This window comes from Caretta caretta, chromosome 25, assembly GCF_965140235.1.
Source record: "Caretta caretta isolate rCarCar2 chromosome 25, rCarCar1.hap1, whole genome shotgun sequence".
In the NCBI taxonomy this organism is placed as follows: Eukaryota; Metazoa; Chordata; order Testudines; family Cheloniidae; genus Caretta; species Caretta caretta.
In genome coordinates, this window is record NC_134230.1 from 14,244,143 (window position 1) to 14,522,011 (window position 277,869).

General features: G+C 52.1%; 7 protein-coding genes across 12 annotated transcripts; 4 read left to right on the top strand and 3 right to left on the bottom strand.

The window, feature by feature from the left end:
• The first annotated feature begins 18,405 nt into the window (after nt 1–18,405).
• BSG (basigin (Ok blood group)) lies at nt 18,406–40,705 on the top strand. The gene is made up of 9 exons (XM_048830822.2): nt 18,406–18,515; nt 28,522–28,869; nt 30,558–30,717; nt 33,417–33,505; nt 34,007–34,143; nt 34,345–34,618; nt 36,346–36,370; nt 37,167–37,229; nt 39,497–40,705. The coding sequence occupies exons 1-8, from the start codon at nt 18,440–18,442 to the stop codon at nt 37,222–37,224; spliced, it is 1,167 nt and encodes a 388-aa protein (XP_048686779.1). The 5' UTR covers nt 18,406–18,439; the 3' UTR covers nt 37,225–37,229; nt 39,497–40,705.
• A 20,880-nt stretch (nt 40,706–61,585) lies between these two features.
• On the top strand, nt 61,586–106,145 carry HCN2 (hyperpolarization activated cyclic nucleotide gated potassium and sodium channel 2). Its single transcript, XM_048830996.2, has 8 exons — nt 61,586–61,947; nt 73,517–73,940; nt 86,689–86,850; nt 92,187–92,405; nt 98,157–98,303; nt 98,526–98,766; nt 99,166–99,330; nt 100,885–106,145. The coding sequence occupies exons 1-8, from the start codon at nt 61,610–61,612 to the stop codon at nt 101,787–101,789; spliced, it is 2,601 nt and encodes an 866-aa protein (XP_048686953.2). The 5' UTR covers nt 61,586–61,609; the 3' UTR covers nt 101,790–106,145.
• Nucleotides 106,146–116,407: 10,262 nt separating this feature from the next.
• On the bottom strand, nt 116,408–153,930 carry POLRMT (RNA polymerase mitochondrial). 3 transcript variants are annotated; one of them, XM_048830722.2, is made up of 21 exons: nt 153,439–153,930; nt 148,020–148,112; nt 146,209–146,981; nt 144,189–144,319; nt 138,225–138,411; nt 137,107–137,256; nt 136,110–136,271; nt 135,555–135,725; nt 134,228–134,461; nt 131,051–131,839; nt 129,894–130,016; nt 126,313–126,435; nt 124,982–125,161; nt 124,063–124,149; nt 123,418–123,531; nt 121,984–122,036; nt 121,250–121,348; nt 120,599–120,671; nt 119,977–120,068; nt 119,279–119,352; nt 116,408–117,798 (listed from the first exon to the last, which is right to left on the bottom strand). In XM_048830722.2, the coding sequence occupies exons 2-21, from the start codon at nt 148,099–148,101 to the stop codon at nt 117,749–117,751; spliced, it is 3,747 nt and encodes a 1,248-aa protein (XP_048686679.2). In that variant the 5' UTR covers nt 148,102–148,112; nt 153,439–153,930; the 3' UTR covers nt 116,408–117,748. The 3 variants fall into 3 exon arrangements, with proteins under 3 accessions (XP_048686679.2, XP_048686678.2, XP_048686683.2); XM_048830721.2 differs by lacking the exon at nt 153,439–153,930 and adding an exon at nt 149,104–149,228; XM_048830726.2 differs by lacking the exons at nt 116,408–117,798; nt 119,279–119,352; nt 119,977–120,068; nt 120,599–120,671; nt 153,439–153,930 and adding an exon at nt 149,104–149,228 and having other exon boundaries at nt 121,321–121,348; nt 123,404–123,531.
• A 9,512-nt stretch (nt 153,931–163,442) lies between these two features.
• On the top strand, nt 163,443–179,710 carry FGF22 (fibroblast growth factor 22). Its single transcript, XM_048830959.2, has 3 exons — nt 163,443–164,046; nt 178,815–178,918; nt 179,416–179,710. The coding sequence occupies exons 1-3, from the start codon at nt 163,797–163,799 to the stop codon at nt 179,608–179,610; spliced, it is 549 nt and encodes a 182-aa protein (XP_048686916.1). The 5' UTR covers nt 163,443–163,796; the 3' UTR covers nt 179,611–179,710.
• RNF126 (ring finger protein 126) lies at nt 173,044–205,276 on the bottom strand. Of its 2 annotated transcripts, none has more exons than XM_048830958.2 (9): nt 205,090–205,276; nt 196,834–196,892; nt 194,611–194,674; nt 193,838–194,082; nt 192,990–193,058; nt 192,830–192,899; nt 191,537–191,630; nt 189,237–189,352; nt 173,044–173,278 (listed from the first exon to the last, which is right to left on the bottom strand). In XM_048830958.2, the coding sequence occupies exons 1-9, from the start codon at nt 205,162–205,164 to the stop codon at nt 173,258–173,260; spliced, it is 813 nt and encodes a 270-aa protein (XP_048686915.1). In that variant the 5' UTR covers nt 205,165–205,276; the 3' UTR covers nt 173,044–173,257. The 2 variants fall into 2 exon arrangements, with proteins under 2 accessions (XP_048686915.1, XP_048686914.1); XM_048830957.2 differs by lacking the exon at nt 173,044–173,278 and adding an exon at nt 187,760–188,988 and having other exon boundaries at nt 205,090–205,272.
• Nucleotides 205,277–225,075: 19,799 nt separating this feature from the next.
• Nucleotides 225,076–249,330, top strand: FSTL3 (follistatin like 3). Its single transcript, XM_048831241.2, has 5 exons — nt 225,076–225,414; nt 234,508–234,693; nt 240,762–240,977; nt 245,629–245,856; nt 246,770–249,330. Exons 1-5 carry the CDS (start codon nt 225,339–225,341, stop codon nt 246,820–246,822), a joined length of 759 nt encoding a protein of 252 aa, XP_048687198.1. The 5' UTR covers nt 225,076–225,338; the 3' UTR covers nt 246,823–249,330.
• An 11,791-nt stretch (nt 249,331–261,121) lies between these two features.
• PRSS57 (serine protease 57) lies at nt 261,122–270,366 on the bottom strand. 3 transcript variants are annotated; one of them, XM_048831129.2, is made up of 6 exons: nt 269,935–270,366; nt 268,935–269,106; nt 268,413–268,557; nt 266,808–267,068; nt 266,052–266,134; nt 261,122–262,339 (listed from the first exon to the last, which is right to left on the bottom strand). In XM_048831129.2, the coding sequence occupies exons 1-6, from the start codon at nt 269,975–269,977 to the stop codon at nt 262,327–262,329; spliced, it is 717 nt and encodes a 238-aa protein (XP_048687086.1). In that variant the 5' UTR covers nt 269,978–270,366; the 3' UTR covers nt 261,122–262,326. The 3 variants fall into 3 exon arrangements, with proteins under 3 accessions (XP_048687086.1, XP_048687085.2, XP_048687084.2); XM_048831128.2 differs by lacking the exon at nt 261,122–262,339 and having other exon boundaries at nt 265,561–266,134; nt 268,935–269,088; XM_048831127.2 differs by lacking the exon at nt 261,122–262,339 and having other exon boundaries at nt 265,561–266,134.
• Between the last annotated feature and the right edge of the window lie 7,503 nt (nt 270,367–277,869).

A 277,869-nucleotide genomic window follows, 5' to 3' on the forward strand; every position in this document is an offset into this window, starting at 1 on the left:
CCTATTTTTTAACCAAAGTGTAGAAATAAATGGACAGTTTTCACAATGGAGAGAGATGAAGGGAAGGCGTTTGACTGGGACCTCTGCTGTTCAACATATTCCTAAATGACCTGGAAAGGGGGAGCTGAACAGTGAGGTAGCAAAATTTGCAATGCTATAGAATTTGTCAAGGCAGTTAGGATCAAAGCTGCCTGCAAAGAGTTACAAAGGGATCTCACAAACCAGGGTGACTAGGCAGCAACATTCAATATTGATAAGTGCAAAGTAACGCACACTGGAAACCATAATCCCAATTATATATCCAAAATGATGAGTTTTAAATTAGCGGTTACTACGCAAGAAGGAGATCTTGGAGTCGCTGTGGATGGTTCTCTGAAAATAGCAGCAGTCATAATTGCTAACAATGTTAGGAGCCATTAGGAAAGGGATAGATAGGGCACAAAATATTATAATGGCACTTTATACATTCATAGTATTCCCACACCTTGAATACTGCGTCCACTTGTGGTTGCCCCGCCTCCAAAAAGAGCTATTAGAATTGGAAAAGGTACAGAGAAGGGCAGCAAAAACAATGAGGGGGATGGAACAGTTTCCATATGAGGAGAGATTTACAAAGAAGGACTATTCAGCTTAGAAGAAGAGATACCTAAGGGGGGGGCCTGTGATCTATAAAATCATGAGTGGTGTTGAGAAAGTGACTAGGAAAGTGTTGTTTATCCCTTCACCTAAAACAAGAGCCAGGGGTCACCCATTTAAATTAACAGTCACCAGGTTTAAAACTAACCTAAGGCAGTACTCCACACAATGTGCGGTCAACCTGTGGAATTTGTTGCCAGGATATTGTGAAGATCAAAAGTGTAAACGGGTTCAAAAAAGAATTTGATGAGTTCATGGAGGATGGGTCTATGAATGGCTGTCAGCCAGGATGGTCAGGGATACAACCAGGGCTTAATTTGTGCCAGGGTTGACCCCTGGCACCTCTCAACTTGGCAGTTCAGAGCCCCAGCACCTCTGGGCTTGCCATGTCAGTTATGAAAGTGAAAAAATTGCTTGAGCCCCAGCACCTCGTTCATTACAAATTAAATGCTGTCTGCAACCTCATGGTGACTGCAGCATTGTTTCCCCCGCAATACTTGGAGCCAGAGTTTGAGCTGCCCTGCAGGCTTTTGGGGTTGCAGCCTCTATGTTATACCAATAAAATAAAAACCAGCAGGATCTTATTAAAGGGAAAAAGGCAAAATACCACATTTATTGTGAATACAGAAAGAATCATAGTAAGCAGTTAGTTATAGCTATAACATTCCATTCAATCTCATATTTATTCACACATTCATTCATACAAACACACACACACAGGTTCTGCAAGGTTGTTATCATAGTTACCAGCCTTAGAGTTGCTCATGCCAAGCCACTGGCCAGGTGGCCTGGACATGAGGAGGGAGCAGGGCCTTGTCAGATGCTCATCTGATGCTCCTGGAAGTTGGTTTGCAGAATCAGACCCCAAAGTTCTCACTTTTTAGAGTCTATTTTTATAGGAATTTCTTTCTATGCCAGTCTATGGGAATTGCTTCATCATGCTGTTGCTGAATCAATCAGCAGATAGCACATTCCTGACGGCTCTGTGCTGCTAGATGTTATCTTGTTCTTTGGTTCTCCCATTCTTGCTGGTTATTTCCACTTGACGCCTTCTTCAGCCGATGGACACTGGATTCTTAGGCTGGCACCTCCCTGAGGTTATTATCCACACCAAGCATCCATCCACATACATCCTCTATCTCTATTTTAATCACAATTGTTAATACAACAAAAAGGCGGGGAGTCTCTGGGTGCTGTTTCTGTTGTTAGAGTACTGCTTTGAGTCTCTTTCTCTCTGTGAATTGTTTTGAGAACAGACTCTGTCTTAAAATGTAAAAAGAAAAGGAGTACTTGTGGCACCTTAGAGACTAACCAATTTATTTGAGCATGAGCTTTCGTGAGCTACAGCGAAGTGAGCTGTAGCTCACGAAAGCTCATGCTCAAATAAATTGGTTAGTCTCTAAGGTGCCACAAGTACTCCTTTTCTTTTTGCGAATACAGACTAACACGGCTGTTCCTCTGAAACCTGTCTTAAAATGTACTAACACAATTAGCAGCTTGCAAGTTTCACACATAGAGGGAGAGAAACAGTACCAAAAACCAAGAGACCTCTTAATTAGTAATACCCTGGAATTTAAACTATGAGGAATCAAACTCATTTGTGATTTTAATACAGAACTTCTTTAATATGATCCAACATCTACACCTGACTCTGCTCCCTTCTACCTGCAGCTGGACAGGGAGACCTCGAGTAAAGGGATAGTTCATTTAACTCCCCAGGGGCCTGGGAGCAACTCCTTGGAAACTGTAGCTTGGCTAAAGCTCCTGTACTCTTCATGGAAGTGACGGCTGGTGGGCTCAGGCTGTGAGAACAATTGAAGGCCATGGTCTGCGTGAAAGGGACTATGGAGGAATCTTGCTTCTGTCAGGTTAGAACGTAACTAATAGTCTGGCCAGGAGAGCAGCTTCTGGACTCATGGACGTCGGTTGAGGGCTTGCTGTATTATGGCGTCTAGGGGCTGAGGCGAGATAATGGGTGTCTCTTGGGCTGATGGGGAACCCTCGGGCACCGAGCATTCCCTGCATTGCACTTTGCTTTTTACTTGTCACCCGCTAACTTTCCGTGGCTGAATCCAACAGTGCGTGGCACTTGTGGAAAATCCAAGGCCACCTGACACAACTGCTGCCCTTGTGAGCAGAAGTGGTAGAGAGCTTCCCCATCCTTCCCCCAGCCTAGAAGTGGTACCCCCAGGTGAGGGGCTGGGGTGGGGGGAGGCCAGAAGCCTGCACTGCCGCTGCTCAGATCAGGGATCGCCTGTGGGTGGCTAGGGCAATCAGGGGGGCAGGGCTGATTTCACCTTCCCACTAGTGGCGGGGGGTGTGGGGGGGTGTCTGTCAATGTCAAATTTCTACACTAGAGAAGGAGATGGTTCTTGAAATGCAACACCTGCTGATCTGGATTTGGGGGATCCTGGATTATCCCAGGATAAGAACCTTCATTTCTTGGAGCCCCAAACCTGCAGGGCTGTGCCCCGTCGGGCCTGTCCAGTTCCATTCCTGAGCTTCCCTCTGTGTGCCCACCAACGCTTCCAGGAGCTGAAGGGGTAACCAGGGGAACCACTCCGGGTAGCCTTAGCCTCTAGGGGCAAGGGGGCCTCAAGCTCTAAGTTGGCATGTCATCTCCCCCGCCTCCAGGTGGTCCCGCTGGCGGTGATGGAGCAGAGCAGCTGGCAGGGGGCCCCTCCTATTTGCAGCCTTGGTGTGGGGAGATTCTTGGGGGCCTGCATGTGCTGAGGACGGAGCAGGGGAGACGGGGAAGTGACTGGCCTGATAAAGCTCAATGCATGGGGGACTGTAATGTGCTATCTGATTTGCCCCTAGCTGTTAATCCACAGAGGGGGAGAGGGGGCTTGAGATCTGGCTCAAGGGTTTGGGGAAAGGCTCTGTGTCCCAGTCTTTTTGGCGGTGGTGATGCTAGTTCAGATCCAGCTCATGCCACTGGTGACTAAACGCTGCTGTGTGATAGAAAAGAAAGGGCTTGGGTCTCTGTGCCAGTTGTGGCTAATGGAGCTGGGGTGGGAGTCTGAGCCCAAGGACTGAGTGGGCCCTAGACTGACTTCCCACCGACTGGGGGGGGGGAGGGCATTGCTGGTGTGACTGGGTAAATAGGAGGCAGTGAGTCTGAAGGACTAAATTCACTTCAGTGTCTCTCTTAGGTACTTACCTGGCCCCCAACATTAGTATCTGAGCACCTCACAATCTTTAACATTTCTCCTCGTAACTTCCCAGTGCGACTGTTCCCATTGTACAGAGGGGGAACTGAGGCCCAGAAGGGCCAAGTGACTCACCCACGGTCACCAGATGGAGTTGAAGCTGGGTCTCTCAAGTCCTCGTCCAGTGCCCTAACCATTGGACCATCCTTCCTCTTCCCCCTTTCAATCTCTCCTCCATCTCGCTTTCCCACTTTCTCTTCCCCCTTCTGGGACCCCACTTAACACTGATCAGCACAAGCCACGATCTACAATCAACATGATAGGCTTGAGAGGGGAGCTGCTGATGCTTGCAGCGAGGTCTCTGGGTCTTGCCGCTGTCCCTGCCCTGCTGTTCCTCTTTTGACTTCTCTTTTTTGATTTGAGCTTTGGTGCTCCAACATGACTGTAATGATGGATTCTTGCCACAGGGCTGGGAGCTGAGTCACTAGGGTTCGATTATTGACTGCCAAGTTTCACTGAGAGACTACCCACTGCTTCCCTGTGTGAAAACCGGGGATCAGAGCTGTTCCAGCATGGGCGTGTGAGGTTTATTCGCAAAGCACTGAGTCACTTCTATAGCAGTTTCTCTCAGCCCTGGTCTACACTAGGACTTTAGGTCGAATTTAGCAGCGTTAAATCGATGTAAACCTGCACCCGTCCACACAATGAAGCCCTTTATTTCGACTTAAAGGGCTCTTAAAATCGATTTCCTTACTCCACCCCTGACAAGTGGATTAGCGCTTAAATCGACGTTGCCGGCTCGAATTTGGGGTACTGTGGACACAATTCGATGGTATTGGCCTCCGGGAGCTATCCCAGAGTGCTCCATTCTGACCGCTCTGGACAGCACTCTCAACTCAGATGCACTGGCCAGGTAGACAGGAAAAGAACCGCGAACTTTTGAATCTCATTTCCTGTTTGGCCAGCGTGGCAAGCTGCAGGTGACCATGCAGAGCTCATCAGCACAGGTGACCATGATGGAGTCCCAGAATCGCAAAAGAGCTCCACCATGGACCGAACGGGAGGTACGGGATCTGATCGCTGTTTGGGGAGAGGAATCCGTGCTATCAGAACTCCGTTCCAGTTTTCGAAATGCCAAAACCTTTGTGAAAATCTCCCAGGGCATGAAGGACAGAGGCCATAACAGGGACCCGAAGCAGTGCCGCGTGAAACTGAAGGAGCTGAGGCAAGCCTACCAGAAAACCAGAGAGGCGAACAGCCGCTCTGGGTCAGAGCCCCAAACATGCCGCTTCTATGATGAGCTGCATGCCATTTTAGGGGGTTCAGCCACCACTACCCCAGCCGTGTTGTTTGACTCCTTCAATGGAGATGGAGGCAATACGGAAGCCGGTTTTGGGGACGAAGAAGATGATGATGAGGAGGAGGTTGTAGATAGCTCACAGCAAGCAAGCGGAGAAACCGGTTTTCCCGACAGCCAGGAACTGTTTCTCACCCTAGACCTGGAGCCAGTACCCCCCGAACCCACCCAAGGCTGCCTCCTGGACCCAGCAGGCGGAGAAGGGACCTCTGGTGAGTGTACCTTTTAAAATACTATACATGGTTTAAAAGCAAGCATGTGAAAGGATTACTTTGCCCTGGCATTTGCGGTTCTCCTAGATGTAGTCCTAAAGCCTTTGCAAAAGGTTTCTGGGGAGGGCAGCCTTATTGCGTCCTTCATGGTAGGACACTTTACCACTCCAGGCCAGTAACACGTACTCGGGAATCATTGTAGAACAAAGCATTGCAGTGTATGTTTGCTGGCATTCAAACAACATCCGTTCTTTATCTCTCTGTGTTATCCTCAGGAGAGTGAGATATAATTCATGGTCACCTGGTTGAAATAGAGTGCTTTTCTTCAGGGGACACTCAGAGGAGCCCATTCCTGCTGGGCTGTTTGCCTGTGGCTAAACAGAAATGTTCCCCGCTGTTAGCCACAGGGAGGGGGGAAGGTTGAGGGGGTAGTCACGCGGTGGGAGGAGGCAAAATGCGACCTTGTAACGAAAGCACATGTGCTATGTATGTAATGTTAACAGCAAGGTTTACCCTGAAAGAGTGTAGCCACTGTTTTATAAAATGTGTCTTTTTAAATACCGCTGTCCCTTTTATTTTCTCCACCAGCTGCATGTGTTTCAATGATCACAGGATCTTCTCCTTCCCAGAGGCTAGTGAAGCTTAGAAAGAAAAAAAAACGCACTCGCGATGAAATGTTCTCCGAGCTCATGCTGTCCTCCCACACTGACAGAGCACAGACGAATGCGTGGAGGCAAATAATGTCAGAGTGCAGGAAAGCACAAAATGACCGGGAGGAGAGGTGGCGGGCTGAAGAGAGTAAGTGGCGGGCTGAAGAGAGGGCTGAAGCTCAAATGTGGCGGCAGCGTGATGAGAGGAGGCAGGATTCAATGCTGAGGCTGCTGCAGGACCAAACCAGTATGCTCCAGTGTATGGTTGAGCTGCAGCAAAGGCAGCTGGAGCACAGACTGCCACTGCAGCCCCTCTGTAACCAACCGCCCTCCTCCCCAAGTTCCATAGCCTCCACACCCAGACGCCCAAGAATGCGGTGGGGGGGCCTCCGGCCAACCAGCCACTCCACCACAGAGGATTGCCCAAAAAAAAGAAGGCTGTCATTCAATAAATTTTAAAGTTGTAAACTTTTAAAGTGCTGTGCTTAAAGTGCTGTGTGGCATTTTCCTTCCCTCCTCCACCACCCCTCCTGGGCTACCTTGGTAGTCATCCCCCTATTTGTGTGATGAATGAATAAAGAATGCATGAATGTGAAGCAACAATGACTTTATTGCCTCTGCAAGCGGTGATTGAAGGGAGGAGGGGCGGGTGGTTAGCTTACAGGGAAATAGGGTGAACCAAGGGGCGGGGGGTTTCATCAAGGAGAAACAAACAGAACTTTCACACCGTAGCCTGGCCAGTCATGAAACTGGTTTTCAAAGCTTCTCTGATGCGTACCGCGCCCTCCTGTGCTCTTCTAACCGCCCTGGTATCAACCGCCATTGATACATGGCTGCGCGTAACCAGCAGCCAGGCGATTTGCCTCAACCTCCCACCCCGCCATAAACGTCTCCCCCTTACTCTCACAGATATTGTGGAGCACACAGCAAGCAGTAATAACAGTGGGAATATTGGTTTCGCTGAGGTCTAAGTGAGTCAGTAAACTGCGCCAGCGCACCTTTAAACGTCCAAATGCACATTCTACCACCATTCTGCACTTGCTCAGCCTGTAGTTGAACAGCTCCTGACCACTGTCCAGGCTGCCTGTGTACGGCTTCATGAGCCATGGCATTAAGGGGTAGGCTGGGTCCCCAAGGATACATATAGGCATTTCAACATCCCCAACAGTTATTTTCTGGTCTGGGAATAAAGTCCCTTCCTGCAGCTTTTGAAACAGACCAGAGTTCCTGAAGATGCGAGCATCGTGCACCTTTCCCGGCCATCCCACGCTGATGTTGGTGAAACGTCCCTTGTGATCCACCAGAGCTTGCAGCACTATCGAAAAGTACCCCTTGCGGTTTATGTACTCGGCGGCTTGGTGCTCCGGTGCCAAGATAGGGATATGGGTTCCGTCTATAGCCCCACCACAGTTAGGGAATCCCATTGCAGCAAAGCCATCCACTATGACCTGCACATTTCCCAGGGTCACTACCCTTGATATCAGCAGATCTTTGATTGCGTGGGCTACTTGCATCACAGCAGCCCCCACAGTAGATTTGCCCACTCCAAATTGATTCCCAACTGACCGGTAGCTGTCTGGCGTTGCAAGCTTCCACAGGGCTATCGCCACTCGCTTCTCAACTGTGAGGGCTGCTCTCATCTTGGTATTCATGCGCCTCAGGGCAGGGGAAAGCAAGTCACAAAGTTCCATGAAAGTGCCCTTACGCATGCGAAAGTTTCGCAGCCACTGGGAATCGTCCCAGACCTGCAACACTATGCGGTCCCACCAGTCTGTGCTTGTTTCCCGAGCCCAGAATCGGCGTTCCACAGCATGAACCTGTCCCATTAGCACCATGATGCATGCATTGGCAGGGCCCATGCTTTCAGAGAAATCTGTGTCCATGTCCTGATCACTCACGTGACCGCGCTGACGTCGCCTCCTCGCCCGGTATCGCTTTGCCAGGTTCTGGTGCTGCATATACTGCTGGATAATGCGTGTGGTGTTTAATGTGCTCCTAATTGCCAAAGTGAGCTGAGCGGCCTCCATGCTTGCCTTGGTATGGCGTCCGCACAGAAAAAAGGCGCGGAACGATTGTCTGCCGTTGCTCTGACGGAGGGAGGGGCGACTGATGACACGGCTTACAGGGTTGGCTTCAGGGAGCTAAAATCAACAAAGGGGGTGTCTTTACATCAAGGAGTATTTCAGGCAGGACTTCACGGAGGGTTCCAATAAGAAATGGTGCACCTAAGTTATCGTTCTTATTGGAACAAGGAGGTTAGCCTGGCCTCTGATTGATACATGGCTAGATTTACCTCGCTGCACCTTCTCTGTGAGTGACTGCAGTGTGACCTAGAGGAATGAGTCCCCTAGACAGGGGAGGAGGCAAATGAGTACAAAACAAATCTGGTCTATTTCTTGTTTTGACCCACTCCATCTATCTTTTACATCTTTGGCTGGCAGCAGACGGTGCAGAAGGACTGCATGCCATCCACATCTCATGGCTGCTCGGCAGAAGATGGTACAGTACGACTGCTAGCCATCCTCATCTCTTGCCTGCCTGGCAGAAGATGGTACAATACGACTACTAGCAATCCTCATCTCTTGCCTGCCTGGCAGAAGATGGTACAGTACGACTGCTAGCAGTCCGTATCGCCTGCCCGCTCACCATAAGACGGTTCAATAGGACTGACTGCAGGACTAAAGAGAATGACCTGGTCAAGTCACTCCAAATTTAGTCCCTGCGCCCATGTCTGCCCAGGCGCTCCCAGCCGACGTGGCCAGGAGCACCTCGGACACGACGAGGACGACTACCAGTCGTACTGTACCGTCTGCTGCCACAAGGCAAGGGGTTGCTGCTACTGTGTAGCAATGCCGTACCGCGTCTGCCAGCACCCAGGAGACATAGGGTGACGGTTACCTGAGCGGGCTCCATGCTTGCCATGGTATGGCGTCTGCACAGGTAACTCAGGAAAAAAGGCGCGAAACGATTGTCTGCCCTTGCTTTCACGGAGGGAGGGAGGGAACGGGGGGCCTGACGATATGTACCCAGAACCACCCGCGACAATGTTTTAGCCCCATCAGGCATTGGGATCTCAACCCAGAATTCCAATGGGCAGCGGAGACTGCGGGAACTGTGGGATAGCTACCCACAGTGCAACGCTCCGGAAGTCGACTCTAGCCTCGGTACTGTGGAAGCGCTCCGCCGAGTTAATGCACTTAATGCACTTAGAGCATTTTCTGTGGGGACACACACACTCGAATATATAAAACCGATTTCTAAAAAACCGACTTCTATAAATTCGACCTTATTCCGTAGTGTAGACATACCCTCAAAATGTGTGGTTGTGTGATGGGCTTATGGTGAATACACACCACTTGCCATGTGGCCAATACATCCTACATCATAACTAAGAACCCAGAAATCTTTCCCTAAGCATAGGTTTTACCACTTCACTCCTGCTATTGATTTTACAATGCAAAGTGCTCTGATGGGCAGCAGGATGAAACCTGAAGGATACAGTGTAGACTCTGTCTACATTGCGGAACTTAAAATGGGGCGTGTTAGGGCTAGGCGGTATATAAATGTTTGTTCCTGCTCAGCCCTGTTTTCTGTATGGCTGGGTCAGATCCGCTGATTGCCGTGACCTAAACAAACTTCACCTCCTGTTAAGAAAGGATCATCCTAGTTAGGATTCCTGCACCAACTTGAACTCAGCTGTGCTTTCCTCAACTTCGCTTGGTTCCAATTCCATGAATGTGTCTGCAGCTGAGTAATTCTAGCCAGCAGGACCAGGCATGTTTAGAAGTATTTGCTGAGCAGGGCCTTAAGTTACAAATTCTTCAGTGCTGGGATTGTCTTGTGCTGGGTGCTGAAAACGGCTGAGCCCTGAGCTTGATTATGGAGCAAACTGGATTCTGTAGTGCCCCCTGAGTCTGTTCTGAATGCAGCACCTTAATTGCTGGAGACGATAGGCAGAAAGATTTCAACATCTCTCGGCTCCCAGGCTGAGTTTGCAGCATGAGCAGCTGGGGAAGTGTCCGGATATGAAAACATAGGCACTGGAATTGAGAATTAAATGCAAGTCCTGGCTCAGTGTTTGTGTTCAAAGTCACGTCTCTGAGGGCAGATGCACCAGCAATCCCTTCAACATGGGGCAAGAGTTCAGAACTCAAACCACCTTGGGATCCGGTGCTGTCCTGCAGGTGGTAAGCTTTGCCAGTCTCTCTCTAGTATCTGAGCTGCTGAGACTCAAGAGGCTGGAAGTTTCTTCCTCTCAGCCATTATGATCAAGCTTGGTGTGTGGTCCAGAGTGTGTTGGCTGAACAAAAGGGACGCCCCTTGGGATAATGGCAGTGCTTGTTTTAGCAGTGAGCTGGCTCTAGAAATGGATGGGGCCCTATTGCATTCTCCCTTAGTGCAGAACCTGTCTGCTCCTGGTGCTGTTGCTAGGCTAATCCATCCCCCTTAGCTCTGGCTAATGGGTCTACACTGATTTGTTTTCCTTCCAAGCTTGGTCCAACTGATTTTTGTCTCTAGTGCTCAGGTGTCATGGACCTGACCCATGCCTGCCTTGACATGTGTTCCTTGAGCCACTGAACTTGGGCAGGGGGAGGCAATGGGGTTGCTTTAGAAGGCCCAGTACATGCATTAGAAAGTCCATCCCCCGAAGAGCTTACACACTAAATAGAGAAGGCAGGTAAATGCTGGGAGGAAGGCAGGATTACCTCCATTGTTCAAATGGAGAAACTGAGGCACAGTGAGTGATTTGCCAAGGTTCACACAGGGAGGCTCTGGCAGAGCTGGGAGTTGGACCAAGGTCTCCTGGCTCTCTGTCCAGTGCCTTCACCACAAAACTCCACCCTTCCTATGCAAGCTAGATGTCCTAATCGTGTGGTCTGTGTGTGTGAGTGACACAATGGGGTCCCAGCCCTTAACTAGAGGAACAAATAATTTGTTCCCCCTCCCAGGAGTCTCTCGAGTTTCCCTTCTCTGGATAGCCTCACTCTGAAAACTCCCCTCCCTCTGTCCCTGACTCCACCTGATGCTGGAACTAAAATGCCTCCTCCAAGTTAATCATGGAGAGGGAGAGCCAGCAAGCGGTGGATGAGCGATGCTTCCCAGGGAGAACACAAGCAAACTCATCTATGGCCCTGCACAAAGGGGCCTGTTCATTGTCACTTGTTGCTACGTGAGTGGGGACAGTTCTGGCCTCTTGCCCGTTCTGCTAGTTCTGTCCCAACACGGGGCGGCCCTGCGGGGAGGCCAAAGGGGGGTGTGTGGCTAAGAGAGAAATAGAAAAAACAAAGATCAAGGAGACGCTGCCTCTCTGGACTCTTCTGGTGTTTTGAGCCACGAGGGTTGCTTAGGCTGAGTGTTCTACCAGCTCTGGGACAGACAGTCTTCCTGGGAACATGGATGAGGTCCAATCTCTGCTGGGTCCGCTCAGCCCCACCTGCCTCCCTAGAAGGTTACTGCTTGCATCTATTATCTTAGTGCCCAGGAGCCGTGGCTCATGGATCACAACCCCACTGTGCTAGGGGCTCCGCAGAACAAAAAGACAGTCCTGCTCTTAGTTTTTCAGAGAAGATCCTTTAAAAAATGCAAGGTCCTGTCTGCTCTGAAGGAGCTGATGAAGTGGGTTCTAGCCCACAAAAGCTTATGCCCAAATGAACGTGTTAGTCTCTAAGGTGCCACAAGGACTCCTCGTTGGTTTTGCTCATTCAGACTAACACAGCTACCACTCTGAAACCAGACAGGGCAGGGGGCTTGACTAGGAACTCTACAACTGGTTCCTGCTTGCCACCCCAGAGGTGGCTGCATTTCAGCATTGTGCTGCATGTGTATGGTTCACGAAGCACTTTAGAATCATTCCAGAGGGACAGACAGACAGTGGCATGTCCTGAGAGCCTTTAGGCTGGAGAGAAATGGATAATGCAATTCCTAAATGCTCGAGTGGGATGTTCAGAAAGCCATGCAACAAAAGCATAAGGTGCAGCAAATAAAAGGGCTTTGAATAAGCCAACATGCTAAAAATAGCAGCAAAGAAATGGTAAACTGCAGCACTTAAACAGTTTGGGTGTAAAATGCTTGGAGATCTGCCAATGAAATGCTCTAAAATTACTGTATTTTTCTCTTCCTTGGTCAGTCTTTCTTATGGGCTGTGGATCAAAGCTGGGATGCCTTTCTCTTCTGAGCTTTATTTTTACAGACACTATCTTAGGAATTTTTAAAAACTTCTTTCCTGTATCTTTGCTACTATCCAGGTTTCTAGACATATTACTACTTTCCCCCCCTCTCTCACCATATCTTGTTCAGACACAGTTCTGCAGACACTGGGTTGCTCACTCTCATGATTTTACAATGGGCCTCACTAGATGTGTTGTGGGTTTTTTCTTAAAGCTTCAGCTCCTGGAGTCATGTGACTCAGTGAGAATCTTGGCTTTCCTTTTTTGAAAAGTACGTTTCGAATAGAGCTGGTCAGATTTTTCAGTGGACAATGTTTCTGGTGGCAAAAGCTGATTTGATTAAATCAAAACATGGTGGGAACATACTGGGATTTTTTTTTTTTTGTGGTTGAAAGTCCTGATAGGAAATGATCAAAGCATTACTTTTGATGAGTTTGAAATGTTTCATTTAGTCTTCTAATTTAAATATATAAGTCAAAACAAATGTTTTGACCTCAGCTAAATGTTCTAGAATGGTTTGTTTCATTAAGAAGTCAGTACTTCTTCTTTGGACCCATGCTGGGTGAAATTAAATGGCAAAATCTCAGAATTTCACATGGGATGCAACCTTTTAAAAAAGAAAAAAAACAAAAAAAAAACCCCAGCTCCAGTTTCTAAGCCTCATGGTAGCAGAGAAAAGCCTGAAAACATGACCTGAGTACACGCCAAAGCCTGAAGGCAAAGTAGAAGAACCCACAAGTACTCCTTTTCTTCTAGCTTCTATTATTTTTTAAAATCTCATGATTTTACTGGGGCTTGACTCATGATAGTCAAACCCGTGGGACTTGGCGATAGGGCAGACCGCTGTAGCTTGCTCCTTTCACATCCAGCGAGTTGAGACTCAGGAAATGCAACCATGGAACAGACCAACGCTTCATGTATCCTACCCCCTACAGGGGCCTGCTTCAGCGGAAAGTCAATGCACCTGGCCATTTGCTTGGTGTGATAACCACGCTGAAAGGGGTGGACACATCCTTCCTGATCCTGCCCTCCGCCTGATAATCATCTTCAGCTTGAGGCACGATCCTAGTGGCTTGAGAAACACTGCAAGCTTCCCAAACTTTCTATAGTGGTGGGTGTGACCTAAACCCAAGGGATATCCTTTGCCTTTGAAGTCAACTTGCCCCTGGCTTTGACTTTGTTATGCTGCCAGTGCATTGTTCTCTTCCATGGCCCCCCCAGTGCCTCCCCTGCTGTTTAAATATTCTCTTCTGGGCTGACAGATGATGCCAAGACCAAAGCAGCTCTGAGGACCAATGAAAGGGCTGATGGGGGAGGTAGAGGAATGAGAGGCACTATCTGAGAACCAAGCATCCTTCACTGCAGCTGGAAGCCCTTAGATCCTCTGGCTAACGAGCACATCATCACACTGTTATAATTAGCTTATCTGAGCTGTTTCTTCCCTTCCCCTTCCTTCCAATTAAACCTAATGTTGCAAATTGCTTTCTGTAAACAACAATCCACTGAGCGGGGCATTAGGGGAAGGGATAGAGTTCTCAAAAAGGGCTGGCCATCTCTGCTGTGTGACTCCTGTCCTGGGTGGTCACTGTTCATGCTGTGCTCAAGTGCCATTGGAAGGCTTGGTACTGCCGTTTGCTAATGCAATGGCCTCGTGTGGTTAAAGGGCAATGCGCTGATACCTCTAGAAGTGCCTCAGGTGAAAGGACACAGCATTTAGTGTGGGTGAGAAACTTGCTCAGGGCCACACCCATCTCTTAAAACCCTTTACAAGAGGAGGCACCTGCTGACCTAGGTTCCTTCCATAAAAATTAAAGTTTAACACGTGCCTATAAGAGAAATGGTTGGAGGTGGCATATGAAGGAGTCAGGCTTGTTGTTGACCTGGGATACAAAGTCCCCAGGCATGAGACTTGGGGGAGAAGGGGTGATAATCATTAATGGGAGTCTTTTGCTGCTGGAACAAACCAGCCTTCCCCAAAACTTGTATTCCAACAGTGTTGCCTTTAATCCTGCATGACTGGTCCTTGTCCTGCACGAGCCACTCCCATTGACAGCATTCAGGCTTGCAGGATCCACACTTCTATATACAGGAATCTCATCTCTCCCTTCCCCCACTAAAATGCAGCCACTTCTGGGGTGGAACACAGCAGCTATTGAAGCACTCACAGCAAGCCCAAGCTTGTCTTAACAACCGTGTGTTTAAAGACAAGTGTGGCTATTTGGAGGGGCTTACAGACGGACAATGGATGGGACGGGAATGAAAAGCAAAGTGCTAGGGCAGCTATGTTCAGGATCCAACATGCTGTTTCCATAGTTCTTGCTCTGCCTTTTTAGCTGTTCTTTTTCTAATTAATGTTCAGCATCAACATGTGGAGGATGGTTTAAGCTGGCAGTGACGAATGGAAAACCTGGGAGGAGGGGCAAAAAGTTTAGATGGGGAGAATGTAACAATCTGAGCTGGAATTTGGCCAGGATGTTCATCTGTAGGGGGCCCTAGGAAGAGTGTAGTGATCTGCAAATACAGACCTAGTCAAAGTGCAGGGGGGGGGCGGAGGAGGGGTAGTTTGTTTTTAAGGCCATTTCTAAAGCAGCCTCTTACCATCCAGCCCTGGCAAGTGAGGGCCCTGGCTGCTGCAGACAAGACACTGTCACTGTGGAGGTCATATCTCTCTAAGCTTGTTCACAAAGCCCCCAAGAAGCTATGCGGTTGCCCATGTGACTTCTATGGTAACAGGCACTGCTGAGGCAACCCCCAATAAGAACCCACCCTGGCCTGCGACAAGCAACAGACTAGCCGTGGATCATGTGGCTTTTTCCTCCAGCAGCCAGCAATTAAAGCGGCCCTGCGTTCCAGACTTCTGTAGCCAGGTCTCTCTGAAAGTTGGTATGTGATCTTTACAAACAGAACAAAGCAGGGTGATAGCGGGATCCCTAGTATATACAGGGTACAGAGGAAATATATCTGCTCCTAGATGTTTGTATCTAACTGGCAAAATGTACAATCTCCGGTGCTACTTTGGGGCATCTGAAATGCTTTGTCACTAAGCTTAAGACGTTTGCAATTTTTGGCACTGAGGCTGCTGGAGTAGATGAGGTTAGTCTCAGCCAGATTCCGTCCCTGGATCTCTCACTGTGTTATCCATCAGTTTACACTTTAAGCTGCCCTACAAATGGACTGTCTCGTCTGTCATGTCTTGTACAGCTCCAAGTACACTGGCAACAATTAATAGTATAAATGCTATAGTGGATGCTGTTAGTGCAGCTTAGAAAGTGACATGCATTGGGGTTGGAAATCTTTAACCATACACAAGTCCTTCTGTGTGTCTTTTAATTCAAAGCTGATTTTTTGGGTTGGAACAAACTGAAAATAGCAAGTGCCCCACTTCAGCTGTTCTTGTTCAACCGAAACTAGACTAGGCTGGTCGATTTCACTGTCCTTCTGAGGTGTTTTCACTCTCTGATTATTACCAGTTACATAGCACCAAGAATGTGCTGGGAGCTTGACAGCAAATGGTTTGTCCAGAAGAATGTACAGTCTCAGATCCCGATCCTGCCAGCTGTTAAACTCGTGAGGGAATTTGGGCCTGCATGAGTCATCCCATTAAACATTGTGGGATTCATTCACATGTACAGAGCCTTCCAGGTGCCTAAGTGCTTGTCTACATTTGAAATGACACAGCTGGAGCTGCACTGCTATAGCACTTCAGTGTAGACACTATCTACGCCAACAGCAGGGGTGCTCCTGTAGGCATAGGTCATCCACCTCCCCATGAGGCAGTAGCTAGGTCAACAGAAAAATTCTTTGTCAACTTAGTGCAGTCCACACTGGGGGTTAGACTGTTACAGCTGCGCCTCTCAGGGGTGTGGACTTTTCACACCCTGGTACACAAACGTAGCTACGCTGATGTAAGTTTTCAGGGTAGACCAAGCCTTAAGTGAGTGCAGATTTGGGCCCAATCCTGCAAAGGGATATAGCTGGGTGGATACTTATGCCCATTTGCAATCCCAATTAAACCAATGCAGTTCCACATAAGATGAAATTCAGGCTACGTCTACACTACAGCCTCTGTTGGCAAAACTTACGTTGCTCAGGAGTGTGAATATTCAACCTCCTTGAGCAACATAAGTTACACTGACATCAGCGTTTGCATGCATAGCGTTATGTCGGCAGGAGAACTTCTCCCACCAGCGTAGCTTATGCCGCTCACAGAGGTGGGGTTTTTCATGCGAATGGGAGAGCTCTTGCCTGCTGGCATAGAGCATCTTCACCAGACGTGCTGCAGTTGTACTGGGACAGCTGCACCGCTGTACGGACAGACATGGCCTCAATGAAGACAAGTGCAAAGTACTTCACTTCGGAAGTTAAAATCAGATGCGTAACTACAAAATGGGGAATAACTGGCAAAGTGGTAAGACTGCTCTAAAGGATCTGGGAGTTAAAGTGGATCACAAATTGAATATGAGTCAACAATGTGATGCAGCTGCAAAAAAGGCTTATGTTCTGGGCAGCATTAACAGGAGTCTTGGATGTGAGATGGGAAGTAATTGTTCAGCTTTACTCAACAGGGGTGAGTTCTTTTTGCTGATACAGACTAACCCAGCTACCACTCTGAAACCTGTCAACAGTGGTGAGGCCTTTGCTGGAGTATAATGTGCAGCCTTGGCCGCCCCACTTTAGGAAAGACTTGGCCAAATTGGAGAGAGTCCAGAGCAGAGCAACAACAATGATCAAAGGTTTAGAAAACCTGACCTGTGAAGATAGATTAAAAAACTGGGCATGTTTACTCTTGAGAAGAGAAGACTGAGAGGGGATCCGATAATAGTCTGCACATATGTTAAGGACGGTTACAAAGAGGACAGCGATCAATTGTTCTCCATGTCCACGGAAGGTAGGACAAGAAGTAATCAGTTAAAGTTGCAGCAAGGGAGCGTTAGGTTAGATATTAGGAAAAACTTTCTAACTATAAGGATAGTTAAGCACTGGAATGGGTTACCAAGAGAGGCTGTGGAATCCCCATCAGTGGAGGTTTTTAAGAACAGCTTAATAAAAATCTGTCAGGGGTTAAATATACCTGGGGGGCTCAACTAGGTGGCCTTTTCCAGCCCCACATTTCTGTGAATCTGTAACAGCACCCGGTACTATTGCCCTAGGTACTACCGTGGTGCAGAGGATGTTCCAGCTAATAGGACTTTCTGCACTTCCCTTCGGATGAAAGGAGCTAGGTAACAAAGCACCTTATGCAGGCGGGCAATGTTACTGTACCCCCTGTAAAAGGCTAGCAGGCTCTGGCCCTGTATGGGAATGTACAGCTCTTCCATTAAATCAGCCAAGGCTTGTATGGTAAAAGAGGCAGGATAAGTACTGCTGAGCCATAGTGACAAATAGGTCCAATTAGGTGGGACCTGGATATAAAGGCGGGTTAGAGGGTGTTCCTGGAGAGAGCCCCAACCTTGCTTCTTCACTTAGCGCTGGCGTCGTTGACGAAGCCCAATGGAAGTGAGGGATGGGGAACACAGAGAGCGGAGGCGGGGCCTTGCGGAAAGGGGCGGGGCTAGGATGTTTGGTTTTGTGGGATTAGAAGGTTGGCAACCCTAAACCCCTGTCCCGGGGCAAGTGACCAGCCACTTGGCCAGTGATGGAGACAAGCCTGGACACAAGTGTCTGCTCCCTCTGCCCTTCCTCCACCCCCCCGCCTGCCTCCCTCATCCCCCTGCCCCAGGTCCCTTGGCCCTTCCCCCGTCCTACCTCAACCCCCCCCCACACGCCCTTCCCCCACCTCTGCCTCCCTCCCTCCCTCACCCCCTGCCCCCATTCCCTTTGCCCTTCCCCCCTTCGACTGCCCCCTTTCGCTTTGCCCTCCCGCCTCAACCGCCGCCCGCCCTTCCCCCACCCTGCCTGCCTCAACCCCTCCCCCGCAGCAGCCCTTCCTCCCCCCTCATTTGCACCGCACCCTCTCCCTCGCCCTACAGGCGCACGTGACTCTCCTCATTCAGCCCCGCCCCGCCCCGCCCCGCTCCTTGAGGACAGGGCCCGGACGGTCACATGTCCCCTCCCGGATTCCGTCCTTCGCTGTTGTCGAAGGTCAGTGGGCGGAGCGGTGCTCGGCGAGTGGGCGGGGCGTCCCCCCCTCCCCACACTTCTGCGGCGCGGTGATTGGCCGCCTGGGCGGCGGAGGGGCGGGGCTGGCTGCCAGGGAGTGAGGTGACTTGGCGCGCGCCCGGCGCGGCTTTTGGCGGGGCCGGTGGTGCAGCGAGCGGCGTCGGGGATGGGGGCGGCCGGGGCCACGGGGCTAGTGCTGCTGGGAGCGCTGCTGTGCGCCGGGAGAGGCGCCTTCGGGGCAGGTAGGGGCCGACTGGGACCCCGCGGGGGGGAGGACTGTGGGGGACCCCGCGGTGGGAGGGGGGGACTGGGACCCCCGCGTGGGGAGATCTGGGCGGGGGGACTCCGCAGTGGGAGGGGGGGACTGGGACCCCCGCGTGGGGAGATCGGGGGGGACTGGGACCCCCGCGTGGGGAGATCGGGGGGGACTGGGACCCCCGCGTGGGGAGATCGGGGGGGACTGGGACCCCCGCGTGGGGAGATCGGGGGGGACTGGGACCCCCGCGTGGGGAGATCGGGGGGGACTGGGACCCCCGCGTGGGGAGATCGGGGGGGACCCCGCGTGGGGAGATCGGGGGGGACTGGGACCCCCGCGTGGGGAGATCGGGGGGGGACCCCGCGGTGGGAGGGGGGGACTGGGACCCCCGCGTGGAGGAGATCGGGGGGGGACCCCGCGGTGGGAGGAGGGGACTGGGACCCCCGCGTGGAGGAGATCGGGGGGGGACCCCGCGGTGGGAGGGGGGGACTGGGACCCCTGCGTGGGGAGATCTGGGGGGGACTGGGACACCATGGTTGAAGCCCATGGCAGACCCTGCGGTGGGAGGGGGGACCACCTGTAAGGGGGAGGGGAGACTGGGACCCCCTGGTGGGTGGCTCATGGGGGACCCTACAGCGGAAGGGGAGGGGGGGAGACTGAGACCCAGAAGGGCAGGAGTGAGATCCAGAGGAAAGGGAGGCTTGTGGGGGGATTTTGCCGGGGTTGGGGGGGAAGCAGACTCGTGGGGTGGTTGTGGGTGAGGAGGAGGCCAGGACTCTGATGAGGGGGACCCCGCTGGTGAGGGGAGACTGGGACACCTCTGGGGGGAGCTCTTGTGGGTGGTGGCAGGTGTTGGAGGGGGAGGCTGGGAACAGAGGGACTGTGGTGAGGAAGTTGGGTATGAGGGGCAGACTAGCTTAAGGCAATTCCCCCACCCTTGCTAAAATAAGGTGGGAACTTCCTGAGTTGGAATACTGAAACCCTGAAGGAGTGGGAGCTTGTCTGGGGCACATGTGAACAGGGGGAGTCCCCCCTGAGGCATGGCACATATGGTCCTTGGGTGAGGGACCTGGCATCCTGGGGGAGCTGCAGCTGGGACTGTTGTGTGTGTCGAGGGCCTATCCCACTGTAGGGTGGGGGCCAGCCAGGAGATGGTATATGGGACTGTTCCTTACTTTCACCCCAAGATAGGATGTGCCCAAACACAGGGAGATCTGGGATGGTTACCCTCTTTCCCTAGGGACATGTACCACCATTTCCCATGATAAGAGGGTGGGGGTGGGATTAGGGGTGTGGCGGAGACTGCTGTCCCAGGATGGCATCTGAGCTGAGGGAGTGTTGGGAAGCAGGTGTGCATAGTCTCCCCAGGGTGAGCTCTCCGCCTGCGGGTGGTCCGCAGAGTAAGGCTGTCAAGGAAATGGTGGATGGGATGAGTGGGCTATGTGTAAGACTGTTCCACTCCCCCCAGAAGTGCTGTGAGCTGCCATTTCTCAGCCCATCATCTCCCCTTGGGAGCATGAGTGTACTTGTTGATGGAAACTCTCCCTTAAAATGTTAATCTATAATTAGCATTTTCTGTTTTTAATGGGAAGCTGGTTTGATGCTCTCTCTCATTTCTCTGTTTTGTTCATTTTGAAATAAAACAAAAAATAGAGAGAAAACTAAGGAGGCTCCTTGTTGACAGTCTAGTTACTGTCAGAGCATGAGTTCATCAACTCAAAAGGTTTTTTCAATAGTAACTGATCTTCAGACTTTAAAACCCTGTAAATGTGTACATGGGACTTCAGTTGGTAATCTGCTAATGGAGCAATAATTTTGCCATTCTGACATGAATCCGATGAAGTGAGCTGTAGCTCACGAAAGCTTATGCTCAAATACCTTTGTTAGTTTCTAAGGTGCCACAAGTACTCCTTTTCTTTTTGCGGATAGAGACTAACATGGCTGCTACTCTGAAACCTGTAATTCTGCCATATGTATCTCTTAAGTGTTTATAATGTACCAGTAGTACCTAGGAATGCCTGTGTAGTGGCCATGTTAAAGATGTGCACTAGCGTGATGTTGGGCATGGCTAGAAATATGACTGTAAATGAGCCAGGCTTTGGCATTTCCTGCTGCTTTGTGACATTTCAGTTTCCCACCTCTTGTGCTGTTATCAAAGAAGTTTGCTGGATTTATTTACACAGAGCCACGGGTGTGCCTTAGGCCATAGTGGGTTTTAGAGAACAAATAAGACCCAGGACTCTAATTCAAGCCTAACACTGCACAGAGTGATGGGAAATGCTTTGTCCTTCAGGGATTGCTGGGTTGGCTTGCAGTTATGGTGTCTTGCCTATTTCACACTTGTGTGGCTGTGGGATCTTTGGTCTGTGTGTGGTTTGTCTAAATCATAAATACATTTGGTACCTCATGAAAACTCAGAGGAGGCAAATATATGGGGGAGAGAAATGCATGGATAGTAATATAATGGCTTTGCTCTCACATTGCCCCACAGCAAAACTGCATCTTGTTTACGCAGCAGGATTAAAGGCAGAAAATTGTCTGCGTTTATCTCTCTCGCCCCCTCCCCCCCAAGCCTTCCATCCCCTAAGGCTTGGGACACAGTGTCCAACAAAGTAAACTAGAACAGCTGATGTTCTGGACTACATATGGGTCATTTGCATTCCTCCCTCCGCATGTTGTATGCATCTGTAGTGAGCTTGAATTCTTCTGTAAAGGACTGACACTAACCCTACACTTTAATACCTAGCACTGCTTTTCAAAATTAAGGTAGTCTGTGGCTCGCATGTAGTTTGTGACCGGCTAATGTTTGTGCTGCTGTATGTAAAGGTCTCATTTCCCATGAGATGCTTCGGAAATCAGAGTTAGGACACTAACACCTCTCCGTTTCGGCCCCTTCTCCTCCTCCTCCTGCCCTGGCAAAGCAGTAAGCTTTGGCTAGCATATATCCTCTCTCCTGCAGATTAATTTGTTCTCTTTCAGATGCGTCAGAGTACAATGGCCTGGCGAGCAACTGGCGCTTCTAGGCAACCTGTCAGTAGTATCGAACTTTCCTAGCTCGTCTTCTGTAGTCACATGTCTATCCCTTTGGTCAGTTTACATCTGATTTTTGATGCCAATGTCTTTCTGTGATGTGATTTATCAAGTATTGGTCTTGCTGTAAACTTGTTCTTTTGCTATTGGGCTTTGTCTGTGCAGCTGTTTTTTTTGTTTGTTTTTTTTTTTTGCTTAAATAGAGTGGTCTCTGTACAGGCAACTTCTTTCCTTCCCTACTCTCCATCAAAACCGCATGCTGTAGCTAACATCTTAACGTCAAGAAGGCTTTGAGGGAGATTCCAATAAACCAGTCCATTCTGCAGTGTGCCCTTAACTATAGTGGGTTTCTGCAATGATATGGATTTTCCTGAGCTTTGTGTTTCCAGCTTCTTCTTTCCCAAGGAATGAGACCATGGGCCACAGTGTCTGATGTCAGCTAGGGTGCCAGCACTAGGCAAAGCCCTGGAAAAAATAGTTTAGTAGGATAATTCAGGCCACTATTTGGGCAGCTCGGTAGCTTGTTGCTCTGAGAACTGTGTGGTGTGTCAGTGTAGTTACATCCTGGCTTCTTTTATTAGAACTTTAAAGGTTACAGAGTGAGTCTGGCTCAAAACAGAACCTTTAAATGGAGCTCAGTAACCTTCCATTTATAGCTTGGTTCTGTTAATGGGACTGGGATGAAAAAAATCATTAAAACTTGAAAGCAGCAAATATGGAAATGTCTGACAGGCTGGTTTGCTGGTCTGTAGTGATGAGTGTGTAGATGAGAGAAATGACTCGAAATTCTCAGATCTAACTCATTGATTCGCACAAAAAATTGTAAAAAACTATCGTGACTGCATTGAGGACATGGATTTAGCTGCTCTTACAAATTCCAGTAGTACATCTGGGCAAATGCTTACAAGTTTTTTTTTCTTCCTATTCAGTTCCTTTATGATTCTGTATGAGGAACTTTCCCTCTTTCCTTATTGAACAAAATTAAGCTCCAAACATTTTATAAGTATGTTAACTTTTTTTAAGAAGTATGGATACTGTACTGAGCCCCCTTGACAATGCCTGGCTGTCCAACCACACTTTATCTTTTCCCTTCTTTGTTGTTGAGAGAGACCCACACAAATAGGAAAATTAAGGGCTATCAATAAACAAAATGAGAGTGGAAGGGGAAGCAAATATTTTTCCTCTATAATCCCTTAATCATGTGTAATGATAGGTTTAAAAGAAAACAGATTTAGACAAATGAGATTTCTGTATGTTAATGGTGACTCTTCTTAGAACTTTGCAGTGCCAAGAAATAATTTTTTGGCTATTCTTATTGGAAAGAACAATTGGTGGTCCCCTCCTAAAATCTGGGTCATGCTAATCCCACACAGAGGTATCTTGTGTGCATGCTTGGAACCTGCTGTTCTCTGCCAGATTCATGGGGAAGACTGAGGAATTTTGACTCCCGGGAGTTCTCTCACCTCTCACTTGGGTTACTCATTGGCGCTCCCTGAGGTTCTATAAAACATTCCACTTGGCTTTGGGGGTGTGGAGGCTGTATCCAGAGCCTCCATCAGTAGCTGGAACATTCACATATCATTTCCTAGACTGTGGAACAAGCGTCAACCCTATAAGCAAAGGGGTTTTCAGTGCTGAAAAGACAATATTCTGCTCTGGGAGAGGATGGCTGCTAGGCTTAGCCAAAGGGCAATGGACAGTCAGCTACATGTGCCAGACTGTTATAATGCAGCAGCTCCTCCCTCAGCTCAGAGGGAGTGACTGTTTTTAGGTGAAGGTGACTTTCATGTAGAGAACGTTATTTAGCATGTCCTGTGTGGTTTTTTCCTGTGGGGCACAGCAGAGTTTGAACAGGCTGTAAAATGGCAGAGTCTCATACACTCGTGAGTTCTCCGTTGTCAGAGAATGTCCTGTCCTTTTGCTTGCTTGTTGCCCCTCCTAGTCCAGGGCCAATGGAAACCAAGCAGTTGACGTTGCTATTCCAGTGAGTTGATGCTTGTTGTACCTGTATGTTCTACAACAGCAGGAACTCTCATCAGCTCCAGGAAATGCCATATGCTCTCTTGGTGGCTGTCTTCTGTTCTAACTCATCCAGTTTGCCCCGGTTAGTGCTCGGAGGAGCTTTTGTTACTTCCATAAGCAATAGGGGGTGATACTTGGTTACTGCAAGTACTGAAGGGTGTCACATGAGCAATGCAGACCTGCTGAGCTTCTAGCCTGTTTCAATTGTGAATGAGGGGCCCTGTAACTTAAAGAACAATAGTCGTGGAACAACTTATTTTGTTGAGCACTCTGTAGTCAACTTGGATGTGTAGCAGTAACCTTTATTTTAATGACCGGTTTCAGAGGAACAGCCGTGTTAGTCTGTATTCGCAAAAAGAAAAGGAGGACTTGTGGCACCTTAGAGACTAACCAATTTATTTGAGCATGAGCTTTCGTGAGCTACAGCTCATGCTCAAATAAATTGGTTAGTCTCTAAGGTGCCACAAGTACTCCTTTTCTTTATTTTAATGGCCCCCATTAAATCAGGCTGTAGTTAAAATGGGACAGGCTCTCACAGGAATGGTGTTCGCTTCCTTGACTCTTCAAAATTAGGTAGTTAAGACTGTTTAATCACAGGCTTGTGATTTAAAGTCAAGCAGTCTTGCAAAATCAAGAGAGATTGCCAGTCACAACACACGAACGTACTTGCCCCTTGTGATCAGGCGAATAAAACCTTGCAAAGCTGTATAAATTACTCTCTACTTATTTAGTAGTAGAAGTGGATCCTCATTAGTTCCTCAGTGCTAGAAGTATGCAAAGCTTGGTGTGTAGAGAGAGTAATATCCTCTGATGCCTTTGTTATATATGCATCTTGTGGAGTCCTTTTGGGGAGGGTGGGGGGAATTCCATTGTACCCACATTCAGGCATCAAAAATGTAGAAGCAGCAAAAATGATTACAAAAATTGCATACAGAAATCATATTAGAAAGATCCCTCTCCCATATAGTCATATATACACACACTCTCTCTCTCTCTCTCCCCCCTCCCCTTTCAGGAGTTTACTTGATTACGTAAAGGCTGAATTGCGTTCCTTAGGGAGGCCTGGCAGTACCACAGTTAGCATGCAGGAGAGCTGCGCAGTCTCGAGTGACTGTACAGGATGAATGTGTCATAAGTAACCCTAGGTTTTTGATCGATCTTCCTGAAAACCTCCTGACTCAACACAGTCGTTTTAGCTGACGTCACTCAGTATTTCTGCACTGCCCAAAAATGACTTCTCTAGAAATAGGGTATTTCCTGCAAAGCAACTGATAGACCTTGGCAGAGTTTGGGGGGGGAAAGGGGAGGGAATATGTCTATTCTACAGTGGTGCTGCTGTAAGTATAGACACTTCCTATGTTGACGGAAGGGGTCTTTTCGATCTGTAATTAATCTGCTTCAGTGGACGAATTCTTCCATTAACCTCGCTGTGTCTACACCGGGTGTTAGGTCAACCTTACCAATGTGCTCGGGGTGTGAAATTTTTCACCACCCTGAACAGCGTAGCCAGGTCCATCTAATGTTTTAATTTTAGACCAGGTCTTAAGCAATACTTGCCTCTGAACTGGAACAGTAGCTTCTGACTCCAAACAGTTAACTGATTGTCTGTAAGCCATTTTACAGCCAAATAATCTGGAGCAGTGCGGTATCTGGCAGGTCTGACTGCTGTGAGGCTATTGATTTACAGATCCATCTGTGCAGAGCTGTTTTTCCAGATCTTGGAAAGGGTGAAATAGGTGAATCCTCTGGACTTTGCTACCTTGAGCACAAAGGAAACAAGTAAGTTCAGGCTCCTACCCTCTAAGCACTCCTGGAGTCTATGTAGCCTTGACTTATGTAACCTTACAAAGTTGAGCTTGTCTGTGCTGAGTGAAAATTACTTCATTCTCTGTATCTTGAGTTAGCAAGTCAGTTTCGTGCCTGGGCTGGTGAATTTGCATGACTACTTTACAGAGCTGCTATTAACTCTCACGTTGTAACTGCCCTTTTTTTCTTGGCTGAAATATCTGAAACTGTCCACAATAGGGTGATTAAGAGCAAGTCTGCAAGAATTTCTGAAGCAGAACAGATCAGCTAGCACCGAGAAGGCTGGCAGATGTTGCAGTAATTGGAACGCTGAACAATACCACACAGTCACCGTGACTGGGGTGAAAGCCGGACTTTGGCCAATTCTAAAGTCTGGTCAACTGACTTTGGAATATGTGAAGGCAAGGGCAGAATTTGCACGTCTCACATGCTGGACATGGGGACATGTCTTTTTTATAAAGCACAGAACTCTCTATACAAAAACTTGTTTGCTACATTATAAATGACTCACTTGCCTGTGTTCGTCACCCTTACTCTGTCTGACTGGGGGCTACTGGATCACTTGTGGACACGGGGTCAATTCCACCCTGGTATGACTAGGTGCAAATGCTGCTTAAGACTGAGAGCAATATCTGCTTACACCAGGGCTGATTTTTAGCCCGTGGTGTGCTATTGATTGGTTCTAGTTTTAAAGGGGCTTGTGTCCAGCCCTCTTCCCTGAAAAAGGTATTTGCTATGATTCAGGATCCTTTTAGGGATAAAAAGTGGTGAGCAATGTGAATCCTTGGCTTTTGTCCCGACCCCAGACCCTTGAAAAGCTCACATTATGGAGTCTTTAAAAGGTTTTTTTTAGTGTGATAGATTAATACTCAAACGGTGGTCTGAGTTCATAGAACTCTCACCCTTGTTCTAGCCTTGGTGAAGTCATTCAGTCTTCCTGCCTCGCTTTTCCCAATTGTAACGTAGGGATTAGCTAGTTTGTAGAGTGTTTAGAAGACTTAGCGTGACTGACCAAATTCTACATTAAATTCTTAATCTCATCTAACCTAGAGATGTTTGTTTTTTCTTTTTGATCCAAACATGCTTAAAACTGTGAATACCTGGAATAGCTTGATTAATGCCTGCTTTCCTGGTTATCAAAATAGAGAGTATCTTTTTAATGGCAAATTATGCTTGACACATTCCCCTGGTTATTTGGGGCACTCGCCAAATCACCTTAAAGGGGATGGGAGGGATTTCAGCTATGTTTGAATTACCCATATGTATGCACATGAGTTTATCTCATGCCTTTGATCCATTTTCCTACCAATCTGTGGTTAATCAAGGGTTTGATCTCTTCTGCTGGCGCTGTGATCCTGCAGCCATCCTCACTTCCATAATAGTCATATCCCACAGGGCTGGGGCTTCTTTGTAGGATCAGCTAGGAGTAGAATCTGGACCGTGATAAGAGAAACCATATCACTGCACATATGCTGTAATAGTAAAAAGAAAATGTAAACAGACGGCTCAGATTAGGGTGTTTGTAGCCTTTCAAATGCAACATAATTCACTAGCCCCGGTACAAAATTTTCTTGCCCATTCTACACCAAAAGGCTAATGTAATAATACATCTCACTTGCCTGTCTGAATAATCACTCTCCAGGTGAGAAGAATTTTGGAAGTCACTTTATAAATCAGTTTTGCCAGCTCTAGTGTGGTAGCTGGCAGTGGCATGAGTAGTCTCTTGACTCAGTAAAAGAGACAGTGCCTCTCCTATGATCACCTGAAATCATTTGGGTTTTTTTCCTAATGGAAATGCTGCCACCCCCTACTAAAGCCATCCTGCTATGTAATAGGCTTGTGACACACTGGGTCTAAACTCTGCAGCACGGCTCCCTCACTTACGTTACATGCAGCAGCACATCGAAACATCTGTGACAGCTTCCAGTAAACTCCCAGAAACGTGGGGTGGTTTTGTAACTGAATTAAATGTGACGAAGATAATTCACCCAGTCCAGAGGATAGGGCATGGGACTGGAAGCAGGTGACTAGAGTCCTATTCCCAGCTGTGCTACTGAACTTGGCTAGTGATGTTCTCTCACCTCCCCCACCCAAAAAAACCTCCAAAACTCTGACGTCTCTTTCCCCATTTGCAAAACGGGGGTGATAATGTGCCTCCCACCTTCAAAGTGCCTTGAGCCTTATGAATGACAGGTGGCTGGAAGCTTTGGGAGGAAGAGTCTTGGCACCCAAGATGCTGATAATTTGGCGCTGGGGAAGGGACTGCCTCTTCCTCTTTACCTCCTGCTTCTGGGCTGGCACAGAGGGGGTCAAACTCTTAATTCCACTGTAACCTTCAGTGCTAGCCAACCAGTTCCTCTCAAAATATCCAGCACTGCATTTAACAGTGAGGGGTAAGCGCACGACTAACAGCAGAGTAGTTAACCGTGTTGTCATTAGGTTCCAGAGTCGGTGTCCTTGCCATCCCAATGGGATAGCTGTTGCCTCCCTCTTCTAGGTTCGCTGCATGCTTAGGCAGATAGCACTGCCTTGGTTTCTCTGTTCACATGTGGGGGATGTCCTTTACAGCTGTAAGGGCTAAAAACTTAGCTGCTTCTCTTAAAAATCAAAGCTCAGATTCTGTGGCTGGGGCACATTCTGTTGCAAAAAAATATATACCTGGTCCTGCCGGCTCAGTTTCCAAACTATTTAAGAACTCCGACACGCTTCCAGGTTTCTTTCTCTTCCACCCCTACGGCAACACTTACTTACCTCCGTGCTCAACATTAAGTTGACAGGGGCTTGTAGCATTGCTATGCAGGGCAGATGGAGAGTCCTCACATTTGTGCTAGGGTGCGTAAACAGTGGCTGTTGTGTTGCATGCGCCACTCTGAGTAGTGTGTGTGAGCTCCCTGTTCGCTGCTGGTTGGGGGCTCTGGTTCGGTAGTAGTCTGTAAAATGCAGACGAGCAGAGCTGGTGGAAAGCATTGTTTTGGGTCGCTATATCTAACAGCGTGGCTGGCTATAGCGCACGTGGGGTCGGGGGGAGGTGTGCTTGCCTGAAGCAATAATGTGGTTCACCTTCTTAAAACAGCTAAAATCTGTGTGGCTCTCTTTGTACTAATGCTTTGCACTAATACCTCTCCAACTCGTAGCTGGCTTTATAAAGTCACCACTGTCTCAAAAGAAACTGACCGAGGACAGTGTGGAATTGCACTGCGAGGCTCTTGGCAATCCTATCCCTGAGATCCAATGGTGGTTTGAGGGAGATGAGTGGAACGAGACCTATGCTCAGCTCTGGGATGGCGCACGGCAGGACCGTGTCAAAATCAACGCCACCTATAACCTGCACTCTACCAGCTCCATCTACATCGCAAACCTCACTATCAACGACTCGGGCACATATGAGTGCCGGGCTAGCAACGACCCCGACCGCAACCACTTGTCGAAGAGCCCCAAAGTCAAGTGGATCCGTTCCCAGGCGAACGTTTTTGTCATCGAACGTGAGTGGCCACACTGAGGCCTTGGCACTTGCTCAGACGCTGTGATGTCTTGAGTGTTTTGCCAGGTCTGTCCCCCGCACTTGTGTCCTATGACTTCCTGAAAACTCTCCTCACCCTCCCATCCTGGCTGTAGAACTGAGAGACTCCTACCCTCCTGTGATCCCCTTCACCGTCCGTGATTTGATCCACAGTGGCCCTGCTCAAAAAGGGTTGTGACTTCCCAACCAAAACACGGTCTGACCATCCTGTACCTTTCAGAGCCCAAAGAACTAGAATGTGCTGCTTGTCCTAAGATACCTCCGGTGTCCCAGTGCTGACTTGCAGAATTCAGTCTTGATTCTGCTGGTAGACTCTGCCTTAACCACCACTGACAAACCAGCCCTTCCCTACAGTTCCTTCCAACTTCTGCTCCTGTGACCAGTCTTGCTTTATGCTTTCTTCCTTGCTAGCAGTACGAGCTGTGGGCATCAAATTATTTTTTAGTTTCTGGTGATACAACCATTTTTGAAACGGCCGTATGTGTCTGTGTGACACTGATAGTGTGACTGTAGTTATCTGTACTGTGGAAGTGACCAAACTTTCTCTCACTTAGAGTTAAAAGTCCAATTTTTGAGCTAGAAGAGATCTTTTCCCTCTCAGTAGCTGAAACTTGGACTAATGCATGAAAATCAAATTTAACCTCACTACTGGTTAAATGATGGTATCTTGGCTCTTGAAATCATTGGAACTAAATGGTTGTAGCATTCGCTGTGTATGTTCTAGGTGATGCTAATGTTCTAGGTGATGCAAAGAAATCCAGTGGAAGACAATACTGCTGGAGTAGTTCTTAGCTTTTTTTTTTTTTTTTTTTTACCATCCTTAGTGCTTTTCAGCCCTGTGTGAAATGTTCCTTCAGAGAGGGGTGGGGTGGGAGAGTAGAAGACCTCATGTTTTATATTGGCTGCTTAATAGTTTCCATTGATTGAACTGGTTTCCCAGAGACTCTTTCCTCTCCCTATGAATAGAATTTTTCCTCTAGTGATCGCTTAGCTGTGTGACAACAGGTTAGATCAACTTTCTTGTCAGACTTCGGAGAGTCAGGATCTGATTCTCCTGTTAAACTTGTGTAAATCCACACAAATCAATGAAGCTACACTGATTTCAGATGTGCAGGCTGGATTCCAGTCTCACAGACTTGCATTGTGTTTCCATCCAAAAAAGGGACTGGACTGTGATCCTCTCTGTTCTATCACCAGGTGAAATTAAATCTCTTAAACGCTGACAGATTCAGGTATGAAAAAATGGAGTTAATGATAACACTGCTTATAGAACTGTGCCCTTGTAATTGCTCAAATATGCAATGAAAAACTGTGATGGACTATTAAAAACAACTACTCCTGAGAGCACAGGTGCTCCAAACTGTCTAGAGATGGTTTGGAGAGTGATTCTGCCTTGTTCTGCTAAGGGGTGCGAGGAGAACATAGTTGCCTTTTTGCCAAATGTGATCAAGACTTGGTTGTCTGACTCCTCCTGCACCCTCCCTTGCTGTTACCATTTATCAGTTACTTATAAGTTGTGAGGGTAAGTGAAAAGCTGGGATGGAGACAGTGAGTGATACAGATGTTTTGTTTTAAAGGTCCTAAGGCAGGGGAAACGGCTGCTGAAATTTATAAATGCCACATGGTAACTTAGGTTTGTTATGAATGCAGATCCCACTGTAGAAACCTCTCCAAATGTGACTTCTGGCTTGGATGTTGTGATTTCCTGTAACATTACCAACCCTCAGTCTCTGATCATGGGCCGTATGTGGAAGAAAGGAGACAAGATCTTGACATCAGATAAGGAAACGTTTGGATATACCTTCTACAAGTAGGTGTCTGAGGGCGTGGGGGACGGGCAGAAGGGATATTGTTCTTGCTGTGGTCTGTCCCAAGAAAAGTTATATCTAAGGCAGCTGATACTTCAGGTCAGCCAGACCCAAATGGCAATGTTGTGGAACTAACTATGAACATAGGGCAGGTACTTCAGAGAAGGATCCAACCTTGGGGACAATAACAGAATAGGACTATCAGGACTAAGATTCATTGAGGCTCAGGACCCCCTTGTTTGCAGAAAACTTGACCATACTCATGCTATCAAAAAGCCTGCCTTCTAAAGCACTGAGCAGGGAAATTTACTTCTTTTCCCCAACCCCATTACACCCAAGCTCCCTGCCAGTGTGCTCCAGAGAGGAAATTCCTTCCCACTTCTAAACTATAGCAGTACAAGATGTAACATGGCCTCAGGCTATTTACATATCTGGCCTCTCTGACTTTGCATCCCTCCTGAACACGCAGTGGGATGGACTGTCTGGTGATAAAAAACTCTGGAGTTCATGCAACAATTCAAAGGATTGCTGCTGGATTTCCTGGCCTGAAGTGGCAATCGTGAGTGCAGTCGGGGGTGCTCAGATACAGCCCTGGAGTCCTAAAACTTATCCTGAAGGCCAGGAAGTCCTCTGCAGGACTGGGAAAGTTCGGGTGGGATTTTAGTGCTCCAGCATTGTATAGAGGTGCTGTGTGTGTCGGGGCCTGAGAGATGAGGTTCTGGTCCCAACTTGGCAACTGTCACATCTCGAACCAATGGAGAGACTGGGACTTGCCCAGTAGGCGAAAGGCATATTTAAAAGTATGTATTCCAGTGCCCTCAATTCGTTCCTTCTGACTTGTCTGCCTTGTTGACTTTGGGCAGAACCGCGACAGCTAGGTTCCTTGTGATAAGCTTTGGGAAATAGCTTTGATGAAAATCAAGTGTTCGAAGGCACTCAGACAAACCAAGCCAGCATTCCCACTCTCTGGACAGGAAGTGAACGGTCCCGCTGCTGGAGAGGGCCACATGTGGTGCAGGAGACTCCAGGATATGTTTTTGTTTGTCTGCACTTGAGTCGGGAAAGATTTTCTTGCGCAGTCCTCCTCTGGTATGCTTCCAGGGTCCTGTCCACTGTCCCCAGAGAGCTGCCCTGCTAGTTACAACGGACCGGGAACTGGAATACCAGCCCCATTGTAACGAGGCTACAAGCTTTCCAGTCTCGTTACCATCAGCCCCTGCTGGCACTGGCCCAGCCAGCCAGAGAGGCATCATGTCCTTTTGTACGGCAGAGCTGACGTGCTTCTCTCCCCATAGCAACAGGGAGCTGAACAAGGATTAAAGTATTTCTAACCCAGCCTCCCTCATGTGACCTCAATTCCTTAGCTTGAGTGGCTTTTGGAAGGGGGAAAGCTCCGAGTGCAGCAGAACTAACAAACCGCCCATTGTCTCTGTGCAATAACAGCACTAAAATTCAGCCCCCCGCATTGGGCATCACCACGGTGCAGAATCGAGCGTTTGTTGTGAAGCAGCTGTAATCCATCAAATCCTGTCGCTGCAAACCCCCCAAGACACAAACGACAGGTTCTGGATTCGGGCGGGATTATTCTGCCCTGATCTGATTTTCTTACTTTTGAAATCCGCTGCATTGCCCCACGTGCAGTCCTGGCTTGGTGGGCATTTCTGAACAGGAACTGAGCAGCCACTTCCCAGTAACTTTCTTTTAAACCCATTGTGCTGCCTCTTTAGCTGTCTGATTTGCAGAGTGATCACGGGATTGATGTGTCACATGACAGGTGGGACAGTGTATCTGGAGTCTTGCTAACTTGGTTATTCAATTTTTTTTTTGTGGTTGCACGTCTTGTGATAGCTTTGTGCCACTGAGTTCATTTTAAGTTAGCCTCTGAGTCCTTTGCTGCTTGAAAGAAAGAGGAGCATGCTGGAGATAGTTTACACTGAATACAACCTCACTTCTGGTGCTTCAGAACTTTGGTTTTGCTGACTAGTTTTGTCCTGTTATTCACAGCTCCACATTAACTGCAGAGTAAAGAAAACTCAGTCTGATTGTAGTGTAGACACATCCTAGGCAATTAGACACCCCAGGCCGAGCTAGCTGACTCAGGCTTGCACGGCTCAGGCTAAGGGGCTAGGATCACCTCGCAATTTTTGAGATCCTGGGTTCCAACGCAAGCCCAAATGTCTACACCATAATCAAAGAGCCTCTCATCCCAAGCCCCATGAGTCTGAGTCAGCTGGCACGGGCCAGCCGTGGGTGTCTAACGGCAGTGTAGACATATCCTTGGTGGGTGAAGGGGGCATAGATAGGAAGGAGTGGATGGTGAGTTTACAGGTTCATCTGTCTGGGTAGGAACTTAAAACCAAGCAGTCTGGCCTGGGTGGACAATTCTGTGAGTTGACAGACCTTAGGCCCAGTACAGGTTAAGGGCATGGGGGAGCAGGGGAGGGAAGGCTTGTATGGGGGCTTCCGCTAAACATATGGATGGGCTTAAATATTTTTTAGCTCTAATTCAAGTGCCTAAGCAGAAAAGTCAGCCTATGTCTCTTGCCCATAGGTAAAAGGTCAGCCCTGCTGCCTACAGCCTGGAGTTGGCTGTTTCTTTCCAGCCTCTGAACTAATGACAGGATGGTCTCCCTGCTCCTGGTAGTGTGACAGGCCATGACATCCCCTAAATCTCCCTGCTTATGTCCCTTTCTTCTTACAGAATAGGGGAGGTGAATGCAGACAGCTCAGGGGTGTACGAGTGTGTCTTCGAAACAAACCCCCCTGTGAGTAGGACTGTGTACGTGACAGGTAACTATTTTAGTATCTCCTCTTGGGTAAGGGGAGTGGGCAGATGTGCTCTCTCAGCTCTGGCAATTTACAGCTGCTTCTGGTAGTAAATGGGGAAGGAATGGGATAGATTCCTACTAGGCAGCTTCTTCTAGAGTTAGTATCAAGCAGCTTGTAAACGGAACAGTGGCTGCCTGGGGAAGCAGAACCAAAGGTGCATCAACCCTCGGGCTTTCTGAACAAAGGGAATGATCCCCATGGATATATGAACAGGGGATGAAGAGATCTAATAGCTGACCAGGTGGTCTTGAGCCATTAATCTCTCATCGCCTGCTTGGGAAGCACCTTCAAAGCTCAGTCTTCTGAGAGAAGAGCTGGGGAATGGGAGGCAGAGGCCTGTTTCTCAGACTGACGTACAAGCCTATGGCTACTTTGCCCAGGATGCTGGCTCGCTGGCCTACAGCACTCGCAGCCCACGCAGGCTGGCCAAATCCCTCTTGTCTGAGCTGCCTTTCTCTGCAGTTAAGCCACACGTGACGGCCTACAAGAAATCCGAGCATGGGAACGAGGGGGACACTGGTATTCTGATCTGCAAGTGTAACTCATATCCTCCTGTTAGTCAGTGGACCTGGTACAAGATAAAAGACGGTGTGAATGAGGTGAGCATCTTGGGGGACCTCTCTTCCTGGAGGAGTGGTGGGGAGGGGGGGTAGCTTATCTCTCACCTGGAGCTGTAATCCTCAGGTAGGTAGCTCCAGAGGCGCCTCAGTGAGCGAGGCGGGTCTGTGTGGGGTGGAATAGCTAGTAGTACAGTCATGAGAGGCTGCCCCTGATCGTTGGCTTCCTCCCCCCGCTTCCAGCCCATCATCAATGGCACAGAGCAGTTCATCATCAAGTCCAGCGGGAACAAGACGGAGCTGCGCGTTGCTAACCTGGACATCGAGAAGGACCCGGGCGAGTATCTCTGCAACGCCACCAATGAGTTGGGCACCGATGGCGCCGTCGTGGGCCTGCGGGTTCGTAGCCGCCTGGCAGCGCTGTGGCCCTTCCTGGGCATTGTGGCTGAGGTGCTGGTTCTTGTCACCATCATCTTCATCTATGAGAAAAGGAGAAAGCCGGATGAGGTTCTTGATGGTAAGGTGCACCTGGGGTCGTTGGACTCTGGGGTTTAGGGGTCGTGTCTATCCCAGGAACTCTGCAGCATATGGGTGTAACCGTTCTGATTAGGGTGGGGATGAAAGTGTCTTGATTTCAGAGGGGGCTTCCCCACTTGCAGAGATGCTTCTGGAGGGGTTTCTGATCAGATGTTAAGGGGGAAAACTGCTCTGCTCAGTGCCTCCTGCCCCAGCCAGGGATAGATACGGCCTCTGATTGGAGGTGTTGGCTAAACTCATCCCTGATCATAGCCAGAAGGCTGAGACCCTCCTCATCTCTTCCTAGCACAGTGATGTCATGTCGGTAGTAGCCAATCACATTGCAGAGAATAAATTACTCAGCTACTTGTATTGTGGATCATCTGTTTGGAAACCCTTGAGCAGACGTTACCAAGAACTTCTGAAGGGGGGATTATAAATTCCTAAAAACTAGCTGCAGACCAGTCAGTTCTGGCTCTGTAAAAAGATGCCTCAAACTCTGGCCCTCTGATGAAGGGAATTGCAAGAAGCTTATCATGAGCCAGCGCAAAGGCTTGGCCTGGAAGGTTATGTGATGATGGGTTTCTGGGATGGCGGAGAACATGGCTGTGAGCAATGTCCCTGCTGGCATTATCTTTCCGCTCTCTTCCCTCCTCTGCTGCTGGGTGGGACCTCACATGGTAAGTGGAAGAGACAGCTCCAGCTGTCCCTCTGCATCAGTCCTCTCACCAGCTGCGTGTAATTGCAGTACCCTGAGCCTTACCGCTGGGCAGCACGTGGGGGAAGTGTGGACCATGGAAATGATGGCACGCAGCCCTCTCCTGTTAGAGGGTGGCAGATTCCAATGAACTGGTGAAAGGTCTGAGCAAGTCAGGTGACACCAGAGATGTCTTTCCCTAGTTACAGTGCTGTTGATGTAGCCAGAGCACGGTGTTTGGCAGAATGTGTATAGGGCAGGGGCACAGTACCTCCGATGCTCCCCCCACTTCCGTGAAAGTCTCCTATTTAATTTAATGCAATCTTCGCTTGCTGTCAGGGTCTGTGAATGTCAGTGCTTGGGCTCTGGGACATGCGGCTGGATCAATGGGGCTGCAGTATTTGAGGCAGGAAACAGGTGTAATTGTGGCTCTGCTGCTGACTTAGGCAAGTCGCGCCAGCTCTGTGCCAGAGAGGAATAATACCTCTTGGGAGTGGCTGGGGGTTGGTTTTTTTAATGCCCAGCACACTGAAGTTGTGAAGGCTGCTTATGCTCCAGCCTTGACTGTTGGTTGGTAAACAGCTGCCCAGCCATTGCTTCACGGATCCCCAGCAGTGTGACCTTCAGATCCACCTCAGTCACTGTGGTACAAGAATTCCCCTGGGTTGGGGGAGGAGTTTAGTTGTCCTCGGCATCCCATAAAGGGACATCCCTGGGACAGCCAAGCCCACTACTTGCCAAAAAACAGGTGGCCACCTCGGAAGGATACAGCTCTTGCTGCTTCTGGCCCTTAAATTCACATCCCTATACCCTGGTGAAGTGACAGCTATATTGCCTGTTGGGAGGCTCAGGATGGGATGGCATCTTACCTGTAATCATGCTGCAGCCTCTAGAGAATGGCCTGTTCAGAATGCTGGCTCTTAAGGATCAGGGATCGGTGGCTGGGTGGGGTGTACAGGACGTGATGTTTGGCTAAAGGCTGCATCCTGACCTTTCTTTTTCCTTCTTACCATGCGATCCTGGGCCTGAAGATGATGATGGAGGGTCTGCACCACTGTGAGTACCAACTCTCTTCTTATATGACATGCTGGCACGGATGCAGTGGTGTGCTTTGCATACTTGTGGGCATGAACAAACTGGCTAGTTGCCCTAGTGAAGTGGTTCTCAACCAAGGGTACACATACCCCGGGCAGTACGCAGAGGTTGTCCACTCATCTAGCTATTTGCCTAGTTTTACAACAGGCTGCATAAAAACCACTCGCAAAGTCAGGACAAATTAAAATTTCATACAGACAATGACTTGTTCATACTGTTCTGTATACCGTACACTGAAATGTAAGTATAATATTTATATTCCAGTGGATTTATTTCATAATTATATGGTAGAAATGAGAAAGTCAGTCATTGTTCAGTACTAGTGTGCTGTGACACTTTTTTGTGTCTGATTTTATAAGCAAGTAGCTCTTAAGTGAGATGAAACTTAGGGATATGCAAGACAAATGAGACCCCCTGAAAGGGGTACAGTTGTCTGGAAAGGTTGAGAGCCACTGCCCTAGTGAGCCAACAGGCTACCAGAAACGCCTTCCAATTGCTTGTCATCAGTGTGGTCTTTATTCACGGTGTTCAGTTGGGAACAGTAACTTAGCAGACTTCTTTCATGTTCAGATGGCTCATAACCATATCCTGCTGTGTCCTGGATGCCTGTCTTTTTACATCTGTCCACTTTAGATCCGTGCTTCATCAGTGGGGAGGGAGTTGGCTCTTAGCTCTCTACGCAGCCAGGCAGTTTCTTCTTTGTTGTGCTAAGAAGTCCTGGCTCTCCTCTCACTGCCTTCTCTCCCACTTTGCCTAGGAAAAGCAACGCCCCAAACCATAAGGACAAGAACGTCCGCCAGAGAAACGCTAACTAGGTCAGGTGAGGCATCTCGGCAACAACCTCAACCCTCAGCTGGCTGCACTTTGCAGAACGCGGTGTGGCTTGCTCTCCCAACCAGTGCTGAGGCCTTGGCTCTGGCCCCCAACGCCGCCAGCTGAACTCCTCTTGCTGGAAGCATAGGCTGCTCCAGCCCTGGGTAACAGATTGTGGGGTCTGGCACCACCCATTGGGAGCTAGTGGATGCAGAGGGGCAGCAGCAGCCAAAGCCCCTGACTGAGGGAGGAAATGGGAAACAGTGGGTACTTCCAGCTTCGCAGGGGTCCATGTGCTGGTGATCCGGAGCCATTGTATCAAAGGGACACTGGTTAAAAAAAACAAAACAAAACAAAAAACAAACCCTTGCCCCTCAATGAATAGCCAAAATCATTAACACTGGGGAAAGGCTCCTCACTTAAGCTCCTTTGCCCAACTGCAGGGCCTCAGGCACTGGTGCGCCTTGCTCTTTCCTGTTCTCTGCCTGTGACATGTCATAGTCTATTGCCTGGTGGGCTATAATACTTAGGTCTCATTTCGGTTGTTGGGTTTAGTGTGCACCAGGTGCTGGGCGGCATTGGTGGCCTGTGATTCACAGGCGGTCAGACTAGATGATCTGGTGGTCCCTTCTGGCCTTAAACGGACTCTAACAATCGCCTGTTGTAACAACGCCTGTGCTAGGCACAGTGGCAGAATAACGCAGTCACTTCCCCGAAGAATCGAAGTAGACAAAAGATGGGAGAAAGGATGATCCTCTGTGCCTTCGCTCCCTCTCCAAGATATAGAGACTTAGGCCTTGTCTACACTATGTTGCTGACAAAACAGGGGAGGTGTATACCCAACAAAGCTACTTTTGGCTGTAAAACTCCGCTGTTTTGCCAACAAAATGAAACCACCTCAGCGAGAGGCATAAAGCCTTTTGCCGCAAATTTAAATCGACAAAGCGTCAGCGTAGACAGTGTTGTTTTTGTCCACAGAACTGGCCTTGCCAGGATCCCACAATGCCTGCACTGACCGCTCTGCTCACTGTTTTGATCCCTGCAGGCATGCGCCCCTCCCCTTTCAAAGCCCCTGGGAAGCTGAGCCTGCTGTTCTGCTTGGGGAACAAATTGCAAATCATTCGTGTGGAATGCTCCTGGTCTGCCTTGCACTAGGAACACGGCAGCAGGCAGCCTGCTGCTGCAAGGGGTGTGGGGGGGGAGGAGGAGGACAGACTGCTGCGCTGATTTGCCATCCCTCAGCACCGACAGCTCACAGAGCTCCTCAGGATGCTGCTCCCAGCGGGAATCACAGAACCATAGGCGGGCAGAGTGGGCTGCTTTGGGAGAGCCTGCTATGCCGAGCAGAGCCAGGGGCTCACGTGTGTGTGTGAGAGGTGGGGGGGGCATTTTCCCCCTGCCTCAGCATAAGATGGTCAGCCTGCTGTCTCCCCTGCCACACCACTGTCCTCTCCCACCACACACTTCAGTTAAAAAAGCGGCTGACAATCTACTAGGATGCCCTGGCACGAAGGGATTGAGAAACCTGCATCATGTGACGCTGCCCCTGCCCCATGAGGCATTGCAAACCCTTCCCAAAGCACCCTGGAGCCAGTCGCACAGTGGGATCGCTACCCACAGGGCACTGCTTTCTGTCTCGTTGCAAGAGCTGCTTGTGTGGACGCCCTCTGCCGACACAAGGAGCTAGTGTGAACACGCCACCGTGACTTTAATTAAAGTGCCATAACTTTTGCTGACATAACTTTGTAGTGTAGACAAGGCCTTAGGGTGTTTCTGCGCCACGGCTTGGGGGTGCTTCCCAGTGCAAGTGAACCACCATGCGAGCCCATTTTGAACTCGCACGCTAACAATAGCAGCGTGGCTGCAGCAGCCCACACTAGCCACATCAGTATAGAACCAGGGGGGGTTGTATTCCGTTGATTAGCTCGTGCCACTCCGGCCACACTGTTTCTAGCCCACTGGCTCGAGCACCGCTAGTGAGTGTCTGTTTACCCACACTGGAAAGCAGCCTCCCCGCTGCTGTGTAGACGGATCCTAAGTGATTTGCCTGACACCGCGCACACAGAGTGACAGAACTGGACGTCGAGCCTTGATCTCCTGAGTCCCAGTCCAGTGCCTTCCCCGCAAGGCCATCTTCTCTCTGGCTGTACTAGTTAAACCATTGTACTGCCTATGAGTGCAGCACCCCCCGCAGCTGTCTGAAATAACACTGCCTGGGTTGGGGACGTCCCAGCAATGGCTAACTGGCTTCTCTCTCTCTCTCTCTCCTGTCAGGTGACATGTAGCTGAGAAGATCACCTGGATGTTTTGTTTTGCAAAGTAACACTAAGAATATCCTAGGGCGTCCTTGCAATTCAGTTACTTCACTTTTTAAAGCAACAAACTTAAGTTGTAGCTTCTAAAATACACACTTTTTTTAAAAAAGAGCAGTGGGAGGGTTTTTCTACCTGTGAACATTAGCCCCTTTGTTGCTGGTAGTCTTTGGTCACTGGCGGTCTTTTTTTTGTCCTAGATCTCAGTGTTAGTGCAGGGAGGGCGAGGTGGGAGTGTGACTTGTGTGGTGTCTTGCTGACTTTATGCAGTGTGTAAAATTAATCTGGAGAGAAGGTGGTGTGGACGGGAGGGATTGGAGTGTGTCTGCAGACACTGCGCTTCCCCTGAGTCAAAGTGCATCTGTCCACCTTCCCTGATTTCTGGTCGGAGGCCCTGCAGTGAGCTAAAGAGAGAACTGACATCTCCATGTAGGTGCGCATGTAGGTGAGCGTGAACCTTGGATGCAGTCCGCATGCTGTGTCTTCCCAGGAGCCCTGTCATCCTGCCCTGCTTTGTGCATGTCAGGGAGAAACTGTTTCAATGACCTTTCAGAGGAGACCTGATCCAACCCAAAGGGGTGGGAAGCCAGTTATGCACAGCTATAAGAGATACTTTACAGAGCTAGGATTGGGTGTTGTATGTGCTCCCACTCAGGAGCACCTCTATGTGGCACCAAAGGGGGTGTCTGGCTCCTGGGAAATCCTCTGATATTTGCAGGAACTTCCCTCCCCCTTTCCTGCAATTGATCAATGCCATAGCTATTCTCACAGGCTTCCTGTCCCATTGTCTCTCAGCAGGGCTGCTTTATTTACCCTCTTAAACAACAAAGACAACTTAGGGGGTAGCTTTTAAAGCTGGAAACTGAGCAAATGTGACTAGTTAACTTATTTCACACTGTTTTGTTAGTCTCTTTTTAAATGTCTCTACGCTGCGGGGGGGGGGGCCTGAATCTTGGAGTGATTGCAGGGTTCATGTTCAGATCTGCCAGGGAGCAGATTCACTGCATGTTTCCTTGTGCTCGAGTCATCTCAGTGTTTCTCTGTGACTAGGCGCCTGCGAGCGGACGAATGCACCACACAGTCTGTATTCATCACGTATGTTGTTGGGTTAGCATTGAAATATTCCGTCTGTTATCAAACTTCACAAATAAAGATAATTCCTTTTTCTGTTCCCACTTGTGTGGATTCTGATTCCTGCATTCAGCTCCTGGAAGGCCAGCAGCAATCAGGGCAGGGCAACTCTGCTCTGTAGTGTAATGCACCTTCGGCCTCCATCACTGGCTCCTCTCAGCAGAGATTGCTGTGGTTGGGAGACATGGGGTCAGACCTTGACTTCAGGCTGGTTGGACTTGATTCTCCAAATGCTTATGGCTTGCATTGCATAATCATCCCTAGCTCTTACAGAGCGCTTTTCATTGGTACATCTCAAAGCACTTCGCCAACGGAAGTAAATATTATTCCCCTTTTTATAGATGGGGAAACTGAGGCATATACTGATGAAGAGTGACTTTCCCAAGCTCACCCTACGGGCTAATAGCAGAGCTGGGAATAGAACCTAGGTCTCTTGAGTGCATCTCCTGGGATCCCTTCTGCCACAGGCCCACGTAAGGTGAAATGTTGGGTTTCTTTTGAGAGGCACATTCTCCCCTGCCTCTTCTGGAACCATGGATCCTACGTGGCCCTCGGAGGGTGACTGAACACTGCGTTGTGGGCGTTATGTATGAGCACAATTCTGATGAGTATGGTTGGAGGCCCCTCTCCATGGATCTGGTACAGTGCCGGCACCGGCAGGGGTCTAGGCTTGCTGCTGTCTCTGTCCTCACCTGGAAGGGTTACTGGGGGTGTGAAGGGGTAGCTGGGACCCATTCAGTCTTTGGCACACCTGAGATTCCATTTATTACCCAGGTGAATGGGTTTTTGTGGACCTGTATTAGAGCCTCAAATGAATCTCAGTTGCAAGTACACATCGTCTGTCTGTCCCTACCAAATTCAGCTGGCATGGAAGGGATGCTGCATAAGTGAAGATCATAACTGCTTAAAATCCAGGGGTGTCTAATACGTGATCAGTCACTTTCCCTTTTACTGGTGGAACCCATTCCTGTCACCTGGGAGGGAGCTGTCCCCCACTGCAGTCCCTTTATTCCAATGGCCTGCTCCCTTCTCTTGCACCATCCCTCCATAGAAGCTTGATCCGTAATGCATCCAGCAAGCTGAACAACGGGCAAGGAGACATTTTTAGTTTCAGGTTTCACTACTTGTAAACCAGGTTTCAGAGGAACAGCCGTGTTAGTCTGTATTCGCAAAAAGAAAAGGAGTACTTGTGGCACCTTAGAGACTAACCAATTTATTTGAGCATGAGCTTTCGTGAGCTACAGCTCACTTCATCAGAAGCTGAGGGGGCTTTGCTGTTCCTTGCCAGATGTGAATTGAGGCTTTCACTGGGATTCCCCTAGCTTGCAATGGTCAATATAGCCTGTATCCTGCCTCTGACAGTGGCTGATAAAGGTGTTTCAAAGGGGATGCTGGTTTTTTTTCCTGTTTGTAGATGCTGCAATCTGAGTCCTGGGCAGCCGTAGATGAATGCTGCTTAAGCAACAAGGGCCCCAGACCCTGAGGGCACAGCTGAGAAGTAGCAGCGTTATGAAGGATTTCAGAGTCGCAGCCATGTTAGTCTGTATCCGCAAAAAGAACAGGAGGACTTGTGGCACCTTAGAGACTAACAAATTTATCTGAGCATAAGCTTTCGTGAGCTACAGCTCACTTCATGGGATGCATGCAGTGGAAAATACAGTGGGGAGATTTTATATACACAGAGAACATGAAACAATGGGTGTTACCATACACACTGTAAGGGGAGGTTTCAGAGGAACAGCCGTGTTAGTCTGTATTCGCAAAAAGAAAAGGAGTACTTGTGGCACCTTAGAGACTAACCAATTTATTTGAGCATGAGCTTTCGTGAGCTACAGCTCACTTCATCAATGAAGTGAGCTGTAGCTCACGAAAGCTCATGCTCAAATAAATTGGTTAGTCTCTAAGGTGCCACAAGTACTCCTTTTCTTTTTACTGTAAGGGGAGTGATCAGATAAGGTGAGCTATTACCAGCTTGGGTGGGGGGGGGGACCTTTTGTAGTGTTAATCAAGGTGGGCCATTTCCAGCAGTTGACAATGTGTGATGAACAGGGGGGTGAGGGGGGAATAAGTTTTACTTTGTGTAATGACACATCCACTCCCAGTCTTTAGTCAAGCCTAAGTTAATGGTGTCCAGTTTGCAAATTAATTCCAATTCAGCAGTCTCTTGGTGGAGTCTGTTTTTGAAGTTTTTTTTGTTGAAGAATTGCAGCTTTTAGGTCTGTAATCGATCGAGTGACCAGAGAGATTGAAGTGTTCTCCAACTCGTTTTTGAATGTTATAATTCCTGATGTCTGATTTGTGTCCATTTATTCTTTTACGTAGAGACTGTCTAGTTTGGCCAATGTACATGGCAGAGGGGCATTGCTGGCACATGATGGCATATATCACATTGGTGGATGTGCAGGTGAACGAGCCTCTGATAGTGTGGCTGATGTGATTAGCCCTATGATGGTGTCCCCTGAATAGATGTGTGGACACGGTTGGCAGCGGGCTTTGTTGCAAGGATAGGTTCCTGGGTTAGTGTTTTTGTTGTGTGGTTGCTGGTGAATATTTGCTTCAGGTTGGGGGGCTGTCTGTAGGCAAGGACTGGCCTGTCTCCCAAGATCTGTGAGAGTGATGGGTCATCCTTCAGGGTAGGTTGTAGATCCTTGATGATGCGTTGGAGAGGTTTTAGTTGGGGGCTGAAGGTGATGGCTAGTGGCGTTCTGTTATTTTCTTTGTTGGGCCCGTCCTGTAGTAGGTAACTTCTGGGTACTCTTCTGGCTCTGTCAATCTGTTTCTTCACTTCAGCAGGTGGGTAGTGTAGTTGTAAGAACGCTTGATAGAGATCTTGTTAGGTGTTTGTCTCTGTCTGAGGGGTTGGAGCAAATGCGGTTGTATCGTAGAGTGTTATGAAGAGCAGTTAATGGCTCCAGTTTTCCTTGCTGCAATCTCCTACCCAAGCCAGATCTCTAGTAAGCTCTTTGGGGGCAGGGAGTGTCTCTTTGTACAGTGCCTAGCGCAACAGGATCTTAGGCCATGGCTGGGCTGCTAGGTGCTGCCGTAACACAAATAAGCACCCTTTTCTAGACTTATCCCTTTTTCCTTGTTATAGTGTTTACTTCCTAAGAGTAGCTGGCCTACGGTGCCTTTGGTATCTTAACTTACCACCCCTTCTTGAAAATCTAAAATGAAAGCATAAAGATAGTAGTTCGAAATCCCCTGGGATTAGGGCACCCATGGGTGCTGGGGGCATAACTCCCTTAGACTGGGATTTTCAAAGGCCTGTAAACTTTCCCTTTTGGGCTCTTGGCCTTTCTGAGCCTGTGCCAGCTCAGGGCTGGAGGCAGGTGCTGCTGCTGATAAACTTTTTTTCCCCCAGAAGCGAGCGCCTCTTTATTGTGCAAAGCGCTGATAAACCGGCCAACGCACGGAGCAGAAAGCAAGGGAGGATGTTGGACTGATGGAACGGAGTCCGTCCTTCGCTCCCGGCTGGCAAGGATCAAAGCGCTGACCAGCCTCCAAAAGCAGCTCTGCAATCGTTGTTATGAAATCTTATCTGTCTGTTATCAGGCCGTCCAAACCAATGTTTTCAAGGCTCTGTAATGCTGGAGCTTAACAAAATGGGGCGGACGGCACAGAGGAACGCGTGTGCCGGGAGTATAAATATCAAACCACCAGCTGTAAACAAGCCAGCCCACGTACTGCCCTGATTCGCAGTACTGTAAGAATGCCTAGTGCTTATAAAGGAGAACGGTATTACTCCTTGCCCCGTAACGAGCTGGGGTAGGAGAGGGCAGGGAGGAAGGAAAACAGGATGTCACACAGCTGAGATGTAGTAATTTGTATGAAGAATAGTTAATCTCCCTTGGGGCCTGGGCTCCGTATTGCTTTAGCTGTGATATGCATTCCTATTCAGAGGTTCTTCATCTGTAAAACGAAGCTACGGGACTTACCCAGTCACACAGCTCTCCTGAATCCCAGCACAGTCCCTGAGTTGCTTGGCTACGGTGTCCCAGACGGTGCCATCAGTCTTGAGGGGAGAAAGGGCACTCTCTTCCATCCACAAGTGATCAGGGTCACACGGGTGGAGTGGGGGAGTGCAGGCTTGGGGGCAGAGGCGAAATCAAAGACATGAGACATTGCAAGAAAGATTTGCATATGAGTCTGAGCAGAAAACTGCAAATTAAATGAGGGGATGTCTACTGCCTAGTTCTTCCCTGTCTCAGCTGTAAGGAAAACGGATGTTCAAGCTAGAGCAGATCTTGCAGGTCAACTGGCCGCCTCCACACACGAGCGGAATGTGAAGGACGGAGTGAGGGACTGGCTGGCAGCTGTTCGAATTCCCAGCGCTGATTTATGGGGACCCAATTTTAGGCCTCTTGGGCCTGATTCTCAGAAGTGCTCAGCACCCGCAGTTCCAGCACCTCAGAAGTGCTCAGCACCTCTGCAGACCAGGCCTGTGGGTGATTCAAAAACAAGGGGCCTCCTTGAAACTCTTGGCCTTAATCCAGCTCTGCTTCAGTTTCCCAGTCAAGTAAGGCTTGGTCTTTGCTTAAAAGTTATATCAGCATATTAGTGTGACGGGTTCCCCCTGGGGTACCACTGAGCCCTCTGACCCACCAGCCTGGGCTCCCTCTCACACGGTGCTGCTTTGACAAGCTGCAAAGCCGCACCAGATTCCCAGCCTGGGACCCCAGAGCAGTACTGACCTGCCCTGGCCATATGGGTTTAAGACCCAGTCCGCCTCTCCCTCAATGCGAAGAGGAGCATGCATGCTTGCGGTAACCAAGCTGAGCTTATCAGCATCTTAGCTCGGTCAGTCAGGTTATGGGCAAAGTCCCATACCCGGCTCGACATAACATCACTGACCAAACCCCTGGCGTAGACACAGCTGTGTCAACAGACGAGGGCTTCCATCCACATAGCTACTGGCATTTGGTCAGGAGGGGCTAAAACTCCTCCTCTCAGAGCAGGCTGCGTCTACACTAGGGGGTTCTGCCGGCACAGACTCCATAGTATAGGCTCCTACCTTAAATTAAAGGGCTGGTCTACACTGAAACTTGCATTGGCCTAGCTATGTCTTTCTGGACACACTCTCTCTCTCTCTCCCGCTTCTCCGGGGACGGGTTAACTACCGTGATCGGAGCGCTCCTCCCATGGCTATAGTGTCTATGCTGAAGTGTTATAAGTGTAGACGTAGCCTGAAGATTCTACTTCCTTGCTCGGTGTTGAATGGCTACATGTCCCTTGGCAGGGGAAAGCGTGAGAGCTTTCGGTAGTGGGGAGGGAGTCTGCTTTCAGACTAGCTGGGGGCTAGTGGGTGTCGCATTGATTAAGCGGTGAAGGGGCCCTGCGCGGTGACCAAACGTCCTGCAGCCTCCGCAGTGGGTGTCCGCGGGAATGCTGCAGTGCAGGCGTAGGGTGGGGGGAAGGTCCGCCAGTGCTCCTTCCCTGGCTAGGCTGCTCATGGCTGGTCCCAGCGCAGGCCCATGGACTGTAGGGGGAGTGAGATCATCTCCACCGGGCGCTGACTTCACCGCTGGACTCTAACCAACCCATGCCCTTGGCTGCACCCTAGCTATCTTCATCAGCAGAGAATGCAGGGGTAAGAGGAGTAATTTGTCCAATCAAAACCACATGCCCGATGTAAGGTTTAGCCTGTTTCTGGTACCTCTTCTGCTGTGATTACAAACAGGTAACTAGAGCTTCCACTGCCCCAGGAAGCATTACCTGGCCCAGGAGGGAATCTGAGGTAGAGGGTGGTTCAGGGATTTGCACAAGGTTGCAGAGGGAGTCAAAGGTAGGGCTAGAAATAGCACCCAGGAGGCTGGGTACCCAGTCACCGGCTCTCGCCACTAAACCCTGCCGCCCTTGTTCCAACACTTGATGTTCTTGTTCTGGGCACGCTCTGATCCTTCACCATGAACTGCTGTTGCTTAAACACAAACTGATCAGCTGTCGTTGGGCACTTTTGCCTTGGCAGCGGGGCAAGTTTCCTTCCCTGGGGTGCGGCTGGGGCCCAATTTGCCCCCACACCTGGGGTGGCAGCTGCTAGCCTGCAGGATTCTGCTGCATGCAAGTGGATTGCACAGGGCAGTCTCTGTGCCGCTCTGAACCCTGGGCCGCCGCGGTGTTGTACGTACTGTCCCCAGCCAAAGCCTAACTGCTGTAGGCCAGACGATGGGCCCCAGTCTGGCGGAGCCACACAAGGCTCAGTTGGTGTCTTTGTTCCAGGCTGCTGGCCCCAGCCAAACAAGCGCTGGGCTTGGAAGGGGGGAGAAATAAACTCGGGGCTGTGCTGCCCCCTGCAGGGCTCGCTCAGCTACGGCGGCCCTGTGTGGCAGAGGCTGGGCTGAGCCTGTCTCATTTCCAGTTGTTCCAATTGCCACTGGCCTACCTCCCCTCCTGGCAGGGCGGTGGATGGAGCACGGGGCTGCCAGGGCCGGGCTGCGGGAGCAGATCACCTCCCTTCCCCGCTGGGTGCCCCCTTTGTGAAGGGCCGAGTGTCACAAATAATTGAATTGGTGGGGGGTGGGGTGTTGACATTTACTAGACATTTTTTGCAAAAAGAAAAGGAGTACTTGTGGCACCTTAGAGACTAACCAATTTATTTGAGCATGAGCTTTCGTGTGGCTCACGAAAGCTCATGCTCAAATAAATTGGTTAGTCTCTAAGGTGCCACAAGTACTCCTTTTCTTTTTGCGAATACAGACTAACACGGCTGTTCCTCTAAAACTAGACATTTTTTAACTCTCTGTAGGCCACCTTGGCCCAAATCACATCCCACCTCAGTAGCAGCTACTGTCTGGGTATCTGGGTTAGGAGAGCAGCTGAGCTCAAGGCCCTGCTGTGCCAGGTGTTGTAAAGAGCCTGCCCGTGCCTTGAAGAGCTTAATCTAAATAGACAAGCCCGATGAAGGGCGGAGGGGAAACCGGCATGGAGCGGGGCAGTGACTCGCCGGTCAGCGGCGGACAGAACTCGGGTCTCTCTTCTCCCAGTCTATCCGATGCCCCATCCGCTGGTACTTCCCTTCTTTGTCTGCTAGAATCCGGTCCCCTCTGGGGTGGGCGATTCACTGCAGCACCTTGGTTACCACATCCCTCTCCCCCCAGCAGCACTGAACAGCCTTGGCAAGGGGATGAGTCTTTCCACCTCTCTCTGCTTGTTGTAAACAAGATGCTAAGTGACTCTGGTGAATGGGGGATGCTTTGATAAGTGGAGGCTGGAGGCAGACAGGTGGGATCAAAACCAGAGCCTTTGTCAAGCAAAGCCACTCGAAAATGTTGGCCTTAACTTTAAAGTTTTTCCAGCTAATAAATCAATGTTGTTATGGCAACAGGCGCTAATGTCATATGCGTCAGGAGTCGTTGCACCCAGGATGAGGCTTTCCACAGGGGTGGGGGTTGCGTGGGTTAAAGTGTCCTCTGAAGGAGCAGCTAAATGCATTTCAAGGTGTCTTTGTGCAGCAGATCGAGTGCCCAAATGGCACAAGGACCCAGGCTACCTCTGATGGGGGTGATGAAGTGGGGATTTTCTGTGATATTTTTATGAATTCTCCCTGTGCCTCTTCCTTCTGTACTGGCATTGAGAGCCGGCGGGCGGAACCCGCGCCAGGGGCATTTGTGGGGTCACGGCGCCGGCTGGGCCGGGCCGGGCTGAATGGGCCGCTAAGGCCCAGGCTAGAAAGTGCTGAAACTGACTCTGATCAAGGGGGCGAACCCAAGCAGACAGTGGGAACCCCAATGGCTGGATAAGAAACAGCAAGCTGCCAAGCGGAGGGAGATGGTTCTGCTTCTCTGCTGAGCAATGAAGAGCAAAGTCCCCAGCTCGAGAACAAAGGGGAAAAGTGTCCGGTGGCTGGACTAAGGGCTGCCCTGTGGAGAGGGGCAGGGCAGGGCTCTCACCTGGGACTGACAACAGGTTAGGGAGACAGAGAGCAGGAATGGATTCCACAGCAGCTTGGCTGGCTGGTTAAGCTGGCTTGGCCAGAATGGACAGTGCTAAGCTAAGGATTTCCCAGTGCTGTGTTCCAGCTGACTGAGAAACCCAACTCTGCTTTGAAAAGGCTGCCGGGAGTCCCTGCAAATACCCATGGAAGTGCATACAAAAGTAAAACATGTCAAGGTCTCTGACCCGGGGTCTCTCTGGGCCGAGTTCACGGTGTGAAGTGGGAGACTGGCAGCTCAGTCTCAGAAGTGGTAAGACCATGTGGCCTACCCTGATGGAAGAGTGAGACTCCAAGGAGTCTGCTGCGCAGAAGGGGTTCCTCCCAGGGCCGGTTTAAAAATTGGGGAGAAGCACAGATCCCGTGGCTCTGTGACAGTGGGTTTCCCAGTGTACAGCCCAGGGGCCGAGGCAGGAAGAGAGAATAGTGTGTTGCCTGTATCTAAAAGTTTTGTTGCTCTAAAGCAGCAATTCCTTCCCCGTCTCCCCTGACAGCATTGACACCTGGCGTGTATCTACATCCACTAGTATCAAAGGTGCTCAGACCGGTATCACTTATTCCAGTTTGCTCCTACCTACCTGGCTTTAGCTCCCCATGGAAGGCCAAGGGCAGTGAAGACCCCCACGCCAGGGGATTGCTAAAGGGAGCTGAGTGTGAGCCTGGGGTGGGATTCTGTCTTAAGGAGAAAACTTATAACGGCATCTGAGAGCACCTGTGTAGCTGAATAACAGACGTGAAAGGGAGGAATGTGATCGTGTGATCAGAGCAGGGAACTGGGAGCCAGGGCTCCTGGGTTCTATTCCCAACTTAGTGGGTGCAGGGTCTAATGGCTAAAGCAGAGATCCCCAAATTGTGAGGTTTGCCCCCGGGGGGGACACAGAAGAATGTTCAGAGGACACAAGCCATCCCCCATGGGGATGGGGAGGGAGTACCACCCAGCTCTGCTCCTGGCCCCAGCTGCCAGCCCACCCCTGTGCCCGGGGTCCCGGCTGCCAGCCTCAGCCCCCAGCCAAGGCTCCACTCCTGGCCCCACCCCAAGCTTTGGCCCCTTGTCCATGTCCCCCACTCCCAGAACAGAGTCTTCGCTCCCTGCCCTGGCTCTGGATAAGGGGGGGGGGAAGTCACGAGGTAAAAAGTTTGGGGACCACTGGGTTAAAGTAGAAGACTGAGAGTTCAGAACTTCTGGGTTCTATTTCTGGCTCTGCCATATAGACTTCTCACCCAGAGCTAGCAAAACCAAACCAAACCCACAAGGGATATGTGACTTAAACAAACCATTTCAGACCTTCCTCCCACATGCATTTGGAGTCCACATGGCTTAGGCTAAAGGAGATGATTCAAGAAGTCTTCCACATTTAGAAATTTCACTAAACAAAGACATTCAGAGACAATAAACAAAAGCCACAGGAAGTGACATAAAGACCGTTACCTGATGGGTAAACGAGAGGAGATGAATGTCTGAAATGTAACTTGGAATGATCAAAATTCATACAAACTAAAACCCAAAGGCACAACATGTTCCTCCAAGTATTACTCTAAAGGAATTAAGCTTATTTCACTGTAATACACTATTCTGTGAAGGCAACTCTTGTCCAACCATGCAGTACGGAGCCTTCTCAAGTGAAGTCAAGCTTCTGCCCATTGATCCTGAGAACTAAACAGCAAGCTGTGAAAATTAACTCCAAAGTTAAATATTCAAATAATCAGAACAATCGTATTTCAATTCACCACAAAATATTTCCTCTGGTGTGAATGAAACCAAACCAACCCAGCTCCAGGTTCTAAACAACTTGCCCCTTACAGCTGCTATATTGTAAATAAGAACGGCCCTACAGGGTCAAACCAGGGGTCCATCCAGCCCAGTATCCTGTCTGCTGACAGTGGCCAGTGCCAGGTGCTTCAGAGGGAATAAACAGCACAGGGAATCACCAAGCGATCCATCTCCTGTCGCCCATTCCCAGCTTCTGGCAAATTGTAAACCCCAAATATGCTCAAAATAATTCTTAAATCTGCTTTGTATTTTTTTCTGATCACCAGTTGGGCCTAACCACACAGGTAATGTAACTAGTTCAGTGGTTTGCAAACTTTTTGAGCTGAGCTGAGCCGAGCCGCCCCTCCGCCCCTTTGAGTTCCAATTTTGGGTTGCACCCCTCCCCCAAGCCAGACAAACATAGGCACATGCAGGAGTAGGCTTGATAGCGTACTCATAAAGCTAGGAGAGTCGTTAGCACAGCCTGAATTAAATTACCTACACCTGGAAGTCTCAAATGCACAGCTACTTACCAATGGCACAGCCCAGGTTTCCTCAGCAGCCAGCTGCTTCTACCTTGCAGTCAGCCTGCCCCACTAAGGCAGGACCAATATGTGCCCCTCTGCCCCTTCCCCCTTGGATTTTCAGGGTGCCAGGGTCTCTGGGAGCAGAGCCAGCGCTGGGCAAGGTGGCTGCTGGGAGTGGAAATCAGCGTGGCAGATGTTGATGCTGACCCCCAGGCTGGATGGCCCACTGAGGTGAGTCAGGGGTGGAGATGGTGCTTCCTCTCCAACCCCTGTGGGGGCTGGCCTGGGTTCTGCTGCACTGGCATAAGCCACCTGGTGTCACCATTCCCCCCCCTCCCGTGAATATTCCTCCATGTCCCCCACCCCCCCCTGAGGGGTGCACCCCACAGCCTGGGTTACCGCTGTCCTCTCTCTGAGTTTCTCAGCTTCAGAGGACCTTGGATCCATTCAGGGTCGCTCTCTTTGTGCTCTGTGCTGACTTACCTTTCGCTCTGGGCTTTGTTCCCTCATTAAGGCTGTAACGAGCTGCGCTCAGTGAGGTCGTCTTCCAGTTGCATGTGACAAGTTTCAAGGTCTCAGCGCCACTCTGAGGTCCGTGTCCACTTCAGATAAACCAGACTGAAGGTGAAATCTAGACCCCGCAGAAGTCCATGGGGAGTTTGCCATTGGCTTAAGTGGAGCCAGGATGTCACCTTCAAGCTCTGGGCAGCTCTGGCCTCTCACAGCTGTGGGTGGAAGCTTGGTGTTTCTTATCCTCTTAGCCCTTTCTACAAGTGGATGCCAGGGCTCCAGCTGTATCTCCGAAGCGTCTTTCTTCAGCCACTCGGAGACATTGGCTAAATTTCACTCTACCTGACAGCACTAGTATGGTTTGAAAAGCCTGATGCCTGGGATGTCCCTTGTCCCAGTGTCTCTGGCCTCTCTTTGATGGCTGCTGCAATGCAATCTCTGGCCGCGCTGACGCTGCGGGGGCAGAGGACTCTCTTCAGATCATTCGGACCATTTTAGGGAAGGCGGTTGGCCTTGCAGCTGAGGAGCTGGGCTGGGACTCAGGTCTGATTGCCGTGGGGGCAATGGCTCCTTCCCCAAACTGTGCACTGGGGGTTTGGAAGGAACTCAGGAACTCAGTTGTGCAGCTGATGGGAGAGACGGTGACCCCAGCAGCCCGGTACCCCCTAGCACCAGCGCGGGGCATTGGAGACTTGATCCCCATCCAAGTCTAGCTTGGGGGAACTAAAGGGATGGCAGTACAAGATGGTGTGGTTACAGGGAATATCACCCACCCACCCTTACTCAGTGGGGTCTGGAGTGTGTCCACCTGTCTGTGGTTCCATGTGCTGGGCAGCAGGGGGCACTGCTCTCCTGCAGATGCTGGGCAAAGGGAAATGATGGAGTAGCTTCTGTTGCATCTCCCGGATCTCACCCAGCCGTCGGGTCCTGCAGCAGCCTGACCAACAGGCGGACTTGTGGGAGTTTGGGCAAAGGAAGAGGCTCCCAGTCAGTCCCCTGTTATCTTTGCCTTTAGCTCATCCAAGCATTTCTTGGAGCTGTTCAGTGCTTGGCACCCTGCGGCCGCCAGCCAGACCAGCCTCACAACCCCACAGGTGGCAAAGCAGTATCGCCCCCATTTTACAGGTGGGGAAACTGAGGCACGGAGCGGGGACACAACTTACCCCGGGTCACATTGTGCTAGAGCTGTGGAGTTCAGGCTTCCCATGGCTGTGCTCAGAGCGCTAGGCCAGGCTGTGTCTGTCCATAGATCAAGACTCTGTTTAAAGGCACCGATTCCCCCTGCCTTCTTCTGCCCCTCCCCTCCCCCACTTGTGCTGAGACCTGCAAACACTCAGGCAAGCCTGGAGCGCTCATCATCGTGCCAGTGTCTCTGATACTTCTCTGTGAAACTCCGATGTGCTTTCGGACAATCCCATCCCAGCCATGAGCCCTGCCAATGCCCCCTCTGCTGGTCTCCACTTAAGTGTGAAAGCGGGATTGGGCCCCTATCTTCTGTGTCACGTGCATTTGTACTGGGCCTTCATCCCCTCTGTCCTCCTCCTCCTCTTCTTTTCTCCATTTCCTGCTCTGCAGCTGCCGCCTGCCCTCTGTCTGCTCCAGCTGCCAGCAGTGAGCCTGGATCGTGCAAAGGGCCTAAATAGGGAAACAATAAGTGGATATTTATAACCCAGGTTTCAGGTTCAGCCCGTGGAGCTGGGAGGCAGAGAAACCACCTTGTGCTCAGGGCTGCTCTGTCAGCCCCTGACTGGTTTTTAAAATAGAAGAACTGTGTCCATTTTAGATCGGCTGCGGTTTTGCTTGCAGCCCAGAAGAAAGAAAAGATCAGAAGAGAAATAGCCCGGGCTGGAAGGAAGGTTCCTACAAGCTAATGATTGTTCCTCTTGGAAGCTGCGTCCACTCCCGAGTTCAGAGGTAAAGTGAAAGGGACAGAAATATCTCCAAGAGGCCAGAAAACAGTCTCGGGTGTGATGGTGCATCACACGCTCCAACTGATGCCATCTGTGCAGAGCTTGGCCGAAAATGCCAGTGCATGCTCACAAGGCAACCGGCTAACAACGGGGCTGGTTTGTTTCCGTTAAGAACTCTGCTCCTTCCAACGTGAGCTGCCATGTTTGCAGCAGAAAGGCAGTGTGGAACGCTGGCCGGGCCTCTTTTATGGCCCTGTTGTTTGACTTTGGGCAAGTCGCTTCTCTGTTTTCCCCCTCTCCCACCCATGTGTGTCTTGCCAAGGCTGCTTAGCACAGGAGGTGTCTCTCGCTGCCGGGCTCTGCTCTCAGCTGAGCTCTCTGACCCTGTAGTAATGGAAATAGTAAAACTCTGAAAGATTAACTCTATAAATGCTTCATCATCCAGAAAGACATTGTCATCACCCAGCCTTCCTCATCCAGAGGTAGCAAAGCGCGTTGCAAAAGGTCATGTCATCAGCCGCATGGTACAGGTGGGGAAACTGAGGCACGGAAGCGGGCGGGCGTGACTTGCCCAAGGTCACCCAGTGAGTCAGAGGCAGGACTAGGACGTCTTCATTGACTATGAAGTCCAGGATCCAAGTTCCCCACCTTGTGTTCTCATTTCCACCTGTATGGGATGGTCCCAACACAGGATTCTTCTGTTGCATCGATGGTAACGTTTCGTGCCAGGGTAACTGACACAAGATGCAGGGTGACTCAGTCCCTCAGTGCTGACCCTATTGCTATAACAAGGGGGCTAGATCCTCTGCACAGGCCCATTGACATCCAGGAGGGGATCTGTATCATGCTTATACCGGATCCAGCTTAGGAAGGTGAAGACTGGGCCGGAACTCTTAACTCGCTAAAGATCCCCTGAAAAATCCTACCAGGTAACTGACATGAACTTCATGCTAGGCCTTCTGTATGCACGCAGCACCAAAGCAGGCTAGTTATCTTGGTCTGGACCCCCTGGTCCCCTGCATCCCCCCCGCATGCTGCCTAATCTTGTGCTGCTCCAGCCCTCTTGTTATGGAGCGAGCAAGCAGTGCCCCCCACCTTGTCTGCCCTTTATGCTAACATGTGACGTGCCCAGGAGAGAGCCATACGAGGACACAGAGGGCCCAGCAGACAGCTCAGCATAATGAAAGCTCTGCCACAAAATGCTGTTGGCGAGGTGTGTGTGTGTGTAGGGAAGGAGGGTTAGATCAGCCAGATTTGCCTTTATAACCGTTGCTACGCTCTGTGCGGGCAGTGGGGAACTGGGGTTAGAGCCGCCAGCTTTCTCCTTTGTAACAGGCAAAAGGAGGGGAGGGAACTCTCCCGAGGTCCAGGCATGCTGGAAGGGACAGGATAAAGCCAACAGGCTGTTAGATTGGCTCAGTAATTCGGACACTCCTGCGGGGGGGCAGAGTGGAATTCTTCTGCACGAATTGTTGGGGGGACCCAAGTGGTGGATTCAAAGGGGCTGGGCTTTAACATGGGCACTTGACCTAGATCCCAGGAAGCGGCGGGAAGCAGCCAGCCCTAGAGTTCAGGGAACCAAGAGAGGAGCAAGTGGCACTCGGGGCCTGCCCCAAGGAGGATGAACATTACATCCCTCTGCAGTGTTGATGCAGGTGATGGCAAGAGATAGGCTGGACTAGCGGTTAGGGCACTCTCCTGGGGGACCTGGGTTCAATTCCCTGTTCTGCTGCAGACTTCCTGGATAACTTCAATCCATTTCTCCAGGCTGTACAATAGCTCTGCTCACAAACCCATACAAGAGCGGGAGGGGCTCAGATACCCACCAAAGGGTATTTGAAGATCCCCTGCGCTAGAAGTCTCTCTGCTCGTACCACCAGTGCCAGTTCCACTGCCAGCTCAGCTGTGCCATGGCCTGTAGCTGTAGTATCAGCCCTGGGGGGCACTGACTCTGGTCCTTGCCCTCTCTCCCCCCAGCCTGTTCGAAACAGGCCTCGCTGTGCTATAGCTGTGAATCTGCGTCCAGGAGACCAGCCAGGCTGGCAGTGTCAGGGGATGGGCTGAGAGACAGAGTGTGTCTCCTACGTCCCTCGGGAACGTGTGTGCATGTTTTTCCTTTTTCCTCTTATGTGCATCTGTGCACGCGCTTCTCTGTGCTCTTAGCTGCCCAAAGAGGCTTGCATGTAGTACATTGTTCAGCCACTAGATGTCTCTGGGTGCTATGTCGAATTCCAGACAATGGTCCCTGGTACACAAGGGAGACAAAGCTGGCACTCAAGCTGTGTGGAAGCCTGTCTGTGGTTTTCTTTCATAAATGCCTCCTGTGGTTCCACATACCATGACATCGCCCACTTCCCCACTGAGGCACATCAGTCTATGGTACTTATATGATCCCCATCAGCATGGTGATGCACTGAGCATCTCACAACACTCCTGTGAGGTACAGCAGGGCTATGATCCCCATTTTATAGATGGGAAACTGAGGCACAGAGAGACTGAATGACTTGCCGATCAAACAGAGGAGAAAAATGAACCCAGAAGTCCCAGGCTAGTGCCCTAACCTCTGGACCATCCTTCCTCACACTCACTCAGTCTCCTGCCTTTCCTTCTCCTCCTTTATCCTGGAGGGCTCTCATTAAGGCAGCTCTCTCTAATGCCTCTCTCCTTGCTGTCTAACCTGCTCCCTCCTCATCTGGTCTGTCTCTGGAAAGGTCAGATGATTCCAAACCCCTCCAGACTGCCACATGCAGCAACAGGAAGTTTTGCTACTGTGCAAACTGCCTCAACAAGGGCTGTCTGCAGTGAATGATCCTTTGTGAATCTCTTTGCTAGGCAAACACCTTGGTCCACAAGCCACCACTGGCACTAGGGGCTGAGCACATGGGGGCCCTTGGCTGGCTGTCCTCTTGTGACACACACACCGCTATCCGCAGCTGCCAGAAGGGACTATTGACCCCAAAAGTCTCCATAAAATCCAATCACCTTCAGGGTCTCCTCCCCCACTTCTCCTCCATCTCACACGCACCAGATGGCTAATGAGGTGAAGGCTGAGTTCAAGTCCAAAAGATTCTTCCCAGTGCAGCGTTGAGCCTAGGATGGTTTTCTCTGCGCGGTGTGTCCTGCTGTCTGGTTTGCTTTGGCTGTCTGTCCCTGGAATGTATTTGTTGGCAGGCCTGATAATGAGCCTGTAAACAAAGGATGCTGCTGGCACATGTGAGCCCTGCGTGTGTGATGGAGATGGGCAACCTGCTGCTCGCATGTGTGTGTTTATCCTTGTGTATGTGGTGCAGGTAATAGACTGGTGTGCGAGGGGGTGGGGGAGTCATGCCAGTTGCAGGGGGTGTGTCTGTGTGTAGAGCTGTGGGGGGGTAACACTGGCTATAGCACATGGTGAGTGTATATGTGTGTAGAAGGGGTGATGCATGGGGGTGGCTGTAGTGGGGTGATGCGGGGTGTAGCATGGGGGGTGGCTGTAGTGGGGTGATGCGGGGTGTAGCAAGGGGCTCTATGCATGAGCATGCATTTGGGCTCATGCCTGGTGTTGCGTGTAACTGTATCTGTGTGTGACTTAGGGAGCAGTGTAAAATACGAAAGGGTGTGTGTGGGGGGGTATGACAGGTTGGCTGAATCTCTCCTTGCCATGCAGGTTGCAGTGTGAGCGTGAAATGCAGCTTGTCCCAGATCCACAGGATTGGTGCTACGGCCCCAGCTTTGGAACAGTCTTCAGTGGGCCAGACACCCAAAGAGTGTCCCTCTTCCTCCAGGGTAAGCCATGCGGCTTCACTATCTCCTTGGGCTGGACCTCTGGGCCTTCAGCGCCCCTTCTTCACGCCGTGAGCTCCGTTCAGCCAGTCCAACAGAGACAGATTTGCCCACTCGTCAGGGATTAAAGCAGCTCACCCAGCCTTTGCAGTGACACGCACGTGGGTTTGCTAGTCACCTGGAACCCAGCATAGGAAGTCCTTAGGGTAGCCCAGAGAACTGAAGGTTAAAGCATAATCCATTGTGGTTGGCCCAGAGGCCAGCCAAGGTGTAGTGAATGCCTTGATTCCATCTCTGTCCATCTGACCTTCATCAGACTCCAGGGAGAGCCCTGGCTTCTTCCAGAAATCAGATCTTATCCCCCACCTCACACCTGCCAATCCTTTGATCTCACTTCCCTAAGGAAAGGTGGGGAAATCCATCTCCCTCTGGGGCCTTGGTTGCTAGGTGCCAATGCCCCAACATTTGCCACTGTCTTCTTAGATACTCCATTGATATGGAGACTAAGGCCCAGGGAGCTAGGTGACCCCACACCTATGTCTCCTAGCCTTCCCTGACAGCAAACAGTCCCCTGCCACCCACTGGGTAACAATGCCGCCCATAGGGGAAACTGAGGCACACACAGGACTCACAAAACTATTCCCACTTTGTCATACAGATTCCAGTCTAGTTTTGTGTCTCTGTGTGATGCAAGGGCCAGGCAGGCTGGTGTCTAGGTCCCACGGTGATGGGTGAGCTTGCAATGCCCTGAGATACCTGCCCAAGTGGTACTGGGCTCTTGCTTTGTGTCAAGTCATTTTCAGCCTTCCCTGTCCAGCAGTGGCAGATCCCTAGGGCTTCTTACATGCTGCCACAACTTGGCTTATTTTCTCTGGGCTGATGGACTCCTGAGCTTCCATGCCTGGGCCTCTATCACAGGAGAGGAGCTGAAATTCCCCACGGCTCTGTCCAGACCTCTCGGAAGCTCGGACTCTTTCCACAAACAAAACCCAAACTAGGAGGCTCAGAGTGAATATGAGTCTGATTCCCAGTTACTTCTGCACTTGGGGAACAAGGATGGGGTGGGGGCCGTTTAAAGTGTCTTTAAGCCACCTTTGCTCTTCCCTTATTCAGGGGCTGTTCAGAAACCTGCCCGGCCCCCAGTCTAAATGAGAGTCACAGCAGGGCTGCTGTAACTTGCGGTCTGCTTCCCTTGCCTCTCCGTGGGTTCTGGAAAGCAGAGAATACCTGCAGGGAAGTATGCTTTGGTCATGCCCCTGGAGCACCCACTCCACCAGGGACTGAGAGCAGGGCCAGTGTAGATCCCTTGTGCCTGTTCTGCACCAACTGGGGAGGCCATTTCCACCCACTTCAAGGCCATGGGCTTAGTGTAATCATGCCTATTGTTTCCTACCCGGCCTGCAGCCTAAATGAGAGCAATCACAGGGCTGCTCTAACCTACACTCTGCTTTCTTCGCCTCCCTATGGCTAGCAAGAACTTGGAGTCTTTCAGGTGAGATGTAAAAACTAAGGTCCTGACCACTTGAGTCCCCTACTTAAAATTCGACAGGCCCAGCCAATCTTCAGAGTGTTCAAAATCAGGCTCTGGCTCTGAATATTCCAGCTGGATCCCCTGGTCTCTAACTCCCCACCACCACTGCAGTTTCAAGCAGACAGTATTTTTCTGTCTTCCTTGTTCTAATTCACAGCGGGAGGTTGTGCTAGTCAATTGCTGCATCCCACCATGAAAGCAGCTGCATTTCAATGGTGGGTGTGAGGCAATTCCCGTGTATGCTCTAAAATGCTTTGCCTGTTTACTATTGTTGAGACTAAGCTGTGTCAACCCAGAGGTAATTCTGTAACAAACAAATGAGGAGATTGTACCATTCGGGAAACATACAGTCCATGTATATATCATGATCGATCCAGTGTGACTCCTCACCCTGCCTATTCCTGGCTATCCAGAGAAAGGGGAAAATTGGCCAACTAGTTCTTAAAATGTCTGCAACCCTCAAGGAATGTTTACATATTGCGCCATGAAGAAAGCTATTAATCTCCATTCCCTTCCAACCCAGGCCACGTTGGGAACCTGCAGCGGAAGGTGGGTCTGTCAATTTCAGGGCTGTGAGATCAGGAGTACTGCCTACAGTCAAATTCCCCCAGGAGTTATAAAGTGGATGATTAATGCCCATAGTTCTGTGTTCAACCCCAAAATGGCAGCAATCCTCCATAAAATGCACTTTTCTTCCAAACTGGATCCACTTATTACACATGCAAAGGTGGGCAAAGGATTCATATAAAACCCCAGGTGTGGGAAGACTAAATCTTTCCACAGTGTCACCTTTTCCCCGAGCCTTAGCTGTTTCCCGGGCAAGGCCAATGGTGCCCTGATTAACTCTGTTTAGCAGAGCAGCATCAGGCAGTGTCTAAGGATCTGCGAGTGGTTTCCATTATGAAACCTGGGTTTTATGGATCAGGGTCTCAACTGCAAAAATGGACATGATGGTGAATGAAGTCCCAGCCCCCAGCCAATCTGGCTGGTTTTAAGTCATCGAAAGTGTCAAACAAAGGGAAGGTCAATAGCGGGTGTGTCTGTCTATGAAAGTGCGGACCGTATGGGCTCCCTGTTTGTGCGTGTGTCAGAGCTGGTTAGTTTCTTAGCGTGAAATAGCTGCTAATCCTGTTGGCCCTGCAGAGCAGAGGGAGAGGGGCAGTGGACAGTGCACTGCACTATTATACAGGACTCTTGGGCTGTCACAAACTGCCTGGGTGACCATGGGCAAGTCATTTCCATTTCCTGCTCCGTGCCTCAGTTTCCCCATCTGTAAAATGGGGAGCGTGATGCTGACCTCCTTTGTAAAGCACTTTGAGATGACAGATGAACCCTTTATCAGGGCTGAAAAACGTTATTTTTTGCTTCATGCACCATCAAGAAAACTTGTCACCTGAATTCTGGCTGAATCTTCTGTTCCTTGTGGCAGTGAGGTCAACCACTGCAGAGTCTCCAGTTTCCAGGCTGAGTTTGCAGGGTGTAAAGTTAATTTAGGGTTGATAAATGGAGGAAAATTGGTCCAGAACAGCCTAGAGAAAGCCTACTGTGTGGGACTCCCGCCGCATGGTGTTCAGAGAGTCGTTTTTATAATTTTCTGGGCTGGCAGATTTCAAAACTGGGTTTGGTTTTTGTTTGAAATGGCAAAGTTAAGAAGATGTCAACTCTGGCGATTAAGTGACCTGCCCCGGGAGCCTGTGACAGAGCCAGGAACTGAATCCAGATTTCCTGCATCCCAGTCCAGTGTTTTAGCTGCAAGACCAGCTAAACGCATACTCATGCAGAGTAAGGACATTTTGCTGTAAGTACTTTGCCTCTGAATGCTTCCATCACCTAGACACTGGGTACAGCATGCACGGCCTCCAGCCCCTGCAGTTCCTCCTGCCAGGCCTCCTGTACGGCCATGAGGTAGCTGTTGTTTTAAACAAACATTTAAGGAGAGAAAATCAAACACAGTTGCTGGAAGGGACAGCACAAACGGGCCAAGGCTAATGCACTTTGGTGAGGCACAGACAGTAATTCCATAATCCTGCAGCCTGCCGCTGAGACCCTTGCAACTCGTGGCAGGGTCATCCTTAGCACTCCTGGACTTGGCTATCCTGGCCTCTGACACTGACAGGATTCTAGGCCTCCATGGGTTTGGGCCTCATGCACAACAGCTCAGCTGTTTGCTGGGGGTGGGGAGGGGGCTGTGCTGCATTGCTAAGGCCCGGCAGCAAGATGGGACTGCAGGGGGGACTGAAGGCTCAAACCTGAATTCTTTTTCCCTGTGGAACTTCTACCTCTCACATTTCCCTCCCAGCTTTTCACTCTTCTCTCCCCTCTGCCCATTCCTCCTGTCTTGCCTTATCCCTCCCTGGCCCTCATTTCACTGCTGCGTGCTTCTCTTTTATCCTCCCGGGGCCCTCCTCTCTCTCCTTTCTTTCTCCCTCCAGCATTCCCTTTCTCCTTGCCTTTCTTTCCACCTGCCACCCCCCTCCACTTGATTTCCCTTTCTCCTGTCTCTGTCCCTCTCTCGATTCCTTTCTTCAGTCTGATCCCTCTCCCTCTCCCCTTGTCTTACCCCTTCTCCTGCCTTATCCTACCCCTCCCTGTTCTTCACCCCTCCCCCCATCCCTCCTGCCTCCTTCCCCTTCTTCTCCTTGTCTCTCTCTCCATCCCTCCTGCCTCCTTCCCCCTCTTCTCCTCCTCGTCTCTCTCTCTCTCTCTCTCTCTCTCTCTCTCTCCCTCCCCATCCCTCCTGCCTCCTTCCCCTTATTCTCCTTGTCTCTCCCTCCTGCCCCTCTTCTCCTAGCCTCTGTCTCTCTCCCCGCCCCTCTCCCCGCCCCCGGCCGGGCTGGGCTCGCCACTCGCCGGCTGCGGCTCTCGGGCGGGCAGGGCGAGGGCGGCGGCGGCTGCAGCATGCGGACGGGCAGCGGCGGGGAGGCGGCTGCCGGCGGCGGCGGGGCGCCGGGCCCGGAGGAGCGGCCGGCGGCCGGGGAGGAGCCGGGCCCGGGGGCCAAGCGCGGGCAGCAGCTGCGGGGCGGCAGCATGGGCGGGCGGGCCGGGAAGGGCTCCCCGAACGGGGAGTGCCGGCGCGGGGAGCCGGAGGCCGAGCCGCCCCGCGAGCCCAAGGTCTCCTTCTCGTGCAGCGGGGCCGAGACCGAGAGCGGCTCCCCCGGGGGGCCGGACGGGGCCGGCGGGGAGGAGGGCGGCGAGCCCCGCGGCAGCCAGGCGAGCTTCATGCAGCGCCAGTTCGGGGCCATGCTCCAGCCCGGGGTCAACAAGTTCTCGCTGCGGATGTTCGGCTCCCAGAAGGCGGTGGAGCGGGAGCAGGAGCGGGTCAAGTCGGCGGGGGCCTGGATCATCCACCCCTACAGCGACTTCAGGTACCGGACCCTGGGGGGGGGGGTGAAGAGGGGAGAGGCCGGGATGGGGAGGGAAGAGAGGAGCAGGGAGGCTGGGGGGAAGAGGCCGGGGTGGGGGGGAGAGAGGGGCAGGGACCCCAGGTTGGGGAGGGTTGGGGGAAGGACCGGGACCATCCACCCCTACAGTGACTTCTGGTCCTAGACCCCCAGGGCAGATGGAGATCCTGGGGGGCAGGGAGCCTAGGCGTGCATACGGGGGTGGGGGAAAGAAGGGGGGCAAGATCAACCTTTCAGTGACCTCAAATACAGGGGGAGGCCAGGGAGGGATGCGGGGGGAAAAGAGGGGCAGAGAGCCCAGGGGGGTGAACCTGGGATGGGGGAGGGGGAAGAGAGAGACAGGGAGCCCAGGTTGGGGGAGGGAACAGGACCATCCACCACTACAGCGACTTCAGGTTCTGGGGGAGCCCGAGGCCAGAGGGGCAGGGGGACCGGGTTTATCTCCTTCCCCCCTCCCCTCACCCCATCCCACTGATCAGCCCCTCCAGGGTGGGGAGGCGGCTGAGCACCAGGGGGAGAGGCCAGGGCTGGCTGAGAGGCTGGGCGACACTTTGGTGAGAGGGCACCTTGAGCTGTGCCTGGAGAGTGGAGGGGCTGAGAGGAGCTCGGGCTCCGTTTTACACCTTCCCCTCCTGTCTGGCCCTGGGGGCACGGGGTCCCTGATCCCCAGCTGAAGCAGCTGCAAGAGCCCCACAGAGCCCCATCTGAGCGGGCACCAGGCCTCCGGCATCCCTTGGGGACAGGGAGTGAGGAATCCAAGCTGGGTGCCTTTGACAAGGGCATCCCTTCGCCTTGCCCCTGGGCCGGGCTTTTCCTCCGCCCAGGGAGGCCTCTGAACTTCTTTGCCCTCCCACCCAGGTGCCTGTAACCAAACAGGAAGCCATCACAGTGACCCAGCAGTGTTCAGAGACCCAGCTTTGTCCACGGTCACTCCCAGAGAGGCAGAAATGGGAAGGCAGCTGCAAGGAGCAGGAATAAAATGTGGCCCAGCCCAGTGGGCGATGGTGCCCCCCCCGTCCCCCTCCCCGTCTAACATTTCACAGCTGGTGCAGGGAAGCTGCACCTCTTAGGGCAATCTCCTTCTCCCTGCCATCAGCACTGGGCTGGCCACGTAAACGGAGCGGTGGAAGGTGGGGTGAGCATAGCAGCGGCCGAGGATCTGGCCTCTCCCCTTATTTAAACATCAGTGATGCAGCAGCTTTGTGTCTCTCTCTCTGCCCCTCTCCCCCCCTGCACTACAGGATGTTTTAATGAGGCCAGACTGTGTTCCTAGCTTTAATTCTCCAAGGTGGGTGAAGCCAGGTCCTCAGTGCCGAGGGTTTCCAGCAAGATTTTTTCATCCAGCGCCATGGGACTAGAGCCCCTTGGGTGTCACAAAGCAGAACGCAAGCTACTGCAGCAGTGTCTGTGTCCTTTCCATCTGGCGTGTCATACAGTATTCTGTCCCCGTCCCCCCCAAGCCTCCTTTGCCAAGCCCTCGGGAGAGCTTTGAATGCTCCCAGTGTTTGCAGAGTTAAATTCAAGCTGCTCGGGGGGTGGGGGGGGGGAGATCTGATCAAATATTGTACAGCTATGTGGGTTTTTGCAGTTGTTATTGGGGGGCTGAAAAGTGGCCCACGACCCACACTCTCAAAGGCAAAAGACTGCACAGAAGATGCAGCGGTCACCAGACATCTGGGTGCTCAAGCCCGCTTAGGTACCATTTTCTTCCTCCTTCCCTTGCTGTTCCTGCTCTACCTGCATCTCTCTCCGGCAGCATTTTGTAAGTTGGTGGCTGGAGGGGGTCTAACAGCAATGCCGGCTGTCTCCACCTCTGGAGAGGAGGAGATCCAGAGCACCCATGCAGTGGACAGACAGTCTTGTAGTTCGTTCCAGCCCCTCTGTCGTGGTAGCCGCTTAACCTTGTTTCCTGAACCACCGGGCTCTTTTATTTCCTTCATGGTTCTGCTGCTGTTTTCTGTCTGTTTATATGGGCATCTCGGCAGAGGATTGAACTGGGTTCCAAAGCTGTGTGTGGGGATTTTGGAGGATCTTCCTTATTATTAATCCCAGGGGTCGCCGTGTTCGTCTGGATCCACAGGAGTGGCAGAGTCCTGTGGCACCTTATAGACTAACAGACGTATTGGCGCAGAAGCTTTCGTGGGTAATCACAGGACTCTTTGCCGCTTTTACTTATTATTTGTATCCTAACAGCACCTGCAAGATCAGGGCCCCGTGGTGCTAGGGGCTGTACAAATATGTAGTGGGAGATTGTCCTTGCCCCCAAAGAGACAGGGCAGACAAAGGGTGGGAGGAGAATCCGGGGGAAACAATTTGGCTGAGGTCGTACAGCAGGCCAGTGTCCTAGCAAGGGATGGAACTTGGGTTTCCTGACTCCCAATGGAGAGGGGGCACTGGATTGGATCGGGCTGTGGTTTTTGGAGGTACAGACTGTCTGGTAGGTGACCTCTGGTTACATGCTTGCCGCAGTGCATGTCAATTTTTCTGTAGTGTTTCCCCAGTTCAGAAGACTGTAGCTCCTGTCTGCTGACTGTGATTCCTTACAGGAATTCTCCAGCAGGTCCTATCCAGTGGATCCCCTTCCCGCACTCCCCATGGTGTGGGTCCCTCTCAGGGAAGGGGCCATATATGCTGCAGGGCTGAAACATGACTGACATACTCAGAGGAAAGGCTCCCTGATATATGGCCTTCACTAATCCCATTCTAACAACCTGTAGGGTCATTAATCTTTTTCTATGAGTCTCTGTTGTAGCGAGCTCTATCTTTGCCCTCCTTGTCAATTACCACCACACACCATTTGTCTTGAGGCATTAATGCAGAACAAGCAGCTAACATAAAAAGCGTGATTCGCACCAGTGTAGAAGGGAAGGATCGACTCCATAGAAATCAATTCAGTCCCAGTGGTTTCAGGTCAGAATTTGCCCCTGAGTGTCTCTCTCCCCTGTTCCCCCCCCCCCCACCTTCATTCCATTTGTCGTAGCTTTGTTCTAACGTTATCTGGGGTGGTGCGTTTAAATGATATTAGACCACAACTTGCATTGAGATCTGTTTCATCTTGACATTGTAGTCTCATCTCCATTGTCTGTCTTGACCTTGTCATAATGAGATCACTGTGGCAATGCTCGGGCTGTGTTTAAGAGAATTAGTAATGAATAGTACCATGAAGAACACACTTGCTCCCCATGGGCTATTTCTCGCAGTCAGACGTTGGGACCATTTCTAAGCATTTCTTTAAAATTGTGTTTTAACAAGAGCCGAGGGCAGACAGTGCCTTGCACTTTTGTGGCTCTTTTGTTCAGTGCTCTGCAAACACTATCCATTGTGCGGCTCCACTCCCCAGTGAAACATCTCCTCCTCTTCTATCCCATTTTACGGGAGACAAGACACTGAAGTCCCTGATTCTGCAATGGGCTCGGTGTCCGCAAATCCATGTCCTGGTTACAGAAACTCCGGATGCCAGGGGGGTTCTGCCTGGGCACCAGGCTTTGCTCTTTCAGAGCTCCTGGCAGAAATGGGGACTACGAGATTTGCCCAAGATTATGCAGTGAGTCAGTGTTAGAATTGGGAATAAAAATCCATGTGTGTGTTGTTGTGATGTGCTTCAATCACAAGGTCATCTGGTAGGCAGCAACGAGGGCAAAGAACGGAGGCAAGAGCACTGGTTCCGTTCCCAGTTCTGCCACCATCCTGCTGTGTGACCATGGGCACATCACTTCCTCTCTGTGTTTTTTTTTTTCCCCCTCCCACTCTTTGTCTGTTTTGTTTATTTAGGCTATAAACCCTTTGTGGACAGGGACTCATTCGCTAGTATCTAGTGCAATGGCTTCTGCTCTCACCTGGGGCCTTTAGGTGCAGAATAAAAAGAACAAATACACTGATTTGATACATACACAGAGAGAGCAAAATCCGTGAAGAATTTATCTCAGAAATCATATCAAGGTGCATACAGATTTGGCTTTATTTGATTTCCACTCTACATGCGGTTTCTCATCCCAAAATCTGATCAGGATAATGGAATATGTTTCCAGCAATGTTTTTCTTGCAAGATCCATTTTCTCATTTTAAGATAAAATCATTCCCATCTGCATATGTGACATCACTTCATAATCGCACCCATTTGCAGAATGTATCTCATCACGGGCAGAGCACTATAATTATTCATGCAAAATGCAAGGGGGAGATATGCTCGAGGAGCTAAAGTTCCTATTTACACAAATATTGAATTACTAGGAGGCAACAGGGTGGCTGTTTCCTATCACTAGTTGCAAATCTGATAAAAACCTTGTAAATTACATGCTGAAACATACAATGCAGAATTGACCCACCCAGTGATGAGCTGTCTTGTGTTACCCTCTCCATTTATTTCCTGTTCCTGGTGCCTTTTAAAAAGTGTCTAGTTAGCACTTTTATCCCCAGTTGAAGCTAAATTTTTAAAGCTAAGATGGGACAGATAACTAAGAGTCAGGACTTATGGGTTCTATTCCCAGTTCTGCTGTGGCCTTGGGCAAATTGCTTAATTTCTCTAAGCCTCAGTTTATCTTGTTTATCTGTAAAATTGAGACATAGGAGGGTCGGGAGATGTAATACACCAAAGCATGTTTGCTAAATGCTTTGAGATCTGTGGATTTATAAGACACTATAATAGCACCAAGTGTTGTTATAAAAGAATTTTACAGCCAGCCGGTAGGAACAAACACACTGGGCAGACACAAGGACCATCTAGTATAGTATCCTGTTTCTGACAGGGGCTAGTGCCAGGTGCTACAGAGGAAGGCGCAGGAAACCCCACAGTAGACAGATGTGGAATAATCTGTCCCCACGTTAGGGTGCATCCTGATTTCTAGTAGTTAGAGCTTGGTTTAAGTCCTGAAGCATGCATACAACCCCGGAACGTTAGAAACGAGAGCAATACGCTTTGGATGAGTCAGTTAGTTGCAGTGGCAAATGTGTGTGTGTCTCTGTATTTGCTTTGGGACTGTCTGGTGTAGATATACTCGGAGTTTACTCGGAGGATCAAAAATTGCCAAAGGAGTGACTGGGAGTCCTGTAATCTGACTCAAAGGCACCATTTCCCTGCAACTGCAGATGGGAAATAAACCTGAGCAAGATGCTTTCCCAGCAGGACCTCACCCAAAAGAAAACCCTGCAATGGCTTTGGAACTACCAGGCAGGGCTATGTCAAAGCAAGTGTTATGGCAGGTGTGTGTTTTAGATAAACAATTTTGTGCCAATTAGCTGAACCCTTTATACCCATGGCAAGTTGCCCATGTGGCTTTTGATGCTGCAAAGCATGCAGCTGCTGCTCTAGTGGTCTTTACCAGAATTTGTGTTGCTTCCCTGGGATGTCTGGCCTGTTGTTTCTGGTGGTGGTGTTTTTAAAGGGACATCTTAGCTGCATATTTATATGATGCCCTCTCTCTCTCTGAGCTGAGAGACCACTCTGATGAACTGGTTATTACTGATATCCTTGGTGATTCTTCCTTGCTGTGGAATTAATGCAAAGTGGTCATAATTGATAGACGGGAGACAGACTTAGTAGTTTGTTCATCAGGAACATGAGCTAGCAGCTACTGCTTCAGGGACATGTTTTAAAGGTTTGGAAACTTTTTTTTAATGACTGCTAAGAATGCTGCAAAGCAACCCCCAAAGGATCGGTAAAGGAAATTGGTAACCAATGAAATGTCACACACAGCTGTGTTGGAAACCTTGTGTACTTGACTATTTGAGATTGGGTTCAATAATGTAGGGCTCACTGTATCTTAAAACACCTGGGCCAAACTTTTCAAACCTGGTTCCTACAGTTAGGCTCCTAAACCCACTTAAATAAGTGGCCCGATTCCTTTTTTCAAAAGCGGTGATGGCCCACTGCTCCCATGGACTTCTGTTGGATATGTGGGTGTGCAGCATTTCTGAAAAACAGGCTGTTTGTACTTAGGTACCTCAATATTGATATAGGAGCCTAACCTTAGACAACTGGTATGACACTTTTGGCCTTAGGGCCTCATCTAAAAGGTGCTGAGGATGTGGGGGCTCAGCACTCCTGAAAATCAGGACCTTGCTCTTTGTGTCTTTAAATCCTTATTTATCCTGATGGCTATTAATCTTCAAGCAGCATCATGGCTAATTAAACATTGCATTGGTTAATGGTAGGGGGGATGACTCGCGTAATAGAAGGGAAAGAACCGGCATGTGTTGCTTGTTTACTCTTTTGACTCACCCTAAAATTTCTGCTTTCTGCACTCTGGTAATGAAGCATATTTTAGGCTGGACTGGAAAAATATTTGATGATTGCTTGCACTGTTTCATTTTCTCTGGCATTCTGTTGCTGGGGTTTAGTTTACAAATGTTCCCTGCTCTGAATCTCTGACCACGGTGAGCTGTCCTTGGTGCTGAATTCTAATGCGCTTGCGATTTCTGCCCAGGAGGAATCATACCATAGAATCAGAGGACTGGAAGGGACTTTGAGAGGTGATCTAGTCCAATTCTCTGCACTCATGGTAGGACTAAGTTTTATCCAGACCATCCCTGACAGGTGTTTGTCCAACCTGCTCTTAAAAATCCCCAATGATGGAGATTCCACAACCTCCCTAGGCAATTTATTCCAGTTCTTAACCACCCTGACCGTTAGGAAGTTTTTCCTAATGTCCAACCTAAACCTCCCTTGCTCCCATTTAAGCCCATTGCTTCTTGTCCTATCCTCAGAAGTTAAAGAGAACAATCTCTCTCCCTCCTCCTTGTAACAACCTTTTATGTACTTGAAAACTGTTCTCATGTCCCCTCTGTCTTCTCTTCTCCAGACTAAACAAACCCAGTTTTTTCAATCTGCCCTCATAGGTCATGTTTTCTAGTCCTTTAATCATTTGTGTTGCTCTTCTCTGGACTTTCTCCAATTTGTCCACATCTTTGCTGAAACGTGGCGCCCTGAACTGGACACAACACTCCAGCTGAGGCCTAATCGGCGCGGAGTAGAGCGGAAGAATCACTTCTCGTGTCTTGCTTACAGCACTCCTGCTAATACATCCTAGAAGCAGTGCTTGTAGGGGGAATGGGGATGACCTGATGGCTTGCTCTGTTGTTGTTGCGTCTGCAGTCTTGAAATTCCAGTGGCAAAATTAAAAAGGATTAGTGCAAACTTCTGCAGCAGGCTTCTGCGCCGAGGGAGTCGAGAACTCTGAAGCCTCTGGGACAAGTAACTCCCTTCCCACCGTTCCCTGAGAACACTGGCATTGGCCGTGCTGTTTTTATTTACGATTTGTATTGGGGTAGGCCTGCTGTCGTGGGCCAGGACCTCATTGTGTTAGGTGTTGTGCAAACACAACAAAAAAGCACAGGCCCTGTCCCACAGAATTTGCAATCCATTGTCTTCATAATCTTGTATTCTCTCCTGAGCGTTGGGTTTCTGTTAAGTCAGGGAGCAGGGTGCCTAATGGAAGAGGTGCCCAGAATTTACATGCTCATATCCCATCTTTAATCGCTTTTAAAACTATATTTTCAGTAGTGTGGAATGGATCCCTCCTTCCACGTGCTCACTCTCCCCTGAGGAATACTTACTAACTTGCTTTACCCAGCTCTGCTATGCGATTACACAGCATAACTCTTCTGAAAACACAGTAAGTGATCAGGGCTGGTTTGTCAGTCTCAGTGGGCCATATTTGGCCCTGATTCCCATGGGGTTGCAATGGGATTCAGGTCAGAGGAGAATTTTTCCCCGTGTGTCTAGATTTATTCTCTCCGTTTTTCACAGCTCTGCTTGGCTAATGCCCACTGGGACTTGCAGTGTAAAGAGGGGTCAGTTTACAATGAGCCCTCAGCTGCGCACCTGGTTCTGCCACTGATTCATTACCTGACCTTGGGTGAGTCCCTGAACCTCTCTGGGCCAAACTTTCCTTCGAAAGAGCTCTGTTTCCAGTTAGGCACCTGAATTGGTGGCCAAATTCTCCCAAGAGCCCCATGCATCGGGTGCTGGGCAGCTCTGGCCAACTCTTTAGGGGCCTGCACGGGGGAGGAGCAGTTCTGAAAATCTGTCTCCAGTTGTGGGTGCTGAGCCCTTGGCAATCTGGCCCTGAGCTACATTGGGGGATCTGCCCCTCTGTTCCCCCCATCAAATGGCACGATGTTCCTTTCCTCCCCGGGGTGCTGTTAGACTCAATGAATTCTCTGTAAAGCACTTAAAGACTGGCTCTGAAGCATTATGGTGGGAGTTCTGTTCCCAGCCAGTAACGCAAGATATTGCCCCCTCCATCTCTAGCCTCGTGGAGGAAGACTTCTTCCTTCAGTCTATCAGCCGTTTCATTCGCCCCAGATCTTCCACCTCTCGGCTACACCCCCAAGTGCCAGCCTGGAGCCTGGTCTACCAGAGCCACTGCAGGTCTCTAAATACTCAGTTTGCAAGAGCTTTTCCATTGCCTCCATCACTTGCCTCGTGTCCCGGCCAGCGAGCGCTGTGGGGCCTCTTGGCGTTGTGTGAACGAGGCTGGCTGCCGGCCACCCTGAGCGTTGGCGCCAAGTGGCTGGGCATGCCCGGAAAGTGAGCCAGAGGCACGCGGGCGGAGGCCAGGACAGAAAGTTTTGCTTCGGCGGGTCCCCTGGAATCCTGAGCATTTTGCTGCAAACTCGCCGGGCAGAGCTACCCTCGAGAGTCTTTGGGGTGTTTTTGGATCTAGCGTGTAGAATTTGGGGCAAGGGGGCGAGATGGCTTGTGCAGTTGTTAATGGATCTGGGGGCCTTTCACCTCCATCAGTCTCCCCCTACTCCAGCGTTCCCTGAACTCTAAGTCCCCCCTGGGACTTTGAAGAGGAAGGGGGGTGGTCTTGCGGTTAAGGTGCGACATAGGAATTTGGGAGCCCTGGGTTCGCTTCCCGCTCTCTGCCTCAGGTGTCTGTTGGTAGAATGGGGATAATACCTGAGTCGCGGGACTACCTTCGCTCCTACAGGTGAGGCACTCGGATACTGTGATCTCTGGGTAGCTGGAATCCCAACCACGTACTCGCCCCCTGAGGGGGTCCTGGTGGAGCTCTCTTGCCACCCGTCGCTACCTCTTTGACTGGCCAGAGGGGGACCCTGAGACCCAGAGAGATGAGGTGACTTGCTCAAGGTCATACAGGAAGGCTGAGGCAGAGCTGATAATAGAAACCAGGCGCCCCAGTACGAAGCCACTAGACCATACTGCCTCTTTCTCCTCTCCGCTGTGTCTACTCCCTCTGCAGCCTCTGGGGATAATTGAAGGGTACCTTGGAGACGCACGCCTCACTGTGCTCTGACGTCATAATTGTGCAGCGGTGACCTCACTAACTCTTGCCTTGGTAACGTCTCAGGTGCAGGCTGTCGCTGGAGAACGGCCAGGGGGCTGGCTGCAAAAGGACTTCAGCTTTTCCCTTTGAAAGATGCAGGTTCACCTCTATTCACGTGCCAGCCTTTATCGGGGCGGGGGGAGGAGGAGAGCCAGCCCCCCTCCCCCAAATGTACACTAGCTCCTCAGCCAGCAGTGACCATGTATCCGTCTGCTCCCCCTCTCTGGGTTTTCAGTGGCTTGCGCCTGCCTTTGCTTGGGTCCTGCGGCTTTGAGACCTTTTTTTGCGGCGAGGTGCCCCCAGGAACTGCACGAATAAATTGCCATCGTTCGCTGCCGTGATGCCATCCCTGCCGTCTCCTGTGCAGAAAACGAGGGTCGTCGGCGCCGCAGCACCATGCCCGGCGGCAAAAAATGCATCCCGGCCCCGTGTCGTTATCTTAGCGAGCCAGGTGTCTGGTGCACGGGGGACAAGAGGCTGGGAATTAGCCGACACGGCCAATTGCTCAGAGACCCCCTGAGGTCAGACAGAGGGCCGGCCCACTGGCTGCGTTCCTTGATTCAGAGAGAGAAGGGTGTGCAAGGGTTTTTCTTTAGCATCGGCCTGTTAAACCCGCAGCGGTCTCTCTGTGCCCCCAGCCCCCCTGCGCAGACACATGATTGCTCCGCTGCCAGGGGTTGGTGCGTTCCCTGAGCGAGTGAGCACCATGTTAACGAGGAGACGGGAGCAGCATGCTGATGTTAGGATGGGACTGTGGGTCTCTGCTTCAACCTTGCAGGCACCTGGGAAAGGTCGTTCCTGGCCTGAAGGTGCGGGGAAGGGCTGGGGGAGTTGGGGACGGGTAGAAAACACACTGGGGAGGCGAGAGTAGACCCTCCCCCTGCCTCTCTCCTTCTGACGGAGGTTGCAGGAAGCATTGGCTTAAGCTGCAGTTGTACGTGATTCAAACCAGCGTATGCCCAGCCTCTCTCTGGAGGCAAAAGCACCTGAATAAATTGCCATGCAACACGCCAGCCCATGCCGCTGTCAGCATTGTGTGCACAAGGGGCCACGCAGTCCCTGAGAGAGCGAGCGAGGCTCCCTTCCCCTGCCCACCACTTCCCCCCTTCCATGTGGAGCTGTGGGGAGGCTCTGGGGAGATGGGGTTTCTGGAGTCAGTTCTGGAGAGTTTCCACCTCTCGGCCCTGAATGGCCCCGGGTCAGAGGGCTCCAATCTGGCAGGAAGCTGTTTGTTCTCGGAAGGGAAGCGCTCTCAAGGGGTTAGAGCAGGAGACTGGGAGTCAGGACTCCTGGGTTCTATTCCCAGCTCCAGCACTGCCTTCCCGGCATGGCCAGGAAGGACGAAGGAGCCGTGTGGAGCTCAGGAAGTTGAGTGGCCAGTAGACCCCAGGTTGCTGAATTGGGGTCCATGCCTCTTGTCCCTGTAGTGCCTCCCCCAGCCTGGTTGGTTGCCCCAAGCAATGGGGGTTTGCAGATCCCTCAGGATCTCGCTCCATTTCCTGCTGCTCCGTCTCCCTTCCATCCCCTTAGCCCCCGTTTTATGGTCCAGCCCCATGCTGATCCAGCACCCTGAATGTGCACAGACCTAGCGTTAGAAATCCACACTCTGCGGGGCAGACACCCCCACCACGGGTGACCTCATCCAGCCCTTGGACTGCATGTGTTTGCAGTCAGGCCCTACACAAGACAAGCACAGAGCCACATGAAGAGGAGGGTGGAGGAAGGGAGGAGAAGCGGGGGCAGGTTCCAGAGAGCTGGGTTTGGGGCAGGAGGGATGGGACACATGGGGAAACTTTTCCCAGCAGCCCAACAGCAGGTACGAGGCAGGGAGCGGGGGCAAGGGAGAGGAGAGCGAAGTGGGATGAGGGCTTGTCTGGTGTCAAGGCACCACATGGCATGGTGCCCACTGTGCCTAAATGCTGCCATCAGACCACCCCTCCGGGGCAGAGCTGGCAAATCGACCCTTTACGTGGTGACGCCCCACCCTGTGCTGCTCGGAGCCCCAACCGGAAGTCTATTTCTGCAGGGCTCAGGAGCTCCCTTCACATGGGAGATGCCTCCTGCCCTGGCAAGGGAGAGCTCCAGGTGCTTCTGCCCCTGCACGGCCTCCCACGCCCGCTTCCCAGGAGGGTCCCGCCTGCAGGAGGCTGTTGTGAGGATGGGCAGGGGCGGGGGAGCACAGTAAACCAAGAGGGAACCCAGAGGGCTTGTTGGTGATGTCTCCTTCTGCTCTGCCTCTCCAGGTTCTACTGGGACTTCACGATGCTTCTCTTCATGGTGGGCAACCTCATCATCATCCCGGTGGGCATCACCTTCTTCAAGGAGGAGACCACGGCCCCCTGGATCGTCTTCAATGTGGTCTCCGACACGTTCTTCCTCATGGACCTGGTGCTGAACTTCCGCACGGGGATAGTAATCGAGGACAACACGGATATCATCCTGGACCCGGAGAGGATTAAGAAGAAGTACCTGAAGACCTGGTTCGTGGTGGATTTTGTCTCCTCCATCCCTGTGGATTATATTTTCCTCATCGTGGAGAAGGGCATCGACTCGGAGGTGTACAAAACAGCCCGGGCCCTCCGCATCGTCCGCTTCACCAAGATCCTCAGCCTGCTGCGTCTGCTACGCCTCTCCCGGCTTATCCGCTACATCCACCAGTGGGAAGAGGTAAGGGGTCTCTCTTGGCCCGATGGCCTTTGGGCACCTGCCTGCCTCTGAGGCTGGCTGGGTTGCATTCCCTTCCTCCATCAGCGCACAGGCAGCTTCTTCTGGCGCTCTCGCCCCGAGTCCAAAGGGCTGAGATGGATGAGTTCAGGCCCCTCAGCTCGAGGAGGTGGCTAAGCAGGGGCGAGTTATGGCTCTGTAGCCAAAGGTGCTGGTTGCTTAGAACGCCAGCTGAAAAGCCCTATGCCATCAGCCCCTCTGCAAAGCCGGTCCTTGCTGCCAAACGTGCAGTGGGTTTTGTTGATTTGGGCCCCTGCCTGCTGGGAATGGACTGAGAGTTGGCAAACTCATTTCACACAGGCCACCAAATTGCCATCAGATGGTGATGACTGGCTGCCACTAATACAACTGTCCTGGCCTGGATTTTCTTGTCATCATAGTAATAATGGGATTGAGTCTAACTTATTGTCTCACTGGCTCAAAGTGCTTTACAACCCTAAGCTAAGTCTCCTGGTATCCCTGGCGGTATCCCACATAGCTGGGGAAACTGAGGCACATGCACCGAATGACTTGCTCGAGGTCATCCAGGGAAGACGTTGTCAGAGCTGGGAATAGAACCCAGGAATCCTGACTTCCGGTCTCCTGCTCTAACTGCTAGAGCGCACTCCTGCCTTCATTCAGTTTGTGGCCCGCCTGGATTATTGTTAAGCCCCTCCCACCCCGCCCACGTACTACCCCTGCATCTCCTCCTGCTCCCTGCACCCCACCCCCCAGAGATGGCATGTTTGGGGACACCAGTCTATGAAGGGTGCGAGCCTGAATAGCCAGCTTCTCCCCAGCTTGAGAGGCTGGTGACAGTGATGGTGGTGGGGGGAGTAGTTAGGGTGTGTATCATCGCCCCCCGTTTCCCGCCCCGGGCTGAGCGTTGCCCAGCTGACAAGCCTGCAGGCACCCGCCCCTGTGGTTCCGTATCCGTGTCTGGTGTGGGAGGGAGTTGGGCTGTGGTTACCTGAGGCGTACATTGCAACCGCCTGTGTGTGTGTTTGGGGGTGGTGTCTTTTGAGGCTCCCTTTGAATTGGGCAGGCCCGTCCTTCCAATGGAGGTCAGCCCTGGGAGAGGATCGCATCCCGCAGCCTGGGTCATGGATCAGGACTCCGTTGCGCTAGGCGCTGTACAAACAGAACCAGTCCCTGCCCCAGAGAACTGACAGTCTAATACGCAGGTGTCTGCAGCACGTGTGTGGATTCAGTGTGCTGTCCAGTGCATGCACGGGGAGACGTGAGTACCTCCGGGATTGTGTCTCTGATAAGTGTGCGCTGTGCATTTGTGTGCCTAGAGATGTGAATGGACATCCGTGTGTGGCTGGGCGTGTCTCCATGTGTCTAGGCACAGGTGTTTGTGTGTGCACATTCCCACCCTCGTGCACAGAGACAGCATGGACTAGTGAACCGGAGCACCGCTGCCACTGACTCGACTTTGAGCAAATCCCGTCCCGCTCCCTGCCTCAGTTTCCCCTTCTGTAAAACAGGCTGTCTCACAAAGACAGTTGGGAGGATTCATTGCTGTTTTTTCTTGCCTCCATAGCACTTAAGTGCCTGCAAAGTGCTGTGTAAGTGCTAAGGAACATGCTACAGGGCGAGTGACTGTAAATGCGGGTGTTGGGGGCAGGTGAGGGTTTGGCATGTAGCTGTGTGGCTAGGGGTGTAGCGGTAAAAAAAGAAGCGGGTAAACTACACTAAACCCCGTAGTCCCCATCTGAGAAGTAGGAAAACTCCCTTACCCTCATCTACGCTGCCGAGGTGGTGGGGGGTGTGTTATGTACATCTGGGGCTGTGCGGGTGAGCTGGGATGTGCCTCTGCCATGCATGTGCAGTGTGTGTGTGTGTGTAGCCAGTTGCCGGTGTATGTGCTGGTTGTCTCTGTGTGGGGAGTATGTGACGGTTGTTGGTGTGTGTATCTGTTGCCGGTGTGTGTACTTTGTGATTGTGTGTACCGATTGCCTTTGTGTGTGGTGTGTTTACTGTTTGCTGGTGTGCATAGCGGTTGTGTGTGTGTCAGAGTGTATATCAGTTGCCTTTGTGTGGTGTGTGTACTGGTTGCTGGTCTGCATAGCAGTAGCCTCTCTCTCTGTGTGTGGTGGGGTGCATATCAGTTGCCTTTGTAAGGTGTGAGTACTGTTGCCGGTGTGCGTGGCAGTAGCTTCGGGGTGTGTGTGTGTGTGTACTGGTTGCCGGTGTGTGCAGCAGTAGCCTTTGTGTGTGTGTGTGTGTGTGTGTAGCGGTAGCCTCTCTCTGTGTGTGGCGGGTTGTGTACCAGTTGCCGGCGCGTGTGGTGTGTACTGTTGCCGGTGTGTGTAGCGGTAGCCTCTCTCTGTGTGTGGCGGGTTGTGTACCAGTTGCCGGCGCATGTGGTGTGTACTGTTGCCGGTGTGTGTAGCGGTAGCCTCTCTCTGTGTGTGGCGGGTTGTGTACCAGTTGCCGGCGCGTGTGGTGTGTACTGTTGCCGGTGTGTGTAGCGGTAGCCTCTCTCTGTGTGTGGCGGGTTGTGTACCAGTTGCCGGCCTGTGTGGTGTGTACTGTTAGCCTCTCTCTGTGTGTGGCGGGTTGTGTACCAGTTGCCGGCGCGTGTGGCTTTGAGTTTCCTGACCGCTCTGCTGCGTGGGTGTTGCAGGGGCTGGTGGCTGCGGTGGGAGCGCCGTCTGTGTGACGGGGAGCGGGGCCCGTCGCCCGCTGCTCCCTGAGCTGGCAGGGGACCGAGGTGGGCCGTGAGCTCCCTGGCGTCTCTCGCCCTTTGCGGCTCTCTCTGGGGAGCCAGCGGGTGAGGGAACGCGGGGTGCGAAGGCAGCGCCGGTGCCCCTCTCCTCGCAGGGAACGGCTCTGAGCGGCAGCAGGGGTGGGATTGACTAATGGCTCTGCCGCCCAGCCAGCGCTGAGAGGATCTGCAGTGCGGAGGCTGGGCACGGTGACATCAGCTCGGGAGAGACGAGCCCGACACACACACACACCCACACACACACACACACACACACACACCCCGGCTCTTCCCGGCCGCTCCTCTCCGCTGCAGCCCAGCCTGGCGAGGTCGGGGGCTCTGGGCTGGAGTTTTGCAGCTGGCAGCTCCAGGGCCCGAGGCCGTGTCTAGCACAGAGAAGCCGACCGGGCTGAGCTTTGAAGGTCACGGCCACCCAGGGCTGCAAACCACCAGCCTCGGCCTATCTAAACAGGAGCCAAGTGCCGGGGTAGCGCCACCCGGCGGGTGCCCTTCTCTCTGCCCCTGCTGGGTGGTTGTTTTGGCAGGGAGCAGGGGGGTGCTAATAAATAGTTAGGATTTGGGAGTTCCTGGCTCCTGGGGCTGCCTTCTGAAAGTCGGGCCCTGGCCCTCCTGCTGACAGGGGACTGATTGAAATGCCTAGCTCTGTGCTGGCTGAGCCCAGCCCCCTTGCTTCACCCCACAAATCTCCGTGCACGGGGGAGGCTGTGAGAGGCAGCTGCTTTGTCCCTAAATTCCCTCGTCTCTTCCCATCCGAAGATGGCCTCTCAAAACCATCCCCATCTGCCTCGCCGCTAGCAGGAAGGGGAGCGAGCGCCCCAGACTCCTCGGCTGGGCCTGCCTCAGTTGCCCCGGACTCTCCTTTCTCTTCCGGGCTCCCTGCCCGGCTCCTGATGGCCTTGTGGAGAGACAGGTTTGCTGGGCCTCATCCCAGACTTTAGGAGGAGTTTTCCCATGACCTAGAGCCAGACACCCGATCTCAGCTCTGCTCCATGGACGCCCGACGCTTGGCTCTGGGAAGGGAGCCTTGGCCAAGTCCTACATGGATGGTGCCACCTACGCTATGCCTGGCTGTCTTCTGCCTAGGTGACCCCAAATGCTCCCCACACACACACACCCGTGATACCCCCCCCACACACACACACAGCCTCACGGAGACTGGCTGTCAGTGGCTGATTAGCAAAGAGCAGCGGATACGTCTGTGCACGTCCCGCCATGTTTTCACGCACGTGCGTCTGCCTCCCACCGGGGTCGGTGCTTATGGCATCTGAATTGGGGATTTCCTAGCAATGGGATCTGGGTCTAAAGGGAGTTGGAACAGGGGGCCAGTGGGGGGGGGCCAATGGTCAGAGCCCAGAGCGAGGAGCTGCCAGGTTCTAAACCTGACTCTGGCCAAACTGCCTCAGTTGCGCTGCTTTTCTGTGCCTCGGTTTCCCTACCTGTAATATAGGGATGGCATTTACCCAATCCTTGAACCCTCTCTGGGTGGCAATGGGGACAAGGGATCGGGCACTTAGATTCCTTCCCCGGCACATTGCAGAGCAGAGGCTGACACAGCACAGTGATGGGGCCTTTGAATCCGAGGGAACTTGGGAATGATTGGGGCCTGCAGAGACCATCCTGCAGTTTGCCAGCTGTGATGTTGCATCTGATGTCATAAGCATGATGTCACAGGCTGTGGGTGTGACAAGGCCAGGAGCAGGGACGGTCTCACCTGACCCTTGCCCGGAGGGAGCGCACCGATTCCTTGCTGGGGTTGGGCAGGGATTGGGATCCAAGTGGCATCCCCTGCCCTAAAGGGAGATTGGGATTTGGGGGTCACACCCAGCTCAGAGGGCAGCATGGGCTTCTGTGTTTGCTTTCTGCTGAGCCTGGCCCACACACGGGGCCCTGGGTTGGGTCGCTGCTGGAACGCTCTGCCGGGGACCCAAAAAGCCGAAGCTGCCCTATGCGGCCTGCTGCAGGTTTCCGTGCTGCGAGGAACCCCGCCAAGGAAGCGCCGCTCACACTGGATCAGAGCTGACAGCCCGCTCGCTGCCGTCGAGTCCTGTCAGCGGGGAGAGTGGCCCTGCACCGGGACCCAACTCACTAGGGGGAGAGCACAGCTCTGTCACTCCCTTGTCTCTGTTGGACGCGGGCGACTCCTTCTGCGTAAGCACAGGGTCTGTGGGACCCCCTGTTGCCCAGAGCTCTGGGGAGCTGCTTCCCTGCACCTGACGGGCAGGGGAGCTGATGCTGACTCATGCAGGGCTACAGAGTGGATCCAGATTCTTGCTTTGGGCCTCACTTTTGTGCCATCATCCACCGTCTCTCCCATCCTGCCCCTCCCCCTGAGTCCCTGCACAGGGGCTCTCAACCTTTCCAGACTCCTGTCCCCCTTTCAGGAGTCTGATTCGTCTTGTGTAGCCCAAGTTTCACCTCACTTAAAAATGACTTGCTGACAAAATCCGCCATAAAAATACAAAAGCATGACAGCCCATTGTGACTGAGAAATGGCTGTTTCTCATTTCTACCATATAATTATACAATCAATCGATTGGAATATAAATACTGTACCTACGTTTCCGTGTACAGCACCCAGAGCCGTGTAAACAAGTCAATGGTTGAAATTTTAGTTTATGCTGACTTTGCTAGTGCTTTTTATGTAGTCTGTTGTAAGACTAGACAAATCTCTAGCTGAGTGGATGTCCTGCTCCCCGGAAGATCTCTGCGCATCCCCAGGGGTACGGGTACCCCGGTTGAGCACCATGGGTAGTACACAGGAATTGGGTAATATCCCTTTCAATAGTTTGGGAGCCTTCAAGTGGGGCTTTCTTCTACTTCAAGCCCCCAGCTAACGAGCTGAAACCGGGGAGAAAGGAAGACTCCTTATCTCTGCTTACAGCTGAGGCGCTGAGGCCCAGAGAGAGAAAGGGACTGGCCCAAGGGAGTTGGTGTCCGAGCTGGGAACTGAACCCCCATCTCCTGGATCCCCTGTTCCTTAACCTGCCAGGAGCACGACGGCAGGAAACCAGCCTCGGCCGGCAGCACTAGGTGCTCCGTTAGCTCTTTTCCATCTATTCCGTCTGTAATTCCTTCCCCTCCTGTCAGTGTCGTGCATGGATGCAGCAGCCCTGCCTGTGGCCAGCTCCCTCCCCGTCAAATAGCTCCTATTAATAACCATGGCGGGTGGCCGTTGGTAATAAATGTTTAATTTCGTGCCGCCTGCTTCCTTCCTTCCAAGCGGGAACATCTAAACTGCTGTTTTTAGCCCTGTAGTGTGAGCCCCGCGAGTCCGAGTCAGTTGACCCAGGCTCTGAGACACACTGCCATGTTTGGGGGGGGGGGGGGGAGGGGTTACCTTCAGTGTCCCATGTCCTTCGGCGGGGAAGTCAATCTCCTGCGTGCTGTGTGAGCATGGTCCGCCCACGTGCCTCTGTCCCACCGTTCTGAAAGCTGAGCCCTGACAACCAGAGAATGCCCCCTCCCCGCCCCGTGGTGTGTTAAAGGCCTTCATTCATCCCTCTCCCCTCCTGTCTCTCTCCCCGCCCGGACTCATCCTTCCTCTCCTTGGATGACCCAGTGTCATAATGACGTGTTGACGTTACAGTGTCATCGTCACCCTTGGAAACAAAGGACCATTCCCACATCCGAGCAATTGTTTCAGGCTCTCTGCAGACTCATGCAGATGCTGCTGCATTGGCCCCATGTGGGGCGTGTTTACAAGGTTTGCTCTAACAGGTAGTGACTTGGGGGTTTTTACTGGAAGTTTGGATGATGGCCAACAGTTGAGAGGTTTGTCCTTGCCCCCCGCCCTCCCCTTTAAACACACTCCCATTGGGACATGCTGGCCTACCCCAGGCCCTGCTGTGGACACTCAGCGGTATCTCTGTTGTCAGAGACTCCCTAGATTGTCTCCTCTCGCAGTGCAGAGTAGCGTTCCCTCTGCTCCCCCCAGTCCTGCCAGCGGGTGTGCGGACTCAGATTCCACAGGGATGGGCTGTTCTCTAAGAACCTAGATAGAAAATGTGGCTCCCCTGGCTTCTCCTGGAGGTGCCCTTGGTGGGGTATGGCCGGCATCGGTTTCAGAGTGGTCCATGTCCCACAGTGCCCAGCTGTGCCCAGACCCGCCAGGCGACTGATGCTCTGGAGGCTGGCGTCTCCCGCTGTTAAGATTTCATACGTGGCAGTTACAAGCCTGTATCAAGCCGCTGCTGAGAGATCGCAGAACTGGTTGAGGAGGGATGGCTCCAGAGACCAGCCCTGCAGCGGTGGGATGGGGGTGCCAGGCTCGCTCACTAGTGATGTCGGGGGGGAAGAGCGGGAGGGCTGCCTTGGTCTGGGCATTAAACTAGGTAGAGGTGAGTGAGAGGATTTGAAGCACGTTTAATATCTCCCTTCTGGGGTCTTTGAAACAGTGCAAGATGCTGGGTGCAGGGCAGATGTGGGTTGGGAAATAATGTAAAAATCCCATGCATCTGGGCATGCTATGGAAAAGCCTTAGCTTAGATCTGAGCTGCAGGATCCTTCTTGCAGTTCCTGGAGACAGGGGAGTTTCACCCTCAACCTGTGGGGAGACTGTGCTATGAAACACCCATAACCCCCCACCCTGACCCCCCCCCACACGTGTTCCTGCCTGTTTGTTGCCTCCTGGCTCCTATCTTCTGAGTTTATTGACATGCGTGTTTTCATACTGTCAAGGCCCCTGCAGAAGCAAGTCCTGGACTGTCTCCTCTCCCACCCTGACCTCCCCCTGGTTCTAACCACTGGGTCACGTCACCGGTGATAAAGGGGGGTAAACTCATGATGCTCTCAAGCTGGGGACTTTGTCGTGCCATAATGTAAGCTAACAAAGTTGCTCTGAGCTAAGGAACAAACGTTTTAATTCCTGTGCCACACGCCATGAGTCATTGGCACGGGTTAGTCCCCTGTGTGCTGTCATGTGGCTATGGACAGTCCTGGGTAAAATGGTCAGTCCTGGCCCGTATCCTGATTCAGGCGGGGGCAATGCTGGATCCAACAGGGGAAGCATGTAGGAATTGCTAGGATGCACCCGATGCTGGGGAGGAACAGGGGTAAGTGTTCACAGCTCCAGCCTAAGTGTTCTGGCTTTTATTCTCAGCTCAGCCCCTGGTGTGTGGTGTGATCTTAGACGTGTTGCATCCCCTGCTCTGCACCCCCTCTGTAGTACGAGAAGGAGGAAGAGGATGGTCTGGTGCCTCAGCACAAGGCTGGTAGGCAGGACTCCTGGGGTTCAGTCCCAGCTGACTTTCTGCCAGTTGCCACTGACTCGCTATGTGACAGTGGGCACATCCTTGCTCCGTGCCTCAGTTTCCTGATCTGTGGAACAGGGCTAAAATTGGGGGAGGGGTATTGTGAAGCTTAATTGCTCCCTGTTTGTCAATTGCTTTGAGATCCTCAGCCAGGTGGTGCCGTACAAAGTGTCACGTATTAGAAAAGCCCCAGGCAGGGGAGGAGCCTGTCTCATTGGCCTTGGAAACAGAAGCCCAGTGGGATTCAGGAGCCAGGCAGCTGCACTGAGTTTCCACTTTGCCGGGGTGCTCTGGGCGAGGGGTGGGCTGCAGAGCGTGGTACCCCTAGGAGTGGCATCCCCAATGCGGCCCTGTCCCGTCTGCTCCACTCAGGAGGAGGGAGTTCGACCACCAGTGGGAAAGGGCTGCTGCCGGAGAGGACCGTGGCTGGATCCGCTGTGCCCTGCCCGGCCCCCAGTGTTTGATAAGTGAGGGAAGCTGAGCTGAGCGGCTCCTTCAGTGAGAGTGAAACGCAAAGCAGTTTCTCTGAGAGAACCCCAGATCTGTCCGCTCGAGAGGCTAAAACCCTCTGTGATGCCTCACATCTTAACCCTAGGCATGGGCCCAAGAGAGGACTGGTGGCTCCGTGGCTAGCCCCTGGGAGATCCGGGTCCAATTCTCTGCTCTGCCCCGGGCTTCCTTGGGCAAGTCACTGAAGGCCGAGTGCTCCAAAATCGCTACATCCCTTTGCAGGTCTGAGCCCCCATCTGTGAAATGGGGTTAACAGCCGTTCCCTACTCCCAGGGCTGCTGTGACGATCAGTGCATTAACAACTGTGAGATGCATCCTAGATGCACCCTTGGGTGTGAGACCCCAGTCAGCCTGAGGTCCTGATCCATGTGGGCAGGCCCCTGTGTGGAGCTGGCTGGGGGCCTCAGTCATACCCAGTGATCCCCCAGTCAGCCTGGCCCAGGTTTTATCCTCTGAGCTTGGCAGGATGCAGACTCTTTGAAACCCCGTGCCTGCACCGTGCAAAAGGTTGGTCCACCCCTTTCCTCTTCTAGCCTGCTCAGGTCTCCTCCCAAAGTGACTCTCTCGCTGCTCACAACCGCTCTTTAGCAAACGCAGATTTAGGCACCCGGCCTGCATCTTCCCGGCAAGCTGAAGGATGCCCATTCATGTGGGCGTGGGTCCATTTCTAGCCCTCATTGATAAAATTGTGCTAATTATCTTTCCCTGTGCTTGGCAAATGCAACCTCATTCTCGCAGAGCCCTGGCAAGGCAGGAGATGCTGTTATTCCTGCGGGGGGAACTGAGGCAGACTAGTGGCCACGCTCCCGAAAGTGGTATATGTTTTTAGCGCCCAACTGGAGAGGGCTGGGGGCTGATTTTCAGAGCGCCCACAACTCCTGGCAACTTCCGCTGCAGCAGGGGCAGCTCAGCGCGATGTGTTAAAGTCAGGCTCTAGCGTGAGCTGGATTCCCCAATGAAAGGCGGTGCTGGAAAACGGTGGCTGAAATGATGTGCCCCAGGTCTTCAAAGTGGGAGGCTCTGTTGCGTTACAACGGAGGATCCCAGCTCTCTGGAGTCTGCTCACATCGCTGGCCCCTGCCTCACGCTCAGGTTAAAACTTGTGTGCAGCCTGCCTCCTGGAGGGTGGCCGGTAATGCTGCGGGCTCTGCATTTCTAGGTAGGTGCTGAGCTCTTAACTATCCCTAATGGGGCAGTAACATAAGATCTGTCTGTGCAAGGTGCAGATTTCGGCTGGTCTAAGTTTACGGCGCTCAGGGTGAGAAAAATCCATCGCTCGGGGAGGTTGTGTGGTTATAGCACAACCCCTTTTATCACTGTAGGTTGCGTCTACACTACAGGGTTATGCCAGCATAGCAAAGAACTGCTTCTTTTTCTCCTGAGACCTGCTACCATGAGCCCCCCACCCTCCAGCTCACCTGGTGTGAGAGGGGAAATTCAGTCCCCTGGCTTTTTCCACCCCGTTCCAATGATCTGGGGGTGGAGGGGAGGGGGAGCTTTGCTGTGGGATTAACTTGCTGGGACTTGGGCCCACAGCAGCTGGCTAACCACAGCCCGTGGGGGCTGCTAGCAGAGTCCCCTGGTGATGGGACTCTCGCATATTCTCATCACCAGCCCTGTTATCCCCCAGCACCGAAATTAACCAATGAATTTCCACGCCAGAGGTCTGATTCCTTCCTGTTACTCCGTCACACCTTGTTATGTTCTGGGAGTTACACCACGAATGATTCTAGCTCCGCGGTGAGAACCCGCTTCCATATCCGTGTCCTCTGCTGGCCTGTTCTGTTAGAGACTCCCCAACCGCCGCCCTCCAAAGCAAACTTCCCTATGCTTTGGGCCTTTCAGGATTCGAACCTGGAGCCAGACAGGCCACTCGCATTTCAGCCCCGTGTGTCGAACAGGCCAAATAGGATCCTAACAGCCCTGAGGGTGGAAATCTGGCTCTGAATTTTGCACCATCTCTGCTGTCAATGAGGCTGGTACTCGGATGGCATCATTTCCTCCCCCTGCCCCTGCACATGCCCTGATTTCAGGGTGGCCTTTGCCTGGCTGCGGGGGTGGGGGAAGGAGAGGAAAGGGTCAGTCTGGTGTTTTGGTGGATGGGCTTCTCTGTTTGATTTGCCAGGCCTATGGGGTGAAAAGCATGTTGAAATGGGGTTGGGAGTGGGGGGAGATCCAAGTGCTTTGTGTCCTGTTCAGTTTGGGGGAGCTCTGGGTGTGCCCCTGAGGGGTCATGGGGGGGTAAATCCAGCCGTAGCGTAACTCAAATGGAGTCATTGGAGTAGTTGTTAGTAGTAGAGAGGTGATGTGACTCCCTGGGCTAGGGCCCCTGGAGTCTATTCCTCTCACCGGCTAGGACACCTAGGTACTACTCCTGCTGGTTGAGCTTTGGCAAGTCACGTCTCCCCGTGCCTCAGTTTCTCCATCCATACAATGGGTAACGACCCTCCTTTGGAAAGTGCCATGAGAGCTACGGGTGGAAAGTGCGAGGTGGTATCATTTTTGAGGGCCCGGTGCAAACATACAGAGAGATACGATGCTTGCAGTCTCGTGTTACCCCAGAGACCAATGTATTTAATCCTGTGGTGCCCCCACACCTTTAATCCGTCAGGAGCCCAGGGTCCTGGAAGGGGAAGTGGCTGCAAGAGAGCACATTTTCCATAAACCCCGCGATTCATCCCTTCTAGGCAGCAGAGTTTACAGGCTGGAGAGAGAGGCAGGGTGGCCTAGTGGCTGAGACTCAGGACACCTGGGCTCTGTTTCAGGCTCTGCCACTGGGCAGCTGGGTGGCCTTGGGCAAGTCCCGTCCTGCTCCGTGCCTCGGTTTCCCCATCTGTAAAATGGGGGTAACGGTACTGCCCGCACTTTATGATCTGCTGAGGAGAGCTAGGGATCGTTACTGTTCAAGCTTTGCTGGATCGGGGCCCAAGAGCAGGAAGACGAAACGCAAAGCACATGTAGCCAGACTGTGGCAGTGGAGGCAGGGAAAGCCCAGGTGCCTAAAATCACGGCAGGCTCCTGCCGGGAACAGAGGCCGTTTTCAAGCGAACAAATGTCAGTGAAAAGACGGGCCCACAACGGCCGCTGGCTGCAGAGTTCCTGCTCTTATTCATGAGAAGAAGAACGCAGCATCTGCCAGCATCGTGCAGCCATGTGCCCGTCCTGTATATAAACAGTGCCACTCATGCCAAAGGAGTCTGTTGCCCTATTGGCCCAACCGGGTTGCCAATATTCCCATAAAGAAAGAGCCCTGGTGTCTTTAATGTCGGTGCAGAAACTCTGCGCTTTAAAGTCTCCTCCTCTAGATCCACTCACGGCGCACTGCGCGGAAGTCGATATATTCCCCTTCAAAATGTGCCCGGCTCAGTTAACCCAGCTGGGATTTGAACCCATGGTTCCTGAGCATCTGGGAATTTCGAAGCGGGCGCTTCTTGTGCTAAGCAGCCCCGTCTTGGCTCGTTAGCGTCATGAGCAGCTGTGAATCAGAACCCATGTGAAATGGCTTTCTTTGTACTGTGGATATAACAAGCAAGCGGCGAGAGGGGGTGTGTGAGAGAGAGAGAGACAGACTGACCGACCGGCCGACCCAGCATTGCTATCAGGCATATGGAGACAGTACAGATGGTCCATGAGGGCAGCTAAATAGTCCCTAGCTCTTTGGCCAGGTGGCTGCAGGCTAACAAGGCACCAGTTTGCCCATGTTGTGTGACCCCCCGATTCTGGTCCTGTGTGTAAGAGGACGTGAGGGGCAGAAGGAAAGAAGTCCTCTCTGTTAACATACAGCAGGTGATTCCTGAACCCCGGCTGGGCCTGGAGCCGTGCAGAGCGTTGCTGCCGAAGCCCTGCGGAGCTTGCCCGGTTTCGGTTGCAAACTCCCAGCTCAGCCCAGGTTCGGGAACCCTTGGAGAGCACCAGATTTGGCTTGGAATCAGGTGCCACATGAGTGTGATGAGCCTGATGCTCAGGGGAGGGGGTTGCAAATCTCCCAGGTCAGAGTGGAGGGAAAGGCCCCAATGAACCCTGCAACTCATCTCCGCTAGGGAAGCTGCTGCTGCGTGCCTGGTACAGGGCACTGCTTTGCAGCCCCCCCCCCCCATTCCCCCCCCCCCCCGTCGGGTGCTGCTCCCCCTGGAGTGGGCCGGTGCAGGCTGGGACAGCAGGGGGAGGACTGGCTGGGCCTGGGCACCGTGGTCTCATGCTGTTTGTTTCCCCCTGGCAGATCTTCCATATGACCTACGACCTGGCCAGCGCGGTGATGAGGATCATTAACCTCATCGGCATGATGCTGCTGCTGTGTCACTGGGATGGCTGTCTCCAGTTCCTCGTGCCCATGCTCCAGGACTTCCCCAGCAACTGCTGGGTCTCCATCAACGGCATGGTGGTGAGTGCCAGGGGGGAGCCGCCTCCTGCTCAGCAAATAGAGCTAGGACACGGTGCTAAGCAGGGCCGGCTCGAAGGTCCCTTCCCCAGCCAGGGCCAGCCGGTTCCCGGTTCTCCTGGGGCTGGGCTGCTCTAGTTCAAAGTATCCCGAGCGAACGGGGCTCCCACCACATCCCATAGGAAACGACTCCTCCAGCCTTATGCCGTCAGCCTAAAATAGTCTTTGGTCGGTTTCATCCCGTGACTTCTGGCCAGTGCCCCCCCAGTGGCTCCTCTCCCTGCCTGGGGTTGAACCCTGCCCATGTGTGTAGAAGGGTATGTCCTGTCCCCGGCACTTAGCCAGCCTAGGTCCAGTCCTGCAGCTGCAAACCTCTTCATTGTTTCCGATGCTTTTTTTATCCTGAGCTCCCTCCGGTTTCGTCCCCTGTGTTCTGGCACCAAGGGGCGCTGCACACCGGCATCTGGGTGCTCTCGGGCTGGAGTCGCATCAGCTCTAAAGGGTGCTGGGAGCTGGATCTCCCGAAGCCAAGACCCATTCAGAACCCCTCTCCTCCTGCTAAGGTGATGGGCAGACACTTGCCTTCTGCCATCCCTGCCCCCTTCTGGCGACTCCACATGGCAGAGTCTCAAACCTCCCTAAGGATGCTCCCTCCCCACTGCTGTGGGGGCAGCTTCCGGGATCCTGGCTGTGATCTGTGGGGCAGGTGATAGTTAGCCCCCAGCCAGCTGGTGCAGCGGGGAGCGGAGCCAGTCTCCCAGCTGAGCTGTCCTGGGGGAGGCAGGAGGATACGTCTCGCTGTCATGTCATGGACTCAGGAGCAGGGCTTGCTCCTCTCCCGCTCTGGTGCGTCATTAGCCAAAGGGGCTGGAAGCCAAATCAATGCCATGAGGCCGGGTGCTGTGTCGCTGGCAGAGAGCTATGGCTTGGAAGTACACAGCCCCCTCCCTCCTTCAGGGGAGCTCAGCAATAGCAGACAGAACAGAGATGATGTGGCTTCTCTCTGCTTCCTCCCTCCTCCCCCCGTTCTCCTCCAGCAATAAAACTGCTATTAATAAATAATGGGACGTGCTTTTAATTGCATTATCGCGGCCTTGCAGCAACATCATTAACAGATCTCCCCCTCCGTACACACAGTTCCCTTCCTCTCTTTCCATCTATCCCCTGTAACCAGTCTGCATCTCCTCCTCTCTCTCTCCTTGTGTTTTCCTCCCTCCATTTGGGTCTTTCTCCCCTTTCCTCCCTTGCCTTCCTCTCTTTCTGACTGTTTCAATCCCTTTCTTCCTCCCCTCTCTGTTTACCTCATCCGCTTTCATTCCTCCATGTCTTACGGTTTCCGTCTCTCTCCCCTCCACCCCCACTTTCCTTGCAATGACTGAGACACAAGAAAGGCTTTTTCCAACCTAGGAAGGGGAAGGTATTTCCTCAGCAGGATCCACGACCTCGAGGATCGACCTGAAACCGAAACCCAAGCCCCTAGCACAACAAGCCCGGTGTGAGTGTCGGGCCCTGTCAGTGTTATTGATGGGGTGGGTACATGCCTTTATGTGTGCGTGTGGGTCTCGTGCAGTGGGATTGTGATGCACGTAACTTTCTGCACATGAATGTGGATGCTTATAGGATTCCACCCCCCTGCCTGGAGACAAATGTTGGGGCATGTACAGAGATGCTGGCTGGCCAGTGGCAGTAGTGGTTGTTAGATGTATTACTGTGGCACTTAGATTGGAAAGAAGTTGAACACCGTCCAAGGGAAGCATGGCCGAATGATCAAAAGCGTCTAATGGTTGGAATTCAAGTCAAATGAAGAGATCCATCTCCTAACTAAACAGGTCCTGCTCTCTCCAATGGTTGCCCAGTGTTCTCAGGTGGTACGGCCTTTTGCTCCGAATGCCTATCAACTTCCCGGCGAGAACGACCTTGGACATGTACCTAATGCAAGAAAGATGGAAAAGGCCCCACGGAAGACCTGAAACACAATGGCTGCATGATGTTGATAGACTCCTGTCCATCACAGTCATCCTACCTCGTCACGTGCCAGATTGGGCTTAGGACAGAACATCATGGAGGCACATAACGCATTCGATGGTCCCTACGCTGACCATGACAGCGTGAGAATTAACAAGAGGCCCAGCCGAGATCGGGGCCCAGTTGGTCAAGGGTAGTTTTGCCATTACCTCCGACAGGAAAGGCCAGCGATCAGCCTCAAGATAACCCCAGGTCACCATGGGGTGAAGGTTGGGGCTCTAATGGCTGCCATAAGGGGAAAGTGCATCTGTGAGGAGGACGGAGCTGTCTGGGGTCTGGTATGAGACCGTGGGACGAACTCCTCCAGGAAACGAGGACCATCCCAAGCCTCCCCACCTTCTACTCCAAGTGTCCTTTGACCTGCCTTCTCTAACATCAGCATGGAGCAGCCTGTGGATTAAAATTTCCAAACCAAGACACTCCCATGCACACTGCTCCCCTGGGGGAGAGGATGAGAGAACAAACCACATGGGACAGATGCTAGCCCAGTTGCTTATGCCTCATTGGAAGGAGCTCAGCTCCTATGTTCATGGGCACAGTATAAGACTCTAGTGAGAACAGAATAGAATATGCAAGGCAAGGTAAGGCTGGAAGGTGTGGGTTGCTCTCTGGCTCTGGGCTCCAGATTCTGTTACAGTGAATGGGATGAAGTCTGGGGGCTGGGAGTCAGGACTCCTGGGTTCTTTTTCCAGCTCTGTCACTGACTTGCTGTGTCACCTTGGACAAGTCACTTGTCCTCTCTGTGGCACTGTGTAATCACAGAGGAAAGGAATAATGAAGCTTCCCTGTCTTCGAGGGGATCTCTCTATCCCTCACGGACCCATCACAGATATAGCTACTGTCAACAATAGTTCGGTGCAACGCTTTAATTCCACGTACTTCTCTGCTTCGAGGAGTGCACTAATTGAGCATCACACCGCTCTGTGAAGCAGGTAAGGTGCGCTGCCTGTTTTACAGAAAGGGAAACTGAGGCACAGAGCTGGAACTCAGGAATTGCTGCCTCCCAAACCTGTGCTCTGACCGTTATAACACACCTTCCCCAGAACGGCATGCTGACCGGTCTCCGCTTACGGGTGTCCATGTACTATCCCCTCTACATCCTGCTTTCCCAACACACTGGTAGCTTTTCATTTCTTGCATTCTCTCTCCTGCCACACAAGCCGAGTATTCCAGCACAAGTCCTTTAATAAACTCGGTGCCCTCCAGACTGTCTGAGCTCATTCTCTTCACAGGGACCCGCATTCCTCCCTCCCAACCGAACTGGCTTCTGTTAGCTCCTCGTCCATCAGTAGGATTTGGCAGAGTCCCAGCTCACTGACAGATTATATAAACCTGCCCTTGTCACGTCGGCCTGGTTCTGGGAGCCAAGTGACAGGCAGAGTAAAGAGAAAATGCTCCCAAGCCAAGGGTGGATCTATGTGGGGGTGATAGGGAGACAGGAGATTGGGAACCGGACACTGAACAAAAGGGTCCAGGTGCATTAAAGGCCTCTGGAAAAATGTACTGAGCAGATCTTTCGAAGGAGCCTTTGCAAGCTGGACTATGCAATTAGAGCACGGCCCGCAGCGAAGATGCAGCTCCGACCGCTGCCGATGCAAAGCAGCGCCCCCTGCTGGTGGAGTTCCATTGGCACCCAGGGACTCGGGCGTTCTCCTTCCGAGCTCTGGTCTTTATTTTGAACCTAAACATGTGACCTCTGAGGCTGGGTCAGTTGCATTTTGAAACAAATCGTTAATACCAGGGATGCGTGCGTGGTCATGTGATGCACCGATGTGTCTGCACATGGATGTGGATGCTCATCGGATTCCGCCCTGCTGCCCGGACACAAACACTGGGGCGTGTGCAGAGAGGCTGGCTTGCCCCTGGGGAGGGGGGTGTACGGTAGAGCATGTGCATGGCCATTTGGGGGTGTCTGTGTATGCATGCGGCAATGGTTGTGTCCGTGTGTGGTGACTCAGCTGTGTACGTGTCTGCCGATGCTGATCGTGAGAGTTGTTATTGCAGTCTGTGTATAGATGGGGGGGGGGGTGCGTGGTAATAGTAACAGTGGGAGATTAAGCTGCCCAGCGTGTGTGGATGGGGAGTGTGTGAGAGCGTTGTAATGGCCCGTGCGTGCGTGAATGGGGTCTGTGCGTGCGCGCGCGTTCCCCAGCCAATCTGGAAGGGACAGGAATGATCCGGGTGTTGTTCCATTCTCCCCTCCCAGCCTGGCCCACAGGGTTGCCGCTTCCCTCTGATTTCAACCCAGCCGGTTTATGGGAATCTACGCACAGACTGATTCTTTTTTCTCCCTCTTTTAAGCTGGGCAGCCCTGGAGTTTATGGCTCATGGCCTGGTGGCTCCTCCCATTTCCAATCACCAGAGGAGGAGAATCCGGCCCCTCCCATGCAGCTGGGACTTGGGCCTGATCCTGCCGTCTCGCAAGATGCTTTTCATGAGAGTCCTGCCTGAGGCAGGACTGCAGGATCAGGCCCTTGGCGTGGAAGGGGAGATGCTACTCTGTGGGACGTAACGGGGACTTGGGGTGGAATTCAGTGCTTAAATCGCATTGAAATTAATGGGAGTTAGGCGCCTAACTACCTTTGTGGATCCCACTCGGGGTGGTGCCTAGACCTTGGACTGCTCACCCTGTCTGCCCAGCCCTCGTCTCTATGCTCTGTTCCCTTCCTCGGTCACCCAGAATAGTATAAGGCCCCATCTATTTATTCAAGCCTTTGGCTGATGACGTGGACTTGTGCTATTCTAGGCTGAAGAGTCATTTCCCAAAAGCTCGGGTTTGCTACTGAGCGTTGTTGACGGTCGTTAATAAATTATGGATAATATTTTCATTTTTGTAAAATGCGCTCGGGGATGCATGCGTTTTCATAAACCAGTAAAAACATCCAAATAACTAAACCGGGGCGGGGGAGGGCAGGACTGATTGCGCCTTGTTTCCATTGATACTATGCAAAAAGTGTAGAGAGGCAGCATGTTCTATGGGCACCGTCGGAAAGACACCTCCAACCGCCTTGTGTTTATTTCTTCCTGACGCTGGGTCCAAAATCATGTCTCCCGGCCCCCCAGCAAGACACTAGCAGAGTGGTTGTGTTTTAAAAGCAGGTCCCAAGGAAGATCTGAGCAGCCGCTTCCACACACACTCTCTCACTCGCTCACTACACACACAGAGAGAGAGCAGTTGTCTTTTATCAGTTGGTCTCCGGGAAGCGGAGAGTTGGGTCTGAGCAGCTCCTTCCACAGCCACACAGGAGCACGCGCACACGCTGAGTGATGCCTCTGACGGGAGTTTTTCGTCGCTGCTGATGTTGTCTTTGCAGAACAATTCGTGGAGTGAGCTGTACTCCTTTGCCCTGTTCATGTCAATGAGCCATATGCTGTGCATCGGGTACGGGAAGCAGGCCCCCGAGAGCATGACGGATATCTGGCTCACCATGCTCAGCATGATCGTCGGAGCTACCTGCTACGCCATGTTCATCGGCCACGCCACCGCCCTCATCCAGTCGCTGGACTCCTCCCGGCGCCAGTACCAGGAAAAGGTAAGGAAGCGCAGAGTGTCACGCTGAGGGGCGGGTTGTGGCTTGTGTTTGAGTGGGAAGCCTGGAAGATTTTTTCACACTGGAGATGGTGCAGGTCTGCGGGGAATGGGATGCAGTGTGACTGACCCAGGCGCTTTGGTTGGGGGTACTGCAATAACCACGTCCTCCTCCGATGGTGATCACAGAACCGGTGTTGGCCTGATCCTGTGCAGTGCTGCTGAGCACCTCCTGAGCTGGCTTCAAGGGGAGCCCAGGTTGTTCCGTGTTGGCCCCAAAACCACATGTTGGGGAGTGGGGGATGCTGCGCCCTGGGGGCACTATCTACCCATGGAATGTCCCATCAAGGCCCTGCTCACTTGATCCCCAGGTCCTGGGAATTCTGAAAGAGCAGGGATGTTAGCCCATGTGCCTGGGCTGAATTCCTGCCTGGATGATTACCTTCTGCCCCCTGAATTCCCCCTCTGAGGTTTCAGCTGGGTGCGGGTTTTTTTTCCTCATTTCCAAGCTGATGTTCAGTGCAGTTGTCAAACAGCTCCCCCGTTTCACCCCAGAGGTGGCTGCATTGCATGGGGAGGCGAACTGAATCGCTAGGTGTCACGTGTTCACCGTTTCGGGATACAGGATATTATGTATTTTATTGCTGTAGCTGCAGTCTGTGCCTGGAAGCAAACTGGGGCTTTGTCCTACTGCACTGTGGATAGACTTTGACTCTGTTCAAGTCCACTGTAAATGAGTTCCAGGGAGCAACCCTTGTCTTCAGAGAATGTGCTGAGCGAGGGTTTTCTTGACTCTTAGACAACATCCTTCTCTGAGGTGGAACAGGGTACCTTTGGACAGGGAGACTTTCAAGTCATCTCCACTTAATAGCACTGAGTCCAGGACCATGGACAGCGATGGTGTCTCCAATAGGATCAGTAGCTCAAGGGGGATTCAGACCTGCACATGGAGACACAAGCCCCAGCCATCGTCAGAATCATGACCCCAAGTGCAGGAACTGAGCTGTTATATTAAGGGGGAACCAGTGCCCTTATATGAACAGGGAGCCAAGAGGCGTGTTGGAAGAGCGCAATTGACCAGATGCAACTCTTTTAAATAACACAGTGTAGGTGCATCTCCCATTACCTTTAAAACACATGCATAACCCATTGAGACTTCAGATCCGAGTGTGCAATGGGGCATCCTGATCAAAGCCGGGGCCACGCAAGATGAGCCAGGGCAACCACGGGGTCTGTGGGCTGCACCGTCGTATTGCAGGGGTGGGGGGATGCAGGCTGAGTGCTGGGCTGAAGGCAGCCTGGCATTATAGAGGGGGATTAACAGGGCCTAAGGTTTAGGAAAACGCCAGCAGATGGCCCCTGGTTCAGACAGGAGAATTTTGGCTGCGTGGCATTCTTGGGGACGGATCTTGGCTTTGAAAACTTGCATCTCCCTTTGCTCCGGCTGTGTCGTGGGGGCAGGGGGCTGGCCCATCCTGGCTGTGTTATGAGAGGCAGGAGGTCTGTGAGCCGCAAGGCGACTAATCATCCTGCTGCTAACCCCGGAGTTTACATCCTCACCAGATTGCCGTTTCCCTTCATTAGCCGGTGTCCCGGGGGAGCCCGCGCTGCCGGAACATGGCCTCCCCAGGGAGCATTTGGGGAGCTCGTCAAGACAGGCCTGGAATCCTGAGGGCTCCCGTGGGGCTGGGCGCGCATGGCAGTCACTCCTCCAGCAGCCAGGGATGCAGCTGCTTCTTGGGTCCTGGAGTGGCGGGGGGGGGGGGGGGGAGATTCTCATTGGAGGAGCCTGCCCACCCCGCATTGCTCAGGAAGACGGACCGCCCTGCTCACGGCTCAGACCCCTCCCTCGGTGGGAGGGCCCGCATTTGTATGGCGAGTGCCCCACGAGCCTTACACCACAGACGGAGCGTCCTTTAGAAGGGGCCAGATCCTGAGCTCCTTAGTGAGGACTCCAGGATCTGGCCCACTGAGAGAGCCTCTTCCGCACCCCCATTTCTACTGCGTTCTCCCTCCCGGCCCCTCGGGCACCCAGCTTCCTGCCCCCGGCCCAGTGCCCGTCTCCCTGGCAATGGCTCGGTTTGGATGCCTTTCCAGCCCCCGAGGGGATGGGTCGAGGCGGAGGCGTTTGCAGTCCCAGTGCAGGACCGAGCTGGGCTGTTCACAGATGCCGAGACAAAGCTGGGATGTCCTTGGTGCGCGCCAGAGCCAGGAGGGGGGGAGGAGGTGGTGACTTTGCTCTGGCATCAGAGCGACGTGGAAGGGCAGCTGCTCAGGGGCACGGGGCTGCGGGCACAGCTCAGCTCTTTGAATAAATAGTCCCCCTCCCCCCTTCCTTCCCACAGTGTCCACGCAGAAAGAAGTGTGCTCTGGTGGGTCAACCGGGCAACTGGGAGTCAGGACTCCTGGGTTCTGTTTCCTGCTCTGGGATGGGAGCGAGGTCTGGTGGTTCAAATGGGGACCTGGGAGTTAGGACTCCTGGGCTCCCTTCCAGCTGTATCACAGAGTGACCTGGAGGCAAGTCAGAGGCTTAATTTGTGCTTGTAGGCCACCCACACCACTACCATCAGGACCCCTGCAGGTTTGCGTGTCCTCCTCCTGTGGGTCCAGAACAGCTGAGAACCGGTCCCAGGAACTGTGGCTGCTCCGGGTCCCTTTGCTCTAACCACGTCCTTCTACACAGCTGGAAATGGAACCCAACAATTCCAGCTCCTAACCCCCGCTACTCTAACCAGTAGTCCACACTCCCTCCCAGAGCTGGGAAGAGAACCCAGGAGTCCTGACTCTCAGCCCCTCCATTCTAACCATTAATAATGCTGCCTTTTGTTTGTATAAAGTGATGACGGGGAGTCGAATCCCTGCATCCTGCAGCTCCATTCCAGGCATCCCCTCCTCTCTGACCCCGTGGCAATGGGATTACGTGGCATCAAACCAGTCCTGTTGTTGTACAGAATTATCCTTAGGCAGGTTGAACTATGCCATCCAGGCCAGGCCACAGGGGCTGTGCCAGCCGGCTCAGTGCAGGAACAGTTGGGAAGGGGGGTGGTGTTTTGGGTACCCCCAGGATGGGGGAACTCAGTGTCCCAGCAGAGCCCAGTTACTGCACTGATTCCAGGGCTGGTACCTCCAAGGCTACAGCTCAACACGGGCATAAAACACAAACTCCTTGAACTGCTCGGGTCAGGAGGACGCAGCGTGGAAACCAGGCCAGGGCCTGTGGGTTTGCTGACAGGGGGAGTTTTGGATTCCTGGCACCAGCTGGGCGGGGTTTGGCTTTTCCTGGATTCTTTAGATCTTTCCATTTGTGAAAAGTCACCGTTTCTGCAGTAAGGACAGAACCACTGAGCACTAGCTACGGGGAGGGGCAGCGTGGGGGGCGCTACCTGGCAGCCGTGCCCTGCCAGCGCCAATTGGGACCCTGGTGGGGAGAGCTTCCCTGGCCCCCATGATTGTCCCTCTGCCAGAGGGTGTTTCCAGCTCACTCCATCCTATTGCCTCCATCCATCCCAGAACCAGGGACCAAGCTCCCTCGCTGCATGGGTTTCTCCTGTAGGGAGAGACGGGGCTCCCGGGGCTGCTAGAGTTTGGAGCAGCTGCCAAAGGGAGCGGGATGCAAGGCTGGTGTGTCGCGGAGCAGCCAGGCCCGGGTGGCTGCTCTCGGCTCTTCCCTGCAAGGTGACCTCCCCACTCCACCCCCGGAGCTGAGAAAGTGACACTGGCAAATTGCTGCAATGGAGTGAGGCTGCCCAGGCAGCTGCTCTGTGCCAAGCGCCAGGCAGCAGCCAAGGGGCCTGGCCGGACTGTGGCAGGGAGGGGAGCGAATTCATGGGCAGCAGTTACAGAGAGCTGCAGCGTGGGATGGCGACAGCTCAGCTGTGGATACAAACTCCTCCTATCACCCACCCAACTCCCCCCATGCTCCCTTGCACTCCCCAAGCTCTTGCCCCATCTCCCACTCCCCACACCCATCCACCTTCCTCCCCCCCCGTATTCTCCCGCCTCCTTACCAGCAGGAGGCCGGACGCCTGGGTTGCTGACTCGCTGTCTAACCTTGGGGCTCTCTGTTTCTCCATTTCCCCCATCGGTACAATGGGGGTCACGGTGCCAGCCCACAGCAGAAAGAGGGGCCAAGCTGGGAGATTGGGGTGCAGCTTCAAGTTGGGATTCAACCCCCCAAAAGCCTGGGGGGAGAGGTTCAGAAATGGCTGGGGGGGTGGGGGTGGGGGGGAGTTCAGGCCTTGTATTCCCAGTTCACTGGGACCCCGGGGTTGAGCAAACAGTCAGATTCTTGCTGAAAGTGACCCCATCTCTGGTGCTGAGGTGGGAAAGTCAAAGAAATTAGCACACGGCAGCTGAGAACTCCTGCTTTATCACAGCCCAGGCTTAATTTGGGCTAGAGCTTGCCAGGGCTGAGCTCCTCCGGGCCGGGCAGGTCAGAGCCTCCGGGCCGGGCAGGTCAGAGCCCCCGGGCCGGGCAGGTCAGAGCCCCCGGCGCCTCCGGGCCGGGCAGGTCAGAGCCTCCGGGCCGGGCAGGTCAGAGCCCCCGGAGCCTCCGGGCCGGGCAGGTCAGAGCCCCCGGGCCGGGCAGGTCAGAGCCCCTGGAGTCTCCGGGCCGGGCAGGTCAGAGCCCCCGGCGCCTCTGTTTGCCGCATAGCTTGTGAAAGTAAAAAAAATTGCTTGAGCCCTGGCACCTCTTTGGTTACAAATGAAGCGCTGATCAGAGCCTTTACCCAGCTGGGACCCCCAGAACCAACTTCCTGACCTAGAACCACCTGCTGCTCTGGATGTAAAACATCTCGCTGAGCTAGAGCGACCTGCTGCTCTGGAGCTAGAATGACCTGCTGATTGAGCACATCAGCCTCCATCAAGACCCCTTGATTCTCCGAGCGGATTCCAACTCTGCCCCCTCTACCCCCCTCTGGCCTTTCCCTTCCTCAGCTGCCCGCACCTCACTTTCCTGCATCTGTAGCTGTCCAGCTATCTATGATCCCCTTCCATGCTGCTCATTAGAAAGGAAGGTGGGGGGGTAGGCTCAGGTGGGAGCCGGGTGCTGTTGCTGTGTCTCTGATGAAGGTGAGCTGGTGAAAAGCAGCAATTTCCCCCCCACCACTAGGCTGGGAACTCATGTGCTGGGGACTTTGACAGGCCGTGCAGGGGTGGAGGAGCCAGACAGCCATGGAGAGTGTCAGGCGAGCAGAGAGACCTGCCAACGGCTGGCTGGAGTCCTTGGAGCAGGAGCCCCGCACTGGCTGGGAGCGAGCGTGGATGGGCAAAGACGAGTGTCTCTGCTTGTGGCTCTCTCGGGGGGAGGGGGGTGTCTCTGAGCGTAGCTGTTGGGACAGGGCGTGGGGCTGGAGCTGACAGCAAAGGGACCAGGGCCCCAAGAGCACCCAGCAGCACACACACAGCTCCCCGGGTGCCAGTGGTTTGGTGCCCATGGGTGATGCTGTGATGCGGGGGCAGGTAGGAACCGGCCTTTGCTGCCCCTGGGTTTGCAGGACGGGCGGGATCTGAGATTGCACCAATCTCTGCTAAAGGCCCCAGATGACAGAGCTCCCACCCACACTGTCTGAATAACTGAGAGGCCCTGAGCCCGAGCCCCATCTCCAGACACCTCCAGGCTGCTGGGACATCCTGCTTTAGCCCCGCTCTCTGTGATGGGCTGACCCGGAACCAAACGCTGGGGTGCGGGACGTTTGGGCTCTCTGCCCGCGGCCGCACCCAACGCCTGCGATTGGTTTTGTCCCCCCGGCAGTACAAGCAAGTGGAGCAGTACATGTCCTTCCACAAGCTGCCCGCCGACTTCCGGCAGAAGATCCACGACTACTACGAACACCGATACCAGGGCAAGATGTTCGATGAGGACAGCATCCTGGGCGAGCTCAACGAGCCCCTGCGGGAGGTGAGGAGCCCTCTCTGGGGGCTGGAGGAGGCCCCCGGGGTGCAGGTGTCATCCCTAGAGCGAGGCGGGGGCTGCCGTACCCCAAGAGCCAGGCTGGGGGGAGGAGTCCGAGGGAAACGAGGGTCCCCCTTCTCCCCACCTCCTGTCCTCCTGCCTTTGTTTTCGGTACCTGGGTCCGTCTCTTCCTCCCACTCACCCCCTTGCCCGCCACATCCCCCATAGGAGATTGTGAACTTCAATTGCCGGAAGCTGGTGGCCTCCATGCCCCTCTTTGCCAACGCGGACCCCAACTTCGTCACGGCCATGCTCACCAAGCTGAAGTTCGAGGTCTTCCAGCCGGGCGACTACATCATCCGCGAAGGCACCATCGGCAAGAAGATGTACTTCATCCAGCACGGCGTGGTGAGTGTCCTCACCAAGGGCAACAAGGAGATGAAGCTCTCGGACGGCTCCTACTTCGGAGGTGAGTGCCCGCGGGAGGCCCCCGTGCTCGATGGCCTTATTCCACGGACACTGCTGCGGGGGGATGGCAAGCGTCGGGCCGCCACTGCCATTCGCCAGGCTGGATGCTGCGTCCCTGGTAAGTGGGAGCGGCCTTCTGTGCAAGCCCCACTAGGACAGCGCTTGGTTCCCACGGGAGGGGGCCGTGGGCTAGTGTTTAAAGCTGTGACCAGGAGCCAGAACTCCTGGCTTCTATTCTTGGCTGGGCCACAGACTTGGCCAGGTCGCTCCTTCTCTGCGCCTGCTCCCTGTGTCTCCCGGGAGGGTTGCGAGGCTGGCTGTGTTAGCGTGTGACGTCTCCTGATGGCGGGCACAGTTTTATGGTAACGTCCTGGTCCCCCTCTCACCCACCCCCCGCCAGAAATCTGTTTGCTGACGAGGGGCCGCCGCACGGCCAGCGTCCGGGCCGACACCTACTGCCGCCTCTACTCACTCTCGGTGGATAACTTCAACGAGGTGCTGGAGGAGCACCCCATGATGAGACGGGCCTTCGAGACCGTCGCCATCGACCGCCTTGACCGCATAGGTACCGGGGGGGGCAGGGATGCTGGTCCGATCCACGAGCTGGGGACACGATGCGGGGGAGACACTCCTGGAGCCCATCCCCTCTCACGCTGGCTTGCCCAGGCCCCGTGCAAAAACTCCTGGGCTCAGGCCTCCGATGGAAAGGGGGCCCACCTGGGGGACAGCCTCTGGCCTGACTCCTAAGGCCCAATTGCTGCTCTGGAGCTGAGTTCCAGGAGCTCTGCAGAAGTTTGGCTGCCCTGGAACCAGAATGTCCCAGTGGGAAGAAGCAGTGATAGCAAAGACAAGGGGAGGCATTGGGGGTGGATAGAGGACACAAGACATTAATAGGGAGAGCGTGGGTATGAGCTGGTGTGCGGGCTGCAGTCCTAGCTATCTGTGTCGGGTTCTCTCCCCAGGTCAGGGGAGGGGTGGCTACCTCTCTGGATCTCAGTCGGGCGTTGGACCTCAGGGCCTTGTTCCCTCTTTAAAATTGCCCCACAAATCCTGCTGGGAACGGCCAGTTAGATTAGCTCCCTCCTCACAGAGGCTGGGCTTGGAGAGCCTCCTCTGCCTGCCTCCGGTTTCCTGCCTCCTTCCCCTCTTTGGATCCCCAGGGGCGTCCTGCAGAGCTGGCAGCCTGGGCATTGACAGCCCTGGGTGCCCGAGGACTAAGGAGCCGTGCACACCTGCTCATCAGTTTCCTTTTTGCTCCCCCAAATCCCTCTTCAATCTCACCTCCTGCCCCATTCCTTTCTGTCCCACCCTTCCCAGGGGAGTCCTGGCTCGCCGAGACTCCCCCATGCCTCTTCTCCTGCAGCCAGGGGAATTTTCCCTTTGCTGGGGGCTGCGTCCCGATCAGCTAGCGAGGCAGCCAAAGGCTGCGAGAGGGGCTGTCGGTGAAGGCTGATTTATGGTCACTGGGGCGTTTAAAACCTAGGCTGTAAGGACCAGCCCTGGACCGCCCAGGGAGGACGAGCCAAGCACGTATAGGCCAGAGCTGGGTACATGATGATTCTTTTGTTCAGTGACAGTTCTAACATTTTCCAGACGTTTCGGTCCTTCGAAAAGGTTCATTTTAGGTCTGTGCCCAGAGCTGGGATTTGATCCTGGCTCTCGCACATCCCTGATGGGTTCCCTGACCCTTGGGCTAAAGGGTATCGCAGGGGGCGGTGAAGCAGCCGCACCCTCCCCGCTCCTCCCTTTTTGTCATCGGCCGAACGATTCACAGCAAATTCACGACCAGTTTGGGGTCGACCCGAACGGCACTTTTCATCGAATAAACTGTCTGAAAAATATCGTGCCACATAGGGTGCCAGGACTGCGGCGTCTGCCGTGGCTGGGGAGCCGTTAACGTTACCCAGCTACAGCCATCAAACCCGTCGCGGGGCGGAGAAGGTCCGGACACAGGGAGGCACATGGCTGCCCTGTGACGCTGGCTGTGGCAATGCGAGCGACGCATGGAGAGGGGTCAGGGCGGGATAAAGGGCCGGGCTGCGGGGACCGCGCGCAGGAGGACAACGATGGGGATGTGACTAACCCCCCCCGCCCCTTTTTCCCCTTCCCCACCCCGCAGGGAAGAAGAACTCCATCCTGCTGCACAAGGTCCAGCACGACCTGAACTCCGGGGTCTTCAACAACCAGGAGAACGAGATCATCCAGGAGATCGTCAAGTACGACCGGGAGATGGTGCAGCAGGCAGAGCTGCAGCACCACACGGCCGTCTACGCGCCCGCCCAGCCCCAGGTGACCTCGGCCATTGCCTCCCTGCAGCAGGCTGTCGCCATGAGCTTCTGCCCCCAGATGGCCAGCCCCCTGGTGAGCTCCGTGGCCCTCGGTTCGCCCAGGATGATGCGGCGCCTGCAGTTTGCCCAGGGCGTCCCCGGCCCCTTCTCCATCTCCCCGGTGCTGCTCCAGCAGCAGAAGCTGTCGCCGCAGCAGCAGCCGCCCCCCCGGCCCCCCTCCACCGGCCCCTTCGCCTCGGTGGTGTCCAGCCCTCCGACCCAAAGCCCCCGGGCCAGCCGGACGTTCCCGTACGCCGCCCCGGGTCAGTCGGGCTCCCAGCTCTCCCTGACTCAGCAGACGGCTCCTGGCTCTCCCCAGCGGCTGGCCGTCCACAAAAGCACGCAGGCCCTGCACACGAGCAGCCTGAGCGAGGAGTCGAGGCCGTTGTCAGCCTCGCAGCCCTCCCTGCCTCACGGGGTCTCGCAGACCATGACCCAGAGCCCTCCGCCCTCGGCCCACGAGTCCAGCACCTCCGTGGCCGGGGTCCAGGCTTCGGCCTCCCCTGGCTCGGGCCCCCAGGCCGGGCTCAGAGGGGCGGTGCCGCCCCGCGTGGCCCTATCCCACCAGATGTCCACGGGCTCTGTCTACGCGGGGGCAGCCGGCAGCCAGCAGGACTCGAGCGGCGCCCGGAAGGATTCGGTGGTCAGTGCCCCCGACTCGGACCCGGCCAAATCCAGGCTCTCTTCCAACTTGTGACCTTTGCTCCAGGCCCGCTCATCCCGGGTAGCAGGGTAACGGTGGGGCTGCCAAGCAGCTGCAATCTCCACCCTGTCTCCACGCTCCCGCCTGCTTGTTTCCAACTGGCGAAGGCCCCGCCCTGGCTCACTCCCTAGGGGAGTGGAAATCAAAGGGTTAATGAGCGTGGGGGTCGCCACCCCCTGACTCGAAACCTGCAGCCGGGGCCTCTGATCCAGCGGGGGCCTGCCCCCCCTTCTGTACAGAGCACAGCAGCCGGGCATCGCTACCACACGCTGTGCCCGGAGAGGCGTGGGCGGAGGCCCCCTGCCCTTCCCTGGGCCGGGGGAGATCCCATCGAGCCTCCCACACGCCCCGATGAATAGTCTATGACCAAAGTCCAGACCCATTGCTCGCTGCCACTGCCCGTGTGAAGAGCATCGTCCATCCGAATCCACTGACTGCACCATAGAAGCCATAACTAGTTAATCTCTTGATTATGAAATCTGTATATTATATATATATATATATATACACACACACACCCCGGGGCCTGGCAGGATAGGGAGGAGTAGCCGGAGGGGGCTGTGCCCTGCCAGGCCCCGCCAAGTTCCCCACCCAGTGTGTTCTGCCTCCTGGCACCGGCCTGTGTCCAACGTGAGCCTGAGCCCGTCCCTTGTGCCACACGCAGGGATGCCGGGGCGTGGGGGGGGGGGAGGATTTGGAAGGGGACGGGCACCGTGGCCGTGTGGTTCTGTCTGCAAAGGCCCGTGAGGACAGGCGCGTCCTGGGGCTGCCACTTCCTCTGCCCTTGCTGGACTAGCCCTTGGGGCTGGACGCCTCTGCCTCGCCACCCCCCCACACCTCATCCTATCGTCCCTGCCTCATGCCCTGGCCCCTCTCTGCTCCCTCCACGGCGCCTCGCCTCATCCCCACCCCTTTGGCGTCAGAGGCAGGGAGGAGGGGATCTCCTTCCCCAGGGACTAGTGCAAACCCTAGCCCCACTCCCAGCCTGGGTCTTCCCCCTGCCCGCCCCCAGGGTCCAATCAGGCTCCCTCATGCCTTTGCTTACACCTCCCTCGCTCTGTTCCAAGGAGCGGCTTCCAGCCTCTGCTGCCTGGCCCGGGGGCCTAGGAAGGGGCCACCTGGCCAGGAGGCCCCAGGTCACATCTCGCTCGCTGAATGTTTTCTATGTTTTTAATAGAAAAATCAATGTCAAGCTGCTCAACACCCGCCCCTTTTCCCCTTCTTCTCCCATCCTCCCCCCACATAGTTTAAAGGGCAGAGCGAGGGACTGGGTGGTCTAGTCCCTGGCTCTGGACCGACTCGCTGTGTGGCTTTGGGCAAGTCGCCTCACCTCTCTGTGCCTCGGTTTTCTCCATCTGTAAAATGGGGATAATAATACTTACCTACGTGACCGCACGAGGGGTTGGGAACTAAAGTGCTTTGCAAGCCTTGCAACAGAGATGGGCAAAGTATTATTATCCATTAGCATCCCTGCGCTCTGCTGGCCCGTCTCCTCACCTTCCCAGGGCACGGCTGCCTGGCACCTGCATCCCAGCTGGCTCCTGCAGACAACAGGACGCACACTGAGAACAGTTGAAGGCCTGGAGCCAGCCCACTTGGGCACTGATTAACACCCCCTTTCCCATGGGAGGGTCCTAGGGCAAACTTGCTCTGATCTCTCTATATCGGTGGGCCCCACGTGCCCCCTCTGTGATTCTGGCACTGCAGTGGCGGGAGAGTCGTGTGCTCAGCCCCTTGCAGGATCTGCATCTGGATCCCTTCCCTGCTGTCCCTGCAGTACGATCAATTCACATACCAGCCTCTACGAGAGGCTGCTCCGTGACACTGAAGGTAAGTGAGACCTGGGCATGAGAGGGTCGGGGATGCTAAGAGGAGAGGGTTGGCTTTGGGAACTCCTGGCAGAGCAGAGAGGGCAGGCAGGCTCCAGGAGGTGGCTGGGCACCCTCTCCGTGGGTGGCTGCCCCCTCTTGACATTGGCACTTTGCAACCTGGGCGGCTGTTTGTTTTTCAAGTGCAATATTGAAACGGAAAGCGCCGGGCCCGGTGAGCATCGTCCATTCCCTCCTGCCACCCTCATCACGGCAATAATTGTGCCAGGCCACAGGACACAAATCCTACTCGGCCCCTAGCCTGGCCCCTGGCCTGCAGGCTGCTGGGGCTGTGTGTGGGGTGCAGGGCATTCAGGGCAAAGCCTCTTTCACCGGCAGCTCCTGCTTTGTCCTACAAAAGCAAATTCCCGAGCGAGCTTCTGTCGTGCTGGGGGGAGCAAAATGCCCGTTAGCTTAATAAGAAAGGAAATGAGGGGTGGGGGAATTGGGGCTAGGGCTTGGTTAATGATGAATCCAGAGTGGGTTGGCAGTGGGCCCCCACTTCCCATCAGCCCCTCGATCTGGGGGCTACACCAGCCAAGGGGACAGCATTAGAGGCAGGGTCAAAAGACCCCCCCTTTCCCTCCACAGCCAAACACCCAACTTGGGAGAGCTTGGGTCTGAATTTAGCAGCTTGGGCCCATCTCTGTAGCTGAAGTGCAGGGCGTGTATGGTTGGGCGGGTTACCACATCTTGGCAGGACCAGATGCAATTCAGCATGGGCTCCTGCCCCTACCCTTCCAGCTGCCTCACAGTGTTTAGCACCACCCAGGGTCTGTGGTGTCTGCATGTGTCTCTTGCCATTGGGCATGCTGTGTGCGTCTTTCGTCCCGTGTGCGTCTGCATGTGTGGGGAGGCGCCGCATGGTCCACATCTGGAAGGTAGGGGTTGTTGCGGGGGAGCAGAATCTGGTTGAGGGCTTGGGCGGGGGGAGGAGGAAGGAGGAATTAGCTCTGGGCATGTGTGTGTGCGGGGGGGTGTCTCTCCCTCCCTCCATGTACAGGGCTGGAATTCAGCTGCCACAGCTGTTAGGGGGAAGATCTCATGCTCACTGATTTCCCACCCTAGGAGGCATCAGGACTGCTGCTTTCCAGGCCCCCCTGCCCCCATTTCTCAAGGCTGGCCTCCCTAGGGGAGACAGAACTAACTCAAGGTGCCACTCAGAGAGGTGTGTGATAAATCAGCCTATATCTGACTCCCACCAGAGCAGGCACCAGGCCTTGCCCCACCCGCTCCCCTGCTACGAGGGACCCTAAACGTGTTCTGCCCCCCTGGTGTTGTTCTAAACTGCACCGCTGAGGTAGGGGCCAGACTGCCAAAGCCAGCTCAGCCTAGGGGAGAAGGGGCTCATACCACCCCATCTCTTGTGTTACCTGGATTCCTCCCAGGTAAGACGCCGTGGGGAGGGGAGATGCAGAAGGTAAAGCAAACGATGCCTGGTGCAGCTGCACTTGGACTTACTGCCGGGTTGCCTGGACTTACTTACAGCACAGCCCCTCCCCTCCTTAGAGCCAGAGACCGGGAAGAGCTGGGGTATCCATCCTTCTGCATTTTGTGAAGGCTCCCTACAGTACATGTTCCCTGGAATCTCAGACTCCGGTTGGTTCACCTGAGCTGAAGCAGGTGATAATTTTTCTCCCCTTAAAGGGGATCTGAAGAGCACAGTCCCCAGGAGGTTTCTTAATGTCCGGTGCAAAGTGCTGGGATTGACTTGGGCGTTGGAGGAAGAGCATCTGTTTTTCTAGGCCAGCAGGAGTTGAGCTTTTAGGAAGGGGACGATCCTTTTAGTGTTTTTCTCGCCTTTGATTTGAGTTTGTTGCCAAGGTGCGTTAGTGCTTTGTGTATGAATTCTTTTATGCCTGGTTCTCTTAGGACTACGCCGGGGCAGGTGGCACTGATGGCTAATGGTGATGGGAGTGATTAAACACAATATCCATTTTTAGGCATTTTTAAAAGCAAAAGCTGGGGCAGCAGACTCCAGCCCGCGGGGGCTGTGACCTCCTGGAAGAGGCTTGTCGGAAAGCAAGCCCTGTCCCGGCACTGATGAGTTGGGGGACAGGGCCAGCACAACCCCTTGTCCTGGTGAGTAGAATTTGTGTCACGCCTGGCCGGCGCTGAGGCGTTTAATCCTCGACGTCTGATCCACAGCGGCCAAGGCGAGGAGCGGACAAACGGTCAACGTGTTTCTTATTATCGATACTACTTACTAATATCCTTATTACGCTAACGTGCAGCCGGTACCTTTTCGAAGGCAGAGGCAGGTGAGCTGTGTGTGCTAAAGCCTGTATTCCTAGCATCCTTGCGCCTTTCATGTTGAATGTATAACCGATAACGGAACTCGTGGTGCCAAAAGCCAATCAAAGCGCCCTGTAGCTATGGAGACGGCTGGATTGTGTCACTGGCACCTGTTTCCGTCGGAGAATCCACTTTTTTTTCATCCAGACCATCCTGTGCAATAAACATGACAGCCCTGGCAGAGCTACGCAGGAGTCCGTCCTCTTTTCGCTGCTGCCTGTCGCATTCCCATTGGCCTTCTCCTCGCCTCGTCTCCACTCCAGCCGGCTGCCCCTGCTTCTGTCTATCCCCTACCCCCTTTTCAACCCCGCTCCTCACCCCAGGCTTGCTGCAACAGTTCCAAGTGCATTGCAGAGAAATCAAGGCCCTCTCTCCCAGCCTGGCAGGGTGCTCACAGTGGCTCCTCTCCCACTGGGGTGCTGGCTCTGGAGAGGAGCAACCCCAGCTGCAGCCTTTCCCAGGAGGAGGTGCTGTAGGGAGCAGGGAAGGGGCATGCCTAGCTACTCCAGTCCTGGCCTCTCTCAGCCACGGGCACGGTAGGGTACGCTGTCAGAAGCGGGGGACAGCTGGGACCGCCCTGCTGCATTTCTCTCCAGCTCTGTTGCCAGGTGGAGACATTAAGATTGAAACAGCCTCATTTTGAGGATTTTTGTATCTAAAGAAAGCCGCAGGCCGGATCGCGCTGCTCTTTGCGCCGAGCTGCCCAGCCCACTGCAATGGCGTTATGTGTTTTAGTCCCCACTGGTCCAAGACCATCTTTATCCTCCACCTGCACAGGGTGGCACTATTCCCCCCCCCCCCCACACACACATTCTCTCTCTGTCTCCCCACCCCCCCGTGGCTAGTCTCACCCCCTCCTATAGACCTAAGGGTCCTAGATGCCAAGGCCAGATGTGATGCCTCATCTGACCTCCCAGGCCAGAAACTCTTCCCTAAGTCTTGCCTCAGGTCCTATGAGCTGGGCACCAACTTCCAGGGTGCAGGAACTATTTGTATGGCGGGAGGGGCTGAGAGCCATTGAACCAAACTGCAAACCCTGAGGGCAGACATTTCAAACCCACACCCCTCGGTCCAGCACCTTGGAACATTCCAGCCTGGCGTTTGGTGTGCTCCCCGCGGGGTAACGCCACTGCGCGCTAAGGCAGCATCCAGCCGGCGTGGGGATTCATGGCATCGCCAGCACAAAGGAAAGTTGAGCCTTAACTCCTGGGCCTGCAGCTTCACGGCCAAATGCACCCATCTCCACTGGGGATCCCGTCCCGTCCCCCCCGCCCCCACCCCTTTAGAAAAGCTGAGGGACTAGTCCGACTCTCCTCCCATCTTTTTCAATTTGGTTCTTCCAGCAGGACAAGAAAAACAATGCACCAGCTGTAATCTCTGGCCTGAGGAAGTGAAGGGTGATTAACATGGCTCTTGTTCCTAATGGCTTCTCAGGCTTATTAACACCCATTTGCTTTGGTGGGCCCTTTATCCAATTCCCCCCTCATCTCTGCTCACCCAAGCTTTTAGCAGGCTGCCTTATCTGGCGCGTGTTATCTCAGCCAAGGAAGGTCATTAATATCCAGTCCTGTCCAGGCCCTTGCACACTGTGACACTCGGCTCTCCCCCCTCCTCTCAGCCCTCAGGATCCATGCAATTCTGTGTTCTAATATCCCCCGCCCTGGTTCCCACCCTCAGCTGAGTCCAGCCGGCTGCAGGAGCAGCATCAGCCCGTCGCTAATGTGCGCAGAACTTGTCCACAGCAGCCTCCATGTAGCTCAGCTGCAAGGTCGGTCCAAGGACAGCGCCGAATGCTAACACCGCTCCTGCAGCATGGGCTCTGCCAGGGGCACGCGGCCAGGGAGGCCACAGTGCTGTGGAACAAGCCCCCCCCCCCATTCTTCACCCCCCAACGCACACACACTGAATGCTGGGAAATGGGACCCCGGCTTCAGAAGCAGCTCAGGCCTTGGGTTGATCACCTGAAAGGCCATCCACACCCTGGCTGCTGCGTCACCATCCTCCCGGGCTGCAGAAGAGCCACTATCTCACAGCTTCTCGCCCCCCACAGGGAAGACGACCAGGCTGTGCCATGCTGGGGTGGCCCCAGCCAAGGTTGTCTCACTATAGCCCCTAGCCCACCTGTTTTCCCATGGTTAATGACAGTTCACAAGCTTTTTATTCCCATGTTGCAGATGGAGAAACTGAGGCTGCAAGACTCATAGAAATGGAGGAGTGGAAGGCACCTCGCTAGGTCTTCTAGTCCAGTCCCCTGCACCAAGGCAGGACTAAGAAGGGGACATGTCTTGTTTGAGGTCTCTAAATTAGGACACGGAGCTGGGACTAGAAAACCAGCTCCCATTACCCCCCACCTCCGGTGCTGGGAAGGGAACGCAGCGGTCCAGAGTCCCAAGTCGCCTCTCTACTCTAACTACTAGACCCCATTCTCCACCCAGTGTCAGGAACAGAACCCAGGAATCCTGACTCCCACTTCCTGCTAGACCACACCCCTGGTCCCCCAAACATGGGGGGGGGTGTGCCATATAGCATCCAAGGCCAGACGGGACCATTGTGCTCATCTAGTCTGACCTCCTGCATAGCCCAGGCCAGAGGCCAGCCCACCCACAATGCCTAGAGCGGAGCTTTTAGAAAACCAGCCAATCTTGAGCTGAAAAGTAGCAGAGATGCCGAATCCGTCCCACCCCACAGTCCAGTGGGTTAATTACTCTCACCCTTGAACATTTATTTCCAGTCTTGGTCCCGCCCCAGGCCTCACACATTTCCCGCCTCAGGAGGGGACGCTGCAGTGCCAAGGCCTCCCCACGCAAACACCCAGATAAGATGGCAAAGGCTGGGGGGGACGGGGTAGCACCAACGGTGCAGGCAGCGGGAAGGCAGTTTATTATTTGTAGTGCAATAGCACAGATGTGCCCCTGGCCTGGACTAGGATCGCGCTAGGTGCTGTACAAACCCGTCCATTCTGTGCAAAGGGGAGTGAGGGGCTCCTGCTGAGCAACATGGTGTTCTGTAGCCCATAGGAAGAGGTGAAAAGGTCGGCACCCAGACCCACACAAAGCCCTTACTCGGGTCGCAGTCACTCTGCTCATGCCAGGTGAACACTGCATGAGAGAGATGGTCCCTTCTGGCCCTGGAAAGGATTCAGCTCACATCTGCTCTGTGACCCCCAGGACCGCCTGAGCCCACAACAGTCTCTTGGAAGAGATGACCAGAAATTGCCCGTGAACTTACTGAGTGAGTAACAAAAAACCGCCTCACCACCCACCCTCGAGGCTCTCTCAGATTCATAGCCAGGCTAGGCCTGTTACCGTGGTCAGTACCTGCTGCTAATCTCCCACCTGTAAGGTACAGCCCAACCACAAGCCATGCTGGAATGCAGCTGATCCACCTGGCCTGGACTCTACCTTAAAAAAAACAAACACACCCCACGGATGCGTGATCAGCTCTGAGACCCTCACCTTTGCACTTGGTGATGCAATTATGTATTTAGGTGCCCAACTCCCATGGACATAAATGGGGGTTAGAGAACCTTTGAGGATCTAGGCCCATCTCTGTAAGGTGTCACAGTGAGATGCTTTTCAGCCAACGCGTTTGAGCTGGGAATTTCCAAAGCCCCTCCGGATCTGCATCCCAGCCCCTAAATAGCTAGTGAGAGCAGGGGTATCACTTCAGAGGAAAGGAACCATCGCACCGGCAGCAGGGCCTGACAGCTGACACAGTCTGGGGATTTGGAAAAAAAAACAAACAAAAAACCATTGCTAGCGAGCGCTAACGAGCAGGTGCGCCACTGTGACTGACTAGGCTAGAGCAGGCGAGCCATTAGAATAAGAACAGCCAGACTAATGCATCCTGGAATGTAGTTTGTTCAGATATTTGGCAAGCACAGGTTCCTTTCAATTATTCATGACGCTTCACCGCATCCCGAGCAAACAACCTGTCTCCTGTGCAGCGGATCGGGCACTGGGAACTGTCTCAGCACTGGGGAGGCCCTGGCCACTTCGAGCTGAGACCTGACAAATTCAGTCTCTCCGCAAGAGCAATGGAGGCCTATGGCTTAGTCTCAGTTACCCTGTCTCTGAACAGGAGCTGGGGGACGTTTAGATGTCTTAATAAGCCACCTTGGTGCTCCCCATCTTCTGGAGCTGGGCAGGTCCTAGTGTAAACCAGAGCAGCCTGGGGGCTGCTGCAATTTGTAATCTGCTGCCTAAGTTCCCCCGGGAAGCGGAGAATAACCACAGTCCACAGCCTCTGCCCCCAACACACCTGCTACACCAGAGACTGGGAGTAGGGCAAGGTTGTGGCTCTGCACCTGTTCTGGGTCAGCTAGGGATGCCCTTGGGGCATGGGATCCTCTCAGGGGGTCATTTCCACTCACTTTAAGGGCCCTTGATGCTACCAGAGCACTACAAAAGGGGCTGTAATGGAGAACACACGCTCCCGAGCACCCTGTCTGCTGTTCAGCCTGTGTGTGAATTAGGGGGTGCAGGGATTAGGTTCTACTCTGCCTCCCAAAGGGCAGTGGGGAGGGAAGAGAAAAGATTCGTTGGTACCTGGCACTGAGAGGCTATTGCAAGGGGTGGGGAGTCGCTCCCAGTGCACTAGCATGGCAGGGAAAGCATGACTCAGTAGCACTGCGGCGCTGAGCCTGGGTGGGTAGGTGGACCGGTGTGACTCACAGGTACCAGCTCAGCTCAGAAGAGATTTCAATGGGGGCGTTTTCCTTTCAAGAGGCAGTTCCAGCCAGAAAAGTGACAAATATGAAACCATGTCACCCTCTTACTCCACATCCTCACCTCCTATCCAGCTGGCTTTACTGATACACCCATCCCCCTTCCTCCCACTAGCCGCGCAGAGCTCTCACAGCTCAGAGCTACATCGTGGCTGCAGATCTTAGAAGCAGAACATGACTGGGCCACCTCCCGATTGTCTGATCCCAGTTGGAGTTTGCAACTAGAACAATCAGCTTTGAAATGAAGCTGCCAGCTAGAGAGGCAAGATGGCGGCGTGGTTAAGGCACTGAGCCAGCATTCAAAGGATCCAGGGTCAATGCCCACACTCTAGTACTGACTCCTTGGGCAAGTCACTGGGTTGCTCTGTGCCTCAGTTTCTCCACCTGTAAAAGGGAGACAGTGATACTGACCCGTGTGGCAAGGGAACACTGGGGGCGCCACAGGGTAATTAACAACAAACTAGAGTCCTACTCATCACTACACCCAAAACTTTTCTCCCTTCAGCACCCCACAACTGGGGGACGGGAACAGAAGTAAGACTGAGTTTCACTCGTTGCTTTCCTTCCCACTGCAGCAGAATCTTGCTCAGCTCATCAGCTGCCTCCCTCAAGGAGTGTGAACTGTGACTGAACAAGAGCACGCGACAGGGAGGTTTCATTTCCCTTCCTGTGACAAAACACACTACAAAACACTTGCCGGGAGACGCAGAAGCATTGTAAATAATTAAAACATCACTTCATTTGTCAGATACAGGAACAACGGGCATTTCAGGAAGGCGTCGGCCTTGCTTGTGCAGTCTCATCAACTCACAGGTTCAGTCATTTACACCAGATCCCCCCCACCCAGGGGCTGCTGCAGAGAAAGGAGGCGCAAGAGAGCCAGTCATATGCCCAGCAGGGTGATACGTGGAGGTTGGACGGGCACCGCCCTTGCCAAACACAGAGCTTGCTCCAAGAGGCCTTTGTTCCCACTGCTTACCGAGGTGCTGATCCGGCCGCTAGCATCACAGGGGTGCGCTGTGCAATCAGCTATGGGTTTTAGCCTCGCAATCCCCCCTGGGAAGAAGAGAGGTGTTTATGGGCAGGGCCCTACCAAATTCACAGCCATGAAACACACGTCATGGACTGTGAAATCTGGTCTTTTGGGTGCTTTTACCCTCTACTATACAGAATTCACAGCATTTCTCAAACTGGGGGTCCTGACCCAAAAGGGAGTTGTGGGGGGGTCACAAGGTTATTTTAGGGGGGCTGCAATATTGCCACCCTTACTTCTGTACTGCCTTCAGAGCTGGTGTCAGGGTTCCCTCCCCAATCTGAGCTCTAGGGTACAGATGTGGGGACTCACATGAAAGACCCCTAACGCTTATTTCTACCAGCTTAGGTTAAAAAATTCCCCAAGGCACAAATTCTTCCTTCTCCTTGGAACGGTATCGCTGCCACCACCAAGTGAGTTAGACAAAGATTTAGGAAAAGGACCACTTGGAGTTCCTGTTTCCCCAAAATATCCCCCCAAGTCCCTTCACCCCCTTTCCTGGGGAGGCTTGAGAGTAAACAAGGTGAGCACAGACCAGACCCTTGGGTTTTTCGAACATTAAAAACCCCAATCAGATTCTTAAAAACAGAACTTTTATTATAAAGTAAAAGAAACACCTCTGTAAAATCAGGATAGAAGACAATTTTACAGGGTAATAAGATTTAAAACAGAGGATTCCACTCTAGGCAAAACTTTAAAGTTACAAAAAACAGGAATAAATCTTCCTCTTAGCACAGGAAAAATTCACAAGCTAAAACAAAAGATACTCTAACGCATTTCCTTGCTATTACTTACTATTTCTGTAATTTTATATGTATCATTCAGTAGGAGCTGGATTACTTGCTTGGTCTCTCTCTTTGTCTCCGGAGAGAACACAGAAGAAGCACAAAGCAAAAACCTTCCCCCACAGATTTGAAAGTATCCTCTCTCCTTATTGGTCCTTTTGGTCAGGTGCCAACCAGGTTATCTGAGCTTCTTAACCCTTTATAGGCAAGGAAGGGATTTTATGCTACCTTAGCTGTATGCTTATGACAGCTGGGCAGCTGGAGAGTGGCAGCTGCTGGCTGGGAGCCCAGCTCTGAAGGCAGCGCCGCCATCAGCAGCAGCGCAGAAGTAAGGGAAGCAGTACCGCAACCCCCCTACAATAACCTTGTGACCCCCCCCGCAACTTCTTTTTGGGTCAGGACCCTACAATCACAACACCTTGAAATTTCAGATTTCAATAGCTGAACTCATGAAATGTATGATTTTTTAAAATCCTATGGCCGGAAATTGACCACAATGGCCTGTGAATTTGGTAGGGCCCTCTGGGAGCCGGAGGCAAGGGGGAGATGAAGTGACTCTCCACTGCAGCTGAAGACTAAGGGGCTGTTTCATTGCAGGGTTCATGTCCAGGGGATGGGGCTGGAGCCCAAGCGGTAGGACCCCAGGTGGTACGAGGGTCCCAAGCCCAGAAGTCTACACCGCCATGAAACAGCCCGAGCCGGAGCCCTGCGAGCTAGTGAACTGGCTCGCACCAATGGGACAAGCCTTCATGGCAATAGCAGGTGGGACCTTTCCCTTGGCCAACTCCCACCTCTCCACTGGTGATGTTGCTGCGTGTTTGCTATTTCACCCTCTATGGCCCTGTCCATTCCCCGCACAGCCCCCAGCACGCTCAAGCTGGGGATTCTTAGGAAAAGGGCATAAAACCCAGGCCCTGGCCCCCCATGGCCCTGTCTGCCCCAATCACTGTCACGCCCTGACCAAACCCCAGCTTGACTAACCAGGGTCTGCAGCCCTAGACACCTCCCTGCTGTGCCTTCAATCAGAGGAGCGAGTCTTCCCTCAAGGCCTCACGCTGCCGTATCCCACCCCAGCATGGGCTGCAATTTACTAGTAACTGAGTCCTTCTTACAGGGAGAGTCTGTGGAGCATTTTTGAGCCTCCAAGATGGATACAATTAAACCCAAGGAGGCACCATCCCTACAAAGCTTTCAACTTCCCCTCCCCAGCCTGTACAATTCACAGACACATGATAAGGGCTGCTGGACATGGAATCAGAGCCGATGGCTTCAAGGAAAAACCCCTTCACGATGGGTTCCTGGCAGGAGATCCCGGGCCCTTGGCTTGGCTTGGCTTGGCTTTGGGATCAGCCCTGGAAAAGGCCCATTTCCAAGGTGCAAAGAGCCATAAGGCTGCTAAGCTAGGAGGGAGAGCGTGAGAAAGTCTTTGCCACCCCCAAAGCACACGCTCCCCTTGCCCCATACAGCTTCCTGCCTACGGGCCTGATCCAAAGCAGACCAGTGTCAGTTGGAAACTTTCCAATGACTTCCAAGGGCTTTGGTGCCTAAGCCCCTGGTCGCTCTTGACTGGGGTTGTCTAGTCCTCGCTGCTGAGGCTGCTAACCAAGCTAGGTGGTGCGATGTAGATCCTTGCAGCCTAAAGAGCCCATCAGCTAACTGCAATCCAGAGCATCAAAGCTGCATCCCACAGCAGCCACAACTGCCCCCAGCCAGGTTCAAGCGACTGGCTGAGAAGCGATACCCTCTGCATCCCGCTACCATGGCCCTAGGGCAGAGGAGGGAGGGATCTGTGCCAGCCGTGAAGGTGCCCAAGCAGGGCTGAGGGCGGCAAAGGGCTTGCGTCACTCAGCTGGGGAGGGCGGTCAGGCAGATGCAGAAATACCCTTGGGAGAGGAGATGCGCTCAGTCACACTCCCTTCGGAGGAGGCAGGGGGGATTCGGGAGCTGGTCCCCCACCATATCTTTAACCTTTCTCCATAGAGCGGAAGGGGAGAAGCCCAGAACTACCCTCCAGCCGGCCTCTCCTACCTCCTCCATGCTGGCATCTGGGCTTTCCCTTCATTTCCTCATGCATCCCCCTCCACCCCCAAGATTCATTCTGATTGCATTCAGCACAGTCATCAGCGGATCCCATTTCAGTGCAGCCTGCTGAGATGCCCTAGCAGCATCTGCAGTCCTCACCCCCCTTCCCAAACTCAAACACGCCAGCAAAAGAACAAATGAAACAACAGCCCTCCGTCACTCAGATCTCCACACGCTCGGCTGGAACACATGCCTGGTTACTTGCACAGCTGAGGAGCAGACTGTGTTTCTCCAGCACTCAGCTTCTCATCTGTAAGCACCAAGCTGGCAACCTGCTTCCCAACCCCCCCCGCCCCCGGGCAAGGGCAAGGAGTGGCCACATCCTACAGCTCGGTTTCTAACCAGCCTCTCCTAACCAGTTTCTGACTGTTAGAAGAGGCTGGTCATGATGGGAGGGGTTTACACGCTGATTATGAGAGAGGAACTGTCCTCTGGATCAGACCAGGAACCCATCTAGCCAATAATGGCCAATATTAGTTGATTCAGAGGGAGATGCAAGAAAACTTTAGTAGCCAGTTACGGAATAATCTGCCCCCAGGGAACATTTCCTCCTGACCCCCACCGTTAGAGGTAGGCTTAAGTCCTGAAGCATGAGTACTTACATCCCCTTCCAGAACGCTCACTATTGTCTCTGCGCATAGTCTTGTTCTCTCAAGGTCTGATCCGTTTTTCAAATCCCAAGGAGCAGGACCTGTCCCGCATTAACCCACCTAGAAGCCTAGGCAGAATCTAAGGCCCATTGGAAGTGGAGCCGCTGGCGTTATTAGCCACTGGTGCAAATCTCTTAATTAGCGCAAAACCACACACTTGCAAAGAAGGACTTGAAGGGTGTTAAATGGCAGATGGCTTATGTCTTTTGGAGGCAAAGGAAAAAACAAAGTATCTCCAGGTCGATTAAGAACAAGCCAAACCATGGTCTGTGCCATCATTGTCTGTCACTGAGCTGCCTGCACCAGAACAGAGGTGACAAGGGCAGGGTGCACCTGGAAAAGGGACGTGTGAAGAGTGGGGCCACATCAAATGTCACTGACCAACTCTCAGTTCATCAGTGTCCTGGCAGAGGGACTGCACTGAACTCAACCTCCACGGGATGGGGACAGTGAGGGGACTGGGTGGGAGACCGCCAAGGAAATGCCGGGTGCCGTGGGAAGTGGCGCTTTCCCCTCTGGTTTGTGCTGAACGGACGCCCCAAACTGTCGGCAGATACTGTGCTGCTGGAGGTAACAGGCCTCAATCTCAGTGAGCCTAAAGCCACTCAGGCTGCAGGTGTAATGACACTTTAAGGCCCCCTGCTGTTGCTGGTGTGGGGGAGGGGGAAGAGGCTTTGGTGTAACTGAGAATCAGGCCCAAAGCCCAGATTCACATCTAGCCCAGGTACCATCCATCACAGCAGAGAGCAGTCTCGGCTGGGTTCCTTACATCCTGCTGAGTAAGTCACTGCTCTAATTTCAAGAGGCTTCGGGTCCTGGCCTTGTGCGGTGCTGCCAGCACGGTGCAGCTTCTGCACGCGCACTGCTTGGTAAAGGCAGCCCCTACGCGTACACATCTGTGCAGCAGATCGTACACACCTCCACACAATGAGATCCACAGCGTGGCCCAGCGATTGGGTAGCGGACTGGGAGTCTGGAGCCCTGGGTTCTATATTCTTGACACTGACCTCCCTTCTCTGTGCCTCAGTTTCCCCTGCCACCCTTTCTCTCTTCGATTGCAGGGGACGCGCTCTCACTGTGCAGCCCTGGGCCCAACCGGCCCTGATCTCAGCTGGGGCCTCCGGACACCACCGGAATACAATCACACTTGCAAACAAAGCAGCCCCGATAGGAGAAGTTTCAAAGGGCTTTAATGTACAGTGCTTCACATGCAGCTCGTTACACACCGGCCCCACCAGAGACTGGGCAGCCGAACCTTCGATATCCCTGAAAATGAGACACTGCTGGAAAGCACGCCGAGTGAAAGGAGTCCACGTACCGGGGAGAGAGGGTGAATCAGTACGGGAGGCTCCTCTGGATTACAGTCGTGACTGGCTGCCCCCAGTGCAGAATAACCATTCCCCTGGGGAACCAGGTGAGGTGCAGCACCCCAGGAGCCGTCTCCCCCACCCCCCAAACTCCGCTAGGGGAAAGGAACGGAAACGGAGTGACGGGCTGAGTGCTGCACCCTGGCCAACCCCAGCAAAGTCCTACGCAGCTGCAGAGACCAGGGACTGGCAGGTTCTTGTTCCCCAGGGAAGTGGCTATTCCCTAAAGGCAGCTTATTGGCCAAGAACCCTAAAGCACTCTGGGGCCTTTGGTTTAAGCTGCTGCTGTTCCTGGAGGAGTTCTCTAGCTCGCTCCCCCAGGCATGCTCGGCTAGCCCACAAAGGCACCATTATAGCTACGAGTCCAGTGAAGAGAGGTGTCTCACTGGGATCCTAGACCTGCAGCCCCCTTCACTCCACAGACCGACAGCACTCCGGCCTGGCATGGGTGACCCAGACGGTGTCCAAAGCCAGGCCTGGAGGGATCCATCTGCAGGATGCCCTCCTCCCCAGACGCATCGCGTAGTGAGCGGGGGCGAGCGAAGGGGGAAGAGAGGCCAGGTCAATTGGCCTAGAGCACCTGAGTTACCAGCAGCAAACAGGGGCCCCTTGCCGAGGCCCAGCTGTGTGAGAGGCTGAGGTCACAGGGAATGCCAGTCCACAATCAGCCCCTTGCCTTCCACCTTAGTTTGGAGCCAGAAGCTCCCGGTGAGCGAAGCAATCTCATCTTTGGGTCAGCGATTCCCAGTCACGAGAGAAAATAGCAGCCAGTGATCTCCAGATCAAGGTCCCTCGGCACAGAGGGAGGAGCGGGTGAGCTGGGCTGGCAAGAGCCATACGAAGGCAGCGCCACGCCCCTCCTGGCACAAGGGAAAGCAGAGATCCTGCCTCCTAGTGGCAGCCCCATGCTCCTGCTCTCCAGGCAGGGTCCGTTTCCAAAGAGGAGACACCGATCCATCCCCTGGGGGATACCTCGCTGGGCCAGCTGTCTGCTGTGCCCCTAGGACGAGGTGCTGGACACAGTGTCTCCCCTTGTTCTCTTATGGGGTGCTGTGAGCCAGGCCCCACCCTGGACTCGGCTGGCTGGCACCTCTGATCCAATTAGCCGGTGTTCGATAGACAGTCCAGGGCCTTGCCCACGTCCGTTTCAGCTGAAGAAATATGTAGATTCCTTCACCTTCTGCAGGTCAAAGTCACCTGGAGGGGAAGAAGGAGCAGGGGGAAGGTCAGAGCGGGGGCTGCACAGGTTGGAGACCGGGGGCATCTCTTAGCATTCTAGGGGAAAGGATTCAACTATGTGCTCTAGCTCAACCACAAGATATGGGCTGGATGCAGGAATCGCTGGGTGAGCTTCTCTGGCTTGTGTTATGCAGGCCCTCAGATTAGACGATCCCACTGGCCCTTGCAGCCTTAAATTCTAAGTCTCAATACATCCCATCCCCCCTCACTCCGGAAGATCCCCCTCACTCCAGGGAGGGGAGAGCAGCTCAGAGCAGCAATCAGACCGACTCTCCCTGACCCCACCTGGGGCAGAGAGCACGCCAGGGGCCCACACTGCTCACAGGACCCCTCCTGCTGCCCGACCCATTGCACGTGGATGCGTTCCCTGTGGCAGAGAGTTAGCGGGGGGGTAGAAGCTAGGACGTCCACCCCAGGACATCAGTTATCCCCCATCCTAGGCTGTGGTGGGTGCAATGCTGCTCTGTGAAAGGGCTCAGTACTAGGGCAGGGATGCTTCTAGCTCTGTGTGCACCAGGCCTCGCAGAAGAACCAGCCAGGGACAGAGAGTGGGTCAGGACAAGGGCTGTTTGCTTGGTGACCTCCGATTATCTCTGCTAGCTAGTTAGGTTCTGCTCTCCAGTTGGCTTGGGCTGGCATGGCAAGTTGGATGCCAGGGAGGGAGCCAAAGGCAGCTTGCTCTAGGGGGGGTTACGTCCTACCAGATCGCCAGCGCTAACAGCCCCAGCAAGACACTGCCGAGCTCGGGGTTCTCCCGTCTGGCCCATCCAGAGGGCAGCCAGCCGTGTGGCCACTCTAACCTCGGGACAGGGACCAGGAGGAGATTCTGCTGGGGTGGGCGGGGCTGGCAGCCAGGCACAGGGAAGACAGTGACGCTCACCCAGGCTTCCTGGCAGCGTGAGACGGATCCCTAGGGACCAAGCTAGATCCCCAGTAGGATCCAGCAGGCTAAGGTGAGTCTACACTACCACTGCAGCCCTGCCACTGTTCTACAGACACTTGCTACAGTGACAGAAAGGGTGGCCCCACCCCGAGAGGCTAGTTGACAGAAGAATTCTTCTACTGACCTAGCTGTGTCTACACCGGGGCTTAGCTCAGCTTGACTACATCTCTCCAGCACCGCAGCTAGGTCAACCTACATTTTAGGTGTATAGACCAAGCCTCTATCTCTCACCCACCGAGCACAGCGCCGTGCCCTGTCTCGCAGGTTCCTCCTGCCCATTGCGGGATGAACTGAAAAAGACACTGGTCATCAGAAACATGGCTACTGCTGGGAAAGGGTTATGGGGCTGGCTCATTCCAATCACTCGCGTCAGAGGGCTCACGCTTGGGAGCCACCCCGGAAACCAACTCCAGAGGCAAGCGTTAGTCCAGTGCCCAGCATTCGCGGGTGGCCTGGAAGCACTGCCGTAATAACCACGACGGATAATAACAATACCTGTCTCGGGGACCTTGGACAGCAGCTGCACCAGCCTCTTGTGTTCGAGGGACTTCTTGTCCCTCCACTCACCCCTGGGTCAAAAAAAGCCACGACACAAAGGGGTGTTAAATAGGAACGTGAGCCCTTTCTGCTCCCAGCCTGAATCACACACACATCTCTGTGCAGCTTGTGGGCACATGGCTCTGAGCCAAGGGGATGGTGACAGGTCCCCGGTGTCAAAGGAACCATCAGATCAGCTTCAAGATAAGAGTCTCCCTATGTGGCCACTTGGGCAGCTAAGCATCTTCCTGTTATCTCAGTATCGCTCTCTGGTGCCTAGCTGCCCGCATCTGACCAGAGTATCTGAGTGCCTGCCAACCTCGACGGACTTTCGGCACACAAAGCCCCTCTGACGCAGGGCAGTGATCTCACCCTCCTTTGCAGATGGGGAGCTGAGGCCCAGAGAGACTTGCCCAGGGTCACATGGGGAATCTGTGGCGGAGCAGGGGACTGAACCCAGGTCTCCTGAGCCATAGCCTAGCTCACTAACCACTGGGCCATCTTTGTACTAGAGCAGCCCAGACGCAGCCAGAGGAAGGATACCGTGGATAGGCTCCAAGCCAGAGGCTGTGGGGCTGCATAACTTACACAGCGCAGTGAACAAAGGAAGTTCCCCTGAAGGAGCCCCAGAGAGGGTGGGTGAGCTGGGTACTTACAGGGAGTCAGTGCAATATTTCTGCAGCATGAACCTGGAGAGATCCTGCAGGATGGGCTGGCTGTGCAACTCCACAAACTGCTCTCGACACACCTGGCAGAGCACGGAAGTCACAAGTTAGTGGAATACAACAGCCCTCTCACCCCAAGACAAATTCCATTTAACCTGTTCGCACGGGGGGTGCGTCTGCAGAGCACGGAGCGCAGCGGGTTGAGGATGAGGGGTGTCAGCAGAGCTGTAGGGGGAGGGGAATGGAGGGAAGCCCACGACTAACACACCAGGAAGGGCCGTGCATTACGAGCGAGGGTCAATGGCAGAGCTACGTGCATGGGGAGCCCAGGGCTGGGACAGCAGGGGGCTGTGGGCTGAGGGGCATCAGCAGACACATGAACAGCAGGTGCCATCTTGGCACTCTGTAATTTGCAGGGCGCATCGCCTTGGTTACCCACAGCCAATCAGACTACAGGGTGGGGGAGGGAAAGGAGACCCACGTCATTGGGGTGGGGTGGGGGGTGGAGACGTGAGCCAGGGCCAGGGGCTGGACAGCATCTGCCGAGCCCCCTCGAAGAGGACACGCTGGGTCAGTGCAAGAGGCTCTGCTCACGGGGGGGGCTGGTCTCTACCTGGTTCATGACATCCACAGTCAGCGCGTGGGTCCAGTAGCAGTCGTGGACCGAGACGAATGTCAGGCCCCATCTGAAAGGCAGCAGAGCAGCCAGATCAGGTGCCGCCCGCAGAGACCCTCCCTCTTCTCTGATGTCAGCCCAGGCCCCTGCCTCGGGCAGCCAAACCCTCCTGCTGGCACAGCACCGGGGCCTGCGTGAGCTGAACTGGGGGCTGCCATCCCTTGTGGCACTGCCTAGTGCCCTGCGTACGGTACCTCCCTGATCCCAGACCCAGGCGGGGAGGGCTGGCAGTTGTAGGAGCAGGGCTGGACCCTGGCAGGGGCAGCTGAACCCTGCGGATTCGCCTCCACCAATGCTAGAGTAGCCCCAAAGATGACCCGAGACGGAACCCCAACCGCCCAGATCACATCCCCCACGCGTCCCGCTCAGCTGATTGCTTTAACAACAGCTGAGATCTTGGCTCTGAAATACTCTTCCCTGCTGCCCGTAGTGCTGTGCCCCAGACGAGGGCCCGATTCCCCAGGTCTCAGTAAGAGGCCCCTTGTTTACTCCGCGGTCTGTCCCCTCCCACCCGCCCCCCAAGTTTGGGGCGCGAGGGCAGAGTCGCACAGGGCTAGCAGTGGCGGCCCTGCCCCTGGGGCTCCCTACCGGTGGCAATGCAGGGCCGTCAGCATCATGTGCGTGGAGTCCAGCGAGTGGATGAAGTTGGGTGGGAAGGCGTTTTTCTGCTTCACCGTGTCCGGTTTCCTACAGTGGAGCATGGAACAGTCAGACATCCCGGCTGCCCGCCACGGCCAGGGGAGGGGAAAAGCGGGGAGGCAGAGCACCCAGGACCTGCTGTCAGGGTAAAGCCAACCAGGGCTGCACTATCGGAAGGAACTGGATCCAGTGGGCTGAGCACGGATGGGGATGGAGCCTGGGCTGCATTCCCTGGGATGATGGGAGCTCTAGGGGCTGCCCCCCACACTGGTCCATGGACACAAAGGAGCAGGTAGGAGATGTTTCCCTCTCCTGGAAACCCATGCCGGGTGCTACGGCCCTGCACCAGCAGCGCTGTCCACAGACGCTGCTGGATTCCCTCCAGACCTTCCTCCCCTGTCACCCCATACTCCTGCTGAGCATTGCACTGGGCAGCACGACGTAAGGAAAGCAGGAGTGTGCGAATACCAGCAGCAGCCCTGATCAGTGTCTCTCTCTCCTACTGGGGACTCATCTGCCAAGCTCTGCTGATGGGGGGGGGGGGGGGGTGTTGTCTCCAAACCGCCTGGAGGCAAGGGCTCCCCCAGCTCCAGGCTGCACCGTGGGGAGTGGGGAGGAAATCACTCAGGCTGATGGGAAAGGAATGTAGAGTCTGCTCCGAGCACTTGCAGTCCGGTACTTACTGGTTGGCGTCAAAGCGCACGTTCAGACTCAGGGTTTGCATGGTGCTGTTCAGCTAGAGAGAGACAGAGACCGGACTCAGCTGCAGAGAGACACAATCACCCATTCCCAGGGAGTCCCAGGCACGCCACTTTTGGAGAGCAGATCATGCCAGCAACAGGCCCCCAGCATGCGCCGTGCAGAGTCTAGGACCAGAACTGGCCCAGCCAGCTCCCAGAGCAGAGAGCTCATGGCCAGATTAGAACAGCCTACTTCAGATCTTCAGAAATGGGTAGGAGCCTTTGTCCTACCAGCTGGCATGTCTCCCAGGAGGTGCCCAGCGCCTGGCTCACTGGCTTTAAAGGCCTTTATCTCACCAGCAGAACTGGGAAATGCAGCTGAACAAATCAGCGGCTTGGAGACAGGCAGGCCACCCTGAACTGCCCCGTAACTGCTGGGATGTGGCATGCCAGCGGCTAGGAGATGGGGCAGATTCTGTGTGCAGGTGGGCAAGCATGAATTTGTTTCCCTGCTGATATGCCCACGTCGGTACCATGTGGGGGTCTCGTCACTGAGCCTTTGGGGAGCCCTGGTTACTCGCCAGCTCCATTACTCTTAAATACCATCCTGACTTCGTCCCGCTGACTCACCCTTCAGCGCCCCAAGGATGCTGGCTCCAACGTTGGCCCCGCCCCAGCGCTGACTCATCCCTGCATGTCGGTGCTCATACAAGCCCCCCTCTGGTCTCTTCCTCTTAGGGATAAACTCCTCCCACCCCCAAGAATCTCAGCTGCTGAATTAGCGCGAAGCTCACGTGGAGCAGGAGGGAGAGAGCTGCTGAGAGGACTGTACGGGTGGGGGGAGGAGGAGGAAGGGGATCAGCGGGGAGGAGTGTGGGACTGGAGCGAGAGTGAGTCACATGAATCCTGGGGAACCACTTCTCATTTCTCATCCTGTTTCCCTGACTCGTGCTGGGCTCACCTCCCGGAGTCCGAAAAGTTAATTACCCCGGTGAGTCAGTGGGGAGGGGGAAGAGAGAGCAGCCTGACACCATACCCATCCCTCACAAACCCTCCCCGCCCACACACCCCCACGTGAGACTTCACTGTACGACGTGCATGTGTAACACAACCAGATTTGGCACCCCTGCTGGCTGGAGTCTTCACAGCCCGGTGTATTCTGCATGCGTGTACGCAGCAAGGTTCTGCGTAGATCTGCACTGGCTGGAGACATCCCAGCATTGTGCACAAGTACACACGTGTGCACACACATACAGAACAAGGTTCTACACATGTGCACTGGCTGGAGACTTTGCTGCGCTGCCCCTTAATGCCCTTGGCCCAGGGCGGTGGCTGGCGGGGCACTGATCTAGATCCCCCATGTTCCAGACTGAGAACCCCGCTCACAAGCTGCCAGTACTTCTGCTCCCCTTTGTCTCCGCACCGAGAGGCGCTCACCACTGTAGACTTGGCCCGATGGTATGGCTGCACGATGGGCAGGCCCAGCGGGGTGACCCACTCCACCGTGTTCCCGGACTTGGCGATGAGCCGGGCACTCTCCGTCAGCCAGATCTGCAGGGACAGACTGGAGTAAGTAGCTTCCCCAGAGCACGGGGACTCAGTGGGCCAAGAGCCCCGGTGACTCCAGGGGTTCTAAGGACAGATTCACCCCATAATGTCCCCGCCCACCACAGGCAGTTTTGAGCCCACCATGGATGGCACAACACCCTCTGGTCCCACCCCCCAGGGGTTCATTCCACCTGAGTGGGGGCGGGGGTCAGGAATGCTCCTGTGGGGCTTGGATCAGACAGAGACCTGCTGCTTGAGACACCGGATCTAGTGGCCCCGATTCACTTCCTGAGCAGGGCTGCCGTTAGAGATTGGGCTGCATTCCCCGGGGTGACGGGAGGAGACACGGGATCTCTAGGGGCTGCCCCCCCAGCTCCTCTCCTGTTCTCCAGCCTGCTTGTAGCGCTCCCAGGAGCGGATGCCAGGAGCTCTGCAGTGCTGCAATCTTCGGCATATGGGGAAGCCAGAAGAGGAGGGGGGCGAGGGGAAAAGCAGGAAGGAGAGAGAGAGAAAGAAAAGCAGCAGGGACCTTACCTGGATCTCTCGAGTCCTTGAGAACATCTCCTTGAGGCTGCTGAACACCTGCTGGACGAGGTAATGCGACGCCTCCCAGACGTACTCCTGTGTGGATCAGAGGCAGGGTGGGAGTCCCTGCGATGAAGGCATGCCTGCCTTCTCACGCAAAGGACCACAGCCCGGATGAGCTGCTGCTGACATGTCTCCCTCCCCTCCAGGGTTACTGCCTCGGAGAACCTGCCTTCCCACCTGGGGTAGCTGAGACCCAAATCTCACTGCAGCTCAGGGGAGCTGGGAATCCGAATCCTGATCTGGCTCCCGAGCGGGCAGAGAGGAAGCTGAGCTCCAGCATTTAACCCAACTCTCCCACAGCGGAGGGCCAAGTCACCAGGCACCCTGCTGGCCTCTGCGCTGCATTACTGGCCGTGTAAGTAACAGGGACAGCGCTAGGCTATGAGCCACTGTGACGTGCCAAGGGGAACCCTCTACTCTGCAGGAGATGCCATTAGCCCAGCCCAGGCACCAGCAAGTTGCTTGGAGACAGACATCTGGGGGCTCCGGGGGGCCAATACGGCCCCCAGAGGGAGCAGCAGTCTCTCAAGCCTTGTATTGTACAAGACACCAGCTGAGGCCTATTACTGCCAGAGAGGCTGGGCAACAGATGACAATGCTGGAAACCAAAGGGACAGGATACACCTGATTGAAGAATCCACCCCATCCTGCAAAAGGCCACCACCTATAAGCTGGCTCCCGTTCCACCCCACTAGCCGAACCCCTACCCTGGATCCAGCTTAGCAGCACCCAGAGGGCAGGATCGTGCTGGGGGGGAAGAAAAGGGAAATCTCTCCCCAGGGAAACGGGCACTGCACGAAACTCAGCCAGGAACCAGTGGCAGCAGTCAGACGGGACAGAGGGGAAGCCGGGGCGAACGCCCTACCTGTGGGAAGCTGTCGATCTCCTTGAGCCGCTTCTCGATCTGCAGCCTCCCTCCGTACCTGGTGACACCGTACACCACCGTCATCACTGTCTGCTTCACCACCTTGCGGCTGATGTAGCCATCCAGGACCTGGGCAACCTTCATGCCCTCCTGGGCGTCCTGCTTCCGGAATTCTTCTACCTAGGGCAGCGTGGAGAGGAACCAAGGGGGAGATGCCGTGATCCAGCCGCCGCTGAATCAGGACCCGCCTACCCTCCCACATAGGAATAGGGTCATCGAGAGAGCCCCAAGGCCCAGCTGGGCTGCACCCCCTCTACACAGACTGGAGAAACCAAGCCAAGACCAGTGGTCTTCCCCTCCCCCACACCCACGACAGATACTGTGTTCCATGCTAGCCACCCTGGATAACAGAGGCCACTAGCTAAAGGAACTAGGGAGTTTTTGGACCACAGAGACACCGACTCAGGGCACTGGTATTGTGATACGGAGCCTTTCCACCCCTGAGCTGGCACAGCACCCGATGGCTGTCAGGTCCACTGTGTGTCCGAGTGGATCGAGCACTGGACCAAGCCTTGGGAGACCTGGGTTCTGTTCCCGGCTCTGCCAGTGACCCTCTGGGTGAGCGGGTCTCTGTGACTCGGTTTCCCCATCTGAAAATTGGGGATAACGATACTTGACCGTGGTGATCCACAGATGAAAAGCTCTAGATAGGAGCTAAGGATAGTTTCTGTGTGCGGAATGAATGTGGCAGGTCTCAGTCCAGTTGCCAGCAGGCTGATTTCATATTGCAAAACTTCAGAGACTGGGGTTTGCTTGGCAAGAGAGGCTGAGGACTGAATGTACCATGGAGATTAGTTTCCCACGTTGCCCAAAAGAAAGAGAATTCCCCTCCTATGTGCCGGCCAGGTGCTAGCAACTCAGACAGAGCATCTCCCTGCTGCTTGGAGACCCTGTCTCACCAATTCCCCATCTGCACACGGGGGAAAACCAGAGAGAGGAAGCCTCGGAATGGTTCATGGCTTGGTGATTTCTCGGTCCCAGCTCCTTCTCTGTCTACTGTGATCACACCCTCCACACTTCTAGCACAATCTCATCTGGATTTTCATTGTGGCCACCGCAGTGCTTCCCTCTAGAGGAGAGAGGGACAGTCAAGCGCTGGATTCCAGTCAGTTGATGTTTATTGAGCCAGCTCGGTGGATAGTGCTGTCTATCTCAGCCTCTCCTCTCCCACTGCACTGTCCTGCTCGGGGACACTGACCACCAGCTCCACGGTGGGTCTGAGCAGAGGGGTGAACCGTAGGGACCTGCCAGGGTTATCGACTCTGTCCCACCTGCTGGGCCACTCCGCTGTACACGTCCTGGGGGATGTCACATGGTATCAGGTTGACCGAGGTGGCGCCGATGACGTCGCGCCCCAGTGCGGCGTAATGCTGCAGCCCGTTGCAAGAGCCGTCCTGTGAGCAGGAAGAACAAAGGGTGGGACTGAGAGCCTGGCCATTTAAAGGAGCATTGCTTGGTTTAAAACCAAGGCTGGGATTTTCAGTGAAGCCTAAGGGAGTTAGGCACCCCATTCCCACTGACTTTTTCATGCCCTCACCAATGTCGCTGGAAACTGCTCAGGACAGAAGAATTTTTAATGCTGACTTTGCACCGTTTTGGCTTTTTTACTTTTTCCAGCAGGGACAAAGGACTCATTGGTTTCCCTTTCACCTCCCATCCGTGTCACTGTCCGAGTCTCAAGCACTAGCCCAATGCTGCAATGACTGAGTTGCAAACATGGCATGGGACATTTATAAAATCAGCCCCTCTCTCTACCCCCACAGAAAGTTTTCACTGGAATTTAAAAAAAAAAAAGAATGGAAACATGTTAATTATTATTCTGTATTGTTTGCATTATAGGAGCAACACTGCGCTAGGTGCTGTACAAACATGATAAGAGGCTGCCCAGAAGAGCTTACAATTGAAGTAGATAAGACACAAAAAGGGTGGGAGGGAAGACTGACCCAGAGAAGGGCAGGGAATTGCCCAAGGTCACACAACACGTCAGTGGTAGTGCCTGGGATAGAAACCAGGGTTCCTGACTCCCAGACCAGTGCTCTAGCCACTGTACCAGGCTGCCTCTCCTCTGTTGCTTGGAAAACCTTCCTGTAACCAAAGAGGCATCTGAGCCAGAGTTTTGCTCCAGATCTCAGCTCTCTCAAAACTCTGAGGTGTTCAGCTCTGAGGGTTTTGGTTGGGCCCTCACCCTGACCCTTACCAAACCCAACATTGACCTGTCCCAAGCGTGGCACTGCAGTCTAGGCGACCAGACAGGTATCAGGCCTCCTTTGCAGATGCTCGCCACTGAGTAATCTCCCACAACAGTTGGATTGACAGCTGCCAGAGGACCTAGGTGAGCCTGGGACAACACAGGCAAAAACGGGCCTGGCATGAATGGGGGGGTGTGGGGAGTGGTTAAAATGCAACATGGCAGGGTGGATAAAAATTTATGTTTTTGACAACAACATTTTTAAAATAGATTTTTTTTTAATTTAAATCAGACTCGTCTTATTTTATTTAAACAATGACAACATTTTCTTTAAAAACGTAAATCTGTTTAAAATGAAATCTGAATTTAATACAAAATATGTTAAGGCCTAAACTTATTATAATCTCTTAAAACATTTAAATAACAAAAAATATGCTGAATGCATGAGCCTCTATCAAAAACGTTGCGTTGAAAGAAAGAATCAGGGCAATAAACATAGAATTATAGAATATCAGGGTTGGAAGGGACCTCAGGAGGTCACCTAGTCCAACCGCCTGCTCAAAGCAGCACCAATCCCCAACGAAATCTAACTTCTAACATCTAACTTCTGAAGTTAAGCTTTATAAACATGGCACAAAAGATCCACCTAAGTAACTTGGGAGACTGTCTCATTTTCAAGAGACTTAGGCAAGTAAGAATTTAAGCTCCAGTCACTTTCATTTAGGCTTATTTGAAAATGTTCCCAGGCTGACCTGAAATAATCAGTTTAGTTCACTGACTGTGGTTAATCCCTCTGTTTAATAAACCATTCTGTCGAAAATCTGAAACATGTTTTGATAAGAGAAGTTTGTGTGTCCAAAACATTTAAGGGTGTTAATGTTTATGTGTTGCTGTGTGTTTTGTTACATTCCAGTTACTATCGTAAGACAGCTTGACACAAATCATGAGGAAAAAGTTAATTACCTAGTAACTAAGCAATGTATTATTCCCCATTTTCTAACATATTAAAAATGTTCAATTAATAAGAATCTGAAAATGTTAAGCTGTATAATTGCTTAAATAAATGTACATTTTTCTAGCAGTCCCTCCCAGGCAGAAAACAGATGTACCAAATCCAATGGAAAGGCTCTGTTCAGCTGTAAATCAACACGTTTTAATGGTTATCTCAACCAATGAGAATGCACCTCTTTTTTAGAAAAAGAAAAGTTAATTCAAATTGATGACTTAAATTGAGACTTTCCACCTGGTAATTTCAATCAATCCACCCTGCAACACACACTTTGAACTGCAGAGGCCTTGATGCTCAATACCTCCCACCATTCCTGCTACAGCGTCTATATTCGGGGGGACTGAAGCCATCAAGAAAAAGGACCACCCCATCCCACCTGGGGCACCTGCAGCCTCGCAGACATGTGAGGTGGGATCCACAGGCCCATGGCAGCCCTGCCCCCACGTTAGAACTGCTTCTGTCAATGGGAGGTTGATGGGTCAGCTGTTAGGTGACACCTCTGCTTGATCTTTGATTTTCCATTCTGCCCCCATCCCCATTCAATGAGATCTGAGTCATTAGGGTTAGTTTCTGACACGTGCTCTCCCTGCTCCCATTAGGGCCATCCAGCCTCTAAGGGGAGAAACACAGACCCTTTTGCAGGGAAATGCTAATGACCCAGTATCCTCTGACGACACAGGCCTCTGACTGGTGCACTCAGGCTGTGGAACGGAGCAGGGCAAAAGGACTGGCCTAAGGTTAATGAGAGCAACTGAGCCTTTCCACTGCAGCGCCTCTCTGGATGGTAAGGGCAGCTCCCGCTAGCGAGGAGGCAGCATGAGTAGACCAAGCGCAGGGTTATTCTGCTTCCACTGCCCGGTTGGGGCCTGGCCTTGCTGTGAGCACAAAGCACTTGGACTCACGTCATTTAGCGCAACAGGAACCATCTCTGCCCTCATCCAGAGTCAGGCTTTCATCCTTCCAGCCAGCAGAGCTGCTCTGCTCCAGCCCTCAGACCAGATGAGCAAGGACACGGAACAGCTGACATAAGCCCTCTGGCTACAGAGCAGGAGAGATTCCCCGCCCGAGGGGCATATACCAAGCAGTTGCAGTGCCTTTCAGAGACTGCAGCCACGACCGCTATCTGCAGCAAGCCTGTCTGATTCAAAGCAACACAGGGTCAGGCTGGATTCAATTCCCAGCTCCGCTACAAACTCGTGGGTGAGTCACTTCAGATTTGTGACTCGGTTTCCCCATCTGCACAGCATAGTTAGTGATGCTTCCCTAGTCCGCAGGAGTGTGTAGTGAGACTGAATCTACAGATCCTTGGGAGAGGTTTAGATACTATGGGGATGGCAGCCATATAAATATCCAGATAACAGGCCCGGCAGCTAATGAGGAAAAGACCAGGGATTTGTGCACGCTGATCCTTCCTGTCCATACCCTGGAACAGGAAGCACTTGACAGTGGCCTGGTCCTTGCCAGGGGAGCGAATTAGGGTCTGTTTGCTTACAGGTCGAACCCAAGCACCACTGCAATTCCAACAGCCTTTGTACCCCTGAGACCCAGAGTCTCCCACATCCCTCTGTCCTCTCCCCCCAGAGTTTCTGTTAGCTCCCCAAGCTCTCTGCCCCATGCAGGAGGAATCCAACAGTCACAGTCACGGGGCCCCTTACCTGATGAATGGGGAAGTGCGAGATGTAGGCTGTGGGGTCTGGCGATCTCAAAGCCTTGGCTATCTCCATGCAGCACGCCAAGGCCTGCCAGGGTTCATCGGTGTCCATCCACCACTTCCTGCCCTGGGCAGAGGGACAGGAGGGGAGGGAAGAGCATCTCAGCACTAGAGCAGAAGAGTCCCTGGGTTCTGAACTGCGTCAGAACCAGGGGCCACTGACCTGAGGCACAACCTCCGGCAAGTCGCTCCAGCCCTCGGCGGGCTAGTCTACTCTAGAAAAGGTTTGCCGGTACAGCTGTATCGGCAGCACCTCCTAGCGGAAACGCAGCTTCTAGCGGCAAAAACGGGCTTTGCTGGTAGACCGTATTCCGGCTCCCCAAACGAAACAGGCAGTACCACCTTTTGCCGGTATAACCGCATTGACACGAAGGCTTTTGCCAGTATAAAAATGTTGCCGATCACACCCCTAACTAACACTATTATACCAGCAAAAGTTTCTAGTGTAGACCTGGTCTCAGCCTCAGTATCCCTCTTCAACCCTTCCTGTTGCCTGTATTTAGATTGGAAGAGCTTCAGGGCAGTGCCTGTCTCTCACTAGGCCTAGCAAAATCTGGACTGGGACCCCAGGGTGCTACTGGAATATTAATAAAGCCACCCAGGGTGGGCAGGCACCCACCGGCTACCACTTTGGGCACAGGTCAAGATCCTCTCTCACAGGATCCCGAGGCCACGTCTATACTAGGGGCTCTTTGCCAGGGTAGCGATGCCACATACAATACGAGCCAAGCGCTCCTAGTGCGAACACAGCTTCTACCGGCAAACCTGCACTACTGCCAGCAGAGTTTATTCCAGCCCCACTGAACGAAACAAGCTACCCCAGTAACAGCACAGATCTGCCGGTATAACTGCGTCTACACTGGGGCTTTTGTGGGCACAGCTGGGTTGGTCAGGAAATCACAGCTCTTTGCACCTCTGACCGACGCAGCTCTGCCCGCACAAGCTTGTAATGTGGACCTGAGCTGAGAGCAGCCCCGAGAGGTCCTGGATTCCAGGCTACCGCTTTATCGCTTAGCTCCTGATGCCTCTCCCTGAGGGCTAGCAGTGCCAGGCTTGTTCTGGGCTCCCTCTAAAGCCAGAGAGACCACCCCGGCTACATACCGTCAGTGGGTTGTCAGCAGAGTCCAGGATCAACTCCATTATCTCGTTGGCATAGGCCAGCCTCTCCTGCAGAGAGTTCTTCTTCTTCAGCCCCGTCAGGTTAATAAGGTGGATCTTGAGCCAGTCGAGGCCACGCGCCCCCAGTGGCTTTCCCTCCGCGAACAGCAGAATGGCCCGGGTGATGTCGCTGCCCAAGTGGTTGAAGTAGGGCGGGCAGGGGTAGGTCCTGCCCCGGAAGTCCATGTTGTGGGGGAACCAGAACACCTTATCCCTCATGTGGTTGGCTATGGAGAGCTTGTAGAGGGCGTCCATCCGCAGGCTGTACATTTCCGCCGTCTTCTTCCTGCACTGCGTCAGCTCACGTTTCAGGGATGACTTGCTCCAGGGAGTGCTGGGCCCCATGTGGAGGGCCATGGATGGACTGGGGGCCTCCGACATGGGCGGCGGGACGTCCAGCTTCTCACTGCCCTTGGCGTTGAAGATGGAGATGATGATATCCAGCACGGGCTGGTTGATCTTCCAGGGGCAGTTACCCAGCTGGTTCAAGGCATCCAGGACTGAGTGCAGGTTGCTGCGAGGACACTCCTCCAGCAGGAGCTGGTGCTGGATGGCCCCCTCCACGCAGCGCATCAGCTTGGTGGGGAGGAGGATGTAGGCCCCGAAGTGTGGCGAGGTCCATGGCAGCGGGGGGCACAGCATGGGCATGACAAAGGAGTCGAAAGTCAACGTGGTCCCGGCAGCATTTGACAGGATCTGGGTGAGGATCGGATGGGGCTTTATAAACCCGATCTGGGGGGGTAGAATTAAAGAAGGGTGAAGCTCTGCGGGGAGACGGGGGGCAAGTTAATTAGTGACACAGGGGGCTACAACTCCCTTCAGACAGGGTTCAAAGAGAGTCCAGGCAGGCAGCACAATGCAAAGTTATTGTAACGCTGCATTGCGGCTTCACTTCGCTCGCTGCTGGGAAAAGGGGCCTCTCACCCCAGCGCCCCCGTTTTGGAGCCAGACAAACTGACAGACTCTAGTTCATTCAACATACATGGCTGCCCTAAACCTGCTGATCCATTTAACCCACAGCACATGAGCAAGGATCACAGCTACGCGGGAGTGGGGCTGCAGGAGCAGAAGCTGCTGAACACCCTGGAGCTGGCGAGGCCAAGACAGGTGTCCCAGCTGGAGCAGGTCTGGGTGTCTGAACCGTCGGGGGCAGTTTATGACCCTCTGTCCTTCTGGGGAGGCTGTGGGGTGTGCCAGGAACTGAATAGGGGGGAGGGAAGGAAGAGGAGGAAGATTTTTGGTTAGTGGAACAGAGCATGCATGCAAATCACACAATGGGCACACACACACACGTCAGGGCAGCTGGGAAGAGGAAGGAAAGGAACTAGAACTAAGATGACATGTGCCTGACCATAGCCCTTTGCTGGTATGAGGCATTCCAGACTGAGGTGTCACTGGAGGAGGTCTTGGAACAAACTGATAAATTAAAAAGTAATAAGTCACCAGGACCAGATGGGATTCACCCAAGAGCCCTGAAGGAACTCAAACATGAAATTGCAGAACTACTAACTGCGTTATGTAACCTATCATTTAAATCAGCTTCTGTACCCAATGCCTGGAGGATAGCTAATGTGACGTCAATTGTTTTAAAAGGCTCCAGAGACGATCCTGGCACTGACAGGCAGGTAAGCCTGACTTCAGGGAAATTGGTTGAAACTATAGTAAAGAACAGAGAAATAGATGAACATGATTTGTTGGGGAAGAGTCAACATGTTTTTTGTAAAGGAAAATCATGCCTCACCAATCTATTAGAATTCTTTGAGGAGGTCAACAAATATGTGGACAAGGGTGATACAGTGTATTTAAGAGACTTTCAGAGAGTAAGCAGTCATGGGATAAGAGGGAAGGTCCCTCTCATGGATCAGTAACTGGTTAAAAGATGGGAAACAGAGGGTAGGAATAAATGGTCAGTTTCAGAATGGAGAGAGGTAAGTAGTGGGGTTCCCCAGGGGTCTGTCCTGGAACCAGTACTGTTCAACATACTCCTAAAACATCTGGAAAGAGGGGTAAACAGTGAGGTGGTAAAATTACTCAAGATAGTCAAGTCCAAAGCTGATTGGGAGATCCCTTTGTAACTCTTCAGAAAACTGGGTGACTGGGTAACAAAATGGCAGATGAAATTCAATATTGATTAATGCATATTGGAAAACATAATCCCAACTACACACACAAAATGATGGGGTCTAAATTCGCTGTGACCACTCAAGAAAGAGATCTAGGAGTCACCGTGGATAGTTCTCTGAAAACATCTGCTCAGTGTGCAGTGGAAGTCAAAAACACTAACAGAACGTTAGGAACCATTAGGAAAGGGATAGAGAACAAGACAGAAAATATAATGCCTCTATATAAATCCATGGTTCGCCAATTCCGTGAATTCTGTGCGCAGATTTCAAAAAAAGATATATTGGAATTGGAAAAGATACAGAGAAGGGCAACAAAAATGATTAGGGGTATGGAACAGCTTCTGTATGAGAAGAGATTAAAAAGACGGGGACTTTTCAGCTTGGAAAAGAAATGACTAAGGGGAGATATGATAGAGGTCTATAAAATCTTGACTGATGTGGAGAAAGTGAATAAGGAAACATTACTTACTCCTTCACATAACACAAGAACCAGGGGTCACCCAATGAAATTAATAGGCAGCAGGTTTAAAACAAACAAAAGGAAGTTTTTCTTCACACGACGCACAGTCAACCTGTGGAACTCCTTGCCAGAGGATGCTGTGAAGGCCAAAACTATAACAGGGTTAAAAAAAGAACTAGATAATTTCATGGAGAAGTCCATCAACAGGTATTAGTAAGGATGGGCAGGGATGTAACACCCTGCTCTGAGCGTCCCTAGCCACTGTTTGCCAGGAATGGATGACAGGGGATGGATCACTTGATGGTTGCCTCTTCATTCCCTCTGAAGCACCTGGCATTGGATACTGGGCTAGATGGACCATTGGTCTGACCCAGTATGGCTGTTCTTATGTTCAGTTTATTAGCGATGCCTCCCCAGAGGGATGGGGGGACCACACCTGGCGCTGGCAGAAGGCCAGACCTGATGATCTAGCAGGTTTGTTCTGATGGAGGGTCCAGATGCCTGGTTACAGACCCCTCCCCGCCCCGGGGCCCTTACCTGCCGGCTGCTGCGGAAGGAGTAGACGTGATACAGGACGGGGATGAGTTTCACCTCCAAGCTGGGGTTTAGGATGTTGCTCTGCACCTTGATCACTTGCACGAGGAGCTCCACCATGTGAGTGCCCAGCTGCACCATCAGGATGTGAGGCCAGGTGCAGTCCTTGCTGAGCAGGGAGGACCCCGAGCTAGCCTCCAGCTTCTCCCAGTACTCCCGTGGCAGGTAACTATCCAGCTGAGGAAGTAGGAGGAAAACGGCCCAGCGTGAGCAGCAATTATTTCTCTCGAGAGATTAATTGGGGCTGACTGAGCTGTCTGGAATTTGGGTCAGATTATCCTCTGGGCTGCCTCTAGGGACTGGGGGCCTTCTGGAGAGGGGCAGCCGAGGACACGCGCTGTGTCTGCGAGCCATGCCGAGGAGCGTTCCTCCCCCTTCACACCCACAGGACAGCCATGCTGTGTGTAAATGTTAACAGGAGGGATAGCTGAGGAGCAAAAACACACAGGCATGGTCAGTGCAGACAGGAAAGGGGCCGCCTTCCTGCAAGCAGCTTCTGCCAGCCCACCTCCAGCAGGACCTGCAACGACACTCGCCTTTCCAGATCTGCACCTCCCACTCATATACATGGCTTGGAGAGCCAACTTCACCAGCAGCGCTTATGCTGTACAAACCCAGGGTCACTCCTGAGCCAGAGCAAGATCTAGCTTGGGCAATCAGTGCCCGAGCGACTCTTCCGACTCTGCCAGCACAGCTCATTCTGGGTGGGAAGAGTCTGCCAGGCACACCAGACAGGCTTCGTTAGCTCTCGTGGCCTCTTCTCCGGAAAGTGCAGTTCCCGAGATGTCCTCCCAGGATACAAGCCCTGGACGTTTGCAGAAGCAGAGTCTGCCCTCCAGACCCCGCAGTCTCTGGGAGACAGTCTCCAACCTACCGAGTCCTAGGTCAAGGACTCCTCCAGCTCTCAGCTGTCGAGAGTCCTGCAGTGGGGAGCGTTAGTCTGACAGCAAACCCCAAAGCCTCTGGAAAATCCCGAACATCTTAGGTGTTGTGGGAGCAGTACTCAGGACACCAAAGCCTGACAAGCCTGCATCCTGCAGACAGAGACTCAGCCCTTTGCCCCCACAGGAAGCAATCTGCTGCCCAGGCTGCTTCCCCGCAAAGAGCTGCTTGCATTTACTGGGGCAGATCACCTGGAGAGCCTGAGACAAGGCCCCGGGTCCAGGTCATGGAAGCTACATCTGCCCTTGTCTCTATCACACCCAGCCGCCACGGCCCACCAGCCTGGGGGACCCCTCACCCTTGGGGCAGGGAGCTAAGACAGGCCTACCTGGGCATCCTTCGCCAGCAGCTGGACGTACTCATCATAGATCTTCCGGATCTTCTCCACCAGGCGGCTGCGCAATTTCTTCCGGACGGCATACTTGTTGTAGATCTTGGTGCCCAGCTCTTTAGCTAAAACCAGCAGGGACTCTCCTTGGGGAGGGAGGCTGGAGAGGCTCTGAAAAGGGGGAGGCAGCGAGGGTCTTAGGGGAGAAGGGCAAATCAATCAGGGCGTTAAAGGCACCACCCAGGCTCACTACAGCAAAGGGAGAGTGTGACAGACAAAAGGCAGCAGGACACAGCCAAGATCAGGATGAAGGAGCAGCTGGGAGAGATCATGGGCTTGCTACTCAGCACATGGCGCAAACGTGGCCCTGATCTAATACCTAGTCCAGGCTCACAGCACAAGCTCTGAATCTGCAGGCCCAGATGCAAATTCCCCCATGACAGTGCCCCACGGCACAGCTGCAAGCCTGATTCATCGGCCACGGGGGCACTCAGTGGCATCGAGACTCTTCTGTTCCTGCACAGTGGCCTAATGGGGCCGGGGAAGGCGTCTTACCTGCAGCATGATGTCCACGTACTCCTCGTCCTCTAGCAAGCACAGGTAGGGATAGAGGCTCATCTGCCAGGACCTCCTGTTCGCCATGTGGATCTTAGACTCCCGCAGGGTCTGGAGGAGGGACTTCCGCCACTCAGAGCGCAGCGTGGTCAACAGCTCCCGCTGCACACAGGCAAACAAGGCGGTCAGCTGCTCGGCGATCGCACGGTGAGAGCGCAGAGGCAGGTGTGGGCTAACAGAGGGCACAGGAGTTTGCCGGTGGGCTTCCCCATTCCACTGGTCTCTAGAGATCCACACCAGGCTCTCACCCCCTTTCCAAGTATCAGGGCCAGAACTTCGCTGCCACCTCCTCTCTCTCACTGCCTGCCTCTGGCTACGTTTTCTCTAATTCTCTTGTCCTCCAATGCAACCACCAGCAGCTCCCTAGAGTCAGCGAGTTGAGGAAGCGTTTCCCCGAATGCACCAGCAGGGGGCACTCCCCAAGCAAAGGGATCCTCCAGCCTTCAATCTCCGCATTCTCTCAGCTGGGCATTCTGTTTACACAGCACAGAACAGCTTCGACTCCCCTATCCCTAGGGCATCAGTTATTGCATGGAACACCCACAGATAATCCAGAGCGAGTCATTCACAAACCCAGCCTAGTGGAGCAGGGGGTTACACCCGGGGGGGATGTAGTCCCCTGCTTGTTTTTAGTGAGGTTCTTTAGCTTCGAATTGTGGGTATTTACTGACTTTCCAATATTGCTGTATACCCCAGCACGGTTTGGGCTTAAGGCTCCGGCAGCACTTCGCTGGATAGCCAGGGATCTCCAGCCATAAGGCTCACGCTGATCGCCTAGTCTGACCTCCTGCATAACACCCCCAACGATTCCCACATGCAGCTGGCCGAGCCAGAGGCACGTCTTCTACAGAGCAACCCGAACTCCGATTACAACCCTTGCTCTAAGAGGGGGGCAAGGACAACGCCTGCGTTAGCTCCACCGAGCGCCAGGCTTTACCGCTTTGATGGCTTGCTCCGTCAGGGGCTTGGCCGACTCCACAGAGCTGATGGTTATGGTGTTGGAAGCCTCCATCTCCAGCTGATGCTGGAAGCGTTCCCGCAGCTCGCGCACCGAGAAGTCCAGCTTGGGGTAGGAGACCGGCTTTTCCTGCAGGAAGGCAGAGGTGGTGAGTGCTTGGATTCAGGTACAGCGCGTTCGGGTGCTTCCGTCGCTCAGCGGCTGGACGCTCCCAGGTGTAAATAGTTCCTTCATTTACAGACCTGAGGCACAGAGACCCCTAGTGACTTGTGGCAGAGCAAGGCACTAAATCCTGGTCCCAGGCTAGCACCCACACAGCCTCCTCAGCAGGGCTGATAGCGAGATGAGGGTCATCATTAGCCACTCCTGTCAATTATGAATCCCAACCTCATGAGCAGAACAAGGGAGCTGCCAGGGGGCTGGCCCCACGCAGCCTCTCCCCTTTCCATGCGCTTGGCCAAACTAGAAGAGACGCTGTATGAAAATGCTGCGATTGATTGATAGCTACACAGAGGCTGCAGTCATATGTCATGCTTCCATGCCTTTGCCAGCTTTATTTCCAGCAACGAGGTAGCACCCTACACACCTGGCGTGGGCACAACTCCCAGCTGTTTTGGGCAGTGGATTCCCCCCCCTCCTAAGACATAAGGCCCCATTTTCCATGGCTCTCAACGTAGGCACCTTGGGAGCCAAACCGCCAGCTAGCAGACATGCAGGAGGGACCAAACCCCAGCTCTTAGCATGGCAGAATGGGACTGATCACAGGATTAGGAGCCAGGAATCTGAGAATTCTCATCCCAGTTCTGACACAGGCCTCCCTCTCTGGCCTTGGCCAAGTCACTTATACTCCCAGCTCCTTTCTCCCCATCTCTAAAGCTGGCTCTGCCTCTCGGGGATGCTGGAAGGACTCGTGTGTGTGTGCTCAGTGCTATTCACACTGCTGGTTCACTCAAGGGGCTCGTGGTCCGTGCAACCAGTTCTGTGACAATCACCCCAATAACAAGGGCTCCATGCCCCAAATAGCCTATCCCAAGGAGGGAAAGTGTCATTAGCCCTGCAGGATCCCCGGGCATGGGCGCCCAGCAGCCCCCCTTTACCTTGGAGTAAAAATCCCGGAGCAAAGGAGAAGTGCAGATTTCTGAGTGGGGCAGAGACAGCGGCTGAAAGTTGGGCTTGATTATCCTGACAGCCTTCAGCACCATCTCCCGCTCATCCTCCTCGTAGACCGTGTCTTTGAAGAGCTCGTCCAGGTGGAAACCATCCTCTTCCAGCTGCTGCACACATCTGGGGAGATAGGTATGGATCAGCACGGGGGACAGAGGAGAGGGAGGGAATATCTACCCAGGAAAAGGATAAATGTTTAGGTAAGGGACAAGTGATGGTGCAAACAGGGAACCAGAGACTAAGCAAGATGCACACCAGAGAGGAGAAGAAAGGAACCGGGTGGATCAGAGCAAGCCCCACCTTGGGGAGCCCCAGTGGAACAGTCCCTCTGGACCAGGTCTGCTGTAGCCTCTCCTCCTCCCAAGCACAATCAGGGGTCAGCCAGCACAACGGGAGACACTGGCCACGGAGAAATGCAGACACCTACCGAGACAGGGCACTGAAACTGGAACCTCTCTGTCACTTGCTACCAGGCTTGCAGCTGCCACGCTGCCCAGACCTACAGACCAGGGGCAGGAGCTGACAGGATTTTGAGGGCAGCTACATAGAATGGGTTTGACGCACTGCCTGGCCAGAAGAGGGGGGCGGCTTTGCTGACACAGTAATCCCTTGCCCTTCTCTCATGCCACCCCAGACAGCTGGCTCTATCCCATGCACCCCTCTGCCCTTTCCAAAGGCCTCCGAACTCCCAAGTGAACCAGGAAGCCTCACGCCACAGACACCCCGTCCCAACGATCTGTGCTGCAGTGCCCCAGCCATGGGCTCTTTGGGGCAGGGCCTCAGCTTGGCTGGCCAGTGCCAGCTCCCCCAGGCAGCGCCGGCGTAGTCCACGGGGAGCCTTTCAAACGGGACCTGCAAAATGCCTTCAGTTAACAGAGGGAGCGGGAGCCAAAGAGGGTTTGAAATGAACTAGTTTCTATTGTGCAACCCATGGGAGACTGTCCCAGGGGTTCTCAGCCTGGGAGAGGTGGGGTCAGGACCAGGCACTGCGGGGGATCATGACCCCCTGGTCTTACCCATGCAGCTAAATGGGAGGGGGGCGGGGGCTGGCTAAATGCCAGCTGAACGACAGACAGGTCTCAGAGTGGATAGGGCCTTCTATGAAGAGACAACTGGCTCTGGATGAGGGGAAAGCGGTGGACATGTTGTTCCTTGACTTTAGCAAAGCTTTTGACACGGTCTCCCACAGTATTCTTGCCAGCAAGTTAAAGAAGTATGGTCTGGATGAATGGACTGTAAGGTGGATAGAAAGTTGGCTAGATTGTCGGGCTCAACGGGTAGCGATCAATGGCTCCATGTCTAATTGGCAGCCGGTATCAAGTGGAGTGCCCCAAGGGTTGGTCCTGGGGCCGGTTTTGTTCAATATCTTCATAAATGATCTGGAGGATGGTGTGGATTGCACCCTCAGCAAGTTTGCAGAGGACACTAAACTGGGAGGAGCGGTAGATATGCTGGAGGGTAGGAATAGGATACAGAGGGACCTAGACAAATTAGAGGATTGGGCCAAAAGAAATCTGATGAGGTTCAACAAGGACAAGTGCAGAGTCCTGCACTTAGGACGGAAGAATCCCATGCACCGCTACAGACTAGGGACCGAATGGCTAGGCAGCAGTTCTGCAGAAAAGGACCTAGGGGTTACAGTGGACGAGAAGTTGGATATGAGTCAACAGTGTGCCCTTGTTGCCAAGAAGGCCAATGGCATTTTGGGATGTATAAGTAGGGGCATTGCCAGCAGATCGAGGGACGTGATCGTTCCCCTCTATTCGATATTGGTGAGGCCTCATCTGGAGTACTGTGTCCAGTTTTGGGCCCCACGCTACAAGAAGGATGTGGAAAAATTGGAAAGCGTCCAGTGGAGGGCAACAAAAATGATTAGGGGACTGGAACACATGACTTATGAGGAGAGGCTGAGGGAACTGGGATTGTTTAGTCTGCGGAAGAGAAGAATGAGGGGGGATTTGATAGCTGCTTTCAACTACCTGAAAGGGGGTTCCAAAGAGGATGGATCTAGACTGTTCTCAGTGGTAGCTGGTGACAGAACAAGGAGTAATGGTCTCAAGTTGCAGTGGGGGAGGTTTAGGTTGGACATTAGGAAAAACTTTTTCACTAAGAGGGCGGTGAAACACTGGAATGTGTTACCTAGGGAGGTGGTGGAATCTCCTTCCTTAGAAGTTTTTAAGGTCAGGCTTGACAAAGCCCTGGCTGGGATGATTTAGTTGGGGATTGGTCCTGCTTTGAGCAGAAGGTTGGACTAGATGACCTCCTGAGGTCCCTTCCAACCCTGATATTCTATGATTCTATGACATCCATTACCGTCCCTGCTCTGCATCCACCCTAACCTTCATGTTCCATGCGTGAAGAGCTGAGCAGAGAGACCTAGCTCCTACGGCGAAGCTTCGGGATGCTGCCTGGAAATACGAAGGCCTGATTGCCATGCATGGGGCTTCGTCCCTGCAGCAGGACCCACCGCCCTTGCCAAGCACATTCCAGCTCTGCTGTGTTGGTTTACCCAGCACTGTCCACAAGGCACTTTGGAAACCTATGAGGGGTCAAACCTTGAGAGGTGCCCCACACCTACAATCCCACTGGCCCAGGATTCAGCCCTACGTAGGTGAAGAGATACATCACCAATTACTGAAATCCAGCTGCTGTGTTGGGGCACGGCAGTTGTTTAACGGCATACAGCAGCCTAGCACAAGAGGTGGACAGTGGATCTGAAGCCAGGCAGAGGCACAGCTCATGTACCCATGTCGGAAATCGACTGGGGCTAACACACCTGTTCCAACCATTCAAGATCACACGAGCAGTCAGGTCCTGGGTTTTACGTCCCATCTGACAGGAGACCTCGCAAGCTGCAAAGCCAGGTGCCACTGGCTCCATGGGCAGCGCGTCTCCTAGTGAACTAGCACCATTTCCTGCAGCGCTCTGGATTTTTCTCGCAGGGTCTCCCAACCAAGTCCTAACCCTGATTAGCCGGAGAGATGCAACGAAGTCACAGCCTGACCTAGTGGGGTTACAGGGCCAACTGCAAGCTTGGGAGGAGAGAGAACTGAAGCCCCAAAATCTCTAGGTCTCATCACCTCCAAACTCATGCATCCACCTGTCATTCTGAAGTAGCAGAGGCTGGAAAACGGAGTTAAAGGACCAAGGGCTTGAGTTGAATATGCCCCTTCCTCCTTTGGAGGATCCTTCTCCTACTCTAACAGCAAAGCAGGCAAATCCCACTGTTACCCTGGAGCCTGCTTCCAACACATGCCTCGTATCACATCTCGTCAGAGCTCGCTCCCAGCCGTGCTGCAGACGGGTGGCATCTGATAGAGGGCAGAGAGTGTGTAACTGAAGGATGGCAGTGGGACAGCTGTCAGTGTGACCGAGGGCCAGGGAATTTCAGCCTATTCCAAACCCATGAGGTTGGGTTGCAATGGAGTCATGAGATCAAAGGGGAGGGACAAAGGGAAGCTACTTGGATATCCATGTTGCAGCCCTAGGCTCAGCTCCTCCCATACCTGTTAGAAGGGCAGAGGCAAGTGCTTGCATAGAGGGTGCTGAAAGGCAGCCTGCTCTGGGGTGGAAAGCAGCAGCCAACCAGCACACTGGATACTATTCTTTCATAAGCACTGTGGGATCTTTGATGCTCATGCAGAGCAGGCCGGACTGTGGGTTTACCATCGAGCTATCTGGACAGTAGCCTGGGGGTGCTGTGGGCATAACTCAGGCCACCACAATACTAAATAAAAGCCAGCTGCTGCATAGACTTAAGGAGGCGAACCCAGTGGTTTGGGTTAGGACCATCTCCATTCCCGTGCTGCCATGCCTGGGGATTCTTCTGCAGCCACCCAGAGCCCTGACATCAGAATCTCTCCCGTACACGGAGCCCTTCGGCTCCCAAGGTTAAACAGTCACTGCTGCTCATAGTAGCTACAATCCTGGAGTCTGAGAGCCACAATTTAAAGCCACCAAGATTCCTGGGACACCAGCAAGGCAGAGTGCAGACAAAGCTGCAGGCTCAGAGTGCCATCTGGTGGCCCCCCAAGCATTACACAGCACATGACAGGCAGGGAGATTTGTAGGCAGCTGACCTTGAGCGAGGATAGGCAAGCTCATTGCAGAGGCTGATGAATGGTGCTGCTGGGAGAACTGCGGCGTGTTCCCTGTCCTAACCTCAACTCTGACTGCGAGTGAAACCAATCACCTGGAAAACTGAGGTCCTGCCTTGTCCTGTGAGAGCAGGAAAGATCCCAAGGCATTTTACATCAGTACCCTTTGCCAAAACTCCTCCCAGTGCAGCGTGTTGTGCACCTGGCTGCTGCACTCCTCCCCAGAAGTGATTGCATTGCAGTGGTGCTGTACGTAAAGACTGTAGACACTTTGGGATCCTCCATGATGGAAGATTTTACACCAGTGCAAGTCACTGTGACCTCTTTTCTCCAAAGCTGGCCAATAAACACCCCACTACAGCGAGTGATCCACAAAAGGTACACTGGAAATATCTAATTACTACCTGTATTACAGTAGCACCTAGGGCCCTGATCTTGGTTGGGGCTTCTATCACACTAGGCACCCTACACACCCAGAGTTGAGACAGTCCCTGCCCCAAAGAGCTTACAGTCTAAATAGACAAGAGATGTTAGATGGAACAAAGCCATCCAGCAGCTCAGTGGTAGAGCTGGGAATAGAAGCCACGTCTCCAGTCCATTAAACTCTACCCATTAAACCACACAGTCCTGAATACAGGATGGTCCATTCTGAATCTTTTTTGGGGGGAAGAAAGAGGGGAAGGACATGCTCAGAGGCAAAGGGACATGCAAATGTTTTTATAGATTTGTGCAGGCAAGAAATCAACACAATTGAGCTCTGAACAGGTGACCCAGGACAAGTTAACAAGAGGCGTCTGCCACACGCAAGATGGCCAAGAACATACAGACTGCCATAAAGTCACTGAGTCACAAGAAGCATGCAAAGAGAACTGCAAGGAAACTATCAACGGCCCCATTTTGAGACAGGTGACAGACATCCCGCCACAGAAATTCACCTGGATTCAGACTCTTTTAATAAAAAAACACTATTTATTATTTTTAAGAGCTCTTTCGTGCTGCCTTGACTCATATCCAGTGCTTCCCACATACTAATTTTCAACCACGAATCCTTGTTAAGCCACGCCCGTCATCCCGAGGACTGATATCCTGGGGCTAACAACAGCTTCTGGCACCGATCCATAGCAACCAGGAGAAAGAGCACACAAATGCCATTGAGAGATGGTGGAGCAGCAACCGGGGGAGATGGCAGGGTCACCCTCACCTGCCGAGACATGGCTAACAAGAGACTTTAACTAGAGAAAGCCCTGGAGGAATGCACCTAGACAGACCCAGCAGGACAGCGGCTCATCCCAGAGGCAGAGGCTCTGAGTGGAGTCTAAGGAGCTGTCCATGAATGCATGGAGGGCGGGAGATCCAGCTGTTTGCAGAGGCTCACTGCTTTCCAACCTCCCATCCCCCAGCAGCTCCAGAGTGACTGTTCCTAGCACGGACCAATACAGGGGCTTGAGATTTGTGTGCCTCCTCCTCTTGGCTCCCCTCCTGAGCACCTGCACAACGTCCCATCCCACTGCCACCGCGCTCTGCTTCCCGTTCAGTGTCGCACTGCGGGATACGGAGCTGCACGTCCCCCCGCGGCAGGTTGGGAGGACATGTCCCAGCCCGCCCATGCCCACTGGTTCAATGGGAACCCCACAGCGCAGCTCGCTACAACCCCGAAATCTGCATTTCCACAGAGAAGGCAGGCCTCCCCCACTCATCCCACGCAGCTCCCCGAGCCGTTAGCGAGCCGGGGGAAGCAGTGGAAAAGGGAGAGGCAGTATTGTTATTTACATAGCACGCCGGGCACACCCAGCCAGTTACCTTTTGATGACCGTGGCGGGGGCTCGAGCGCGGCCCAGGCACTCCAGAGCGGCTGCGTAGCAGCTGAGATTGGGCTTCAGGCCAGCTTCCTCCAGCATGAAGAAGAGCCGGCCAATCTGGTTCAAGGAGCCCTGAGAAGAGAAGGGAGAGGGATCAATTCAAGCTCCAAGTCCCTCCATTTCTCTTCCAGATTAAACCTGATTCGTTCTGAACCCAGGCACTGAATGGTTCCACCATCGAATGGCTCCGAGGGGCCCTGCATGAGCCAAGTGTGGTGGGTCTCAGACTAGTCCCAGTGGGCATTACAACTGGCAGCAACCCACAAACCACCATCCCAACTGGCCTCATTCTGGCCCCAGTGGTGACAGACTGAAAGGGCATTGGAGCCTCTGTTCCCCCTCACGCCTTCCAGTCCAGCCAGAGCTGAGACACATTGAGTGGCTGTGTGTGGGAGGCACGCAATCTGCCACTCCCCATGCTGTACCAGCACCAAGGACCCAGTCCCCACAGCTGGCAAGCCGCTCCTTCCCATCAGGGCTAAATTCCGGAACACTTCAACCTCTGTGGCCACTCAGTAAAAGACCTAAGGGTGGCAATTTTGCAACAGAAAAGCTTCAAAAACAGACTCCAACAAGAAACTGCCGAGCTTGAATTAATATGCAAACTAGATACCATTAACTTGGGTTTGAATAGAGACTGGGAGCGGCTGGGTCATTACACAGACTGAATCTATTTCCTTAAGTTACGTACCCTCACACCTTCTTGTCAACTGTCTAAATGACAGGTTTCAGAGTAGCAGCCGTGTTAGTCTGTATTCGCAAAAAGAAAAGGAGGACTTGTGGCACCTTAGAGACGAACCAATTTATTTGAGCATAAGCTTTCGTGAGCTACAGCTCACTTCATCCGATGCATCCGACGAAGTGAGCTGTAGCTCACGAAAGCTTATGCTCAAATAAATTGGTTCGTCTCTAAGGTGCCACAAGTCCTCCTTTTCTTTCACTTAAGGTGAGCTATTACCGTCTGTTGAATTTTTTTGATTTTGCTATTTACATTGTTTTCTTTTTAAAAATAAACCTGTTTAAAATTAAATCTGAATTTAATACAAAATATGTTAAGGCCTGAACTTATTATAATCTCTTAAAATATTTAAATAGGAAATAAATATGCTAAATCCATGAGCCTCTATCAGAAATTTTGAGTGAAAGGCTGCTTTTCTATATAAAGAAAAAAGTAGGGGGGAAACATCTAACGTTTTTGGTCAAGCTTTAAAAATATGGCACAATAAGTCATATCCTGTATTAAGGGCTTGTTTTGTTTAATGAAAATAAATTTGATATGCTGTTGTGTGTGTTTAATTAAATTTCAGTTATCATCCTAACGCAGCTTGACACAAATCATGAGCAAAAAGTTGATTATCTAGTAAATAAGCAATGGATCACTTTTCTAACATACTAAAAACATACAATTAATAAGAATCTGAAAATATGTGATATAATTGATTAGATAAACGTATATCATTATAGCGTACCCACCTAGGTAGCAAAAAGATGCACTAAATCTAGCGTCAAGGCTCTTATTTTGTTCTCAATTAGAATGTTTTAATGGTTATATCAACCAATGAGAACGCACTTTTCTTTAGAAAATAACTGAAGTACAAACGGAAAAGTTGATTAAAATCGATGATTTAAATCGAGGCTTCCCACTTGATGATTTAAATCAATCCCCCCTGATTGCACCATTTCAATAATGAATTAATATGATCAAATGGCTCAGAAAACTCCACCCTGAGAAACACGCCATCTCCCGTTCAAAACAGACGCGTGGGCCTGGCTCAAGGGTGCGTGCTGAAATGAGATGCAATCATGCCCGGGCTGGGCTCCCTGCAGGGATCGAACCTGGGACCTCCGGATTTAAAAGCTGGCAGCTACAGCTTGCGCCATTAGCTCCAACATCTGTGTGCTGCGGCCACTGTAGGAGGAGCGCCCCCATCACACCAGCCTGGGTTACCGGGATAAGGTACCTTTTTAGCCCAGCCGTGCATGAGGATGTCATACATCTTGATGCCCAGCAGTTTCCTCCTGGCATGGGAGCGGTGGTAGAACATCAGGCACTGCTGGGCCCTCTCGGGCTGGCGGAGGAAGAGGCAGCTCTCCAGGAAGGACATGATGAGGAGCTGAATGCTCCCATACTTGTTGCCCTCCTTGTCTTCCAGCCGCGGCCTGGGTTCCCACTGCACCTTCGGCCCTTCTAGCTCCCCCATCTCGGGCAATTCCTCCAGTCTGCTGCATTCATATCCCTGCTCAGCACAGGGGCTGGCAGGGGAGCCCAGCTTGGGAGGGCCCCGGGCAGGAGCCACCGCAGCCCTGGGGCTTTCACGCAAGGTCTTGGATTTGCCGGATACCTTTGGATTTGTCCCTCCCTTTGGGGGAATGGCTTTGGCCTGGCCTTGGCTTTCTTTGGCTCCAGCATCCTTGCCTGGCTCCAAGACTGGCGTGCTAGTTCGTTCTGCACCAGGGGGTGAGGCAGCCGAAGAGAATTTCTGCTCCAGCTTCAACTGTCTCTTATGCTTGATCCATTTCTCCTTTTTCAGCTTTTCAACCCAGCGGCTGGGCTGGGACGGGCCCCTGGAAGAGGAGACGCCCCCATCCCTGACTTTCGGAGCAGGCTCCTTCCCTGCTGGGCTTGGTGCAGGACGCTGGAAGCTGCTCTTCCGCAGCGGAGCAACGTCCACACGGTCGACTGTCACCTCCGAGATGTTATCAGCCTGGAGCTGCTTGACGCGAGCCTCCAGCACTGCCAGAGAAAACACGCCAGAGAGCGAACAGGGAATTAAAGGGAACATGGTCACTGCAGACAGTCTTCCATCCATGTCCCTCCCACACCAATCAAGCATCTCGTCGCTCCCCACACACCCCAGCTTCTTAGCTTGACACTCTTCTTTGACACGAGTGAGTTATCCCTCCCCACCTCGGTGAGGCGAGTGTGATCCCCAACTCCCACTGAAGGAAAGTGCCTTGGCCAAGGTGCCCCAGTGGGCAAAGGCAGATAGCCTTGACCCCCTAGAGCGGTGTTTCCCAGCAGTGGGTCCTGCCTTACCAGGGGGGTGGCTAGAAGGTTGCCACATCCAGAGCCAGATTAATCCATCACTGGACCCTGACTTAGGCAAGCCCGCCTTGCACTCACCCTGCAGTGGCAGCTCTTGGCCTGCGGGGCTAGGCCAAACCTGAGCGGCACTGCAAACCCCCATGCCAGGTCAGGATGCCTGGAGCAGGGAGCCAGCCCCAGCCCCGCAGCTGCTGCTGTGGGAAAAGCAGAGTGGGAATGAGGGGCAGGTTTGCTCTCCAACTCCAACCCCCACCCTGGAGGCTCCCCTCCACACCAGGCCAGGATTAGGGTTGCAAGGCTGGGTCTGCATATAAGTAATGGTGGGTCACAAAAAAAAGACCAAATGCAGTTGGTGGTTCGCCGTATCATGCAGTTGGGAACCACTGCACTACAAGGAGCATTTGCAACCACCCTCCCCCTCCTTACGGCTAGATGGGAGGGCTCCCCAACTTTGCCCCACTGTAACTTGGGGCCACAGCAGGGAAGAGGCTGAGAACCCCTGCAAGGTAGCACACCTCAAACCTGACATCAACGTATGGGCCGGCCAGCAGGCGGAGTTGGCTGAAGGATCCTTCCCACTGCCACAGGGGCATTTTCCCCCAAGCTACAGGTCTGCACATAAACCCCACTCACCAGGAAACCCAAACTGCTCTGGGAGAGGGAAGGGGGGGGGGGAACTCTTATGGGAACAGATGCCTTTGGTTCTCCCCCGCATTTCCGACTTACCCTCCAGCAGCTCAGCCCTCCCACAGGCGCCTCTCCTCCTGGCCTCCTCCTTTGCGCTGGCTGAGGAGTAATTTCTCATCATGGTCCATCTTCCTGCAGCGAAAAGGGACAATGAGGGCGAGGTGGAAGAGATGGATGGAGTCACTGCTCTGCCCACGAGATGACCTCTGCGGGTCCCTTCCCGCCCAGCATTTCAGTGATTCCCTGTACCCCCGTTCGAACATGGCTGGATGGAGGCACAGCTCAGACACACGCACATGGAGCCCCCCCTGGTCCATGCACGTGCCCCTCTGGGCATCGAGAAGCCTCAGCAGCACAGGGAGGGGACAGCAGCTGCAGCAGCCGAGTGGAGAACCAGCCTCCCGGGCTGCTCCCCAAAGGACCCTACTGCTTCAGAGGAAGGGGAGCCCCTTCCCCATTATGGGGACTGTGCAAAGGAGACCGACAACTGCCCGACCCCCGAAGAGCAGCTCGTGCCACAATCACACACCCCGTCCCCAGCATGGCTATCAACGAGGGGATTCCCGCCCCCCCCCCCCCCGGTGCTGTGCAGGGGCAACGGGGAAAGGCGCGGGGGCCCCCATTGTCTTCTATACCTGGGATTTGGGAACACACCTTCACCGCGCTGCTGGGAGGAGGGGGCTGAGCCCCCACTGGCTCCGTGCCCGTTGGGGGGGACGGGGCGCGGGGGGCTCAGCCCCCCCCATCCCCGTGCCCGTTAGCGGGGGAGGGGGCGCGGGGGGTTCGGCTCCCCCCCCGGCCCCGTTAGCGGGAGAGGGGGCGCGGGGGGTTCAGCCCCCCCCCGGCCCCGTGCCCGTTAGCGGGGGAGGGGGCGCGGGGGGCTCAGCCCCCCCCCGGCCCCGTGCCCGTTGGGGGGGAGGGGGCGCGGGGGGCTCAGCCCCCCCCCAGCCCCGTGCCCGTTAGCGGGGGAGGGGGCGCGGGGGGTTCAGCCCCCCCCGGCCCCGTGCCCGTTGGGGGGGAGGGGGCGCGGGGGGGGTTCGGCCCCCCCCGGCTCCGTGCCCGTTGGGGGGGAGGGGGCGCGGGGGGGGTTCGGCCCCCCCGCTCCGTCTGGACCCGCCGTTACCTGGGCCCCGCAGCCAGCCCGGGCCCCGGCCCAGCAGCGCCGCCCGCAACCTCAGCACCCGCCACATGCCCCGGGCCACGCTAGGCCGCCATCCCTCCCTGCGTCCCTCCGCTCCTCGCCGCCGGCTCCACCGCGCACGCGCCGGCCGCACCGCCCGCTGGGGGCTGTAGTTCACCGCCCGACCCCACCCCCGGGCACCGCGGAACTACATGTCCCGGCGTGCACCGCGCCGCGGCACAGACCAGGCGGGGCTGTCTCCGGCGCTGGAGACTCCAACTCCCGGGATGCAGTGCAGGGTCGGGGGCCGCCCTTTGGCGCCCTCTGGTGGCCTGCGCTGGGAGCGCAGGGCACTGCCTGTGACCCTCTCCCATGGCAGCTGCTGCTGCTGCCTGCCCTCCTCTGCCCCTGTGTCCTCCTGGAGCTTTGAGAGATCCTGGCATGGCTGGTGCTGCTCGCAGGGCAGTCACGGTTCCTGCTTGCTATCCTGCCCTCTCCCCCTCAGCCGCCCTCCTCCTCGGTCCGGGCTGCTCCTCCTCTGATTCGTTTCGCTCTCACCCTCCCCGGCCGGCCCGCGGTCGCGCTGGGCACCCTCGGCAGGTCGCTTCGGTTCAAATCCGGGGTTGTAGTTCCGTTAGCGAGAAGGGAAGAGGGCAGGAGTGGGCCCCTGGCTTGTAAAATCCTCCACTTCCAGCCCCCTCTGCTCATGTAGCACCAGGCTTCGCCCATATCGTCGGTGCAAGAGCCTGCTCCTTGGCAGCCCCTGCTTCTCTCCCTTCCCATCCTCTGCTTCACCGCCTCTCTGCATTGCCAAGGCCTCATATCAAGCCGGTATTTAAATCTAGGGCTGGAAGTTTACCCCTGTTCCAGCAGAGGGCGCACACACCCTCTCCCTCTGCCCAGGGCCACAGACTCCCCTTGGTTTTAATCGGCCTTGAGGATCTCCAAGCACTTTGCAAACCCTTGAGGAGGCAGCATAGTCCATAGCACACCGGGCTGAAAATCGAGTGCTCTGGGTTTTGTTTTGGGTTCTGCCACTAACTTACTGTCTGTCCCTGAGCGAGCTGCTTCCCCTCTTTGGGCCTCAGTTTCCCTGTCTGAAAAATGAGGGATGATGAAGCTGACTCAGCTCTGAGAGCCAAATACTACACTATCATAACTCCTGGTGATGTAGGTCAGAGCTATCAGACATTTTACAGATGGGGAAACTGAGGCACAGGGAAATGACCTGCCCAAACTGGCTTAGTGAGTCACTGGCAGAGCTGGGAATAGATTCCAGGAATCCTGACTCCCAGCCCCACTGCTCTACCCATTAGACTACATGCCCCTCCCAGATCCAGGGACAGAACCCAGGAGTCTGGACTCCCAGCCTCACTGCTCTAACCATTAGACAACGCTCCTCTCCCCAAGCCAGTAACAGCACCCAGGAGGAGTCCTGTTGCCCTGCTCCCCTGTTCTGATCAGTCACCCACACTCTCTGCTTGGTTTCCACAGGCCTCTCCTCTGAGCCAGCCATTTCTAGGGGAACAATCCACCTGGGTGACACCAGAATCCTCCCTGCAAATAAACTCCTGCCAAGGCAAGCCTCGAAAATGCCACCGCGGTGCAGACAGAGGATCAGGAACGCTGCACGCCACCTGCTTGGGGTGAGGCCTCTTGCTCATTAGGATCACTCCTCAGCTGAGTCAGCATCACCTCCAGTGACACAAGAGCTGCTGTCTGCTCCAGGGACTGCCCTGGGGAGCTGAAAGAGGAGCATGCCAGCACCTACCCTGCCGGAGGATGGGAAGGGCTAATGGCTACACAACCCCCCCGCCCGACGTCCTACCATCAGCTTTGCCAGACTGGATCAGACCCGAGGTCCTTCTAGTCCACCCTCCTGCCTGCCACGGGGGCCAGTACCGGATGCAGTAGAGGAAGGTGCAAGAAATGATGCAAGAGGCAGATGTGAGATAACCTGCCCCCCACCTTAGGGCTCAGCCTATGGTCTTGTAGTTACAGACCAGATTATGTCCTAAAAAACAAGGTTTGACAGCTCTTCCAACGTCTTGGGGCATTTCTGTCCCAAGGTAGATGGGGTTAATTCATGGTCATGCTCCCCTCCCAGAGCTAGGAATAAAAACTAGGAATCCCAACTCGCAGCCTCCGCCCTGCTCTAACCACTAGACCCCTCTCCCCTCCAAGAGCTCAGAGCAGAACCCAGGAGTCCTGACTCCCAGCCCACTGCTCTGACCACAGTAACCCCAGAATTTTGCACCCCTCCCATTTCTCACACACAGAGATGTCCCCGAACAGCAGAGGGAAGCACTTTAGCGAAAGACCCTTAAATCTCCTAAGGACCCCTTTCGAGCAGGCTGCTGTTGGCAGAACTAGAACGAGCACGAGCATCACCCATCAGCCAGCTGGCTACGGTGCATCATGGGAGCCCGTGGCCTAGCTTCATTAGGGCTTGTTTGCCTCCTTGCTAATTGGCAAGAAACAGTAATCAGCAATGGGCTTCCGCATCTGCATAGGCACCTATCGAATAACACCCAGCAGGGTGTGGCTGTGAAAACACAACACCCACCCACGCTGGGAGTCACATCAACGGCAGGTGTGGCCAGAGGGGACTGCTCTCCCTGAGTGTTTTACACCAGTGCAAATCTGGAGTGACTCTGTGGAAGCCAGTTACACTTTTGGGGGAAGAGGACGCACACCTTATGACCAATCCCCTGCCAGGCAGCCATGGTTTGGTCACTCCGGTCCGATCGCAAAGGCCTGGGCACTGCACAGAGATCAGATTAGCCTTTATAACCATTATATAATGGGGGGCGGGGGACACAGCTGCAGAGAGATTTACGGGGCTGGAATTCTTGTTAAACTGCCAGGTCTGGAAACCCAACCCGACAGGGCTTCGGGTTCGGGGGATGTCCCCTGAGTTGCAGCCAGCAATGGGGCCCATCCAAGTCCTGGTGGTGGCTCATAGCAGGGGGGTCCTGACACCTCAGTCTCCCTGAGCAGCCAGTTCTGGGGACACAGGGGATGCTGATTACAAAGAGTGCAGGGGGAGGCAGCTTGCAGTGGGGGTGACCCGACGTGCAGTAGGGGGCGGTTCAGTAGCAGGCAGGTGCAGTGAGGGGTATATTGGTGTCACCCGTTGCAGGCAGCTCAGACTGCAGATGGCTGACACCAGCGCAGAGTGACACTGCAGGGGGTGGGGCCCCAAGGCTGGGTGGCGGACACTGATCCCACCCCCAGGATGCTCATGTGGGCAGGTGAGCCTGGGGGCTAGTGGGTGGCGCCCTCAGAAGGCCTCCTAGAAGCCGCAGGTGACACTGATTGCAGGCAGGTGAGCAGAGCTGCAAGGAATCCCTGGCTGGCACAGAGATAATTTTGGGGTGGGAGGAAATCAATCTCTGTTTCCAAAGCTGCCGGGAGAGCATTGAGCCACCCAGCCCAGTTGAGCGTCTTCCTTTGGGCCAGCAATAGACACCACGTCTGCAGCTGCTGTCCAGCGGGCAACGGGTAAGCCGCTCTTGTTTGGTGACCCAGAGCCTTCCTTAGCCAAGGAAACCGATCCATCAAACCCTAGCATGGGGAAAATCACTAGAGATGTCAGGTCCCAGCACCTTCTGCATCATCCGGATCCAGGCCCCTAACTCACCCGGCCCCTGCCCTCTCCCTCCCAGCCCCCAGCGTGGCACCCGCCAGAAAAGCTGTACTGGGTCCCTTGGGATAAGGGTGACCCGACATCCACATATTATAGGGACCGTCCTGATATTAGGGACTTTGTCTTATATAGGCAACTTTCCCTTCTCCCAGAAAAAAAACAAATGTCCCAATTTTTCACCCTTTCTACCTGACCGCCCGACTCAGGAGGGAGGGAGATGAATGCTCCTCAGCAGGGAGAGTTTATAGGAGAGTTATTGCCCCAACAGGAAACCAAACCTTGGACCCTTTAATCTCCAGCGATAACATAAAAGATACAACGAGATCAGTTGGTCTGTCTGACTTAGAGATGGACACAGGCTGCAAAGCTTAGCTCCTGATCCTGTCTGTCTAGCTGTCCATCCCCACTCGCCTGAGGATCTGAGCCCCAAAGATCCGGGGTGGCAAGATCTGGGGGGTCTTAGTTTAGTCCCATCTGTCGATCTTTCTTCCCCTCCTCTCCTGCCCCCAGGCTCCAAGAAGCCAGTTCCCCAGTCTGGATCAATAAGTTTCTCCCACTCCCTTCCTGCCCACTTCACCTGGGTGCTCTGGTTTGCTGACAAGAGGCCTATTCCGGGTACTCAGGAGCAGCCTGTGATCCTCTGGCTGCTGTTTTAGAGGTCAGCCGGTGAGCTAGGGTAAGAATCATACCTGTTGTAGGGAATCAGGAGGGCAGGGAGCCCTGGCGGGTTCCCACGGAGGTCCATTCCCAGTGCCGCATGGTTGGTTCTTTGTCTGTTTCTAGCCTGGTCACCGTTTTGCATTTCAGGGTGTCACTGTTCAACCCATTTGCTGCACCCAGGGGCATTGCATGGGCTCCTCCAGCATTTCACCATCACGAGGGTTCCCGCTGCCGGGCTGCACAGGGTGCTGGCATTCCCTTTTCACTGCCCTATCCTGCTCCTCCGAAAGCCACGGTTGGACAGAAGGGGGCAGACGGCTGTTAGGGGCTTATTCCTTCACCCGCTTACTTCCCTGGTCATTCTCGCATGAAGAGAGAGCAACAATACCCAAAGTCCAAAGGTGCAAACAATTCAATGTTTATGGGGGTGAACTTCCAGGAAGCATGATTCCAGTTTCCTTCCTTAGTGTCCTCCTTTCCAGCTCTGACACCACAGAGCCTTACCTGTGTCCCTGTTCCCATTCCCCCCCTTAGCAAAACATGATTCCAATTTCCCCACTCCCATTCCCTGTTCCCGTTCCCCGCCTTACTTCCTGATTGATTGCAGACTATATAGTAAAACTTGAGTTCTGCTTAGCTATACCTTAACCAACCATTTTCCTGAAATTTAACTAACCAATCCTAACATATTGTAACATGATTATTTAATCAATTATATCCCACCACCTTAGAATCATAGAATATCAGGGTTAGAAGGGACCTCAGAAGGTCCCCTAGTCCAACTCCCTCCTCAAAGCAGGACCAGTCCCCAACTAAATCATCCCAGCCAGGGCTTTGTCAAGCCTGACCTTAAAAACTTCTAAGGAAGGAGATTCCACCACCTCCCTAGGGAACCCATTCCAGTGCTTCACCGCCCTCCCAGTGAAAAAGTTTTTCCTAATATCCAACCTAAACCTCCCACACTGCAACTTGAGACCATTACTCCTCGTTCTGTCATCTGCTACCACTGAGAACAGTCTAGATCCATCCTCTTTGGAACCCCCTTTCAGGTAGTTGAAAGCAGCTATCAAATCCCCCCTCATTCTTCTCTTCCGCAGGCTAAACAATCCCAGTTCCCTCAGCCGCTCCTCATAAATCATGTGTTTCAGTCCGCTTATCACTTTTGTTGCCCTCCGCTGGACATTTTCCAATTTTTCTTAATTAGTTTACCCCCAGCAAAATTAATCATACAGCAGACAGAAACAATCACAGAACCAGACAGACAGAGATTGTACAGACAAACAGTAGGGAAATGGGGACTACAATGATGGAACATCACAGAAATGGGGATTTCACATCCCAGCTATTGATAAGTGAGTTCTTTTGCCAGACAGGATGCTATCAAACTAAGTTTCCTGTTACATTTTTGAGGGACTTCCCTTTCTCTGGAGGCGAGGGGCGTTATCAGGACAGGACTGTATTCCTCACAGCCCAATTGCACCTTATTTCAATGGGACTAGTTTGGAATGTGAGGATCTGACCGGTCGCTTCCCAGCTTACGGCTGCCTCTGCTGTTTAGCCAAAGTCCTTAGCCTAAGAACAGGGCCTCAGACTGTCACAGTGAGAAAAGGCCTTATACAGTCAGACAGTGATTTTGATTCTCTCTTTTATACCTCTAGAATTAGCTAAGTGACAAGAATACACCTACATTCTGAAGAGTTTGGCCTTTTCAGACAGGCCTGAATATCTATATCCTAACACTCCACCCCTTTTTTTTCTTTTGGGATCCTCCTGCGCAGGTATCCCTGGAAAAGCATAGGACATATGGCGACACATTTCCTGACAGGGCCAGGCCTCAAGGTGGAAGGTGTCGATATTCCATTTGTCCCACTGTCCCTTGGGTAGTCTAGTGCCCTGCACCTTCTCTCGTCTGGGCATACCACACCTATTCCAATTAGTCTTCCGGACTTCCCATTCAAGAGGGCCCGAGAAGGTTGGGTCCGGGTTGTCTAGTACACTGCAGGGTGGGGAGGGCTTACTACATTACTTATAGGTTATCTCCATATGCAACGTAACACAAGTACAGTTAACAATACAAAATGGGCTGGTGTAATTGTGCCCCCAGTAAGATGTACATTCCCAGCAAAACACCTTATACACAGTACACCCAGTTGTCCACCCCTTGCATAGATCATTGATCCTGCTCCTCCATAGTCATAGGAGAGGGGCACATCCAAACATCTTCTCTTGATTTACACCATTTTGCACACCCCTCCATTGATTCCCAGTGAGCTCCTCCCCTTCTCATTATTTCCATAGGGCTTGTGGGGACCACCTTAGATGCTGTTCCATTTCCAGGTACGATGGTAGCTATTACACAGGTGCTGGCCTCCTAGCTGAGCATTTTGCATTCCCATACACATCTTCCCCCCAAGGTCAGCCTTTTGAAGCCATCCCCCACTCATGTCATAAGGTTTTTGTTCATTAAAACACAACAATGCTAGCAACAAGACAAACACCACAGACAAACAACACAAAACATAGATCTGTGGTATTCTCGGTTATTTTTCCACTGGCGCCAGCTTGCTTGTAGAGTGTCTGAAAAACAAAAGAAACAATTTCCACCACCCCCTAGTGGGGACAGATTATTGCTTAATAATAATACCACTTCCTTTCACAGATTTCCTTGCTAATTGCAGGAAAAACAGAAGAATTACCTCCAGGCTGTCCTTATTTTGTTCTATAGTCAGGCTAGTGAATTACCCCACTCACTGGTCATTTATGAAATTCATGAGGTGGTGTACCTCAGTTTCCCCTCTTGTACAACTGACCAGGTTTGCAATAGTTTCTCTGCTGTACCAAGCATTAAGTTTATTCTCAGGTAATAGCTAAGAGACAGCTTTAGATTTTAGCTGTACACACACACCCCCCTTAGGGTTAACCTGTTCCCCTTATTTTCAAGCTTGACTTGTTTTTTTCACCTCCCTTTCCTGGAAGGCCATAATCTGAGTCTTCTAGTAGCTTGTTTGCTGACCAGATGTATTCATTATTTGCAGCTCCTTTGTGCCCATCAGCTAGGTAATTTGCATTTACACAAAGGTTTTCTAGCTTGCTTTTGGATCCAAAGCTATTAGCAGCTCAGAGACTGTCTTAAAAGGGAAACATTCCACTTCCACCAGAGTTCTGATTACTTTCCACTTTCATCTCTTGCTCCAGAACACACAGAGATCTGAAAAAGAAAGGACAACCTATTGTGGTTCCTTTTGGAGCCTAATAGGATTTTAATTAAGTACCATGTTTTGTTTGCATTTTTTTTTTTTTAGCCCTTCTCCAATATACACTGCACATGTCCTGGGAAAATGCACATTCCTTCCATAGTTTAACCTTCATAACATTATATTAGCCATATTAATTTTACACAAGGTGTAACTGCCTCCCCCATGCCCACAGAGTTTTTATGCCCCCCCACCAAAGCGACAGTCCGATCCCCCAGAGTCACCCCAAGGCTTAGCATTCCCATCATTCCTCCCCTTTTCCCTTTCTTTTTCCTATGGACACACAAAATTCTCTTTTGCCTAACATTTCTTGCACTGGAATTACTCTTTTACACAACTGTACCCGATTACACTCCCATCTTGTACAACTAGACACAACCAGGGGCAGCCAAGTTACGTTCCAATAGAAACCCCTTACATTCCTTTAGTGATTTTGATTACATTACCCAATAGTCAAATAATTTTGCTCAGATTCTCTCTCCACCTGCTGCCGGCAGCAGTCCCTTTAGACCATTTCTGTGGGAAAAGGGCCCATTTTCCCTCAGAACAGCTGTAAAGGCTTCTGGGGACAGAAGCACAGTGGTGGTAGTAGCCACTCTACCTGACCCCCTTGGATAATTTAATTACCAAGCTTCCATCCAATGTGACTGCACAGAATTGCACATACAGTTACATTTATAGAACTGGGTTTTATCATTAAAGAAAAACTTCCATCTTGTAACAACACAACTGTTACTCTTTAACATCTTCACAACAGTTGCCTTTCACCATGTCCACAACTCCCAAATGTTTACTTTCCTCCAAACCCTGTATTATCAATTTTTGCAAAAGCGATTTGTAACTTTTCACTCACTTCTTTAAATCACTTACTCCTACATTTAGTTCTTTAAGGTCGTGCAATTTGGCTGTAACAACTTAGCCACGAAGTACAATTATTGTCACACAGCTGCCTTCACCCTGAGACTGTTCAAAGAGGCAGTAAAACATTTGTCTCCATGGATGCCCATGGATCTTTTACTCCAAAAATTCCAGTGGAATACAGCAGACCTCCCTCATACTTTGTCCAAAATAACCTGAAACATTTCACATAAGTATCCAAAGTACCCTCCATTAAAACTTCAGAAAAACAAAAGTGTGGAAAGGCAGGGGGAGAGGTGGGGAAAGAGGTGGAAAGAAACCAACTAAGCCGGTCAGGTCAGTTTAAAGTATAGGCTACCAGCAGCAAATTAAGTAAACTGAGAAAAAGAAGAAGGAAAAGAAGGAAAGGACATAGCTAGCTCTGAGCCAAGAGCAGGCTCCCTGGGTTGAAACGGTTGGGAACCCTTAGCCCCAGGTCTGGCTCTGGGAGAAGAGTGCGGATTGTTACCTGCTCCTGCAAACCCTGCCATTCTGCACTTTGAAACTTCTTTCTCTCCACTCCCCCAGGACAAAGTCCCAGCTCCTGTCTCTAAAGATCGTCTGTTAACTCGGCTTTTGACTTTAAACCCTGTTGTGCCAAATCATCTTTAACCACCCCTAATTAATTTACAGCCCTTCAGCAGCCCTGGCTGAAGCAGCACCAAACTTGAAAGATTCCTGGCAGCTTCCCGTAATGCTGCCCTTACTTCAAACCTCTCACAAGCGGGCTGAAGTGCCTCCTTTCCCCGGAAGGCATCCAGGCCCCATGGGCAGGGACTTTCTTCCACTACCCATATACCAAGGAGGGTGGGCTCCTCAGCCACCCCCCTCCCTCTGGGTCCCCTAACACTTCCTCCATTTCCTTTTTAATCCCATCCCAGATTGACCCTCTGCACCTGGTATGGACCCTGGTTCTTCCTTATCCATTTATCCAAAAAATCCTTTACCCTGGCTTGCCAGAACCCACAACTACCATCACGAGAGTTCGCGATACCCCCTCCAAGCAGCTGCATGGACTGTTGGGGAGGGGGACTTACAGGCTGCCACTCACCTATCCGATGCGATGTATCCAAGTCACGGCATTAAGATGTTAGGGGGCTTATTCCTTCACCCGCTTCCTTCCCTGGTCCTTCTCACATGAACAGAGAGCAACAATACCTGAAGTCCAAAGGTGCAAACAATTCGATGTTTATTGGGGTGAAATTCCAGCAAGCATGATTCCAGTTTCCTTCCTTAGTGTCCCCCTTCCCAGCTCTGACACCACAGAGCCTTACACCTGTGTCCCCGTTCCCGTTCCCCCCATTAGCAAAACATGATTCCAATTCCCCCACCTTACTTCCTGATTGACTGCAGACTATACAGTAAAACTTGAGTTCTGCTTAGGTATACCTTAACTATTTTACTGAAATTTAACTAACCAATCCGAACATATTGTAACATGATTATTTAACCAATTATATCCCACCACCTTAATTAGTTTACACCCAGCAAAATTAATTATACAGCAGACATAAACAATCACAGAACCAGACAGAGACTGTACAGACAAACAGTAGGGAAATGGGGACTACAATGATGGAACATCACAGAAATGGGGATTTCACATCCCAGCTATTGATAAGTGAGTTCTTTTGCCAGACAGGATGCTATCAAACTAAGTTTCCTGTTACATTTTCGAGGGACTTCCCTTTCTCTGGAGGCGATGGGCGTTATCAGGACAGGATTGTATTCCTCACAGCCCAATTGCACCTTATTTCAATGGGACTAGTTTGGAATGTGAGGATCTGACCGGTCGCTTCCCAGCTTACGGCTGCCTCTGCTGTTTAGCCAAAGTCCTTAGCCTAAGAACAGGACCTCAGACTGTCACAGTGAGAAAAGGCCTTATACAGTCAGACAGTGATTTTGATTCTCTCTTTTATACCTCTAGAACCAGCTAAGTGACAAGAATACACCTAAATTCTTAGAGTTTGGCCTTTAGAGACAGGCCTGAATATCTATATCCGAACAGCGGACAGCGACCACAGTAGGGGTAGGGAGCGGGAGAGGAAAGTGACCCTCTATAGGGCTGGGAAGGTGATGGGGCGGGTCACCCCTTCCAATCAAGCCCTCGTTGGTAGTGACCAAGGCTGCTCCCATCCCGCTAGCAGAGCCTAGGGAACAGCTGCCTGGATCACCAATGAATCCCACTGCGGCTGACACCCCAGCTGGCAGCCTCAGCTGAGCAATCAAGCCCTGCATGGGCTTCCTAGACGCTCTTTCCTCTCCCCTGCATGTCAGGGCAAGGCCCATCAACAGAGGGCAGCACTGGGAAAGCTTCTCTTGCTGCTGGACAGAGGCCTTCAGTCCCCTGGGGCTGGCAATCAGGACCTGTCGCCAGCCCTAGGGATTGGATCCCAAGCCAGAGAAAAGATGCCCATTGGCTGCAATGGGCACTGCAGGGAGCCCGCTGTTTTAAAAGACAAAGTGAAGCCAGATGCACCAAAAGCCACAATCCAGCTGCTCAGACTCAACAGGGAGACGCGGCCTGAGTCAAGGTCAAGGTCACTGCTGATCAGTGGAGGTTACATACTGCATGGTGCGAAGCTGAAACCAGCCTCCACCGCTTGGGCCAATATCTCTTAATAGTGCCCAGGATCAGAAAGGGTCCAGAGCCTGCTGAACGAGCCCTGGGACTCCACGGCCACAGCCAGGGCCAGTGCTGGCTTTGCAGTTGCTCTACGGGCTGGGGGGCTGGCTCGGGAGAAAGCCTGTTTAAAGACAGCTGCAGCTGGGAGGGACAAGGCTGTAGACTTCCCGTATCCCCCAGCACTCGCTGCTGGGTTTGGTGCATCAGGACCCGGCTTGAACTCCAGGGTTTGCCACACTGACTTTTGGACGGGGGTTGTTTCATGGAGGCAGCAGCCGATGGTAATTACCATGAGAGTCGCACCACCAGTAACTCCGTGTGCACAAGAGAGCAGCACTCGCACGTGCACGCACCAGTCCCAGGGTTGTGTTTGTGTGCACATGAGCATGTACTTGTGGCAGGGGTCAGCAGTGGCGGGTGCACACATAAATGACGCCTACACACCACGTGGCCAGCGGGCGTGTGTGTGTCTGTGCGCGGGTACCTACGTGTGTATGCGTGAGTCACCTGATCAGCGTATGCAAGTCACATGTATAGGTGGGTTTGTGTTGCCAAAGTCACATGCCCGGCAGTGTGTGTGTGTGTGACTAGCACATCCATACCCAAGGCTGCACTCTGCCGGCAGTACCGGTATTCCAGGACCTGCTCCAGGACCTCATAATTCTGCCTCAGACGGTGCAGAAATATCCTCGGTGACAAGCAGTGACTCACGGGCTGCTATTAGGCGCTTAAAAAACTGGTCAGGTCAGCCCAGGAATATTTGTGCTCGTTTCCCTCCCTGCTGCTAATTAGGGAGAAGAATGTTTGTCAACACAGGACAGTAGAGGCCTCCTGGAAGCTCATCTCCTGCTGCTGGGAAGGAACAGGCTCCGCATGGCCCAGCAAAACACTCTGTGTCACAGCGGAGACCACCATGCCAAGGGGCATCCCTGGGTTCAGACGTTGGGCCCGTGCGTCAGAAGGTGCAGAGAGTCAGACGGGGTCAGCACCAGACGTGCAGATGCTGATCTGGATTCTCCAAAGCGGTCTGGCGGTTTCCAACTCCCCCCCTCTCCAGAGCTGTCTGTCCAGGGTATTTATATAACCCCTGTCGCCTTAGTATATGAGCACCTCACAATCTTTAATGTATTTATCCTCATAGCCCCCCTGGGAAGTAGGGCAGTGCTATCATCCCCATTGAACAGATGGGGAAACTGAGGCACAGAGCGATTAAGTGACTTGCCCAAGGGAGTCAGTGAAGAATTGAACTCAGGTCTCCAAGGTCCCAGGCTAGCACTGGACAACTTTTCCTCTCTAGTGCCTCCTTCAAACGCAGAGGAGTCAGGATCAGTGGTAACAGAGGATAGGTAAGTATTAGGTATCTAAGTGGCAGTTTATGCACCATCAGCAGTCTCGGGATCCAGAGGGAGGGACTTGGAATTGTGTAGCTGGCTTGTGCGCAGGGAGGGTGACCCGGAGCCTGTCTCTGAAAAGTTTCAGAGTAACAGCCGTGTTAGTCTGTATTCGCAAAAAGAAAAGGAGTACTTGTGGCACCTTAGAGACTAACCAATTTATTTGAGCATGAGCTCATGAAAGCTCATGCTCAAATAAATTGGTTAGTCTCTAAGGTGCCACAAGTACTCCTTTTCTTTTTGTCTCTGAAAAGAAACTCAGTTTTGCGTGTCGTGTTTCTGTGCTAGGTTCGGTCAGTTTCTCTTCTCAGGCTCCCCCCATCCCCACCCCAGCTCCTGTGTCTCACTCACACGTGTAAACATAAGCACCGATTTTCACACCACCTGTCGGGCACACAAACAAATCTCCACCTCACAATGTACGGGAACGACAAGCCAAAGAAGAGCTGTGGTTGGTGTGAAAAAGGCAGAACACTCAGGTGTGTGTTAGGGGTAAACACGACACACTGATGTCAGGACACAGCTACACACTCACATGCACATGTCTTTCCCCGGGGTGAGTGAGGTGAGGAATAGGGTGACCAGATGTCCCGATTTTATAGGTACAGTCCCGATACAGTGCTTTTTTTTAAATATAGGAGCCTATTACCCCCCACCCCCATCCCGATTTTTCACACTTTCTATCTGGTCACCCAAGTGAGGAATAGCCCATCTGTTATAGAGACTGAGGCACGGTGACAGGACTTGCCCAGGGTCAGTGGCGGAGCTGAGGTTAGAACTGAGAAAGTTGTGGTGCACACCATCTCTCTGTCTCTCTCTCACACACACACGCTTGAGTTTCCATGTCACTGCCCCTTGCCCAGCCATTCACACTAGCGCCAAGTGGATGTAAAATGACAAGGTGGCAATTGAGGGGGCAGTTGTAGGGAGTCCCTGACGTTGAAGGGAAGGAGGGGGGGGTCACACAGGGAGCTTGTGGGGTGCAACAGAGGATGGAAGGAGCGTGCGACATAAGGTCGGAAGTGTGCAAGTGACTGCACCAAGGACAGGGCAACAGGCACCCCCATGCATGGGCACACATGATCCCAAACACACTCACAGTCATGCACATACGCACGCACACATGCACAAACATGCAAAGGCGGACAAACATGCACACGCACACACATGCATGCACACACGTACGCACACACACATGCACACACACACACACATGCAAACACATACACCCGCATGCGCACGCCCACGCAGACATGCACACACATATGTACACACGTACGCACACACACAAACACAGACACGCACACACACACACACACACAGACATACACCCGTATGCACACACCCACACAGACATGCACACACATATGTACACACGTACGCACACACACAAACACAGATATACACACACGCACACACGCAGGCATACACCCGTATGCACACACCCACGCAGACATGCGCACACATATGTACACACGTACGCACACACACAAACACAGATATACACACACGCACACACGCAGACATACACCCGTATGCACACACCCACACAGACATGCACACACATATGCCCGCGCACACACACACGGACAGAGACGCGCACACACGCAAATGCAGACAAACACGCTCCCCCCTTCTATGCAGACACGTGCAGACACAGATCTACTCACACACGCGCGCACCCAGACCTTTAAAGGCCTCGCAGATTTATGAATGAGAGGAGCCGCCCCGCCCTCCGCCCGCTGCCATTGGCTGGGACGTCGCCGGGCAGCCCCCCCCCCCCGGAGAAGCGGCGGCTCTGTCAATGGCAGGAGTCCCCGGGTCCGGCCGGCCCCGCGTGGCGTCTGCTCCTGCCGCGGCTGAGACCGGGACGCGGCCGGCGCCCGGGAGTCCCCGCTGCCACCCGCTCTGAGCCTGACTCCAGCAGCGGCCGGGCAGGGAGCCAGGGCTGGGGGCACCCGCCCGCTCCTGCCTGCCCTGGCTGGGCTTCCCCAGGGGCTGCTGCCCGCTGACCCCTTCCTGGGGGTGGGGGTCCCCCCTGCCCTAGGAGCCCTGCGGGGAAGCTGGCACCGGGGATGCCCCCGGGGAGCTCTTGGCTGGGCTGGCGACGAGCCCCGCGCCTCCCGCCAGCCTGAGCCCGGGCATGTGCTGGAACCCATCGTAGCGCATGGTCGCACCCGTCCCGCCTGCCGCCTGGACCTCCTGCCCCCGGGACTGCCATGGGGCGGCGGGGGCTGGCCCGCCCCTGCTCTCTCTGGCTCTGCCTGGCCCTCTCGCTGCTCGCCGGATCGGCCCACGGGGACCCGTCGGGGAGCAACCGCTCGGGGGCCACCAGCAGGCGCCCCCGCAGCTATAATCATCTGGAGGGCGACGTGCGCTGGAGGAGGCTGTACGGCGCCACCCACTTCTTCCTGTGCATCGACAGCAGTGGCAAGGTGCAAGGCACACGGTGGAAGGAAAGTCCCAACAGTGAGTCTGGAGGGCACCGGGGTGGGGGAGTCCCCAGGGGACATTAGAGGCCTGTGCCCCAGGTATCAGGGGCTAGTGGTTTGAGCACTGGCCTGGGAGCCAGGAACAGGTCCTTTCTCACCCCTGCTCTGCCTCTGGCTGCAACCCCGGGTGCATCACTTTGCCTCCTTGTGCCTCAGTTTCCCTGTCTGTGACATGGGAGACAAGACTTGGCGGGGAGGGCTTGGTTAATGTGTGTAAAGGGCTTTGAAGGTGGAAAGCTCTGTTATTAATGGTCCTATCCCCACCCCCCGGGCCCTGATCCTTCCTATCCTGCTGGTGGACCTGTTATTAATGGTCCTATCCCCACCCCCCGGGCCCTGATCCTTCCTACCCTGCTGGTGGACCTGGTCCTTTTGTCTGGCTGTTTGGAGCCCGGGTTCCCCCAGGTTCCCACTCCCATCACAAAGGAAAATAACAGGAAGAGAGTCACCATGAGGAGAGTACTTTACATTACTCTAAAGTAGCTTCAAGTTGGGCCCCCAAACAAAATGCTTGCCCAGCGGGGTCATTACAAGCATGTTAACTCTCAGAGATGTACAAAGGCCCTGGGGAGCATCCGTGTACATGGATGCCAGAGTGGAGAAGTGGTGTGCTGGATACGCTGCGGCAGGTGTTTTTTCTGAGGAATTTTTCTGGGATTACTTAGTGCTGTTTGGCCCACTGCTACAGGGAGAGAATGCCATCAAAGGCAGCGGGAGTTTTCATTGCATTGAGACCACCTGATCGAGCACGAACATAACCATAACACACTGAGCACTTCCCATCGCTCGATCACAAAGTGCTCCACAAAGGTGGGTAGGCGCCGTTATCCCCATTTTACAGGCGGAGAAACTGAGGCCCGAGCGGGGAAGCGACTTACCCAAGGACAGGCAGGATGGACCATGTGTCACGAAGAGAGCAGGGGTTTTCAAAGACGGGAAGCTCCGTTTAAAGCAGAGCTGGGGGAGTTTGGCTCTAGCTGCAGCCATGAACCATGGGGCCGGATCCAGGTTTTTATTCCAGTTCGGATTCAGGCTCATCTCTCACAGAAACTCAAGTAAGGCCCGGACTTTCAGAAGTGATTAGCAACAGCTTGAGCTGCTTCAGAGAAGCCTGATTTTCAGAAGGGACCCGAGCACCTGCTCTCTAAAGTAGCTTCAAGTTGGGCCCCCAAACTCACTGCATCACTTTTGAAAATCTTGCTGTAAGTATGCACTAGAAGATCTCCTGCAAGGCCACCGGAAATCTCCAATTCCCCCCGCATCCCAGCCCTGAGGCCCAGCCCCTGCAATCAACACCCGGCCTCATCAGGCCATCGGGACAGCAGCTTCTTGTCTGGTCGCTAATAATGCTCTTTTTGGTTGCACTCGGCACCTGCAGCAATTGTTTGCCCTGTGATTGAGTCACCAGCTCCATGCAGCGACGAGCTCACACTAGATCACAGGGCCACTTGCCTGCTGCTAATGAGGGTCAGGATGGGCTTGTGACCTGGGACTCGGGGGATCTGGGTTCACTTGCCAGCTCTGACACTGACATCTTGTGCAGCCTTGGGTGAGGCACTTTAAAGCCCAGATCCTCAACGATATTTAGGCATCTAACTCCCATTGGTTTGAATGGGATCTGGGCTATATACCTCTGAGGACCTGGGCTTTAATCTTTCTGGCCCTCAGTTCCCCATCTGTAAAATGGGGATAATGATCCCTTTTCCCTGCCCTTTGGCTACACTATTGTAAATTCTTGGGCTCTTTTATTCTCTATATGTTATCAATAGGTGCCTGATCTTGGCCTCATTGGAAAATGGAAAATTGGAAAACGTCCAGAAGAGGGCAACAAAAGTGATAAGCGGACTGGAACACATGACTTATGAGGAGAGGCTGAGGGAACTGGGATTGTTTAGTCTGCGGAAGAGAAGAATGAGGGGGGATTTGATAGTTGCTTTCAACTACCTGAAAGGGGGTTCCAAAGAGGATGGATCTAGACTGTTCTCAGTGGTAGCAGATGACAGAACGAGGAGTAATGGTCTCAAGTTGCAGTGGGGGAGGTTTAGGTTGGATATTAGGAAAAACTTTTTCACTAGGAGGGTGGTGAAACACTGGAATGCGTTACCTAGGGAGGTGGTGGAATCTCCTTCCTTTGAAGTTTTTAAGGTCAGGCTTGACAAAGCCCTGGCTGGGATGATTTAGTTGGGGATTGGTCCTGCTTTGGGCAGGGGTTGGACTAGATGACCTTCTGAGGTCCCTTCCAACCCCGATATTCTGTGATTCTATGATTCCTAGAGACACTCTTGTAGTGTTAATACTTAGAAGAATCGCTCTTAAGATGAGTTGGGCTTGAACCAAATTTCTGTTGGAGCGGGAGGCTCAGAATCCAGGTCTGACTTTTTGCAGACTGAGGCATCCTCTAGTCTTAGCACCCCTCCGCTACATTAATCCTGGCCCATTCCAAGCCCGGTTCCCAGACCCTGGAATTCTACCCAGCTCTCCCTGTGCAACAGACTGGCCCTGAAATGCAGCAAGGAACTTTGCGCATCTGCCTTTGCGTCAGTGCCCAGAACCGCATCCTAATTAACGTCAGGAGGCCTGGGCAGATGCATGGAGGCCTGTGTTTGTTACAGGAGGCCAGATATTGCTGTTATGATACCTTTGCATAGAGCCCGAGTACTTAATAGTCAAATACGAAGGTGAGGCCACTGTCCCAAATAGCGTGCAGCCTGACCAGATCGGACAGCATTATGGTATGACATCTCGAGTGCATTAAGGAAGGATCAGGGAAAATCACAGCAAGGGTATCAGGAGCATCCCATTGCCTGGCTGCTTTGCTACAGCAGGGTAACCTGCATCCCCCAGAGAGGAGGTGTGGGGAGGAGCCTGATGCTAGGAGACGGTAACAACAACACAAGATTAGGCCTTTCCCTGGGGCATGAGGCTGGCTCTTTGCCTTCTCCACCAGCCTCTAATCAGGAGGGCCACACCAGGCTGCTGGCAGGAGGAGGTGGCCAGTGGCCCCTGTATGCTGGAGGGTCTCAGTTCATCAGGGTTCAGCTGTAAATATTTTCACTGTGGAAGCAAAGTCCTGATTCAGTTCCACTCTCTCCCAGCTCTGCCAGTCCCCACCCCTCTCCCATGTCCTTGATAACAGCGCTGCAGCTCCTGGCCGGACTTGGCCCCCAAATGCGGCCACGGAGACAGGGATGGGAGGCTGATGGTATCTTGAAGAGAAAAGCCCTGGAGCCGGGAAAGCTGCCTGAGATCTGTGCACAATCTGAGGGGTTGACTCCTGCAGGAGTTGGATCCTGTCCTCGCTTGCATCCAGGCAGTTCCACTGACCCTAACGGAGGGTGGAGTCTAGCCTAGCGTGGCTAGGTGATGACTAACATGGCCCAGATCGGCCAGGGTTACCCTTCCCTGTGAGTTTGATCCAGTTTATTATTGGTGTGACAGTAGCACCTACAGGCTCCGGCTGAAATCTGGACCCCATTGTGCTGGGAAGCGAACAGACAGAGAGACTCTTCCCCCAGAAAGTTTACAATCATAAGAAACAAGACCGACAAAGGATGATCTCTATTGTACAGTTAGGGAAACTGAGGCACAGAGCGACGGGCCTGACTCCACACAGGGGCTCAGTGGCAGAGCCATGTCTTTCCTCTGAAGCTGATGGTTGCCAACACCAAGGGCCCAAGTGGGAGGATTGCGTCGCCCTTCGCTCCTGCCAAGCTCCCCAACAGGAGCTGAAGGCTTGGAAAGGAATAATGAAGGCAGAACAGGGACTCCATATCGGCCCTGGCTAACAGCACGGCCTGGGGTGATGTGGGGGGGCACGGACTTTGTGCGGACGCTGCCGCAACAGAAACATATGCTCTCCTGGAGCCTCCCACAGGGAACTTGGCCAGATCAGCTCCTCCTGGGAGCTCTGATTGCTGTGCAGCCCCCGCTGCTAAGCCTGAGACTGGCCAAGGTGGGATCTAGCCTTTTACTGGGGTGGCGATTTTATTGGGCTAGGGCACAGAGACACTATCGGGTTTGAACTCCCAGGACAGATCCAGCCGGGACTGAGAGCAGACCCGCTTGTGTTATTTTTAGAGTAGCAAACGTCCTTTGTTGTTAACAGCAGCAGTTGCAGAGGATCATTAAACCTGACTGGAGTCGCAGCCACCTAATTAGCTTCTCACCACCCAGGCTGTTTGCTCAGGGCTTTGCTCAGACCATGCAAAAGACGACCGGTCGGTTTCACTGGTTTCTAGCCAGTGCCAGGTCCTGGCTCCTGGGTACGAGTGCAACTCTGCGACAGGTGGGTGGCAAATGCCACAGAGGAAGAGGTAAATTTCCCTTCTCCCTGGGAAAGGATCTGACCCCTCCCATTTTAGACAGAAGCCAACCAATAACCGAGGGGCTTAAGAGAAATTTTCCCATAAGTGCCTGCTGCAGCGTTTCACGCACCTTCCTCTGAAGTAGCTGGTGCTGGGGCCTGTTGGAGACGGGGTGATGGGCTCTTAGTCTGATCTAGCAGTTTCTGTGCTCCCATTGATCCCAGGCTTCGCCAGCACTGGTCTTTGTAAAACACCACTTTCATCCTGACCGTGTCCTTTTAATGGCCGCGATGAGCCAAAATTAGAGACTGGGGACGGTGTGCTGTATGCAAAACAGGGACAGAGAAAGTTGCTTAATGGAGCCCAGTTTTGCTCATGCTAAGAGATGAAGTGGTGCCCAGCTGAGTGTGAAAATCTAAGGGGGGTGTTTTCACAAAAGAGAGAGGCTGGGGTCTTACTCGGGAGATGCCCCGTCCTGGCTCCCCTCCACACACAAAACTCTAGGGCTGTGGTGCTTTAAACCTGGGTTACCTGGCCCATCCTGTCCTGAATGCTGGGTTCACCCAGCTGGTCACCCACCCTCTTTGCAGGGAGGATGTGGGCTTGCACCACTCGAATGCTTCCTGTCCTCCAATGCCTTCCCACAATCCCCCCTGGGTGCCTGGAAAGACAGACAAATCCTCCCACAAGTCATTGGGGGGGGTGGGGGTGGAAATCAGAGAGCAGCTAGGCTGATTGCAGCACGGGATATGCCCCAGGAGCCCAAGCACCAGCCCACGAGGAGTGCTGCGCCAGCGAGGGGCATGGCTTTGCAGCACTGTGACCGCTCACCCCTGGGCTGAGCTAACCCAGACTCAGCTGCTGATCCCCCTGCGTTGCTCCCACTGTCCCGGGAGCTGCCCACTGCAGCAAAGCCCGGGGCACGTGCCCCAGCGGCTGGGTTTGGAACGGAAAGTCCCACCGGAGGTTTTATCCTCTGCTTCCAGGGGTGCTGGGGGAGAGGAGAGGGAGAACAGAATGGGCCTCCTCAATGGGTCCTGGGCCTGCTCCCTTGCCATCAGTAGGAGCCTGTCCACAGGCTGCCATGGGTGCTGGAGCAAGCCCTGCGTCGGCAGTTTGTGGCGACGGGTCCGTTCGCCTGCAGCTACGTCAGGACGCTGTGGCACAAAGCAAAGGAGCCTGCTGGCTGCTTCCAGAGCGAGAGAGACTCTCTGTCCTTGCCAGCAGGGGGTGCTGCGGGAAACGGTCTGCCCTGATCGCCAGGGCCAGAGGATGTGGCCAGAACCCCCTTGGCATATAAATCTATGGCAGCTTCTCCCCAGCTCCAGAAATGAGCCTGCCCCTCTCTCCAACTCCTTTGTAACAGCCGCTGCAGCCACCCCAACTGGGACCATGTTGAATGGTCCTTTCATGTGAAATAATTTGGCCTAAATTGTTATCTGTCCATCCATCCATCTGTGGAGCCCAACATGCATGCATCTGTCTGTCTGTCTGCCTCCTATGGGGTCTGGAGCCTTCTCCCTTGCTCAAAGTTCCTGCCAGTTTCCCACCCACCTCCTTTACCCTGACCGAGGACAGCTCCTGCCACTTCTCCCGTCCTCATTTGCTCGGTCGCCCCTGGGAGCTCTTCCCTCTCTCTGGAGAGTAAGAGCACATCCTCTGCCTTCCCCCCATGTGGGGCCTGGGGCAATGGGGGAGAATTCTGGCTTGCTGGTGCTGGCCCATCAGAACAACGGGAGATTGATTGCAAATACACCAGTGGACTGAGCTGGGGAGCACTGAGTGGGTTTCTAGACCCGCTCCCCCAAGCCTCTGCAAGGGGTGCAGGATGCCAGGTGCCTTCCAATTCCCGGCCAGCTTCCCCATCCGTGAAGTGCAATCGGAAACAATAAAGAGCCAGGTGACCTTTGATCCTCAGAGGCTACCAGGCTTCCTCTGAGCTGGCCTCGTTAATGAAAGACTTCCTGCCTTGTGATCACGCACAGCCGCCCGCCTGCCCCTGGCCGTCCTGCTCTGGCCCTATTTACGAGGGATGTTTGGGGCATGAACCAGACCAGATTTGGCTGGAAACTCCAGGTCTAGGACAGCAGGTCAGGCGGCAGCTGCGAAAATGCACCTGGCTCCCTGACTCAACCCTGGGCTCTCTCTTGGTGTCCTTTAAGCCGCTGCACACGTGGCTCCGTCCGTGCATCATGCGGCACCCCCTGCAGGGTCACTGCAGTCTGCACCTGCCCCTTGCACCTCCCCTGTGTTTAGACGGCAGACTCTTTGGGGCAGGACCAATCGACCAGTGCCCGAGTAGAAGGGTGGACTCGCTGCAGGTGGGCCCCCTTGTGGCGGGGCAGGCCTAGCAGGCTTTGTTCGAATGCTCCTGCCGAAGGTTGCTCCAACCCTGCAAGGGTCAACTCTTCGGCCAGGTCATAGTTTGTTTCCACCCCTTCCGGGGTAAGAGAAAATCCAACACAGCAAATGTCCAATGTTGTTATGACAGGTTTGCAACCCACGACTCTGGGCCCCGTGGTCCGTACTCACCCTTGTCCTGGGGTATTCAAAAGTCCTGATCCCCTTGTCTCTGCAGGTTTTTTCTCCACCACCTTCCCTGGTGGCTGGTAGAGGAACCCAGGCCCCTTCTCTCCTGTAGGTTCCAGCCCAGGAAGCCTGTAGGGAACAGCCTGGGTCTGTCTATTCAGACTCATCCCTGCTGCCTCCCATGGGCGTCTTCCTAACCTGGGCTGGCAGTAGGCCTTTCCCCACAGCCCCCTCCTGGGACCACCGGGCAGCTGTATTTCCCTCCGGCGCTCCAAGGTTTCAGCCCTCACCCTTCCTTCAGGGCTGTACGCCCCAGCATTCTTCCCTAGCACTCACCCACAAATCCCCAAACCACAGATACAATCTTAAGCCCCTTCTGCCCTTCCCAGTCTCCTGCACTGCTCTGCACCTTCTTGCTTCCTCTCTCCTGGGTCTCCCGCAGCTGAGGTTCACCTGATTCCTTTCTAGGTGGCCTTGCTTAATTAACCCCCTCCAGGTGCCAGCAGGTAGGCTGATTGAGTGCTGAAGCTCCCACGACCCCTCTCAATGCCGGTGTGGGGCATATACCCCCATCCAGCCTGGCGCAATGGGGCTCTGATCCCTCGCTCCTCCAGTGATACAAAGAACAAGCGGGACGCTGTGCTGAAAACCCCACCTGCCCCAAAGAAAAGAGGGTCTGTCAGTGTCACTGAGTGGATTTCACACTCTCTCCTCCCAGGGCCACAGCCACTAAGGGGGATGCTTCTGTAGCTCCTGGTAGGAGTGTGTGTGTGGAGGGGATGTCTTTGTCCCCCTCTAGTGGCAAATCCACAAAAGAGGATAAGAGCCTGGGGGAGTTACTCCTTTCGCTCAAGCATTAGAGGTGTGGTGGTGCTAAGGAGGGCAGGCCTCCAGCACGGTATGTGGGGGAAGGAGACACCCTCCCAGGGAACCACTGCTGTGGAGAATGGACACAGAGACTGGAGATCCCGCCCCAGAACTGGGTTTAATAGGAGAGCTGGGATTTCCCAAGAGTGTAGCATAGTAATAGAAGTGGTAGCATGGTCTAGAAGTCTGAGCAACCACCTGTGGGCCAGGAGCTCCTGACCTGAGGGCCTGGCTCTGCTGCTGACTTGCTGTGTCAGCTTGGGTGACTCACAGCCCCTTTGTGCCTCAGTTTCCCCAGTTGCAAAATGGGACTGAAAATACTTACCTCACTCCCCAGGGTGTTGTGAGAACTAGCTCTTTGCAAAATGCTGCAAGATCCTCGGGCCCCCGACAAAGGCAACATGAACTCTCCTCACACGACTGTGCGAGGGGGTGGTGCTAAGGACCCTGAGTAAGGCTGGCTGAGTCGCATCGGTGAGGGCAGTGCAGCTTGCCAGTGCCAGCATTGGGGGTGGTGAAGGAGTCAGCAGCACACGGGCGGAGCCGTGTGTCCATGCGGAGGCTCGCTACCCCCAGGGTCTTGGCCAGAGCAGGAGCTACGGGAATCTGGAGATGGAGTTTCCTGAAACTGTGCTGGGTGTTTCCATTGTAAACCCTGCCTTGGCTGGCCACATGCCTTTCGCATTAGTGTCTCTGCTAGGAGATCTGCCAGCCACTCACCCACCTCTGGCCAAGCACAGAGCCAGAGCCCAGGCTAGTTCTGTATTACAACTGCACCCCTTTTCTCCTCATGTACTCCCCCACCCCCACCTACTCAGACACCCGCTAACAATCCACGGGACATAAATCCCCCCCAGCCCTGTCCACACACACACACACACCCCCCACTCATCCATCTGCATTCCCTCCACTTGCACTCACATCCACCCACATTCCCATGTGCACACACCCTCTGCCACCCCCATTCTCACATCTCCTCCTCTCGTTCAAACACACCCCCGGCCTTGCACTGAGCCCCCCACCTTCCCTTTCGTATACACACGTCCACACCCCTCCACCCCTATTCTCACAAGTACGCAGGCCTGCACACCCCTCCATCCATTCACACAGACACACTGCACCTTTGCCTCCCTGTCGGGCAATGCATGAAATGTGTACATGTGCAAGCTATGTGCGTGGCATGTACATCTCCACTGCATACGTAGCATAATGTGTACAGGGGCAGGGTACATGTGTAATGCATGTCACATATTATTGTATATGGGCAGAGCATCTGTACGGGATTTGTTTATGCAGGTAATGTGTAGCATGTATATATGCAAAGCATGTACCCATGCACACGTATACATGCTGCAAATACACCCAACCCCTCTTTGCCCAAGGCTGAGTCCTCTCTCTCTCTCTCCTTGGAAGGTGGGTCAGCGATTTGCTGGCTGACATGAGGAAGTCATCCGGGCCTGGTCGTCACCAAGGACGTGGCTCACGCAGCTAGGACACGGCCGGAGTTTCCTAAGAGGAAGGGAAAAGCAGCAGTTTGGAAAAAAACAAAGCCAGCGACACTGGGGAGCGGGGAAGAATTGCAGTTTTACCACTTTAATCCCTTCAGTTCCTCTTTCTTCATGTTTTTTCCCCCCCCTGCCACTCAGCGAAAGCAGCCAGGAACTAGGGCCAGGCTCTCTGCTCCCCTTAGCCCGCAGGGCCTGTTCTTCACAGACCCCAAAGGCACCGGGAGCTGATGAAGGACCCCTGGGAGGGCGCTGAGGTGAAAGAGCCCGGGATGATCTAAACAGCGGGGTTGGTACCTGAAGATCAGGAACCACATTTCGACTAAACACACAACACAGCTGCTAATTAGGAGGAAATAAATCAGGAGTCAGCGCTGGTCAAAGACCGACCATTTGTTCCAGCCCCGTGGAGGTTTTGCTTAGATCCCTTGCGCCTGGCTCTAGGGAAGCAGCTAGTCCCAAGGGAGAGGGGAAAATAAATCACACAACAAATCTGGACTTTTCCCTGCAGGGAAATCCGTCCCCAACTTTCATCTCCTTGACAGCGTGAAAGGACGGCTGTGGCTGCGGCTAATGCAGCTAGGGACAAGCTGAGGTGCTTTTGTTCTTTGCTCTTCCTCAGAAAAGGCAGGCCTGATCTCACGGGCCGTGCAGCTCGTGATCAAAGCGCTGGCCTGTTTTTCAAGGTGGAGATCAGAGAACATAGCAAGGGGACAAAAATCCCAATTCCACAGCCAGCGCCTGACGGTAACCATGCTTTTCCTTTCGTGCAGCACCTTTCATCCCAGGATCTCCCAGCACAAGTTGCTGGGCTGGTAGAGAAGGGGAGGGGAATTCCCTCCCCTCTAAGGACTATTGGGTGCAGTTCTCTGGCTTGTGTCATGCAGAAAGTCAGACGATGAGCATAAATTATAGGGCCCGAACGGACTGTTAAATCTCATCCCACGGATTTTTCTTGGCTGACCACATGATGCACCAAGAACACTATCCACCCCGCGTCACACAGCGAGTCCCAACTCCTCCTCTGCGCTACCAGACTGCATGCGTTCCTACGCTCACAGCACCTCTTGTGACTCAGTTGTGCTAGGCCCTTGGGAAAGGTCTACCTGAACCTCCGGCTTTCCTCGTCCCTCCTTAGTTTTGCTCATGGTGGTGAGACACTTCCCAGATCCCTGTGACAAATGGCAGTTGTGGGTCTCCTGGATTTTGTCCAGGCAGTTCTTGTGCTGGAACATGACGCCTGATGTTAGCAGACCAGATATTCGAAAGGACCAGCAGCAACTCGGTGTTTGTTTGGTCTCGTAATCCTGGTTATTCTCATTGTTTGATTCAATTGGACATCAACTAGCTTGGTGGGGGAAGAGCTTAACTACCCTGGAGCACAGCAGAGAGCTAACACTGAGCTGAACAGTGTGTGCGCATTTGCCCCCCCCCAGGTTGAGCTGGGAAGCTTATTTGGGGGTCATTTTTGCTCATAATCTTCTCAGCTATGTGGGTGAGGCATTCTTTGGAGGTAAGCATACAAGCTAGGAGTTACTCCTCGATATACGGCTAGTGGGTCCCATGCCCGTTGTTTTCCACTCAAGACGACGTGGAGCTCTTGCGAAGCATTGGTGTGACACAGATGGAAGTATGACCACACAGTCTTTGACACCCGGGTCTGTAGACTCCACTTCTTGCAAGAGTCCGATGCTACCACGCCTTAGTTCAGGTTGTCCCCAATCTTTTGGAAGTCTGTCTCTTGAACCGAGGCAGATGTCATCTGCATACCTGAATGGCCTTGGGGGGGGGGGCAGATCATTTATCAATATGTTGGGGGCAAGAGCAGATCCCTGGAAGAGTCCATTCTTCTGGATCCTCCGTGTGCTCAGTTTACTGCCTAACATCACCTGGAATGGTCTGTTTCAAAGCATCCTGTCGGGCTTAAGGGGCATCTCGTCCCATCCCCGGCTCTCGAGGGCAACTGGAATTTGTCTCCTTGGTTGCGAGCATTTTACAGAAAGAAAAAACACTGATACAAACGGTGTTTTATTGAAGCAATAAACATTCCTGTTGAGCTCTGGTCAATCTCAGCAGATAACTCCAGGACGGAGCAAAGCTGCTCCTGGCACCTGAGAACCAGGCCAACCCCTAGTCCCCACTGGAAGCCAGGAAAGAGTGGCAAGGTTGGGAGAAACTTCTACCTGACCAGCCAACCCTTAACAGTTTGTACTGAGGACAGTCCGATCTCTTTCTAGCCTGTTCTCACTTCTTTAGGAGTCAAACTGGACTGTAGTCGAACACACTGTTCCCATGCAGAATGCAAAGGAAAGATCAGCTCCCACACGGCCATTGATTCAGAAGCTAGCAGGAACCTTCTGCAGACCTTGGTCCTGGCGCTGATGTTCGCTCCAGCAGAATATGGTGGAGCAGTTTAGAGCAGAAGGCAGCATCCGCATCTGGTTGATGTGGAACTGAACGCAGTGACACATACCATTTGCAGTTGCCTTCGCCACGCATTAATATTTAATTTGTATCTACTGGCACACAGAGCTCCCCCAAAACTTAGACAAGGCGCCATCCTTTTGTAGCAGCCATTCACATTCATGCCCCGTGCCAATCCCAGATGGATCATGGCATATCAGGGCTGACACCTGTGTCCTCGGAGAGTGGCAGCAACTCTGGGATCGAGAGACCGGCATGCTGATGAATTTCAGAAGTCCTAATTTACCTGCTTGCAACTTGGGATGCAGATCCTAGACTAGGCTCCACAGGCTGCTGACTGCATGGGCCAGAGCAGCTACCACAATACAGAAAGGTGACTTAGTCCAATCTTCCCCGTGGGAGGGTGGGGCAGTGAGGCAGAGAGTTCCACATGTGGGGCAGGAGTGCACGTTTAGAAGATTGGGGGGGGGGGACTGCAACACCTTGGTGCCCTCGATGATGCAGCCATTAGAGGGCCAAACAGTCAACTTGTGGCACGTACAAAAGAAGAAATCACCACCACTCTGTGCCTCAGTTTCCCCATTTGTACAAGAGGGATAATGATGCAGACCTCCTCTGTAAAGCACTTTGAGATCTACTGACAAAAGAGCTCCATCTAACCACTAGGTATTAGCAACATAAAAACAAATCACTCTAAGGACTTTGTCTGCATTCAGGAGAGCTGGCAGCAGTCTGAGTAGCTGGCTCCTAAACACAGACAAGGGCAGGAACTGTTTGCACTGATTAGCTCAGTCAACATCCACACATGCTTGTTATCAGGACAGACACCAATTAGTCTGGTGAGCTACATTAGTTTTCTTTCAGAGGAGCAGCCATGTTAGTCTGTATTCGCAGCAAGAAAAGGAGGACTTGTGGCACCTTAGAGACTAACCAATTTATTTGAGCATAAGCTTTCGTGAGCTACAGCTCACTTCATCGGATACATCAGTTTTCTTCTTTGTGCATTCCAGGGCATTTGGTGTTGTCTGAGCTCCTGGGGATAGAGGCTTTGGGACAGATCTGCAGGTGGCATAAAGTCACTGTAGATCTATTGAGGTCAATGGAGTTTTTCTGCTTCACACCAGCTGAGGATCATCTCTTGAGCTGAATCGAAGTGAAAAGTCAAAATTTCCTAATTTATCACACAATGAAAATTCCTCGATTTCATTTCCAAAACATCGAAACGACACGATACGGAGATATTTTGACTTTAGTTCATTTTGTGCTATATTAAAAGTCTAAATGTTTTGACTTTGGTCTGTATTCTAAATTATACTGTAAAAGTTGAAACAATAAAGTCAAAACAAATCGCTTTGATAATTTCCTGTCCAGTGTCGGCAACATCGATACGTTTTGCCAGTTCCGTGAAGTCCGCATTTTCTGACGGAAAACGGGCATTGGAAAATTTGCAAGCAGTTCTACTGAACACGCAGTCAGCACTCTACAGATAAGGCCGGGCAACCCAAGGAAACTGGATTTCTCTCCCTTAGTGCATATGGCGCAGCTCTGTGCTATGGGCTGGATCAGCTTGGAAGGATGAAGGCCCCAGAGCGGAGCTCTGCAAACCCAGTCTCCCTCTCCAGCTCTGTATCAAAGGGTCTTTTTGTTTTGTATTGTGGCAGGAAGGAGAAACCTCTCCAGGCTTGGAGGAACTGAAAGATCTCTCTACTGTGTGCTTTGGGCAGGGGACTCTCCTTTTTACACCTAGTGCAGTGTGGCCCCAGGCTATCACAAGACAAATAATGAATACTACTAAACAACATATCACACAAGCATCTTGTCGAGCTCTGAAGCAGTCTAGGGCTTACCTTGGACTTATTTCTGATCTTACACTGCTGAAAATTGGGAGTCACTCCATTGATCTCCACGGACTGACTCCAGATTTTCACTAGAAGAACCAAGATCAGCGTTTGGCCTAAGAGCTCCTCGGTGAAATTGCATCATCTGTCCCCATTGCATTCAGCCCAAAAATCCCAGCGTGGCCGAAGCCTTGGCTTAGATTGAAGCTATTTGGAACACGGGCTCTCTTCACAGTGTGTACGGACGCCTAGCGGAGTGGTGCGCTGATCTCTGATTGGGAGCTCTTGGTGCTCCTACAACGCAACCAATAATTGGGAGGCCGTGTTGCCCAGTGCCCAGCACACTGGACTGGAAGTCAGGAGACCTGGGTTCTAGTCTCACCACTGACCTGCTGTGTGACCCTGCCAGTCACTGCCGCGCGCAGTGCCTCAGTTTCACCTCCCACCTGTTGTCTCTTTAGATGGTAAGCGCTTTGGCCATGCACTGCTGGTTATCCCGCCATCCCTCCTTAAAGCTCTCCTCGGCCAGGGGATTTCAATGCAGCAATTTGTAACTCAGTCACTCACTGGTTCACTTTCCAGCCTCCAGTCGCTCCCCTGTCCAGTGATACATTAACGCTCTCAAGGGGCAAGGAAATATCTTTTATCGGACCAGCTTCTGTTGGGGAGAGACACAAGCTTCACTGCATAATGCAATGCCTTGTTAGTCACGTGACAGCAGCTGTCTGGCTCTCAGCTTTCGGGCTGCTGGGGATGGTTTGAGTCTTTAACGATGGGAGGCATTCAATTAACTCAAGCCTCCTGGGGACCATTACTGGGAAATCAGAGGTCAGGCAAGCTGGGCTAACACCTGCATTGTACATGCGGGCAGGGTGCGAAGGGAGCAGTAGGAAGATGTTTTGCTACCGGCAGCCTCATTGACAAAGGTCCAGCTAGAACCCTCCACACAAGGGTGCCCTCGACAAATTCCAGCCTAGCCGCCTGCACGTTGCCTCCCTTGAAAAGTTTGAATTGGATGAAAGGCTTCTTAGGTATTGAGTGGTATTGCTGTAATAAGCTGCTAAACAGCTGCCACCTTCCACCCCAGAGGTGGCTGCATTTCAGTAGCAGGCAATGCGATGGCTTCCATCAGCACTCGTACAAAACAGTGCTTTGCTGGCTAACAAAATGAAGCGCCTTGGCCCTGCGCCATGGCAGCCCAGCTGTTCTCCATGCCCGCTTGCGGCACGGGTACACTCTCCCGATTCAGTGCCCTGAATTCTCTGTCCCCCCCCCCAGGCATCCTGGAGATCCGGTCGGTGCGAGTGGGTGTCGTAGCCATCAAATCCGTGCACACGGGCTTCTACCTGGCCATGAACAAGAAGGGGAAAGTATACGGGTCGGTAGGTAGCAAGCTGTTTCCCCTCCTCCTCGGCCCTCCTTACATGATGCTCTGTGGGGAGTGCGGCTCGTGGCTTCGTTCTGGACCAGGGATCAGACTGGTCGGCTGGAGAATTTGGGATAGAAGCTAGCAGGACCCTGCTCGGCCCAGCCTGGCATTCAGGATATTGTGCCTGATGCTGCCAAGAGAGGGGTTGGGTAGCTGCTTAGAGACAGGCAGCCTGCTGGAAGGAAGCCCTCACTGCTGGGGGGCCCGTAGCACATTGCTAGGAGAAGAATCCAGGAGTCTTGCCTCCTGGCCGCTTACTCGGTTAGACCCCACTCCCTTCCTGGAGCACGAGCTCCCTGACTCCTAGTCCCCTCCTATAACCTCTGAACTTCATTCCCGGTCAGGAGCTAGAGCTATAACCCCAGACTCCTGAGGTTCCTTGCTCCAGCCCCCCCGTCAGAGGGCACCCCCCCAGCCGCACCGTACTCACGGTCCTGTTTGTCTCCCCAGAAGGAGTATAACCCCAACTGCAAGTTCAAAGAGCGCATCGAGGAGAACGGCTACAACACCTACGCCTCACTACACTGGCGCCATGGGGACCACCACATGTTCCTGGCCCTCAACGGCCAGGGCAAGCCCAGGCAGGGGGGCAAGACGCAGCGTCAACACCTCTCCACTCACTTCCTGCCCATGCTCGTCTCCTGAGACGCCCGCGGCCGCCCTGGACCGAGTCGGGCTGGGGTTTGTATGTTTTTTTTAAAAGGACTTTTTTGTGCTATTTATTATTTTTTGTAACGAAAAAGGAGATGGGCTCTCCCCCTGCCCTCCAGCATGGGGAGCAGCAAAGGATTTAAAACCACTGCTTTGGACCTGCTCTCCAGCGAGCAGTGCCAAACCAGAGCCGGGACGCTGGCTCCCCATTGAATAGAACTGGCTCCCCGTGGACCAGGAAGTGGAATCATCCTGCTGTGTCACCCTGAGCGCTGGCAGCTCCCCCGTCCCCCCGCAGCAGGCCCCAAGATCTCTGGGCATAATGCTCCAACTATTGTTCCCTCAAAAGGAGGACCACGGATGGCGTGAGGCTGAGCTACCCAAGTGGGAACAGCCAGACACTTTGGGGTTGTTTTTGTTAAACTATGTATCAATGCACGTGTATACAGTGTATGTCTATAAGCGTCCAGGCAAATTAAAGCACTCTTCCGTATTTTTACAGTAGCCACAGGGCTGTGTCATTGCTGGAGGGCGAGCGGTAAAATCTCTGTAGTTTTGCTCTTCGGGGTTCTCTGTGCTGCATCCGCTTGGCTTTCCAAAAGCTGAAATCACTGGTCTACAACTTGTGCCTTTGCGAGACAGAGTGGACGGCGGCCAGCTCTGGAACATGGCAGCTAGGGGGGCCCATTCTTGAAAGGGCACGCACAGCAGTGATTGCCTTCGATACCTTGGTGAAGGTATTAGCTAGGTACAGCATCAAGACCGGTGATGGAATTTGTCCTGAAGAGCAAAGTTAAGGGGAGGTGCGTGCGCGTGTGTGCGATGAAATGAAACAGGGCGTGGCTGGTTTGAAAAGAACCAGCGACTCCTGCTTTTCCAAGTCCTTGTCTTGTGTCCCTTTCCCCACCACCAAAGGGCTGAGAGGGCTTTAAAGCAGCAGAGCTGTCTGCCCTGCATTGCTCATTCACAGCCCCATGAAGGATGCCCCGTGGCCAGCGTAGAGCCTGGCGGGTCAGATTGACAGCCCACAGCTCAAAGAAGGGCACAGGCCCAAATAGGCATGAGCTCACTTTGCCCTAGGACATTGGATCCTGATGCAGCCCAGTAAAGGGATCAAGGCGATGGGGCCTTTTGACCCTCTATAGGGCGGCTCTGACTCATCGCCGAGATCCTCAGGATTCATGACCACCATTGGGCATCCTCAGTAAGGACCTAACTAGGTCAGCACTGAGCACGGCCAGATTTGGTCCAGATGATGAGCTGGTCCCAGCTGTCAGAGTAGGGTAGAAGGGGAAAGAAGCAGGATAAACAGATGTGACCTCCCGCTGGTCCCATTAATATGGGTACCACCTCCCCCATCCACAGGCAATGAGCCAAGAGAAAGTGAAAGCCATGGCTCCATTTAAGCTCATCAAACAGCAGGAGACACCCTCAGGGAAGGGTCCTCAGGAGACTGAAGTAGCCAGAGAGACTGGGCAGAGATAAGATAGGGAGTGAGTTCAGGGTCCGCTCACAGCCAAACACGTCCCAGGAGGCCAGGGCAAGGGCAGGGCCCCAGATACAAGAACAGCCCCACGAGCTCATCAATGGTACTCCAGGGCCATCTCACTTCATAGCACTGATAACGCTCCCAGAACCTGCTTGGATTTCATACTCCTCCCCGTTTCCTCCACAGATAAGGACAATCAGAGGGAAGCAAAGGGCTCCCAGGTGCTGAGAGGACTGTGCTCTTGGCCTGCGTTCACCAGGTTACAGCCCAGCCTGCAATCCCTGCCGCAATGAAAGCAAGACACCCGTGCTTCCTTCTACGCATCACTACGCTAGGAGTCACCCTGCTGCTACCATCTGTATTTGGGAGGAAATTCCCTTCTCTGGACATCAGCAGCACGAACTGGGGTAGTGACTGGATTTCCTAACCGTCGCCACCCCCCAGACCAAGCTCTGCCGGAAGAGAAACTTCTCACCCAAGGCCTCCGTGCCAGAGCAGCAGCAGACTCTGCCCATCCGGTTGGGCTGTCTGGTTAGGCCTAGGGGAAGCCAACAAGGTAGGTCTGAAGCCAGGTGGAGAAAGGCAACGATGGGTTCCAATTGCTAGGAAGCAGCGGTTCAAAGTCGATCTCTGTGTGCACACGCCTTGTAACTGCGAACGGCGCGTGGGTGCCACCACTAATGGACGAGCTCAGCTCTGTTACTACTCTCCAGCAGGAGCCTGCCCCCTGCGGAGTCCAGCACGCTCCCATTCATAAGGCCACCCAATCACTTGGGAGTCTCAGCATCTTCAGCATGAGGAAAACATGTTGCTTATGCGCCCAGCATTACAGAACTACTTGGAAGGTGGGCTGCAGACCGGTGGACTCCGGCTGTGACCATGTTGAGGCAAGGAACTGTGATTCAACAGCCCTGTCAGGGATCATAATCTGTGATACAGGAACATTGACGTGGCCCATCTAGGATCAGGACCAGATGGTGCTAGGTGCTGTACATTGAGTGCGAGCTCTTTGGGAAAGGGATGCCAATCTAGAGAGGACAAAGGAGGGGAAACTGAGGCACAGAGTGAGGAGAGTGACTTGCCGAAGGGCACACAGGGGTCAGTTGCTGAGCCAGGAGTAGAACCCAGATCTCCTGACTCCCAGGTCAGAGCCAGTACACCACACCGCTGCTCCAGCCTGACCAAGGAATTCCTATCTTAGGTGTATAGTACACAGGCTCCCCTCTGATCTCGGGAGGCACAGGGCCTCTCTCAGATGCAGCAGAGAGACTTGCTCCTTTGTGCTGGTACACGAACTGGCCTATCTTCATTTTACTGCTGCCAGCTTCTCACACCGGGGCATGGGGCTGTGCCCAGGACATCAAAGGCTCCACTGTGGAATCAAGTAACTGCAGCTGCCTGATCCTAATCACTGTGCTTCCCCTCCTGGAGCAGGAAGAGGAGGAGGGAAAACCCCTTGCTATTTAGTAGGAATCCAAGTCAAGCTCCACAGAGTAGCCCAGTTTCTCAGTAACTAAATGAGGCTAGTGGACTCAAGCCACCCCATCAGACTGGGACAGCAGCTTCCCTACTACAGCAGCATCCTCTTACAGAGCAGGAAAGGTCACCTGTGATCCCATGCGGAGCACAGGGCTCCTGATCTCACCCGCTAAGAGACAGTTCAGGAGATCTCAGCTGCAGGAGAAATCTATTTGCCCCCACTTCCCATCTCAGGGTTTAATGCTGGAGCGCGGTTCTGGTCAGAAAAGCACACGCAAGGCTTCCCTCTCCATGAAACCCAGAGCAACACACAGCGGGATGGAAGCTTTAGATTTTATTAGTTGGTTACATCCCCTAGTCATGGGCATTTATGTTGCCCAGCAGGGACTCCAGCCTCCAACCAAAAACAATTCCAGGAAGTGCCTCATTTTGCACCTCAACCAGTTCAAGGCATGCAGGCGTGCTGGTTTGAGCTACTTCTATAGCCCCCTTACTGAGCACTCAAGAGTAATCTGACCTCCATCCACCTAAGGCATCACCTCCCAACACCCTTCTGAGGTAGGACAGTGCTATTATCTCCAGCTTACAGAGGCTGGGAGATCAAGGCCCAGATCCCAAACCTTTAAGGCTCTGAGCCCAAATGACTTGCCCAAGGTGTGTGGCACAGCAGGGAATCGAACCCTGGTATCCAGAATCTAAGTCTCTTACTTTAGCCAGAGTCATCCTTCATGTGTCTGAAGGCAGCTCGGTCCTTAAAGGGGCACAGGCTACAGCACTGACTCCAGTTTCCTTTGAAGGAAACAACTGGGTGAATGTAGCGACCTTGACGATGGCTGGAACCAGACATAGCACAAGCACGGCAGCGTCCCACACAGGGCTCTGGCAGTGCACGGTTCTGCAACACCCTTGCTGAGCCAGATTCTGGGAATCAAAACTGCACGGTCATTTGGTAACATCAGATGTGCACGGTGACTGGAGCGGAAACCACCAGACTTGTTTGCTTTGTCACCAAACCAGATTTAGAACAGGTCTGTGCTCAGGGGAAAAGCTCATGCATTAACCCCATGGTGCCTTCTGCTAAAGGGAATCAGGTCTCACACCACCACCGTTAGCCACAAGGGGCTGAGGTTCAACAGCTGGCGAGGAAACTCTTGGAAGCCTTCTGGCAGTTTGAGAGACTGTGTTTTAGAAACATGAATGAATTAAGCCACCCTATGTGGAGTGGATTGTTTTACAAGTGGGAAGACACAGCAAAGGTGTTCAAGGTCTCAGTCGATGGCAGAGTTGGGTATAGAACCTACCTCTGTCTCCCAGACCTGTGTTTTAATGATGAGATAAATGCTTTCTTCTGTCCATCCTGGGTCTAAACCCACTCATCCTCAGAAGCAAGATCAATGAGCTGAGAGAGCTGGCCCTCAAGCAAGGCAGCCCTGGTGACAAAATTCCAGCCTCACCCTCCAGCTCAGGACGTTCCAAACAAGCCACCGACCCTGATGCAACGTCTCGAAGATACCAGCCTTTTGAAAGATCAAAGGAACTTTCTGACACTTGTCCACTTGGTGAGCATGACAGGAGAAACATTCCAGCACTGCTGCTCAGGTGTAGTAGCTCCCCTGGGCTTCGCTGGATTAGACCCTGCTGTGAATCCCAGACACGCTTTCGGTGGCCATGCGCTGCACTCACAGTTGGGCTTTTTCTCCCAACGTTTTAGCAGCTCCATCCGCTAGCAAAATGGTCTAGTTTTCCTTCCGAAACCGTTTAAGAAGAGGTGCTAGACAAACCTTAAGATCCATCCAAGGGAGGATGGATCTTAAGACACAGACCTGTGCTTAAGGGTTTCCTTAGACTTCCAGCAGCCTCAACAGCACAGCTGAACTAGGATGGACCAATGCCCTGCACATGACAGAACATAAAGAACTGGAGGGAACGAATATCCTTCTGGACAGATTTTCAGCACTGATTTTCTTAAGGACTCAGCAGCATCCCCACTGAGAACATCTGACCACTTGCCGAGGTGGGAGCAGAACTCTTTGGAAAACCTCATCCTTAACGGGAAGGGGTTATGCTGCCATGATTTAACTCTCTGGGAGACATAGGGTTCCCACTCCTGATCTGAGGCTTTGGGTACTACCACAACCATCACCGCTGTGTGTTTAAAACAGCCCCTGGGTTTTCATGGCACTGGTCCCTCCTTTATGTCAGTAACAACCTCGAAGTTGCGCATTCTCCACAAAGCAGGGCTAGAACCATCTTGCCCCAATGCATCTTTAACAAATCTATAAAAGGCAACACATGGTGCACAAGGCACCTCTGCGAGCATTTCAAGACAGATGCCGTTGAAAGTCGTGGAGGTGTTGGCACGAGCCTCTAAAGGGGATACCCGGAATACCATACCTCCCTTCCCACCCGGAGCTGTCAAGCTAACATGAAAACAGGGCAAAAGATTTTCAACAGCACAAGGCAACCGAGAAGTGAGACAAGAGGGTTTGAAGTGTGTGGCAATCCAAGTGACCCAGCTGGCGTGTAACAGCCAGTTTGTTTTATGAAGTGTCACTGGAACAGAAAGTACAGCTGCAGGATTACTCAAGTCATCCTACCAGCCTCTCCCATGGCTCCACTTCACACACTAGACTGTCAACGTGGGCCCAGCAGCCAGTCTACCAGCTCCTCCCACTCTCCACAGTGCACATGGCTTCCTGGTTGCATTCTCAACCTTTCAGAGCACAGCCGAGCTTCTGCCCTTGAATCCTAAAAACAGGGACTGCCCTAAAAGCCAACTAGCAATGGGGCCTTAGGACAACAAGTCAATTTAGAGGAGTCACCAGTATCGTAGCCTGGCAACATTAAGCAATGGGGAACCGGTGGGACACAGGGAAACTCCAGATGAAGCAGAACATACCCCAAGAGTCTGGGTAGAGGAGCACTGGAGCAGTCAGGGAAGGGTCCATAGGTTGATTTTGCCAGGAGATCCAAAGACTCAGAGCTCAGATAGTTAGGTTTTGGTTCTCATTGCGTTTGCCCCAATGGAAATACACTATGGCGGGGATATATGGAAGGCAGTCAATTTTATATGGATCGCCCTAATCACAACGGGGCACACTTTGGCCTTTGTCACTACACATCCTATAGCAATGGTGTCAAACATACAGCCACGGGCCAGCATGGTACATTTATGTGGCCCACATGGCTCATCTGGAGTCTAAACTTTCATTTTATAAAAAGGTTTCTAGCCCGCCGGTTACGAAGATAACCTTCCAAATGTGCACCAAGTGCAGCTGAGGCAGCGGTCTCTGCCTGAGTCTGCAGCAAGCCTGAAACAATGAGATAGGTACGTACTCCCTTGCTTGCCATTAACCTTGCTGGGGCGATAACGCACATGACCAACGACACTTTAGATGGCAAGGTGAGCTATTTCTGGTTTTAGCAGACGGAAGGGGGGCAAGGGAAGGGGAGCTGGATCCACCAGTGGGAGACTGGAAGTTACTGCAAGGGAGGGAAAAGAGGTGACAGACTGGAAGAGAAATGGAGAAAGGCGGCTGGAAGAGGAAGAAAGGCCACTGGTCTTAACCAGGAGCATATTTCCCTTCTTAGCACAATGTCAAGGACTAAAAAAAAAGTTTTGTTACGACATAAAGGCCAGATCCTCTCCTTGACCTTTGTGCAAACCTCCCAATGAGCCCCGTGGTAGCTCTGCTGTGGAGCGAAGAGAGTGCAGAGTCCTAAAATTTACATCCTGAGCCACAGACCTTAACTAAAGGTATAAGCCAGGCCCCCTTGGCCCCCATGTCAGACTAAAAGCCTTCACATGAAGGCTAGGTTAGCTGGGTCAATACATGACCGGGCTGACTGCCATGAGACACCTGGGAAAGGAACAGGAGACAGCTTGCGGTTGTAACATGTAACCCAGAGCACCACTTTAGAGGGGAAGAATGACGAATGGTTTTCCCCCCAATCATCTTTTCAGCTCTCAGAACATTTTAGCTTTGCCGCAACCAGATTGTTTGACACCTCTGGGTCTGTTGCTCCACCTGCCAGCAACACACAGAACTGCAACTGTGAGTTTGCAGGGTATGACAGATTCTTCCTGTTAAAAACTCACATTACTTGAGGCTAGTCCACACTACAAAAGCTTTGGGCAAAGTCCCCTAGGGGAGATGCAGCTTATGCTAGCAAAAGGAGTTCTTCTGCCTGTGGAGTTAAACCATCTCCCCGAATGATATTATCTATACTAGCAAGAGTCCCTTTTGCAGTATAAGAGGTGTCTACACAAAGGGTTTTGCTGGCAAAGCCGTGAGTTACGGGGGTGATTTTTTCCCCCTCACACTCCTGACATAGCTACATTGGTAAAATCTGTCAACCTGGACTTGGAGAGGAGAGAATGCTCATGCACCTTGCCACACGGACCCGCCCTGGAGGAAAAGGATCGCTCTACAGCAGACTCCTTACCTATCTTCCTGCCCACGTACACTTCTATGAAGGCCTTCAACACACATTACATATCTCACCACCATGGATCTCGGCTAAGACTTCAGAATTCCTTCTACGGCCAGACTATGTCAGTGTGGCCAGCTTTCAAGAGAAGATTTTTTTTTTTTTTTTTTGAGAATCCTCCACTTGACGCCAGAAGTAAGCTTCTGCCTCTCACCCTGAAGACACATCATACAGCATCTTCTATGGTCCGACAGCATGACTTCCCACCTAGCTCCCTGCTGACTGTGCAGCCTCAGAGCTCAGTTGGATCCACACACCCATGGTGCTTCTTTGGGGTCTTCCATGGGATCAGTTGCTTCACTTAATCCTCCAGCTACAGCTTGTGTCACAGCCTCCCCTTTACATGGGGCAGGTCCCTCTTTCCAGCAGGCAGGCCTGGAAAACCCCCAACTACACAGGTTCCTACTATAGATGCCTTCAGAATCATACCATCCGCCGCTGAAGCTGAAGTTTTAAAGTGATCAGAATAGTAAATGAATAGGTCCTGCCCACAACCCATGAAAACATAACTTTGAGCATACCTGCTCTGACTTCCTCTCTCCAGAGAGAATCAGTTTATTAAAAAAGCTCATACCAAATCAAAACCTGCCCCCCAGCCCCTGAACAGTAGGACAAAAGTTTCCCCCCCACTACCCTCCCCCCATCAAACCAACTCTTGCAAGGAAACTGATTCACAAGCTCCTGGAGATTTTTAAAGCAGCTGTATTTTGAAGTAGCTTTGAAATACATTTTTTTCCAAGCGTCACTTGCTCTGTATTTTATCTGATCACGATGGCATTCGGCTGGTCCTCGCTCTGGGTACAATTTCAGTCCTGCAGCCAACATTCTGCATCCAGGGTGAGAGAAGGGCAGGACTGCGGGGGGTGGCAGGGGGGGTAGAAATACAGAAATTGAACAAAGATGCTGCAAGTTTCTATCCCACAGCCGACAGCGCTTGATGATTTGCAGGCTGGCAATGTACACGGGTGCTGGTCAGTAGGAACCTAGTGCTAAAGAAGTCACTGTGTACCAGCACACTGGGAGGGAAGGAGGGCACAATGATCTCAGCACAGACTGGCCAGCCACTGGGAAGGTATCGTACAGCACTCAGACGAGCTTACCCTGTATTTATCCACAAATCATGCATAACTTCTTGTTGAGCTGAAACGTCCATTTATTTAACAGCAGTAATAATTTAAAATTATAAAAACCCTTTCTGTGTTGAATATGAGAAGGGTGAAGTTATAAAGAAAACAAAAAGGGACTGTGGTAGGGGAAGGCAGGATAGCTCGGTCTATTCCGTGAGTTCATATTTTCTGTGGCAACTCCCTGACCCTCACTCGCCCTCCCCACCTGGAGATCCTCGGCGCAAACTGGATTTTGTTACACTGTCATTTTAAAGGTTTAAAACTTCAAAGCATAAGGGATGGAGGAGCGGGGCGTGGGGAGAGAATATAAAGAGCAGAATCTCAAAACCATACAAACCACCTTCCCCCAGCTGGAGTTGCAGACAATAGCTCAGCACCTTGGGTTTCCAATCTGTGAAGCTTAACGGTCTTTCACAGCAGTTTTAAGAGTCCGCATGGCGACGCGATGAATTCAGAGATCTTCCCCCCACTGGAGAGCCGGAGGTGTCTCGTCTCTGAAGAACCAGGGGCCTCGTGAGGGAATTTCTGGGTTTTGGTTTCCCCCCTTGCTCCGCTCCGGAAGGCCCTTAGTTGTTTACGTTGGCTAGGGAGGAAGGACTATGGACAGGGCACGCAGGATTGGGGCTGGACTAGGATTCATGAATTGTTTGATGAGTTTTCATTACTTGGTGAGCTGGAGGAGGAGGAGGAAGATGACGAGGAGAAATTCATCCCTGTGAGTCCTGGGGGATTCGTGGCAGTGTTTTGTCCACTTAAACTTTTCCGGCACACGGGGCATGTGTCGTGCTTTGGAGATTTAAAAAAAAAAAAAAAAAAGCCAGGAGAGAAAGGATTAGACATAGGACACGGGAACAGTGCAAGTAACAGCCAGTCATGCTACTGCCTACCTCCTTCTTCAGAGGCAAAAGGCTGCTCATGCTCTGGCATCAGCAGGATATAGAAATATTTACCAATGGGAACAGTATAATGGAACGTGTCCAGAGTATATAATATTCCCCTTGCATCAAAGGGATCCGGGCGCTGGTGTAACTAACCTGTTCCAGCCAGGGGACTATACAGCCATTGTGGAATAGATGATTGCAGGGTAATTGCCGGACATTTTCACCAAGTGTGTAATCCTCTTTACATACAGGACACTCGAGCCCGGACCCTACAAGGCACAAAACCACAAAGCGAGGAATAAAGAGGGCTGACTGGGTATTATTCATTCATCGCTTGGGAGCGGAATGAGCGCTGGCTTCCCCAGCCAGTTCAGAAATTGGTTCAGAGCTGTCCAGCTTTGAAAACTCACCAGGGACGTGCTCCAGCTTATCTGACTGACTCTTTATTCCTGCCTTAGGTCATCTGGCAACTGGCCTTTCACAGTCTCCCCAGCACTGGGGAGAAAGCTACTGCCTCCAGAGCTTCTGTCACTTGGGATAGCTGCCTGTATCTCTCCACCTTATTCCCAAATTCCTCTCCTTCCTTACCTATATTTTCTCTCTTACTCCCTTCCTCAACATGCTGCTGCCAGTGTATCATATGTAGGCTTGGAAGGATTCGATTTTTATTTTTAAATGTCAATGTCACCATACACACAAACCCACAAAAAAATATTTCCGTCAATCATCAAACAATCATCAAAATTGACACACTGGTAAAGAAAGAAAAAGGCAGTTTGAGAACCTATTAGAATTTGAGTTATGGAACTTCACCTTGTATATTTTGACAGGCGAGGTCGACAATTTGTATTTTAACAATTATAAAGCTAACTTTGAGTCTCAACAAATACCGTCATTAAAGAAGTACTGACCGATCCCTCCCATCATTCCCCACCATTGTGAAAACGGAAATCAAAAAACTGAAAAAAAATTGCTTAAAGATAAACACTGATCGTATAAAAAATAAAAATCAAAGTCTGCCAAGCCTAATTCTATATGAACCCTAACAGATTCAAATCTCTCTTCCTGTAAGCCAGTCTGTCCGGCATTTTATTATGCACGGCTATGACGGCCAGCACACACTATTCGCTGCTCCCAAGAGATTTTTACATGCAGTGGCTGCATCAGCACTGATAGTTTCAGGAGAATTTCACACTGCTGCAGCCCCACCAGGTGCATTTTTACCACGGTGTCATCTAATGCTGCTTATAGCCCATCTAGAAGACACAGCGGCAGAGGCTGGCAACCTGACCAGAACCTGACTCCAGGTGTCAGATCAGACTTGAAAAGAACTTGATGCTCTCAGACTCTGGTTTGGACTCTGAGGAAGCAAGGGAAGGATCCGGTTCCCTGACCCCAGAGCTCAGTGGAGGTGGCAGCAGCTGGCTGAAGGAGTCGGCGGACAGCTGCGCAGCTCTGCGCACTTCTCCCAAACAGGAAGCCAGGCAGCACCAGGATGCAGAGAGGAGGCTTGGAATGCACCAGGAGCCCACATGCGCTGCTGTGCAGGTAGGGGTGGGAGACACACACCACAGTACAGCAGACGTGGGATGATGGTGGCTTAGCCAGGCAGGTGGGCTGGATTCTGTCCCTGTCCTGCCTGCCTGCCAGGAAACCCCGTGGCCAAAGGCGCGGGGGCTGTATGAAACCGCTGCCAGACAGCCGCGCTCCCTGCAGGGGCATGCCTTGGACTGGGCTCCCCAGTCCTGTAGGAAGGAGCCCCAGCAGAGTGCGACGTGTCACGTACCGTTTGCACCCAGCAGTGGCATGGCTAGAACCTCCCGGGGGGTGAGTGGAGTGTGGGGGTGGAGACCAGAGAGCGTAGTCTGGCACAGCGAGGGTGGGGGCAGCAGTGTGAGCGAGAGCCTTGCTACCTGAAACGAAGCCGATGGGATGCACCCAACTAAAGCATCAGGTTTGGGTCAGGTACGAAAACAACTCAACAGGTTCGGTCTGGGCTTTAAAATGAGGCCTGAGCAGATCTCTAGGTAGTGGGAACCATGCTGCCAGCTGTTCTACACCACCAGTCCTATGCTGCAGTGCCACTGGGTGTGAGATTCCCCTAAAAGGCGACAATGCCCAGGAGATAGTAAAGACCTCTCATTTCCAAGACAGGCTGCAGACTTGGGAGACTGAGACAGTCGGCCAATTTCTGTGCTGGCTCCAATCTTTATACGTCTCTAGCTACATTAGCTTTTAAAGATGGGGCAGTTAACGGCCTACTGCAAACTTATCAGCGTTACAGTACTTCTGTTCAGGCAGGAGTAGGAGAGAGCTGTGCCTAGTTCTGCCTCCGGAATTCTTTTGCCCTATGATAGATTACTCGCCAACATGAAAATTCCAAGGGAAAAACCACATGAAAGCTCTGCAAAGCTCTTCATTGGACTCCTCGGTGAAGGAGGCAGGGGACGTACCTACGTGTTCCTCTGTTATCTGAACGGTGGGGAGCGCTTGGATCTTCTCTTTGTCTGCTGGAGGCGGCCCAGTGTTTTCAAATTGATTTAATAACTGAAAGACAAAACGCCATATGGTATAGGACAACGACACTGGCTGGATGGGACATAGGATTTGTTAGGCCAAGGTATTGAGCCATTTAACCGTGTCCTGTCACCTGTATCCCGCCTTTACTGCTTGCTAACTCCTGATGCTTCAAATATTAATTCCCCACCACGGACCTGGGCAACTTTGCAGAGCTGCATCGAGGAGAAAGATTCCCCCTGACCTCTGAATGGACCAGCTGACACCCCTCAGCACAAAATTTAACATATGTATTGATGGCGGAGACCACAAGTCTTGAACCCTGGTCCACAGGGCTCTTAGGAGCTAGTAAGTTCCAACCTGCCACCCAGGGATCTGCTACCAGTTGCCAGAATAGAAGCCCCTGGCAAAGGACTCCAGTCCTGGAATCTGATTGGTTCACAACTTCTATACAAACCCAGCACAGGAACAGGGAGTTGTGCCTGCAGCTGGGATCTCCCTACTTTGGGCTGCTTCCTAGTTCCAGATTCCTGCTCCAACCACTAGGTCTGACCGCCCATGCCCCAGTCAGGACAATTGGTCTTAGAACTCTCCAGCAGTGAATTCCACTTGCCAAACATATGCTAAAGGAATTATTTCCTCTTAATTTAATGGATGCCTTTGTTATCGGACACCATGAGGAATACCAGGAGCAGAATCAAGCGTGGTCCCCCTCTTCTACCTCCCTAAACCACCAACAGCCATAAAACAGGTTGTCAGCTTGCGGCAGACAGGACAACATGCTTGTCTTTTGGAACCACAGCCAAGCCCTGACTGAAACATGTTTCTGTTCATACTGTTCCCTCTAGGCGCAGAGCTTGTGTTTTCAAATACATTGCTTCCTTTAAGAAACCGTTACTGAAAGGATAAGCCACTGCAGGGGGAAGTAAACAGAGCCCTCCTCCTTGTGCATTTCAAGACACATGAATCATGAAAACAAAAGACATTTTCCCTGGCAATGGAGTGCAAACCTGAGCACCTCTTGTAGCTACTTTTACACACATTGACTCAACTCTAGGTTTTGGAGACGTACTGGACTGCGAGTCCCTACTAACCAAGACAGATGTCAGTGCTATCCCTCTATGGAAGGGAGAAGGGTAGATTCTTAGAGAAAGGGTTCCACCCCAGTACCAACCACTGCACATGAGCATCCCCCAGTGGCAGAGGCATAGAACAGGTGCCAGGTTTACCTGTGTAATAATTGCATCCAAGCCATTGGCACCCCAGGCATAGTCCATTGGATTCGAATGCAAGACTCCCCTTTAAGAATAAAGACAACAGGGTTTTAGTCTCCACTGGGGCTGCACACAACCAGACCTTTAGGTAGAGTAGCCCGTAACTCCAACTCACCAAGGGCCTAGTCCTAGGTTTGGTATTGTCGTAGGTGCAATAATGCCGTTGACCAGCTGCTGTATGATTCTGAAAGACAGCAAAATCAAGATCAAAGAAGAACTAGGATCCACTAAATCCCACAAACGGCCCTGAAGTCCAGAGTGGGTCGGAAATACTGTGGTACCATCAGGGGGAACGAAAGGTAAGATGCAGTATCCGGTTTAAAGTGCAACTGCATCCTAGTGACTACTTATTTCTTGCCACAGGAAGAAGTCAAAGGATTTTATTCAGAGAGGACCATTTTTCTACACAAAGGTGGGAAGTGGACAGTGTCTCTGGGATGCACTTAGAGAAAAGTCAATCCACTCTAGCATAGGCCTGGGAGGTAGCATCATTTCCAGCTGCTGACTGTAAGGAGTGGAGAAATTCACCAGTGATCGGACACATCAGCTGGTTTTCATGCTGCTTTGCCCACAAGTGACCATGCTCAAGGAAAAGAATCAGGGCAGACAGATGCTTACTCAGTCTAGGGCATCTTTTAGTTAAAAGCTCCCAGGCATATTCCCTTCTTTGCGGTATGATCTATTGTAGAGTACAGGTAAACCAGGGCCAGCAAGTCAGTTTCACTCAAGATACAGGCTGGATAAGGGTTCTATTCCAGCTGAAATGTAATCTCCCAAAAGCAGCTGTTTGCATAGGAAGTAAGGCATCTGTGAAGGAGAATAACTCCATGTAGGAAGTGTTTAATAAGGGACTAGTCCTCGAGAATGGATAACACAAACAAATGTTATGGTTCTCAGCTAAACCACCTTAAAAAGAAAAGCAAGCCCTGGGCACTGAGCAGAGCATTAGAAAGCACTTCTCACCCTTCTAGCGTTGGGACTCCCTCGTGCCTGCCAGCGGCACGCCGTGCAGTGAGACGGGCTCGGGGCTGCCTTGCACCATATCTGTGCCGAGACTGGTGTTCTCTCTCCCGCCGGTTCTCGGAGTCCCTGTTGTCTTCAGATTGGCCACTGGACCCAAAGGCAGGAAACTCAAAGCTGTCATCAAAAATCCCAAAGGCAAACTGGCCATAGCCCTGTGGCAAGGTGAATAAGTGCTGATCCACGTTCTGTAGCGAAGAGAATTCAAGGCAGGTTGGTCACAAGGAGAGACCTTTTACTTCTACTAACAAAGGCCTCTGACGAGACAAAGCCAGACTCTGCAGACAGCTCCAGCATCAGAGCTGAGGGCTCTGTGCTGAGCAGAGGCTCTGCAATGAGCAGACAGCATCAGCTGAAATTAGACTTAGGAAATAACCATTATTTTTCCGATACCATTGTGTGGCAACGGAGGCTAACTGCTGACTCTTTAAACGGTGACCCTGGCATGCCCAGATAAACAGTTCAATATACCACAGCATGGCTCCTCCTAACAAAAACGGGATATGGGGGAAACTCAGCTATCCTCGGAGAAGAATGCCAGGCTATTTAGAGAGTTCTAGAAGCAGCGCTTGGATGATATTTACCTTCAAACTTTGGCAGAATCCAGGGGGACAATATAAAATGATATCCCTGCAGAAATATTCAGATTCAATGGCAAGGAAAAAAAACAAAACCAACAAGAATCTAGTAGGGGATGGGGAGTGGCTATTACTCACCTCGAATGGATGCCTGCTCTGATCGCTGGTCGATGCGGAAGAGCTGGAACCATTCTCAGCATTCCTGAGAAGAGCGAACAGCATTGGTTAGCCTCAGGAATGCGGACTCGCGACGGCGCAGGGTAGGTGGAAACCAAGGGATGGGATCTTGGTAGGGGCAGACGTCATACCACTTTACGAGTTGTGCAAAACCATTTCACAGGCAACACATTTTCTCATCAGCTGCCGTTTTCCACCACAATCACTCCTGTAATTTTTCTTCTTGCTGTCCCTTACCTCCCTGAACATTCAGACCTTCCCCCCCGCCCCCTCTTGCTGATCACTTCGTGCGCATCTCATGAAGCTGCAGAACAGTAACTTTGCTAGGGAAGACCCACCTGTTACATCAGCCAAGCATTCTCTACCCATTCCACCCCTAGGCAACTCAGCTACGTTCTCCGGAGCACCATGAGGGTAAGGTTTAGGATGCCAACACGACAACGATGCAAACATGCTTAATGCTGCTGTTGGAAACCCACTCATCAGAACCAGTCCTCTTTTTTGCACTGCAAAATCACATGACCAGTCAGAGAATGAGAGTTAGCAAATGATTACAAGAGAATACATAGCGCTATGCTTTCAAAAAGCCGTATGAGCGTTACTCCTCATGGCTCATGTGCGTGCTAAATGTTATCTTGGTTTTACAGCAGAGTAAACGGAGGTTCAGAACACCTGAGTGACTCTGCCAATGTCACAGCAAGTCACTCTCAAAGCTAGGATTAGCTAGGCATGATTTCTAGCTCCATCTACCAGACAATGCTGCCTTTCAGGATGGAGCTATACCTCTTCATGGGTTTAGAAAACCTACTGCAATCCAAAGGAATAACTAACGAACACTTGATACAGTTGATGTATGCAGAGACTTGTTTGTTCTTAAACGTGTAAGTAAGTGGACTTCTTTAACATCTTGTCACCTTGCACTGTTTAAATCTCAAGGCCACTCTCTCTGCAAGTCAAGACCAAGAATCACATTACGTGTGACCTGCACTGGCAAACACACCATTACAGCCAAAACAGGTCAGCGTGTCCACACATTAAAGCATTTTTTGCAAGGCAAAAAACCACATCCTGATCACATTCTGTATAACTGTGTGTATCACTGCTTCCTGCTGTGTGTATGGATAATAGTGGATGTTTCTTCACAATGCCCTTTGAGACATCATATGCTCTCTCAGATTTTGGGGGGCGGAGGGGAGCTACCCCCGATTAACCCACAGCTAGGTGCTACTGTCTACATAGCAGAAAAACTGTTAGAAATCAGAAAAGGAGTACTTGTGGCACCTTAGAGACTAACCAATTTATTTGAGCATGAGCTTTCGTGAGCTGTAGCTCACGAAAGCTCATGCTCAAATAAATTGGTTAGTCTCTAAGGTGCCACAAGTACTCCTTTTCTTTTTGCGAATAGAGACTAACACGGCTGTTCCTCTGAAACCTGTTAGAAATCAGATACTGTCATGCTTACTATTTCATTTAAATTAATATGTATATTTTGGCAGTGCTTAAGGACCAACCAAGACCAGGGCACGATTGTGCAAGGCACCCTGCAACACAGAACAGTAGACGGTCCTGCCCTGAAGAGCTTACAAACTAACTAGACAAGACAGACGCAGGGTGGGGGAAGGGGTTGAACATACAAGCAGAGTAAACAATGTGATGGCAGCAAATGGGATTTAAGTTGCATGGTGGGTTTTTTGGTTTTTTTTTTGGGGGGGGGGTTAGTTAGCAGGGGATCAGTTAAAAGGAAAGGAAAGAAAAGGGCAGGGGGATGAAGGGTCAAGGCATGGGAGAAAAGAAGTATGGAGTGAAGCTAAGATGAAAAGACTGTGGGGAAGAGAGGGGTTTGGAGCAAGCAGCCCATCAGCACAGGGCAGAGAAAGTCCAGTCAAGACTGCAGAAAGTTCTCTGAATGGTCCACGGGTCACTAGCCAGGATATCAGGCTTCTAATCATCATGGTTGGGAAACATGTTGACTTATTTGTGGACACAGACTGTGAGAGTTAAGTATGTACTTGGAAAAACCAAGTAGCTGGGCCCCCAAGGTTTTCATTGAGAAAAGCCAAATATCATTAGAGGTTGTCCAACTGGTCCCCTTAGTTTGTAATATCTCCCACCCCAGGAAAAGGAAACAGAACAGAGAAGATCCCAAGTTAATGCTCACAGTATCCTTCAGGAACAGCACATTACCTGGGCTCCTCAGGAAGTTCTTCAATAAAACCAGATTCACACCTTGGGCAAATATAATCCTATAGAAGAGAAAAACTACATGAGAAACGCAGGTGCTAGAAAATAGTTACAGATAGTATCTTCCATATGGAGAAAAACCCTGCGTTCCATTCTCCAGGATGAATTTTCCAGCTAGCCAACAGGAATAAGGCACAGAAACCCTGACTCTGTGCACTCAGAATAATACTCTATAAACTAAGAGGTGAAGTCAGGCAGTGCACCACTTCCCAAAGTCCACCATGCTTTAAGTACCAAAAAATTCACGGTTTCGAGTCACTCTGGCAACAAGCAGGAGCTCTAAGTCCTGGAGAAGGAGGAAGCCACCTTTATGGATTAGATACGGTAGGACACATAGCACTGCAGCCCTATGTAACACTGGGCTCAAATTATTCACATTTAAGGGGACTAACTAGAAATTGGTCTCAGTTCATGCAGGCCACACCAACTTTCACCATGAGGACCAACATGTAACAATACGTGAAGTTAACAACTCCAGAGAAAATTCCAAACTTTACAGCCTCACTCTTACTATCCTTCCCCAGGAACAGCAGGATTAACTACAAATGTAATAGGCAGCCTTTCTACCTCACACTTTCCAGAGCATTCTTTAGTTACTGATGGCAACTGAGATTTCAGGAATCCTGGCTGGACTTATTCTGTGCCTTTTATGACTGAAGACTACAAATCCCAGAATTCCATGCTTGTTTCTCACCCTTTTGTAAAAAGAATCTCTACTTAACAGACTCATGGGATACAGACACATGGCTACACCCTTCTTCTGTCTCCACACTGTATTACATAAACCAGTTTTAAATGCTGCATAAAACCATTTCAGGCATAAGTCTCCTTAGTCAGTGTGAACAGGGCACAACTGTTATCAAATCATGTTTTAAAAGCATTCTATTATGCAGAGATTAGATTATAGACCACAGGAAGTCAAGTAGTCTTTATAACAGTTTTAAAACCATTAGTGTATGCCTTCACCAATGTTCCCTCTAATTTTTTAGATCCATGTATGGAATGAATTTTGTTATGTCCACCAATATGGAGGTGCTGTGTGGCGACAATGGGGCTGAGGCGTTTGGAGTGCGGGAGGGGGCTCAGGGCTGGGGCAGAGGGGTGATGGCTTCAGCTGCGGGTGTGGGCTCTGGGTTGGGGCAGAGGATGAGGGGTTCAGGGTGTGGGAGGGGGTTCAGGACTGGGGCAGAGGGTTGGGGTGCAGGGGGTGAGGGCTTCAAATAGGAGGGTGGCTCTGGGGTGGGGCTGGGGATGAGGGGTTTGGGGTGCAGGCTGTCGCGGGAGGAGCGGGGGAGAGAGGACTCCCCCCACTAGCCCTCTCTTACCACAGCAGCCCAGGGGAGAGGTTCCTCTCCCCACCTGCGTGGCCCTTGATAGCCTGCCGCACAGCCATGTGGCTGCACAGCTTAGAGGGAACTTAGGCCTTCATCACACTGGCCAGACAAACTTAAGCCTGAGTCTGTTTGGAGCATGGTTTAAAGGTGGTTCAGATAACACTGGTTAACCCCCCGCACAGACAGAGCATTAGATGGATCTTGATGTAGTCACCGGCGAAGTGAAAGCAAAACCACTGGATTTCCTGGCAAGGCAGCATGCATACGTGTTGATTTTCAAATGGCTTCTAGAGGACAAACCGTCAGAATGAAAGAGAAACAATGTGGAGTTACAGTTACTGCCAATTATAATGTCAAGAAGAACGAAGAGGAAAGCAATACCTAACAAGATCTGGGATTTTTCACCACACAGAGTAAGTCTACACTGCAATTAGACAACCCAGCTGACTCAGGCATGCGGGGCTGGGGCTGAGAGACTGTTTAATTGCGGTGTAGACATTGGGTCTCTGGCTGCAGCCCTGAGCTCTGGGACCCTCCCACCTCACAGGGTCCTAGAGCCCAAGCTTCAGCCAGAACCCAGATGTCTACACCGCAATTTAGAAGCCTCACAGACCCAGCCAGCTGGCATGGGCCCGCCATGGGTTTTTAATCCCAGTGTAGCTATACCAGTGGAGGCTTCAAGGAGACATAAGGAGGTCATTCTGCAACACAAACACTAAAATAACCTCCCACACTGCACGCTCATTAGAGAAAGCTCTTTCGGTCTACTTCTATTGCGCCCAATTTAAGATGGGATCGTTTATAAAGCTCAAACAGACTGCATGTTCAGAATCAGGATTCCTTCTCAGAGTAACGGATTCCTTCTCTGCACACCTGCTTTTCTTGTTTATTCCCAGCTTTAGCAAAGCATTTATGTTTAATGACTGTTGATAATTTGACAGCCCCTTTGAGACAGAAGAAACTCAAAGGGCTTAAAATTATATGAAGGAATCGTTTGTCAGTATAATGAGCCCCCACAAATAACTGCACACAACAATGCTATACAATACAGTGCAGCTGAAGAGAGGAAGTGAAGTGTACCACGCCCAATTTGAACCAAACACGACACTTAGGGCAGGCAAAATATAAATGACCAAAGTGGAATTTGCTAATTCCACTGATATTGATAGCTGGCTTACCTGAGTTTATCTTTTTAAAAATGCAGATGCTGGTTCCCCTACCACTTTTACTTTCGGGATTGTCACACCCACTAGAACATAAGGCATGTCTACATTAACCCGCAGCCTTAACTAAGGTGGTATGAATAGCAGTGAGTGCTGTGCTATAATTCCCATGTGGACACTGCAGGCATGAACTTAAAGGTGCCAAGTCCAAGAGGACTAAGTTAGTGTGAACTCACGATCTTTATGTTTACACCCAAAGTGCCCACACAGGGGGAGTTACAGCATAGCACTTTGGTGCGCACTGCTATTCACACCCCTTTAGTCCAAACTGTGGGACAGTGTAGTCAAGCCCAAAGATATTCCACCTAGGAGCCGAGCTACCCGATTCCCAAAAGGAACAGGATGCAAGTGGCCTGTGTTCACCCTGCTAAGAAGTTTGTGATCCCTCCCCGAGCCATGGGAAAAAAACAAAACAAAACAAAAACACATTGTAAGACCCTAGCTATGCACAGCAAAACCCAAAATCCATTTAATGTTGTCTCTATGCAAGAGAATAAGGAATCAGCAAGACACCACCCATCTGTAGGGACTGTCAGTGAATACCACTTAAACACAGCTGCCTCCTCTCCCACACTGAACTCTCTTTAGATTTGCAATCATGTTTCTATAAAATACCCACAATTTGTATTTCAAACGTGTTCCTACCTCACCCAAATGCCTCCCAGGGAGTTGGTCAACAGCACACAGGGGCAGGAATGTACAAAAAGCTGGATCAGTCTCTGACTTTGAAATAGACGTCAGCCAATTTACTCAATTTCCATCAATGCCCCATTCGGATAAGAATTTACAAAACCAATCTATTGCTTTCCACACTCAGCACCATGAGCCTGATCAAGAGAAGCAAGTGATTTGCTCCTCTCAGCTTTCCTATTAGAGGGATATAATTTTGACAACAGGCAGTTCTGAATACAGCAATCAGCAAATTCTTTTGCAGCTGGAACAGCACAATTGCCAAAGTTTACTGCTTTTCAAACTGTTAGACTCTTTCCTTTTGTAACACATGCAGTGCCAGTTCCACTCTGGCAACTTAGTTTGCTGTCAATAAGAGTGGCCTTCCTAATTTGGACCTCTGAAACAACCAGCTTCTTGAGCATCAACCGAACCTGGATTTTCAGCACTGAGCTATGTTAGGAGACAGACAACTGTTGCATTCACCACCAAAAGGATTGCTCCAATAGTTATAGGAAACCCAACTTTGCATATTACGCAAGGCTAGTGACCAATATATCTGGCAGGAAGGGTTTTTTTTTTTGCAGGGGGAGGGGGGGAACCACCAACAAATTCCCTATCCACCCTCTCAAAGCTCAAGAGTATTTAGCAGGAGCTTATCAGTCTTTTAGCTCTTAAAATGTATATAAACTTAAAATATAAATCCAGTTCTTTCATCCCACTGAAGAATGGATCAGCTATACAAAGGTTCACTTCACCCACTGCTCAAGTGCAGGTATCCCAGAAGTGAAACAGCAGGTGTTTAAAAGAACGCAGCAACATAACATTGCAGGAAGAACTGTAGGTAGGTAGACTAATTAAGCTGGAATCTGGCCAAGAAATTTGTCTTCAGCATGTTTTGAAAAGCACTATGGAATCTCTAATGGGACTAAAGATTAAAGGCCTCAGTTTTATGTATTTCAGAAAGGGTACTTCCAGTTGCTGACTCAGAAAAATGAGCGCAACCAGCTGCATCACCACACTGGATTTCCTCAAAGTCTTCCATTCAAGCAACAACCTGCCTTGTCCTTGGTTAGTTTATGAACCAGTACTTGACATAAGTCCAAGGTGGCATATCTAGAAAACCTTGCTATACACATTCTTTCCTGATTTTAAAACAGCCAGAAAAGTTTTCATCAAAACAGCTAGTGAATTGAGGAGTTATCTGGAGAGCTGGATGCTCAGATTAAAGGCTGTGGGCTAAACTTGCTTTAACAAAAATGTTAACCTCCCAGTTCAACAGTAGTTTGTCAAAATATCAGGGGACTCCTTGCGGTCAACCAGGAAAGAAAATGACATCCAGTTAGTGAGTCTGAAGCTGTGGTTAAAAATGTCCGTTACAACATAATCAGACTAGAAAATAAAACGTGGTGTTTGATAGTCACACCTAAAAAAACCTCCTCCATATAAAGCGTTAACCGGGTATATTCAGACACACCACACTTGGAGAATCAAGCATCAGGGTGCACCGGAAGGTTTTAACAGCTGTAGCTCACGAAAGCTCATGCTCAAATAAATTGGTTAGTCTCTAAGGTGCCACAAGTACTCCTTTTCTTTTTGCGAATACAGACTAACACGGCTGTTCCTCTGAAACCTGTTTACAACTATTATGTCCTGAGGAACATCCATAATGCTGGTATTTATGTTAAAGCTAAACCAGATACATACTGAGATGGGGGAAGAGTATTTACCAAACAAAAATAAATAGCAACAAAACGAGTATTTTTGTAATTATTTAGGGGGGTTAAAAAACATCAGGAAAAGGCAGAATCTTTTCACACCAAGCATCACAGCAGTGCTACAGTAGCAGATGATCAGCAACTGATTTAAAGGAGATGTTTTCATTTGACAACCTTCTCAGCAGCCTGTTACAATTACTAGACAATCATTGAACTAATCTAGACCCCCTCAAAACACAAATTGTAAACTTTCCCCTAGTTCATTTTAAGATAAACAGACAGTCCTCTGCACAATCTGCTGGTACTAGGTGTAAAGTCTGACACGAAGAGATAGCTTGCCGTGGTGGAGTAGCCATGTTGGTCCCAGGATATGAGAGGGACAAGGTGGGCAAGGGAATATCTTTTATGGGACCAGGTTCTATTGGTGGAGGGCACAAGTTTTCAAGCTACACAGAGCTCTTCATCAGGTCTGTGGCAGAAAGAGAGACTTGTGTATCTCAAAGCCTTGTATACTTCACCAAGGCTATGTATACACTAGAGAGCTTAGAGCAGCGGACTGTCCCAATGCAGGTGCACCGCTGTAATATCTCTCGTGTAGTTGCTGTGTGAAGATGGGACAGAGCTCTCCTGTCAGTGTAATTAAACCACCCCCAAAGAAAGGCAGGAGAAGCTCTTCGGCCGACATAGCACTCTTCACACCGGTGCTTCTGTTGGTGAAACTTCTGTCACTCAGAAGGGTGGGTTTTTTCCACACTCCTGAACGACATAAGTTATACTGTACTGACAAATGCGGTAGTGTAGATATAGCCTAACAGAAGATAGATTTTTGGTAGGATTCTGCAACTCAGACTTTACAGCTGGGAGTTTCAAAGAGACCCAAGGGAGTTAGGCATCCAATTCCCATTGCATTCCAATAAGAACTGAACACCTAACTTCCTTTTGCTCCTTCCAAAACTCCAGTCAAAGGGTGGGGTAAAAGCTCACTTTATCACTGTATAAAATGCTATATAGATTTGAACTCTCAGAAGGATGATTTGACAAAGGAGTCCAGCACAACCAACCAACCAGTCACAGGCCTGTGAATTACTCTAGTAAAGAGACCGACTGACAGCAGCACACATTTACAATATATAGTGAAGCTCTGGGTTGATTTTTAAAGATGAATTAAACTGGATTATTTGTGCACACAATTTAAAAAGACTTCCCTAGAAGTAATACAACTCTGAGAAGCCTCATGTTCTAGTGGCTAGAGTAGGGAAGTGGGTTCTAATTCCAACCTTGGCACTGATGTTTTTATGACTGTGGGTAAGTTTCTTAATCTGTTTGAGGGCTCAATTTCCCCAGTAATACAGGATTAATATTTAGCACCATGTCTATAGGGCCCTGAGATAATCAGCTGCTAAGCACTCTACTAAAATGTCAAGTATTCTATCGGGAACTCACTACCAAGTTCATGGCACAACTTGAGTTTTCACTGTACACCAGATCAGCAAATGAATTTCACTAAAGATAGAAATTCTATTGCAAATAATTTCCTGGCACAATGTTAAGAGTTTCAGAACAAATAAAGGCTCAGCATCAAGGGAAAGGCTCATTAACTTCCAAAAACAAACTTGATGTGCTGATGACATTTGGCAACTCATTAATAGAACACATCTTGGCCAGATTTCCTACAAGTCATGGTCAAACATGTTGCTTTATCAAAGTCACTTTCATGCCAATAATCAGCACTTCTTTCTCACCATTATGGGGGGAGGGTGTTTCTCTCCTAACAAGTAAAGATGCATGGGCATTTTAGTTGGAGCTCGAAGCACATAGTTAAAGCACTACAGTGAGTGTAAGAAACACTCCTGCACTGGTCAGTGAAATTACTGTGTTTGCCTCACAGTTGCCCATTTCTAGATTCCAAAGCATTACTTTCTCTAACGGTTACACTCAGCTTGTTTTCACTGACTGTTAATAGGGAATCTTCCTGATAACTGGAAGAACTCTATCGCACCCCCTAGTTTGTTTGTTTTTTTTTTTTTTTTTGGGGGGGGGGGTTCTGGTGCACATAGAGTAGAAAGCATGCAGCTTTAATTTGGAAGAATGTCACTTAGAACCTCTCCCTCTACCTAAATGAAGGCAGTGAGGCAAGAAGAACCCAGAGGCATGGATGGGTGCCAGGAGACACCTTCTCTGGGTATCTGTTGTAGGCAGCCTTGGGGTGTGGGCATCTTTTGATCAAACATTCTGCCGTATAAGTTACCTTGAAACATTTAAAGTCACCCTCCTAGTCAAGTTGTCCCAGTTCGAAAGCCTGGGGGAAGGGTGCGTGGGAACAGCCACCACCTTGCAGTTTGTCAGCAGGGTCCCACCCTTCCCCACCACCCCAGAACATGGTAGGGGAAGAGGGAGAAAATCCTCTTCACCCTCCTGTTCCCAACCCAAGAGTCTCCAATACACTTTGCTATCTTCCAACTTAGGAACAGCAAGGGGATGCCCAGCAAGCTAGAACCCCTCCCCCCCCCAGCACAGAGCCCATCACCCTCCCAAATGGGCTTCCCCAAACCCCGCCCAGTACAACCCCCCCTTCCCCTCCAGCCTAGGGGATCCTTTTACATCCCTTCCCCGACCCCTCCAATCCCAGCTCCCCTCTTCTTTTAGCTCCCTTCTCTGCCCCCCACTACTCGCCATGGCCCCAGTCTTATCACTCACCGTCCCCAGCCCACTGCTCTCCCATGCCTCAACCCCGCCCCCCCCCAGCCCACTGCTCTCCCATGCCTCAACCCCGCCCCCCCCCCGGCCGGCCGCCCCCCCCCGCCCCATGCCTCACCGCCCCCCCCGCCCCGGCCGCCCCCCCCGCCCCATGCCTCACCGCCCTCCCCGCCCCGGCCGCCCCCCCCGCCCCATGCCTCACCGCCCCCCCCGCCCCGGCCGCCCCCCCCGCCCCATGCCTCACCGCCCTCCCCGCCCCGGCCGCCCCCCCCGCCCCATGCCTCACCGCCCTCCCCGCCCCGGCCGCCCCCCCCGCCCCATGCCTCAACTCCCCCACACCCGACCCGGCCGGCCGCCTCCCCCCGACCCATGCCTCACCCCCCACCCGACCCGACCGCCCCATGCCTCACCCCCCAAACCGGCCCGGCCCGGCCCGGCCCGGCCCGGCCCCCCCCGCTCATCCCTCGCCTGGCCCGGGCCCCCCCCCTCCTCCTCCTCCTCCTCCTCCTCACCAACTGCCCGGCTCCCCCCCAGCTCAGGCCGCGGCGCCCTCCTCACCGGCAGGCGCGGAGCGATCTCGGCCGCGCAGCAGTGGCAGAAATACCGTCCCGGCTGCGGGGAAGCCTCCGCCATCTTCCCCCCCGACACCACGCCGCCCCGCCCGGCCGGGGGCGACGCACGGCGCGGCTACGGCGGCCGAGCGGGCACGAAAGGTGCTCGCGGTGGGACTGGCGGAAACGCGGACTGGGACGGGGCGGAGCCTCTGCGACTCCTGAGGAGGGCGGGGGCCTCTGGGAGCCCACAGGGAGGGGGCGGGGCCTCTTTGCCTGGAGGGGTGGGGCCTTGAGTCGCCTCAGGGGAGAGGGTGGAGGTGGGGCGGAGGGAACTACTGGAGGGCATAGCCACGCCCCACGGGGGGAGGGTTCCTGAGGAAGTGGGGGGGGCTAAAGCATTTTGGGAGGAGGAGCTAATTGGTCTTCTGAGGAGAGGGGGAAGAGCAGGAGGGCTTGGGGAACCGCTCCCTATCTAGGGTCTGTGTCCCCTCACTGCACAGGGGTATAGGAAGTAGTGGGGGGGGAGATGACTGTGCAAGGGTATGGGGTGTAGGGGGCTGCTCAGGGGTGTAGGGGGCTGCTCAGGGATATGGGGTGTAGGGAGCTGCACAGGGGTATGGGGTGTAGGGGGCTGCACAGGGGAATGAGGTGTAGGCGGCTGAACAGGGATATGGGGTGTAGGGAGCTATACAGGGGTGTAGGGGGCTGCACAGGGGTATGGGGTGTAGGGGGCTGCACAGGGATATGGGGTGTAGGGGGCTGCTCAGGGGTGTAGGGGGCTGCTCAGGGGTGTAGGGGGCTGCACAGGGGTATGGGGTGTAGGGGGCTGCACAGGGGAATGAGGTGTAGGGGGCTGAACAGGGATATGGGGTGTAGGGAGCTATACAGGGGTGTAGGAGGCTGCACAGGGGAATGAGGTGTAGGGGGCTGAACAGGGATATGGGGTGTAGGGAGCTATACAGGAGCGTAGGGGGCTGCACAGAGGTATGGGGTGTAGGGGGCTGCACAGGGGCGTATGGGACTGCACAGGGGTATGGGGTGTAGAGGGCTGCATAGGGGCTGCACAGAGATGTGGGGTGTAGGGAGCTGCACAGAGGCATAGGGGGCTGCACGGGGACATGAGGCGTAGGGGGCTGTACAGGGACAGGGGTGTCCCTCTACGTGTGCCTACTGGGATCTGTGGGGTCTGCACAGAGGCCTGTCTGCTTGTTGGTCTCAGGTACAAAAGAAGCCCCCCATGACAGCGTCTCCCACTACCGCTAGGCCTCAGTATCTAGAACAGCCTGGTGCTAACGCACAGCGGTGGGAGCGGCTCCTTTGACTGAACTGCTGGGGTTCTGGCGTCTGGTGCGGGGTTCGATTTTCTGTTGGCGAATGTGATGCTCGTCTCGATGTGGCCTCTCAGCACCAGCACCCCTCTCACATCTGTGAGTGCGTTTTTCTCTGTAAATGTATGCTAGCAAGCACAAGAGTGACTTCATCTGCTACTGAAATGCAGCCACCTCTGGGGTGGAGTGCAGCAGCTGACAACCCCACAGCAAAGCTGCATGTTGGTGAGGAACAGGAACTGAAGGCATATTTGGTAACTGGATGGAGTAATATTTCAACTGCAGTTTACACATTCTGCATAATTCATATTTTATAAATGACACTGTGGAAGGACAATGTTCTGACTGATAGGAGAGCTTACTCATGGAGCTACTACCAGTTTGTGTCCTTGGGCTCACTACTGCCCACAGAGTTCCATAATTTAGCTAATGTCTGTTCTCTTCATTAGTACAGAGGTATTTCCATGGAGACTATATATCCCAGCATGCTTCTGTTCTGAAATCAATAAGAGCATTGCATGCTGGGACCTGCAGTCTTTATCAGCTGCACCTCTGTGTATTCTCAGTCTACCCCAATTTTGGTCAATTAGGAGAGGTACCAAGGCACACAGCGGGTTATGAAGGTAGCCCTCAGCTGAGCAAAGTTTGCTAGCTGCTGTAGCCAGTACATCCTCCTCCTTCAAGGGACAGATTTGTTTGCAGGGGATGACACTTTACTGAAGATGGATTTGACCCAACATCTGTACTAGGGCAGAACTGATGCAGCTGTGGTATGCTGATGCCGCCACTCCAGCACCTGTGCTGCCAAAGAGTATTTTTTTTACTATGGCGTTCAAATTCCAGTTTTGCGTGCTCATGCTCCTAGTACTTCTGGCAGCACTGGGGTTCATCTCTCCCTTGAGCCGGGCATGTTAGGGAGCAGAGAAATAGTTAAAGCAAATTCCCCCATTTTTGCCATTTCTGTTTCCATGGAAATGCTAGCTGGTGGTCAGGGATAAAACCATCCCTTGCCAATTTCAGCTGTGGCTGGCAGCTGGGACCAGCTAGTGCTGGGAAACAAGTGCAGTGTATTTATTTTGAATATATATATATATATATATATATGAAACGAACAAAATTTCAATTTTTTTTTAAAGAAAAGTTTTTGGAACACCGTTCCCCTTAATATCTAGGGAAGAATTGAAATCTCCTGCAAACACATGTGAGGGCAGGTTTTGGCTTTGAGAACAAACCTCAGGATTTGGCCCTTTGGATGATTGGTCCTCAGATATAAAGTTTGTTTTATGAAGTAATCTAATCTATCCATGCATAGACAAGAGCCCCAATTCTGGGCCTTAACACTGCTCCAGCACCTTAAAGGGGCTAGAACACTGCCAGATCCACCAGCCAGAAATTCCTCCCCATGCAGGTGGGTTCCTATGTAGCATAAGGCCTTATGTTGCCTCAATTCACAGCCTCTGACAAAGAGTTATAACGTAGGGCAGACCCACGGGCCTGGTAGTGGCAGGAAGGAGCACTCTATGTTTCAACTATTCTGGGTTGCCAGACAGCTCCACAGGGTTATCTCCTCTACCCCACATCAGACCAAAATTTGGGAGGCATGAATCTACTTTTGCTCCCTCTGTGTTGGGCCTTCTGATCTGCATCCACTAAGAGGTGCAACATAGAATCTGGCCCAAGATATATATAGATCAGGATGGCATTGTGAAAGGAAGTCTCTGACTGATGAGGGCCCAGAGAATATATATGAGTCTAAGGCATGGTAATGGGATGCAACAACCAGTTGTTACAGAATTATAGCACCAATGGCTATTATGATTTATGCTATTGCTCATTGAGATTAGGGCCCCAGTGTGCTGGTGGTGCATAAAGAAAAAATCCTATGCATAGATCCACCTTATCTTTACAAAAATAATTTTTTAAAAAACTTTTAGAAGTGAGTGTATTGCCTGTGAAAGGTGCCAGATAGAGGTAGTGGTGCTGAAACAATTTACAGAGTGGGGGTGCTGAGAGCCATTGAACCAAACTGTAAACCCAGTATCTGATGGAAACCACTTCAAACCAGGGGGTGCGGCAGCACCCCTAGTTCCAGCACCTCTGGTTAGAGGCCATGAGGCCCCTCGACTATCAATGCACAAAACAGGGACAGCTTGGGAACTTGCAGAGCAAGCTTTTCTCCAATTCCACCCAGCCAGAGTGCCTCCGCAGGGTCCTGAACTGACCCTGTGTAGGGCAGAGAAGGGAAATCCGTCTTCATTCAGTTCTTATCCTCTCCAGTGAGTCTTATTACCGCGTGTGCTGGAGGTTCGGTGATGTGCTTATCTGTGGGAGGATGGCACTGTTTTCAAATCGGTGGAGCTAGCTGGTAAGTTTTTTTCTCCTTGTGAAAAATGTTGACAAAAATTAAAATCTGGGTTTTTTTCAGTGACTGAAAACTGAAAATTTTCCTCTGAAAACCAAAATTGGGGTGAGGGGTCTGGTTTGCAAAAACTTGGGGGGGGGATTATTTTTTGGATGGTGTTCCAAGTGTAAATTTCCAACAAAAAACCCCACTGTCAAAATAACTTTTCAGTGGAAAGTTTTCGATCAGCTCTGCTCATTTATTTTAACTTCAGATATTGGCACTTTTGAGAGTTAAGGGTGGTTTAAGTAACAGAGAAAAAATGGTTCTTTTGCTCTGTTTCTCCAAGTGCCCTGATAGCCAATAGGCTAAAGCCTCAGCACAGCCTAAAAGCCCCAATCCTGCAAACACTAATGAACTGCTTCACTTTGCACACAAGAGTACCCATATGAGGCAAAGTTAAGTATTCATGTGTGCGCGCAGAATCCTACCTTTATTTTAGAAAGTGCTGGCTAGTTTTAACCACAGTGTTGCGGGAAAAAAACCACGATGGTAAAAATAGCTCTGTGCCAGGCACGTTACTTAGATTGTAAGCTCTGTGGGGCAGGGACTGTTTTTATGTCCTATGTCTGTACAGAGCATAGCGTAGTGGGGTCCTGATCATGAATGGGGCTTGTAGGTGCTACTGTTATATAAATAAAAAGAGGCAAATGCCACAATACCACACATACATTCACCCATCAACATGAGATGCAGAGAACAGATTGTGTATGTATGTGGTGGTTTGAGAATATGTTTCCTATCTGCACATGCTGGGTCTAATTCACCCCTGAGATAACTCCACTGAAGCCAACAGTTAACACAACAGAAGAATCTGGTCTCACACCAAAAGGCGGCTATTGCATAGATGCCTAAGCATCAAATTAATCTGTGTACACGAGAGGGCGCCATTGGCTCAGGTTTTTAAGAGGAAGAGATGAAATTCTGGAGGTGTCTTGCTCAGTGAATTTTTGTACTTCTGAAAAGCAGAGAGAGAAAACTCTGTGAAATTGTCAGTTTATTTTAAAAAAATTAAAAAGCTGAGGGACAGTGGTACAAAATTTTGCCATTGGGTACTAAATGATTGGCTTTTTCTGGAGGAGTTTAGAAATTGTTATAGCAACTGATTAGTAATTAAGCAGCTATTTCTAGAATTGTTTAGTAATTGCTTAGAAATTCTAACAATTGCTTAGCAAATTCTACAGTTAATTAGTAACTGTAGTTAGTTATTGCAGAGTCATTAGTAATGGTTCTAGTATTTGTTGAGAAATTTTACAATTAATTGGTAATTGATTCATAATTCTGCTAGCTTTTCCTGTAACTGATGAGTCCCTCCTTTTTATAGGAGACTAGTCTAGACAAAAACATTACATCTGAAATCCCCTGACCCGGGTGACAGTTCAGCTCTAAATCTAGAGCCAAACTTGGTAAATTCCCACTAACTATACTAGTCTGAAGCCAAATCCTGGTTTCTAACACCTCTCAAATTTAAGAAAAGTTCTGATCTGACTTTTTTGACTTGGACTTCTCTCTCCTTTTTTACTCTGTGTCATAGTATGAGAACAGCTGTAGTGAATGGCTGTAAATTTATAACAAGCAGGAAATACTCCTTTGCTTTCTGTGTCCCTGTGGAAGTCCCTGACAAAGGAAGGGATGGAGTCAAATATGGCGGCTGTATCATTTTAATAATCATTAATAATATTTTCACATATTCATGTTGAGATAAGGGCAATCAAATCTCAAGTTTCAGGGCATTAGGCACTGATAGCCTGGAGCAAGCAGGAAATAATTATCACACAGTCTCCCTGTCATTATTGTTATTTATTTTATTTGTATCACAGTAGAGCGTGGGAGTCCCAGTCATGGACGGGGGCTCCATTGTATGAGGTGTTGTACAAACACAGCGCACAGCTGGAGAGGTTTGCACCGTCCCCTGAAGCATCAAGTATTAGCTATTGTTGGTGATAACATTCTGGAGGTCAATGGACCGATCCACAAGAACAACTCTATTCTTCAGTGCTGCTGTTTCTCATCTTAGGTGAGAGAAGATGAGTGGACAATGGAAAGAAAGACCCTTTAGAAGCAATCTGACTGATCCAGAGAGGAAACTACACGTTTGTGGACAGATTTACAAACCTGGGAAAGTTGCAATCCCAGCAGTCGGCATCTAAATGCCCATGGACAGATGGGTAGAGATAGAGAGATGGGTAGTTAGTAGACGCCGAGTCTTGCTTTTCTGCACTGGGGTAGTGGCGTGTATTGGCAGCCACTTTGCACAGTCTGTCCTCCAAAGGCCACATCCTGAATTACAGATGTGGTGAGGGACATTCCAAAGCAGCTGATCTTTAGAAGGCCTCCTGGAGACAAAGGAAGAGATTGTACCAGTTGATACGACAGATGCCCAGCTCTTCCCTCTTGTGGGGCTTAAGCCAAGCAGAGGTTGTCACATGCGCTGTCTTCACTTGGGTGAATATTATCCTCTGTGAGTAAACCCAGCCATTTAAGGAGATGATGGTGGGAGCTGGGAGAATATTGCCAGACAGGTTTGCTGCGAACATCCAATGGTTTAAATGAGCCGGCTTTGCAGAGTGTACGCCCCTGTTCTGCATGATTTCTAGCACACAGGTTCACCAGCAGGAGCATTGGCAGAAACCTCACATTTTAAGCAAATGTCAGTGGTCATTGTTGGAAAATGGTTATCACATTCGGAGTGATGCATATTTGTACTGGGAAGCTAATTCTAAGAGTTACACTCATTCAGTGGGGACAGCAAATTCTTAGGTGGTTTATGTGTCCAATGAAAACGGACAAGTGAACTGCCAGCCACAAACAGTTTCTGCTAATGCTCTTGAATAGCAAATAGGAGAAAATTGCAGTCTGTTTGCAGAAGATTGACCAGGAGGCAAAATGTTTTGAATCAGTTATCCTCTGTGAATTAGTTGCTCAGCGCTAAGTTGTCCGTATACAGCACCTTCCGTTCCCAAAATGCTTTTCTAGCAGTTGCTGGAATGCAGCCATAACCATTCAGGGAAGGCAGCAAGGAAAGGGAGAATTTTGGCTAAGGGCAGTGGAAAATATCACAAACACTTAAATGTCCACAAGGAAGAGACAGGCCTGAAAGGACACATCTGAGAGGCACACGGAGTAAACTGCAGTGGCTGAATAGATCTCCTTTAAGATGAAGGGTTGGAGACCTCACTTGGGATTCTGTCCCTGTGATTACAGAGAGAGTAAATATAGCAAGGCCAATGCTTAGACCTTTAAACTGTCCACACCTGTGGGAAAAGGGGGAGTTTAATCCAGGACCACTGCAAAGCAGTAGAATCTTCTCTGTTCAGCTCACTGCAGGAAGCAGCCTGCGGATCTTACCCAGCCCCAAGCAAGTGATTCTGTCTGGCTCATGCACATGAGATGCAGCATGCCCAGGAAGCCCAGAGGAATTGAGTCAGGGCACCTCTTGTTCCATTCACATGACCCTGCCGCTTGCATTCCATCCAAGAGCCTGTGGGCGTTAACCATGAGATCACGTCCCGAGACGTTACTTCATTCAGACAATGCCACTCTGCCAGGCTGTTGGCAAGGGGTGAGAGGCGTCTCAGACTGTGAGGCTCTACAGTGGACTCCAGCATGCATGTGTGATGTGTGTTCATGGCACACACTTGCTCCCATTTTGTGCTGGGGGAAGCCCAGCTTGCCAGCACTGTGCCAGCTGTGTGGGGTCTAGTTTACATTACACAAAGGTGGTTAGCAGGCAGAGGAGCCTGTAGCCGGGGCCTTCTCTACCCAGACATGCCTTGCGAAAAGTAACAAAGCTGTGGGTAAATCCATCCGACTCCTGGATTTGCTGACATGAGCTCTGCAGTGTTTATATAAATTCCAGACTCTCAGATGTTATTCCATGTAGATGTCGCATTGCACAGACATGTTCCCAAAGTGTCTCTCCTTCACAGTTCCTTCCCCTGCACACACCAGATCCACATCACGCTGTTGAAGCCAGGGGCTCCAAGCACTGTATATTTCCTATTCATAAAAGCTGTGAGGTCATCAGCAAGTCTGGGCTTAAAGCTGAGCTGTTGCATACCACCTCCTCCATCACCCTAAATCCTGTTTCACAAAACCATACATGTCCTGGGGAGAGCTACTTCTAGAACAACTTCCCTGCCTCAGAACTGGGGTCTTTGTTTTAAATGATATCCAGAGTTGAAATCCCAGTTTCCAACTCTCCCAGACTGCCCCACAATTCAGACCCAAATTCTGCCATGCAGACCCAGAGCTGGTTAGTTCCAGAATGGCGGACACAATTCTCTCCTGCAAGGCACAGAACCAACCCCAGATTCTGCATTAGAAAGACCCTTGAAGCCAGGAGAAGCTCAAAGGAGACAAAGCCTAGCTCTGTGTTGTATTTCTGGTCAAGTGAGAATAAATAGTGTAGCTAGGCTCCTGGCTTTCCCCCACCCCAGATGATATGTAATTGCATGTTTTAATTAGTAAATTGGAGACCATTCAAAGGAAAGCTGCAAAGTTTGTTACAGACGCTGCAGGGATTGTCAGCACTGAACCAGTCACTCACATCATGGTGGATTTGAATCGGTTTCCCTTTGAATTAATGTACAGGCAGATCGTAAGAATTACATTTCTATCCCCACCTCCACCCAAAGAGCCTTTCACCTCTGGCTCACAGGTTCAAATTCAGCCCCAGCTGCAGTGACCAAAGGCTGTTGGGTGGCCTGGGTGAAATGAGTTTGAAGGTCTCGATCCACTTTCCACCAAATCATGTGTGCACATCGCCTAATCATGTGTGCACTGACACACCCTTGTGTGATTCTGGGCAAGTCACAGAGGTCTGGTATGAACCTAAAACTTAGGTCTACCTACCTACATCACTCAGGGCTGAGAAAAGTCTCACACCCTGTGTGACGTAGCTAGCTAGACCTAACTCCTGCTGTAGACACAGCCAGGATTCTTCTGTCACCCTGGCAACTGCCTCTCCGAGAGATGGATTACCTACACTGATGGAAAATCCCCTTCTCCTGCTGTAGTAGGTGTCCGTGCTACAGCAGCACATGCTGTAGCTTAGCCACTGTAATGTAGACCAACTCTGCATCTGAGGAGTGTGATCTACACAACAGGGATAATGGCACTGCCGTTCCCCACAGGAGGCGGTGTGAGGATAAACCCATTAAAGATTGGGAGATTCTCAGATACTGCGGTGATGGGGGCCAGATACATTCTTGGGACAGAAGGTGTGGATTCTATTCCAGCCCCACCACTGACCTGCTTGTGTGACCTTCAGCAAGTCTCTTTACTTTTCCACTGTTTGTCTGTCCTCTTTAGATGATAAGCTCTTTGGGGCAGGGGTTGGCTTTTGGTATGTGTTTTATATAGTGCCCAGCCCAACAGGGCCCCAATCCAGGGGCGGGGCTTCTAAGCACTCCTGGAGTGCCAATAATAAGCAGTCATTCATTCATCTCTTTGCCCTGCTGCTATTCCCAGCCCTTGCTGGAGGGGTTGATCTATAGGAGCAGTTTGTGGTGGGAGATCCCACCTGCCTTTTAGGGTTCATGAAACCTCTAGAACTTATTTTTAAAAAGTTTGGAGTTTCATTAAACTTGTTGGAGTTTCACTAAAGTTTTCTTTCTTTCTTTCTTTCTTTCTTTCTTTCTTTCTTTCTTTCTTTCTTTCTTTCTTTCTTTCTTTCTTTCTTTTTCTTTTCACCCTTAATTTAAATCATTGTTTTTCAAGGGAAATTTAATGTGAAAAACATGTTTTGTTTTTATACTAACTGGAAGCCTGCACTATCTTTTGCAAGCCATCGAGATTCTTCTCTGAAAGTCATTCTGGCCCCGCTGCTGAGGCCGACGGGGTAAATCTAAGAATGTGACATGCCATGCAGCTGCACAGGACCCGCATTTCACTGAAGCCAGTCAGAAGTGGAGCCTTCAATCTACCAAGAACCTAGAACCCTGCTTTTTTAATAGGTTGTAAGCCTGGCAAAGTTAGATCCCTCCCTCCTGGCTAACAGCTTGCTGAGCTAATGTAACTTTTGTCATTGTGCTTCTCTGAACAATTCCTCTCTTTCTGGTACTGAACTATGTAAATTGTAGTCACATCAGATCTGCCAGGAGGGTATTGATCCAACTTCTGACTGAGGGCCCACTCCTGTGCACCTTCTGCCAGGTGCTGACTACCCTCAAAACCCACTGAAGCCAACGGGAGCAGAGTGTTTTCAGTGCCTCGCAGCATCAAGGCCTCATATGCCATTTTGCAGCTTGCTTCTCTTCCCTGTGATTCAGTGGGAGCAGGACTGGGTCTTCAGTGGGAAAAGCTGACAGTATAAACAGCATTTTCTTACTCAATGTCTCTGCTCCCCACCATGTGTCAAGCTGTGAGTAATAGCTGCTTGTCTTGCTTTCATAAGTATGCTTTAATTTCTCTGGTTAGTGTGGCATTGAGAGGATGGCTCTGTAAGAGCGGGCTGGATTCCATTCGGCCCGATTCATCCTCCTCCATCACACTGTCATCTGACATCCGGTAGCAGGATCTTTGTCACAGGCGATGACGTGCAAGGGGCAGGACGAATGCAGCTGGCTCTTCAGACCTGCTAGTTGGAGCTTGGAAAGCAGGATCTGGAGTCGCATATTGAGCAACTGTGACCCATCATTGAGAGAGAATAGACACAGAGCCCTGGGATGGACCAGATTGTCCCCTCCTGCCAGAAGACGAGAGGGTTGGGATGGTATACTGTATGAGGGTCACCATGAGGAGTTAATACCCCATCGTTCCATTGGGGTGAACGGGGGGAGGGTGGATGGTAGAATTTCTCTCCTATTCCTGGCAGAAAGTGCACAGCCTTTGGCCCCCCAGAACCAACAGACCTTAGGTGATCTGCCAGATGATGGCTATCTGCACAGACATCCTCTTCTTGTACACCGGCTTTGGGGAACTTCTCTGCCCCCAGCTCTCTGGAAGGTCCCACCAGGCTAACAGGCTCCAGTTAAAAGGATATTGCTCACTTTGGAGCAGATTCTCTGTAAGGATGACTGCAGGATGGGCAGGACAATGCATTAAGCAACCCAGTCCCCTCTTCAACCACACTCCCTGCCACCTCTATGCCCCCATGGAGATCCCACGTCCTGTAGCGTGCCCTCCTCACAGGATGGGGAGGGTGCGGAGGAGGCTTCTGCCCGGAAAGGGGAAGATCACCCCCAGAGGCACACCTGAATGAGCAGCTCTCAGCAGGATCCTCCAGCCCAACATCCTCATTCGTAGTCGCTTTCCTAGCTCTAACCATGTTTTGGGACAAACTCTGCAGCTAGTGTACGTTGGCGCAGCTCAATCTTGAATTGATTCTCTGGGCCACTAACTGCCCCGTCACCTGTCGTTACAGCCTTTGTCCCTTTTCCTGCTTACTCGTCCCCCGGAAAGACTCATGCCCGCAATAACTTATGGCAAGAAATACCAGCGGTTTTGTGAAATTATGTGGCCCGGGTCCATCAGGCATGACACAGTTTGCTACGTAACTTACGCAGGCATGTAGTGTAGACAAAGTTATGAGTCAACACACAAGTAGGCTGTGTGGGTTCCCAGTGCTAATGGTTCTTCTGTCCTGTTAGACGTCACGGGCTAAACTGAGCCTTGATGTATAAAAGGGTGCAACTCTATTAAAGACACCTGGGTTGAGTTTGCTCCAGAGAAGCAGACACAGTGCCACATAACGGAAGTGTAATCAATGGGGGGGGGTGTTGCAATGCAATACTTTTTGGACACACATCTTTGTGCACCATGTTACTTGGGTGATATAATTGCACCATCTGAATTTGTGCAGTACCCTTTTGTGCAAATATTTTTTGTGTACTGCTCCTGCATTACAATTTTTGGACCAAACAGATCAAAACATCTTGCACCCATTAGAACAGGACATTGATGGTAACATGATTCCTTTGTCTTGCATGTCTTGGAAGGGACTTTGGACACAGAGCTGTTTTCCCCATGGCCCAGAGCAATCTTGGACACCTCTGGATGTGTGCATCAGGACTCTTCCTGTGCCCCTAGATTGTCTCGCCACTACGCTGTGTCCACCTGGCTTCAGTTAGACTTGGGCAGAGAGTCTGGGAAATTAGAAAAACAAAATCTTTGGCTACAACTAAAATCTTGCCATCCAGCCTTCCCCTTTTCTTACATAGCCTGGCACTTGTGCCCCAGCCCCCATCCTAAAGATCAGAAAATTATGTGCATAACTCGATCATTTCATAAGGAACCAATTAAGGTAGCTATAAATCTCTGTGCATCCGCTGTAGCTCACAAAAGCTTATGCTCAAATAAATTTGTTAGTCTCTAAGGTGCCACAAGTACTCCTTTTCTTTCTGCAGCCTGGAGAAATCAAATACAGAGCCCAGGGAATACCATAGACAAGAGGCATCTGGCCCTTCACTCAGATGGGAAACCAGCTTCATCAATGACTAGCTGCTTCTCTTCAGTAGTAACAACTTGACTTTACCGACTTCTGTACAACTTTCCCATCTCCAAGGTGCAGTCTGTATTTTCCCTCTTCTCTGCTTTCCATAGCTCTACTCCACAGCCCCTGTCACGTTTCTGATGCCTTTCTTTTCAGGCAGTCGGGGCCATACACTTTAATGTGCTTTAGTACTGACGAATGTGTTTTAAAATCTCCAAGTCAAATTCAGCCTTGGTGTAAGTGGGCACACGTACATTGACTTCATTACATCTGATTATGCCAAGGATGAATTTGCTCCTCCACGTTCAACAGCCCAGACTCTGACATGTTGTAACGAAAGAAAAGGACCTCACTAGAGGTCAGAAGTCAAATCCTGTCCCTATTGAAATCATGAGAATTTTGCCATTGACTACAGTAGGGTAGATTTCACCCCAAGAAGTCTTTACTGGGATGCACAAGAGCTACCAGAGGATCTCAAGATCACACATTTTGCTTTGTATCTTCAAAGCATGGTACTAACACCAACTAATTGCAGCAGTCCTCCCAACACTCTTGAAAGGTAGGTAAGCAAGGATTAGGTCAATGTTTTTCAGACGCATAGGGATCAAAGCCCTGACCGTCTGCGGTATTTAGGTGCCTAACTCCCATTGAACTTAAGAACGGCCATACTGGGTCAGACCAGTGGTCTGTCCAGCCCAGTACCCTGTTTTCTGACAGTGGTTGATGCCTGGTACTTCAGAAGGAATGAACAGAACAGGTAGTCATCACGTGATCCATCCCCTGTCTCCCATTCCCAGCTTCTGGCAAACAGACACTAGGGACACCATCCCTGTCCATCCTGGCTAATAGCCATTGATGGACCTATCCTCCATGAACTTATCTAGTTCCTTTTTGAACCCTGTTGAAGTCTTGGTCTTCTCAATATCCTCTGGCAAGGAGTTCCACAGGTTGACTGTGCATTGTGTGAAGAAGTACATTGAAGTCCCTGGGAGTTAGGTACCTAAATATCGTTGAAGATCTAGGCCCAAGTGACTTGTCACAGAATAAGTGGCAGAGCTGGATTAGAACAAAGAAAGTCCAAGGCTCTTAGCCCTGTGCAAGTGCTCACAGACCACTCTGCCTCTCAAGCCACATGCAGAAGATGAGCAATGTTCCTGTTGCAAGGGGTACAGGCTGATTTCTGACCTGTTACTATTACTATTACTATCTGTATTATGGTAGCACTTAGAGGTCCCAAGCAAGGTCCTGGCCCCTCTGAGCTAGACACTGTAAAGAAGAGACATCATAAGAGACAATTCCTATCCCAAAGAGATTACATTCTAAATTGACAAAACAGAGGGAGGATTATTATTCCCATTCTACAAATGGGGAACTGACTCCTCCAGGGCCAGTGAACTAGCTCACCAGCTCACAGTGATTTTGACTGGTGAATTGATAGAGAATAATATAGTCTAGGCCATCTGTGAATCAGATGAAGAGAACAGGATGGCATGCTAGGATTAGAAAGATACCCAGAAGGATGCAAGGAATACTGGGAAACTTTGAGCTCATGTGGGAACCCAGAGCCTGGGTGAAGAATGCAAGGAGAAGAAGCATCCCCAAGAACAGAAGAAGGCTGGAGCAAACCTACAGTCTGAGTAAGAAACTGAGTCAGGATCTCTGGACTTTGCCCAGCATAACTGAGGAGCAAGAGGCTATAATGCCAGGGAAAAGAGACCCACCAGGAGCAATAAGGAGGCTGATGTGGCTTTGAATGGGGCTGACTCAAATTAAGGAGGTGATGTCCTGGAAACTGAGAAGGAAAGAACGTTCAGTTGGATGAAGCTTGCAGAGACAAAGCACAAGCGGTTGTGTGGCGCTAAAGATGTCTCTGGGCTGGAATAGCTTTCAGGCCACCTTCAGTGGAGAGAGAGGTCAGGATCAGTGAAACAGCCAGAGTGGGGCCATATCTGGATTCAGTTAGAGTCTTGGGTGTGCTGCAGGGTCTATTGCCATGGGATTAAACGCACATGAATCAGGTGGCTTAATATAGGGCCAGATTTTCTATCTAGGTAGCTCTGAAAATCTGGGTCTATTGAAATCAATGGAAAGACTCCCCCTAACTTCAGGGGGGCTTTGGATCAGGTCCTTCTAGAGCGAACAGAGGCAAGGAGCATGTTCTGAGGCGATAGAAGTGTATGTATGCAGAGTATAGTCAGAGAAGAGATCTGCAGGCACCAAGAGGTTAATGGGACCCTGGGCAATAAACAGCTGGGTTCATAGAGAGCAAACCATGCCAGACGAACTCAATAGCTTTTCTGATCGAATTACAGACTGAGCTTACGGTCTGGGATGCAGGCAGTGTAATAGATCGGAACTTTAATTAAGCATTTGACATGGTGACTTGTGAAGTCTTACCCAAATAATTAATTCAAATTGCCTGAGATATGAGAACTGCCACATGTGCTGAAATCGGGCAGGAGGATAGTAAACAAATGGCAAAGTGTCAAGTCTTAGTGGGGAGTTGATTTGCTACAGGACTGGGCATCAGGCTGTTTATCATTTAACCCCCTTATTGTTAATAATCTGGAAGATGAGGTAAATGGGGTATCAATTAACTGGGCAGTTGATGCTGCAGTAGGACATGGTGCAGCCATCGGCTTGGCTGGAAACGCCAGTCAGGAAAAGCAGTTGCACTGGGATAAAAGACCCAATAGTGGAACTAGGTATTTATAAGGTGGTATCGTTAGTATCTTGCATTCCCTACAGAGGCTTTATTTGAAGAAACCAGGGTGAGTATTCAGGGGGAGTCTGAGTTGATCAAGACCCAACATCCAAGGGAATCAGATTTGGAGGAGCTGGTCTTTGAAAGATTTGAAACCCTCCCTCCCCATTTTGCAGAAATGGAAGCGTGACATGAAAAGATTTGTTGGTAGGAGAATATAGCTCAGTAATTCTTGGCATTTCTTCGGGGGTTTTCATCTTCAAAGATATTTTGTGAATATTAGCGAATTAATCCTCAACAACTTCCCCGCGAGGTACCACAGAATGGAGCAAGAAACATTAACTTTGTTTGACAGATGGGGAAACTGAGGCATGGAGCTGTGAAGCAACTTGCCCCAGGGGAACAGAGGAAGCTAGTCTCAGGGATTAGAACACAGCAGTGCCTGCTGGCCAGCTCTGGGCTCAGACCCACTAGTCATGAGACAAACCCACTAATGTGGCATCGCTCTAAATAAAGGGCCAATTGGTTTAAATGGGCGTAGCTCCATTGAAGTTGATGGGGCTGCACCAGTTTATACTAGCTGAGAATCTGGCCATTTGCCTCAATAATAATCCCTAGCTGTTATTCAGCACTTTTCATCAGTAGGTCTCAAAGTACTTTATAAAGGAAGTCAATATCATTATTCCCTTTTTACAGATGGGGAAACTGAGGCAATGAGCAGGGTAGTGACTTGCCCAATGTCACCCAACAGGCTAATGGCAGAAACAGGGATACAAGCCAGGTCTCCTAGTGCTCTGTCCATTAGGCGACACTGCCTTAATACACCGTACTGTGCCTGAGTGCTGGAGACATCTCAGAACAACACAAGCTACATGCTGCTGTCCCTGGGCACAAGTAAAGAATGGAGCTTTGCCCTTCACTCTTGGTTCCCTGGCTTTGCTGGGCCTACATTTGGATTGTGTGCCAGATCCTTTGCTGATGTAAACCGAGGCAGCTCCACTGACTTCAGTGTAGCCACACCAATTTACACTAAGGAAGGACCTGGTCCTCTGAGCCAGATTCTTAACCATCTGTTCAACAAGTACATGGCAATAATGCACAGTTGTCATTTTTCTATTGTGCGACCTATAAAATGTGCCCCTCTTGTTATTTCTTGTGCAAAACAATATTGACAAAGGTCAGCCTAAAAAATTCCCTGACCAGAATAAAGCTACCTCTGTATTCTCTGTAATCACCCGCCCTGCTTAGACAAACGCCTAAGTAAATAGATGGTTCTTATATTACACCCTGAAGGTCAGTGGGTTGGGGCTCTGTTTAATCACAGAGCAAATTCCTACTCCCCCCCCCCCCCCCGACCCACTCCTGCTGCCTGGTCTCCCACATTTATTTGTAGGTTTTTTTGTGGCACTCATCACCATTCCCAGTTGTATCAGAGCAGCTCATGAGTGTTAGTGAATTACATCCCTCTGTGGTGGGGAGCTGTCAATGCCATTTTACTGGGGGGGGGGAAACTGAGGTAGGTAGTGAGATTAAATTATTTGCCCATGGCCCCACAGTGGCCGGGATGAAAACCACATTCTCCGTCCTGTTGCTCTAGCCGGGGGATCTTTAAGAAGCACTTTGCTCAATGCCACTAATGAATTCAGTATCTTGTTGCGAATTGGAGCCATAATTTATATAGCAGAGTGTAATTATCCCAAACAAAGGAGAGAAGAAAGATACTCTTGAAGGGTCATCTGCGGTTCAGGGATTATGGAATGAGATTGTTTCTTTTTTCCTCTTTAATGTACACATAATTTTAAAATACCACTACAGAGCAAAATACCATTGGAAGCTGCTTGATCCAGAACAATGCCAGCACCCAGACAGCTAACCCGAGTCGTTTCAACAAGGGAACGTAATCAGACAGGGAAGGTCAAGTGCAAGGTTACCATTTATTGTGTCTGTAAAGAATTGCTTTATCCCTGCCCACCAAACACTGTAACGGCACCAAAGCCTGTTGCAAAAGCCAGCATTACAATGTCCCTCTCTGTGGAGGGCAGATCTAGAAGAAACATTTTGGCCTGGCCTCTGCGTGCCCGGGACAATAAAGGATAGAGACGTGTTTTGTTTCTTGAGTGGTCAGGCTGAGCTCAGGCACCTATGACCTTTTATCGCTGGACAGAAAACATACTTGGTTTTTCTGGCATGGCTTCTCCCTTTCCCCTTTGGCATGTGCTACTGTTCTGCCTCAATATCTGCCAGCCATTCCTTTTGGTTTTGACCTTAGGATGACAATCACAAGTGCACCAGTGAAAATGTGAAAAGGGGAGGAAGGATCATCTGTTGATTACAACACGGGACTGGTTGTTACATTCTGTTCCTGGCTTGGCTACAGAACTTCCCCTCCTCCCAGCATGACCTTAGGCAAGCCACTTCATCTCGCTGTGCCTCAGTTTCCCCAGCTGTAAAATGGGATAATGATACTTCCCTGCCTCCAGGGATGCTGAAGCTAAATTCATTAATGCTTAGAAAGGGACAGATCCTCAGCTGGTGTAAAGTGTCATATCTTCATTGACTACAGTAGCAAAGCTATGATAATTTAAATTAGCTGAGTATCCCCCTTCTCCCATGCTTTGCAATCCTTGAAGGGACACTACAGAACTATGTTCTGAGAGGAAGAAAATATGCCATGCTTTGACCTTTTCCTCCCCAGCACAATGCCATAGGGCGTCTGACCAGCAGTTCTGGCAGCCTGCCTCCAGATGTGGCCAATACTTGATGTTGCTGAGAAAGGTAACCTCCTCCCCATAATGCACCTGATCCATTGTGCAATGCCAGGGAAAATCCCATCTTGGCCACTGCAATGAGCCGCTCATGCCTTGAAGCGGGTGGATTAATGATCCCTCCATTGTGAGGCATACTTATTCTTGCTGATTTAAAGCCAGCCACAGAATTTGACTCTATCACCCCCTGACCTGCCATGGGCAATTGCTCAGCGAGAACACAGCAAATGTCCACGTGTTGCAACAGAAAAGTACTAGGCAGGCTTGAATGCAGGCAACTAGCCTCTGCCCCTGCCCATGCTGCCCCTTCGCTGCTATTTTTACTGAGGTGGTCTCTGCACAAAGGTTGGCGCATTTTGATTTGGTAGCATTTGATATGTGCTATGTATAGGTGCAATGGCTGCACAAGGTGCAGAATCTGGTTCTGTGCATGGCTGGCCTTTCCCGTTTCTTATGATTCTAGCTGTCTGGAGAGAGTTGCTCCCTCCACATGACATCTAGCCCTGGCTGGATCTGAACTAATCCCCCACCAAACTAGGATTCAAGGATAACTCTGGGATAGCATCATCAGATCTGAGATGACATGCTCTGAGCTGCAAGATCACTGCTCCGTAAGGCAGAATTTAAGAGAGAGGGAATGTGAAGCAAGGGAGGTCCCCTATGTCATCTGGAAGGGGCCTCCCTTCTGAAAGACCCTGGATCAGTTTTGCAGAGTGAGTGACCTCAGCAGAGGCCAGTGTTAAGGGTCTGATGTTCTGCTCAGCTGTGAAGTACAGAGGGACAAAAAATAAAGGTTACATCGGTTAGAAAAGACCTCCAAAACAGCTGCAAGAAGAGACAGAGATAATACAGCCTGCATCTCCGCTCTACCCAGCCTCAGGGAGGCTGGGAACAAGCGTGGTTGGACTGGGGCCTGATCGGAACCCTGTAGCTATGCAGAATGATATTCACATGGAAGTAATACCATTCCAGGTTCCCTTAACTTCCACTCCACCCCAGCACTGGTGTTGCACAGGCCTGGGCAGATGAGTCAGTGGCCCCTGAGGAGTGATGCTAACAGGGAAGGGAGCCAGGCAGAATCTTTTTTGAAGCAGCTAGAACTTAATTTCCCTGTATTTTCTCTGGATCTGTGGGTTTTGGAAGCTGTGCCCCTTCCCCATTCCGGTCCTCCCACTCCTGTGTAATATCCATTGAAAGCCTGGCAACATTTAATTTCCAGACTCTCCTTGGCCTCACAGACATGGCCCCAGGACTTCTAACCCTCCCTCTGACGCTGAATTGCTCTATGAGGACTGACAAGGCCTGTCTGTGTCTCAGTTTCCCCCTCTACAAAATGTGGCGAGCGCCCTTCTACGAGAGAGGCTGGGAACTTGAATTAATTAAGCTTTACAAAGTGCTCTGAAGATGAAAACGGCTGCATAACAGCAAAGTAGTATTAATATTATCTGAAGTTACTGAGCACTCTGGTACCATGATTGAGGGGGTGTTATAAAACCTAGGTCACTAGGCAGCTAGAGAGAATTAACCTGAAAGAAAACCCTAGCCCCAATCACGCCTGAACTTTGGCACAATTCAAATCAGGGGTCTGGGTTATTCGTTGCCCTACGACCCATGCAGACATTTACACTAGTGGTGACTTTTGCAGTCTGGTCCCATCCTTCCCCTGAGGCAAATTATTTGCCCCACTCCACATTAGTTACTTCATTTACATACACACATACACACATCCCTGAAGTTCCAAGAAAAATCTCTGGGGAATAACACTTGAGCTGACCCTCCCAACAAACCTGCATTGCACCAATGACTTCAACAACAAATTTCCAACCGCCTCATATTAATTCTGTGGGGCTCGGCTTGATTTTTTTCCCTTTCTACTTCTTTTTTGAACCAACTGTGATGTATAAACAGCTATAATTATTCCCCACAGCTAAGCAACAAATACAAACTTAAGCAGTTTGCCATCCAGCCTGGACCCATGAGTGATTATTCTAAGCTGGGGCTGGCAGGAGTAAACAGAACTAGGGAGAGATCTACTCCACATACCAGAGACATGTGTTTAAAGGGTCAGGAAGGGAGCATTATTTTGGCGGAAAAGAATAAGGAGTGGAGAAAAGAAAGAAAAAAACCCAGAAGCTGGCAGCCAGCTACACTCGAGAGTTTTCTCCCCATCCCTCCTCCTGTCAACTTGTGTGTACGTTATTGATGAAAGTGGGGGCGGGGGGGAGTGGGGTGATTTGTAACCTCAGACAATCAAGCCTGCAAACATACATGCGTGTCCCCCCCACACACACACACTCTGCTCTTCCCGGCACTTCACTGGCTGCTGCGCGGGCACCGCCCACCCCAGCAGCATGATTCAACCCTGCACGAAAAAAAATCTTTATATAGCCAGTGTGAAACTGAGATTTGTAACTCGAAAGGCAACAGGTCAGCCCAGGACTAGGCGAAGATACAGGAGGGCCAGCCCAGCCTCGCCCCGTGTCTCGCCCTCGGAGATCTGCGGGAGCCGCACGCCCCTGGGGGGCAAAGGAGAGGACTGGGCGGGGGTGTGAAATTGACTAGCAAACTTTTCAAGTTTTGGGGCTGCCTGGCTGGTTTTTGATCGATCGTCTCGGCTCAACATGAAGCCCTGGCTGGTGCTGCTGTTGGCTGTGATTTGGTGTCCTATCACTGGAGGGGAAGAGGACTCCGTTCAGGGTAAGTGATTCTCACAGGCTGCTCCAGGGGCAGCTTTTAACCATAACGCGACAACCCCGGCCAAAAACCACACCACCCGATGCTTCCCTGAAACAAACTGCCCGGAGTTAGGGAAGGGCAGGCAGCTGCGGACGAGTGTTTGCAGGTGAGCGTTGCAAACCTCGCTGGGCAGAAGTTGGGGGAGGAATCCCCCCTCCAAAATAAAACCCTTTCCCATTTTGAAGTTGAACCTTGCTATTCTGCAGAGCTAAGGTCTCAAGTGGTTCAAAGCCGGTTCTGATCTCAGATCGGACCTTGTCCCGAACGAATCCGGATCAGGATCCCCGCTTGTCACCTCCCCCGCTCAGCACCAATGCAAGGTGCCCCTTTGGTTTGTGTTTTGTTTTGGATGAACTTCCTAGAAGCGCACGCCTCGTCGGGCCATAACGCGGCCATTCATGGGGGAGCTGCTGCGGAGTGGGGTGCCCCTGACAAGCAGCAGAAGCTACCTGTGCTCCAGGCTGTCTGTCCAGAGCTCTGGCTCAGAGACTTGCAGTTCCTGCTCTGGAGAGCTGGGCTAGTCCCCAGCTGGAGCTCCAGGGAGGCTCTTAAGTGCTTTTTCAGCTCGTTTGCACTCGGAGTTTAGTAACTTTTAAAACAAATGGTCTATGGGATGGGTTGGTTGCAACTTTGGATCTGGGACATTTGCTGTTGCAAATTATGTATAATCCAGACAACTGCTTTCGGGCAGACTGTGGGAGATGCCAGACAAACACCCATCTATTTACCTGCCACATGTTTCTTACCTTTCCCCAGCTGGGCTTAGGAAGAAATTGCCTCCCTGTGTTGTAATTCAGCAGGTGTAAACCTCAGGGGAGCAATCCCCTAGGAGTGGTCACAAAAGGGTGTGTGGGGAGGGGGGGAGGATTTGTGGGCACTTTCCCCCTTCTCAGATTGCTAAATGGGTGGGGGTTTCCCAGCTAAACGGGAGGGAGATCCCAGGCCAGCATGGGGGGGGGGGGGGGTCCCAGTACAGGAAAAGTTGAGAACTGCTATAAATCTAGCATTATGTTAGTTCACCCCTGGCCACTACTGGAGACTAGCTATTGTCATCAAGTATCAGAGGGGCGCTGTGTTAGTCTTTAAGGTGCCACCGGACTCCTCATTGTTTTTGTGGATACAGACTAACAGGTTTATTTGAGCATAAGCTTTCATGAGTAAAAGATCACAAAACAATGCATCTGAAGAAGTGCGTTTTTTACCCAGAAAAGCTTATGCCCAAATAAATCTGTTAGTCTTTAAGGTGCCACTGGACTCCTCATTGTTTTTGTAGCTATTGGTGTGTTTCACAGGGGCATTTCTTCCATGCTTGTGTTCTGTCTCACCAGGCTTGCTAAGGGCCCAATCCTCTGTGGTTTTGAGCCGCCTCAGCCCTCCCCCATAGCTTCTCTCCCTGCCCCGTTCGGTCCTGTGTGAAGACATAACGATGAAGTCCCACGATCATGATCACACTGATCTAGACTGCAGTGTCATCAGAGCTGTGATTTCATTGTGGAAGGAAGCCCTTTGTTCCGTGGGAGAACACCAGTAGCTATAGTAAAAGCAAAGAGATCACGGGCAAATATTAGCCAAGTCCCCTGCTATCTCCGTATACTGCGGCTGCTCTGTTTCATCAAGTTGGTGTTAGTATAAAAGTCACCCATTGGGGTCAGTTCCTAAGAGGTGCTGTGTACCCATAACTCCCACTGAAGTCCACAGGTGTTCTCTTCCTGTTAGGATCCATGCCTAAGGATCTGAAAAGCAAGAGAATGCATGTGCTTCCGAGGGCAGCCATAATGCTGAGTTTTATCTGTTAAAAACTAGAAATGGTTTCCAAATGCCAGCTTGAAACATTCCTGAAACACTGGGCGTTCAGAATCCAAACCTGGGAACCAACTTGAATTGAGCAGCGTCCCGTGGGTCTGAATTTCCATTGCTTCATGCAGTCATTTACCCCCAGGCCAAGGGTGTACCATCTGTTCTATCATTCTGTTCCGGTAGCATTTTACAGTCACTTTGCACCATTGCAAATTGCTGCTGAAGATGGAAGGCAATGGAGAATCAGGTCCCTTGGCTTTATAAAGGGGCCATCCCCAAACCCCAGATCCATCTGACTCCGAACTGGAGCGTTCCAAAGCCAGGTGCAGAGGTTGCTGCTTGAGCCCCTTTCTGTTAAGAACATTAAGGTACAATAACGCTAGGCATGGGGTTTGCCTATGGAATTTTGGTAATGGGTGTCTACCGGGGAGCCTGCCTCGGAGACTCTAGCCAGCCAACAAATCCCTATCTTATGAGAACATTTTAAAGTATCCAAGTTCCCACTGTAGTTTTGCTCAGCCTCGAATTCTGCCAGGCAGTGGATTTTTGCTTCTTCCTTGCGCGATACAGCGAGGTAGATGGGAAATGTTTCTGAAGTATGGTCCCCATCACCTTAGCTACGGGATCATCTTAGTATGCTGTAAATACTAATAGATTTAATGCTTGCAGCATCCTTTGGGGGTAGGATGCCTGTTTTACAGACACTGACTTTAATGTGACTTACCCAAGGGCCACAGGGCAGATCTGGGAATTGGACCTAGATCCCAGCCTCATGCCTTTGCCACAAAACAAATCTGTGACATTGCCTGCACTGTACTGTTTCCACTGATACTCAGTGGACCTCTGAACCTGGTCTAATATGAATACAATTACTACAGTATGAGATACTGTTGCTGACTGGCAATAGGAGCACAGGCAATTCGGACCCTTGCTGAAATCAAAAGAATTGTTACAAATATCAGCCAAGATCCAGTTAAATCATGGGGATTAGGTGCAGTGCCATACGTGCAGTCCCTGGGTCAAAACCCTGGCGTCCTCAATGAGCTCTTCTTCTCCTAGAGGAAGGAGGATCCGGTGGCTATGCACTATCCTGGGACTTCGGAGACTTGGGTTCCTCCATATCTGAGCCTCTGTGCCTGAGTTGTCCCTTTGACAGCACTTTCCCCGCCTCACAGCGGTGCTGTGAGCCCAAATGCATTAACGCTTGTAAGGAGCTCAGGTACTCCAGCAGTGGGGCTATAGAAATACCATAGATGGATTCGGTCCTTGCTGAGGCACCAATCAAGGGGTGAAATCCTGGTTCCATTGAAATCAGTGGCACAACTCCTATTTCCAGCTTTTCACCTTAGGAGTCAACAGGAACTTTGCCTGAGTAGGAACCTGGGGAATTAAACTCCTCCCCAGGGATTGTAAAACCAAGCTGTAAACACTCCTCCTCGTTAAAGAACCCAAGACAAGTATACAGGTGTTTGCCCTGAGGTCCAGGCCAAATTGCAGTTCAGAGAGTTGCATTCTGTCTCCCTCCAATTCTCCTCTGCAGCATGCAATTGGATATGGGACTCTAATTTGCTCTCTTTCTTCCCTGAACTGCTGTGTAGCATTGTTGGGCATTGCTAAACTGATTCTGTGCTCCTCCCTAGCTGTATTTCCGCAGTAGCTTAAGTGTTACTTGCGTATAAATTCTCCCAACCATTAAGTTTACACAGTGCTTTGGGGTTTCTTCAGGTTGAAAAGCACTAGATATTGAAGATTTCAGAGTAGCAGCTGTGTTAGTCTGTACTAGATATTGAAGGACCCTAAAGAGTGCCATCAGCATAGTACCTAGGCACTGTTAGAAATGCAAGAGGTTGTTCTATGTAGTAGCAATGAGATTAATGGATTTTTTTTTTTGTTAAAAAAAGTAATGACACAGGGTAAATGTTAGTGATAATCTTAAAACACTTGTTTTTTCTCAAAAGGCTCAGGATAACTGACCCCCTCTTCGCTTGCAAATTATTTTGTCAACTAAACTATTCTAAAATAGCCAGATTCCAGAAAACCTTGTTCGGATTATATCCAAATTTAGAAATTCTCCCCTCCATGGTAGCTGAGCACTTTAGATGATATCCGTGTGTCATCTCTCAGCCTGAGCTGAATTTAAATCCAACTGGAAGGATGACCTTGCTTCACTAAGGAGGCTCCTGGTGACGGGTTTGGCCCACTTCTAATACTTGTGCTTACATTTTTCACTAGCTTTTGGGTGTGTGTGGTGGGAATGGACATTCGTGGAACTGAGATGCCATGAGATTGGGAGGTCTTTGGGTAATTTTAATTAATTTCCTGGCTCTAACCTAATTTATTTCTAAGGTGCTGGGGGCACTTTAAATACCTATGACTAGTGGAAATGCTATAGAGAAATTAATGGGTCAAGATCGAGGTGCATCAGCTGAGCTGTGGGTGGGGAGCCCAGGACTGGAACAGCAGGAGTGGGGCAGCTGCAGGTTACAATTGAGGAGGAATGACTGAGAGCTGTGTGGGGAGACCAGCACTGGAACGGCTGGCCGAGTTGCAGCAGAGCTGTGTGGAATGCCGGGATTGGAATTGATGGAGTGGGGTCTGCTGGGGCCAGGATTGGGGAGGACTGACAGAGCTGTGTGTGAGTTGTCTAGGACTGGAACAGCTGGGCAGGCTGCAAGTCGGGAATGAGGAGGTTTGGCAGAGCCATGAGGGGGGCCAAGGCTCCCCACATTTTGCATCAGAGCTTAGTACCCAGCCAGTTATGGAGATTTCCACTTGGTGAGTTACGTTCGGGAGAAGGCAATGCAGTTTCTGCAGCAAGCAATAAGGAATCACATGGGGCTGTGGCGGTGACAAACAGGACTGAAAAGAGGTGGCAGACAAGGGCAGAGGCCCAGATCCTCAAAGGTATTTAGGTGGCTGACTCCCATGGGAGTTAGGCACCTAAATACCTTTGGGGATCTGGGCCTCAGTACCTGCCACTCCCATTTACTTTGATGGGAACTCAGCGCTTCTTGGGATCAGGCCCAGAATTATCATCTGGACTTAGAGATGGGTGAAAAATTGTGGATCCAAACACTTTCCAACTTTTTTTGGAGGGGGGGGAGAGCAGGGGTGAACTTGGAGTTTGCTTCAAGCCTCTTATCATGTGCTAAACTAAAAAACATGGGCCAGATCCTCAGCTGGTGTACATCATGGTAACGCCATTGAATTCAGTGCAGTGATGTGGATTTACACCGGTTGCTGGCATACTTTAAAAGCAAACACATTCCTCTCCCTATAATGCTGCAGGTACTTAAAACTGAAAGAATTTTAACAATCTGTTTGAGAGGATTTGATCCTGCAAACACTTCAGAACAAGGTCCCTGTCTTCAGGATCAGTGGGACTACTCAGGGTAGTAATTACTACACTCAGGAGTAACGGCAGGATCTAGCTTGCACTTGTTGCACTTTGTTTACCTTTTACATTGCTCTCAACTTGGACAAGGACAACAGGCTGGTCAGTTTCACTGTTTCCAGTCAGTTGCACCAGCAGAATGTTGCAATGTTTGAGTTGCAAATGCTGCAGAGGATGTTTATTTGCTTTAAAAAAAAACAAACCCATTTTTTACCAAGAGGGGACAAAGATCTGGCTCTGGCTAACGCTGTGACATGCAGAGTACATGAGTGAGGCTTGGTCTACACTACCAGCCGACGTCGGGATAACTACCTTGCTCAGGGGTGTGGAAAAGCGATGTAGCTGTATTGAGCTAACCCCTGGCGTAGACAGCACTGTGTTGACGGGAGGGCTTCTCCAGTCGACAGCTACTGCCTCTCGGGGAGGTGGAGTTCCTATGCCAATGGGACAAGCTCTTGTAGGTAGATCTGCACTAAGCGCTACAGCCCCAGCAGCGCTTTAAGTGTAGACAAACCATCAGATACTAATGTGACTTACCCCACTTTCACACTGGTATGACTCCAGAATGGATGTCGCTGGGATTTGTACCGGGTAACAGAGCAGAGTCTAGCCCAATTAATATTATTTAACAGATGAATAAGCAATTCAGGGCCAAATTCCAGGCTCATTGACAACCATGTCATCCCAATGTACAGTTCTGAAGGAGGCAGTGTTGTCTAGTGGTTAGATCAAACATTGGGACTCAGCCTTCTAGTCCTGCCTCTAGCAGGAAGTGTGGTCTGGAGGTTAGAGCGGAGGACCAGGAGTCAGGACTCCTGGGTTCTATTTCCTGCTGTGGTATGGCATTGTTATTGACCTTGGGCAAGCTTCGTAGTAGGGGTTGTCTACATGGGAAAGATATACCAGTATAAGCTAAGGTGTGAATTGAAACCAGTTATATGGTGGTTACAGTTCCTTGCATGACCACTAGGATTCATCTAGATTTGGAAGTTATTTTGAATAAAGGTGGGATGCGAAGTTAAAGTGGAATAGCCATTTCTGAATAACTCCATGTGTGGATGCTCTATTCTAGAATAAAATGTTCCTGTTTAGCTTAATTCACAAATAGATTAAGTTAAACCAGAACAAGGCACTTCTAACAAGAGTGTCCACATATGGAGTTACTCAGGAATCGTTATTCTGGAATAGCTGCATGTGGAGACAAAGATATTGAGTACCTTTTTTGAGGGGTTAGTTTATTGTGCTAAACTGAAAAAAGCCACTCATGCTGGAATAAGAATGTCCACGGGGGCATTATACCCATATAGACAACCCATTAAATCACTCCATGCCTCAATTTCCCCATCAGGGGTGTGATCCTCACTCATCCCCCAAGGGGCGCTGTGAGGATTAACTCACTAATATATATGGGGTGCTATTTACAAAGAGCCACGTCAGTGTTCGGGGTTGAATCCTGCTCTGGTTTACACCCTTTGTGATGCATTTAACATGGGTGAGATTAAGAGCAGACTCCAAAGTCCTGGTTTGTATGCAAAGAAACATTGCTGGCAAGAGCTGTGACAGCCCCTGTCTATGACCAATGGGGGTGGGGAGGTGAGGACAGAGGGGGTATACTCCAAATGTTAGGATGCCCGGGGGTCATCTCTGTGGGGTTACCCTTGGCTGCAGCATTGTGAGGTTGGGAGAAAGGGAGTGGGGCCCAGCAGTTAGTCACACAGAATGATCAGAACTCGGTGGGTTTGCTCAGGATTAACCCTGCATGAGGCCAGGGTGGGAGAAACCCTCCTGAATGAGACAGCGGGCTCCCTCTTCCCATTGTTTCTGCTCAGACACCCCACCCGTCTAGATTAGTGACCGGGGGTGAGAAGGGGAGACTAGGAACCTTCTGTTCCTCAGTTAGTGGCCTGGTGTCCTGCACTTTTAATCAGAGAGGGCCCAGACACAGAGCCTGTTATTATCTTCTCTATAGAACAGAGAAGGCTGGGCAGCAGTGGGAAATCTTCCCTGGGAGCTTCCAATTGCCCAGGGCAAAGAGCTGCTGCAACCCAACCAAAGTCAGGTTAATTGCGGCTGGGCAATCTCAGACCAGACTCTGACCTCAGCGTGCACTGGGGTGACTCCCCAAGTAACTCCACTGATTACCGTAGAGTCACTCCAGATTTACCCCGGTATATCTGAGGGCGGAAACTGGCCCCCACATCTTTAGCCATTTAACAAACCCCAAGTTGAGCTAATGAGAAAACAAACCAACCAGCATCAGAAGCGGCTGGTTTACAAGGAAGGAAATGGCAAAGGAATCACTCACAAAAGAGAGAGGGGAAAAAAGAAACGATTTGCTCATGAGATTAAGAAACAAACAGGCTTTTGACTCAGTGAGATCAGATGCCAGTGGGTTGGCTGTGTCCCAAGGGGCTGTCTCCAGTGCCCAATGGTCAAGACATGGCTGCATACTAGAAGGATTGATCCTAAGTGCCATACCACTCATGGTCCCACACGTCTGGTCCACCTACACCTGGTAGTCTTGCTTGAATGCTCTGGGGAAGTAACAAGGGAGGGCTCGGAATCTCCAGAGCCAAATGTTCCTGAACGCTTTGAAATCTAAACCCAGATTTAAACCCATTTTTGCAAATCCACTGTTAGGAGAGAACTGCGATTGAACTGCAAGCCTCATGCTGTTCAATGCCTTTCTTAAAGCCCCAGATCCTGGATTCATGTGAATAAGAGAAAATCTCAACTTTCATTTAAAAAAAAAAAAAAAGATTCTAGCCTTTGTGGTTGCAGAGAAAAGCTTGAAAACGTGACCCGCTAGAGGCTACAATACTGGAAGGCAAATGAAAAGCATCCCGAAGTTGGTACTTTTGAAAAGTCTCATGGCTTTTAAGCCACGAATCTGATAGATTTTTGGGTCCAAACTCATGATTTTTGAATGCTTGGAGTTGACAGAACTAAAAACCTCTTTCAGTTTTGGGGTCTTTGCTGTCAGGAGCCCAGGACTATAGCTTGGGCCCCATCTGTAGAACTAGATTCAGGAGTATCCAGCCTAGGGTGACCAGCTGTCCCAATTTTTACAGGGACAGTCCCGATTTTGGGGGCTTTCTTATATAGGCACCTATTACCCTCTGCCCCTGTCCTGAATTTTCCCACTTGCCTGCTGGTCCCCCTAATCCAGCCCTACAGATGAAAATGAAGGGGTTTGGGAACTGCCAGTTCAGGTTCTTGGTGCTGTTCTCTTTAACAACGACCCTGTGTCTGTTTTCCAGAGCCTAATGCCAGAGATGGGTGAGGGTCAATCAGGTCAGCGAAGGCACGAGAAGGGGGTGAGGGGAGAGAGCCAACCTGCCTCAAACACAGCAATTTGCAGACAGTTTGCCATTTGCAAACCGACACTTTGCAGACCGTGCTACTCAGCACCCCCCCCCACCCCAATTTCCCAAGCCAGGCACAATGCGTGCACCTGCACAAATATCTGTGTGCACCTGTGCAACGCCCTGCGTTTGCATGCATATTGGGCAACGGCACATGGAAATGCAGCTGCATGGAATGCACATGCCGTAGCAGGCTGACACACATTTTGCAAATCCAGTTGTAAATATTTGTTTATTTCCTCTCTCCTACCCCACCCCTGAGGTTGAGCTCTGTTGTGTCTCTGAAGAGGGGCCATGGTCAGCTTGTGAAGTGCAAGCATCTAGAAGCACCAATAGGTGGGGGAACTAATTCTCACACATTATGCACTGTTCTAGTGGTACAGAGGCTTCGGGCTGGCTCTCTGTCTAGGGGGTAGCTGTACCCAGTAAACGCAGTAGCTTCATCTTAAGGACGCAGCCTCCCAAGTGTGGTTCTCATGGTCTGCTTTCTTCTGGCAGGTGGGATCTGCTGGCTGCAGCAGGGGAAGGAAGCGAAATGCACCATGATCCTAAAGACCGGCGTGACCTGGGAGGAATGCTGCGGTAATAGCAACGTTGACGTAGCTTGGTCCAACTACACCCAGCCAGGCAATAAGATCAGCCTCTTGGGGTTCCTGGGGCTGGTGACCTGCCATCCTTGCAAAGGTAAATGTGCTTGCTGACGGCTGAAATAATGTAGCCACCCTGCTGTCCTTATGTAGGCAAAGTGTCCGAGGAAGCCTGGCCTGCCCAGAGGCTGGAGGCCTGAGCCTATTGTGTTTTATGATAAATACTGCTTAGTGTTATGGGACCATCTAGAGGCCTCAGCTGAGATCAGGGCCCCACTGTGCTGGGTGCTGTACAGACACAGTACGTCTACACTGCAAAAAACCACCCTGTGGCTGCAAGTCTCCGAGCCCGGGTTAACTGACTCAGGCTTGTGCTACAGGGCTAAAAATAGCCATGTAAATGTTCCCACTCGGGCCCTGAGACCCTCTCCCCATGCTGTATCCCAGACCCCAGGCTCCAGCCTAAGCAGGAACATCTACGCGGCTATTTTTAGCCCTATAGCGTGAGCCCGAGTCAACTGACCTGGGCTCGGAGACTTGCTGCCGGGGGGTTTTTTCTGCAGTGCGGAGTTACCCACAAAGGCCTGGTCTACGCTTAAAAATTAGATCAACCCAGCTACATGGCTCAGGGCAGTGAAAACCATCACGCCTTGTGCTGTGTAGTTAGGGCGAGCTAACCCCTAGTGTAGACGTGGCTAGGTCGACGGATGAATTCTTCCATCAACCTAGCTACTGCCTCTTGGAGAGATGGATTAATTACCTGGATAGAGAAAACTTCCGTCAACATGGGACGTGTCTCTGCTTTGGCGCTTTAGTTGCAGCAATACCCAGAGTGAGACTGTCCCTGACCCAAAGATATTCACTTAAATAGAGAGAGCAGGTCAAGGATGCGAAGTGAAACAGGGGAAGTGATTTGACCAAAGTCACACGGCAGGTCCGAGGCAGAGCTAGGACAAGAGCACACGTGTCCTGAGTCTCAGGGTGTTGTCATAGCTACTAGCTCTCCAGCCGTTGTCTGTTCTTGCAGCATTTCCACTGTCTTGGCCTGGTAGCTCAGGAGACAGGCCACAGCGGACCTAGACAAACGGGCCCCTTTTTGGGTTGGGGTCCGACATGGAACCAGCAGAGTTGGTTCTGAGCCAAGTCACTGCTGTGTGTGGCATGCAGTTGTTTGCACCAGTGCAAAGGGGGTGCAAACTGATCCTCCATGGAACAGGGCGGGGTTAGGACTGAAGTGTGTGACCTTGTTTCTCCCTCCTCCTGCATGTGGGGGAGGAGCAACCTGGAGGTTCCCACTGTCGTGGCCCATGATTATACGTTATATCAGGATCAGGAGGTACGGGGGTTTATTCCCTGCCCTGCCATTCCCAGCCAAATCCTAGAGCAACAGGAGTAGAAGCGCTGGTCGGGGTAGCAGGGCACCTGTAGAAAGTCTGTTTTCCCTCAAGCAGCAAGATCCCCAACTAGAGGCAAGAGCCCAAGGGGGCAAAGTTGGCACCATGCCCTCAGGATTCTGGGTGGCACCGAGGACTGGAACGGCCCCTGACATCAATCAGAATAACGCCAGGCGTGCGTTGTAACAGCTGCCTATGGGTTGCCCTGCATTCCAGAGGAGCCTTGCATGTCCATGATGTGCACTGTGGAGACTCCTCCTCCCACTACTGGCCCCGCCCCCTGCATAGGGCTTGCAAGGGGGCAGCGTAGGACAATGGACTGCTGCCCCACACTGTGCCTGCTCCAGGGGAGTTTTCCCCCCAGTCCCGTTGGAACTCAGTTCCAGCCCTGGACACCACTGCTGGGGCAGGGAGGAGCAGAGATCCGAGTGCGCTAAGTCAGCTTGCGGCGGCTCGTTCCCAGTGAAATAACAGTTTCCTCTTGCCAGATCCTCTCTTTCCAGCTGCCCGCTGCAGATTACCCCGAGGGGGGATTTTTATTTATTTATTTAAGGCTCTCCCCTTTCAACATCTCCAAATGTCTTTATAGAATGGGCTAGTTCCAAAAATGGAAACACTCCAGTTTGTGTGTTCCAAGCCATCCAGATGTTTCGGAGCGAGCCAGAGGCACGGATCCTCGCGTCACACTTGCATGGCCATGTGAGGACAGGCCAGAAGACCTGCTGACCGCAGTAGTAAGGGAGTGGGTTGGAAAGGTCACATGGTTCATTGAGTCATTTGTTTTACAAAGGCCATTAAGGGAACAGCCTTCCCCCGCCCATATGCACCCCTCTCCTGCCTGATCACAGATACTACTGCCTCCCTGCCCTTAATTCAACCTTGGAGAGGTCCCCAGAAGGGGAACAACATTACAGGTAGTGAGAGAGGCTAGAGGTAAAACTGAAACTTCCCTCCCAGTCCTTGATTCTGTATAGAGACCAGGCCCAGGTTGCAGGATTCAGACTTGAAACTTTCCCCCAATTTAAGATTCTTGGGATCAGGTCTGCTTCTGAGGTCTCGCGTTGCTCGGCTCGCCACTGAGTGGCAGGCAGTGCTGGGAGAGAACGGAGAAGGGGCCCTGATTTAATTGGTGTTGATGGAAATCTTCACCTTGAAGAATCAGTCTCCAGGTCAATGATTACTGTTCACTGCACCTCAGCTTGCACTGCAAGGCTGAGATTGGGACCCCATTGTGCAAGGCATGCTGCAGAGCAAGAACCAGCCCTTCCCCCAGAGAGCTTACAATTGACATGCACAAGGCAGGCAAGGGAAAAGATTATTCTCCCCATTTTGCAGTGGAGGAACTGAGGCAGAGAGAGATGTGAGTGCCAGGGGCTTTCGACAGCCTGGCTGCTTCTGAGCCCTTCTGAAAATCCTAAGCAACTTGCTAAAGGTCACGTGATGAATCAGTGGCCGAGCCAGAAATTAAACCCTGCTCTCCTGCGTCATGGCCTGAGGCCTTAGCCACTCATCCCATAAGCATGCTCCAGGAGGAGGTAACCAAGCTCCTTGATCTACTTGGCTTCTGCTTATGTTTAGCTCTGCTGCTATAGCCAATCACCAGTCCGCTGCACAGGGTTTATCAGAGCTTCATGACCCCAAAGATGAGAGGATCCCAGGGCAAGAGGAGGAACAAACTCCCCACACAGCAGAAACCTGCATGAATTCCAATCTGATCCTGCCCATTCCCCAGTGTGCTGGAAAGGAACCTCCCCCAGAGCTAGCCGATGAGCAGGAGTCCTTGGAAAAGGGCAGGAGGGATGATATGTATCTGTGATCCAGCTCCTGCCTCTGTGTCTCAGCCCCTAGCACAGTGTCTCCCCCTGCTCTGCAGCCAGGTCAGCTGGAGGGTGACAGAAAGCACCCCCAGGGCTCCCGAATGGAGGAGGGTGCCAGGGTTCCATGCCAGATGCAGGTTATGTTCCTCCTGGGGCATTCTGGGTCCATTTAACTGAGCCTCAGTTGGGGGTACAGCAGAGCTAACCCGGGCGAAGGGTCGGGGCTGCTGGGAATGGAGCAGTGGCAACCCCCCCCCCCGGCTTGTGCTTTATCTGTCTAACAGCCCTCCCCACTGCAACGCCCGGTGCAGAGAGCCCTGTGTGTGCTGGAATCGCCTAGCCCGGCTCACTGAAGGGCGTGGCCTGTTTGGATCATGGACCACGCCAGGCGAGTTCAGCCGAGGCTCGTGCATGTGAAAGAGCTGCTTTCCTCAGGAGCTAGCCCCACATAGTTCATTTACTCAGCCCTGGCAGATCTAGGGACTCTGACTCACAAGACGGGCCCTGTTCCAGGCAATGGCTACTTAGATATGGAGCTCTGGGTGCGAACAGGAAAAGCAGCTGGTCCCCTGCCGGGGGATTTCCCCTCTGCAAAATAGGGGCAAACTCCTGGGGGAATTCCACCTTCCTCCCTATGTGATCTTCCAGGGAAACTGCACCACACCACGTTCCATGGTCAATCCGTTCCCCTTATTGGATGGGGTCACATCCTCCTCCCCACCGTTTCCTGTGGTAACCTTCCCTATGCCCCCACCTCAGTGAAGGAATGACTCCACAGGGGAAGGATTCTCTAGGTCCAAAGACTTGCATAATGACAAGTTTCAGAGTAGCAGCCGTGTTAGTCTGTATTCGCAAAAAGAAAAGGAGCATTTGTGGCACCTTAGAGACTAACAAATTTATTTGAGCATAAGCTTTTGGGAGCTGCAACTCATGAAAGCTTATGCTCAAATAAATTTGTTAGTCTCTAAGGTGCCACAAATACACCTTTTCTTCTACGTCCAAAGAGACACATTTCCAATAATACCCTGGTGGCTGTCCGTGTTCCCCTGATCCAAACGGGGCAGTAAAAGTGACCCCGCAGCCAGCAGGCTAGAGAAGATAATGGGGAAGGGAGCAGTCCTGCAAAGCAGGGGCAATGGGTCTGAGTCACACTTGTGGAAACATGGTGTAAACGCTCCCACTGGGGCAGCCTGATTCTTCTCCCACCCACCCCCTCGGCCACACACCTCCAATCTGGAGACATGATAACTAGCCACTTGTAGGAGCCAATGTCACCGCCCCCTGGCTAGCGCTGCACACTTCCCAAATGTCTCCCGTGTTTGGGGGAAATTCCGCAGCTTGCCACACACGCACATGAGTTCAACGGCTCCGCTGAACCCGCGCAGACTGTTTTTGCTAGGAGGCGACCCAGTGCGACAATGCAGCCATCTGTTTCTTCCTCCCCTGCCTGTGGGGAAAGAGGCGTCCCAGACAGATTTCCCCCCTCGCCGTTGCCCATTCTCGTTTTCAAGTCACGGAGGCCTGGAGTGAAACAGGGCTGGGTATTGTTTGGGAAAGAGAACTTGTTGATCACACAGACGCTTGCACCGGCTGGGTGTTCTGGAGGGTGTAGTGCACAACAGAGCAGGGTTCTCTGTTGCACGAGAGAAAGAAATGTCTCTTAAAAAAAAAAACCAACTGGCAGTTGAAAATAGGGGCCAGCCCCTCAACTGCTGTAAACCGGTATGACTTTGATGAATGGAGCAACTTTTCCAGCTGCAGATCTGCTCCGTTATTCGGGTTGCTAGGTGTCCGGGTTTTGACCAGAACGCCTAGTTGAAAAGGGACCATGGCGGCTCCGGTCAGCACTGTTGACCGGGCCATTAAAAGTCTGATCGGTGGGGCTAAGGCAGGTGCCCTGCCTGCCGTAGCTCTCCGCGGCTCCCGGAAGCAGCAGCATGTCCCCCTTCTGGCTCCTACGCATAGAGGCAGCCAGGGGGCTCTGCACGCTGCCGCTGCCCCAAGTACCAGCCATGCAGCTTCCAATGGCCGGGAACCAGACCGTTATGGGGCTGGGTGGCTCAGGACTTTGTCTCATTACCCTGTAGTTACACAGGTACTAGCAGGATTGAGCTAATGCAGGGTAACGCCTGGGCTACCGGGCATGATCTGAAACTCAACGATCAATCAAGGAAGTTCTGCATCCAGCTGCAGGGCAAGTTGCATTCAAGCTGGACGGAACAACTCCTTGTCTAGACAAAGCCCAGGGAGCTCTCCACATCCAATCCCCCAGGGATAACCCCAGCAAGAACTGGTAGCTGTTACCATCTGTTTGTGTAATGAGTTGGGCAGGTCTGGGGGCCGGGGGTGGTTCCTAGGAGATGGGCACGCACGTCCCAAAAGCCAGCATGGCGGTGAGCACTCTCAGTGGTGACCCCAGCAGAGTCCAAGGACTGAACAGGCCATGGGGCTGTATCCTCTCTCTCCCCGAGTCTGTGGCCAAGCTGGGGGCTGTTAAGAGCAGCTGGCATATAAAGAGCAGCATTCAAGAAGCCTTTGACAGGGCTCAACAAGAGGCATCTCTGGTCCGATTGAACCCAGGACCAATATTGCATTGTCTTGAGCACCCCCTACTGGCAACATCACTGGACCCGCTATTAAGATATGCGCAGCCACCTCTCCTTGATAGAGCACTCTCATAAGAGGAGGTGCTGTGGGGAAGCTTGGGCTGCTTCCTCCTGTCCTGTGATAAAGAAAGGATTTCAGTCCCTGTGGGCGTTAGGGGGTTAATTCATCCGTGCCTCACACCAGCGGGGCTGGTGAGCAAGATTTGAACCACAACTGGTTCTTGGCATGCTCCTGTGTCTCTGTGTCCCCTGGCAGCCTTTGATCTCTCTGCAGAGGGAAAGGACGCGCCCCTGGTGCAAAACGAGTGGAGGCTCCCTGGTGCTAACTCCTCTTTCCTTTACCCCCAGAGACCTGTGAGGGGGTGGAGTGTGGCCCTGGCAAAGTCTGCAAGATGAAACACGGCCGTCCCCACTGCGCCTGCGCCCCAGATTGCTCCAGCCTGCCCAGGAAGCTGCAAGTGTGCGGCTCGGATGGCTACACTTACCGCGACGAGTGCGAGCTGCTGACAGCTAAGTGCAGAGACCACCCCGACCTGGAAGTGATGTACCAGGGCAAATGCAAAAGTACGTCAGGGGCTCCCCCCTTGCTCTTTCCGCTTCCTGGCCCTCTCCCTGCACGTGACGGGCTGGGCCTAATAACAGCCTGAGTGGAACTGTCCTAAAAATCCCCAAAGCGAGTGTATTTCGAGTTCCCTTGGTAACTGGAGGAAATGGTGCTCAGTAATTTCAGATTGTCCTTGCTTCTCCGGTGCTGTCAAGCTGGCTGTCCTCACGGTTCACCCTTTCCACCAAAGCAGCTGATCCGCACTGAGGGCAGCGTCCCCAGTAGCTGGCACTTGCAGCCCTAGCCCATTCAAGGCTTAGTACAGGCATCCCCCCACGCCCCGGGTCTGGCATCTTTGAGGCAGAGTTATAGACTCCTGCCCCTTGGAGGTGACTTTGCAGCGATTTCCCTACTGAGCTACCTGGCGTATCCCTCTGGCACGGGAGATTTCTATACTGGGCAAGGAGCCTAGGGCCGTTCCCCTGACGGGCCCGCTGTGCTGCCTGCAGCAGAAATGGGAATTCACTGTGGAAGAGCAGGGTCCTATTTAGAGTCAACTGTTAGTGGGGGGAAACCCATGAACCCCAATGGAGCCGCATGCATTTACGCCTGGTCAGAATCAGCAAGGCAAGAGTGGAGCTGGGAGGAAAGCTCTGGACTGCAGCGTGTAGTTCAGTGGCACATGGGCTGGCAGGCCGGAGCTGGGTTTGACCTACAGGCCCTCCCCCCGCCTTCTTGCCTCTGAGCCTGAAGCTTTAGGGTTCGAGAAATCCCCCTGCCATGACTCATGCTCCAAGCCAAGGCCCGAAGGGGGGTTGCCCTGTTTGAGGCATGGTCTTCCAGCTGGGCTGTTAAGTTGAGGCCTCTCCTGACTATGCTCCAGGGCCATCAAGAGAGAGGTTAATCCATCCCTGAGGATCCCCGAACCCTTTCCAATCTGGAGACATGTGAATCCCTTCGGCCACGCCCAGGCTGAGACGTGGCAGCAGGTTCCAAGGCTGAGCAGGCTCCACTCAGCAGATCCCTGCTGCTCCATTTGGAACGGGGAGGGGATCATCCCTGCGCCCCGGCCAGCGTTCACTTTCCATAGCCCAGCTTCCAACGCCAAGGGCTGCGGTGGGAGCACAGGCTCCTGTCTCCTGCAGGGCCTCTGACCTATCCAGCCAATCACTCTAGGGGTGCTCTGGGGGTCTAGGGGCAGAGCTGGGCCAGAGGGTGGAGTTCAAATCTGGGCTTCTCTAAGGGCTAGGGTGACCAGGCAGCAAGAGTGAAAACCGGGACGGGGGTGGGGGGTAATAGACGGCTACATAAGACAAAGCCCCAAATATCGGGACCATCCCTATAAAACTGGGACATCTGGTCACCCTACTAAGGGCCAAGGCGGGGCCGATCTATTATCTGGTTCAGGTCTAGCTCCAGTTTTACTGTACGTCTTTTCATGGGTTATTTTAACATCACAGGGTGCCCGCATGAGAGATCGGCCTTTCTCCCGGCTGTTTCTGTCCCCAGGTGGTAGAAATGCCATGTGGAGAGCAGATGTTGCATTATTTCATCCTCCTAAATAACAATAGCAAGCTCCTATCTAGCACTTTTCTCTAGTAGAGCTTAAGGCTCTTTACAAAGGAGGCCAGTGGCATGATAACCCATGGGGCAACTGAGGCACAGGGCAGTGAAGTGACTTGCCCAAGGTCACCCAGCACGTCATTGGCAGAATAGAACCAAGAAATCCTGAATCCCAGTCCAGTGCTGTATTCCCTTGGCAACACTGTCTCCCATGTCCCCCTGAGGCTAGAGCCTTTCAGCCGTTCTCCCACTATTGGTCTAGCCCCAGTGCAGCACCAGGGGTGCTAGCCCTGAGCAGGATGAGACACCTCACTGTAAAACCCCCAGCACCAGGTCCGCAGTAGTGATCCTGCTTTGGTTGCTTGCCTGGGCAGAGCTGCATGGGTGCCAGGATTTAGGGAAGCCCCATGATCATAACGTGCAGCACTGCCTGGGACCTGAGCCAGAGAGAACCAGGGGGTCTGCATGTGTCCAGCAGCTGGGATAAATGTAGCAAATTATGAGTAAGAACCAGAATCTTCTAATACTGAATAGCCCGATTCTGCCACTCTCATTGCCTAGCAAGTCCCCAGGGGGGTTCCTTGCCTAGCAAGGTACCACTCAGCATGGGTACAGGTGGCAGCATCAAATCTTTGAGCTTTTGATGAAGAACCTGTTGAAACTCAGTCCCTGATTCTGATCTTGTTTACACTGGTATAATTCCACTGGCTTCCATGGGTTTTCCTCTGATGTACATTGGTGTAAGTGAGATGAGGATTTAGGCCCCCTGTGTTTATCTCACCCTGCTGCATCTAAGAGTTGTAGGGAGACTCTGTCTCCACTGCATTGTAAACCGGGATCTGGGGGACCCGGATTTGTGGACTTGGTGTTTCTAAGTCTGCGTCTGAGTGTTCCACTGCATTGTAAACCTGGGTTTACATTTGCTGGACCAGAGGCTCACAGCCGTGCTAATGCGACCATACTGCACTGCGCAACTTGTGCTGTGTCCACACTGAAAATGGCAGGGATTGGACCTGAGTCGCAGTGGGACTTAGGAAGTTGGGTCGGAGCCCACCAGAGTCCGAGGATCCAGGCCCTGAGTGCTTGCTGACCCGAGTCAGATTGATTTGTGTGTGGACGGAAGTGGGGCTTGGGTTCAAACCTGGGTCAGAGCCTGGGTTTAGTATGCAGTGTAGACACACCCTCCTCATGTACCAGAGGGCAGATTCTCAGCTGCTGCAAACTGTCATAAACAGAACAATGACCATTTACACCAGCTGTGGGTGTGGCCCCCAAGGTACTAAGCTGACTAGGTTCAACGGAAGCTGAGGCGTTACGGTGATAAAGAATAAAAATAACATCTTCCATTTAGATACCCTGAACCATCCCAAAAGAATTTGCAACCTGATCTACTGCGTGGGGGTTACTTTATCCCTCGCTGAAATGCAGCCACCTCTGGTTGATAAGTGGCAGATGTTTAACCGTGGACAGCAACGTATATCCTCACATTTGCTCCAAATGGCCCATTGGTATAGGGACTGTGACTCTAAAGGCTCGATTCTCCATTCCCCTGCACCTTTTGCAATCACACCCGCATGAAGCAGGTATAAAATGCTGCCCTTTTCCTTCATAAGGGATCCTCTTTCGGAAATGACTGCACAAGGGACAGGGTGACGGGCCCAGCCCCAAAGTCTCATGGCGTAATGGGATTTTTAAGCCTGCATAAAGCCCTATGTACTCTCTGAAATACGATGCACAGTAGTGAAGGCGCTGTATATTCTACACTGGAATAGCATCTTCTGCTGCGTAAACAGCTCTGGATTTAATGGGGGGTTTACATACATCACCGTCTAAAGAACAGCAGCCCATAACATGTCACTTAGACGCATCGAGCTATTGTTTTTAAAAAAAGCAGACCAGAAAAACATCCCAAACCTGCCAAGGTCTGGCAGCTTTATTATTTTTGCCAGCCCCCTCTCTGAAATTCCTTCCTGTCGAAATCATCTTAAAAGCCAAATCTGGGGAGTTGGGAGCTGGGATGCCGAGTCACTGCCTGATCCAGCTTCAAAAAGAGCTGAAGTTTTAAACCCCTGTGAAAGAGTGTTTATAATATACAGTAAGTGATGACGCACGCTTGCCATGGAATGCCCCTGTCTGCTGGCGTGTGTGAGCGTTTGTGTGTACACAGCAGAGATGGGACGCAGGCGGGTTGTCAGAGCAGAAATCAGCTGTTGCTCCATGTGTTCTGGCTAGCTTGGCGTGCGGGTTAGCACTCTTGTGACTGCTCAGGGCATTGAGAACCCAGCAATTTGCCAGTTCCGTTTGGCTTTGGCTGGGCAGTGCCTAGGGATGGTAAAGCCACTATTTGCTTCTTATTTTAATTTGCAGTGAATTGTAGTACCCAGGTCAAGGGACCCTGGCATTAGGTATCGTGCAGACAGCTCTGCCAATGCACCTCTATTCTGACTTCCAGCACCTTTGCTGGTCTAAACCGGGGCCCCAGTGTTGCTCTGCTCTGCTGTTGCACCTAAATTCTGGCCTGCATATCCCTCTGCCCTCTTCTGAGCATAGACCATCAGTCGGGCAATGGTGAGGGACCAAACGAAGGGTCCCCGGTTTACATCAGCTGAGGTTTGGTCAAGTGTGCAAGTGTCATGCCGGGGGCAGATGAGACCATGAGATTCATTGCACATATGATCCGATTTGCTCCTGTACCCAGATCTACAGAGGTGCAAACAAGTAGCCATCAGATGCACAGCACCATCTAAAACCACATAGACTTCTTCCTTCTGCTGGCGAAGAGAAGCAAGTGTTTGACAGTAGCCAGATATCTGGATTTGTGCTGAATAAAAGAGGGGAAGCACATTTTCCCAGGGAAACTTGTTGCTAAATCCTGCTCCCAGGTACCTCAGTGTAGAGCTGGGGAAACCTCACTGAGACCAGTGTGGGGTTATTTTGGAGTTAATCTGGTGAAACTGAGAGCAGTATTTGGTCCACAAAGATCCTTTGAATGCTCCCCCTGTAGAAAAGCAGCTCTAGAACTTCCTGTTGATGGAGCTTGAACCATGCATGCACATGCTCCGACCAAGTGGCTGAGCTCACTCTCTGGCTTGCGACTGCTTCCCTTAGAGTCCTGCTCCAGCGTGGTGTGCCCCGGGACTCACACCTGCGTTGTGGACCAGACGGGCAGCGCTCACTGTGTGATGTGCAGGACGGCCCCCTGCCCTGATCCCTCCACCCTGGACCACACTCTCTGCGGCAACAACAACATCACCTACCCATCCGCCTGCCATCTACGGCGGGCAACCTGCTTCTTGGGCAAATCTATTGGAGTCCGTCACTACGGAAGCTGCTTAGGTATGTTTCACTTCTTGACCTGGAGAACATTCACATGGGTCCAGTGGATGGGGGCATGATTCAGAGTTGGCTGGTAGGTCCTTCCACACAATCAGACCTTCCATAAAACCAGACCTTGCAGGAAACACTTGTAGGGGGCTCTTGAGAGTGGATAGCGATTTCCCTAGCCTGATGGCTCTTTCCTGTCAGTCCCGTGCCCTCTAATTTTAGTGCCTCCATTTGCAAGAGTCCAATTTCTGCTTCTGACTGTTACTGTTCAGCTTAAAGAGATGGGACCTGATTTTCAACGTTACCGGGCTTTCACTACTCTGGCTGAGGTCAATGGGGGCAGCCTGAGCTCAACTCTTGTGGAAATTCAGGCCCTACTATTTTCAAGGGAGCTCGGCTCCCAGTTAGGCCTTGGGGGAAAAAGGGGCTGGATTCTCAGATGGGCTCCAGGCGTTGGGTGCTGGGCATTAGGGAAAATCCGTTCCTTGTTTTGGTGTCTGAAAGGGGAGGCGAGCTCTTCTGAAAATCTGGCCCATTTTGTGGATGGTGAGTGCTTGGGAGTCTGACCTGTGGTGGACTGGAAGTGGAACCCCCAGATTCAGGCACCCCAAATTATCTGGGCTACTTTAGATGATGTGGTCGCACTGAAAACAACTTGCTCAAGGTCACCCACTGAGCCTGGAGGAGAGCTGGGAATAGATCCCAGATTCTTGGCTTCCCTTGATCCAGAGACCGGCCCGCTGGGGACTGGTCTGAGAACTGTTCCAAGAGCGAGGGATGGCTTTTGGCCGCTCTTGTGATGGGCCGCATTACACCGGCGACCTAGAGATGAAAGTCTCCATGGCCCAGGCCAAGTCCCCTGAGCCCTCCAGACTGGTGTTTAATATTTCCCTGCAGCTCATTTTCTCTATGGCTCCATTTACAGCTCTGGCCAAGTTCCCCCTCGATGTGGGCGATGCCGAAGAAAACTATGTGTGAACCATTCCTTCTCTGCCAAGAGACCGAACCCAGGAGACAGGGGCATTATGTGTATATTGTACAAACCATATACCTGATATTTATTAAGATAAAAGATCCTTATTTATATCTGTTTATGTTATGCAGACGCATAGGGCCTGATTCTCATTACTCCGTTCCTGCATCTGGGGCACGGGAGGGTGATTAGGGTGGCTTTAAACCACCTTTCTGCTCCTCATTGTCCAGGGTGGATCAGAGCTGGTGTAAGTTAGAGCAGCCTTTGGGATGCTCTAACTTATGCTCCACGCCCCATGGGAAGCAGTGAATAGCTGTAGCACAGGGCACTCCAACCATGTCTTCAGTCTGCCCTCTGTTCTGTGGGCTGGGAGCAGGACCATTGTACAATCTTTACACCAGCTCTACACTGGCTGGGGAGGCCCCCATGTGTAGGATGATTCTCTGGGGGCCATTTCCACCTTTCTTAAGGCCGCTTTATGCTGCCAGAGGGCCTTAGTGTCCCTGAGAATTGGGCCCACACTGTATACTAGCCCCAAGATAGCACTCCCGGGCGTATTTATTTTTTTGTTTTAATTCTTGGTGCCTCCATTTGCAGAAGTTCCTGGACCTGTCCAGCGGGAATCTGAGGTTGAGCCTTCCCTTGAGGGACTTTCTGTCCTAGGGGTTCAGCTGTGGGGATGGACAGCTCCCGACGGCAGGAAACTCAGTTCAAAGCTGTGGTTGTTGCATCTTTTGTTTTCCTAATCTTGTCCAATCCAGGTTCCCGTGTAATAAGCAACGTCAGTGAGGATGCAAAGGTAATACAACCTCGCACACTACCCTTGAGGGCGGGTTTTACACAATGGACAAGACTGGGCAAACCTTTGCCCTTATAATGCCATGCCCCTGGGTGGGTCATTGGCAGCAGGGATAGAACCTGAGACCTCTGGAGCTAAAAGCATCAGCTCTGTTAGCCAGTGCTGTGGCAGGCTTATTGACTTCTAGCTGCAGAGTGCTCACCACTACACAGGGACAGTGTGCCACATGAGTGGGTTACACCAGCCCAGATCATTGCAACTGTAAAGGGCTCCAGATACCAAGTTTGGATTCAAAGCCAAATTTACCCAGAATTCAGTGGTGTTGGTCTCTGGGGTCTTAGTTCAGGCCCATCTCGGTAATGACTCTGGGCTTTATTTTTCATTGGCCTGCACCTTTGCGGAGCCATTGATGCTGGTGCAAAGCAAGTATGCATGGTAGCACTTTGCACTCGTTCGGAGGCTGTGCAAAGGGCAAGATATCTGAGACTAGTGCCCCAAGGGGATGTGAGTTAAAGAGACTGGCAGGCAGCTTAGTTCCCAACTCTGACCTCTCCTAACATCATTACAAACCTGATCTCACCCACATCAGCTTTGCCCCAGCTTTAAGAGAGTTACTTTGATTGACACCAGTGTAAGTCAGAGGAGAACCCGGCCCAGTGCCTTTTGGGTTTTAAATATCATTCTGGGGTTTTCAAATCAGTCCCTCGATAGTTAAACCCCTGGTCGTCATCAGTCCCACGCTGAAAGGCCACTGCTAGCTACGGAACATGCTGCAGGTTGACTGCAAACTCTGTTTCCAGACTGGCCCCCTTCCCCCGGCTGCTGACACTGGTCACCAGTCTGGGACCCAAACAGGGGAGGAATCCCAAAGAGAGTCACTCACTGGACAGCAGGGAGGGCAGTCAGGAAGAGAGGTGATGAGTGCTTGGCAAACAGGGAAGCATTGTGAGATGAAGGTTGGCTGCGTGGTCAAGCCCTGAGGCTCAGGAGATCTGCGTTTAATTCTCAGCCCTGCTACCGCTTCTGTATGTGACTTTGGGGACCCTGTGCCTCAGTTCCCCACCTGTAAAAATGGGAGTGGGAGTTCTTCTTCTGTTGTCTGTCTAGTCTAGTTAGCATCTCCTCCAAACTCCTGCCGCTCTCTCTCTCCCTATGTGTATTAACAGAGCCCTGCCCACAGAAGTCCTGATGGCAGCAGGAGTCTCTAGTTGCTATTACATTGCATTGGCCTGTGGTGTCCTGGAGGTGGTGCCTGGCTCCTTTGTGACCCACCCAAGCTGCCCCCTCTCCAGCAGGTTGGTTTCTTGAACCTTGTTACATTATAGCTGTCCCTTATCAAACACATCACAAGAACCTCATGGACACATTCAAAAAGGGGGCAGGGCAGCTGCTCTGTCCCCCTCTGGAGCCTCAGCTCAGCTTCCTCTGATCGCATCCCCGGTATTTATTTTTCACATCCCCTGCAACATCGTGTGTGTTGTGACCTGTGTAAATAGCGTATCATCTCCAACAACCACGTGGCTCAGAAACTATTGCCTTTATATTATTATATATATTAAAAAATCCCCTCTCTTCTATTTTTGTATGGTTGTGTCCCAATCCTTTATGTATGCCATGTAACATGTAAGTTTCCTATTCCATATTGTGTGGGGGCATTTTACTGCTATGTTACATTTTGGGTTATAATTAAAAGGAATAAAACTAGTTCCACGTCGTTGTTTTCTTTTAGTAATTTCTAAAGTGGAGGCCGTGCCCAGATTCATAGAGCTGAAAGCCAGAAGGGGCCAGTCTGATGAACTAGTCTGACTTCCTGCATACCACAGGGCAGAGAATTGCAACCAGGGATTCCTGCAGCAAGACACAGTAATTTGTGGTCAAGCTAGAGTATGTCTTTAGGAAAGAGACATTTAATTTGATTGAAAGATGGCGAATGCTCAACAATTCCAGTGGATCTTTTTTTCCAGTCTGAATGACAGCCCTGGAGACAAGAGTCTTCTGTCATCAGGTGCATCCTGGGTAGGAACTGCACCAACTTCCCCAGCGTTGTATCTCAGCCCTGACCTTGGCCTCTCCACTGAGATTGACAGCAACGGGGAGCAGTTAGTAGCAATGGAGGTGGTGTTTTTATGGTCTCTTGTCCCAGATGGGGGATTGATTGAGACCTCCCAAACTCATTTCACATAGGCTGCCAAACAGCCATCATGTGGTAAAGCCATCTGGGCATCACTGACCAGAGCTGTATCCGGCCCTACGGGCCAATTTACACCAGCACGTAACACTAAATGGAGCTTCTCCACTGTAACGGAGACCACTGAAATCAGGGGAAGCCTTTCTATGGCCCTCATTACCATAGTATCAGTCTTTAATGTATTTAGCCTCACAACACTGCTGGGAGGTGGGGCAGTGCTGTTAGCCCCATTTTACAGATCAGAAACTGAGGCATGGAACAACTGGGTGACTAGCCCAAGGGCAGGCAGGGCGTCTGTAGCAGAACGGGGAATTGGATCCATGGCTGTATAGTCCCAGGCTAGCACCCTAACCACTGGACCATCCTTCCTCCCTGTTAATCTCAATAGGCTTTGAATCAGACCCTGGAGAGGAAATGTTTCAGACTCCATTCCCAATCCACGGTCAATCCAGTCCACTTGTCTTTGTTAGCAGACAGCTTGTTAAAGTTGGTAGTGAATCAGGGCATTTTGGAGGAGTCCTTAAGGAAGTGATCTTCAGGTGAGATCACTGCAGATACTCAAGGGCAGGTAGCGTAACCCGTTCAGGGAAATTACACAGGGGTTAATCATGCAAAATGCCTTTGATCAGACTGGGTGAGCCCGTCAGTCCTTTCTCCACCTACTGCCCCGGGTCATATTTGAAGGTGGCTATTGGTACATCCCATTGTCGAGGCAGTACGGACTTGTAGACTGGGCACTGGCCTGGGTGCCAGGCCTTGGTTCTGTTCCTGGCTCCGCCAGTGACCTGGTGTGTGACCTTGGGCAAGTCACTTCCTCTTGGTTTCCTTCCCCGTAAGACAGGGATAATGAGACTTGCCCAACTTTGTACAGCTCTTTGAGATCTCCAGTGTGATAGCACACTCCAGTGGCCCCTTGAACAGCACGCAACTTCCCACTGTGCAGCTCAAATGCCCTTAATGCAATTGTATACATTCAAGCCATATTGCTGCAAAGTTGGACCAGAGTCACTTTAGTTCCGCCCCAAAATGGCTGGGGAATATCACCGCATTCATGATCTTTGAGCTGGTCTCTGGACCTGGGGGTGGCACGTTTACTTCGTCCATGGACACATTGGATCCTGTCTCTGGTTTTCTCTCATGCCCCTTGCTGAATTCAGTGAGATTGAGAGAAGGGTATGGGGCCAGATCCCGGGGTCACTTACAAGTGAGGATACTTTGAAGAAAGAATAACTGAGCTGCATGAAGTTGTTTCTCAGTTTCTACTTTTTACTGAGAAACTTCTGCTCCCATAGCTGAGATTGGAGCACAGATTAGCTTAAAACAACAACAGCACACAGCACTGGCTAAAAGAGCAGGACAGAAAAGCAAATTCCTGGAGGCTTTGCACAGGCATCAGTCTGGCTGGTGCAGACTGAGCCAGAGGGTGTGTTTGAGTGTGTGTGAGTGCTTGTCCCTGTGTGTGAGTGTACACAAGTCTCTGCAAGTGTATGTGTGTCCATGAGAGAGTGTGTGTGTACAATGTGTGTACAAAGTATCTGAGTCTGTGATTATGCATTTGTGGGTCTTTGGGGCCACACGAGTCTCTATTAAGCGCATGGGTGCTTGCCTGTGTTAGCATGTGCCTGTTTGTACATATGTGTGAGCAGACCCATGGCAGTCAGGCCACGCCCACAGCTCTGGGCAGGTGCATGGGAGCCCTGTCTCTAAGGTTGCTTGGCACAAAGCATTTATAGTAGTCGAGATGATCAGCTACATAGATAGAGCCAGATTTAATTCCAGCATTAACCAAGCCTCTGGTTTTGCACCCCCAAAATGCATGCAGGTGCAACCAGCTGCTTCCGCCAAACATGCCCTTGCAAATAACTGGGGGTGCAAAACTGCACCAGAAAACTCTGTTTGTAAAGAGGAGCCGGTGTTTGAAAGCCTGGCCCACACGGTCGCGAGGCAAAGGCAGGACAGACTGGTAAACCTCTTCTTCACATGGGCGAGCAATGACCTCTCTGACTGGTGCTTTTCCTTACTATTGTTTGGAATACAATAGCGCTGACTGAGATCCCTGAATGAGACATCGTTCAGGCCCCAAAGAGCAACTTGCCCAACCTCATACAGCAGGGCTGTGGGTGAGCGGATGCCAATGCCAGCTCCCTATCCACTAAGCAACACGGCTTCCCACATGAGCAGATGTTTACCACGGTGAGTAAAGGATTTACAGACAGATTAGCTTGATCAGCGGAGTGCCTGGGACATTGGTCTTCCGGGGTAGAACAGTGCCCCTTGTTACTTTAAAGGAGCTTTCTTCCTTAAGTGAACACACATCCCGACTTGGAATCTGGCCACCCAGATTTCTCTTATGAATAGGGCTAACAACATCAACACTGCCCCTGCTGCAGACATATCATCATGTGCCCTAGCCGGCCCCGGTGGGCTTGGAGGGGCCCCTCGGGGCTAGCAGGTGAAGAATGCACTGTGCACGGTTGTGACTGGAACGAGCCAAGCCCACGGCAAGCATCTGTTTCGACTTTGTGTTGGGTTTCTTCCAGCCTGGCCAAGTCTCCTCTCTATGCAGAAGAAAGAAAGAAAAAAACTCCCTCAAATATGTTCCTAATATCAGCATGTGCCATAAAGGTTTGGTATTTCACAACACAACTCCGGCAATTGAGACCCGATGTGTGACTCCTCCGACACCCCCACACAACCTCATCCTTTGCGAAATCGCAGGAGCCGCAGTCTAAGACCGGCTGCGGCGATGGCTGGGGATCTTCACCACAGTCGCTGTGTGTATGTTTGGGGTAGGGGGAACACACGAGTCTACTCAAAGAGTTTGCTCTCAAGGGGTCATAACTGACTGCAGTGCAGAGACCTAGCACAAGACCTAGGCACAGAGCAGACCTAGCACAGGCCCCGCCCACTGGGCCTCACAGAACTAGTACGCGCCCCTCCCCCTGGGCCTCACGGACCTAGCACAGGCCCCGCCCCCTGGGCCTCACAGACCTAGCAGAGGCCCCGCCCCCTGGGCCTCACGGACCTAGCACAGGCCCCGCCCCCTGGGCCTCACGGACCTAGCACGTGGCCTAGGCACCAGCCATCAGCACCAGTTAAGTCCTACTTTAGCCCTATGGGTGGATGTGGGACCTTAGTAGCGCCCAACTCCCACCATGGTTTGCCACTGGCGGGATTTCAGCGGAGCTGGTGTCACTCCCAGCCTCATGCAAATTTGAGCCCCGCTGAGTGGGGGGGGGAAGGAAGGGGGAAAAGCCCCCTTCTTATTGGCCGTCTGCCTCTCTGCCCGCCTCCTCCAGGGGCAGAGCAACCAATCAGAGCTCTATCTCCCTGTCCTGCCCCCTCCCCTCCTGTGAGCACCGCGTGGGCTCCTCTCCCTGTCCCTGTCCCTGGAGCTGTCCCCCCTGGCTTGGGAGGGGTGAAGAACCGCAGGGGGCATGGAGGTGAGGTGCTGAAATGGGGGCTGGGGAGCTGCTGCGGCAGAACTGGTGGGGGCTGGGTGGGGGTGGGGCAGAAGTGGGGTGAGGTGGGGGTGGAGGAGCTGGGGGGCAAAACTGGTGGGGACTGGGTGGGGTGAGGACAGAACTGGAGTGAGATGGGGGCTGGGTGGGGGTGGGGGTGGAGGAGCTGGGGGCAGAACTGGTGGGGGCTGGGTGAGGTGGGGGCTGGACTGGTGGAAGGTGAGGGCAGAACTGATGGGCGTCTGGGGGGCAGAACTGATTTGGAGACGAGGGGCACAGGGTTGATTTGATCGTTGGGGGACAGAATTCATTGCCGGGGGGTGAAAACTCCTGCAGCAGGGGCCAAAATCCTCCTACCCAATATGACTGGGAGCATGGGCAGCATTAACACACTTTCTGTCTCAGTCTGGGCAGGGGCAGTTCACCAATTGTTGGGCAGACTGAAAACCCCCCACATAATCTCTTTGTAAATAGACACATGTTTTGGGGGCCAATTTCCTGACTTGTTGGCATCCAACTCATTTATTTTTTGATCTCTTGAGGCTGGCAGTACCCTGTGTGGGACTGAAAGGGGGATCACGCCTTCTGCTGGGCTCTCTAAACAGAGGTGAATTTCAGATTTCTCCATTCCTAACTCAAACCTGTCCAGGTCCCATGTTCCGCCTTTGCTTATTGACGTTGGGTCAGATTGTGCTCCCCACTGAGCATAGACATGAGATGCCACCGAACTGCTAGGGTTTGGGAAGGTCAGGAGGCCAAGTAGAGGGTATCCACAATCTGCAGCCACGCTCTGTGTCAGCATGAAGAGGGTGGGGGATGAGGAGGGGGCTGATGGCTCCAGGAATATGTTGACCTGATGGGTCCATACCCAGCTGTAGAGCCCAAAGGCTGCTGCAGTAGTAGCCGTAGTACCCTGCCTCTGTCTGGCTAAGTATTTATGAGGGTCCTCTCAGTGAGGTATCTGAGTGCGGACACAACTTTCCCGCTTTGTCTGAAGGCTGTCGCAGAGAGATGGGTCATATATCTCACGGTTGTGGTAGGATCCATGGTCATCACATCCCATACCCGTCCCTACACTCTGTGGGAAGTAGTAGTAATAACAACAACCTCTAGCTGTTATCATCCAGAGATGTCCAAGCAAAGGAGGTCAGGATCCTTATCCCCATTTTACAGATGGGGAAACTGAGGTGCAGAGAGGGGGCGTGGCTCCCCCATGGTCACCCAGAAGGCCAGTGGCAGAGCCAGGAATAGAACCCAAGTCTCCAAAGTCTCAGTCCAGTGCTTTGCCCACTATGTGTCAATATACCTAATGTACAGATGGGGAAACTGAGGCATGGTGAAGTGAAAGGCCTGATCCCATGAGGTGCTGAGCGGTACCCACTGCCCTCAGTGAAGTCAATGGGACATGAGGGCATTCAGCACCGTGAGGGATTGAGACCTAAATGCCCTGCCTCAGATCACAGAGTCATAGCAGAGCCAGGAGTCCAATAACCCATGGTCCCTTGCTATAACCCTGAGATATCTTTTAAATGTACTAAACTGGGTCTCCTGGTTTCATCACTAGCCTTGCAGCTTCCAAAGGGAACCTGCTATTTCAAATCCACGGCCAGATTCGCCAGTTCACTCCCAGCATGAGCCCAGTTTCGCTGGCCAGTTCTGTAGGGTTGATTGCATTGCCAGAACTGTGCAAAGCAGCTGGAACATACCTGTAAGTCTGGTCCCCTCTCGTTACCTGATGACTTTAAATGACGCCGCTAAAAACTGCCTAGTGCTGCATTTCATGCAGGTATTTGCATGGCCCAGACTGCAGGGCAACTAGATACCCATGTCTTAAAAATGTGTTAAACGGCTGCTGAATTATTGAATCGGCATAAAGCCCCAGGCAATGTGTTTTTAATTATCTGCTGGCTTTCAAGTAACTCGTCCCATTAACATTCATGTGAAACACACAGCCAAGGCCCTGAGCTCATTGAGAGAGGAACCCATGATTTGCCAGGGGCCCGTAACTCCCTCAGGATGATAGCGATTCCCTTCCTATCCTTCCCAAGCTAAGCCTCATAAACTTTTATTGCCCCCAGCGCCTATGGCTGCATTCAAAGATTCCTGTCTTGAACGCAGCACCAAGCTGGTTGGGGACTTGGATACCACCCACATGGTTCTCAGACTGTCCTCCTTAGATGGTTAAAAGGGACCATGGAGCGAGACCAACTGAATTCGAACCTGACCAACTGTTTCTACGTGAAACAACCTCCCCGGATATTCTAAGGGCTTCAACCTCGGAGCTGGGGTCAGCGTCTCAGCATGGCCTAATGGAGCCTGGGAAACTGAAGCCCCCTCTGAACTAGAGCTCCTCTCTCATTCTGAAGATGTCCCGACACTACTGTTCCCCTGGCTTCAGTGGAAGTGGACCTGCACCTCTGGTTAGTCCTGTGGGTTCCCAAAAGGGTCGATCAGCGGGGGGCGGAGGAGGGAAGGGTGGGTGCGAAGGAAGAATGGCCTAGTCCGGTGTCTCACCAACAAAAACTCTGTTCTTGGCTCTTCCATTGACTTGCCGTGTGAACAGTGCAAGTCTCATCTAGTCTCTTGTGGGCTGTAAGAGTTTAGTCTAATTTTAGTCGTTGGGTTAGTGTGTGGGTGTGGGTGGCCTGTGATACACAGGAGATCAGATGCGATGCTTGGGTAAAAAGAAAAGGAGGACTTGTGGCACCTTAGAGAGTAACCAATTTATTTGAGCATAAGCTCACGAAAGCTTATGCTCAAATAAATTGGTTAGTCTCTAAGGTGCCACAAGTCCTCCTTTTCTTTTTGCGAATACAGACTAACACGGCTGTTACTCTGATGCTTGGGTAGTCTCTTCTGGCCTTAAATTCTCTTACTGTAGCTCACTCAGTCTCTCTGTGTCTTGGTTTCCTTATCTGGCAGGGACAGGGAACTGTACGAATGCTTAGCGATCGAGCTGGTTGGGAAATTTTTCAGGGGAAAGGGTTGATTTCAACACATTTCCCATTCTGAAAAAATTTGGAAATAAAAAAAAAAAGGTTTAGAAATTGTCAGTGTCCCATTTTGGACGGTTTTGAAATGAAAAGATCCAATTTCAGTTCAAAACAAATTTCAGAGTAGCAGCCGTGTTAGTCTGTATTCGCAAAAAGAAAAGGAGGACTTGTGGCACCTTAGAGACTAACCAAATTAGTCTCTAAGGTGCCACAAGTACTCCTTTTCTTAGTTCAAAACAAAACTTTTTCTTTTAAAACGTAAGTGAATGTATAGTCAAAGGCTTTTTAAAATAAAAAATGTTGAAACTGAAATAAGCATTTTGAAATGATCAACTGAAACATTTCAGTGGACCCAAAGTGACTTTTTTCCAGATTTTCAGTTTGCCAAATTTTTGAGATTTCCACTTCTCATCCTGATTCGGAATAAGAAAGTTTTTTGAAATCTTGACAAATTTTGCCGGACAGGAAATACATTCCCTGCCCAGCTCTTCTTCGCATCAGGGTCCCTGATCTAGAATGCTACCATAATATAACCATTATTCGTATTCCAGTAGGCGCTGTACAAACAGAACAAAAACAGTCCCTACTCCAAAGAGCTTACAATCCAAGTATAAATCACAAGATGTTCCCAAAAGGCAGCTGGCTCCTTAGAGAAGTAGAATCTCTTGGAACTTGCGTCTGGGGCCTGTGGCTTGTTTTGCTGTTGTTATTTCTGTTCTCTCTCTGATTAAATCCAAATGCTTTCAGCTCACCAGGGAGGTGCATGTCAGGGTCGGGCTGCATCTAACTTTACCTTACAGTGTGTATTGTGTGTGGCTAGCTCTTTCCTCCTTTGATTAATCCATCCTGTCTGGCAGCACCTTTGCCCAGGGATCTGGAGCTTTCCCTTGTTCCTTTAGTAACAATACTGAGAATGAAATCCTGGTGAAAAATACAAGCTTCTCCCCTGGCTGGCTGCTGGCAGTGTAATTAATTCATTTGTAATTGATTAATATGGTGGAAATGCAGTTTGAAAAATAGGACAGTCCCTGCCCCAAAGATTTAGCAAAGCTAACGTGCGACAAGAGACCACGTGGAACAAATGGCAAGGCAAAAGTGTACTGATCGTGGTTAGTACAATAAGCAGTGGACTAAACACGCCCATCGCCTTGTGTTCTGTAGGCATCAAGGCAGAGGGGATTCTGAGGGAGGAGAACATAGGGCCTTTGGACTCCCATACCTGTGGGGATCTGGGCCTTTACTGCTTTTTTTACAGGGAGCTGTTCCCAGGCAGAAATGCCCTCGCTGCTCAGGGATCAGTGTCTCAATTTATTGCAGCCCAGTGTGTTGCCATCAGAAGCACTCTTATGATGTGTTTGTATTCCAGTAGTGCTAGATGCCCATGCCAGGGTCAGTGCCCTGTTGGGCTAGGTGCTGTATGTACACGTAGTGAGAGACAGTCCCTGCCCCAGAGAGCTGACAGTCTAAGTACACAAGACAGACTCAAGATGGGAGCAGAATATCTACAGACGGGCACCTGAGACAGAGTGATGAAGGGCTAGATTTCCAAAGGTATTTAGGTGCCTAATGATACAGGTAGGTGCCTAGGAGGATTTTCAAAATGCCTCTGCATGTTAGGTTCCTAACTGCCATTGGTTTCTTGGGATGGGCCTGGACTAGAACCCTGGACCTAGACGCTAGATGCACACTCCATACAACCCCATGCCCCACCCCTTCCAAGCATGGAGGATTGGAATCTGGGTCTAAACCTGAATCCTCCAGGACTTTCATTAATGGCTGTCTAGTGCAGCCCCACGGTAAGGTTGGGAAGCGTTTACCAACGCCCTGTGGCAGAGGGGGAGGAGGAGAAATGCTCCAGCCTTTGGCTCCAGGGGTGAGGCATCCTGCTCTACACAAACGATAGGTGGGGGAAGAACAGACTGAAGGGGACTCGGGAGTTTGCAGCTGGGCTGTAGAACCAAAGGTTGCCCCATGGTTTTTTTGGGAGGCAGTGTTATCTAATGGCTAGGGCTCTGTACTAGAAGATCTATTCTTGACTCTGCCATTGATCTGCTGCGTGACCTTGGGGAAGTCACTTCCCCCTCTCTAGAGGGAGGATCATGACCCTGGAAAGTGCTCTAAGATCTACAGCTGAAAGAGCTACGTGTGCTGGCAGTGGAGATTTTCAAAAGTGACTTAGGCGCCTACATGCCATTGGTAGCATTCATGCTCCTTAGTCCCTTAGGTGCTTTGGCTAGCCTGCCCTTGTGTCTTTTCTGCATAGCATTCTCCCTCTCTGCCCCTGGAAAGCCAGGCCTGCACAGAGAGCGATGATGAGACATTGGCTGGCTCAGGGGCAGGGCCGAGAGCTCACCCCACGTCCACCTGCGTAAATACAGTATGTCACTGCAGCGCTCGCCTCGCTGCCAGCCCAGGGATCGCTGGCTCTCTCTTCTGTCTGCTGGTGGGGGGTGGGTGCAGGAGCCAGGGGCAGAGGGGCTGTGGTTTCACAAGAGAGGCCTTTGTTCTTTTCCTCGAGGCCCGCTCCAGACTCCCATTCCTTTTCCGGTCAGCCCGCTGGGTGTGAATTTACTGCTGGGTTTTGACAGCCTTGGGAGGCTGGAGGCCTCTGCTAATCCGCAGCACAGACCGTGCCAGGGCAACACCTCTCCCGTAAAGGGCCTCTGCTGGCCCCTGGCCTGGGGGAGGAGGGATTGCTTTCCAGTGCCCATTCAGTCTTGGGCCTCTCTCTGTTGCAAGTGCTAATTGTTCCCTCATGCAGCTGTGATGGGGGCACTTGTCTATTGGAAACTTGACTGAGACCTGCCAAACTCATGCCACCTAGAATGGCAAACAGCCACCAGGATGCAACACCTTTGTCATTGACAGCGTGGGCTGGGCCCATTAAACCCCTTCCAAGTCATCCATTCTCCCCCAGCTCACGAGCCAGAGACATTTTTATTGTATGTATCACCGTAATACTTAGAGGCCCCAACCAAGGCCCCATAGGTGTGGTACGGTGTAAGAGATAGGCCCTGCCCCGAGGAGCTGAGTGTCGATAGACAAAGGAGGGATTATACTCCCCAATTTATCCCCAGGGCACTGAAGCCCAGAGAGATGAAGTGACTTACCTGAGGTCACTCACTGTGTCGGTGGCAGGGCAGCGAACTCAGTTCTCCTGCCTCCCATCCCAGTGCCTTAACCACACAAGACCATCTGCAGGGTTGATAGGCTTGTATGGGGCATTCGCTGGGGCGAAGATTTTCAGAAGTGGCCCCTGATTGTGGGTGTCCAGCTTGAGAGCTGTAGGGCCTGATTCCCAGAGGTGTCGCTTGATGCAATTAACTGGGGCTTCCCAGCCCTATGCCGCACTGGACCCAGCACGGCACAGCAGCTGCTTCACACGTGGCCGGAGAAGTGCTGTTTACGAGCTGCAAGGTTTAGGGCCCCAGTGGAAGCCGGCTGGCTCCAGTCCTGGCCGGGAGTGGATGACTCAGCTGGGATTCCTGCACACGGGTCACTCGGCTGGGCCAGGCCGCTCTTTGGAGCATGGGGCCGCCGTTCGTCCCTGCCATGGAACTGCCAGCCGGGAGGTCTACAGCTCGCGCCTCGAGAGGTGGGTGCAGCTGCCTCCCGCTCAGACCCTGCTTCCTGGTTCAGTGTGGCCAGGAGGGCGGGAGCAGAGAAGTCTCAGTGTATCTGGAATAGGGTCACTTGTTCCACAAGGAGGTACGATGGCTTTGCAGGCAAGTGAAAGGCAAACTCCAGCTGAGCTCCAGGCAGCGAGACAAGACAGGTGGGCGTGGGCCACTGCAATGGTGGGAGAGCTCCCAAACTAGACACCATCTCCCCGATCAGTCTCTGTCCTGAAAAATCACAGTTTCCCTCCAGACTTCAAAAGACGAAGACATCATTATCTCCAGTCTGCGCCGCCTTCTGCCTCTTCTCAGGCCTCTCTAGATCATGATGGTGTTGGCTAACCCCATGCTATCCCCATCCTATAGCTCATGGGCTATTGAGGAGTGTCTGAGCTGTGTGCAACGTTGGGCATGGCCTGTCATTGACCAGGGGGCACCTGGCCGCGTGGTCATCGAATCAGCATTCTGCATTCAGTCTGCACCTATGAAAGGAGCCGTGGGGCTGGCAGTCCCAGCCTCAGTGCAAGGCCCAGAGGTAGCCAGGATTAGAAGCTGTGACTTAACAGGATGGGCCTCCCGATGCAGATCATAGTAGGCAGTATGTCAGCGTGGGGTGGCTTGGGAGAGGCAGTGTTGACTAGTCGTTGTAGCAAAGGACTGCAGCAAAGGTGTCTTTCCCCAGCTCTTGGGAGGAGTGCTGTTTAGTGGCTACTGCAGCGGACTGGGAGCTAGGAGTCCTGGTTCTATTCCTGAGGCTGCTCTAACTTACACCAAGCACTGGGCAGGGAGCCTCAGACGATGGGGAGCATATAGATGACTTAAAGCTACCTTTACCTTACCTACTCCATCCCCTCCCCAGGAACAGAGTAAGACAGCAGGGGGTAAAGGGTGCGGGTCTCTGTGTCCATGGGATGCTCTCTGGGTTATTTTAACATGCCTGGAGCCTATTGCAAGCCAAGCCTGCTTGGGGATGATGCATCCCAACTGGTTAAGAACATAAGAACGGCCAAACTGGGTCAGACCAAAGGTCCATCTAGACCAGTATTCTGTCTTCCAGCAGGTTTCAGAGTAACAGCTGTGTTAGTCTGTATTCGCAAAAAGAAAAGGAGTACTTGTGGCACCTTAGAGACTAACCAGTTTATTTGAGCATAAGCTTTCGTGAGCTACAGCTCACTTCATCGGATGCATACTGTGGAAACTGCAGAAGACATTATATACACAGAGACCATGAAACAATACCTCCTCCCACCCCACTCTCCTGCTGGTAATAGCTTATCTAAAGTGATCATCAAGTTGGGCCATTTCCAGCACAAATCCAGGTTTTCTCACCCTCGCCCCCCCCCCCCCCACAAACTCACTCTCCTGCTGGTAATAGCCCATCCAAAGTGACCACTCTCTTCACAATGTGTATGATAATCAAGGTGGGCCATTTCCAGCACAAATCCAGGTTTTCTCACCCCCCCACCCCCCTCCAAAAACCACACACAAAACTGTCTTCCAGCAGTGCCCAATGCCAGGTGCCCCAGAGGGAATGAACAGAACAGGGAATCATCCAGTGATCCATCCCCTGTCGCCCATTCCCAGCTTCTGGCAAACAGAGTCTAGAGACACCATCCCTGCCCATCCTGGCTAATAGCCATTGATGCCCATGCGCCCATCACCTCCTCTTGTGTGGTCTCCTGGAAGTAGCACTCCCAGCCCAGGTGACTGGTTGGCTGCTTGAAGGCGGAGCAAGGCGTTCAGCTCCAGTTTCCCTGCATTAGCTTTACAAGCTGGCTGCTTTCCCCCCTCCCCGCCCCCCCCCCCACAGCTGTTCTGGGGCCAAGCTAATAGATATCTAATTCCACCCCTAGGGAAATTGTCAGCTACAGGATCTGGCTGGGGATTGGGGTAGGGGGCACTGACCCAGCTGGCTGGGGCTCAGGAATGAGCCCCGAGGGCTTTGTTCTGTGTGACTCAAGAACCAGAGGCCACTGGGTAGCCCCCCCACTGGGCAGGTAACATCCCCAGGCTCATCAGCCCAACCACACGTCCAACAGGAAAGCAACATCAGCCCCCAGCAGCGGCTCCCTTTCCACCCGCATTATGTGTGGCCTGTGCTGGTGGCCAGCCAGGTCCCAGAAGGAGTCTCGGCTCGTTTGACCACTGTCGCCAGTTGCGTCATTGCAGGGGGGATTGAGAAATGGAGGGGGAGGTGGAAACAAGCCCCCGGCGGTGCAGCTTGTGCGATGGGTGATGCCAAAGCCTGCCCCAGCACACGACACCACCGGCCACCAAGGTACAACTCCTCCTGGGGGGCGGAAGGCACCAGCCCACTTCCCTTCTCTCTGTCTGGGGGGGGAATAGCAGAGGCAGGGGCCGCTGGATACGCCGAGGCAGGGATGAAAGGCTTCTGGAGGAGGCGTTGACTCACTTAGTGATCTTAAGCAAGTCTCTGCCCCAAGCTGTGCCTCAGTTTCCCCATCTGTAAAATGGAGAGGATAATTACTCCTGAGGGCATTCTGCACCAAAAAATTAAATATTCTGCGCCAAAAAAATTAAAATTCTGTGCACAATATTTTAAAATTTGGCAAATTTTATTTGTCAGATAAATGTGGAGGCTCTAGCATGGCACTGGGGAGCACAGGCCACCGGCTGCACAGAGGTGGGAGGTCACTTTGCAGCTTCCTCCCCTCCGCTCCCCCTCGGACACGGACTCAGCGGTGAGGCTGCACCCAACCCTGACACAGCGCAATGCCCGGGCCTGCCCCAGAAACACCCCAGGGCCCTGCCCCTCCGTGCCAGGCAGGCTCAGCAAGGCAGGATCCAAGTGTGGAGGGGCTTAGTGTGGGGGGATCCAGATTTGGGTTGAGAGGGTTCTGTGTGGGGCAGTCTGGGTGCAGGCGGTTCAATGGGGGATCCTGGTGTGTGTGGGGAATCTGGATGCACAGGGGTGTGTTGTGGGTGCAGTGGTTATGAGACTCTGCAGGGGGGTCCACGTGAAGGTGGTTGGGGCTCAGCCGGGGGGTCTGGGTGTGGCGGGCTCAGTGGGGTGGGGACCCAGGTGCAACAGGTTGGGGCTTCGTGGGGTGGGGATCTGGGTGTGGCTTGTTGGGGTGATCCAAGTGCAGGGTGAGTGGGGCTCATAAGGAGGTTTCTGAGTGTGCTGGGGTGAGGCTTGGCAGGAGGGTCCGGATATGAGGGGATCCAGTTGCACGGGGTTTGGGCAGATCGGGGAGCAGCTCCCTGTACAGGGATCCTTCCCCCTGCAGCTGAGGAACAATGGGTGCAGGAAGTATGTTTGTGTGTGGGGGGGGGGGTAAGTTTGCAGAGCTTCCTGCAGCCGGGGGAGAAATCTGGGGGTAGGTCTGACCTGGCCCTGGTTGCCTTGCAGGGGAAGAGGAAGTCCTGTCCTCCCCAGCCCAGCCTGGACTAGCAGCTGAGCCTGGTGCAGGGTAGGAGCCACCAGCCGGGTCTCCCCCAGTTCCACCTCCTGCCCCACAGTGATTTACCTCTCTGCCAGTTGCCCTGGTCACCCAAAACATACTGCTGGGGAGGGTCACATGACCGTTCTTGTGGCTTCCCTTTGCTTCCTCATCAGAAAGTCATTGTTCTACAGGGAAACAAATAAATCTGCGGGGGACATAAATTCTGTGCATGCACAGTGGCACAGAACTCCCCAGGAGTAAATAATCCTTCTGGGAGGCCTAATTTTGTTAGTATCCACAAGGTGCCCATAGAAATGCCTGTAAATAATATCTGGAGTACGATACCTTGCATGGCAGGGGGACTAAGTCTAGGCCTAATGGGACACCAGCCACACCTGCAAGCCACAACCACCCTCCCCAAGGACTGCAGACCTGTCAATCATTGCAGACAGGCTGTATCCCCTCAGTGCTCTTTATTTCCAAGCATTTTACAGCCATGAGCCCATTAACTTGCACACCCCCACCCTGGGAGAAGTAAGAAATACTGATCATTTTGTCCGCCACTGGGATGCACCCACCTCTGGGGTGGAAGGTGGCAGCTGTTTAACAGTCTTGCCGGAACACTACCCAACAGTTTAAGTCAAGAAGTGAAGGAGAAAGCAACGGAAACTGCAGAGAGAAGTTGAGAGGGGCGGGACAGAAGGCAAGAATTTGACACACCAACTTATCCTCCCCGGGCCAAGTATCCTCTCATGTTTGGGTCCTTCTGAGGGATAAATAGCTACAGGTGTATAGTCTCCAGCTGTTGCTAGTTCTGGGGGAGGCAGTGTGATCTAGTGGTTTCAGCAGGATTGGGGGGCGGGGGGGCAGGATTGCTGGCTCTATACCTAACTGTGGAAGGGGGGTATGGGCTAGCGGTTAACCTGACACCCTGACTGTTGCCAGAGGTTATTTACGGGTTACAAAGGGACGGGGCGTCAGTCGCCTCTGAAATAGTGTCTCTAGCAGCATAGTGCCCCCTAGCCGCAGCCAGACAAATGCTACGTCGTCGCATTCACAGGCTATGCCTGTGCTCGTCCTTGATGCCGCGAGGCTGTCTCCATCCCGGCCCCTTTCCTTGCAGGGTAGATGTGTGCCGGGGCTCTTTCCGCTGAGTTCTGTGGGCTTTGGATCGGGCTGTAAGTAATGCAGCCAAATACGCCCCCTGCTGGCAGACCAGAGAGCAGCAGGTCCCTTCTTGCGCTACGGGCATACCAACGGGCTCTTACTCTGGCTCCAGAGGTGAGACCTGCCCCCTTGATCCACTGACCCCTGGCCCGGCTCAGGTGCACCCACCCCCTAACACGGAGTGCAGTTGGAGAGTCACTGCTCCTGAGGATCTGCTCCAAGGCTTGCCCCAGCTACAGGCCCAGACTGGGTGTCCCAGCTATCCTGGTGCAATGAACCCCTTCCCCTCAATTCCTACTAGTGCAGAGGGCTCACCCCGTGCATGCCAGGGCTGCAAGGACCAAGCATGTGGCTGCCTCTTGCACACAGGGCTGGGGAGAGGCCTGGGCAGGCTCCTTGTTTGTAGCTCCACCCCGCTGCCTCCTTAGGCTGGAAATCTCCAAAGGCAGCAGAGGCAAACAAACGGGGCCCGAGCTCGGGGAGGAACCCGTTTTTGAGGCGCAAGCAGTGATGGCCATTCCAGCTTCTCCCAGCGAAGCGTTTCTGTCCCTGCAGGGTGATGGCTGGAGGGATACTAGACCACAGGGCAGGTGTCAATGGAGGTAACGGGATGGATCAGCCTCTGCCAGGTTTTCAGGTGCCAGCTGGGCAGAGGTGTGTAAGTGGAACGCTCCAGCGTTGCGGGCCCAGAGGCTTTGATGCTGGTCAGCGTGAGAGTGGGGCCCACCCTGCCTTGGGGTGGCTGTCTGGGACAGCACAGTGAAAAGGGTTTCGGTGTAACTCAGGCCAACAGTGGGGGTCTGTGTCACCGCTAGTGGCTGGGCTACATAGAGGTTTGTGAAGTGGACACAGAGGTGGCTTTTCTAGCTCAGTCCATAGAGGCCTGTGTGCTCAGATCCAAAGGTTGCAAGTTCAATCCTGGGTGCAGCTGACCCACCTGGGCTGTTGTATTACATCAAGCAGCATACGTGGATTAGGTGATGATCCTCCAGGCAGTCTGGGAAAGGCATGTATCCTTCTGTACACCCATTTCGTGAGGCTGCGTAGGACAGGGAACTGTGGGTCCAGAGAGCTAGGCTTGTCCTGAAATATCTCAGGCAAGATCATGGGCATCACCTCTCTACCCCTTTCACCTGAGCATCTCCAAGCACTTCACAGATACTAACTCATGAGGCGCTCAACAGCCCTGTGAGGGAGGTACCTTTCTCCCCATGTTACAGATGAGGAAACTGAGGCACAGTGTGAGGAAGGGACTCACCCCAAGAGCTGTCAGTGGGCAAGTGGGAATAAAACACAGAAGCCCTGACTGCTAGTTGCCACTAGACCACGTGTCCCTCACAGAGCTGGGAATAGAACGCAGGAGTCCTGATCCCATTCCCCCCATCCTGAACACCAGACCCCATAGACTTTATAGTGAAATGCATGTTAACTGCCCAATAGAGAAAGATCCCTCCCTCTTTTTCTCAGTCCCAACTCCCCCCTCTTCAGAATGTCTGTCACACAAGGAGCCCCCACAGCTCTCATCTCCAGTATTAAAAGCGCTTCAGCACATCCTGGACCCAGAAGATGTACTTGGAAATCCGAGTGTAGATGTCTGGGTACCTGCGATTCCCACACCTCTGCCCGGAGAAGGAGACTATGCCATGTACCCTGCCCCCACAGACGAGGGGGCCCCCGGAATCACCCTACAATGCAAGAGGAAACCTGTTAGTAAAGGACGAGACTAGCTAAGTCTGAAGGAAGAGGAAGTCTTAGGAAATCAAAACGAAGCCTGGAGCTGGCCCTGTATCACCCTAGGCAGAAGAGAAGGGTCAGGTCTGGACTGCAGTGAATATAAAGGGGATTTTTACTGAAGGAGGCTGCTGGACGCAGACAGACCCTGGGGTTCTCCCTGGCTCCCTATTCCCCTGACTCCTGGCCTGGCCTCGAGAGGCACAGCGCTGCTGCCTGCACTCCAGATAGCAAGCCACCAGTGTGGGGAAAGTTTCTGTGGCAGTAGCCTTACCAGGCATGGATGGGTGTTGTGCTGGGTGTGAAAGGCCACACTGCTGGGGTCCTACAGGGCACTATCCCACAACACTGAAGTCTAAAAACCACTTGGGTGACTGGGCGCTGGAAGGAAACTCGGAGTTCTGGCTGGAACTGACCGAACCAGGTGGAGAACTTCAGTGCTGGAATCGGAGCGGGCATGGATCTGATCCTGCAGGGGTCATGGCTGGCACGGACAAGGCACTACGGTGGGGAAGATCACAGCACCAGCTATGGACTGGCGCCGGAAGCAGCTTCAGGCTTCCCTCCAAAGCTGGGTTTGGCAGCGTGGGCTCCGCAGGGGCGCCTGGAGGAGGAGAAGGCGCTTACCGAGCAGACCCCCTGGAGGGTGCTGTTGAGGCTGGCCGCACACAGCATGTCGTCGTTGACGTGACCCACCCACAGCGCTTTGCAGATCTTCCTGTCCACGATGGTCGTCTTGGTCTCCCTGAGCTCGGTGGGGACGGTGCCAAAATTGGAGGTGTCGCCCCAGCCCAGCACTCTGCAGACAACCCCGGGAGAGAGGTCGGTGTTGGGTCGGGGGAGCCTGATCCGCTTCACAAACTGGGTAAAGATGGCCGACTTGTTCAGCTGGGGAGACGAGAGCAAACGTGACCCATGTTAATACTTGGGGGGGGGTCTGTCTCGTGCTCGTGGCTGAATCATGTAAAGAGGTTCACGAGCCTACAGCTGCCCCGCCTAGCCAGTGGAGCTGGCAGGACAGGCGCGGCCCTGGGTTCAATCACTGCTGGGGGGCTGTGATACAAATACAGTCCCATTTCTTGGTTTATCCACACACACACCCACACACACACCCGGCTCTGGTTTTGCCTCTTCGAATGCACAGGAGCCTGTCTCAGCATCACACGCTGTTGAAAGCAGCAACCCAGCGGCTCCCATTTACTAAAGTTGCTGACTCGCAAAGTCACGCAAAGAGAACCCGTCGAATGTGATCGCTGCAGGGTTCGGGTCAAGCCAGCGATGGTGCAGCCATCCATCCTTCAGAGCCTCTGCTCCCTGCCTTCCTCCACACTCCAGGAGCCAGATCCAGCTTGGCTGGAAAGCGGGTGCAACTCCGCTAAAGCCCCCAGACTTGCAGAGGGCTGAATTTATTTTTTTTCAGAGCTGTAAGGCCACCTAGTGGCTGATTTAGTTATTCCTCTCCGGAGACTCCCTCATTCCACTGCACAGGTGGCGGGGAGAGATTTTTCCATTCCGCCCAGGGCTGCGTTTCCTGTTCTGACCCACATCCCGAGTCCTGTGCCACCTTCAGACAGGAGACAGGGGCTGGTACTGGGGCTGCTTCTGTCCTGCTGCCGCCGAACTATGTCGGGCTGTCCCGCGGCTGCCATCAGCAATGCCCCTTGCTGTGTCCCAGGGAACCCCAGGCCCTGGCTGGGGACAGCCGGGATTGCAACATGACAGTGAAACCGACTTCATTTTTGTCCCTGTATTTCACCTCCTCCTCCACAGTCTCACCTAAGGCCAATGCAAACCACTCACGTTCCTTTGAACCCACCAGCTTTGAGCGGCTTTGATCTGCGCCCCACACAAATACCTGCCTCCCAGCTCTGTGGGCTGCACTCTTAATGTGAACGTGACATCAACAGATTAGTCATTTAACCCTCTGGTTGGCATTTGCTGCAGTGGGTCCAATTCAGCCCTGTTGTGACCTCTGCTGGCTTTAGTATGGTCATCAGACCCGGGGGAAATTTGAGCCTGATTTCCCAGTGGGGGTGGAGGATGGAAGGGTAAGGAACAGAAGATGGGAGTTTGATTTCCCGCCGCCGCCCCCCCCCCAAAAAAAAAAAGAAAAGAAAATTCTCTCTAAACTCTGAGAATTTTGGAGCCGCTGAAGGTTTCCATCAAGGTTGTGAGCTTCTCTGTTTCCACCAGGGATCTAAGGAAACTCCTGTTGTGACCAGAGCAACTCACTTCCAGCATGCGGATGTCATTGTGGACCGTCCGGGCATTGAAGTGTGGGTGCATGATGGACTCCCGGATGCTGAAGATCTGCTGAGAGGCCTCCTGGTGTTTCAGGGAGTGAGCCCCCAGCACGACACGCAAGGAGGGGGAGTGTCTGAAACGCACAGCGAGAGGGATTGAAATCAACCCGGGGCTGGCCTGCCTGGCACAGGGCTGGAGCCAGGAACAGGCCAGAGAAAATAAGGGGATGGGAGCTCGAAATGGGGGGCATGCCCACCTGAAAGGGGCAGGGGCTGAAGTGCCCCTGCTGGGATTTGAACCTGTGTCCCCAGCAAGGGTAGAGATTTCAACTAGGTGCTTAGGCTTTGTTGGGCTGGGCTGAGGGCTCCTGGGAAGGTCCCTGAGCTGAGCAGTGGGGCAGGATATCCTCCACCCCTTGCAGTGAATGTCAGGGGAGCAGGGTTTATTTCACATCCTAGGGGAATGCAGCCATCATGGCCAAATGGGGTCCCCCAAAGCGCTGTGACTTACCTGGGAATCACACAGTGAGCCGCCGTCATCACCCACTTGTGCCAGACCAGGAATCCCCCGCAGACGTGCTGGCCATCCAGCTGGATGGAAGCAATGTAGGGCCGGGAATGGGGCTTGACTTCATTCCCCCCGATAATCCAGCTCCCCAGGGCACCTGTCCCAAACCAAACAGCTGTTTGGGTGGGGGGGCGGGAGGAAGAATCCACCATCGAAAATGGATGATCTTGGGGGATGGGGGGGGCAAAGCAAGGATTCCCAAAGGGGCAGGGAACCACGGGGCTCTGGGAATGGCTGTGTCAGAGCATTGGGGAGACGCACCAGGGGCTGGATTATGCAACCCTGACTCAGACGAGTCGCCCCCTCGGGGTCAAATCCGACTGGACGCAGCTCCATTCACTTCCACAGGGGCTGTGCCCACGGGCCGGGAGGTGACATCTCTCCCCCAGCCTAAGGCACAGGCCCTAAGTACATCCAAGGTCATGGGGAAGATGCTGGGATTAAAGCTCAGCTCTGCCTGGCTCCCAGACGGAGGGCAGTAGATCAGACCTCTCTTGAGGTACTTATGCTCAGGGGCATGGGGGGAAATCCTGGCCCCACTGAAGTCAATGGCCACTGTCAGAACGCTGCTTGACATTTGAAGCGTTTCTCTTCACAACCCCTTGGGCGGCAGGGCTATCATCCCTCCCTTTACACAGGGGAAACTGAGGCACAGAACTGAAGCAACTTGCCCAAGGTCACCCTGCACATCTGGGACAGTGCTGGGAATTGAACCCAGCTCTGCCAAGCCCCAGCTTGGCCATACTTACTAACCACTAGGCCATACTTCCTCTTCCTGTACATAGCCACCCACCGCAGCTGTCTCAAGACCCTATGCCCTGCCGCTTCTCAGTATCTAATTGCTCAGCCCAGGAGCGTCTGTGCTCAGACACCCTCGCCTCATGGGTCCTCCCCACTGAGCCCCTACTCCCCTGGAGGGGCATCATAGTCTGTTTTCCTTTACCTGCCGGGATGAGCACAAGGAGCAGCAGGCTGGTGCTCCCCATGACGGCTCTCTTTGCTCCTTCACGCTGGGGGAGGATGGTGAGTGCTGATGGCTGAGGCTCTGGGGGTTAAGTAAGCCCGGAGGGCATGGGAGGGCCTTGCGGTGCCACTATCCCACATAGCTAGGTTGCTGCTAGGCTCTCGGCCTGCCCTGCTGGACTTGGTTCCTCTTCAGTTTGCGGGCTTGTGCAATCCCTTCTCCCCAGCCCCTGCGGTAACAGCCACAAGGGAGAAACCTCAGGGTTCATGCAACTTCAGGGGGGCAATTTAGACACACAAAGAGGGCATGGGCTCTGTGCCTTTGCAGGGAGCGGATGTGTTATCAGGCAGCGCAGAGGCCCCAGCAAAGGGGTCCTGCAGATATGTTATTTAGGAGCTAGCTGATCACAGGGATCCCGTCTGCCCTTGGAATGGCGGAAAAGTCAAGGTCCTATTACACCGGGTCCCGCCCACATGCACAGCAAGGAACAGTCCCCACCCCAAAGTGCTCGCAATCGAAACAGACAGGACAGACATAGAATTCTTATCCACATTTTACACATGGGGACTGAGACCACGAGTGGGACTGTCCCAAGGACAGCTGGGGGCTGCCAGGAATTGAACCCTGAGCCCAGGTGGGGAGGGCTGCTTTAGGCCCATTTTCTAGTGGACAACCCCTGAGATGGAGAGAGGCCGGGTTGAGTTTCAAGACAACCCTGGTTGTGTGTCAAGTGAGCCTGGCCCAGTGTATGGGGTTGGGTGGAAAACAACCTCTCTAAGCACTCGGAGGGAGGGACTGTCTCTTCCTGCATGTCTGTACAGCACCTAGCACAACAAGGCCCTGAGCTCTCTGGCTGCTGTAATACAAATAAATAATGATTAAAAAGCATGTGACTATGGGAGGCCACATTGCCTAGTAGTTAGGGTCCTAGTCTGGGGCACAAGATGCCTGAGTTCTTGTCTGACCTCTGCTACTTACCTGCTGTGTGAGCTTTGCCAAGTCATTTCCCTTCCCTATGCCTCAGTTTCCCCATCTGTAAAATTAAGATCATAGGCCCAGTGCCTCAAAGGTATTTAGGCACCTAACTCGCATTGGGAGTTAGGTGTCTAAATACTTCTCAGGATCTAGGCCCTGATACTTATGCCCCTCTGAGATGCTAGAACAGGTAGAATAGACCTCTTAAGACTTTCCTTAGCACTGCAGTACCACAGCTCAACAATACTGTGCGTTTCCCCCCCAAACCCAGGTGCGACTTGGTGGGTTTGGCTCAGTTTTACTTTAAAAAAAAAGCAAAACCCACTCCAAACAAAATGTAGGGGCTGGGATAAAAATGGGGAATAAGACCACAGGGATCAAAACTAGGGAGACAAGATTGCCACGGACCCCAGCCAGCCACACCCATGGAGCTTCCAAGAGATCTAGTCAGTGGGTGACTTCTGCACATGTCAGCTGGAAGTGGACAGTCATCCTGCCAGCTTCACCTCCACAGCACCAAAGCTTCTGCAGTCAGAACTTGGCCACAAGCGTGATGCAGGACAGAGTCCGGCTTGCTCTGCCAGAGCTGCACATTGGCTGCAAGCTAAGGGGAGGAGCCCTGTATTTGCACACATGATAAAGTGTGCACCTGGGAATCGGGGACCTCAGAGAGCAGGTGGGAGGGGTACAAAGAGGCCGGTTTTACACAGATGCTCTCCTGGCTCTTACAGTGGAAGAATTTTATATGTTTGGCCCACAGGACAAACCTGAGATCCAAATTTCAAATCCTCCCCAAGAAGATCAGACCCAGAATTTTATTTCCATGAGAGAGATCAGGGACTGGTGTGAATTTAGATTCCCTGTTCAAATGCACCTGCAGATCTGACAGCTTGGTTCAACTCATTAGAGAGATAAGGGCCAGCTGTGAAATTTGGCTCCAGATTCCAACCCCACCCATTGATGTAAGAGTTTGGTCCAGCCCATTCTAGCGATAAGGGTCAGCTGTGAAATTTGGATCCCGATTCTAAACTCACATGCAGATCCAGGTGTTTGGGTCAGCCCACTATAGAGACAGGAGAAGTGTGCAAAGGATTTTCCTGCTAGTGTTTAGGAAGGGGTTTGTGATTTGGAGCGCTGATCCTATCTCTGCTAATTGGATTCAAATTCATCCAGTGTTCTTAGGCCTGTAAAAGTGGAGTAATTCAGGCTCCTGCTCTGGACTTAAGGCTTGAATCTTTCACCATATGGATTTCCCAACCCTAGTAGTGGTTTTAGATTCACCATCTTTGCTTCCTGAGACAGTTTCTTAAAGGAAACCGTTGTGTTGAGGGGGGAAAAAAAAGCCCAGACTTTCCTGGCACCCAAAATTTCTCTCTTCTCCCGCGGCTGCCACTTCCCCTGGGTTCACACAGTATCCAGCCAGCAAGGTCATAAAGTAGATCCAAGCGCTCAGTAGAGCATCTTGGCTCAGCTTCCCGCTGGCAGAGACACCACTATTTAGTACGCGCTCAGCCAAAGCGGTTTGTTTAGATACTATAAACGCACCCACAGCCAAGTCGAATTGCAGTCTGCGGGGCCACCCTGGTGCCGGTGGGGACAGAACTCAGGTCTGCCGGTTTTTGCAGGCCGCTGAGCAGTTCTGATTCCCTCCAGTAGAGGCCAGGGGTGCCACATACAAACGCACCCTCCATTCCTCAAACCTTAGATGGTTTCAGTTCCCAAGGAGCCACCGGCACCTGCTAAGGGCAGTCCTCTGGGGGAGGAAACTAAAGCCCCCCCAAGCAGCCCTGGGGAGATGGGTGGCTACTGGGGGACGGGAGAGCTCTCACAGTGGTGGAGGCGGGGACGGACCTTAGCATTGCAAGCCAAGGTGGGGCTGTGATTTGTAGCTGGGCATTGTTGTAGGTGCAGTCTTCAATGGGGGAGAGAGCGGACATCCAGTAGCCTTATAATGCTTATGTCACGGGAGCAGCTGGATGCCCCTGCTGAGGCAAGGGCCCCACTGTGCGTGGTGCTTTGTATAACCCTAGCGAGAACAGTGCCTGCCCCAGAGGGCTTGCAGTCTAAACTGACAGGAGTGGGAGAGGAAATAAAGGCCTTGCCTTGCCCCAGGGCACTTGGCAGGCGAAGGGTAGAGGGGTAAACACCCAGTCAGCACAGGGGACGGTCCAGCAGAAAAACTTGGAAGAGTCTGTCTTCCGCCAGGTTGTTGGCTGACCCCAGTGCTGGCTAGTAATCACCTGAGAGCCATCGGCACCTGACTTACCCTGGGCCATTGTCTCTTTGCGGCCATCGTCCCTCCAGGAGGAAGACAAGCAGCCAAAGCAGGGACTGCTACCCTGGGGAGGTCAAATGGGGCCCAGCTGGGACCACCCGGAGCATTAGCCACCCACCCCTGTTGTAGGGGCAGTAGGATCCAGGTCGTGCCTCCTTTCTCCACCATGTGGCTTTGGGGGGAGGAAAACGGAGAGGAGGGAGACAGGGACTCCAGACAGCTGGAGCAGAAGCAGGCCTAGCAGGGGCCCATCGACAATTCGGAGAACTTGCTGCAGTTTTGATCAGACTTCATGTGCTCTCTGCTGATTACTACTAAAACGCCAATGTTTTCCGGAAAAAGAAAAGGAGTACTTGTGGCACCTTAGAGACTAACCAATTTATTTGAGCATAAGCTTTCGTGAGCTACAGCTCACTTCATCAAACTTGCCTTATTTCAGCACCTCTTTGGGCGCGCTCGCCAGCCGTGGCCAGTTTGGGGCCCCAACTCTCTGTTTGTGGCCGAACTTGCCTCTCTCGGTGCAGTCCCACTGGTAGAAGGCCCTGGTGGATGCAGCGTTACCTGTCGTGGCAAAAACAACCCTCCAGGAGCAGAGCCACAATACTCCATCCCTCTAACAACGACTGTTCGGGTCCCAGGGAGCAGAAGTTAAAATTGCCTGCGTGTTTTTGAAATGCCTTTCTCCCTGCTAGCCCATGGGTCGGCGTAAAGCTACAGCTGCCTGGCCCAGGAAAGAAATCCTGGCCCTCCTCGGCCTGTGGGGGGAAGGGGCAGTGCAACAGCAGTGTAATAAACACAGGATGAAAGACATAAAGCCAGACGCTGCAGAGGGCATGCAGCAGCCGGGGCACAACTGGAATGAGCAGCAATGCCTGGTGCAAGGGAAGGAACTCGGGCAGTCCTCCCAGAAAGCAAGGGAGGGCCCCAAAAAACCTGAGACCTCACCCTCCAGCCTTGCTGCTTCTGTGCGGAGCTCGTGGTTGCACTTGCTGGGGACTCCCGGCAGCTGCCAGTGACAAAACTCGCTGAGGAGGGCTGCATGGAGGATGCAGACCCTCTTTGAGAGCCAGCCAGCCCTGGCCCAGAGGAGGAACCCACTGAGGAAGGACAAGGGAGCTCAGGGAGCTATTTTCTTTCCTAGCTTTTTAAAATAAAAAACAGCAAAAACTTTCTTTATGGGCCCCGAACATTAATCTCCCCTCTTATTCCTCTTGCCCTCCTCTAAATGGTGGCCAAAAGTAGAAACAAGGAATGGCCTTTCGAACTGGCCAGTTTATTTGAACGAGATGCACCGGCAGGCAGGCCAAAAAAAAACCCAACCCAAGAGAGAGCCAGGGTTGTAAGAAAGCCAGAAGCCGTTCTGAAGTGCCCCTCACCCAGCTTGTCCTAGAATTTAAGGCCAGAAGGGAGCACCAGATCAGCTAGCAGAATCTCCTGTGTTATCACAGGCCACCAGCATCCACCCAGCTACCTGCCACACACTAAACCCAACAACAGGAGTTAGATCAAAGTATTACGGCCCGCCAGAGACTAGACTATTCTGTGCCCCAGGAAGAGCGACAGGCACCAATGCCCGAGGTCCCTGCAATGGCAGGGAATTGGTTAAGGGAGATGTACCCAGGTAATCCCAGCAAGTGACCTGCCACTCTGCTCCACGGAGGAAGGTGGAAAAAAAAACCCCAGGTCACTGCCAATCTGGCCTGGGTGAAAATTCTTTCCTGACCCCACATATGGTGATCAGTTAGATCCTGAGCATGTGAGCAAGACCCAGCCAGCATCACACAGGGGAGAGAGAATGCTTGGTTCCACCTCAGAGCCCTGGCCTTCCCCATCTAGTGTCCCACCTCCAGCCGTGGCTATCCCTGATGCTTCAGAGGAAGGAGACCAACCCTCACCCCCCATACATTGGGGCAGGGGAATTCCCTTCCTGACCCCCTGCAAGTGGCCAACTAAAGCCCTGAAGCATGAGCTTTAGGAACTCAAGTCATAAACCAGAAGGGGACCCCCCAGGGTTGCTGAGCCCTACCCCCCACCATCTCAAGCAAATCCATCATACAGTCACACTCACCAATGTATCCAGCTCTCTCTCAGAAATGATTACGTTGTTTGCTCCCACAACTCCCATTGGGAGGTTGTTCCAGAACCTCCCTTCTCCGATGGTTGGAAAACCTGAATTTGTTCATGGCCCATTTATACCCATTTGTTCTTGTGCCACCATTGTCCTGTGGCTGCAATAGCTCTTCACTGGCCCTGGTATATATCTCCCTGATGTATTTATAGAGTGATCACATCCCCTTTCAGCCTTCAATTTGCTATGCTAAACATGCCAAGCTCTTTCTGGCTCCTCTCGTAAGATAGGACCCCCCTCCCGCTCTGTCCCTGATCATGCTAGTAGCTTGTCTCCACATCTGTTTCAGTTTGAATTCATCTTTCTTGAACATGGATGATGAGAACTGTGCACAGTATTTCAAACAAGGTCTTACCTGGGCCTTGTACAATGGCATTAATACTTCTCCATCTCTACTGGAAATGCCTTGCCTGATACATCCTAGGGTCGCATCTGCCTTTTTCACAGCCACATCTCATTTGCTAGCTCATAGTTGTCCTGTGATCAACTCACCCACCCAGGTCTCTCTCTCTTCTGTTGCTTCCAACCGATGAGCCCCAGTTTGTAGCAGAAATTCTTCTTATTAGACCCTAAGTCTATTAGACCTTGCACTTGGTACTGCTGAATTTCATACCATTGTCTCTCCAGTCTTCAGAGTCATCCAGATCTTCCTGTATAATATTCCGATCCTCCCCTGTATTGACGATGCCTCCCAGCTCTGTATTGGCAATACAGGTCAGTAGCACACTCCTACTTTTTATGCCGATGTAAATAATAAAAATATTGAATAGAATTGGTCCCCAGACCGATCCTGGAGGAACTCCTCTAGTCTGACAATTCATCTTTCAGAGCAACTTGTTACCTTCTCCCCTTTTGCCAGTTTCTTATGAAGTTTACAATTCTGATATTAATCCCCCTCTTCTCCACTTTGAAAAATTTCCCATTTGGTATCAAGTCAAATGCTTTACTAAAGGCCAAGTATATTAGATCTGCTGCCTTTCCCTTATCTAAAAAATCAGCTTTTTTCCCAAAGAAGGGAATCAGGTTATGCTGGCATGATCTACCTTTGATAAACCCAGGTTGTATTCCATCTCCTTTCCTGTTTACCTCCATCTCTTTAATATTTTTTTCCTTTTATAATTTTGTCCCAAAGCCTTGGATACTACTGAGGTCAGACTAACAGGTTTGTAATTGCCTAATTTATTTTTTCCCCCTTTCTTAAATATAGGTCTGACATTAGCGATTCTCCAGTTATGTGGTGCTGCCTGCAAATAGGTAGATTTATTAAGAATCCCTACTACCGGACACGCAATCTCGTGCACCAGTTCTGCCAGTATTCTGGGAAGGAAATGATCTGCCCTGCCCTGATTGGAGTTCATTAAGTGCTTTAAGTTTTTCTTTCACCTCAGGAGGTCATTTCAATTTTTGTACACTCATTTCCATAAACTGTCCTGCCTTCATGCCTATGTTCCACGTTATCATCCTTTTTGAAAACCAAGGCAAAGTATTCATTTTAGTGTTGAGGCCATACCTAGATTATCTTTAATCTCCTTCCCATCCACACTGCGTAGGGCCCAACCTCAGCCTTCCTTATTCTCTTTATATTTCTATGACTAAAAAACCTCTTCTTATTTATTTTCATTTCATTGGCAAGCGCTAATTCAGCTTGGCTTCTAGCAATTCACATGTCATCCCTACATTTTCTAACTCCAAAATGTCACTTTCTTTGCTGATCAATCTTTTCTTCCATTCCCTACAGGCTCTCTGCTTACTCCTAATAACCTTTTTACTACGGTTCTTCATCCAGCTGGGTCTGGAGAATTTCCCTACCATTTTTGCCCCTCGTGTGGGATGCAAATTTCAGATCCTTTTTGTATAGTTGAAGAAATTCCAAAGCCTGCTCTACATTTCAGCCCTTGAGGTCTTCAGTAGCAGAGCAGGGAATAAACCCTCCATTTCTTGAGTCCCAGCCCAGTGTTCTGTCCACTAGGCCACACTGCTTCCCTTACTCATTGCAGGTGGCTTTATGGTCTAAGCATTTTTTTTTCAGTTGCCCATGGTTCACATCCCAAAAGGGTCAACTCCTCCCTCCTGTGGAATGGTTTTTTGGATGATTATTGGTATAATAGCTGCGCCTAGAGACCCAAACTGAGATCAGAGCCACGTTGTGCTAGGCCCTGATTATTATCCCTGTGTTCCACACAGAGAAGCTGAGGCCCAGAAAAGGGAAGAGCCTTCCTCAAGGCCATGCAGGGAAACTAGCAAGGTCAGAAATGCAGCCCAGCTCTTCTGAGCCCCAGGCCAGAGCTCAGCAGTGAAGAATATAACGTTCTGATGGTGACTTGCGGGAGAGCTGAGCTTTGCCCTATTTGCTTAACCAAAATTTCCCCTCACCCGCCCCCTGTGTTGTGCATGGTTTTGGCTACCTCACTGCCATCCCAGAGCTGGCTGCATTTCTGACTGTACGAATATGATGCAGCACGCTGGGTTCCTTCTCAGCTCCTGTTTCTCCACCCCAGAGCTGGCTGCATTTCTAGCACTGTCCAGATAGGGCTGG

Coding starts and splice junctions, on each gene's coding strand:
- BSG (XM_048830822.2), top strand. CDS start 18,440: ATGGGGGCGGCCGGGGCCACGGGGCTAGTGCTGCTGGGAGCGCTGCTG. Junction 30,718..33,416: donor TTTGGATATACCTTCTACAA/GTAGGTGTCTGA, acceptor TTCTTCTTACAG/AATAGGGGAGGTGAATGCAG. Junction 33,506..34,006: donor TAGGACTGTGTACGTGACAG/GTAACTATTTTA, acceptor CTTTCTCTGCAG/TTAAGCCACACGTGACGGCC.
- PRSS57 (XM_048831127.2), bottom strand. CDS start 269,977: ATGGGGAGCACCAGCCTGCTGCTCCTTGTGCTCATCCCGGCAG. Junction 269,107..269,934: donor CCTTGTGCTCATCCCGGCAG/GTAAAGGAAAAC, acceptor CCACCCAAACAG/CTGTTTGGTTTGGGACAGGT. Junction 268,558..268,934: donor GCTCACTGTGTGATTCCCAG/GTAAGTCACAGC, acceptor TGTGCGTTTCAG/ACACTCCCCCTCCTTGCGTG.
- RNF126 (XM_048830957.2), bottom strand. CDS start 205,164: ATGGCGGAGGCTTCCCCGCAGCCGGGACGGTATTTCTGCCACTGCTGC. Junction 194,083..194,610: donor AGAGCAGGCATCCATTCGAG/GTGAGTAATAGC, acceptor TCTTCGCTACAG/AACGTGGATCAGCACTTATT. Junction 188,989..189,236: donor TAGTCCCCTGGCTGGAACAG/GTTAGTTACACC, acceptor AAATCTCCAAAG/CACGACACATGCCCCGTGTG.
- FSTL3 (XM_048831241.2), top strand. CDS start 225,339: ATGAAGCCCTGGCTGGTGCTGCTGTTGGCTGTGATTTGGTGTCCTATC. Junction 240,978..245,628: donor GTACCAGGGCAAATGCAAAA/GTACGTCAGGGG, acceptor TGCTTCCCTTAG/AGTCCTGCTCCAGCGTGGTG. Junction 245,857..246,769: donor TCACTACGGAAGCTGCTTAG/GTATGTTTCACT, acceptor CTCCATTTACAG/CTCTGGCCAAGTTCCCCCTC.
- FGF22 (XM_048830959.2), top strand. CDS start 163,797: ATGGGGCGGCGGGGGCTGGCCCGCCCCTGCTCTCTCTGGCTCTGCCTG. Junction 164,047..178,814: donor GTGGAAGGAAAGTCCCAACA/GTGAGTCTGGAG, acceptor CCCCCCCCCCAG/GCATCCTGGAGATCCGGTCG. Junction 178,919..179,415: donor AGGGGAAAGTATACGGGTCG/GTAGGTAGCAAG, acceptor TTGTCTCCCCAG/AAGGAGTATAACCCCAACTG.
- POLRMT (XM_048830721.2), bottom strand. CDS start 149,170: ATGTGGCGGGTGCTGAGGTTGCGGGCGGCGCTGCTGGGCCGGGGCCCG. Junction 146,982..148,019: donor GAGGGCTGAGCTGCTGGAGG/GTAAGTCGGAAA, acceptor TTTCTCTGGCAG/TGCTGGAGGCTCGCGTCAAG. Junction 122,037..123,417: donor ATCGGGCCAAGTCTACAGTG/GTGAGCGCCTCT, acceptor GTCTCTCTCTAG/CTGAACAGCACCATGCAAAC.
- HCN2 (XM_048830996.2), top strand. CDS start 61,610: ATGGGCGGGCGGGCCGGGAAGGGCTCCCCGAACGGGGAGTGCCGGCGC. Junction 61,948..73,516: donor CACCCCTACAGCGACTTCAG/GTACCGGACCCT, acceptor CTGCCTCTCCAG/GTTCTACTGGGACTTCACGA. Junction 98,767..99,165: donor GGACGGCTCCTACTTCGGAG/GTGAGTGCCCGC, acceptor ACCCCCCGCCAG/AAATCTGTTTGCTGACGAGG.